General features: G+C 43.3%; 1 protein-coding gene across 1 annotated transcript; it reads right to left on the bottom strand.

Moving 5' to 3' along the window:
• Nucleotides 1–74,508: 74,508 nt before the first annotated feature.
• pvrl2l (PVR cell adhesion molecule related 2 like) lies at nt 74,509–251,234 on the bottom strand. The gene is made up of 7 exons (XM_076106023.1): nt 251,144–251,234; nt 123,315–123,427; nt 120,012–120,255; nt 108,951–109,244; nt 103,800–103,917; nt 103,109–103,257; nt 74,509–75,128 (listed from the first exon to the last, which is right to left on the bottom strand). Exons 1-7 carry the CDS (start codon nt 251,232–251,234, stop codon nt 74,509–74,511), a joined length of 1,629 nt encoding a protein of 542 aa, XP_075962138.1.
• Between the last annotated feature and the right edge of the window lie 37,124 nt (nt 251,235–288,358).

The following is a 288,358-nucleotide window of genomic DNA, read 5'->3' as shown; positions in this document are numbered from 1 at the left end:
GGGGGGGGGGGGGGGGGGCAGAAGAGTGTTGATGGTTTCAGAAGAGAGGAGACAAGAAAAATAGGGGAGGCGAGAAGAGGAGAAGGGGAGGTGGAAGAAATGTGATGAGTTAGTGCGGATAACGGAGGGAGAGAGTAAAGGAGATAAAAGATGAGAGGGGGGAAAAAAAGAGGAGAGAGGAGGTGAAAGGAGTTGAAAGAGGAAAGGAAGGTGGTGAGCTGAGAGGGGATGAGAGGGGAGCAGATGAAAGAAGAGAACTGAAGTAAGAACAGAGAAGAAGAGAGAGAGAGAGAGAGGGGGGGGGGGGGGTGAAATGAATAGTAATTGCTGCTTTAGCGCTGCCAAGGTTAGGTCTTCCATTCTCCCTCTCCGGCCGCCCGTGCTAACAGCGTATGCAGCCCTTCGTCCTGTAAAGTGGACCAACGCCTCCACCAAACAGTAACACTCTATACGAGGCGAAGGAGCCACGGCCCCGACGAGCATCTTGATAGTCTCTGTCGTATTATGCAGATCAAATGGCTAAAAGTGCTGCGACCGCAGGCTGCGAGCAACGTCTCTCTCTGGATGACAGATGTCCTCTCCTGCAGTTAACACTCAGGCCGACGTTTTTCAACCTGTTCAATCCCTCCGTCTCACGCTTTATCTCAACACACGGTCTTCTTTTCCGCCGTCTCCACACACAACGATGAAGTGGAGACCCACGCAAATATTTTTTTTAACCTGAGAATTGATTTGGAAGGGTGATATTTAATCGGATCTGACAAAGTGGTAGAAAAGCTTTCACTCACAGACTTCGGGGGAATAACATCATGACATACAGACTAAATAATAATAGTCAGTATAATAATAACTGAAAAGGTTATCAAAAAGGTAAGTAGAAAGGTATCAGGCTGATGGGTCCAGTAGTATGCGAGATTAGCCGCAGACAGACGGACAGACACACGAGTGCAACACACACAAACATTATCTCCCTGCAGGCCTACTCCTGGCGGAGATGATGAGGAAACACACATGTCCTCACTTTATATAGCCTTGCATCACGCTTGCAGAAATGCAAAATGCCACATGGTTAATGTTTAGACAAGAAAACTACTTGGTTAAGGTTAAAAAAAAGATCACGGTTGGTGTTGAAATAATAACGTAAAAATGTAACGAAAACAACCATAGCAACGTAACTAGCGGACTTTCACATTACATCAAAGGAACATTAACAGCTGTCTCCTGAGTGAAAGTCCTGTGTTTGTTGGACTCATCCAGCTGCTCTTTGTGGACTCTGTCTGTTATTCTCATTATTATGAATTCCAAACCACGTAACCTTCAATGAAAGTCACTCCACACACAATGTCACTTGCTCTGACTGAATGTAAAAATGTCTAAATACAAAGTATCCGTGGTTTGCGGACACAACTCCGACATGTTTTCTCTGGCGACTGTGCTGTGCTGATGCTGCTCCATGTCTGCTGGATGTGTAAACATGCAACTGTTAGCAAGCAAAATGGCCCTTAAGTTAATAACGTATACAAAAAAACCTACTTTAATTTACCATTTGAACTGATTTAGGATAAGGGTTGATCTATTGATCTTTGTTTTAGGGAAACCTGTTATATGGTTTAAAAGGACACCTGCCAACAGAAATGAGTGTTTCACATAATACTTCCCAACACTTGGGACACACAACTCATTGGTCACAGCAGTGCCATCAGGCTGGTGTAATGCTTCACCACCACAGTGCCAACATGTATCAACCATCTCCACTATGAACAGTGTTTTTGTAAACCATTGATCTGAGCATGAGGAAATGTTCCATTCTAAAATAAACAGGTGTTTATCATTGACTTCACACAACTTCACAGACTTGGTTTGTGTTGCTTTTGTCGTTTGTTTCCAGTGGAGTTCCAGTCTCACATTATTTGAGATGAGAGCGCAAATGTGGAACTGCTGCAGCAGATAGATATACTATTAAGCGACACTGGCTTGCTTTCCCCGCTGTGTACCGCATACGCACATTAGCAGGGAGCTCGATAAATAAATGATGCCACTCGGGATGTCCAGTCCGCAGCCACATTTGTGTCCACACACAAACTGAGATGGGAATGCGTGCCAGGAATTCCTAATGGATTTCGCAGCTTTGAGATCGGATTTCCATGTGGCCAAACTGGAGTGTATGGCTTTTCCTTTGTATTTCTTTGGCAAACTAAATCAATTTGTCTGTAATGATCTGCTCAAATGGTGCGATGGATGATTAGTTTGGCTTGTAGTGCAGCAGGAATCCCTGACCTGGTGCATGACCCATTGCCCTTTAAGTAACCTTGATTGCTGTTGTTCTTTTTCATAAAGTAAAACAGATAATTATGACACCAGGGCATCCAGGAAGCAACATGTGTTGAAGTACTGATTATGGCTCATTATGGATAAAGGAAACATCACAACAACAAATCTGTTTGTCACAGAAAGGACGCAGAGACGCCACAATTGATCAAAGCAAGTTTGGCTCTGGGTAGTTTGAACCATTTACATGCATCTACAAATTACGTGGCACTATTTTCCGCAGGTATTGCCACGAACGCTGCAGGTGATGATGCCAACCTGCAGAGAAGTACGGTGGCCTTCAGGTAACATAGAAACATAAAAAGGCCCTCTTTGGTTTGTCTGCTCTGGGCTACCGTAGAAACATGACGGTGCAACATGGTGGACTCTGTGAAGAGGAGCCGCTCCCTATGTAGAAATGACTTCTTCTAAGTCTATGGTAACACAATTCTTATTTACAGGTGTTTATACACTAAGGAAAACATGACTGCTATATTCCATTTCCTCGAATATATCCCCTGGAATGCTACACACTGGCCCTTTAGTTTGGACCTAGACAACAATCTCCACTGCAAATAATACTTTTTTATTGATTTCCTTGAAATCAGACCTGTTTTTCCTCCCTCCATCTGCCATCTACTGTGACACAATTTGCACTTTGATGTCCTGGAAGAAGGAGAGACTCTTACTTTATGGATCCCTTGAGTGTTACAAAGAGCTGACCCACCTCTGTGCTCCTCACCTCCATCCCTCCATCTGGCTTTCTAATCTCCTCCTCCTCTTCCTCCTCCACCTTGCTCTTTGGCATTCTCGCCGTCTTTGCCATCTGCCATTTATACGTATGTACGCATGTGTGTTCGTGTCACTCCCTGTTATTATTTATTCAGGTTTTTGCATGTAATATACAACAGGAGCATACATTTGCTGTGTGTTTGCGCCTTCGGGCCTGTGTGCATGCCATATAGGAGCGCAAATGAAGGGCTGTTTTGCCCTCATTCTGTCACCCCCCCATCACACGTACACATCAATTCAAATGGAAACAACACACAACATGGACCTCATTGTGCAAAAATGTTAATGGGTAGCCGCAGAGTAACAACCACCATGCACACACACACACATCTCACGGGGCTTTTATTGTAGTCGCCTCATCAGTACCACAACAAGCACACACCTTTCCTCTCCGGCACGTACACACACACACGTACACACACACGTACACACACACACCCCTCATGAGGGAGGCAGATCCTCAGACTCGGGCGTAACTCTCTGCAGAGGCATCCTGATTACAGCAGCGGAGAGGGAGGGAGAGGGGGATTCGTAAAGCGCTCCATAACTTTTTGTTATTTCATCGGCAGCCTTGGGTGAATGGATTATTCATGGGTGGGGAAAGAGGGAGCAGTGCAGGGAGGTATAGAGAGTGAGGAAAAAAAGAAAGACAGAAAGAAAGAAAGAAAGACAGAAAGAAAGGAAGGAAAGACATTAAGAAAGGGAGGAAGGTTAAAAGAAAAGAAAGAAAGGAAGGCTATTAAGAAAGACAATGAAAGAAAGAGAGAAAGAGAGAGAGCGAAAGAAAGAAAATAGACAGGAAGAAAGAAAGCAGAGACCAATGACTCTGTGAGAAGCTATAATCATTACACCGCGGATGATTCCGCTGCTCCAGCTCTCAATCCCACAAACACACACACTCGTCTACACACCTGAATAAACATGATCTACTTTACATCGAATAAATCCATCAAATGCGGCAACATAAATACAGGTGCAACTGCATAAACATGACTCGGCTAAAATACACTGACACCTCGAAACACCTGAGCACACACACGCACAAACATTTAACTTGAATTAACACCCATCTGTATCACTCATCTGGATACCTGGATGAAGTGTGTGCGGTGTTCTGTACACACCATGAATGTTACAACGCAGATAAGCGAACGCACACAAACACAATCAGCTCCGGTTGGCGTTGGGCGCCGAGAGCGTCGCTAGCCTGCCGTATCATTCACACACTCATGGAAGAACAGTGCAACATACTTATTAACTTAACGCATTTGAGCTCCCTCTGGTAAACAATTATTTTGTGCACATGTCTAAGGCTTTTATTGTGAAAGGTAAGATTGGACGGAGTAGGATCTGGTCTGAGCTGCCTTTGTCAAGGTGGAGAGGACCAATAAAGTTTGCCTTACTGGAAAGGGAGACTCCGTATTGTTGTATGTTATATCGTTTTGAATATATCCTTTATCCCCAGTCTAAAAACTTGCGTTTTGTGAGAAAGATTATATTGACTTGCATATTAATTGACCTTTACCCTAATCCTACCGGCCTAACCCCAACCTAACCCATTTAAACCCTCACCCTAACCTTCAACCACGTTTTCACCCCTAAAATGTAATGATTGACATTAGGAGGTCGTGCAATTCGTCCCCTAAAAGGAAGGCGAGTCCCCACAATGTGACTATGTAAACAGATTTATGTCCCCATAACATGAGTAATACACGCCCAAACCAGGAATAAGAAACACCAACAGTCTGCTCCCGCCCACACAAAGTCAACGTACTTCCTTGGTAGGATGGGTCCTTCCCAGGTGGCAACCTCCAGTTCTGCTGACTGAAGTGTCTTAGAACTTGCATTTTCTCTGCTGACCATCAGGGGGCGACTCCTCCGGTTGCAAAATAAGTTTGATTGTATAGAAGTCTATGAGAAAATGACTCTACTTCTCTCTTGATTTATCACCTCAGTAAACATTGTAAACATGTGTTTATGGTCTCAATCTCTAGTTTCAAGTCTTCTTCAATACAGCATGATGTTCATTTAGTACATTATGGTCCATTTAGAGTCAAACAGACCATAACGCAGGGTATGCTTTAGGGCGGGCTTACTGTGATTGACAGGTCGCTGTCGCTACTAGAGCTGTATCCGGCATCCGACGTCACTCCTCCACATTCCAAATATGGTAACTTCCGTTCATCGGTTGCAAAATAGCCAAGATGGTGACGGTGAAAATTACCGAACAAGAGGCTTCAAATGCAGTCCAGAAACCAATGGGGGACATCATAAGAACTACGTCCAGTTCTAATATACAGTCTATGGCCTAAACACATATAAACACACACACACACACACACACATAGAACAAACATATTGAAGTAAACAACAAAGGGCAGCAACGGTAATAGCATCAGTGTTGTATTGAGTGCGAGGCCCGGGCAGAATGCCAATGACTTGAAGGTACGGAGGCTAGAGTGAGACGAGACAGAAACATATGAGAATATGTCCATGAGAACACACGCAAAGCGTGCAAATACATCCATGAACGTGGCCACTCATGAACATACCCCCACACAGAAATGAAACAAAATGGAGAAAGACAGAACAGAACTCAACAGTATCTCACTCGCGCGCGCACACACGCACGCACGCACGCACGCACGCACGCACGCACGCACACACACACACACAAAAAGGTCAATGGTGTAATTCTCTGCTGACAGAGTCAGTGCGACTGTTCTGATCGCTGTAGACAGAGGCGAGCTGACCACTTGTAGTTTGTGGTGACCTTTACTGCGCCGGCTAACCCAATGAAGAGCCCGTAGGCTGGCATCTGCTCGCACTTCAACATATGAGATCTCAACAGCCTATTAGCTGGTGGCAAAAAAAAAAAAAACGTTCCCTGGAATGAACCGCACGAACAGCCGCAGGGTCACATTCTGGTTCATTTTCTGCAGTAGATCGATGCTGCCAGGGTCAGAGGTTTCATTTCTACTAGGGTCAACCGTGATTCAAAAATGTGTGTACTCACGGTACTCTCTGTATGTGACCCATTAGAATCAAGCATTTGAATATTTTTGTTTTAAATATGATATAGATTTGCGAGTTTCTTTTTTTCCCCAAGTCAAAACATGAGCTGATTCGTGAGATGTTTTTTGCTTTCAAATCTGAAATCAAGTCTAAAGTGAATTGAATCTCGGCCAAATCAAGTCTTGATTTTCTAATTGTGTTAATTCCGTCTTTCAAGTCTACAACTCTTGAAAGTAGCTCATAGTTGATGTTGATCATCTGGCACAGAAAAATAGGAGACTAAACTTCAACACACAGCATCGTGTGACACCTGTGTCATACAGACAGAAGAAATAGGCCAGGACAAGTTTGTGCTTATCTGGGGGAGCAAATGGGAACAAATCTCTGCCTTCTTAAAGAGCCGGTGCATGTCTGTTAGAAATAGGACAGAGCCAGATCCTGTGGTGAAAGAAACGGGCCTACTTGTACCTTCGGACAGTAGCGGAGAAGACCTGAATGAAGGAGGAAGGGTTGAAGAGTTAACAGTGCTGCAACGCTAATACAAGATTTATTAATCCTTTCAATTTTGTTCCGTTTTCACAGCTTGCTTTGTGTTTGTTCGTGGATTGAATCCAATTTCAGTTGTTTAATTGAATTTCCATTTTGAATGTTAGTCTTTTTCTTCTGTTTGGCCTTGTTTTTGTTTGTTTTCTCTTGGTGAGATGCCTTCATAAGCCAATTTCACTGCCGCAATCCATCTTTCGCACAGTTTCTAACAAAACTGAAACTGATCTGACAAGTCAGCTGACCTGGCCAATCACACTCTTTATCTACCGCTTTCATCAATTACCCAGTAATGCAACAGAAGTAATAAACCAGGACCTGCAGGCAGTTATTGGTCATCATAAACCCAAGCTGACAGAATATCAACAAAACATCTCACTGTTTAATCACGCACGTTCATATTGCTTTTTAGCCTGCAGTGTATTGTGCTTCGTTTCATTATCTCCGCTAGGCGCAAGCCTGGGAGGAGATTATGTGTCAGGTTGTGTGTGAGTGTTTGTTTGTGTCTGTATCTGTCCACAGCCAATCTCGCATACTACACGACCCATCAGCCTGATATTTTTTGTGCTCATGTATAACTGTATGCACAAGGTCCTCTCGGGGTTGCGGTGTATCACACTTTTCTAATAACCTATTTTATTGACGGCTTCGTACTGTCACTGATGGTTGACTCCTTACTGCTCTTAACCGGCCGGTAGGGGCCGCAAGTGATCAGCAACTGCTTAGTTTGTAATCTTGTCTTCCGCTAAAGATTAGGAAGTGTTCCTCTCCCGATTTGCACGCCTAGGTATCAGTAGTATTCCTGATCTAACTGATTTAGTTATTTATTAAATGATGGGATCCGATAACCATATTGTCACTGAAGCTCGATCCAGCTGTTTGAGTCAATATGGGGCCAATATCCGCTATCAGTATCTGTGCATCTCTACTCAACACCCAAGAAGCTCACCCTGTCTTGCTTCCGAGCTGCTGTGCAAAGGTCTGTGGGATTATTACAAACCGGTCTCTTGATAGAGCCAGAGAGCAGGCTCCGCCTAGGTTGCGAAATATTTATTTTCAGTGTCTTTTTATTGGGCACAAACCTTGTGTTTACGCTCGTGCTGTCGTAAAAACGGAAGCATAAAACGCTTCAGGTCTCGGTTTACGGCCGTGAGATGGGGCAGAGATCTGCGTATATCAAAATGAGAACATATCTGTTGCGCGAGATGTGCGAGCGAAAAAGGCATCTGATACGCTTGCAGTGTAGTTTTGTTTTGTTACCATGGATCATCCACTCTAGGTCGTTGGTTTGATCCCATCCACACATCAAAACCTCCTTCAGCAAGACACTGAGATCGCTTTTGACAGAGGCATCTGTAATGTAATATTATGTACAGTACTTGCAACTACACTTAATGTCAACACTTTCAAAGTCTGGTTCGAAACTGACCCACGTCTTCGGGTGTGACTCTGTGAATCTTTCAGCAGGCTCACGTTAATGAGAACACTCAAGCGATCTGTGAGGGAATAACATCAGAACTGGCACTCCTCCAGCTCAACTCACATCCGAGAGACAGCAGCGAAAAATATTACCGTCGAAAGCTCATTAGAAAAATAATACTCGTAAATAATAGTCTGATTGACTTAGTGCCGGTTTGAAAATTAACATGCAAATTGAGCATCTCCTCCTCTCACAAAAACATGCGATCGAACCGAGGGTCATTGATCAAGTGCTTCCAACGGCATCTGTGAGAATTTTTCATGCGAGGGCTCGATTCAGAAGTGGCCCGCGCAGCTTAAGTATAATTGGCATGAATTCTTCATGTGGCTTTTTCATGAGCCACTAAAACCACATCCTGTGTCCATTTTGCAAAAATGGTGCTGCCAGAAATTAAATATTTGAAAAACACAGACTTCTGTGTCCTCAAGGTTATCGCCACTCAGTAAGCAGAGGTTTTTACAAAGACTCCGACCCTTAAAAGCGGCAGACGGGATTTCTATTCATACCATCAATCACTTTTTAAATGAGGTCAGCTCCTTTTAAAATGCTCTGTGTCACTCCTGAATGAAAGGGCCTTTGCATGACTCACAGCTTTCAAAAAACACAACGCGGAGAGAGTTTCTTGCTTATGCCACAATAACAGTCTAATAACAAGAGACAAATTCTTAAATGGAGATCTCTCATTTAGAATTGAGACGCTCTGGAGAAAACTCCTCGCTTTAAAAGGTCAGAGGGAGTCTTTCTTCTGCTGTGGAGTGGAAAAGCACAGGGGCAAAAGATAACAACGCAGACAGAAACCAATCCTGTCAACAACAAAATATATTTGAATACTACAAATTTGCTTTGGCAAATGTGTTTTGAAGGAAGCAAAAGCAGTGCATGAATTATGTTCTCAATGTTTTTCTTTAACCCATTTTGTACTGCACAGAAGTATCTAATGGTCTAGTTACTGTAGGCTCAGACATCAAAAACATTTGGTTCAGATTTTGATTAAAGCTGCGCTAATCAATAGATTTCATATTAAAGTTACTATGAGGAAATTTGAACTGTTCCTGAAACAATCTCAGTTTAATACTGATGCCCCTATATGACCTACATAAGTAAACATTTCATTTTATTTTTTATTTCTTTATATATTTTTCCGCCCCCGCAAAATCAGATGAAAAGATTCACTGCCCACAGGGTCGGCAGAAGCTCCTTCAGGTCAGACTCCAGCGGGTTTCCCCAGTGCGCACAGACCAGGATCTGGCTTCGCTGCAGCCTTCGACCTGCAGTCAGAGCTCCGGTGGCAGGAGGAGAGCTCAGCCACTAGCAGCAGCAGCTCCTCCACCAGCCAGGAGCAGAGCGTGGTCTCACTGCTCGGCCGGTCCCAAATGGGATCCAACAACGACAAAACGCTGCTGGACACTGAGGCCGTATTGCTGGGCCCGCTGGAGGGAAGGGAGGCACGGGAGAACCAGAACCAGGACAGACTGTCAGACCCTGCAGCAGCACAATGAGAGGTCTTCTAAAGACGTTCTGGTGCTCAGAAACATTACTGCTTTTGTCCACAGGGACCGCCAACATATTCACAAAATGAAAGCTTCTAGAAGTAGCTTCAACATTAGATAAAAGGATGTATAATGAGAGAGGTATTTTCTCATTGAAACATAATTAGTTTTGACAGCTCTGTTCTCACCGGCCTCATGACCAGCAGCAACAGGCAGCTGTTTTCATTCATTTCAAGCTCTGACATACCAACTGTGCCATCCCCCCAGCACCAACCACCACACTGACAGAGTTAGCAAACAGCTTGAGAACAAAGTGTTCAGCAGCTAAAAAGTCAGATACTGTAAGTTCGACAAGAAGTGGTGGAGCCCAAAACAGAGCTACTGTAAAAAGGACAGTAAATATTGGCCAGTAACATGTTTACATATGTTGCCCCATATCTGCTGGAGGTGTAACACGCTTGCATCAACAACTATGTCAATGTTGTGTTTTAAGCTTGTTTCACCGCCCTAATATTTAACCAAGCCCATTATCCTTCCCTAACCCTCAACCAAGTGTTCTGAGTTGGCTAAACATAACCATAAAGATGTTAATAATGCCCGAGAACATCTAAGACTCGTATGCAGGAAACTCTTTTGTTGACCGGACAAAAAAAAGGTGCTAGTATTACAGCCCGTTCTCACTCTCAAGTCTTCAAATATGCTCCGTCAGTGGCCCTATGCGTCAAACTATGTTGTTTACGTGGCTGTAGTGTTGGTGGGAGTAAAGGAGGAAGTCAGGTGACATAGTAGAGAGAGTGAGGAAGTCTGGGTAGGGAGAAGCACCTACTTAAGTGAAAAACGAAACCTGACCGAGTAGTTTTGCTGCCTGAACCCAACCAAGTGGTTTCTCTGTAAACACAGAAGTTTATTTTGAAATGCATGTAATGACAGAAAACTGACTCGTGCAAAATTGACTCTAGAGGGGAATTTCACATGGGAGTGAAAATGTGTTGATTGTTATTATGTGTAAAAAGTATCCTGAGGAAACATAAAAAACAAAACATTGCTAAAGAATTTGCCAGGGATTCTAGAGGAGATAGATTTCATTTTTAGACAATATCTCACCAATAGTGGCTGAATAATACCTGGATGTAATGGGGTCGCTCTACGTGACGATAGTAAAAACAAGTGACACAAAAAGCTGTGATCTGGATTATTGGATTTGAAATAAACAACAAGCTGCACGATAACCATACGCCTCTTCTTTAGAAGTAATGAAAAACCCCAGATACATTCAATATGTTTCCTCATTATTGATAATACAAATTAACAAAAAAACATAACAAGGGCAGCATCTCATTTCCGGAAAAAGAGAGAGAAAAAAAAGTATTTGGTGATGCAAATTAGTTTTCTATGAACTGAGTTATCAGGAGACTGGTTGACAGAAACACACACCACTCAAGCACAAAGCACACAAAAAAAAGGCACCATAGAGTCTTTGGACTCAGACATCTTCATGCACGCACGCACGCACACACACACACACACACACACACACACACACACACACACACACACACACACACACACACACACACACACACACACACACACACACACACACACACACACACACACACACACACACACACACACACACACTGTAGTGCTGTGAGTCGGTATTCCTCATTGTGTGTGTTTGTGTGTGAACGTGTCTCCAATCTACACACGGAGGTGATTTCCCCACAGTCTGCCTCTGATTGGATTTGGTTTAATTCAAATAAACTGAGGCCTTGATTTAAATGGAAAAGCACTATAGCCTATTATGCGGCACGGTGGAGGACAGTCTCACTATATCAACTCTGAATTGCATTAAGGCTCTCGCTCACCCTCTCCCTCTCCCTGGGTGTCAGGCTCTGACAGGCTCACAGTAATAAGAGAGGGTAACATTTCCTTTGACCAAATCCAGTGTGCAACTTATAGATGGATGTGTGTGCATTTGGGTGTGTACGAACAGACATGGCACTTACACTCACACACACACACACACACACACATAATTAAATAAGTGTCGGAGCTGTGATAGGCTATGATAAATTTGGTGACACTGTACACTATTGAGGTTGGGAAGTCGAGAGCGTAATAAAAGAGTTTTATTGGACACGGTGTGTGTGTGCGCGTGCGTGTGTGTGTGAAAGAGATCCAACAGGTGGGTAATTGTCCCAACGAGACAGAAAGTCCCATTAGCCCCTCTGTCAAAAAGAAAAGTAGCTCAGTTCACACTGGTTGCTGATATAGATCTCTTTGCGTGTGCATGTGTGTGTGTGTGTGTGTGTGTGAGAGAGAGAGAGACGGAGAGATAAACAAGAAGAAAGAAGGAACACTGAAGTGTGTGAGTTGGAGCTGAAAGACAGAGGACTAGAAACTATCACACACACACTTTACAATCACACACACACAGACACGCACACACACACACATACTCGTGTTTTCATCACAACATTGACTTATACTTATTTCCTGGAGACAAACCATAACCATAACCGTTACCAGCCTGATCCTAACCCTTACCCTAACCATTAAACCAAGTCTTCATCCTAAAATGTAATGATTTACATCATGTGGACGTGCATTGCGTTTCCATAAGGAAGGTGAGTCCCCACATTGTGACTGTGTAAACTGATTTATGTCCCCACAACGTGAGCAATACACGCCCCCACACACACGGTTGCTATATTCTGTTTAAATAAACATGGGCACAAACATCCACGCAGTGATACGAGATTGTTTTTCTAATGGAAATGGACTGTATGCTATATGTACACACACACACACACACCCTATTTCTCTTCTCTCTAATGGAGCCGGACCCCTGAGAATGACAACCAGGCCGCTACGCATCAGTGGCCATTACCCACAAGGCAGTGCGTCAGGGCCGTAGGGCCGGCCGGCCGCCCACGCTATTCGCCTTTCACCCCACATCCGTCAAAAACAGGTACACGCTGCTCCCTGTGTTTCTCCACTATCTCACTCTATATATACTTTGTCTCTCTCCTTGTCTCTTTCTGCAGGGAAGAAAGTCAAATTTCAGACGTTTTTTCTTTTTTATAAGACCTTGTTAAAGCCACCCAACCAGGTAAGAAAGTACATTTCCTTCCAGAGGACATTTTCTACCCTCTCAGCCTGATTTGAAAGGAATTTGTTCCTGTCTCGGGGGATTTTATTTGACCTATGAATTAATCCGCTTGTGTATTGGCTAGTAAACAGTCCATTTGTAGTCTGTCACTGACATTTGTCTTATTCTAAATCACCATTTACCATCCCATAAACAGAGATATGCTTCTCCGCTCCAAGGCGCGAACACAGTTTGTTTTCTTATTTTATTTCCACAGCTGGAGCATGCTGGCAGTAATCGCCCAGTCATGAGTTATCACGAATGATCTACGGGAGGGCAGAATGTGAAAAAGGATTCACCTGCATTTCTGTCCCCGTTTCTAGTCTTAAAGACAGAGTGTGAAATGTAATGTGACCTTTGACCCTGAGTGAATCCAATTTATATTTAAAGACAAAATAATAAAATAAAGAAACCGAATAATTAAATGATTCAAAGTAGCTTGTTATCATCTGAACATCGCTGATTAAAGCTGATTGGAACTTGAATATGGGCAGCCGAAGAAAACAAACAGGAAATGAGTTGTTAAGGGACATGAGCGAGTACAAGGAAAATTACAAGATATCAGGAACAACTACACAATATAATGATGTATAATACAGCAAAACCACAAATTAAGGCTTTAGAAATTAATTTCAATCATGAACCAGACTGCCAAAGCCCACACAGGGCAGGTGAGAGGGGAGGTAGATGGGTCAACCAAAAACCAAGCTTTCAACAGGGAGACCGCTGAGAGTTTCGAGTGTAAAACAAGAAGTCAACGTTGATTTATTTGTCACGCACCTTGCGTACTTCACTAACTGCACCGCCATAGTTATTTTAACCCAAATTTCAATCTTTCCCTAAACCTAACCAAGTAGTTTTGTTGCCTGAACCTAACAAAGTTGAAGATGAAACTTTATTTAAAAAAGACTGTATGCACGTAATGAACAGAAATGGACACGTGTTGCTGGCCGACTCCTGACTATACAACAGGTCCTCCAAGCTAAAGGACAACATATGACTTTGATCATTGCTTTCTAAACCTGGCTGGAATGGCTTCACCGGAGTTCTGAGTTGTGTCTCTAAAGCCGCTTTGATGTTCTGTATAAAAGGTTTGCAGCTAAGTCATGTGATCAGAGATCGCTATCGGTCGATACTGCTTCCAGCGATCGGTGATCGGCCCCACAAATCCAGATCAGAGAACCCTTATTTTATGATCCTGTTCCCTTTATTGGGAAGACAACAGCCTTATTCAGTGCCTTCCAAAATGCATGTTACAAAAATGATGATTTAGACCGTTTCCTGATCTGTCACCGCTGTGGTCAAAGTTTGGTTAGGTTTAGCCTCATAGACTACTTGGTTTAGGTTAGTAAAAGCATGCAGTCATGATTAAAGTACACCAACGCTGACTGTTGGGTAGGAAAATGGGACGTGAACAGCTGTCCTGGATCAACATAATGTGACATCAGCCAGCATGATGCAGCGTTGGCAAATCAAATCCATGCAGGCAGGAACACATTGCGGGTAGATGTGATGTACAAACGTATTTCTGTGATCGTTAAGATAAAGTGATTGTGATCATTTCCAGAGTATTAAAGCCCTGTCTCAAAATATTATAAAACAGGAGTTTTGGCAGCTGATAAAAAAAAACTCCAAACTCTTGACTATCTTGCAAAAACTCAACTTCCTGGATCATATTTAATCATTTTACTGGAAGCTGAAGCAACACACCCACACCTACACATCCTCCTGGTTGCTATTTTTTTCAAACCCAGGGCTGTTTTCGGTGTGAATGCCTGCTGTACAATCTCACACTACCTCACCTTTTTGCTTCTGACAGACACAGTCATAATTGGGGCACAGCCATAAGCTGTTATTTTCAGGTAACATAAGTCAGTTTTGGCCAATGAACAATGCTGTTGTTTTCGTGATGACGACAGTATCCAATAGAGCATTTATATTGCAAACCTCTTCTGAATTGACCTGAGAGGTAAACCTTTGTTTACTTACTGGGGCGACTGTGGCTCAGTGGTAGAGCAGGGTCGTCCTTCAATCAGAGGATCGGCGGTTCGATCCCCGGCTCTGCTAGTCCATGTCGATGTGTCCTTGGGCAAGACATTTAAACCCAAATTGCTGCGGTGTATGAATGTTAGATAGTCCTGATGGGCAGGTGGCACCTTGTATGGTAGCCCCTGTCATCAGTGTATGAATGGGTGTGCAAGCGCTTTGAGTGGTCGGAAGACTAGAAAAGCGATATACGTTTAATTACAGTTACCATTTACTACAATCCATGGTCTAGATTTTGACATCGAACTATGTGCCCGTTTTTAACAGCTTTCTCTTCCGCCTCCTCTCTTCATAGCACCTCTATCTCTCCTATTACGTTTCTTTTTCTGTGTGGTGTCTTAAATGCCTCTCAGTCATTCCCCCGAAGTATCAACCCTGTCTCTCTCTCTTTCTCTTCCCTCCCCCCCTTCTTTCAATCACCTCTTTTTCCCCCCCTCCTCCTCTCCCTGCTGTCTCTCCTCGTCATTTCCAGTTGTCAGGATAAAGGGAGCAGACAAATGGATGGACAGATGAATACCCAGATCTGCAGAGGGGCAAAGAGAATGATGGAGCGATGAAATAAAGGAGTGACAGTGCGTGACAGCGCTCAGCTGAGCCCCGTTCAGGGCGCTGGGAGGGAGTGGAGGAGAGAGAGGGGAAGAAAAGGCCGACAGAAAGGATAACAAAATTAAGAAAGAGAATGCTGGGGGAGGACGGATTTGAGGACATATCTATTGTTCCATATTTAGTAGTAACTGGTAATAATCCATGACAAAATGATGTAAATAAATGTAATATTGGATTCTGTTGCCAATTGATAAAACACTATAGTGATTAATCATTTTGTCATGAAAGCTCTCATATTTGCTGCATTAAACACCCACTAAGCCTACGTCTTACATGGGCTGTCAAAAGGAAGCAATGCACATTATGTTTTCTGGATCGTTTGTTACGCCCCGACCCCGTATTTATGGTTGCTTCACCTTTCCTCTTTCCAAGCTTTCCGCTCTCGCACAACACACATACGCCCTCTCAACCTGTTCTCACTACCAACGGGTCAAATACCTCAGTTTGCCCAATGGCACACTTTAGCCTCTGGATGCACAGGTCTTTCACGTGACTCCAAAATAAACCCATCAATATAAGACGCTCTGAGCAACTGTTGAGTAAAAGGTGTGCGATACTGCATTGAGGGTGGGTGGGAGTGTTGGCGGATGGGTTGAACACAGGGCTTTTGCCCAGGACGCCGGTGTTCGAGTGAAACAAAAAGTCATAGTAGTAGTAGTTTTATTGCCAAAATCTATACTTCTTGTTAATTTGGAAGTTTATTTTGAAAAGACATCCATGTAATGAGACCGTCCAAAACTGACGCTGGAGGGGAACCTTGAGCGTCATAATTTGAAGCTTAGGCCCGCTGACCAAGCCTCTGTAGCGACGTCGGAAGTGATATGTTGGCCCATAAGAATGATAGTAGTGGCAGACATACCACAGGTAAGGTAGACAGGTAGGCTAGCTGTTGCCGATCAATTTAGCTGAAATGACAACTGTCGCTGGCAGATTGAATCAGCTTTAGCTAGCTGGCTAACTAGCTAGCGTTAGCTGCATGCATTTGTTGAAAACACAGTCTCCGTTTGACTTTTTCTAACTTGTTTTAACACCACTTGAAAATGCACTCGCGGTCTATACACATTACATGCTAAAAGATTAAGGCAAGAGCAGCATGTCCCAGCCAAAAACAACAAATCAGCATCCGCCACTTAAAAAGATCAAGACAAGGTATCGTTCTTGGATTGCGGTTTAGAGCTATGTAGTGCTAGTATTACAGTGTAAGAGTACAGAGAGTATGATCTTATGTTTTCCTTATTTCATTCTAATGTTACCCTGTTTAGCTGTTTAGTTTACAGCTAAGACTTTGTACGTGCCAACAGAAGACTTGTGTTCACCTGCCTCTTTCCATTGTCTTTGCATGGAGTCTCACAGCCTGTGATATCAACTTTGCAGTTAGTTGAAACAGACAAAAACAAAATCGTCATTCACCGCCCTTTTCTTGATCTTTCCCTCACCTTAAATGCTTTTATTTGCCAACAAAACCTTTAAAACGTTAATTGTGGTTTAGTTGCCAGGATATTGAATATAAAACAAGTTTAGTACAGTACGTTGACAGTGAACATCTTCAAGGTATTCAATATGATTAAAATATTTTAGTTTACTAAAACAAAGCAAAATGCAAGTATTTCTTTCAAAATCGAACATAATGTTAACTGTGTAACTGTAACATACAGTATCTCATTTCTTTCCTTTCTCTCAGTATGCTTTTATACTGTAAGTTTCTTTAGGACTCTTTCAAGGAAAAGCCTGGAAATTGAGGGCTACAACATACAATACAGTACAATACAGAGCAATCACAAACATCACAGGAGATGGGATTGCTATAACACTGCTGTAAAATTATCGAGGTAGACCAGAACTTCTCCTTCTATTTTTTCTCAGTCCCTTTCATAATGTGCCGCTGCCTACATCAGAATTTCCGCGTGGATGTGTATTTAAAACTACCCCGCACCATGATCAGTAATCCCTTATGGTATGGTAATCCCATAATTACTGGATTTATGTACAGAGGTAGCTTCAAAAGCACAGCCTTGTAGATAACTATGACTCAGAGCATTTCCTTTCCCCATAAGAATAATAAACGTGTTGGAGTCTCATGAGAGGTGGGCCACATATGTGACACGACACAATAGAATTCTTGGAAAAACAAGCACATTTCGTAATTTATCATGTAAGGCATTCTGAAATGTAACAATAATACCCAGGAGGATGCTATTCACTGGGATTACAGCCAGAAGACTGGCACCCACATGCCTTTAATCACAAGAAAGAAACATCCGTTAGGGGATTATATAACCATTTGTGTATTATCTGAAAGACTCTCCCTAAAGAACTGTGAAGCACAAAAGACAGGAAGAAACAAGTAAGGAACCGTGACCTTGTCTGGCTCAGACTAGAGTACAGTCATAATGGACAGTTACACTATATATGAGATGAAACAATGACTGTAGGTGACAATCAGCAACTTAAAATGAGTCACCGAGAGGCTAAGTAGGGGAGACTAACCTGCGGACGCGCTGGTAGTAAATGATTCGCGGATCCAGTGGATGAGTTTGTATTTTTATTTGTAAACAACAAACAAACTTTGTGCTGAATAACACACATTCATAAGTGTTCGAACTCACTTTCTCCTTGTTGTACAAAGGTGACAGTGATCAACGGTGTCAAGCAATGATAATAGTAGTGACAATAGTCTATAGCGTGTAAATAGCGGTCAACAAAAAATAAGACTCCCTCTCTCACCCCTTCTCCTTCCATTCATCCAACTAACTACTGAACTGATATCCCCATTGCTTTCCCCAACACCACGTTACTCTATTACCGGAAGTGACAAAAAAGGGTGTACAAACTGACACAGGCCATACCTGGCTCCTACAGTGACTAAGAAGTTAAAGTACTGACTTCCACCTTTGATTAGCAGCATTTGCGTCCATATCAGAGGAACAGTGTAGAAATTGTAGCCCTTTTTTAAAAATACAGTACAACTAATTGTAGTGGACAGAAAGTAATTGGACGAGTCAACATAAACTTAAAGATCTCCTCACAACATGTCGGGTGTTCCTCAATCTTTCAATGGCTGAACTTCAAGAAAGCTAAGGCATTGAATCCTGCCCAAGGACTGTTCCAATGTCAAGGATCCTCTGAATTCTACCGAGGACTGAGTCCTCAACGATGCATGTGTGGATCCTCCATGCTCATAAAACACCCACAATCCAATGCGCATGATGCGTTTTCTGTCCTCCGATTTGGAAACAAAGAAATACTGCCAGTAAACCTTCAGTTATTTCACCTAAGCAGTCCGACAAAATCTACTTCTGAACAAATTGGAGGCATGAGGTTGACAATCCATCTTCATTCGTATCTACAAGGCCTGAGTAAAAAGATTCTAACATTTTGTTCCAGCTTTCATCGCTCAGCAAAAGACTCCTTTAGCTAGCTAACCCAGCAACGTTAGCACAAGCACAAAGAGCCCAGCAACAGCAGAGAGAGAGACAGTGTGTTGAGCCGGCACATTTTCACATCTCGCTCTGTGAATTGAGGGTGTATTTTTGACCATACCGGAGTTGGGGATTGTTCGAACATTGGAAAGACTAAGATGGGTTAGATGACTTTTATTTTGCTTCTGTCGAGTTTTAATTGGGTTTTACAACCGGCAAAGTAAAATGACTGTGTTTTTAAAATGAAGTATGGTAGTCTTGAGGAGAGCATCTTAATTGTATGTTCAAATCCCTGTTGATTTTACTATTCAAAAGTTTTATTTCTTTTCCTAAATAAAGTAAAAAAATAAAAATACCACCTCAAATTCTTCACACTGGCACTCTCGCAGCACAGTTCCAATGTGTACTATCCAAATGTAGGACCCGTTTAGGAATTGCCCGTTCTACCGAGGAAGTGCTCCTAATTCATCAATTGGGGGTGAGGTCAGGTGAATGACTCGACCCCTCAGAACATCTCACAGTTTGACCTTAAACTCCTTAGTTGCCCAGCCTGCCTGTGCTGCTGAACTGATTTAAGAGGAGGAATTATGTACATAAAGAGCTAAGCTGCTGAAATTCAGCACATTCAGCTACAATTGAAAGTATGGAGCTAAAATGAAAGAAAAGGAAATATATCAATACCTATACAGTTCTTACAGACTGCACTGTGCTGCATAATGCTAAATAGTTTGCACGTGTCAGAGGTTCCCGGTGAAAGTTAGTCAGGAGTGGAAAAAAACAAACAAACACAGTGATTCAACGTTCATTAAAATTCATGAGGAGGTGACAAAGTTTTAAACGGCACAACTGTTTCATGTAATATATTGATACAGCTGGTGCTAACTGTGAATCACACAGCTCAGTTCTACCACACTACGTCTTCTAGTCTGATAATTACTTCACGACAGTCAGTTTTACGGCCTTTGTACTCTGTGGATTGATGTTGAGCCGAAACTCATAATGTTTATCATAAATCATGGATCCCATCATGAATGTTATATAGGAATTTGTTTGTTTTTTTACACTGCTTGGATAAGCGTTTCATGCCGTGTTTGGAGTGTGTTATTGGAAAAACTTTGCTTTGAGGCAACTGTACAAAAAGTCTGGTGATTATCTATTTGAGTTCTTATTGTCTACAAATTCCATCAAAATGGCAAAACCAACAATACCATAGTATTGTCCATGTACCTAAATCTTGGTATATCTTCATCCTCTGTGCCTCAGAGCTCTGTTGTCTATTAAAAACACATCTGAGCTGCTCTGTTGCACTGTGTGACATGTTCGTTCACTGTCATGAACACTAACACTGTAGTTTGATATGGGTTAATCACATATACACGTCCTGGTGCTTTAAGTCTCACTAGCACGCCAAATGTGGATTCAATTCGCAGATGAATATAGTCCCTGACACATGTACTGTTTGCTTCTGTTGGAGTACTGCTCGTTGAAAACTACAGTGCCCAGCCTTTTTAGGAAAATACTAAGCTATTAAAAAAAAGTGTTGGGGCTGAATACCATGGACAGAATACAGAAGGTCCTACGAGTCAAAAACAACACATTGTAAGTTTGGATGTTTTTCATGTGATTTGTTGACAATGAGGAAAATATAGAACAACCTTATAATTTCAGTGTTTTCACAATGGCGGATGTTGTGGAGGCACCAATTGAAAATAACATGTTTATACTGCTCAATAAAGTGGGGAAACTAAGTTACTGTAGAAGAAAAAGATGAGCGACGGACAAAGAGGAAGCAAAGAAATAAGGTCTAAGAGGAGAACGGGTGTGCAGTAAAGGTCACAGAGGTCAGTCATACATTTACAGCAATTTAAATGCTTCAAAACTACTTTTACAGCCGGAGAGCCAAACTGCAAACAAGCAATCAAGAAAACGGATTGAAAACTCTTTAAAATTGTAGGTGATAAATATTAACAGAAGAGCATAAGAACATTTTATTTAATTTTCCAGGTTCTTTTCTGCATAAATCAAGGTTTTCAGACAAAATTCACAAAGGCACGCCAGAACATTACTCTGTGTTCATGCAGTTGTGAATCCACCTGCATAGTTGCCAAAAAAAACGTCTGCACGGCATGAGCACGGACAATGATTCAGGTAAAGGTGAGAGAATGACAGTGTGATGGGAGGGAATCAAATATAACAGGAGTCAAAAAAAAGCTGCCATTATAGAACATTCGTGTCTGCGTGCAGATATGGACGGATAGAAACTGATGGATAGTGATGTGGAAGGATGGATGGATGGACAGACAGGAAATTAAACTTATAACGTGAGTGAAGACGTCTCCCGGATCTGACAAGAGCAAGATATATAATCTGGTCTGCCAGGCGGAGACGGATGAACGGAGACAGAGAGGGTGAAACAGCAGGTAACATAAAGGGAAGGGCGAAAAAATTCACAACGGCGTCCTTCAAGCCAAGATTTTTTTAAATGAAAAAGTGCGTGATCGTGCTAGACGGATTAAGAGGGAGGAAGGAAGTGCAGGTGTGCCGTGAGTGTTTCTGCGAGTACGGCCAGGTTAAACTGACAGATGGAGACTGATGAAAGAAAGATGATGTGTTTGGGGGGGGCGAGAGAGTGATGAGACAGATGTGACAGGAGGGAAGGAGAGGAGGAGAAAAAAAGATGTTCTTTGTGTGCCTCTTCCTCTCGTCTGTCATCCTCCCCTTCCCTTCATCATCTCTTTCTCTATCCTCCTCCCTAATAACAGCTGATGAAGGGGTTGAGCAAACAAAGCAGAAGCCCTTTGGTTGCTTGGAAGCGGTTTTTAAATACCACACGGGCATCAAAGACTATCGATTTCTGAGCCGACTCGCACATACACACACACACACACACACACACTCACTCACACCAATGCCTTCCTTTATCCTGCTGCTCAGTTGAACGAGGAGAAAAATGGTTTAAAAAACTCACTTCCAATTTAGCTGCAAGCACAAGTATGCACACGCACACACACGTTTTAATTAACTATTGACGGATGCAATATTTGCTATCTCCAGTATCTTCTGTACAGGAAACAGACAATAACCTTCTACCACAGTCAACTATAAATAAGTACATGCAAGAGCACAAAAGCTAGTCACAAGCAATTAGGAGAAACATAACAAGGAAACGTTTGAATAGAAGATATCTTCAAAATGTGCACTGTGAATGTAGGGCTGTAAGAAATCATTGATTCACTTAAGACGTATATAGTGGTACTTTCGTAATGCGTCGACATGTTTACAGTATAGCAATACATTGAGATGTATTGACTCGTAACCCCTCCATCGTTATATGTATCGTATCGCCAGATTCTTGCCAATACACAGCCCTGCGTACTGTATTCAATTGGTGTTACCAGAGTATATGGTTTTAATGGTTTTGTTGAGGCAATTAAAAGCACTTGGTTGAAGGGTAACTTTAGTATTTTTCAACCTGGACCCGAGGCCCCGAGCCATTACATTGCAGCCCGTTTAGCAGCTGCCGTCTGCAGCGTTCTCCCTCAACACTGAACCCATTAGTCAATCAGACACCAAAACATAGGAAAATAGAGTCCAGGTTAAAAGAATACCAAAGTTACCCTTTAAGGCCATCATGGTTTTGGTTAGAGGCTGTCGTATTGTTGTTGAGACTCTAAAGCCCACTAATTTGTAATTTGGGGTTTAAATGAAATTTACTTGACGTAATATTCTAAAAAGTAAGACTTGAAGCACAAGAAAGGAGAGGCAGACTAAAAGAAAACCTTTTCTTTTAATAACAAAATAACAAATATGCTTCCATTTATACAAATGTAAAAATCAACACCAAGTGCAAAAGCAGCCTGTGTGAAATGCGGACAGACGAAACCTCCTGCATCTTTTCACCCCCCCCAGTCTATTTATTTTCCTGTGCTGTGTTTGGTGAAGCGGAACCTCCACAGGCAGCCGTTCAAATCCCATAAATCTCTTACTTCTAAGTTCACAAGTAGCATTTTTTTTACTTTATCTACAGTATATTTATCAATCCAGGCCTCAGTCCAGACCTCAGATATCTTACATTCTCTGGTTTAAATATGGCCATACAGTGTAAAACGGTGGTAAATAAAAACAAAGCTATGGGTCCACTGAGCAGATCAATAGTTTTGATGGTAGTCAATTATTCATTTATTCAGCCTTGTGAAGGCACTATGGTCAGCCCACTACTGCTGTACTGAGAGGACAGCTGCTTCTGGACCGAGGGAAGTGTCGCTGTGTATTGATCGGATGGACCCTGTAATCGAGTTTAAAGGGTAACTCAACACTAAATCCTCTTTTTGGAGTTAATACATTTGATGTACAGTCACTTTATTGCATCCTGGTCCCATTTTATGGTGAGAAGTAAATTTCTTTATTCTACAGAAAATCCATCAAATCCATCCATCTTTGAAAAATGTGTGACGTACATCCGGGCCCCTCCGCCTTCGAGGGTCAACGTCACATTCACCTCCCCCACCCCGACCTATTAATACAGCAAAACATGGAAAACCACTTCTCCTACATAGAAACAAGACACACACACTTCATAGCTGTTTGGCCTCTTTTTGTTGTCATTTGTGTCTTTTTGTAGCCATCTGTCTATGGTTGTGCGTCTCTTTGTGGTCATTTAGTGTTGCTTTGAATTTGTTTTGTGTCAATTTATAACTGTTTTGGTCTTTTTGTTGTCGTTTTGCCTCTCTTTGTAGCTATTGTGTTTGCCTTTGGGGTCATTTTGTGTCTCTTTGTAGTAGTTTTCTGTCTCTTTGTAGTTGCTTTGTTTCTATTTGTAGTCATTTTGTGTCACTTTGTCGTAGTTTTGCCACTTTATTGTTCATTAGTCTATCCATGGCCATTATTGTCCTGTATATACATTAAAGTTAGTACAGGATACAAGTTATGTTAAAATGTTAAGTTTTTATTTCTCCCTCTGAAATGGTTTGCATGATCCTGTTTAAAATTGATATGAAATAAAACCATAACAGCTTCATTCTTAGTGGAAGGTTTAGGCTTCTGTCTTTCGCATCACAAGTTTTACACCTGTGATGTCACGTGCGATTGCAGGATCCTGTTTGAATCGATCTAAAAGAAAAGCCCAGATAGCATTCATTTATTCATTCATTGAAAGAACTTCATGACTGGATAAAAAAAAAAATCTTGCCTGTAATCATATCCAGGAAGCCATTATATTAACTCCATAACGTAGGTGGCAAAGAGAATTTGTAGCTTTAAACACGTGAAAGGCTCCCACACCGTATATACACTTTACAATGCACTGTATGTATCCTGCAACACATCCAAACTTACACCCACGTATACAAGCCAGAACACAAACCAACAGAGGTACTATAAAGTCACATTTTGAAGACAGTGAGATCTAGATACTGCACATGCTCTAACAAAAACAGCTGCACGCACACACACAGCCATCCTCCAGTCCGCCCACGCTCTCCCCACATCACGCTATTCATTTCATCTTTGATTCCCTTTGCGGAGAGATGATGGGTTGGAAACACGAAAGGAATCCAGTGAACTGAGGAGAGGAGCCACTCTATCGCTCCATCTCCTCTCTGCCCTCCTGTCTCTCTACTTCCCTCAATTTCAGTTTTCTGTTGTTGTTCCTTTTCCTTTAGCTGCCACTCTTTTCCTCACAACTACATCTGTCCTGTTTTCTCTCACTCTTCTTCTTCTTCTTCTTCTTCATGTTTCAGCAATTAGCTTGTACTCCACATCTTTCATCACCTCTATTCTCCTCACAACTACTACATGCACTATCTCCTCTTCTCTTTGTTCATCTTTTTCCCCTCTTCTCCATGTTTTATCTCTCCATCCCCCCCCCCCCCCCCGATCCCCTCTCTCTCTCTCTGTTCCTTCTCTTTCTTGTTTTCTCCACCCCTTCTCTTGGGGATCTGGCGGACAGTGGATGTTGCCACTTGGGAATGATGAGGGCGACGAAGCGGTGGATTAAACACAGAACGATCCACGGAACGCCTCCAGTTTCTTGCACACGAGCACACACACCCACACACACACTCTCACAGTACAACACACACACACACACACGTCACGTCGCCTCTGTCTTCACAATCTATTCTTAGAAACAAGAATATCCTCTTTCCCTTCCTACTTTCTCTCTCACACACCAAGCACACACACACACACACACACACACACACACACGCACACACACACGCACACACACACGCACTCTTTCTCGCCCCCACACACACATATATACACAAAAAGCCAATATCTTGCGAGAACGACCCATAAACTCTCCATGACATCTGACCCGCCCCGCTTCTCCCTCCTCACCTCCTTGCCTCCGTTCCCCTACCTTCATCAATCTTCTTTGCTCTTCTCACAAAGCTTCATTAAGGAGCTCCAATTAAGGCTGGCTGGATTGGTGGTAGCCATGGCAACAACGCTGCTCATATTATGGTCTGGCCAGGAGAGGACGGGGGAGCGATCAAATAGAGAAAGTGAGGAAGGGAGCGGAAGCAAGGAAGGTTATGAGAAATAATTGTGATGTTAAAGATAACAACAAATGTAAATAATTATGGACTAAGGGACTATACACATATTACTGCAGTGAGGGGAGGTAGAAAGATGGAGGGTTATGTAGTTTTTTCTTATTTCTGAGGTGAGAGTAAAAAATGTCCTTTTATTTCTTTAACGTCCTCCGTTTATATTTGTGCCGACCCTTGTGGGATTAATAAAACAAGGAGTCCAATAGTTGCAAATGACGGCTTTAACTCACTGCGGGTCATAAAGGTTGTTCTGCATGTAGACGGCTACAATCTTGTCTCTGCTTTAGGGGTTAAAGGTTACCTTTACCTAAATCTGTTCCCTCCTTCACTGTATTCTGCATCATAGCAAAAAATTCTTCTGCATCTTAAATGTTGTCCTTCTTTTTGGTTGTTAATAGTGGAACGATTACATTACACTACTGCTCGTGTATGGGACAGCCAGATCTTCCGGAAGTTCAGATCTGTAAACCAATAGCACAGAGATCAGGACTTCCCGGTTGACATCCACACTCTTTCCCTCCCTCATACATCATCATGTGTATTTGTTTCACATCTACGCTCGATGGAAGGGCTGGGTATGGCTCTCAGGGCCTGGGGAGGAAGAGCTGAAAGCAGCTGGAGAGATAACTAAAATAGCCGCCCTGGGAGCTAATTTAGGACGAGCAACGGTGCCTGAACAAATGAGAGACTCGTATATCTGTAAAGGCGAGGAAATGGATTTAAAGATGACATAAGATGACACAACCGCATAATGGTTTAAAAGTGCATGAGGGATGGAAGTCAAAAAAAGTGAAAGAGAAACTCTACTTATCATCCAACACTTGAGCTGAGCTTTCCACCATGTGATGACTGCTTTGACTTCCTACCGGCCCTCGCATACACTTGCAGCTTTCAGCCATTTCTAACTGCAGTTGGTAGATACACAGTGAACTGTACTTTTTGCTGACATCTTTCATTTTTTATCAGCGATTTTACATTAACTTATTATTAAAATCATTCACCTCTTCATACATTTAACAGCAAATATATCAGTTATACTTTCATCACCTGATGATCATTTGTTTTGGCTTGAGGTGCATTTTGTAGAGTTTAGCCGTATTGCTGAAGTTAGGACCGACAGAAAGAAGGTATAAACAAAACGTTTTAAAGGACAATATTTCTCCTCTTTTCCACGTCTCTCATTGTATCTGATGTCCTTGTCCCTTGTGCCTCGGTGTGCACACTGGGCTAGAGTTAAAGTGCCATTAAGACAATAGTTTAATATATGTTTACTGCATAAAATATTATTGCCTCTTCAGTACAATACTACCAGCGCTTGCACATCGTCCAATACGTATGGGATAATGCCTGACCAGGTGTCTATAATCAGGAATGAGGGCCGAGGCAACTGTCCTCAGCCGGTTTCCCACTTTCAGCTGCCATAGAAAAAACGAAAACTTTATATTTTAATACATTTTGCAACTAAAATCGAATGTTTTTTTCCGAGACATAACTCCGTTTCCCTGGTAATATCTGAGGGCTTACTAACGAGAACAATCGTTATCATCCCGTAAGATTCTTATTCAATGGAAACGTTGTTCAATACTTTACAGTAAATAGGATGGACTTTACCTAGATATTATTTGGCAGCGGGAGATAATTCTGGTCCGCTCAGCTCGTAGAACCCATCGGCTCAGCTACGAGCCAGGAGGCTGATGTTATGCTAGAAAGATTCAAAGCCAGTAATATTGCGTACGGTTGACAAACAGTAAATATAACTTGACAGTATGTTTTACAACAAGACAGGCTAGCTATCCAACCGTGTCATTGTCCCCAAATCAATATCAAGATTTCCACGAAAACTAGCAAAATGCTTGCATAAAGCTAGCATGATTCACAGTCAATAACACTGCTGACACGGTTAACAAATAGTCAATATAACTTGAGACAGGCTAGCTATGCAGCCATGTCCTTTCCCTGAATCAAGACTTCCACAAAATCTAGCATAATGGTGGCATAAAGCTAACGTTATGAAAGATTCACAGTCAAAAACATTGCGTACGGTTGACAGTAAATTTAATTTGACATTATGTTTTAACTGCATGACAAGCCAGCTATCCAGCCGTGCCCTTGTCCCCAAATCAATATCCAGATTTCCAGAATCGAGAAGTTATAAAGTTACTCAAAGTGTGTTTGGAGAAATGGTGTTTTTGAATAACACAATAAAACCAAAGCAAATATTTGAATGTTCCTTTTGTTTTGATCAAAGCACAGTAGGAGTCCATTTGGGGAAATCCACTTCACAAAGCTCACCGTTCCAAACGTATACAAACATTTTAATTGGACATTCGCAGCCTGAATAATTTGGTCTCTTGATGAAGAATACTTGACTTTACAACAACCCTCCCGCCGAGAGACACGCAATTTCAATGACTATTCCCAAAATCAAATCTCAAATATTAAATCATTTGGGGGTATTCATCAAATATATAACCCAGCAACCCCTCAGCCAGCTCTCCGAAATGTTTACGTATGTAAATAGAGATCCGCACACATGAATGTTGACATATGGGATGGATGTGGTTCCCGGCTGACCCAGAAACACACAGTCTGGATGAGAATCAACAAGCGGGAGATGATTGTGTACCTTGGAGGCTTGTTTGTCCACCTTCGCCTCAGCCTTCATGCACGCGGAAAGACACAAGACGCAGGGAATAGAAACTTCTGAGCTCTCCGGCTGCCGTGCTGAGAAACAAACCCACTTCCCGCTCTACTCCGTTAAATAAAAGATCCATCTAAAAGGGACAGTGTGTAGGATTTGGCACGGCTGCAGACTGCAACCAATTGATAGCCCTTCCATTCACTCATTGCTCATTATGTTTCATTTCTGCTAATAGATCCTCAGAAATGTGTACTGGCCCTTTAAGTGATTAAAGCACACTCTTAAAAAGAAACCCAAACTCTTTTCTTGAGTTGTATACCAAGTTTTGGCAGCCCACCAGGTAGAAATCTACTATACACAATCAATCTTCTCACACCAGTTGCCCCACAAGACCAGAATGCAATGCGGCAACCACTTGCATCTTCATAGTTCTGAAGTACCAGCGGGTGAATTGCATCGCCCTCTTCGACAGCTTTTTCATCATGAGCTGGTGGCCTGAAATGTGCCGAGCGTCTTGAACTGATGATATCTAATAGCATATCTGAGGGTGGATTTTAAAAAGAAAGTACACTTTACACGACTACACGATTACACTTTGCAATCATTTCAATCAAGGCATTTGCTACTTCTGCTACGGCTCCGTAGATTCCGCTCCCCTCGCAGAGACGCGCTGATTTGTGGCTCAATCTGCCTCCCCGCTGCGCCCCTGCAATTTACTGTATTTGCCTGTATCTGCACTGGGGGGGAGATGAATCATGGGGAGAAGGGTGCTATCACACTTCCCTCCCACTCAGTACTGGCACACAAAGATGCAGACACACTAACGCACAGTACGGTGGGGAACCAAGGGCTCAGATCTTTTACATACATACACAAATAGACTCCTGCATACACTGAGGAAAAAGTGTTAGTGCGCAGCAAATGTCTTTAAAGCTCCAACTTTAAACTGAATTATATTCACATTTTTTCCTTTTAGTCTGTCACCTTATTATTTGGAAAAATAATTATTTATTATTAAGAAATATTGTGCAAGCTTATGATACTGATACTGATAAAACATACTTACCAGCACCAGAAATGCATTACTTAGAATTAGTGATTGCCCAGTGTTAATCAGTGAACTGTATAATATTAAATGAAATCATATTGTGCTCGTTATTTATTGCAGTTAATAATGCAATGATGTGTCACGCTAGTATGGTTTTATTTTCATGTTGTTTTCTTTTTTCATTGGAGGGGGTTGTATGTTGCACAGTTTCTAAGTTCCTTGTGATTTTGGGGCCAAATAAATCAAATTGAACTCGACTTGATTATAAACACACCTGTGATTTAATTTGAAAGTGATGCAAGCTTCAATCGTGTGTCTTGATTTTTGGTTTGTGGAGCAACACTGTTGTTGTGGACTGTACCTTTAAGTATCAAAAGTAAAAATATTCAGTATGCAGCATGGTCCATGATACAATAAGACATCATATGATATGGATATCTACAGTGTATATATGTTAGCAACAATAGTCATGTTTCCATCCAATTGCAAAGCAAATTCATTACATTACAGCCATTTAGCAGACGCTTTTATCCAAAGCGACTTACAATTCAGATTCTATGACATTCATACACCGTATGACAATTTTGGGGTTACGTGTCTTGCTCAAGGACACATCAACATGCGACTAGCGGAGCCGGAGCCGGGGATCGAACCACCGATCCTCTGAGTGAAGGACGGCCTGCTCTCCACTTAGCCACAGTTGCCGGCAAAATGTTGCAGAAAAGAAATGTGAGTTTGGTTTGTTTGCATCTGGAGCGAATAAACTTGGTTACAGTGGAGTTTGGTCAGAAGTTGGTGCTTTTGGCTACGCATGTCTGTAATCCACCAATGAGCAAGGAGTATAGGTTGCAAACTGGAAACCAAACAAGAGAAAAAAAAGGTCTTTGTTTCAATTGGGCAAGTTTTCATAGTTCTTTTGTGTCAGTTAGTATTGGCCATGTTTCATGCTGTCCGGAGACGAAGGCAATGAAGGCGTTCACACATTCCCCTTTGGCGTAGCAACTCGGGAAAGATTTAAGAGTCCAAAGTCAGGCATGTAACAGAAGCATATCTATAAACAAGGTAAATGCTGGAATGATGACGAACTGACACAAGGAGAGGGAGGTGCAAAGACTCAATACACAAGGGACTAACTAACTAATGAGAGAGTAACTTTCAAAAATCAAACAGGAAACAGAATAAACGACCCAAGAAAAAACACCTCAAGCGAGCGCAAACATTTAGTTTTTGCGCAATTGGGGACGTTTCCTTGACTTGCTTTTCTAATGCAACACTTTAAAATGCGCATAAAAAATAGATTATGGAAACACGGCTGATTTAGAACACATGACATGAACTCCATTTCAGAAGCAGATCAGTAGACGGCAAATATCCAGCTTCTTGCTAGTGAACATAAAATATTTAAAGGGCCAGACCAGTCTCCAAATGAGTGATAATGCTGTTCTTGTGTCTGCAGGATGTATAAAAGAGGGACCAGTTTGCTTACACGTTTGCCTTCTACAACATGTCAGCTGTGTTTGCAGCTTTGTTTTTCTGTTGCCAACAAGTGGTCAAAAAATGAATTCAATAATGCATGTTTGAACACAAGAACCTATAATTGGACTAATTCTTTTGGAAGTACTTTCTGCAACAATGCTCAAACATGCCAATATTCCCGCACACGCACACACACACACACACACACACACACACACACACACACACACACACACACTAACTCTTGAACAAATTGCCATCCCCTGACTGTAATCCAGTATAGCTTAGCTGTGAGTTATAGCCCATTATTCCCCTGCTATACAACAGCCTTCAGACTATGGAGGTAGGAGATAGCGCTCCTCGGGCGCTCAGCACTCACACAAAGCCTATTCTACCTTGTGTATGAGAGGCAGCCAGGGAGGACCTGGGCTGCTTATCAGTATATATACTGGGCCACAAATGGAGGAGTGTTATATGTGAGTGTGGAGGAGGTGTGTGAGTGTGTGAGAGAGAGAGAGCGAGCATCCATCCCAGAGGTGTCAGAGTTATCTCCCGAGGCCAGAAAGAAAAAGCGAGACGGAGATGGATGAAGAGAGGTGGAGAGAGAGAGAGAGAGAGAGAGAGAGAGAGAGAGAGAGAGAGAGAGAGAGAGAGAGAGGAAGGAAGGAAAGACAGATAAAAGAGAGGAAAAAAAGTGAGAGCGAGAGAGTAAGTGCTGTCAGCGATGGGCAGGGAGGCGTGTAAGACATGGTCAGTGTGTCAGTGGCCGTATCTATTGCACACTTACATGTGAGCACACACACACACACACACACACACACACACACACACACACACACACACACACACACACACACACACACACACACACACACACACACACACACACACACACACACACACACACACACACACACACACACACACACACGTCTGAGGAACCAACACACACCATCTCCAGTGGCCAAGTCAGAGCGATGTGACAAACAATCAGCGGAAAGCAACACCGAACTCAGTCTGCACGAACTCATGCTGCTGACGGGACACTGAGGACGACCCACTCTGGCCCCTGAGCCGTTGCTTCCCTGGACACTGTACAATGTGCTCATCCTATTGTTATTCTATGATAACTGCTGATCTAACTGATCCAAGCATTTGTCTTTTTAAGACACATCGCTATGGTCTTGCTCTTGATTTTATTTGGTGGAGCTCAAGACAAATTTCCACTTTGTGGACGTTAACGTTCATAACTTATTCTCGTCAGACAAGACACAGTGTTTACAGTCATGGAAATGCTAAAGTCAGCATGGTAATATTCTCAGTGATAATGCTAACATGTTGAGGTTTTGCAGATGTCATTTTTAACCACGTTCACCATCTTATAGTTTAACTTTTTAGCATGCTAACTTTTGCGAATTAGCACTGAACACAAAGTAGGCTACAGATGAGGCTGATGGGAATGTCACCATAAGCCGCGAGTTTGGCATTTTAGCAGTAGCCATCTTGTTTTTTTAGCAGTAGCCATCTTGGTTTTTTGCAACCGGAAGTGACACAAGAGGGTGGAGCTACCAAAATGTTACAATTAACTTTTGTGAACTGGAAACACTTTGTGAAAGGGTTTAAGTTCTAAGAGGAAAACACAGACAACTCCCAGTCATTTTCTCATAGACTTCTATACAACCAGAGGAGTCGCCCCCTGATGGTCATTAGAGAGAATGCAGGTTTAGGGCACTTCTGCATTGGCTTCACTTTTCAGAACCGGAGGTTTCCGCCTGAATGTCATTAGCTTTGCAGGTATTTAGTCATGAACCAGCTCTAGAGGAAATGTGTGAAGAGGATTACTAAAGTAATTAAAATTCATCCTGAGGCAAACAATATCAATTGCATGGCAATTAATCCAATGAATGTTGAGATACGTCATCCTGGATCCATGTGGTGGAAGCTGCTAAGCCTACTGTTTGGTCATGTAACACACTTTCTATATATATATATATTTCAAAATATCTTCTTTTTTAACTTTGACACACATTTGTGACACAGCCGGAATGTCTAAACATTACAGTTCTAACACTTAATGCACCGCACAAACTGCGTGTTTGTCATTCATGTCAATACTAATATCAAGGTGAATCAATACACACACCTTTTCCTGACAAGGTTCTTTATCTTAGAAAAACATGCTTTCCAATTTTCGCACCGACGGTCGGAGGGCAGCCGAAACCTTTCACTGCTTCACATCAGGACAAGCAAGCACCCGTGCACACCTGGTGCTGGGCAGCGGACTTGGGCAGACACCTGCTCCCTCGCCTGGAGTCGCTGAGAACAGGTGAGGAAACGCTCAGCTGCTGTGACAAGCTAAAACAGAACAACACAATTTATCGGGGCGAGACAAGAAAGGAGGAAGAGAGAGAGAGAGAGAGAGAGAGAGAGAGATGGAAGAGGAGAGACGCCAGCAGGGATGCAGGTGGGGAACAGATTCTGTGTATTCTGCCCGATAAGGGCGGTAGGAGGAGGGAGACAATGGGGGAGGCAGCAAGAAGAAAAAAAGGAGATGGAAAAAAAAATGTGTCTGCTGGTTGGCGAGAAAAGCAGAGAGTGGAGGCTTGGAGTCAGCAGGTTAATCCTGCTATAAAGAGATTGACACAGAGTTGAGTCCATCTCTGTCAATCTCTGCAGCCTAAAGTGACTGAGTGAGCTCATGATTGACTGGCCGACTGGCAGAAATCCCTCTCTGATAACTGACAGACTGAATGGCTGACCCTGTCTTCTGCAGAATTACGTTTCCATACAATTTACGTAACTGCATTCTCAAGTACGTACCAGGGAAACATATTTCCTCTCAGATTACGGTCGCAGTTTTAAACAAAACACGACAAAAAAACAATACGGTTTGGCTTAAAATTAGTAAGTTTGTTACATTATTTAAGTTTTGGACGTATGGAAATGATTAAAAAAATATATATTTTGGTTTCACACAGGACACGAACAGCGGTCTCCTTGGTGAAAGTACTCCATCCATCCCAGACCTCCTCCCTTCACAGACTTCTGATGATTAGAAACATATTTGTGATACGTCAAAAAACAATCCACCATCTGGGAGAAAATAGTATGTTTCGGGGTGTGGGAATGTCATCTTTAGGAGTCTAGGATAGAATGGCTGGCTGTTTTTTTTTTTTTTTCTCAATCTCTTAACTGATTGGCTGTTTATGCCACTGGTCAACTGACTGAATGAGTGAATGTACTGATTGGAGGGATGCAGAGTAATAGCTGTTTCCTGTCGACCAGTGACAGAAGGATTGGATGATTCTACTCATCTGGATGGTGGGATGATCAATTAACTAAATGTATGGAGAATGCAGGGTTGAAGGATATGGCCAAAAAGTATGTGGACACGATTTCACACATGGTTCGTGGTGTCGAACAAGGCGCCTTAGTTCCAATTAAAGGGTATCTTTATGCTGCAGAATACAATGTATTTTTTCAGATTTTTGTGTGAAATATTGGATATTGTTTACCTGTTTAGGTATCAAACAGTCCTCCATATGAAACAGCCGGAGAAGGAAAAACGAGCACCAACAACTCATGTCCACACAAGAGCCCTAACATGTAACATTGTTTCTTTTTTAAGGGGTCACAAGACAAACAGGTTGTCAACGCCCCCCGTGCACAAAGCCAGGTCCATATAGAAATGATTTTCCCAGTTTGGTGTGAAAGAACTGGACTGACCTGCACAGAACCCTGACATATAACCCATTCACAACATTTTAAAATGGCACTTTATGTGAAAAAGGTTGCCAACAGGACTGATAGAGACAGATAGGGACGTCTCTCCATCATCATCACGAGCCCAGTGTCCATTTAGAAAGTAACAGATCAATGGGCAGATCTACCCCTTGTATGGGCCCAGAAGGTTGACATTTTTCTTTACAAAATGTTCCCTCCCATCGACTTGTTCCTCCTTCCAGTCACTCACTCACCTTTGCTGTCACTAGCTGCTTCGGCGGGGCAGCTGTTTGACTTTGACATGCTTTGTGTGGATGATTAGTCGACTGACACTGCTCATGTCTCGTCTGTACTAAGTGTGTTACAGTTCCGTCCTGCTCTCTCCGCGTCAGCTTTGATGTTCCCTATAATGCATCACCGCCAATTAGCCGAGTCGAATTCTGTTTGCACCATTGTGTTTGGCACGTCAAGACCACGCTGACTCTAATAGTCTCTTTGAAAGAGCAGAGCTGAAACCCCTCGCATCCAACTTCCCCTCTCTGATCCTCTCTCAACATTAAACGGCTCTATTGGGCTTTAATCCCGTACTTCGGGGAGTTGCCATAGGTGTTCAAAGTGTTTAAGTGTCCAAGTTAGAAGACGTGCTCTGGCAGACAGCCGGACCACCTGCTTCACTGGTCGGCCCGGCCGATCACTACCATGGAAGTGGTTGTACAGGTTCCCCTGTCTTGATTAATCCTGCATTCATTCTCTGATCACAAACTGCAAAACAAAGCACAAATGTCTCTCATCTATCTTAAATCAAGGGCCTCGTTGTAAATGTTGAATGTTAACAAATCAGAGCTTGGAAGATGTGTTGGCCTCCCTCCAGACAAAAGATGGGATTCATAATGGGTCACTATAACAAAGCCGGGGCAGCCTTTTGCATATCTTGACACTGAAGGTTCATGCATGGTTAACGTTGCGGTTAAGATTGCTGAGGGGCACTGATGAGGAGTCGGTGTTTAACACCCTGGGAGTGAGAGCAGGCTGACAGTATAATGTCTTTTGTCACTGTGGAGGAGCTGTTGAAAGTCAAAATGACCCTGATGATGTAATTGTGATGTCATGGAGACTACACATTTATAACAGAAAGCCAACGTTATTTGCTGGAGGTGTGGATTTTAACGTTTACCATGCAGAGAGGCTGAGCAAAAGATCTGATCAAGCTGCATCATAAGGATGTCTTATCCTCTGTTATACATTTGTGTCCGGGGTGGGTATCAATCAACGTATTATCCGAAATAACCCTTTACCAAGTAGTATTGAAAATTCATCAGTCAGACGATTTCAGCAATCAATCCTTTTTGTGCTCAGATCTGGAAAAAATGACTATTTGTAAAAACTATTTGTAGTCAATCACCACAAGCATTCAATTTAATGGGACGTGTGCTTGGACCACTAGCGCAGCAGCTACGACCCATAAAGCTGGGATTGCCTGCCTGCAAGCGGCCTTGAACAGCAGGCAGCTAACAGCTAACAGCCCTAACAGTAGCAACAGTGCCGACAGAGCTAACAGTGCTAACCTGTTGAACCTCTTTAGCTCTTCACCACCAGTCCCTCATCCCCCAAAACAGAAAGTACTTGTTAAGTTTTGTTATGACGTCTGCAGAAGCTTCGGTTCTCTCCAAAGATCAGACGCTTGGAGGGACAACGAAAAACCTCTGGTGTCCTCTTAGCACTCTTTCCTTTCACATTTCCAAAAAGGGTGCTGCTCCCTACGCTGCAGCATTAATTGCTTCGTTGCTCGGTCTCACAACTTTATTCTTTTGTTGCAAAAAATGCAAAACAAAACCACCAAACTTAACTTGGGGCCAACCCCTGACCTCTGAGCGAGCGCTGCATTTTCACACCGGTGCTGTATTTAGTTTCATGCTCCATTAGTGCAATTTTCCCGTTTACAGGGAATGACAAGCACATTTATATGCAGTTTGGTATTTATGAAGGGCGTTTTTTATTAACTACTTAGAGCTAATTATCGGAGTCAACAAGGTGGGATGTGAGGCGCTCGCGTTAAACATTACAACTTGATTGGAACTGACAAGTGGAAACTTGTGTGATTAAAGTTTACGTATGGTTTTAGAAATGGGGTTCTGTTTTGCATTAGGCACACTTCAACTTTTATACTTTCCCTCTTTCCTCTTTCCACAATTTACTAGGAATATGTGCACCTTATATATATATATATATATATATATATATATATATTCGGCTGCAGATCGTTCCTCTCTAGCATATGACATCATTTTTTAAGACGCTCCCTCTGAGCCAAAGTGAGAGAGTGATTCAAACAGTGTCCATATCTGTTACCGGCTGGCTGACGGGATTTTTTAAGAGCAGACAAGGTGACAGAGAGGAGAAGAAGGTATTCCTTGAACTGTCACACACACACACACACACACACACACACACACACACATACAGAAAGCCTGAGGCAAGGTGTTCTCTGGTCCATTAAATCAGAGCAAATGTAGCTATCAAGAGAATGTCAATACGATCAAGAGCAGATCAAACAGATCACAGATCATATCGTCAGAGCGGAAGACTGAGAGATACAGACTGATGGACAGGCCGTCTGTCCTCTGCGGTCAGATCACATCATTATCCAAGCAAGAGAAACAGGCAGACAAACAGGTGGTCATGACATCAATCAAGTCAGTCTCGCACAAAATAAATCTACAAATGAAACAGCTCAACTGTAGAAAAGCTGTCACCAAAAACAAAAAGAAAAGTTTTCCGATCGCTAATGTAAAAGCTGCCATGACATTATGAGTAAAGACTTCCTGACAGCATTAGCTATGCAAAGTGGTCTGAAGATCTTAAAAGCGGAGAGAGAGGGGGAGGGGGGTGGTTACCTGTGTACCCAGTGAAGAGAGCTGAAGTGCTTTTTTACATGACATAAGCTTTTTACATGACAGTTTAAATGAAAAATTCCCCACTTGGGCGAGATGCGCCTCATCTTTTAAAGTGCCGTGAAAGTCGTTCCCGCCTGATGTGGCCGAGGTGCCCGCTCGAACTGCCTGTGCCAAAAAAACAAATTGCTGCCATTGCAGCTTGATGAGGAGGAAGGTCGGCAGTTCGCACCTTCCCATTACTCGAAGGTTCTGACAGCTTCTCTACCCGACGTTTAAAAAAAGAATCCCTCCCTTCAGAAGGCTCCAGAGTCCAGGGAAGTTTAGCAGTGAGAGACTTAATACGAGGGAGAGTCAGAGGCCTCATTTAGACTCTCTGGACTCTAAAAAAAAAAGTCTTTACTTTCAAGTCTGTTAATCACATCTCTTAGATTCATCAGAGTTACGAACGCTACGAAACTCATATTAGGAAGAATGCCAATTTATGACATTTTAAACTGTTGTTCTGGTGTCTGAAAAACCTTCAAACTCAATAACCTGAAACTGGACATCCTCGGGTTGTATTTCATTCTGTAACTCTTGTAACATACCGACACTAAAGCCTCGGGTATTTTTTGCAGACCCGTCCTTGCAGCCTTTCAATACCGTGTTATTTTCGCTTGCCAAGAGAGATCTCTGCAAGCTGCAGGTGCGTTGATTGAAAAGAAAAATAACAGTGAAATGGAGAGAAAGAGGGAGGCAGGGGAACCGAGCCTCCATTTACACCTATAACAAATACAGCAGACAGTTTATCTAGATAAAAACTCATCTCACCGCAACATGGAGCGATAGGCAGTGCACATTGCAGTATAAAAATACGTTTAAAAAAAAACTATCAGCCTGCCAGACTGGTCCCCCCTGTAGGTGATCGCACCTCAGCGGGTCAGTTGGGTGTTCACATTCGTGGGAAAATGTCCTCAGGGGTGAGGAAACATCAGCAGTGCTGATAAAAAGTGTCATCACCAAGTCATCACCTTCACTGCTAAGTAGAGAGGCAGAGAGGAGGAGGCCTGCGGTGGTGCAGGCTGCACAGCAACGCCTGCCAACTTGGTATGTTCTGAAAAAGTGGCCAGGGCTTATATTTAAGTCAGCTGAAGATTCACACTTTTATTTCTGATTTCAGCAACTTTACCTACGGTACAGGATGCTTCTTCTCTGGCAGCCTCACTAGGAATTTATTGTCATTATTTCTGCCAGGAGGATCATGCGCTCGGTCGTGTGTGTGCGTGCATTCGTTTGTCAGTGAGTGAGTGTGCATCGTTTTGTCTGTCCACGGCTCATCTTGCATTCTGCTGCAGCAAAGTTCTATATTATTTTGTTTAGCAGTGATCTGCAACCTACCGACTGCACCTTTCTAGTTTTCAGAAGCATTTACATTGGTAAAAAAGTTATTTCAATGTGAATATTCTAACAAGATATGCATTATGTTTCCATTTCAAGATTACATTTCCAATCTGATTTTCTTCTTTTCTTGAACAAGGATATAAACAGGTGAGTATATTGTCATGTCTCCATTTGTCCTAAACTGGTAAATTAAATTGAACTGTATTTATGAAAATTGTTTATTAATCAATAAACAAACCGAAAGTATTAAACATAGTTGCATTGGAACTAATAAAAAATATTGAGTAAATCATTAGGAGCCATTTGTCTTGTTATCATAGACAATCACCAAAGAAATAAACACACAAACACCGTAGTAATTATTCACACACATTGGTTGCAATCTGCAACCAAACCAAATTCTAGACGCTGTCCCTTTAAAGTTTAAGAAAAGTCAGTTTCCTTCTCTCTCCGATAACGAAGGAAGCCAGAAACTGGAAATGATGGTAACTTCAATTAGACAGATTCCTGATCTGCTCCTCTGTACCGTGTTCATTTGCTGCTGCTGTTTGCCGTTGATGCAAACTCAACACTTCCTCCATCTGTTTCTCATTGAAATACTTCTAGCAGTTCAGGGAACATAATCTCCTCCATTCCCTCGAGGCAATCTAGCGTGAAACATCTACAGGAAGTGTTGATCAACAGCAGCTTAACAGCATGAGATCAACAGCATCGTCAAATCTGTTTGAGTGAATTGTATATTAAAAACGAAACAATTGCAAGCAACAGGGTGGCGAATGTGGCGTGGCGACGTGGTTGTGCTGATGTAAATAATTCTGTGGCAGTAAGAGATTATGATGAATCTACAATGTCAGTGCAGACCATGAATACAGAAGAGGGCTCAATTTATGGTCGTATAAATAACAATTTGGTAAATGATACAAAGTGCAGACAATTATAAGCAAGGTGGTCCAATCCCATGAAAGACAATCCACCAGTTGATCCCCGTAACAGCCCACAGCCTACACAATCAACACATCCTTATGAAAGACACTGCATGCCTAAATCCCACCTCCGTGCAGTCAGCGTTATGTTAGAGGGGGGGGGGGACAGATAGAGACACGAACATGTAAAGAGTGTGCTCATCTAAAATCCTCACAGTGAATTAAAGCAGTTCACCCTGAGGCCAGAGCTGCATGGCAACAGAACTCGGCGCTCTTCTCCCCCGCAGCAGTGAGTGGGCTTCACAGGAAGAAAGCGTCCGTGAAATTGAATAATTTGGCTCTCTCGACCTTGCCGGACGTCTCTTCATTCAGTCGACCATCACTGCAGCACGAACACAAGCGAGCAGGTTCAGAGGGAGGTACACGCAAATGGAGTATATATGATCCAGTACATAACATTCCGTGTCAACGAACACTACAGTAATAGTAGTATTCTTTCAAGCAGACATTGCAATATACTTGAAAGTCATAAGGCAGTGATGAGCCCTGGGTATATCCCTCCACACTCCTCCCGGTACCTGCAGTAAAAACTACATCAGCCATAATTCATGTAGGCTACAGACATGACAGTTATTGTCTATAACAACCAGTATCTAATGTTTTAGTAAGTTAAAACTTATCAAAACTCGTCTAATTTCCGGGACAAACAGGACAGGATTTGGTACAACTGATCTTAATTCAGCGCTGTCCAGAATGTCACGTCCAGGTGTGAAAAGTGAAGGGGACGGGGCAAAGCGAAGGGTGAACTGTTAATGAATTATTGTTGGTTTAAATGTTTTTAAGGTGGACTCTTGGAGAAAAGCAAATGAGATTAAAGAGATCTAAATAAAAATCCATCAAAGGGAAATCAAATATAAAGTCGTTGCATTGGTTTTTGGTTTGCGGGCCGGCAGTAGCTCCGTCCATTTGTGTGGACTGGTGGCTGGGAAGGTGCAAGTTCACCTCCTGCGCACTGCCAAAGTGCCCTTGAGCAGGGCGCCAGACCCCTAGGCTCCCCGGGCGCTGTACACCAGCTGCCCACTTCTTCTTATACCTTCTTATATCAAAAACACACACTCGCAGCACTTATATGAAGTGTCATCTATTGCCGCTTTAACTTCAGCGTCTCCATGGAAAACAGTTCCGACTGGACCCGGATGCAGCGAGGTAAAATGAGAAGAGACACTCAACCCCCCTTAGTGAGAGCATCAGAGGCAGGCTGTTTAAAAAGCTCTCGTGGGTTTTAGTCGTTTCTCATGCGGATTCCTCCTTTGTTTGTTTGCTCCGCTGACGGTAATTGGCCTTTTATTGTGCGAGCTGAGCTAAAATAAAACTGACAACATCGCAGTTTTTGCAGAGGGAGGCATTGGACCTGTGGCTGTTAGACGCCGCAGACCTCGAGCAACCTCTCCTCTCAATTTATGCCTCTCTGCTGTCGGGTAAAAGCCGGAAACATCTGCAATTTATATATTTTTCAGGGGATTGTTTGTATCGTGTTCTATTTGTGTTTGCCTGTTTATTAACCGAATCACAGACGTGGGTTTTAACGAGGCCACGAAACAAGTAACGGCAATGTGCAGCAACACATTTTCTACATGTTCAATTAAGACGGAGTGGCACCTACGCTTTTGTCACCAATAAGGACAGCAGGTGTCAGAAGAAAAGTGACGCCCACACGCTGAATGCTGGTGGTCACTAACCTTCTGGAGTCATAAGATCCTCATTTAAGCTCAGTGATCACATCAAATAATTATGATTTAACAACAGCTGCAGGTGTGAATCTCAGTCAGCTGCAAAGCCTGTGTTTAAAAGTATGATCAGAACACTGGCAAAGCCATTATTCTGATTATAGTTTAAATGTTTAGTCTGCAGCTGGTGGTGCATTGGTTAATACTGTTTGTAGATGAATGGATGAATTGATGTTTAAAATGATTCGCTTTTTATGAATCCTTTTCTAATGTTCTGGACTCCTGGCTTGAGGGAGCAACGGAGCTTTCCCTTCTCTCAACATGCCGCTGACCTTCCTCATTGAAGATGTAGCTGTGGACGACAGAATCCTAAAACTGAGTGCGACATGCAGACCACAGCTGAAGGCAACATACAGATTGACTGTTTGCAGGGTTTGAAGGAACTATGTATGCAACAACCATGGAATGTATATAAGAAGTGGACGTAGTCATCGTGACGTCACCCATTGGTTTGTGGACGGCCGCTTTGAAGCCTCGTGTTCAGCGATTTCGCCGTCACCATCTTGGATTACGGCCGTCGCCATGTTGTTTTTTGTTACCAATGAACAGAAGATACCATCTTTGGAATGCGAAGGAGTGACGTAGAGACGCCGGATAAAGCTCTGGAAGAGGCAGCAACCTGTCAATCACAGTAGCCCCGCCCTAAAGCATACTCTGCTTTATGATCTGTTTGACTCTAAATGGACCATAACTTACTAAATGAACATCATGCTGTATTGAAGAATACTTGAAACTAGAGATTGAGACCATCAACTCATGTTTACAATGTTTACTGAGGTAATAAATCAAGAGAGAAGTAGAGTCATTTTCTCATAGACTTCTATACAATCGGACTTCTTGTTGGTCAGCAGAGAGAATGCAAGTTTTAAGACACTTCCGCATCGTCTTCGCTCGGCAAAACCAGAGTTTGCCGCCTGATAAAAATATAGTTCACAAAGGTAATTGATAATGCATTAATTAACCTACTTCATGACTTTCACCGATGTCTTTTTTAAAACCGAGTATCTGCAGAGATACCAATAGGACTCTGACACAGCTTACGAGGGCCAGTCTCAGGGCACAACATGCAGGGACGTTATTTTGCAAAATGGGCCAGAAAGTGGGTCTGGAAAGCCACAAATCTGTTAATCAAGACATTGACGCGAGAATATGATCTCTCTTTTCTTGTAACGATCAGTGAGTCAAAACTAAGTCTTTACCAAGACCCAGATGAAGGAACAAAGCGGAAAACAATGTGTTTTAATGATGCTGCGCTAACTGTGAAGACTGTTTATATCTTCGTTATTCTTACTATAGACGTTATCACATGATTACATCGCACTAATTATGAAAATCATTTAACAGTGTTTACTTGATTGGATTCTCTTTGGAAAAGATTATTAGTGTGCATATTAATGTGCTCATTAACTATACAAGGGTCTTTGTGAATATGAACACACTTCTGCATGTCTGTGTGTGTTTGTGTTTGTGTGTGTGTGTGTGTGTGTGTGTGTTACATGTCTGTATGGTTATCACAGGTTTGTAAAATTAAAATAAAAAAAATCCAATCAACTGTTTTGTCATCGTAATAAAGTCTAACAGTCAAAGTCGTGTTGTACAATTCGAGACAAATGACAGTTACAAGTTCCAGCAGTTAATTAGCAGGCTCTCCAACACTGCATTTCAATCAAGCATCCAGATAACCTCTCCTTCTCCCCATCATTTTGATACGAGACAGACACTTATTATGGGCGAGGTGAATCTGATATTCACTCTTGATAAAAATAAAACATGTCTAGAAGCTGATTAAAAGTGTCTCTATCGACTTTAATGAACTCATTCAGTTAAGAGCACATCTGCATCAGGCGCATATGGAGCAGTTAATTTATACTCTGTTAAAGTGTTAAAGTCTGCACACAGTCACACTGGTATTTTCTATTATTCAGGCTGATTAGACATCTTAAACCAACAGTCTGCTCCCGCCCACACAAAGTCAACGTACTTCCTTGGTAGGATGGGTCCTTCCCAGATGGCAACCTCCAGTTCTGCTGATTGAAGCCAGTGCGAAAGTGCGACTCTTCTGGTTGCAAAAAGAAGTCAGATTGCATTGAAGTCTTTGAGAAAATGACTCTACTTCTCTCTTGATTTATTACCTCAGTAAACATTGTAAACATGAGTTGATGGTCTCAATCTCTAGTTTCAAGTCTTCTTCAATACAGCATGATGTTCATTTCGTAAATTATGGTCCATTTAGAGTCAAACAGACCATAAAGCAGAGTATGCTTTAGGGCGGGCTTACTGTGATTGACAGGTCACTGCCGCCACCAGAGCTGTATCCGTCATCTCTACGTCACTTTGCCACATTCCAAATATGGTAACTTCCGTTTATCGTTTGCAAAAAACAACAACATGGCGACGGCCTTAATCCAAGACGATGACTACGTCCACTTGTTATGTACAGTCTATGGTCCTTCCAAGTAGGGTCCTATAGACACTTGACTCCTTCCTAGTACACGTTTTAACAGTCTAGTGAGTGTGCCGGTGTACGGAAGAAATTAACTTCCTCTCTTTACTTAGAACAATTCAGTACATTCTACATTTAAAGTAGAAATACTGAATTTAAATTCCTCAAAACAATATACATAGATTCAAAACATGTAGGCCTATCAAAAAATGATTAAAATCAACAGGTATTTTACAATTATTATAATTTATAAATGAACAAAAGATGCAATGAATATGCTCTCCTCAAAGCCAGCAGGCTCCATTGAAAAACAAAGCAATTCTAACTTGCCGATTGTAAAACACACTTCATTCAGTCTTGACAGACACAAAATAAAACTCATCAAAACCATCTTGTTGTTTCCACTGTTCCAACAATTAGCAACTCTGGTTTGGTCACAGTTAACCCTTAATTGGGTTCATTTTAGTGGGAGTGTGTGTGTGTGTGTGTTGTGTGGGAGGGGTTATGCCGCCTTTGGAGAAAAATACTTCCAATGATAAAAATAAGGTTATTATATAAACAGATAAATATATGAATTCTTCCCTTTCCCAAATACATGACCAGAACACCAAGGGGATCTGCTGGGGTCAGTTTTGTACAAGTGTTGCCTGTAAAGTATTTCCTTAAATCTATTACACAGAAAAAGGGAATGAGAGGTTCGGACACATCTTCCCACTAATTCTTTTCATACACAGTTCAAAGATCCTTTCGTCCCACCACTTTATCTTAAACTTTGTTTATTAAAGCTCAGGAAGTTATCATAAAAAAAGAAATGAAACAATAGTTTCTTGTGTAGTGAAACAGATTCAACAATTGGCCCAAGATGGGTCATGTCCTGAGGTAACTTAGTATCTGTATTGATAAAGTGGCGACCCCGATGATAAACAAAGAAATGTAAATTTGACCATTTCAGATGATCAAACAGATCTCCCATCACTCTAACATGCCATGAACAATATTTAGCCCTTTTAATTGCTGGAGAGGAACTCCTGTTGTTTGTAAGCAGAGTTAAGATATCTTTCCTGCTGGTAAAGTTGATAATTTCCTGCTAAACCCTAATTGAATTCGTAAATTGGATTGTCTATCACTCTAGAGCATGGTCTCTTGACACTTACCCGTCTTGCGTCAGTTTTGCATGTGTCAGTTTCCTCTCATTACATACATCCACTGTCTTTTCAAAATAAACCTCTGTATTTACAGGAAACAACGTGGTTATGTTTAGGCAACAAAACTACTTAGTTAGGTTTAGGAAAAGATCCTGGTTTGGGTATGAAAATAAGTATGTTTGTTACGTAGTTAAGTAAGCTACGCTACGAAAGCAACATGGTAACATTACGGAAATGTCTGATATCTACGTAAAGCGGTTAAGTAGGCTAAGTTAAATCAATGATGTCGTTATGTTTTATGACTTAAAAACACGGCAAATCTGTCTTGGGTAAAAGTCCTGTGTTTGATTAAAATAAGTACATTTGATAAGTAGTTAAGTAGGCTGCGTTACCAACACGTCGTAGTAACATTACGTAGCCTATATAACATGGCTATGAAGGCTATGATACATAAACAACATAGTGAGGTTAGTTAGGTTAGTAAGGTCGACGTTGACTTTTGGTTTCACACAGGACACAAACAAAGGTCTTCTGGGTGGAAGTCCTGTTTTAGTTTGACCCATCCTTCGCTCTTCACCGCCGCTAGCCTAAGTGGAATTAGTTACTTTCTATTCTATGTAACCTGACTTCACCCTTTACTTGCGCCACTGGCCGAGTGTCCATATTTGACGAGCTGGGAGTGAGAACAGGCTGCCTATTAATACAAAGCGAGCACACACCCAGGCCTCAAAAGGTTCTGGTCCCCCCTCAGGGTAGCAGTGAACCCATTCATGAATAGTTTCACTGTGGCAGGCGCCATTACAATTCATCAAATACGGTCATGTGAGGACAATGGCTTTCAGAGTCTGGTGGCACAGAAGAAGGATTTTAAATGCGGCCTCAAAAATCCAATTCTTATTTTCATGTATGCATTTATTATTGAAAATGAGATGTTACATAGTAAGTTGTCAAAATATTTGGTAAATGGACTTGTACTTCTATACCACCTTTCTAGTCTTCAGACCACTCAAGGCTCTTCAACACTATATGTCATTCATCCATTCACACCCATTCATACACTGATAGCAGGGGGGCTTCCATGCAAGGTACCACTATCCATTAGGACTTTTTGTCAGCAGCGGTGGATGTTTTGGAGTTTTTGGTTTGTTTTGTGCAGGATTAAAGAAGCGTTGGAATATATTTTGAAAACCAAATCAGATCTTAAAAACAATCCGCTTACAGGAGACCAAGAGACAAGGCTATACGGACTGATGCTAATATCGAAACACTTGTCATGTGCTCCTCACTGGTGGGCACACCAGAGAAGAAGAGTGCAAACAAGTTTGTGATTCTTTTACTTGCAATGAGAGTCCCGGGTAATGTGTGCTAACTTCTCAACTTCTCTCCTCATGTAGAGAATGTCCCTGTCTTTCTTAACTTACAGAAGCCACCTACACACATCAATTACGCTATTCTTTGTCCTCCTACTTTCACTTGTCATTAATCCACACATGCTGAGGTCGTGCTCTTTCTGCTGTTTTCATTGATCTTTTTCTGGTGACACATGAAAGATACTTTCAGCAAATTGGTGTTCAGAAGTTTGACTGTTGTTGTAATGTTATCACTTTATTAATATGGCACCTTTCGAAAACAAAGTCACAAAGTGCTTTACAGTAAAAACATGAGAAACGTAATAAAGAAATTAGAAATGAGAAACAAGCTGAAATTGTTAAAATAAATACCATCAGTTAAAAGTCCCAAAAATTTAAAAAAGAATTGCCCCGCTTTTTGGAGGAAAAGAAAGACAAAGGAAAGGGCTGGCTGCTAAACATGTCACTTCCTGCCACAATAACATATTTCATCATCTATTTAATTATATTATTTAATATTGTTTTCACTGATGTTTGTTCTCTCGGTCTGTTTTATTTTGTTTTTGTTAATTTCATTCATTGTATTTCATAATCATAATTGTGTTTTGGCAACACAAGTCAAATGTCATGCCAATAAAGCAATAAAGCAGGAGCCAGACCATTCAAGGCGTTAAAAACAAGTAAAATCACTTTTAAATCTCACAGGTAACTAGTCGAGGGCAGCAAGGACTGGTGTGATGTGATCGCTTCTCTTAGTGTAAGTTAAAAGTCTGGCAACAGCGTTTTGTACCAGCTGCAGTCTTTGGATGTTTCGTAACGTTTTAATCGTCAAGTCTGGAGGAGATAGAAGTGTGGATGAGCTTCTCTAAGTCTGCAGAGGAGAGGGACGATCTGATCTTTGTAAGCTGTCTCAGTTGGGCAAAGCAGGACTGCACCACTGAAGTCACCTGAGCATCAATGGACAATTCAGAAGGGAAAATAAAACTTGGGTTGCAGGCCTGTTTCCCGACATCATTGGAAAAGGCCCTCAGACTCGAGGAGAGATGGCGAATGCTAGGAATGCAGAGGGTGATAACTGTTTCTGACTTGGAGTCATTCAATAGCAGGAAATCTTTGGACATCACATTTTTTTCCATCTCAGCGAGGAAGGACATCATACAGAACATATCGGTGGTTCCAGGCTGAGGGACAGCGTGATGAATAAACAACATGAAAATACAAACTACTGTGAAGGTAACAATGGAAGGAGTGGATCTGGTCTGCGCTGCCTTTGTCAGGGGAGAAAGGGCTAATAAAGTTTGCCGTCATGGTTTGGACACCAGAACCTCCCTGTTTCATAAATATAGGCAAAACTCTATTCCGCACAACGTAATTGGTTGTTTAGTTTATTCTTGCGAAAACTCCAACGTTTCGGAAAAAAGGTTCGTTTTTGCAGCGTACTGGGGACGATCGTGGCTCACTGGGTTAAGAGGGTTGTCTGGTAACCGCAGGGTCAACGGTTCGATCCTCGACTGGGACGTGTCACGTGTCGTAGTGTCCCTGAGCAAGACACTGAACCCCCGGCTCCCCGGGCGCCTGTCATTGGCAGCCCACTGCTCCCTATATACAGGGATGGGTCAAATGCAGAAGGCAAATTTCGTGTATATGTATATGACAATAAAAATGGTTTCTTCTTCGTAATATTCATGTTAAACCCCCCCCCCCCCAAAAGTGTAGAGGCCTCAAGAGGGAACCCAAAATAGAACCTGGTCAGTGATACTAAAAGGTACAATAAACTTAAAAAGTAAACTGTACAACTTATTTGCCTTTTCTTTGCTGACAGTGTCTGAATACATTTTAATCAAATGAATGTGATACTAGTTAATGGAGGTGAGAAGAGCCCGACAACAAGCTCTTACAAGCTCAGATAGGCGGTTGAATGCAAAAAGTGCCATCCACCTTTTAAAAAGCTGCCTTCGATTCCTTGAAAAACACACTTTTATTCTCTATGAGTTTGGGGGAAGTAAGAGCGAGGTGAAACAAAGTGGCATCTGCAAGGACAGGTATCAGCTGTGTGAGTGTCGGAAACCGAGCCAAGCTATTTTCAAAGATAATGGCTGATCGTTTTAGCAGAGCTTGACGGACCGTTTGCGAGTGCAGACAAAACACACGCACAACAATATGTCAAGATAACAATTGCAGGGATTAAAATTGAAGTGGAAGCCGTATTGAGATCATTTCCTAAACTGTAAACGGCGCTGGAGATTTCAGTGTACCCTCTGGTGTTTGTCAAGTGTGGATACATTCGGGAAAAGAACCAACAGCTTTCAAATGTCAAAGCCACAGATGCGTCAGAATCGCAACAGAAACAACATGAACTAAACTGTTAAAACGCTGAGAGAAAATATCCCACAGCACTGAAATACAACAGAGTAAGAAGGGAAGATCATAGAGAACGTTTGGCTGTGGTAACAGGAATGGGAGAGATTAGAGGATTATACCTTCCTGGATGTTACTGATGGATCAAAGATGTGTACACAAAAAGGTAAGCCTTTTAGAAATAGAGAATGCTCCTCATTGATGCAAATTTATTCATTTGTATGGGATCTCACAGAGTTTCTAGAGGCAAAGGGTCACAATAGAGACACTGCGCAGAGGAGAACTTAAAAACTTTAGTCATGAGGGTTTCAGGAGATCAAAACTTCTGGAGTAGCTAAGTGATGCACAAGACAATCCCATCGAATGCAATGGTGCGGACCTAAAATCCTGGGAGTCTTGGGTTTGAGTATTTGACGCAGTGTTTACATCAAACGGCTTCAACGAAAAGCTTTGAAGAGACTACAGATATGAAACAGAAGCCGTGTTTCCATCAACGTGTCTTCTTGAGCATTTTGAAGTATCACATGAGACAAGCTGTATGGAAATGATAACATTTAATAAATCTACCTCAAAAGTGTTGATGCTTTTTGCCAAAAAAGAGTTAATATGCCTAATAGGATATGAAAACGCCTTTGCCGAAAAAGTGCTGAAGTAGCGAATATTTAACTCGTATGACTGATCAGCTGTTTCTGCTATTGGTGTCTTTTCTGATATCTATTTCCATTGTCTTTGTCTCCAGACAGCATGAAACATTGCCAATACTAGCTGACACACAAGAACAATTGAAACTCGTCCAAGTAAAACTAATTCCTAAAGACCTCTATACATTTTTCCCTTGCAGATGGTTAGATAGCCATGGCCAATTGTATTGTTTCTGGTTGATGGCGGATCACAGCCGGTAATAGTAATAATAATAGTTTATTTGCTCCAAACCAGTTGCTGGAAACACCACAAATTCAAATTTCCTTTTAGTGACATTTCAAAAGTTTGCTTAAAGTACAAGGAATCCAACAGATACAGCAGCAGTAATTGATGGTCCACACACTGCAGGCTCGACTCTGCTGCCTTTATTTAGATAGACGCCTCCCGTCGTTTCCTACCATGCATCAAATCCCCCGGCGCCTTATTTTAAAACTCAATTTCCTATTGTTTACCGTCGCATCAGTGCCACTCACACCCCCAAAGCCCGTAGTATAAACTTAGAACCAATTTCACTCTAAATCTGTCCCACTGTAATAACACGCAAATACAAAAATAGTGTGACTGGGGTAAATCGGAAAGATGTGAAATGGAAGACATAGAAGGAAAGGAAAAATAAAAATCACACATCTGCAGTAATCTTTATGATTGATAGATAGAGATAGCATTCATTCAGCTGTACGGGTGGTGACAGTAGTAGTGTGTAAATGTGTGTATATATATATGATGAAAGGGATTAACTACAGCAGCACACAGAGGTCATTTCACCACAAACGTATCCATCAAACTCTTTTAATTAAACCTAAACTGTTTAAGTGGCTAAGTGGAGAGCAGGGCCGTCCTTCAATCAGAGGATCGGCGGTTCGATATGCTAGTCGCATGTCGATGTGTCCTTGAGCAAGACACTGAAGCCCAAAGTTGCTCCCGTAGCGGTGCGTACGGTGTATGAATGTGATAGCATCTGACTTGTAAGTCGCTTTGGATAAAAGCATCTGCTAAATGAATGTAATGTAATGTTTGCGTTGCAGCCGTTGAGTAATCCTGTTGTAGAAAGGTTGCGTTTGCGGTTCTGTGTGTTTGGATGTAGCTTATTCTTTGCTTTACTAGATTAAGGTTCTAGTAATAAAATAAATTCATGAATCAAGTTCAAGGTTACGGTTATTTTCCTGTTATCTTAACGTTACAAGGAGGAACTTTTGTTTTGATTTTGTCAGTCCCTGTGGACGAAAAAGGGTATTGTTCCCCAGCACCAGAGTCCTTTTAGAAAATATCTAGTTTGACTGCTGCAGGGTCCGACAGTCTCAGTCCTAATTATAATAAAAAAGTAACAATCTTCTCTCCTCTGTGAAGGGCATCCCGCCCCCCTTGGAATCACGATCCCTTCCGAGTTTTGTTTTTTCCCCTTGAGTCGCTCCTATTACAACGAGAACGAGACGTCATATTCACACAAGACGGATCCTTTCTATCCATAACCTCAAAACAAGAAGTACACCTACAATGTTTCCCACCGTGATGAGATTCTGCTTCAATTAGCCTCAATAGAGTTTTAATTGTGTTAGACCTGATCTAAAAAATACCAGTGTTTAGCAGAATAAATGAAACAGGAGGTTTTCTCACTGAGTGGCAAGTAAAAGGCGAAAAACAACCCGAAGAGAAGGAGCATGAGGATTACAGTGATTACCTCATTAAGCAGGAAGTGAAAATAGATGCAGTCACATATTCTGGATAACACAAAGCATGCATGCAGCACTTTATTTCAATCAGGGAGTTAAATACAGCTGTTGCTATTGAGAGCTACATTATTTCTCTTCAAAGAGGGATGCCTTTTATTGGAACAACAAGTGTTTGTGGGTGTCGTGTACGGTATTTCTGAACAGTACAGGAGGAGAAATCGGTCCATTATACTTAGCTTGGAATCAGATGTGTTTTAAACCACCATTTTTGTAACCAAGCAGCACTAAAAATGATGCTTGAGTTAATGGTGATGAGGCTACTGTTCATCTGCCTCCCTCATCTTGTATTCACTTCTTAGATGACAGACAGACCTCGCCTTCACCGTCTGTAATGAACAATCCTGTTTACACAGTCTGTCAGACAGACTAAACCTGTCCCTACATGCACCTGCAGATGACCACAGTCGCTGACGAGACCATATCAACGGCTACCTCAGCTGGTCCAAGAGGTCATTTTTACAGACGTGGGAATACTGAGGAATTTTAGAGCTTTATTTGGTTAAGTAAAAGACAAGAATCGACCTGACCCAACACAGTTTCTGACTTGAAAATAACCACGACTGACACTCGCCCAGTGGTCAAAACGTGTCCTTAATTGTCAGAAACTCCCTGTTTTTTTGTTTTCTTCCGATACCATATTTTGCTCCAGATAACAGCTGTCTGACTTCCTTGGAATCATTGCTTTCCTTGAACCAAAATCAAAAGGGACGTTTAAACCCCCTGCAGACAGAGACCAGAGACTCCTTTCATCTGCAGAACAGATGGAGAGAGAGAGGGAATGAGTCCTGAAAACCAAAAGAGAGAGAAGGAAGAAGAAGAAGAAGAAGAAGAGGAGAAAGCTCAGGAATCTTGTTCTTGTTAATGTGAGAGGGTGGGTCGGTTTGGTTGCATAAAAGATAATGAATTCTAGTTCGGGGTGCTTGAAAGAGACAGAGAAAGGCATGAAAGACGGAGTAACGAGGAGCGAGACAGAAGGAGCTGGCTTGAGAGAGACAAGCAGAGGAGACGCGGTAGAAGCATCTTTAATGCAGATTGCGACGCGGAGCTCGGCTTTGAGGTGCGAACCTGTGTGATGATAAGGAGAGCGTCTCACAGCACAGCCTCCTTTAACCCGAAGTGCCCCGAAATAAAGTCTTTCATGCGTCCATAAATACAACACAGCTGGATGGGAGCTTATCTGAAAACATTTTATGTTGAGAAGGGGAAATCTGCCACGCTGAACCGGCATTATCTGTTGTATTTTTGGTTTTAGGAAAAAGAAAATGTTCCAAGTTCTTGGGTATTTTGACACAGTTGCATATAAAAGGGTAGATCCGATGATGTAACATTCCTACAGTATTTTGAAATGGAGGCCTGCATATGCATAAAGTGAAATGGATGGACTTTGTAATGTAGACAAGTGAGCACCAATCTTTTTACAGGACAAAGAATTGACTACTACCACTCCTACTAATCTAATTTTGGCATCACTATTAGGGGTGGGGAAAAAATCGATACAGCATAGTATCGCGATATTTTGCGTGGCGATATTGTATCGATACACGGACGCCAAGTATCGATCTTTTAATATATAAACTATTAAAAAAAATAAATACATTTTTTTCAATCTAAATCAATTAGTTTTTCAGTCCACTAGATGGTGCTGAGTTGTTTTCTGGTGAGGTCAGGAAAGGTCCCGGGTCAGCGTGATTGGTAGGAAGTTGGTCAAAACAAAGAGAGACATCTGGCCTCACAACGGGGTTAAATCTGCCAACAGTAGCCAGGCTCATGGGGAGAGTGCAGCGCATAACTGTCTCTCTGCCCTCGACGTCCACGCATCGCAAGTTATACTGAGTTATATAACTCTTATACTACTTATACTACTACTTATATAAGTTATAGTTCATATACTGAGTCCACACGTTTGCATTTAGTTAAGTTGGACTATGTAGTAATACAAACAGTTCAGTTTGTCAGGTTCATGCAACATTTATGACATTGTTGGTCAGTCTGTCTGCTTGACAATCCTATTTTGCTGCAATAAAAATGATTGAAGTGAGATGAACAGACTGAAAACTTTATCTCATTAGATAAAACATGTTGACACAGTTTTCCTTTGGGGACATAATTTTAAGTTGAAAAAAGTAATAAATCGCAATATAGGCAGTATCGCAGTATCGTGATAATATCGTATCGTGACCTAAGTATCGTGATAATAACGTATCGCGGGATCTCTGGTGATTCCCACCCCTAATCACTATGTTGTTTTTTTGGCCGTCGCCATCCTGTTTTTTTGCGACCAGAAGTGACACCACGAGGGTGAAGCTAAGCACAACCGGACGCTAACAAACCACACTCTGAAAGGGTTCAAGTTTTAAGACGAAAACACAGACAACTCCCAGACCGGACAATGCCGTGCAGGAAACCTGTCAATCAATAGAAAGCCGAAAGCATACCCTGCTTTTGGGTGAGGTATAATTTACTGAATGAACATCACGCTGTAAGCGAGTGGGAGTTTTTGCAACCATAAGAGTCGCCCCCAATGGTCATTAGAGAGAATGCAAGTTGAAGACACTTCCATATTGGCTTCACTTTTCAGAATAGGAGGTTGTTGCCTGGGCTGTTCTTACGCTACAAAAAAGTGCAGCCAGCAGCTAAAATGTCCCACATGTTGCTCTACATTTCCTGCCTTGTCCCTTTATCATGTGTGGAATAATATTGCAAATAGTAGTTATCTGTGCATTGAGGTGAACTAAGTATTGTGATTTTCCTTTGTTTTGTGTGTTTCTGGATGATTACTACATCTATATCTATATCTATATAGATATATATATATATATATATACAGTTAGGCTGCTATAGATAATGGCAAAATTGAGATTATTCAATACAAAACAATTTTGACATCAAAGCACTTTTGAGACTCATTTTGGACAGAGACAATTACAGTTTGTAAAAGTTTGTATTCCATAACTGTATTTTAACGATTACCAGCCTCAAAGATGTACAATACATTGATCGGTGAAGGTCATTAGTTTGTTTAGTTGTATGAAATGAACTTGAGAATTACCAATAAAAAAACTTTTTAAAGCTTTCCAGCAAGTCTGTACTCATACTTCACTTTAAAAATAAAGCTCCATATTTGAAGAATGTTAATACCACAAATAAGAAATGCATTACATTTCAAGATAAAGTGGAGAGGTCGCAGCACATTACTTGGAGAAATTCGGTATTTTAACAAAACATTTCTGCAGCAGTGGAATTTTATAACACTGCATCGCTTATTTGAATATATTTAGGATTCTTGCGGGAGTCCTTGACTCTGCCTTTCATTGACTGCCAAATTGCATCTTTGGGATTTAACTAGTTTGTGGTTGGCTCCAGAATGTGAAGTTAATAAGGGTCAGTGCAACTCAAAACTCCTAATAAAGTTAGGGGCCAGTAAAGCAAAAGTTTAAGTCTAATCATTATTAGTTATGAGATGAAGTCAGTAGTTGTTATTGCCAGAGGCTCGTACATCAGTGGTGTGTGCTCACCTGTCAGTCTCTGCTGTGTAGAAAACACCACATGCTAAGCTGAAAAGATATGTTGCTATCTGCAATCTATTAGTCAATATTTTCAAAAACAAGATTACTCTCTCCACATGAACATTTTAGGGTGACTCATAACCTCAGCACGATGTGTTTTCCTTGAATGCCAGCAATCATTTTGTCAGAGAAGGCATCTTTATTTATTTTACTTATTTTTCGTCAGATAGAGGCTTTCATCTGAAAAACAGCATCTACATCAAAAAGGTCTCAGCCACAGAACGATTTGTCCCTATCCTCACACCAACTGCTGATCATTTAATTCCCATGGTCATGTAAGTGTATTTGCTTTCACTCCTGCTTGTATTTTGTAAGGCTAATATTGAATTTCAACAGAATATTTGAGGTAAATATACCTCAACAAGGATCAAGCAGTCCACTCTTAGAAATAGGGGTTCCAAAAGGGTTCTTCTTGAAGGGCTGAGGTTCTACCCAGAAACATCTGCTTCTGAAGAACCTTTTACTGAAGAAAGGCTTTTTCAAAAATTGTTGAAAGCATGGGTGTTAAAATGGAACGCCCACAATCCAGCTCACTCCCCAGCCCACAAAAAACTTTGATCGTGAACCATAGTTGTTGTGGGTTGCGCTGCACCACATCAGCCCAAGCCCTTTAGGGAGCCTCGTGAGGAACCCTGGCTGGGTTCTAGATTAAACTCTTGGACTGTAGATAAGGGCTGCTGGTAGAAAACCATTAATGGGTGATGAAACCCCTGTAATATAGAGGGGTTCTTGGGTGGGTTCTATAGATGAAACCCTTGAGATATGAAGGGTTCTTGGCAAAACCACCTGGATGTGTTTTTGTTAGCACCCTTAAGATGTGGAAAGGTTCTGGCTGGAACCAAAACACGATAGAAAGAATCTCTGTAGAACCTTTTATAGGGGATTCTGCATGGAACCTTTTCCGGTTCCTGGTATAACCCTTTATGTTTTGTTCAAGGTAGAACCCTCTGAAAGGGTTTTAGGTGGATCTTTATAAAAGGTTCTACCAGGAACCAAACAGAGTTATCCTGGGGGACAACCCAAAGAACCCTATATGGTTGTTGCTAGCACCTTTATTTCTGAGAGTGTGATGAATGCACGGTCAAAGGCATTACAATGTTCTAGAGATACTAAATAATAGAAATATGAACAAAAACAACCTCAAAAGAGAAAGGGAGAGAGATTGGTTCAACCAGTAGATAAGAGGATGTGTGAGTGAGTAGGAGAGGCTAACACAAGGTGTTTCTTGAGATAACTTTTGGCCTGTGAGCATGGGAGTGACTCAGCTTTTCTCTGACTGCAGAGTTAAAGTGAGTGAGTCCGGAGGGAGATGTGTCAACACCTGGTTGGAGGGAAGAACTGAAGTGACCCGTTATGAACACGCTGACAGGATCATGAGTGGGCTGCTGCAGCTGGCTGCACCTGATGCTCTTACAGTTAAAACTTTATGCAGTTGTGCAAGTTAAAAGTGACAACACAATGTGACTCAAATCCCACGACAATAAAGATGTTAGACGGTTCAGTAGCTGCTGTCGACATGACAAAACAATTGGCCCAAGTTTCTTGTTGTATAGATAAAAATCCTTTTGTTTTAATGGGATCCTTTTTATGTGGTACAAGATATTTTTCATGGCAAAATGAACTGTTTTATCATGGTCAGGATGTTTGAAGGCCCTGAGACACCGTAGCCAGGAGCGATCATATAACATGATGGATCTAGATAATTATTTTTGTCATTGTGGCTGCAGTACACAGCTGTACCCATTATGATCCGTTAGGTATTGTTATTGGATATTTCCCTTTCACTCTGAACTCTCTGAATTGTATTAATGATGTATCATATTTCTGTATGAATGCACCAAGGGTGGAAAGTACATTTACTCAAGTACAGTTTTGAACATTATACTGCCTGTCTGCCAATAGATCGCCCTAAATCCTACTCACTGGCTAAGTGAAAGAGGCAGAGTACTTCTTCCACCACTGGTATGGACATAAATATAATAAAGTAAACTACCTCTGCAAAGCATTGACAGGTGAGTATGAAACTCATGAAGCTAGAGTAACATCTGTGTTTACACTGTGCATTGTTTTTTTGGTCAGTAAATGGTCCAACCCAATCTAGTAAGTCACTAGTTTAGAAGTCAGTAGTTACTAAGACAACCATGCCTCCCAAGTTCCTTCATCACTAAACAGTTTTGTGATCCTGGCAAATGTAATCGCTGCCTGGATTGTGTTCAGAGGCAACAAAATACTACATTCATATACTGCTGGAGGCGCAAACAACCCAGTATCCCGGTCATCACTGCCATTCTCATTCCAAACTGCACCTACCACGTAGTGAAAGTGAAACTCAATGTTGTGAATTGAAACAATACTACTTTAGGTTTGGGCAGCTTAGTCAGTCACAGCTTCTGAACCAGAGTAGAGGGAAAAGAGCAGCATCCACAGAAAACTTCACTGACAGAAACTACAAGGGGAAAAAACTAAAAATCACATAATTGCCCACATTGTCTGACAGACAGGTGATTTCTGGGGATTGCAGTGAAGAAGCAACACATCAGTGACTTTTTAGCATCAAAGATGCTGCAGAAAAAAATACTCCAACACAAAGCAAACATCTTGCCGCTTTATAAATCATCTACATGTCAGCACTTGTTTGGTGAGCAGCTCTGGATCTGTCTGCGAACACTTCGCCGAGAGATCTCCGGCTTCCCCGCCTCTGGAGGGGCTCGATCATGCTGGCAAATTAAAACTGCATGAGATGATGATGACTAACATAATGAATTCGGGGAATAGGTTTTATAGAGGGTATCATTCCTCCGGGAACCTTCGCCAAGTCACATTTCTTTGCATTCATTGTACTTGGTGTACAAAGTGTCTCTGATTCCGATTGTAATTACTCAATCAGTTCTGCAATGGCAGCAATTACACCATGTGTTGCTCTGCTTCAGTGAGCAAAGATCTGGACTCCCGAATGTACAGAGCTACAGTGAAAAGACTTCAGTAAATATAAATGTCTGTCTTCCTTCTTCATAACTACATACACTAGAGATGATTCACCAGAGATTACAGCTTTAACATTGACTCCTTTCAGACTTTACAGACACCCTGCAGGTTTACTTACAAGTCTTGGAACTGAATGGATGTTTTGCAATTGGTTGTATGAGTTTAAACTGCACTAGTAGGTATTGGCTGATTGCACCAATTTATCGGCCTCACACAAGAGGCTCAATTACTTAAACTGCAGGTAGCAATGATGTAATGTATATACTCCAATCACAAACTGGTATATTACGAGGACAAAACATTTGTATTTTCTTGATTTAGTTGGAGAAAAAAAGGGGACGGAATGAGAAAAGTAGGACAGTTAACCACCAGGAGAAGACTTGAGGAAATTTCAAATGGAAGCAATTATGTTTAATGTAGATCATATTTTTTCCCTTTATTCCTTTATTTCCCTTTGTTGTTTTTTCCCCCTCTGTCTTCTCAGAGCCGGGCGGAATACAGGATCTACCGGCAGGGATTGAAAGAGCTGGCGGTGAAATGAAAAGTGCAATTTGAGCCGTCGGAATCGGCAGAGAGGCGGAACGTTTAACCGCGAGACAGCAACGAGGGCCACGGCTTCAGATCTGGGTGCATTTATTAATTGAAAATGTTTTCAATTATCTTTGGGTGCTTGCTTAAAGAGAGAGAGAGAGAGAGAGAGAGAGAGAGAGAGATGGTCGAGGCATGGTACTTTTTTAGAGCGATCCAATTGGCTTCATCATAAGCCACCAATGACACAAAAAAAGAGATAATTGAATCCTTTCCAAATAGAAAACTGACCCTGATCTGGAAATATGTGTTCCTTTTGTTGCATCATTTGCACTTCACTGACGTTTTGTAAGATTTGCCACGCAAAATATTTACACGGTAAAATAAGACTGAATCAACGAACAGCATGGGTTCCAACTTGACACAAACAACCCGGTGTCTCTAGTACAGCCCATTATGCAAGCCGGAGAGGAGCCAGTAAAGAGAAACGACAATTATTTCCTTGTCTGAGTCGTCTGAGAAATGTGAAGTTACATATTTTTGTCCCGTCTCAAATGATTTCTATCATTTCACTGACTCAACCTGTCCCTGACAAAGGTTACCAGACGCAATACTGGTAATACTGGTCTCAGATAACATGCCTTAATAGGAGAGAATGGAAGTCCTCTTCTTTTGGCCACAGGCAGAAAAAAAACAAATCTAAAAATCCTGAAAATATAACACAATTCTGATCTTTCACTGCATATCCAGGAAGATCAACTTTGACAGATAAGAGCCACACTAAAATATCTGAGAGATGAGCGGTAATCTGTCTCCTGCACTGACAATAATGTTTTTGAGTGTGTGTGTGTGTGTGTGTGTGTATTTGTAGCTGTTCCCTCTCTCTTCATCTGTGTCTGAGTCACATCTTTTGTCGCAGGGTCAGGGCGCATAAAATCTCTGAAGTGATGGACCGACACAATGAAATTATGGAAAATAGCTTCTGCGTAATGTTGTCACTAATGCTCGGAGAAGTGCGAATTTACACTGGGAAAACACATCTGCATACACACAACTCAAACATAAAAGCTCAGAATTAAACCCACTCCGCTGTCATGTTTCCTTCATTAAGTAAAGCAGGAGAGGTTGGAAAGAAATGCGTTTCTACGTAAAAACCCGTGGCGCTAACATAAGCAGAGTAAGCTAGCACAGCCTTAACTAGAATTAGCACTTCTATGCTACGTTAGCCACTGAAGGTATACTAAATATACCTATGCATGCACGCTGCTTTGGCTTTTTAATGATTGTAACAGTAAATAAAGACATACACGGCTTTACAGGAACATTTCATCGTCTTCTGATCTCCAGGTGATGTGGTGGTTCACTTTTACCTTGTAATCTATAGCTTTAGATTCTATCTTCATCTTTTCAACCTGTTTTCACTGCTGAGTCAGTTTGACATCCTTGGTATTTCCCTTAAAAGCATACTGTAGAGTAGTGGTGGAACGGATCAACCCTCACGGTTCGGCACACATGTGAACCGCGGATTAATTGCATTTAAACATTTTTTTTTTTAAACTGTTTAATCATCATTGTGTGAAATAAAGTTTTGCTGCCGCTCATACTTTTTCAGGTAATACGTCACTAAATATCTATGCAGAGTTGCAGTGAAAAGATATAAAGCAGTAGTGTGTTCACGTGAACGGAGCAGGTTAAAAGCATTTAACGGTGAAAGTCATGGCGAGCGGAGGAAATTCAGAAGCCACCGGCATCATATAAGTCGCATGTTTGGCTTCCCTGTTACTAATAATGTATAAGGGTGGTAGACAAAACCGTTATCGGATTACGATATGTAGGCATTGTTTGACGAGAAAGACACACGACAACGGCAATACATCGGGCATGTCCACACATATGAAGCGCCACCACCCTGGTCTGTCAGCGACGGGGGCCAAGGCACAACAACAACAACAACTCATCACCGCGGCATTTAAGAAACCATTTGTGGCAGAATCAGATAGGGCTAAAGCTATTACCAAATATATTAGGATGTTTATTGCTACATACATGAGGCCATACTCCATTGTGGAAAACAAAGGATTTCAAAATATGGTTAAAGTGCTTGAGCCACGTTACAAAATCCTCTCACGCACCCACTTCAGTATGAAGATCGTTCCAGGCCTCTATGAAAAGGAAAAGACTGTGACGGCTCACTTCATCGCGGCGGAGTGGAGATTCAAAGTCCCGTTCTGTAGACACGCCCCCTATGTGAGAGTCACACAGACACAAATCTGGCGCCACCCTTTCCCCAGACAATGTAGATATTCTCATCTTTTTGAAAAAAAAAATGTCTTAAATATTGTGGTTTTCAAGACTATAGCCCAATTAAGTGTTCCTGAAGTGCTTTAATCAATACATGGAAAGCAAAGTTATATTTCTCCACCCCTCCTTTTCTTTGCTAGGGTTCTTTTACGATCCGAACTGTGAGGTTTGTGATCCGTTCTTCTCTCTACTTCTCTCTGAAATTGCTTTGTGATTTCTTCAAAAATGTGGAAATATGTAATCAAGGAGTGCAGTTTGTGACAGTGTGGGCACCATGGTAGCTCTGACTGCTTGATGGAGTAGCAGCAGGTGGACGGTTCTTTGCGAAGGGTCAATTCTCACCTGAACCATAGAACCAAGTCTGAACAGGCCTATGAAAAAGTATGATCTGGCCAAAATGTCCTTATTTTCCAAAGATGCCCTTACTATGTGGTTAAAAACTTGTTTCAGTCCTCACTATGTCGCAAGTACAAGTATACAAACACACACACACACTCCTCAAATCTTCTCAGCTGTCGGACTTGAGTAAAATGTACACAAGTTGGCATCTCGAGAGTTAGAGGAGAATATCATATAGATGTGAAGCTACAGTTAGCATTTTGGTAACTTAGCTTAGCATAAAGACTGGAAACAGCTTGTCAGGCTCCTTGCAATTGTTTTTTCTCTATTTTGTGGAATTTAGTGAGCTTGAGAGTTGCTGGTATGCAGACTGTTTTCTTTTGGACAGAGCCAGGTGAGTTGTTTTCTGGTCTTTATGCAAAGCTACGCTAATCGACCTTCTGGCTGTAGTTAAAATTCATCGTACAGACATGAGAGTGGTATCAGTCTTCTCACCTAACTCTCGGCAAGAAATCAAATAAGAGTGTTTTCGAAAATAGTGAAGGCGCCTTGTATCAGCACAGCAACATGCACATCCATGATTTAGCTAGGATACTAAGATGGAAGATAGTTAATTAGTAATTCATTCATTCTGAATTCTCGTTCACTTTGGTCAAAAACGGACCTATCTTGCAAATTTGTAACGAAAAACTTGAAGGGTCATTGCAGCACAAGTGGCCCGAAATTCAAATTGTACTATCACCAAAATCTGCTCTGAGGTCCGTAGTCAGTTTAATTAATAAGTCGACATTTGCATTAAAGGTCCAACGGCCCTGTAAGTCTTACGGGTTATGGACTTAGTCGGTAGCTTCAAAAAACTCCATCTCACCATACAGGCTGAACACACACACACACACACACACACACACACACACACACACACACACACACACACACACACACACACACACACACACACACACACACACACACACACACACACACACACACACACACACACACACACACACACACACACCTTCTCTCCCTGGACAAACAGTGATCTGCTCATTTAACAGCTAAACATAACCTCCATCCGTCTCACTTTTCCCGGGGGAAGAAAATACCACAGCAACCAAATATCTGTGTAGCCATCAGTGCTGACCTGACAGACGATGATGGAGGTTTTCTTGGTGCGATATCTACAGCTCTGATAAGGAAGCAGAAAAACATGAGCGGAAAAAGTGACAAACTCTGACTCCCACACAAGGAGTCAGATCGTGGCTTATCTGGGTTACAAGACATGAATGTCAGGTAGCACTTTAGCCAGAAATGAGACATCTATCATTTGACACGAGTTCCACAGTGATGGTATTCCTTCTTTCTTTCTTTATTGAAGAAATAATTTAAGGGTTTGCCAGTGAAAATGATATCAAACAGGCTGATGTTTAGAGGTACTGAAGGGTAAATTTCATGTATTTTTCCCCTCTCAAATGCATTTACAAATATAACAGGAGGCTGAACACTGAAATAATCTGACTCACTGTTTTGTGTTTGTTTTCAGTTTGATGCTATTTGGGTTGGCAATTTGGGTATTATTCCTTGATCAACCCCACCGCCCCCCCCTTGATCAACCCCCCGGGCAATCTAAATAAACCTTTTCCTCTTTTTTTTGACAGACTTGATATTGGAGCTGTAAAAGTGTGAGCTTTTTCTTCTTGTGCGGTTTTCACTCTCGAAAAGAAGCAGAGGAACATGAAAGCTGGGCTGCTGTCCAACACAGCAGGGGTTTGCACTATAAAAAAACAACAACATCTGTCTTTACAAGTATAAATGTTAATCTTGTATTCAGTCATTAAGCCTAATTTGGATTGGAAAAAGAGAGAAAAAGTAACTCTGCCTGTGGCAGACGATAACCGTACTTGTTTCCATGCAGCTTCACTTCATTTATGAATAATACTTTTAAATTAGCCTGAAATGAGTCACAGCCAGTCGAAAATCAGGCAGACAAATCAGCCATCTTGTTTTTCTACACAATGCTGATTGATGAGAATGCTGTAGAAAGTTTTGCTTTGAAAAATAATCATATGCCATTCAGTGAATTTTCTACTTATTATCAGAAACAAACAAGAATTCATGCACGACAAATCTCACAGGGAGAAGATGATATTTCTCATCGTTGAAGCTGATTTTGAATCGTATGGATTAAAAGTGTGGAAATTAAGAATATTTTGATGATGACACTATCGAGTAAAAAAGTCACGGTTCTGTTCTTTTAAAACTACTGACCTTCAAAGCCTCTAAATGCCGTGCTGTATGCAAAAACATGATATTTTTCTCTCCAAACTTGACACCATAAAAGCTGTAGTGTAAACAAACACTGCTGAAATCCTTTTTAAAACCTCTGCTGTATGAAACACAAATCAATATCACCAGGTTTTCCTAGGTTTGGGTGTTGATCTTTGGAGAGAGGTCCAGACATAAGCACCTTGATGGATTGGGTTCATTTATCTTATTTACAGAAATCTAGTATTGTCAAAGCCATTTATAAAGCTAAAGAAACATAAAAAGTCTTGTTGAATATGTTTCAAATCCAGACCATTTCAAGGCCGGAGAAAAGTCAAGTCAATTTTATATTTTCAACTACAAATCACAAGTTTGTCTCAGAGGTCGATAAAGGTGTGCTTCTATTGATTCCCATTTTTCTAATGCATTTGTAACCAGTTGACCTAAACATGACGCTCTGGTCTGTTTGCTGCTGTACGTCGAGAAAGAACCAAACAGCCAAACTTGTTACGTAATAAAATGTTAATTCTTTAAGGTGTCTACCTTGCTCAGTCGAGTAGGTATAAAGTGTCAATATATTATAGACCCCTTTTCTGTTAGTGAACATGATGACGTATTTTTGTTGGCAGAGCGTAGGTTATTAGTTAATGCTGGCTAACTTACTTGAGAAAAGTTAAAATGAACCAACAGGACCATAATAGCCAACCCCTATGCCGCTGGCACACTGCTTTACAAAACGGCCGGCGAGTTAGCTAGCTAGCTAGTCCATCTCCAGAGCTGGTTAGTTGGGTAGCTAGTCTTCGGAGCTAGTGTCCGGAGCCCGGCCCATTGTCCTCTCGGCAAGGTGGTCTCCTTGGTTTCCTCCTCTCCTTCATCTCTCTAATAGTTTAGCCTTCTGTATTCGCAGTGAGCTCAGTGGTGCAGCAGCCGTGACAGCAGAGGAGGTGAGCAGACGGCTAAGCTAAACTATTAGCAACATCTCTCATCTCTGAAACGCTTTGCCGATATTCCCGGTGTTTGTGTCAAATTCCAAGAAATTCCTTCAAGGTTTTTCTGAGATATCACAAGAACGGGACAGGCGCAAGGTCACAGCGACCCATGCCCACCAAAATGTAATCAGTTCATTCTTGAGTCCAAATTGGATGTATGTGCCAGAGGCAATGACATTCCATCAAACCGTTTCAGAGATATTGTGTTCACGAGAATGGGATGTTTGAAGGGATGGATGGACAACCCGAAAACCATGAAAAACCATAACTCTGACGGTGTAATACTTACTGCGACAGCGTTTTTTTGAACAGAAAGTTGCATCACGGGTAGACTCCAGGTTTTGACAAGGAAGAGTAATGCCTTGTATAAACAAGATGATATTGATGTTTCTCCTGCATTGGTTTTAATAATACATATTTATTTGCCTTGCGCTGTTGTCTAAGTGCAGAGTTGCCTGTTGTAGATACCAAAAACAAATTACTGATTGGGCATCCCTACGAGGTCTCGTTCTTTAGTGTAAATTTCACATTTAGGATTTAACAGGGATCTAGAGATACACTCAGGTTTACAACAGGGTTAAAAGCTACGTTTCTTCTAAAAACCTGTAAAGTGATGCCAGAATTGGGGAAATGCAGTTTCTTCCCTTGGCACCACATAATATCAGAGCTGTTTCCTGCACAAGTTGGGACGTCAAAGAGACACTTGATTCAGACGGGGATAAAGAGAGTTGGGGTCATCGAGGTAGGAGGAAATAAAATGTATCTGAATGTATCTCACTGAAAAAGATGAACGATTAATACTGGCTTCATTGGAAAAATGAACAAAACAGGCCTACATTAGTCCTTTGGTCTGAATATGTTAAGGTCACCATCATAAAGGAAGCCGAGCATCTCCAGCTGACCGGATTATATCGGCTCAAACAGTGCCACATTGATTCTGAATGAATTTAATGTCTCTGCCATCTGGAACTCTGCATTGTAAGGTTCCAACATAGCAGATATAAAGGCTTCTTTGGATCCAGTCCATTAAAGAAATGCTCCAGGATTCTTACGCGTGTTGAAATTTTTGTTATTTAGTTTGAAACGACTGAACAGAAGACGACTCTATAACCAGATAAGAAATGAGACCATTGAGCACAACTCAAAGTGAAGAGCTGACAATGGAAAGTTGTGACAAGGAGAAAAAAAAAGCTGAAAGTATTGGAACTGAAATTCATTTTGATGAGACCAGCTAAATGTCATTTTGATTTGTACACAGACTCCCTCACCTCTGCAAAGCGTTAGATTGCTTTCAGATCATTTCAAACCGAGTTAGCAACATTAAGAAGCATTTAGCAGATACAAAGCTAACAATGTCTTTCTTTGGAATTACTAGTGTAGTTAACAACACCAGGTGATATGGTGGTTCCCTTTTACACTTATCTGTAGACTTTAGCTTCTATCTTCATCTTTTTAACCTGTTTCCACTGCTGAATCAGTTTGACATCCTGGATGTATCCTTCAAACACTTATTGTAGACCAGGGGTCACTAATAAGGTGGACCGTGGTCAGCGAGACCAGAGCCTTTAACCAAGAATGAACAGACTCCTAAATGTTAATTCTCGGGCAGTTTAAAACCAGTATGTCTCATATGTTGAGAGACCGTGGCGATTATTAAAAGCGGCAAAAAGCTTTTGAGCAAACGTACCCACTCACGTCCGAAATGAAGGCACAGAAAATAAACCTAAGAGCCCAATATGATCAGAATCCTAACACATGAATTCACTGTCCAACAATGATGTTAACAGAGAGGAATAGAGCTGAAACAAGTGGTTTAATAACCACAGATAAAGCCCATGCACACAAATTTCTCCTGTTAGAAGATGACAAGAATATAATATCGTGGCCTGTTTGGCTACTGCCCTCTGTAATGCATTTTGAAGATCAGCACTCCAAACAGACGCAGGATACGCGAAGCAGCCGTCATGTGCACGTGAGTGCTTAGCTTGAAGTGAGTATATCTCCTGCTTTAACATGTGATGTCCCAATAACCAATACCAACTGTCATTAAGTGTTATCAAGCCAGCAGACAGGTGTGAATAGATACTGTCGGTAGTACAAGTACAAATCTACTGACAAAGAAAAAAAAGAAGCCTAAACATGAACTACTGGATCTCTATTTGTCATGGTAACTATCTACATGTATGTCATTAAAAGTGTTAAATAACGTCCTGTTTTATTCCATTAAAATGCTATAAACTGCTGCTGTACAAGGATCCAGTGGAAACTGCACAAACCAGAGAGAGGGTAAGGAAAGGAATGACATAAAAGCAGGCACCCATTTGAAACGAAGGGCCATTCAGATGAACATGCATACCCAAAACCTGAAATAACCTGGACTGAGACAAAAAAAAATCCAAGACGAATTGTATCCCTAAGTATAGCACAGAACACTGCAAGAGCAGCACAGTGGGAGAAGAAGGAGGTATCCTCAGAGGCAGGAAAGCAGGACAGCGCTGCCTTTAGTAAAATGGTTACAGAGTACAATAAGACCTCTTCCAACCAGTGTTGGGAGGAGGAAAACCTCATCCACATCTGCTGGAGTCTCAGCTGGCCTGGCAGAGCCTCGGCTTTAACTGGATTAAAGACAAAAGCAGAGCTCAATAACTAATAGGGTCTCTCCTTCCTCCTCTCTGTTCCTTCCCTCTCTTTGCTCCACTCCCCTCCACCCCCTTCCTTTCTCCCTCACTTTTCTACGTTGCCGTCTTCGTCCTCCTTCAGAGTGAAGCGGAGACATAATGCGGAACACTTTCATGCCTTCTGCTGAATTAAACATGGAGAGAACAGCTTGTGCCGGGTGCTAAAGCTGGAGCGGAGAGAGAGCGAATATGAAAAAGGAGGATATATATACAATTCCACCCTTGCACAGGGGTCCCCGGAGCGCTGCCGAACATGTCTTTACAATTAAAAAGATCTGTTCTCTGATAGACTGCGCCGAGGAAAGTTAAACAGGATGGCCATTTTTTTACTAATTGGCCGGGGTTTGAAGCGGACTGCCAATTTGCATTGGGTGGAAGCAGCCAATCGCCAAGCGGAGGGATGGCATGGAGCTCAGAAAGAACTCCTCTGAGGCTTCCATCCCCACCTCTAGCTTTCATTGTCGGAGGAGTAAATCCCATCCCTTTTTCCTTTCACACACTCTCTGTCATCTTTACGCCGCGGCCAACCAATTGGGCACCACAAGTGACAAATCTGTCCATCTCTAACTCCAGGCTGGATGGTGAATAATTGACAGAGTTTCAAACGTTCTCGGTCTCAGGTGGCCTACAAAGAAAAAAGAGAAGGTATTTTCATAGTCTCGGCAGAGGCTGTAGTTTCAGTTTGTGTTCTGCCTCTCGCCTCTGTAACTCTCGATTTCTCTGATCTGAGAAGAAAAAGTCTCCCTTTTCTCTCCAGGCCTATTTGGTATTTCCCAGATAGAGCACCTCTAGCTCACTCCCCATCCTCTCCTCCCCGACAGAGCCAAGTGACCTGTTACCGCGTCCTCTGCTTTGCATGGGTGCCACGCTCACAGCAGCAAGGACAAGACTTTTACAGGGCTCGCGCTCAGGACTGCAACCTTCCAGAGCATACGCCATGCGAGGCGGGTGGCGGCAGGCTAAAAGATCAGAGAGGGACGCTTGTAGCTGTATTACTTACTACAAAACAGGGGAAACCAATAAAGTCTTATTTAAGGATGATTAAATCTAATTCATTCCCACCAAAGATAAATAATCTTGTTGAGCCCCATTAGATTTGTTCCAAGGTTGCATGTTGAAGATCCTCGACATAAAAAAAGCCTTTTTTCAAAAGGTTTTCTGATATCAGTCTCTTTTAAACATTTAGTGAATGAAACTATCCAAGAAGCTTCATCTTTCCTGCTAATATCAAGTCTTAACACATCTTAAGGTAAGATATGTTTCACAGTTTCATGGATGAAGGTACCAAACTCTTTTGACCCCATTAGCATCTACAAGGCATACACATGGGACATGTTTTTGAATAACTTATCTGGGTGAGAGAAGCGTGTGTGTAAATGCACACAGATTGCATTGGGTTTGGTTCTCAGACGTGTGAACGTGCAATCTGTAAAGCACGAACAAAATCTGGCGCTGTTCAGGAGGCCAGGTGTCAGATCTCTGCAGGCTAATTTGTTGAGTTGCCTCTTGATGCAGTGGATACAGTATGCCTAGGACGGAAGGAGTGAAGCTGTTGACAATGTGGGGGTAATCTAGTGTTTGGCAGTTATTGTATTACCTCCATAGAGTGTAGCCTACATGCAACCTAACATTTAGCTACACAGGCTGAATTTTGACGGACTTCAACAGTCTATAACAGGAGTCCCTAATATTTTGTAATCGGGTTTCAACGCGTCCACAATGCATCTTGGGAGCATTCACACCTGTACTTAGAGCCGTCCACTTGTGATCAAATCACCCAAGATGCATGTTAATTCCATGTCTGAACAGGGCCTTCGTCAACTATGTCACCTAACCTCGCCTCTTCCTGCTGGCTTAACGAACCCCGACAAAAGGAACGAGAAGCTAGCAAGTCCACGAGCGTCGCTCGATGTGATCACGATACAGGCATAGTTCAGATGACCAGAAGTAAATCTTTATCGAGATGAAAATACAGATCGAGCGGACCACATACGAGGTGTGAATGGGGCCTTCGAGTAAAGTGTTTGAACTTGAGAGAGGTGGCTGTACTTCTCCTCGAGTTAGCAGAACTTGAAACATGTCCTGCAGCAGATCTGTTAAGGAGGCTACCGAGCAGGTGCACAATGCCGCTCTGTGCTGTGAAATGTGCTGAGGAAAGAAGTACGGGAGTCTCGGTATTTATAGACCGATAACACGGCTCGGCTTAATTAATTACCAATTTTTTCCACAGAGAATTGTTTCAGAGAGGTTTTTTAAATTTCTTTTATTGAAAATGGGTTGTGCAAAAAGAAAAGTCATGACTGATGATGAGTTTCCTCGCTGAGGGTAGATGCATGCTACAAGATTCTGGGACTAATTAGGCGCCAACGTTGTGATCACAGTCGACTGTTTAGCATTATGCCGCTGCAAGAAACCTCCCTGGAGAAAGAGATGTGCTGAGGCACACAGTGGCCACATAGAGGGTAAATGTGCTGGAAACAGATGGAGCTCCAAAAAGTCTGGGAATTTATTATCAGGGTGAAAACATTAACATATTTGACTCCAATTAGAAAGGATATTTTGCACTTGGTACTTGTATCAAACAAAGTAACTGTAATAAATTATCCTTAAATTGTAGATTCAGATCGTAACAAGGAGACCATCGATTGTTATCTAAATGATGCAACTCAAACAAAGCAGTTCGTCCGGATCTTGGAGCATGCATGTACCCTGCAGAGTTGAAAACACACTTGAATACTTTAATCCAAACTGTACTGCAGTGATACAATAAACAAGCCTACTACATGTGACAACAGTAGTTACAGTATGGCTGTTTCTCAGCTACTTTGAGATGAATTGGCGACCTGTCCAAACACACTGTGAAACGTAACGAAACGTATTTGTACCGTAGCAGATAGAACGGTCTCATTTACAGAATAACAGATGGCACGGTGTATAATGTTCAACAACAACCAACAACAAGGGACCTGCTGAGGATTTGGTGGAGAGTAGAGCTGAAACTGACTTCCTAAACAACAACAACAACAAAAATCGATCAGCTGAAGTTCTTGAATTTCAAATTTGAAACATCTCAGCTTATCAGTTTACGGACTGTGTTCACATCTTAAACCCACAGAATTCATTTTAAGTTACAACATCTTAATTATTGTCACAATATGTTGTTATGACATAAGTAAATGAAATGGGACGAGACATATGAGTATGAGATCATGTTTACTCACTTGTAATGTGCCGACATTCCTTAAAGATTCCCTTTTCAGATCCTCTCTCATAAATATTATTTTTATTTTTTTGGGGGATTTTACTCACAGTGCCCTCGACTAGCGAAGTGACTCCAGTCACTGGAGTTGGTCGATCAAACACTGTGTGTCTACAGCAAGTGAGTGTGTGCTTGTGATGTGACACAGTGTGCTTGAAAAGCAGCGGGTGTGCTCAGTTCAGCTGCTGAAGCTTGTAGCACCAGTCTAGTTTGTTCCCCTTTCATTTCTCTTTAACTGTGGCCTCGCTCACATCTCGTTTTTTTCCTCATTTTTAACAGGCCCTCTATACTATATCTCCAGGGAGTGTTGCCTGTGATGCAGAGATTTCCCCAGAGCCTCCCTGTGTCACCTCACAACCATCCTGACAAAAAAAAAAGAAAAGACAAAGGATATACCGTAAAACTGCAATTAATAGCCCAAGCTTTGAAAGCCTGATCACTGAACTCAACCGGCACATATTTGGGACAGGCTTCTATATGGGACAGGACCTTTAATTCCTTTCGTACAAAACTCTTGCTCAGTAAAGACTATCAAATTGTTTATTTAAACCCGTATGAATATTTCTTCTGAGAATCTGCCAAATGAGGCTATCAAATAACATATTAATTCATGTCATACATTTGATCTAGCGGCGAGACGGTTAACAACGCTCGTTTTACAGCACCCGAGGATTTATGGCCCCCTGTATACTGACACGACCCAAATAAAAATGGATGAAAACTAATCAGTGAGAGGTGAGGACACTTATATATTGCAGCCGGCAAGATAACGGAAATCTAGCACACCCAACAACACGGTGCAGGGAGAAGATAAATTTTCGTTTATGACGGTTAACGGGCAGTTTGTTTGACAATCGAAAACAGCAGACAGCAAGCAATGGATTTCACGTGACAATATTCAATACTTGGATTCATTTTTATGAAAAAAATCTGTTGATCCTTTTGATTGCTGGACCCTTAAAGACTTAAAAAAACATTACTAATCGAGGAAAGGACAGATTCTGACTTTATGACCTCTTCAAAGGTTGGAACTTTTTTACCACGCCTGCAAATCTGAATGAATTATACTTTGGTGCACATGGTCTCTGTGAAAAGAACCGAACAATTGAATGGGGGGAATCTAACTGATGTGTAGCATGTCCATATTGACACTATATTGATTTTTTTGTATGTGCAATACAAGCAGCTTTGAACTAAACGGGTCGCCAGGGAGGTTTTATACATCTAAAGAACTTCTATAAAAATGAACTGCCTCGTGGCAACAATGGAAACCAGACCCGCCGTCTAATTGACCGATCCTAAGTCCCGCCCCCTTTAGTTATGGTTGCTAGGTCGGACAAGCTCGACAACAAGAAACATGGCGACGCCTGTTCGGTTTAGCTTTGTTGACGCAGTGTGTGTTAGATTAAACGTAGCTTTAAGAAGCAAGGACTACAGTTTGCGATGGAAGGATATTTTCACGATGATAAACTTTACTCAGGTAGTTTTTCCCATTGGGGTGCAAGACGTCTTTTTTATCAAAAGAAAAAACACCAACAATTACTTCGTAGCCTTAAAGAAGTAATATAAACGAAGGAATGAAATCAGTAGGGGTGTAACAATACACATATTCATATTGAACCGTTCGGTACGAGGCTCACGGTTCGGTACGCATTACGAACCGAACAATACGTTTGAATAATACTAGTGCATTTGGAAAATGCAGAAGCTTAAATTGTGGGAAATATAATGTTCTCTCGGTGGAGCCACTGCGCTCAACATGGCAACCCACTCAACGTCACAGACAACATGCTGTCTGAGAAAAACATTCTACTCTGGTGAGGCTCGTGTGTTTTGGGAGAGGCACGCTATGCTAAACTAGCTTAGCAGGAAAACCAACAGCAGCACAGACTGTTTGTTTCACATCATGTTTTGTCCTTTCTGTGGACCCCAGGAAGGTTAGCGGCCGCTAAGGCGTCAGCTAATGGGGATCCAGTTAATAAACTAAACTAAACTAAACAGCAGCACACACGCTACAAACTATCCCCGCAGCGTTTAGGTAGCTATTCCTTACCGATTCAAACAGGGCTAAAGCAATCGCTACGGCAATTGTTATATACTGTATATACCCGCGGATATGAGACCCTACTCTGGAGTGGAAAACTAGGCTGTACAAACATGCTTAATGCTATTGAGCCACGTGACACAACTCATTCACAAGCTCATTTCGCCAGACCATAATTCCTGCTTTTTTAAAGAAAACAAAAGCCCAAACAGAGAACCAAATGTCCGAAGCACCCACTGTTAGTCTGACAACAGACGGCCGTACGTCACGGACTACATAATGCTACCTGACTGTTACGAGTCATTACCTCACTACTGAATGGAGATGAAGAGCCATGTTCTTCAGACACGCCCCCTTGAGAGTCTCACCAGCGAGGATTTGGCATTTCTGCTTTTTTGCTGTATTGAAAACATACCGAACCGTGGCACCACTGTTTTGTATTGAACCGAACTGAGAATTTTGGTAACTGTTACACCCCTAGAAATCAGGCAAAACCATGCAGGTTCCTTTTCGATGGTTGGAACTACGGCGGGAGGCAGAAAGCTCCGCCCCCGGCAGCAGCGAATCGTCCTCTTGGCAGGGAGCAAAACCTCACCTCGATGCGAGCAAACAGGAAAAGTTGACCGAGGTTCAACTGTGATTGGAGCACAGGGCGAAAAGGGGCGGAAGTTGGGAAGTGCCAACTGAGACCTGCGTTTATTTGTCAAGACGTGTAGCCACAACCGGTGAGTGAAAGAGACTCTACATTTAATTGGGACTTGGAGTTTGATTGAAGTTTTACGGTAATTCAACAGTTAATTGAGAAACTGCCAATTCGGTGCCCTGAAAAAAATGAAAAGACGGTGAGTAGGAAAAAGCTGGAAGTCAATAAGGCAAATGTGTTCAAGGAACTTCAGAGCTGTGCATTAGCAAAGGTGTTGCAAAAAAATATCCATTCTAAGAAGTATTAAAATTATAAATCATTTGATTTCCCAATCATCAAAGTAAAAAATTACAATTTTCCTATCCAGTCTTGCATGTTCATTGAACTAAGTGAGAGATCTCTTAGAAGAAAAACAATCAAAGAAACAAAAAGGTTGGGAGTTTGAGATTTAATTCAGCCCATTTCACTTCCCCTCTGGAAATGTGTCTTTCCATCCAATCGTAACGCAGAACATGGAATAATCCCGCACATAGCCTAAGAACATTTTGCAAGTCTGGGAATATGAATACATGAAATACAGCAGCCTCCAACAAAGCCGGTGAATGTATCTGCCTCGTTGAATGCGACCCAGATAGGAATATAAACACAAGTTATCCCCTTCTCCCTGCACACGGCCGTTGCGGCACTCGTCTAAGCCGCCCATTATGTAAATAAAGAAAGAGCAGAATGGGAGAGGGAGATGTAATGCGTGTGGGACAGAGCGTCAGCAAAACACACAAATGGGGCAGGATGCATGTGGAACAGTAAGAAACGAGACGGAGAGAGGAAATAAAGGAGGAGGAAATACGGGAAGAGATTTAAAGAGTAGAAGGGGGGGGGGGGGGTAATAGTTGGTAGAGTTTGTATCCATTAAATGAGTCATTACCGACCCAATGTGGTATTGTGTGGAAACCCCCTCCTCAAGGCTCCCGGTGCGCCTTTTCCTTAGCGAGATCAACACCATTACACAACAGCAACAACGACACCAACGACATCTACAACAAGAACAACAACAACAACTGTGCTATAGCGAGACGGCGCCCAATATATAGACGATGCACATCATCAACACCACAGCCAGCCACACGGTAGCACACACTGTCTGTTATGTTACTCAGTTTGGCGGCCCTCGCTCCCGGCGGGCACCCGTCAGGGGACCAGGCGGTGTCACAGTGTGGGGCCGGACACCCGAGACACTGTTACCCCCTTCCCACCACCACCCTTCCCGCCCGAAAAAAAAAGTCCTGTCAGGAGTGTCTGCAGCACAGTGGCAACATCCACACAAGCCGTTTTACGTAGAGTTTATTTTGAAACAGCAAGGCGATTTATGAGTAGTGGTGATTATGGAATGGTGGTTGCGGCGCTCCCGGTCTTTGCGGATTGCGTTCTCTGGTAAAAGGTATAAAAACACAAACAAATCACTCAGCACAATCACACACTGACAAAGCTGAAGAAACGAGAACGTATAGCAATAAGCAGCATCGCCGTCAGAGTCGGTGTGGGTTTTGTTGGCTTTTTGCAGTACGTTTTTTTTTCTCTTCCTTTTTGTTATATTCGGCTGACACGGAATGAAATCTGTCTCCATGATTTATCACATAATCAACCACAGTCCACTAAGGGCCATAGAAAGTTTTTCCGTCATCGTCCCCTTTCATGAAATTGTACAGCCGGTATCAAGCAGAGAGGATGGCCTCTCTTTAATCAAGCTGAATGTGAAGCGGGTCGGTGGTTAGCTGATTGAGGCGATGTGTCGGTTCGTTCGGTGGCCGATGTGTCGGTTCGTTCGGTGGCAAAGAGGGCTGCTCTTCCTCCACCACGATCACTATTTTCAGCCCTCACCTTTCCCTATACCCCTCCCCCGTCCTCAGACGTAAATGGCAGTCCGGGAAATGACGGAGCCGTCCCTCTGAGACTCCATGTCGTCGTCGAGGTACACGTCCATTTCTTCTTCGCCGCCGTGGCCTCTGTGGACGTGGTAGGCGGGGGGCTGCATGTCCCCGCCTCCTCCGATGGCCCCGAACCTGTCGTAGTCCTCCTCCATGCTGTCGTCTAGGTCGAACTTCCTCCTGTCGGCTTCTTCCATCTCACCGCTGAGGAGGATGTCGTGGGCGGTGGGGGGGTTGCCCATTGAGGCGTGATGGAGGTGGTGATGGTGGTGGTAGTCGTTGGCCTTCTCTGTCAGAGTCCCCGTGGCGTCGCAGCCCTCCCGGTACGTGTAGACGGGCCCGTTGTTGTTCGCGCCCGTCCCGTTCTTGCTGCCAGTCCCACTGAACAGCAGACGGGCTTTGTTGCCATAGTCCCCACCGTTGCTACCGCCGGCGCCGGCCGCTACGGAGTCCCCGCCGCCGGGGTAGCCGCGCCTCTGCTGCCGGCGACTCCGGCTCAGGAGAACGGCAACGAGCGCGACAACCAATAGCAGGGCCAGGAGGGAGCCGATCACGGCGCACGCCACAACGCCAGCGCTCGACGGATCCTCCAGGGCTTCTGCAGAAGGGATGGAAGGGATTTTGAAAGGAGGGGTGGAAAAAATGGGTGGAGGAAAAGAAAAAAAAAGGGCAGGAATTGATGGCTGTTTTTTAAGGAAGTCTTGGGAGGCGGTATTCACAGTTCTTCTTGTGTTGTAAGTGTGCTGCAGTGACTTAGCAGTAGTAGTGTCTTCTATGTGTGTTACAATCCTCTTACAAGTGTGTAGTAATGTTCTCCTCAGTGTAATCCCTTGGTAAGGGTGCAGTCAGTCATTGCTGGGATCAGGCTGAATGGGACTCATTCACTCTCTCCCGGCGGCTTGTTGCGCTGCGTTTTGCTCTAAACACATGTCTGTCCAGCTGCTGGCACTTCAGCTTTTTGTCCCCCCACCCCTCCCTTTTTATTTTGACAGCTGAAAAAAAAAAAAAGCCTTTACTACAGTAACGATCCTTTGTGTTGGTGTGAGCCAAAGTTTGCCTCCCAACTCTTGTTTCAGTTGAAGATTGAAACAAAAGAACGAGACGGGTGCTGTCGGGTTAGAGTTCACGGGCCCTCAGCAAAGACACGCAGACAGACAGAGAGACAGACACACACACAGGACAGGCAGAGGGGTTATTTTCAAGAGGTTCAGTGGAAAAAGAGCACACAGCCGCGCCTGGAAACTGCCACAATGTTTGGACATCCCTCCATCATCTTTTTACCTTCCGTCTCTCTCCCAGCCACCTAACTACACCCACTCCTCATCCCCTCTCTTCGCTCTCATCCTCTGCTTCCACTGCTTCCTCCCCATGCCTCTCTTATGGCTCAGTAAGTCAAAACCACAGAGCCGAGTGATCGCCTGCCGTCAAGCCCGGGAACTGAGTCCGGATCTCACTGATCAGCGGCGCACAGAGGTAAAAAATAAAGGTTCACACTGCGGAGCAAGACCCATGCCGGGACATTTATAAGAGGATTCTCCGCAGGACTACGAGAGAGAGAAAAGAGGTCTGGCTCAGATAGTGTAGGATTTGTATGAGTGGATTCATGCTGGGCTCAAAAGCGGGGAGAAAAGAAAGTGTAAAACCAGGATTGGAGAAGCACTGAGCCTGGAGTGCAGAGCTGCAGCAGGCCAGCTAATGTTTCACTCTCTTTTTTTTGTCTGTGTGTGAATCGCATGCTGATTTTTTCTTCGGGGGTGCAGCGAGGGCAGCAGCAGGGAAATTTCAACCCCTTCCTGTTTTATGCAAATAACAGCGAGGTTCTGCCAGCGCTCCTGGCAAACACAGCGGTGAATGCCAATCAAACAATCTGAGCTTGGCTGAACTGAGCACTGTGTGGGGTTACGTGCCCAGGCAGCACCAGCGAGGGACTCGTGCTGGCAAGTAAGGGTTATGTTAACAAAACCAGTGGGGGGGGGGGGGGGGGTGTCACATATAAAGAGGGCCGGGATTGAAAGCCTGTGATTCGTACAAATTGTTAATTTTGAGGGCGTAGAAGAAAAAAAATAAAGAGAGGAGATAAGAGAGGAAGGAGAAGTAGCAGGAGGTTTTCGGTGGAGGAGAAGAGACGAGCAGAAAAGGAGAGGTATCAGTTCGATTTCAAACACCATCTTGGTCTGCTCCCGCATGGGGGGTGCCAGAGGGTTATGCCAGGGTGAGACAGACGGGCTGGGGCAAAACCAGGCGGGGCTCTTTGGACAGGATATGATGTCTAAATTCGGGGACAGTGTCTGGTGATATCCAATTGAAGTGGCAGAAGGCATTAAGGATGATGAATCCAACTCTGACTGTCCTAGTTTTTCTCCCCCCGCAAACTTACAGACTGGCAGGGAAACACAATGTCGAGCCAAAATTTTTTATTTATATTTGTTGTGCCGTTTATATTTTAGGCATTCGGGGTATTCGTCAAAAGTCAGAGTGAAAGGCAGCTGAATAATAGCCCTTTGTGATGGGAACGTAGTGGTTGTCGGTCTTCCATTAATCAAGTGCTGAAAAATCCTATCATTCTGTAAAGACAATACTCCTTCAAAGGTCCATTAAGGTTGGCTGGTTTATTTTTAAAATAAATGATGGGTCACATGCAGGAGCGGCCTGATTTCACTCAAATCTCAAAGTCCAAACCCGGGGGAAGATAACTGATCTGTAACAGAAGTGATCATGTGTAAAGGAACTAGTGAGCTCTTACCTATCCACTGACTAGTGGCTTAGGCCAAGAATAAAAAGAAAAACACCTCTCACTTGATGATGGATTCTTCACATGGCAAGTAATAATCCAATTTTTATTCCACTTATATGAAACAGAACATAAATTGTCCGACTACAGCAACACAACATGTAACTTCCATGCATCCTTAACCAAGAGGCATGAGAGTTACAAGGTCTGTGAATGGGAAAAGTGGGATGGACCAACCCGTTCTCATTCTCAACTCGTCACCTATGGACACTTGGTCAGGACCCCTTGGCGCCACGTAGGTTTCGGCAACAAAACTATTTATTTATCTTAACCCAAACCTAACAAACTAAAGTCTTCAAAACTAGACTACGTAACTTAACATTATTTAAGTTGAGTACTTTGAGTAATGTACTTTTGAAACTCAAAAAAAAGGAATATAAAATGTAGATTTTTAGTAACACACAGGACAGAACAAAGCTATTCAAGTGTCCAACTAGCAGTTCTGACGGCCCTCATTTGGTTTGCATTTACAAACAGGAAAATGAGTCTGCTTCCACTGTCAGAAATAGATTTACAGGACTAGTTTGACATTTCAGGACATATGCTTGTTTGCAGATTTAGTTTTATTGTTTAAACAACCAGGACTTAACATGCCAGTCAGCGAGCTCTGGAGGTGTTGGGAGGTGTAGTAGGACAGAGCCACGCTGTTTGGCTTTCTCCTCGTACTTTGTTGCAAAAGTAAGCTAATTGCCTCCTGGCTCAGGCTCCATACTTAATGTTAAGACATGAGATTGATATTGATCTCAACTTTCTCATACTCATGGCACAAAAAAGTCGAAATATTTCTTTAAGGCATGGCAAGTATCTTTAATATAACACCAGGTATGACTTTGACACTGATTTATTGTTACTGTCCTGTCAAATAGGTACAGTAGGTAAACGGGTCCACCATGCTGATCAGTGGAAGCGGGTTCACCATGACACTATGGCATTTAATGAGTTACGAAAGTGCTAAAAATACATCTATGCACAATAGGGGAAAAAGCATTTGATCAGATAGAAGCTTTGTGCAGGCGTTCTCTGACATCACGTATTACAATCTAAAACAGTAATGGATCGTGGATTAGCTCTGACACAAATGTGCCGGGAGCATGATCAACGTCAGTGTCATATCCTCGCCACCCGCCCCAATGAAACGCTTTGGTAAACACGGTTCTGTGAAGACATTTTCTTTCGGGGGGGGGGGGGCACAAAATAAGCAGGGAGGATATCGTTAGCAAGAAAATAGGCCACGCTTGTCATCCTTATTTCTCATCAACAGCAGCAGCCTGTCTGCATTAAGAAGCACGGTGATAAATGTCAAAGAGAGAGGCAGGGGAGCTTATATCAGTCGCTGCATTAGTGTCATGTACATGGAGGAGATTAGGGGAGGGAGGGAGGAAAGGAGAGAGGGAGAGAAAGAGAGAGAGAGACCCATGCAAACTATCCATTACTACTCAGTTATATTCACTGCGGTAGGGATAATCTAAATGAGAAGATTTGGGATGTGAGGAGGTAAGGTGCAAAGAGTTAGGGTGGTGGAGAGAGAGAGAGAGAGAGAGAGAGACAGGGGAAAGAAAAATCTACTTCTTTAAGCAGTGGAGGAGGTGACAAATAAACCACACAAAAATGTGTGGTAATCATTTTAGAATACGTTATTATATAGAGCTTTTATTGTGAAAGTGAAAAACCAAAGAGTGGATCTGGTCTGCGCCGCCAATGTAAAAAGTTTAAAAGCGTAATAAAGTTTGCCGTCTTGGCTCTGACTTCAGGGCCTCCACGCAGCTCAACCCGTTCCGCACAACGTGATTGGTCGATGCCTTTACTCGCAGTGCAAAAGCTCAGAAAAATCAAACTTGTCCCGGGATAAAAGGTTATGTCGCTTCTTCGCAGGAGAATATTTGTGTTCTTTGTGGAAAGTAATATATCAATGTGTGAATTAATGTGTAAAGGCCTAAAGAGGTATGAAGTGATGAAATCTCGATCATTTCTCGCTGATCCTCCTTCACCACCTCTCTCCTTCCTCTTTCTGTGCATCATTCTTACACACTAAAAAAATCTGTCCTGAAAACACAGAGTGCTGCTTTTGAATACATCTTATAATAAGCCAGAGGCAGTGACTCTAAAAGCTCCACAGCGGGAATCCTCATTAAATTCAGCTTTTGGTCAAGGACAAGACATCTAAAAAAAAATGTACCCAACAGCTCGTCCTTGAAGACAAAACACAAAAGGACGAGACGTCTCTCACTCACAAAGACGGGAGTCTACTTTCTGTATTAATAAATAAAATATGTCATATAATTGTATGGGATGCTACTTCGACAAGCACTTGAGACATGAAATCGGTTCGGAACAGCAAGCTCATTAAGTTTTCTCAATAATTCCATTATTGCTATGGATTGCAGGGAAAATACAAAAAAATAGAAAACCTGGAGAGCGACGTGCTTCTAGGAAATCCAAACAACCCCTCCATACAAAGCTGAGCAGGTTCCTGAAAATGCAATTAATTGTTGATGTTTTTACGACAAAGGTTAGCGGGACCGTTGGCTGGGCCACGTTCTCGAAGAATACTCGCTGGTGTACCGCAGATGATGCACAATGATTAGATAGTGTCTCCCGCAAAAGTAGAACGACCTTTAAACCTGGGACGTCGGCCATACAAACCTGTATTCAAAAGAGACCTGCTCCTGTGGCCCAAATGATGTAAATGGTTGAGTTTAACAAGTTCCACAGTTATCAGTTTTATTTTCTTGGGTTACATAGGAGCATAGTGTAAAATAATACTGATTTGGATATGGAGAGATATTATAAGTCCTTTATTTAGCTTGTCAGCCATGTTTCGAGCTTCTTAGCAGCCGTTCTTGCCATTAGCTTTTCAGGTCATAGCTAGCTATACTTCGCTAACCTGCTGACATTCCAGGATTATGAATGGCATGGTCATGGATAGACTGAGAATAGCTTGCATTCAGAAAAAAAGTGAGCAAATACTTCTCTTTCCCATTTGGCAAACAAGTAGCACAAGTGCCCCATCACCAACATCATCAGTGTAAAAAGACATTTTCTGTTAAGTGCAGGCTTCTCTACGCTGAAAGTTTGCTCTTCTATATCTCTTTGCAAATTCGAAGCAGTGCCACAAGCACAGATGGAGCATCTCCTCAGATTTTATGCAAATGTATGATAAATGGTTGCCATTTGTTGTTAGTTTGCTGCTTATCTGTGCTTTAAACACATTTGACCTTTGGTTTATTTTTGCCTCCAGAAGAACAAACCAAAAACTCTATTCTGCTTCTTGGATAGAAATAACCTCCATGAGCTTCAAATGGTGTTTGTGTTACATCTTGAGATATAGAGTCATAAATAAACTGGGGAAAAGAGGAAAAAGGGAAAGAAAACAATAGCAAAAGGGGTAACAAAAGGAATCACCGCCTTTGCCAACCAGTCAAGTTACAGTCTGTCCAAAATGTAATCACTTCATCATGAATAGCATGTGAATGATTGAGGTGAGAACACAAGCGTGTTTTGTGAGGTCACAGTGACCTTTGAAAACCACAATCACTTCATCCTTAAATCCATGTGGATGTTTGAGCCACATGTAATGACATTTCAGGCGTTCCCGAGATATCGCGTTCATGAGAATGGGATGGACGTACCGACGGACAGACGGACAGACGGTCAATTTGCAAGCCGACAGGACTAAAATCACCCACCCGCTGTGTTCAAAGTGCTCAAAGTTTTTTCTTTGTATGTCTCTTCTTATTTTATTTTCCTTTTAAATGTAAAGCACATTGAGTTTCTCTATGATGAAATATGCTCTATAAATTAAGCTGCCTTGCCTAAAATCACTCACATCCTCTTTTTTCAACATCATCATCATTACTTTTCATTCTCCCTACCGTGTCTCTTTCACTCCTTTTTTGTTGTTGTCATTACTCATAAGCCATCCTTGTTACAAACATACCTCACACAATCTCACATGTCATGTCACAAACACTGGTTAAACTCAACCACACAGCTCAACATAAACTGTTATGCTGTACTGCACTTGTCTTAATGGCCTAATGTGGACTATAAAGTCACAGCAAAATGGGAGTTAGAAAGTCTTTAGATTCTGTACTGTGACATGTTCCTAGTGAAACGGAATATTTGAGCGGTGAACAGTTAATCAAATCATTTGCATTTGATTGGACCGCTAAAAGTGGGCGGGGTTAGATTGATTGATGGATGCACCCCATGATATTATTGGTTGAAATTGGTTGGTAAGCACATGTCATATTGTGTATTACAAAAAAAAACATATTTGGATTTTGATATAAAAATATGAAGAAATAGTTTTTTGGTCATTTATTTGCATATGGCGACTGTGGGTAAGTGGAGAGCAGGGCCGTCCTTCAATCAGAGGGTCGGGGGTTCGATCTCCGGCTCTGCTAGTGTGTTGTATGTTTTAACAATAATGAATGACAAAAACAAAATACAGTCAAAAGAAGGAGGTCATGATTCATCCTTCCCTTGTAGCAGTGTGCATAAATGGCGAAGACTCATAATCCCAGCAGATGTGAGCGGAGGTGGAAGAGGTGAGGCCGACACCAAATGTTATCACAGCGGGTTAATGGGACCCGGAGGCAACGCAGACTGGAATATCACAGATGTACAGTAGGAAGAGGGTTTGACGGTAAACCGACAGCATGCTGAAGCAAAAATATTTTACTGTTGACTTGGAACAAGGTGCATTTTTAAGAATTTGGATTTTCAAGAATATAAATTTTTTTCCCCAGACAGGTGCACATGCAGCACAAGGTCCGACTGAAGGACATGCGTCAATAAAGAAGATAATGGATTACAATTTTCCAGTAGATGATAGCGTGCAGAAAAAGGTACTTCTGTGGCGTGGAGCACAGGGACCTGCTCATGCAGCATCTGACTGCATCAGATTAGCTTTTAGTCATGAATTACAAAGCATCACTGCGCCGAGTTCCAGGAACAGGCGGCGTCTTCCTGAATCAGACTACGGCAAAGTACATCCGGGCCATTAAACATAGTTATACGCCAGGTACACTCTGAGTAGAAGTTGTAGAAGGAGTAATTTAAACAGTGACCTCAGTGTAATTGCACAATAGTGAGACAAAGAACTGTACTGTCCTCCCATTTAGCTCGACGCACTCTCACATTTATACACGTGCTTGTAAATGCTTCACACAAATACAAAACATAGTTCTACATACCCAACAATGAAACCCAACGGGCCTGGGAGCTGATGCGACTGACGGGCGCTAGCTTGTCCCAGCTGGCTACAGTTTGGAAACTAGTCCAGTGATATTCGCCACTAACACCAAGCGTCTAGCAAAAACATCTGGAGCCACCAGGCCTTTAAAGGAATTGACAGGCTGGCTGTTTCCCCCAGCTTTCAGCCTTCATGCTCAGCTTTAGTGTACCGCTGCTACGTGGCCCAACACTTGCTCGCCCTTTTTCCAGTTTTTCATAACCTGGTTCTCTCCCAGGGCCACAGCTCACACATCATCACAGTGCACGGCGCTCACGCTTCGCTTGATGCAGCGGCGTACTCAACAGACAACAACACGGAACTTTCAGCATTTTTCATTACATTCATTCGACAGCATGATTTGTTTTCGCAAACCAGGTACAAAATGTACCTGCTGGTCTCCGTGACATTGGTTTACAGTTAAGAATTTGGTTTTAAATGTATCACATTAAAGACGTAATGAAGTACTATTTAAAGGGGCTTTCAGTTCGGTTTTATGCCACCATTTGTGCACTAATTGTTGATCCTGATCTTCAGACACACAATATCTGCCCCAAAACCCAAATGTTACACAATCCACCCCCCCCCCCCCCTCCGCATCCAATATATCCATGACGATCTCAATCATTTCCTCTCTCTCTCTCTCTCTCTCTCTCTCTCTCTCTCTAAATATGCCGTTGAACTTTTTTCGCTCAGAAATAATTCATAAATAGGGCTGTATTTTCTGTATCAGTTATTAATTGAAACATGAAACATGAAATTTACCCTTCAGTACCTCTAAACATCAGCCTGTTTGATATCATTTTCACTGGCAAACCCTTAAATTATTTCTTCAATAAAGAAAGAAAGAAGGAATACCATCACTGTGGAACTCGTGTCAAATGATAGATGTCTCATTTCTGGCTAAAGTGCTACCTGACATTCATGTCTTGTAACCCAGATAAGCCACGATCTGACTCCTTGTGTGGGAGTCAGAGTTTGTCACTTTTTCCGCTCATGTTTTTCTGCTTCCTTATCACTGATGGCTACACAGATATTTGGTTGCTGTGGTATTTTCTTCCCCCGGGAAAAGTGAGACGGATGGAGGTTATGTTTAGCTGTTAAATGAGCAGATCACTGTTTGTCCAGGGAGAGAAGATCTATGTATGTGTGTGTGTGTGTGTGTTAGAATAAAAATGAATTGTGTGAAACTGTATTTGTGTGAGTTTGAGTGCCTTGAATGTTCAAGTAAGAATGATTTTTTTTCTGCATTTTCTTTGTTTTCCCTAATGTACCGAACTATAACCCAAAAACGACGTACATAGTTCATGGGGGGGGGGGGGGGTTCACCGGGAAACAATGCTATTATTTTCAACAAGATTTTCTGTTACAGGTCCGTCAACTTAAAAAGACAAAAAAAACGGAGCTCACACACATATCCCGAGGTGTAATGGAAATGTCTTCTGCGCCAGCAGATCTTAAGATTTTTCTACCTTTTCCCCCGCATGATTATACAGGACTGTGTGACAGCCTCGGGGCGGGGGATAATTAGCTGCACCTCGAAAGTGCGCGTCCTGTGAAAGATCAGCACTGTGACCTCAAAAGTGGTTGAGAGCCTCCAGATCACAGGATGTCTCGTACTGCCGTCACACCGGGCTGCAACTGTCTGCGAGGCGCGTTTTCTACAATTAGCCTTTGAATCTTATTACAGGTAGACTGCAGTCAAGTGCTGCGTGCTTTCTGTAAGTCGGATTCAACCAAACCCAGGTTCCCACTTGCAAAATGAGCATGCGCTACCCGCTGGGCCGGCAGGGTGGCCTGTGATCACAGAAACTAACCTGTAATATTAAAGACAGGAGGTTTTGCTTCCAGTTCGCTGGCCGAGGATGCAATCACACCTCTGTTTTGGGTTTCTTTTCACTGCATGGCAAATTTATGTGCCCACTGCCCGAGGACAGGAGAACCACGGCTTGTAAACGCAAAGCTCGCAACGAGTTTGTTTCCTGGACGTTTTTGGGAAAGCCAAGATTCCAGTTCCTGTAAAGTTGGTGAGGACAAACACAGCAAAAACAAAACACAGCTGAGTCCGGGCTGCAGCTTCCCCCATGGGCTCGATTCGTTAATGCTCAGCTTTCCGGGCGGGGATGAGGAATGGGTGTCAGGCATCAACATCGTGCCACGACCATGACGCTGTTAGTGAAGTTTCACAGTTGGAGCGCGCTGTGTTCTCTTAACAAGCTGCACCACAGGGCTCTTGCACTAACACTCTTATGAGGGTTTTGGTTGGAGTTTTAGTGACGCTGTCTTCACCTACGGAGCCACTAAAAGACTAAACATCTCATTAAATAAAAATATTCCACCCATGCGTGGTGTGAATTGATCCCGTGCCGATTTGGAACAAAAAAAAATCACCTTGCTGACTTAAGCAACCCCCGACACTCCAATTGGAAGTCCTTTGAACGATGCTCCGGTGTTTTTTTCATCCTCGGTGGTTTGCTGGAGACAATAAAAAATAGCCTTTGTCAGCCAGCCGCGACCAGATAAAGAAGCATTTAATGCAAATCTGTGGCGATCCGTCACCCGACCGAGGTGCTTACTCACCGCATGTGTGAACGAGTTGCTTTCACGCACGCACACACACACACACTCACTCTGAGCCGTCAGCTCGAGAGGGTTCAGTAGTTTAATGAATGTTATTGATGGAGGGGCTACATCACTTCTGGCGTAATTAGTGTGATGTGTTGCACCTACATGTCTGTGGCTTCATTAATCCGGTAGAAGATTCCAGCTAATATCCATGTGCACGCACGCACGCACGCACGCACACACACACACACACACGAGCATCAGGCTCACTCATGTATCATAATCCAAAACCCTGGTAAGTACTCTTGCTTCTAAACCCTGCCTGTGCTGCATTATGCTCTGCATCTGCATTGCTGTCGTGTGGATACTGTATGCACGTGTGTGTGTGTGTGTGCGTGCCAGTGTCGCGCACTGTCAAATATATTTTTAGTCTGCTTGGCTGAGTGCAGGCAGCTGATTGGATCCAGACCTTGGCTGTTGATACTGATCAACAAAACCAGCTGAGTGAAAAACCTCCATCAGCCACCCTCTCCCCTTCCCTCTTTCTGTGTCTCCATCCCTCTCGCCCACTCTCACTCAATCCATCTCCCTCTCTCTATGCCCGCCCCCGCCCCCCCGTCTCCACCGCTCCCTCCCGCTTAAATGGGGCGGTTTGTGGTTGGGTGAGTCAATTCTAAGCAAATCCGGACCCATGGAAGAGAGGAGAGTGAAAGGCGATGGTCGGTGAGTGCGTGTGTGTGTGTGGGGGGGGGGGGGGGGGAGTAAATTAATATGTGCTTGCGTGCCTTTGCTCGTTTCAGAAAGATCACTTCCATCCTTTTAGAAACGACGGAGAAGGGGACGAAGAGGGAGGATTGGGGAGGGAGGGGCAGTGAGGCAGGAAAACAGCAGACCCAGTGTGCGGAGGATTAAGGCCGCTCTCTAATGCCGCTGCTCTTTCTGCTCCTTTATCCACCTCTCCCTCTTGTGGTGCTCCTGCTCATGAATACAATCAGGAGCATGGAAATGAAAAGCAAACATCAAGACAGCAATAATGACCCCCCCAGATTGATTTACATCAGTTGTTATATGAGGGTTGCTGATGTTTCTGCACAATGACACCAAGAGAAGAAAAGAGGCCTATTCAGTCTCGGTGCTGTTGCATTGCTGTGTGAGTTAGACCAAATGGGACATAAAAATGAATTATTACTGTAGCAGGGAAACACAGTTGACAACAGGTAATGTTAAACTAGTTGCATTGCCCCTAATGGATACTAACAAGGATACATCAAAGTATCATCTGTGAGAGAGCAATAAGCCCCCATAAAAAGTAATAACTCATCTAATAAACATGCACATAGTATCATGGCCAGCTTGGTTAGATGGACACTATGGAAGCCCTGAGAGGAAAGAAACATTTGTCATCTTTGGAAAAGAAATTGTTTTGGCAGGTGATTTTCTTTTTTCTCCAGATCATTTTTTGAAGTGTTTCCTGTTGTAATACTCTTGTCGGCCACAAGAGCCTGAAGAGTTTATCGGGAACCTGATGAAGCGCTACTAGACAACTGCAATTAGCACTAATTACAGCAAACAAGCAGTCGCTGTACACTATTGTGCTGCCTAAAGGTCTTTCCATGCATCCAACCTTTCCTCGACCTCAAAGACAAAGCCCTTACATTCCTCCTCCCACCTCCTGACCTCCCCACCCCTCCTCCCCCTGTCCTACTCTCTGCATTTATCAGTCCGTAGTGGATTAGCTGCGGATTGTGATCGCAGTCTGACCCCGGCCGGCCCTGAACAAGCCTTGCTGGCTAGCTGACACACACACACACACACACACACACACACACACACACACACACACACACACACACACACACACACACACACACACACACACACACACACACACACACACACACGCAGATTAAAGACTGCTCTATCTGTCCACACACACACACACAAATCAACATGCAGACACACATGGGTGGAGCGAGATGGAGACGTTTTTATTGAGGATGAGTCAGGGCCAGAAGGGAATAGCTCGCAGCAGCAACAATTGGAGAAATGTGACGGAGCCCTCGACACAAATTGGATGCTATCCGTGTGTGTGTGTGTGCATGTGTTTGTCTCTGACGCTGTACCTGCATACGTAAGTACCTGTGTGAGTGTCTGAGCCCTGTGTGTGGGTATGAACTGCAAAAAAAAGAAAGAGAGGAAGGGGGAGGAAAAAGCATCTGAGCAGCAGCAGGAGCACCGAGGTAATCATGGTCTGCTCCCTCGGCCAAGCTTCAACTGCAGGTAACACGCCTAACATCTGACCCCGTGAGTCCGGGGGACGGAATGAGCCGGGTGTATCGGTCCGGTGCCGAATGTGCACATTAATGCAGAAATCTGTGTGCAGAGGCAAATCTGAGCGCACTTCCGCATCCACACATATACATCGCAAGAATGGTGATTTGTGCATTAGCGCCATGTGATGAAACCACATATGTACAGGGTACACGCACCATATCTGATGTATGTAATGTGCAGTCGATAAGATGTGTGTGGTGAACTATTACGCGTAATTCTGCCTGGAGCTCACTCTGCTCGTTTGTGCGTTCGTGGGTCACCCACGCGCTGCCTCTCCATGATTGAAACCAGCAGCGTCTCGGCTCAGCTTCGGCTCCATCAATGAGCTCGGCCTTCTCCTCTGACTGCAGCAGTGAAAGGGGAAAGTCTGTGAAATCTTGACTGCATTGAACCCGCACTGGCTCCAAACGTAAAATATTTAGGCGAGGAACGTAGAGAAACAAGTACCTCTCTTTGCAATATTTAGATTATAGACCACGCAACACTCAGCGCCCCCTCAACAGCTCCGTTCTTACTCCAACTCTGCCGGCTGCGTATCAATAATGCATTCTGTTTCGACAAGATGGATACATTTCAAAGAAGAGGCCGAGTTTCGTTGATGGGAAGCATAATACTCCGCAGATCGGTTTGGTACCTTTTTTGGACTATAATTCACAGCGGGTGAACTTTCCACGATACCTTTAAATGAGATCACTGTGGTAAAATGTGAAGATATGGCTGACATTTTAGACTAAACATGTTTTAACCAACAAAGGCCTCCCGTTGGTACATTCACTACACAGATTAAAATACTGTCGTGCCATGAAAGATTCAAAAAATGGTTATCACCTGCCAACAGGGTCACCCATTTCTATCAGCCCGTTCAATGGACGTTACCAGTTGCTCTCTTAACCATTATAATGCTTCAGACGGAGCAAACTGCAGCTTTAAACACGTCGTAAGCATTAACAAAACTACTGAGTTAGGTTAAGGAAAAGGTCACGGTTTGGGTAAAATAGGTGTGTTAGTTAGGTACCTTAACCCACGTGAGTTATGTACGTTAACTTTAGTGGAAATGGTAAACGGACTTGTATAGCCGTTTTCTAGTCTTCCGACCACTCGAAGCGCTTTGACACTACATGTCTGCTTTCACCCATTCATACACTGATGGCAGGGGCTACCAGGACTACCAGGACATCAGGACTATCTAAGCATTCACACACTGAGGGCACAGCCTCCAAGAGCAATTTGGGCTTAGGTGTCTTGCCCAAGTACACATCGATATGGACTACAGCATCGAACCGCTGATCTTGAAACTAGAATTACTGCCTAGTGGTTGATTGCCTCCGCCAACCATTGCCACCACCAATCATGATTTGTATTCCTTTTAGACATTTGTGTGCTATTGTGATTAGCATATTTATTCTTGAGTTATATGGCCAAAAATGTGTTTTGTGAGGTCACAGTAACCTTTTACCACCAAAGTCAAATCAGTTCATCCTTCCAGGTGAATGTTTGTGCCAATTTTGAGATATCGCTTTCATGAGAATGGACGGTACTTGCGTACGGACAGACGGACAGAATGGCTGTCATGAGAGCCGTGACATAATGAGTCAACGTTTACCTGAACGGACACGAATTGCAGTCTCCTGGGTGAAACTCTATGTTTGTTTGATATAACCATCCACCCCCTCCACCTTACAGACTTTGCCGCTGACCATACTACGTCACTTGACCTCCTCCTTTGTTCCCTTCATGATTACTGCGGCCACTAGAGGGTGTCGCCTAACAATTCCCAACGTCCCCGCGGTGATCAAGCTTACCAGTAGATGTTAACGGCCTACTGAGCCTGTTAGGAGGGATATCATCGCAAATATATGTATATATACACAACAAGTGACATAAATGATGTCACATAAACAACAATATGAATGTGTCTCATATAAATAAAGACGTTAGACTCATGCTCATTTTCCTCCGCATTTGCTTTATGTGATCTAGACCTTTACTTGATTTCAGCACTTGGTGGGTTTTGCCTGCCTCCTCTTTAGTGTGTAAATCGTAGTCCTTGACGAATAAACTACACCTGTAAAATGTTAAAGAGAAGAGCTGCTGTTGCTGTGTCTTTTGAAAAGGTGCCCTCTGTTCCTGTGGGCTCTTGGCTTTCAGTTTGATTCTTTGTCTCTGGTACCGCAACTGCCTTCATGTAACACCAATTTTTGGCTCGCTTCCCGGAAAATAATCTAGCAATGAGACTTGGTAACAATCAGACTTTTATTATGGGGAGCCAGCATCCTCCGTATTCATTTCGCTTTCACCTCTCGAACCCTATTTTTGTTCATTTTCAGTTAATCAAAGGCCTAATCCCCTCTGTTATTTGTGCTAATTTGTTCCCGTACCACACAGCCACTTTTCAAAATGTACAGCCATTATGCTCTATGGAGGTATTTTGTAATCTAAGCCAATTACAGGCCTATTCCTAATTAGGTGTCGTTTATGTACACGCAGAACAGGAAATTCCCCCAAATACCCACCTCCTTCATTATACTTCAGTTTGCTTTCATTTCCCTCTGAACCCCAAGCAGCTCCTGTCACATGTTTCACTGCAATACACAAGTCCTGCACCTCTAGTAAAACAGCACAACCCTGGCTAGATATAGAGAGAAGTCAAACATGTCTTTTGTGCAGTATAAGTCACAAAACACAACAAAACACAAGGTAAATTACTCAGTCTGAGTTTCACTGAATTGTTGTCATGTGACTGTTGGTCTTAGCTGAGTCAATCACGGCTTCCTAGTTGCGTTTAGGAGCTCAGAATTTAACGTTTCTTACAGAATCTGGTTAAAAAAATGGTTTATTTGGGGCAAAATTTTAGATGAGATAATGACAATTTTAATGCTTCTGGCAATAATAAACAGTTTAAAGAAAACATGCTTTTCCCGCCGGCTGGTTTTGGGGTTCAGAGGGTTAATAACAGCATTAAATGACATAATTCTTTGGATCAGACCTTTAAATATACTTCCTGGAATATAATTCGCAGCTGTAACATTTTTTGCTGCCCAAGTACAAAAGTGGTGTGGATGCTGTGTTGGTTGCATCAATCTGGTGTACATGTTCTGCTGAATGATGACAAACTGTACCTTCTATTACAACATGCAAAGTCAGCAGTGAATCTTACATGAGAAAAGAAAACCTGCGAAATCACATTTTACATTTTATCAGCGTAGAAATACAGAGGTAGCAGAGCTGCGGTGTTTCGGGAGGCCAAGCGGCTGCTGGTGTGCTCACACATGCACTTTCAATAATGAGACACACACCAACTATCCTTCCCCTGACGCTGTGTTGCCGTACATGCAGTACAATGTACCGTCAATCATGAAATGTTAGAAATGATGAAAATGCCAAACAACCATTGCTACACATAACACAAGTTTACTCCTCAAGGACAAGTATGTGGTTTACACCGATACCGAAATACTTTCAAAAATATCACCAGTTTTTGATAGCAGCTTTCACTTGTTATCGGGGTGTAGCTCCTCCTACTTGTTGGAGCAGCTAACCCTCTGAATGTTTTCTTTAAAAAGAAATCACCAACATGACACCGTTATCATACCCACAAACTGTAAAGACTGGAATTATCTTTGCATTTTAAAATATCCAACAGTTCTTCAACGTATCGTGTGGGACGGATAAAAAAAATAAGCTTAAAGTGGGATATTACATCAAAATTTTGCCAAAACATTAAATAGTTTTCACTTCCCAGATCATTTAAAAAGACAGAGATACGGATACAGTGTTGGAGGTGGGGCTCCATTCATCCCTATTCAATCTGCTCAGTGGCGCAACTTTCTTTTGACTTCCTCGATACAATATTACCCCCATCTTCTGCATCTATGGGCCCATAGAGCAAGAGCCGTCTCGACTTGGTCCAAATGATTTAAATAAGGGCAAATGGGAAAATATTGTGTATAAAGACACCAGTACTTTCCAAAATTTGGCAAAAAAAATAACTTTTCTTGTCTTTTTTATGATTTGTGTGCGTTATAATGCACACAATACATTTTAGAGTTCTCCCTGCTTCTAGCTACAATTGTCCTGTTTACATAGAAGTGCAGCACTTATATAGTAATTGCTGGGGGTTCAGTTAAGTCGTGTTTATTCTCATATTGATTCAATATACAAAAAGGTTCGCATTTAAAACGCACCGTGCCCCAAAATGAGGATAAACATCACTTACATTCTAATTACTAGCACATGTAGGGCGTCCACTCCCACCCTTTTTGTTAAAACACTAACACTTAGCTGAGTCAAAGTGGCCTCTGCATCGCATCGGGGGGGATAATAAGTATCTGTTACGTCCTATTCTTTGATAACTGTACCGGACAAATCAGATCATTACTTACTGAAGTGTTGGGATTCACCAATTATCTCACACACTCATCTCTTTCTGTTTCAGTTTGTGGTTTCCTGCATCTCCCAGAGCTCCTTTCAACAACCCAGACACAGGGAAATAACTTCTATTCAGCGTTGGTTTTTAGAACCAAACATTTCCTGAGGTTGAACTGCACTGTGTATTTAGTGTTATCTGGGCCTTTGCTATAACATCCTTAGTCTGTATGATTATTAAATGTTAAAAAAATAGTAATAAAGAAGCACAGGGTGTGTAATTCTAACATAGAATTTTTGGTGCATTATCCATCATTAATAATAACGTATAATTATGTCTCAGTTGTAGTTATCATGCTCTGTAATGTCACATTGTGTCGAGATATTAAAACAAGGCATGACAAGACACATTCCCATTACCCATAATGCAACCAGCCTGTGGATTCAGCTAAGCTCTACAGAAACTGTAGGCATTTGAGGTTTAAGACGTCGCCATCTTGGTTTTTTGCAACCCGAGGTGACAAAAGAGGGTGGAGCTAAGTCCAACCGCACACTGAATAAGACATTTTTAGGTGTTAAAAATGTGTAAAATTAACTTTCATGAAATGAGACCATAAACTCATGTTTACAATGTTTACTGAGGTAATAAATCAAGAGAGAAGTAGAGTCATTTTCTCATAGACTTCTATACAACCAGAGGAGTCATTAGAGAGAATGCCAGTTTAAGGCACTTTAGTATCGGCTCCACTTTTCAGACCTGGAGGTTGCCGCCAGGTTTCCACTGATTGCCTGGGGCCAGTCTCTTTCTCAGATAGTGAATGAGGTCTCATCATGAACTACAGAACTGAGCCAGTGGAAATGTAACACACAGACAGCCTCTTTCTTCCTGAGCTCCGCACCAGAGGCGCTAATCTGTTGACTGGATGGTCATCCTGCTGTGAGACAGATAGAGAAATAGACTGATGTTACCGCCGCTGGGCGGCCGCTGATGCCGAGGTCAGATATGAGCCTCCCCCACCTCTATGTGGAAGGCTTCACACCCCCCCATATTTGTGTGTGTGTGATAAGCCGAAGCCTGGAGCCTCTCTTCTCAGCTCGTATCTCCCTGACAGACGTAACCTCTGTGTGGCCGCGGCCCCAACAGCTCCACCGAGGGGGCAACAACAGAGCTCTTTCTCCGATTTCCCCAGCTTTGTTGCCAATTGTCAGAGAAATCCAACTTTCTTGTTTTTAATTTTTAGGGCGATGAACTTCATTGGGAAATCGCTGCGCTGTGGAAATAAAACTCATCGGTGTGAAATCATTCGCAGTGCATTTCTGCCAAAATGTCGATACGCCAGAGCTGTCTGAGCAACTGCACTGATAAGAGATCAGTAATTGCGCTGACTGAAATCACACGGAATTTAAACCTTTCTGCTATTTTTCTATTCAAATTTCTTTTATAAGCGTATGAGTAGAGAGAGATAAAAGTCTCAGTTGATAATTTTGTCCTCAAACTTTTTAAACTTCTTGCTCCTCAACTGCTCCCATCAGCTCTGGATGTATGCTGGTGGAATGAATTAACAAACATACAACATGCTGTGTGGTAGCAAAGCTCCAACAACACTTTTGTTTGTTCCAGCGGCTTCGTTCGATCAGAACTGCGTGTTTGCGAGCAGACAGGCGAGGAACACAGGTAGCAATAACAAGGTAAAAACCAGCGAGGCATCAAAATGTCGCCAGATGATTTGAATTAACAAAATATTACTCCGCTAACTGATCCTGTGAGGATCTACACCAGGGGTGGGCAATTATTTTACCCAAGGAGCCACTTGAGAAACAGGAACTGTTGTGGAGGGCCGGACCAATAGACTGAACTCAATCCTGCTCTATGTTATTCCACCTCTTTATAAAAAGTAGATTGTATGGTTTTGATAAGCTGTGAGTGGTAAGAGTAAATATTATGATCAGTGGTGGAATGTAACGAAAGTATATTTGCTTAAGTACTGTCCTTATGTACAAATTCAAGGTACTTTACTTAAGTATTTCTATTTTATCCAACTTTGTACTTCCACTCCACCACATCTCAGAGATAAATATTGTACTTTTTACTCCACGACATTTGTCTGGCAGCTTTAGTTACTAGTTACTTTGCACATTATTATTTTACCAACAGAGAGTAAAAGAGATAAAAATAAGCTCCGCTTGAAACATCTGCAGCAGGAATAATGATCCAAACAAATATACATATGTAATATCCATATATAATAGTAGAACACTGACAGGGATCATGTTTCTGACAAATTAGCACTTTGATCAGTATTGTTTTTAGTCCAATGACCTCGTTTTCTGTTTGTCAGTTCAGTGAACGAGTGACTGAAGTCAGGCTGAATGTGTGAGGTGAGATGTGAAGGACAGCTGACAGGTGATGGTCAGTGAGAGAGGATCTGGATCTGGATTGTTAAACTTCATCACGTAGAATGTTTGTTCACATATGTCAGTCGATCCAAAGAGAACCAACATCTTCTGAGCATGTTGCTTTTGCAGCTTGGCTAGCAAAGCCTCAGATGTCTGTGTCCGCTCTGCATCAGTCAACACATCTCAGGTAGCCAACATGACCTGGCCCTGCTCTGGCGTAAGCTCGGCATGCCGGAAGAAACACGTCGGCCGAGTCCGGCTGCCGACACTGTCATTATTGGGATTGCAGTGACGCTGCTGCTCGCACACATCCACGAATGTACTAACGTACCTAAATTGAGATTTTAAAAAAGCAGTAGTCGCCTTCAAAATAAAAGCAATGCAGCTGTATTCCGTGCATGTTGTTCAATTATTTACAAGAACCACCCGTAACGTCCATCCACACCTCCCACACCCGGGAGACGTTCACCAGGACGGCACGTTGACGAAAACTTCGCTCAATCAGACGCTACACTTTTGTGGCCCGGAGGCCCAAACTGGCTGAAGCTAAATCCTGCTCCATCAAGACGTGGAGATCCGATGGAACGTGACTGGAAGTCTAAACAGGCAAACATTCCCTGTCTGTTACTGTGGCAACACATCATAAATACAGAAAGCCCTGAAAGGCTGCCGAGACATGGTAATTAGCTACAGGTTCATGTCAGGTGGCTCAACCTGAATATCTTTGCAGGGTTCCTGTAACAAGCTACCAATTACAGTGTGCAAACCAGCACACGTACATTCAGTACTAAAGTCTGACTGCTTTGGATCTTGGAGGTCCAGAAGTATGCATTGTAAAAACATTTTTATTCAGCAAACAAATATATAACTAAACATTTCTGCGTTCTACATTGTATGTAAGCAATGAAACGTGACACGCATGCAACAGGACAAGAATTTGGTACCGGAAGCGTTCTGGTTTTCGTTTGTAGTCCGAGTGGTATCGACCAATCACGTCCGAGCAGGCTGAATGCAGCTGAACAGTCTGTATGGAAAGCAAAAGAGGAGGAACGCAAGCTGGGAACCCGTCACTTATCATCTAATGATCCTTTAGCTTCTTAGTTTGTTCTTCGTTTGACGTCATATTACTTCAAGGGATACGTGCCAGCCAATCAGAAACAAGCATCTAATGCTCATCTTCTAATTTGTCAATTCAGAAATTTTGTGCAGCAATGAATTGAGTTATATTTGACTGATATTCAGAGTATATTCTACTGTTGCAACTATCGCTGACTACAGTATGTGTGTATGTATGTGTGTGTGTGTGTGTGTGTGTGTGTGTGTGTGTGTGTACAGAGGTTGCCCGGGGTTTATGTCCGGTGGAGAGTTAGTGCCAGTGTTTTTCCCCAATGACAAGATCATCTGATTACTTTATGCAAAGAGCTGCATGGTCCAATTTGTGTGTGCGTGTGTGCATGCGTGAAACAGTGTGTGTGTGTGTGTGTGTGTGTGTGTGAAACAGTGTGTGTGTGTGTGTGTGTATGTTTGCAAAGCTACGATGTGGCTTTTTTCCGGTGGACAGCTATCTTGCCCGCCGCAGGCAATCCAGGAAATGCTTCTCCGCTGGTCCCCCTCAGATGTGACTGTGTGTGTGCCTGTGTGGGGTGTGTGTGTGTGTGTGTGTTTGAACAGCAACAGCAGCCCCCCAGCCCCAGCTGGACTCCCCATGAAAGGACTGGATGTATGGGGAGGTGGAGCGATAGGCGGTGGGGTAGAGGACGGAGAGGGTCACAGCCTCCTGCCAATCTGCTTCTTTTCAAACTCCGCCCAGTCCTGAGAGTTTTTGGAGGACTTTTCTGCTGCCTCTTCTCCATCGCCCTCTGCTTTTTTTTTTTTTTTTTCTCTCTCTCTCTGTCTCTCTGTCTGTCTCTCTCTCTCTCTCTCTCTCTCTCTCTCTCTCTCTCTCTCTCTCTCTCTCTCTCTCTCTCTCTCTCTCTCTCTCTCTCTCTCTCTCTCTCTCTCTCTCTCTCTCTCTCTCTCTCTCTCTCTCTCTCTCTCTCTCTCTCTCTCTCTCTCTCTCTCTCTCTCTCTCTCTCTCTCTCTCTCTCTCTCTCTCTCTCTCTCTCTCTCTCTCTCTCTCTCTCTCTCTGCAGATCCAGCTGGCAATGTGGCAACCGAGCTGGCCATGCATAACTGGCATCATGTGGGCCTGAACGGATGGGAGATGTGGGTGGGATATATGCGTGTGTGGCGGTTATGGAGGCTGCTATACACATTTCACTCTCATCAGTAAAACACAGCAACATCTCTTAGAGACCAGTTTACTCCTGAGAGCTCAGAATACACGTGTGTAGATGTGTTTTCTTTCTCCCTCATGCAACCCCACATTTCTCCCTCCGTTACGTCGTGGCCCCCCGGTGGAAGCCGAAGGAGGAATTGTGACGCGGGGCGGCTGCTTGACGGCAACAGAAAAAGCCAGACAGCGCTGCGCTTTCATCTCGCGTTTAACAGAAACAAGAGAGGAGCTGTTAGCGGCTCTCAGCAGGGGAAATTAGCGGGGCGTGCTGGGTCCGTGTACACAGAGTGCAGGGGTATTAACCGTTGCATTATTGAGAGCCGGGGCCTTCCACGCCTGACAGTTTAGATCTGACGCCGGGAGCTGGATTCTACCGCCACAGTCGGCAGCAAGTGGATTACTAAGCTCAACAAACGTGGGATCACTCTGATGTAAAGACGTGGTGTGGTTTTGGTTTTACTGAAGGACTGAAGGTGAGGCCATTTTTGTGTCACTGACAGCTTTCTATGATACAATAAAACAAAGTTGTAATCTACAGTCACAAACTTCTCTCAAATTCTGGGTATAGCGCGGTTCAGCTGCACACCGGGCCGTGATTATGTGGGTTTCGACTACCACCTCCCAACAGAAGATAACTGCATTGATATTGTCGGCAGGCTGCTCGGTAGAAAGGTCAGTTGGGGGCAAACCCATAATGGTCTACTTCAGTATTTCTCAAACTGTGGGGCACGCCCCTCTAGTGGGGCACAGTGGGAAATGCAGAATTTTTTAATTGAGAACTTCACATATTACAAAAGTACAAAGTACACAGACATAAAACTAAGTCATTAATAAATACATGGCGAAATGCCTGTACTTTCATGTAAATGTTACATACAGGTTACGATTGCGCGACGGCCAAGATCCTTGGCGACTCACATGTGTAGCTTAGTGTGCAAAATGAAGAGACATTATGGAGATGCCGTCAGACTCTACCCGGAGGCTGAGGTTTACAGCTCAAACACTGAGTGAGTTCTGGCTCGGTGTGCAGAGGGAGCATCCACTCATGGGACAGAGGGCTGTGGGCATTCTGCTTCCCTTCGCCACATCCTACCTCTGTGAGGTCGCCTCTCTCAAAACTAAATACAGATCTAAGCTCAACATTGAGCATGAAGTGAGAGTGGCCGTATCAAGTCTGCAACCAAAAAGATTTGTAGTGGAAAGCAGCTCATTGCAGCCACTAATACTGATACAACGTGATGGCTCACATATCTGCACTCATTTTGTTTTGTTTTGCACAGGTTGCACTTTATTGTTATTATCTTGAAAAGATATTCAGTGCAAAACAGGTTAATTGCAGCCACAATAAGCTATTTTTGGCCAAATATTAGTTGTTTTTTGCACAGATAGAACTTTTGTTCTATTGTTCTAACAAAGTAATTGCACATTGTATTTGTTTTTTCCTGATGGGGCAATCTGCTTTACTTGAAAGTAATTGCAATTTTCTTTATTCTATTATTTGAAAAAGCACAGATGGAGGAGTCATAAATTGTTGTTATTTCAATAAACAATTGAAATATTTCAATTCAAACTCAAAAACAAGCAGCGACATATGCATAAGACATTTCATACAATCTTGGCAAAAAACGAAATTAAACTCAACAATCTGTCTGCCAGTTGAGTTGCAGCGACGACGTACTCAACAGTGTCTGTGATGGGAGTTCTGTTAGCGGTTAGCTATTAGCCGAATACCCGTCCAAAACAAGTGTCTGGGGGTCAGCGATGCACTCAGCTGTCTCTACATTAGTGGCCCCTACCCGCCGACGGCCGGTTAAGAGTAGTGATTGAGGAGTCAGCAGACGGTCAATGGCAGTACAGTATAAAAGAGGCAATAAAAGGTGTATTGAGAAAGTGTGAGTCACTCCAACCACGAGAGGTCCTTGAGCACGCAGCCATGACTGGCCACCCACAACATTATGCTGCCGTCTGCTGCAGCCCAATAAAAGATTAGAAACAGATACAGAGGTACACACACACACACACACACACACACACACACACACACACACACACACACACACACACACACACACACACACACACACACACACACACACACACACACACACACACACACACACACACACACACACACACACACACACACACACACACACACACACACACACACACACACGATTCCCCGGCGGAGATATTAATCAAATGAACGGTAAAAATGTGCAGCAAATTCTCAATAAAGTACATGAATAAATACTATATGAAAAGGAGTAGAACGAAGTATATAATGAATGGAATGTTTATCATATAAACGCTTAAATGATCAGATAAATAATAATATATACACCTATGTCATATTTCTAAATGTCTTGCTGTGTTTAGCTCTCAGTGCTGTCTCAGATTGTGAATCAGCTGTAGGAAATGCAATGCACCAAGGTTCATTAAGGTGAGTGGGGCCTTGTGAGTGGGTGACTTAAGACAAATAAAAAAGGTCCACACGACAAATATAACAGTTTCAGTGCTGTTATGTTACCAGATGAATTTTAAATATAACAACACGTGGCTTATATACGGAGTAGGCGGCATTACTTTTCGTAGGTCAAAGTACAAAATAAGTCTATAAAATCTTTCAAGGCACAAGCACAAAAAGGTATAGTTGGGTCAGCAATCCGGTTGCTAGAGTTTAGTTTAGGAGCTCATTTGCTGAATTCACTTGGTGTCTTCCATATCATGCAAACATTCAACAGAATGAGTCTTTCAGACATTTACGCCATCAGGTTTAGTCAGGAGGACTATTCTTTTACATGCTTAGGCCTGTAGTTTATTCCTCATACATCCTGTCACTTGTCACACATTTTCGTGTCATTGTTCGGGACTGTCGTTCGTGACATCAACTGTTCTTAACTGTTCTATCCAACAGCACAGCGACACACCTCTATTGTTAGCCTATCACCTTGCTGCTATTTCTTATTGTATCTCTGCCTCTAGTACGTTCATGATTCATGTTACACCTGCCCCTACACCCCCCCCCCCCCCCCCCTCTGGTTTTCATCAGCCCTCCTCAGCCTCCCAGTCTCAGTGGAATCATCAGCCACCACCACCACCACCACCACCAGGGTCTGGACTGGATTCATCTTGCTGCTGCTCAGAGCGGACGGCCATCGATTACAAATCTCCCCGTAGAGTCTAAGCACCAAAGACTTTCTGTCAACTTTTATTATCACACATCATCCGTTATAATAAACAATTACCCTTCTCTTCAATCACTTGTCTCTCCTAATTAAAATGATGTAGTTGTTTTTGGTATTCACTCGCCATCGAAATTGTTGGCACTATTCCTGGTCGGCTGCCTTCAGATTTGGGCTAATGCCTGAACTGACAAAGATGCCTGAACTGATTGCCCGATTCATTTTGATTATAGGACATGATTCTATGAAGTACATTTACGCTAGTAGGTATTAACATGATCTTCACAGGACCAATGTGGCCATTAAACACTTTATATAACTCTAGTGTCGTGGCTAAGTTTTTTTTTTAAATAAAATGTATGTTTATTTTCACATGGACAGACACATAGGCATGGTCAATTCACTGTGTAAATCCTAGCATAGCGTTCATAGTCTAAAGGCCTTCACACACTGGGGGCGTGACCTATAAACGACACAAAAATGCTAAATACTCGCCTGCAAATACCAGCAGCGATGTGTTGCAACACTTTTTCAGTAAAAGGTTCGAATAGTTTTTCATTCAGGCAGAGGACCGACTACCATACTACTGACTCAGCGTCTGGCAATCTGTCTTAGGTATATTGTTGGATATTTTGTTGAGTTTCCTTCAGGGGAAATGCTCTGAGTGGGCTTTTATTGTGAAAGGTAAAGGAGTGGATCTGGTGTGCGCTGCCTTTGTCAAGGTCAAAAGGAGTTATTACATTTTCCATCTTGGTTAAGACTGCAGAACCTCAGTGTTGTTGTACACTATAGTGCAAGTTTTGAACGTGTCTGTTCCACACAATGTGATTGGTTGATGCTTGTATTTGCGGTGCGAAAGCTCAGACAAATCAACCTTGTTCTGGATAAAAATTGGGTATTTTTTTGCTGTGCAATATTCTCGTTCTGTGTGAAAGTACTCATGACAAAAACAGTTTGAAACAATATATTGACGTGCAAAAAAAAGGCCTTAAGGTTGCAGCATTTGTTTCTAGAAGGCTTAAATATCAGACTCTATGGTCAGCTAGTCAAACTCAAAAGTCCCATTTTCCATTGTCCACCAGTTCATCTTCACACAAAGTGGGGATTTCTTAGAATAACATACATGCGGACGCCGCAGTGTAAAAACACAGGCCCCACAATAGCCCAAAGTCGCTCTAGTGAGTCAAGCTGGGTCAAAGTGTCCTTGAGCAATGTACTAATCCCCTATGTGCTCGTGGGGAGTCGCTTCGGCTGAGCGTGTCGGCCAGAACGCTGAAACAAAAACGGTACGGAAAAGCTACCGTGTTTTGATTGTTCACTCAGCAAAAGCCCACGCCTTGCCAGCTTCGAGTCCTGGCACTCGGCTTCTATACGCGTTAAAACCGACAGATACTTTATACACATCCAGGGATTGAACTCAAGCAAACGGTGGAACACCAAGGACGCGTTTAACACAGAGGAGGATGGATCACAACGGATCTCAGGTACTTGGAAGCATAAAACATGTGCGGGCCCTCAAAGTGCTCAAAGTGTGTGTGTGTGTGTGTGTGTTTTGTGAGTAACGTGTGGAGACTTTAACATGTGAAGCATTTTCCTCGTGTTAAGCTTACGTACCTTCCCTGATACTCTGAGTCAGTCACACTGCTGCGCTTCCAGCGAGAACAGTAGCGGCTTAGCCACTTGTGAACCTCCCACACATCCCTCCCAACACACTGCCCGACTACAAAGCATCTTTGTTCCTCAGAGGAGACAATTCAAATCTCCGGCTCCGATTTCCCACGGATTTTCTAAATGTAGCTCTCCCTCCGACGCCGGTGAAAGAGTTGGAAGGTGTTGTGTTGTAACCTCAGCATGGTGATTACTCCAAGTAATTCATCCAAACAATAAAACAAAAAAAAAAAAGAGTTGAAGGAAGGAAAGCGTTTTGACCAGTCAAGCAGGCAGTGTGGAGTGTGGTAACACACACACACACACACACACACACACACACACACACACACACACACACAGCGATGAAAAAATAAAAAAAGACACTGTTAACAGGCTTGGAGGCCTGCCTGCTGATGTGCAGTGAGGCATTTCAGCATGTTCCTGGGTTTGTGTGTGTCGGGTCAATATGTGAAAGCGTCAGAGAGCACGGGGGAAAAGTGAAAACCAGACTGCAACAGCAGCCGAATCAGAGGACTACAAACGTCAAAAGTCAAGACCCAGCAGAGAGAAGGAGAGTGCATGCACGACCCGAACGGCATACTCGTACCACAGCAGAAGGGTAAAAGAGGAGAGAAAACTGAAAAGAGATTCGGAGCTGTTAGTTGTTATGCCAAAAAAAAGAAAGAAAAATAGTGAATGCAAAGAAAGGGAAACAAGGAAAAAGAGAAGGAAAAGCAAACCTGTGCAAACTGGCTCACACCAACTTCAAGCCCCTCGGGAGAATTTTAGAAACCCCTCCAAACAATCCCGACACCGTTGCCTCCACCGCAGGGCCAGAACGCCGCGGCGAGGGCCTACTCTCGCACTCATGAGCCTACATTCATGTTTTTTTATTTTATTTACGTCCAGCCGAGCTTCGGTTTCTCGGTGGCCGCATAGATCCCCGATTTCAAGAGAGTGCTTTTTTCGATCTGATGTCAGAAAGATATTTGAGAGTTGGCCCTTGTCCTGCGATTCGGCCCTGCTGTGGGAGGAAAAAAGGGTCAATCGAAAAGCCTCTGCCGACTGCTGCTTTGCTGAAAGGCCGGCAGGCGAGGAGGAGGAAGAGACGTAAAAAAAAAATTGAAGATTGAGAGAAAGAACCAGTGTCCCTGCAGCTCCCAGATCAGCCCTGATCCCAGCATGAGTACAGCATGTGTGTGTGTGTGCATGTGTGTGCGAAAGAGAGATCTATGTTTCTGTGCAGGCATGTGTGCAAGTGTATCTGCATTTCTGAGGAGCGGTGTGCGCCTGTGTGTATGGGCACATTCGAGTGTGTGTGTGTGCAGGAGATAATGTGTGGAGTAGCATTAGCCAACTCGTGTGATTCTCAGTGTGTGTGTGTGTGGCGACTGAGGCGAAGTGGAGAGCAGGGCCGTCCTTCAATCAGAGGATCGGCGGTTCGATACCCGGCTCCACTAGTCTCATGTTGATGTGTCCTTGAGCAAGACACTTAACCCCAAAATTGCTCCTGTAGCTGTGCCTACGGTGTAGAATTGTAAGTTGCTTTGGATAAAAGCGTCTGCTAAATGACTGTAATGTAATGCAATGTGTGTGTGTGGTCAGGCAGTGGTCGCATGCTGTTTGAGTGGATTTTCTCATTGTGTTTGATATGATGTTGTGTGCATCTTCATCATGTTTTGTGCATCTGTGAAACGTCCAACGAGTATGTGTGTGTGTGTGTGTGTGTGTGTGTGTGTGTGTGTGTGTGTGAGAGAGCTCGCCATCCGACGGGACTCACCGATGACGATGGTGGTGATCTGGTGCCGGCTGGCGCCGTGCTTGTTCTTGACCTCGCAGATGAAAGTGGTGTTGACGGCGTCGTCCACCTTCCTCACCGTTAACTTGTTGCCGCTCACCTCCACCGTGTCCGGCAGAGCGCCAGACGCCCTGGAGGGGGAGGGAGCAGGAAAGTGAGGTGGGTAAGATGGAGGGAGAGGAAGAAGAGGACAGGAGAAATGTGGGGTAACAGCAGAAAAGAGAAAAAACAGTACAGAGGGAGGGGGAAAAACAGAGAGCGTATGTTTTAAGATATTGGATGAAATAAGATGAAGCAGAAGAAAACAAAAAGACAGAGGGGGAGAGGAAAAGAAGAGAAAGATGGGAAAAATTTGAGATGAAAAACAAGAGTGATATTCAAAGACAGCATTCATGTGAGCCAAATCACAGACGTGAACAGCCGTTCTGTCTCCCTGCTCGATCAAAAAAAACAAAAAAAAACATGCACAAAGCAAAGCATGCCATCTGTCCATCACGATGAGATGTTGAGAGCGTTTGTGTTTATCACAAAACGACTGAGAAAATGATCATTAAAGAGGAGCTGTGGTCGTGCAAGCTTCTGTCGGGATTATAGCAACATTTAGGAACTCCGCCGCTCTCTCTCCGAGGGAGGTGGAGAGAGATTTAAACGTGGACAGATAAAAGATTCTTACGCGGTCCAGGTGACGGTGGTGGGCGCCGGGTTGCCGTTGGCCATGCAGAGCAGCACGGCGTCTGACCGGCCAACGTACCAGTTGTTGTCGTAGCCCTCTATGGACACAGAGGGGGGGTCTGAAAGAGAGAGAGGGATGGGGGATGTTATTTCGATTTCCTGTTAATGACAGTCACAGTCACAACACAAGTGTCCAGCGTCAGTGTCTTCTCTTCTTACTGTTGTTTTAACTTGCATTCATCTTGTTTTTCAATTACAACAGTTCGTCAAAGTTGATTGTGTGAAAAAAAAAGCCTCCTCTCCTCATCTCAGTCAATATGTGTTGTGTGTCGACCGTGGGCTAAAAACAGGGACGGGCAGGCTTTCGTCTAGATTCTGGCTCGCAGAGATCATAAGACTTTCTTGAGCTTAGCGTCATGGATAATATTTGTTCATGGTGTTCAAGGCTGAATCCTGTTATTCCGTAGGGAGAATCGCCAGAGCGAGGTCTGTGGAGAAGCGGGGCCAAACACACAGAAGTCTTTAAAATGAGGGAAGAACAATTGATTTTATGTTTAAATATGTAGCGTTAGATCCTGGCATCATCTCAAAATGTAAGACCTTTCATAATTATCTCCACCAGCCTGTGGGGAGATCATGCTTTTGGTTGTGCGTGTGTGTGTGTGCATACGTGTATGTATCTGTCTGTCTGTCCAAGGCTAATCTCACATACTACATTTTTTGTGGTCATTTATGACTGGACACTCAAGGACTTCTCGTGGTTGTGGTGATTCACATTTAAAAAACAAATGTTATTGCCGTCATTGTCTGCTGACTACTCACTCCTCTTAACTGGCCGGTGGGGGCAACGACGTCTTAAGTAGAAAAAGCATCTGCAGATTAATTCCATACCAGATATGTTATAATTCGTCATGAGGCTCGACATGAGATGAAGAAATCAAGAATTCACGTTTTTGATATCTTCACACAACATCTAGTTAAAAACAAAAACAATCAGAAAGCTTTAAAGATCAGCGGGGCTGTAAGGCCGAGGTAGAGGATTGAGAGTAAACATGATTACTGTCTTCGTAAAACTCTTATTGTTATATTAATCTGTGTCAAAATGTTGCATAGGTGTGTGTAAGCTACGCTGAATCCTGAGTAAACTAGAAGTTGAGTTACGGCCCAAAAATGATTTAGTGATTTGAAAAAAGAAAAAGAAAATTGTGACCACCCAGAATCTAATCAGTTCATCCTTGAGTCGAGGTGGATGTTTGTGCCACATTTGAAGACATTCACTGAAGGCAGACCTGGGCATTGTACAGCCAACGGGCCATATCCGGCCCGTTGGCTGTCGCGGGACGTCAATGGGAAATTATGAATAAAACGTAAATAATTGTACAACATGCAGCTGCATTGCTTTTATTTTGAAGGCGACTGCTGCTGTTTTTTATCTCAATTTACATACCTTAGTATGTTCGTGGATGCGTACGAGCAGCAGCGTCACTGCAATCCCAATAACGGCAGTGTCGGCAGCCAGAATCGGGCCCGTGTATTTGGTCCGATTCTGTCGCGTAATTCATCCAGAGTCTCAGCCCGGACTCAGCCCGACGTGTTTCTTCCAGCATGCCAAGCTTACGCCGGAGCTGGGCCCTCATGTGGCCCCTTGGGAAAAATAATTGCCGACCCCTGACTCAAGGCGGTCCTGAGATATCGTGTTCACGAGAATTAGCTAGACGTTTGTGTGGACGGAAGGACAACCCGAGAACGCCGTCCCTCTGGCCACAGCTGTCGCCGGCGTGGAGACATTATAGCCCACCTAGCTGAAAGAGCTTTTCTCCCCCAAAAAATCACAGCACTCTTATAGCGAAAGGAAGTGAAAATCAGTTAGCGTCACTCTCACAAGAGTCTTACTTTACAGTGAAGGCAAAACCAAAGCTATGTGTGTCGGAAGTTAAAACAGGCAGAACAGAAAACGCTTAGCTCTCTTTTCCCTTCGCAGAGAGAGAGACTGACAAGGAGAGACGGAGACAGGAGTGTGAGGAGAGGACGGTCTGTGGGAGGTTAAGTGTGCGGTGTCATGAGTGTGTGTGTGTGTGTGTGAGTGTGTTTCCCTCATAGAGAGCGTTGACCTATAAAAGCTGATCTGAGTTACACAGGGGACAGGAGACACGATCCCTCACGCCATCACTAAACTAACACATACACCGCGAGGAGTGTGTGTGCACGCTCCGGTGCTTCTATCTTTGTGGGGACCAATGTTCAGAGTGGGGACACTTTTGCCCGGCGGTCACCTCGATTCTTAAAACCAGCCGGTTTTAAGGGTTAAAGAGTTAGGTTAACGTTAGGTGTAGAGAATAATACTGCGTGTCTCGAAAAGGGCGTACAGTAAGTACAAATACAGCCAACATACAGACAGCTTGATAAGTGTGATCCCTCAGCCATATGTATGGTGTATACATCATTTTTATTCGCCCACGCTTGCAAATACAGCACAAACATAGATGCTAAATCTGATCACATACACAGAGACGCACAGTATGTGTTTGTATGTAACTTTGAAGCCATTAAAGAGAATTTGACAGCTTGATGTGCGGGCTTAACCCCATGTACGAATGTGCGTGCAGCCGAGGGTCTTCTGCTCATCTAGAGGAGTTGCTAATATGTATTTCATGTTATTTCCCACCGCAACTTGACAGGCAGTTTGATTATATGTGTGTTTGTGTGTCATCTAAAAAATGCAGATTATAAGAAGAGGCTGAACAAAGACAATTTTTGCGGTAAACGGCAGCGAGGTCACACAATTGAGACACTGCCGCCAGCATCCCTAAATCTCTGTAAAGCTACGCTGAACCTGTCTAATATCTTGATCCCATTAAAATTAATGGATTAGATGAAAGCATTGTGTGTGTGTGTGTGTGTGTGTGTTAACATGTGCCTTGATTTTCAATACGCCCGAAAGTAAAAAGGTGAGAAGTGCCAACATAATATGCAACTTCCTTTTTTTAAAGAGCTGTTTCTTAAAGTTGGTGCGTAGGCGTAGGATTGGGTGTTAACACAGGCATCTGTTTTCGTCTGCCATCACACTGAGCGTAATCACAGCATTCTGTCACAGTCTGCTTTAAAATGAACAACTAAGGAGAAACACAAACACCTTGAAGGATGCTGCAGTTAATGCGGTGCACACCGCCCTGTTGTTGTGCAGCTAATCACACTGAGAAGGAAAGGTGGATGGATTGCCATACTGGTAGGCTGACTAACGCATGCATGCCATTTAATTTACTACAATTGTATCAGTTAATGGATTGGCTAACTAAGGTCATGTGGTTGTAAAACAAAGGTTTAGAACAACTTTAGCAAAAGCACAGTTGGTTTTAGGGGAGGGATTAAAGGGTAACTTTGGTATTTTTCAACCTGGACCCTATTTTCCAATGTTTTTTGTGTCTAATTGACTAATAGGGACAACAATTTCTGAAGTTGGTTCAGTATTCTGTCAAATGCCTGCAATGCAATCCTATCAGGGCTAGCTGGCACCGCCATTTATCTGCACTAAAAGTTTGTTTTTGCCATGACAGGCTCTGATTGTTATTATAATTGTCTGACATTATGATGAGAGTCACTTAAGAAGAAGTCAATTTGTTAAATCTCGCGAGGTGACAAGTGCCGGAAGACACAGGTGGAAGTGCCAACCGGGTAGTTTGTTTTGTTTGAGAACTGAAAGTGTAGCTTAGTGTTATCTCAAAGATGTTCAATGTCATGACTGAATATTTAGATGATTTTGACAATGTGGATGAGGTCTTTGAACAACCTGAGCCTGTCAGTGGCAACGTAACGTTACATTGACGCTGCTTACTTGCCCTCGTAGCTCGTTTGGCAGCTAGCTGGCTGCAGCGTTCGCCCTCAATACTGGACCACTTTCAAAATCTTATTAACCATTAGTCTCCTAGACACAAAAACATGGGGGAATAGGGTCCAGGTTGAAACATACTGAAGTTATCCTTTAAGCTCTAGTTATCTAGTAGAAAGTGCAGCCGATTGCATTATGGCCTGCCCCTATAATAAATCAGTGCAGTGTACTTTACATGCAAAGATTCCCGGGAGACAGCGGCTCAGATTTTTTTAAAAGTAGTGCTATGACGTTGGATGTTACAGGGCCTGTGATAAATGCAAATGCAGATCCCACTGTACATTCCATGCATATGATGGTGTGTTCTTTATACTATGGGACTTTCAATATATTGTTACTTAAGGCCCACTTCTGACCCACCTTCCCAAACATCAGATATTTTATTTCCTCACCACACGCTTTGGATATTTTACTGGCCCAGGTTTCACATCACTTTTTAGTTTCAAAAAGCGATCATTGGCTGACTGTATCAAGGGAACATCAGCTAGCTAACATTGGCAAAACATGCTTGTCTCTACCTGAAGATGTGTCGTGATTGGCATGGTGATATTCAAACAGAACTGGTCATTAAAATAATGAATTGTTTGAATTGCTATTCTTTCTTATTTATGTCAATTCTTCAGAACGTTTTGCTTTAGAAACAATAAACTTTTTAAATTGCCCAAGTTTTTGTATTTTATACTTAATCTAAAAAAAACTCGAAACAATCTACGAAAATTAGATTGAAAATAAATAAATAATATATTGCAATATATTGAATGGCTGTATCACAATACATATTGTATCTCAGGACTCTTGCCTCTGCCTTATTGAAGACGGTCAAGTACTTCATGGGCCGTTACACAGCCATGCATTAGAGAAAGAATGACTTTTACAACAAATGAACACATTTGTATTCCTGTGTTACTCCCACAGTGTTTAAACTATGCAAAACAGAAAATGTGTTCTCAGATTTTACAGCAAATAGACCAGATGTTGTTTTTTTGTTATTTAGATGATTAGAGAAGTGATTTGGAAGTGTTTCAGAAGAGGAGGATGTGTGTGTGTGTTTGCAGGTGCCTCCCAAAGTACAGGCCTAAAGACTCTGGCGAGGCACTGATCTGTGTCTGAAGTTGTTAACAGTTGGCTCTTTTGGATCCAGCTAAGTTATTTGGATCCTCGATTGGACCCGTGACACATAGTAACAAAAAAGTATCCCTTAAAGTCAGGCATCATTTGTGTTTTATGTCCAAGTGGACATTATTATGTGAACATAAATGTCCTTACATTCCACCGAGAGCTTGACAGGGTAAACCCACGGCTGCTCCTGTGTCCTCTGGTTGACCATGCAGGTCACCTCCCCGCCGTTATCCGCCGGCGTGGGGACCAGCCGGTACTCGCTGCGTACCGTCACCGTGCCGTCCGGCCCGTTCGTGGTGCTGGTCGAGTGGTTGCCTCCGACCGATGCCAGCCACTTGATGGTGGCCGCCGGTTTGCCGTCCACCGCCTCGCACTGGGCCACCACCACCGACTTGGAGCCGGCCTGGACGGTCACAACGTTGGCGGAGTTCTTAGGCTTGGCTAGGGGCAGAGGACGGGGGAGAGAGGCGGGAAAGGGGGAGAAAGGGTTAGCAGAGGAGGGAGTTCAATCAGTTTTGTTGTGCATGTCAGCCAGTGTGCTCTTAAAATATTCCAAAACAAAGCCCATTGAATGGTAAGAATAACAGCCTTTTGTCTTCGGCACAATTCGTATGCATGTTTTGACATTAACCAACAGGTTTCCAGTGAGCTTCATCCTCCTAGATTTCTTTGCAGGTGGTCACCCCAATTTAAGAGACAGATCAAACATACCAACAGTTACAGTGAGAGGCTTTCACATTACAGCAGTGATTTGAAAAACATTGCTGTTCCTTCTACCATCACATGAGCTTCGTTAAATCGAACTGGACTCGTCCTACAAAGGGGCAATGTCCATTAAAATGGAAAAGAAAAAAACTACTTCTGACACACTATCAATCAATCCGTAAATGTCAGTGAATTCCATTATTTCGTGATGTCAAGTGTTTCAATTTACTGTTTTCTCCTGCTGGATGAGATTTAGTAGATTTCCCCCATTAATGCCTTTCAATCCGTTTTATGTGGCTGTGGGTTTACAGAGATTTGATGGACATAGTGAAAATTGAAAGACTTAACTTCAGGAAAAGTCAGGCAATTATTTTTACTGTTGGTGGAGAAATTGGTCTTTCTGTGTTCTTTGTTGAAAGAAGTCATCACTATCCAAAGTTTATATTTCCATTCATTTTGAAAATGGTTGGACGTTTTCTGCTACTGCTGGGCTGCAAATATCTCAACAAAGTGCCATGCTGTACTATTGCCTCCACTCTAACCGATTTCTGTGAGGGAGGAAGATTCAATTTCCCCAAACTGATCACTAGGGACCTACGTATCCGCCTGAATCTTACTTCATTTTAAGTAAACACCTAAGCTTAGCCAAGCCAACATACTACTTGTGTTGGGGTTTAAGGTCAAGAGGAGTTAAGTAAAAATGAACTGTTTGGGGAAATCGAGAAGACGTGCCGTCTCAAAAATGTCTTGACGTGTCAGCGCTTGGCAACGATGGCGTTTGTCCCCCCCGTGGCGCTGATTGGCAAATTGTTAGTCGCTCATTGGATCAATTGTTTTTCATCCAAGAAACCGTCTATTCGTGTCAAAGATGTGGAGCCAGGCATATTTCTCACATCAGTCGATGCATTGTCCGCACAGAGAAATTATAAAGCTATGCTAATGCAGCTGAATGAAAACTGCCCCCCCCCAGCCCTTTGGTATTATCAATAGGCTGAATGCCAGAGACTGACAGGGAGACATACATTGTTTCCAAACACAGTTCGCTGTATGAGGTGTGTTTGGTTTATGAAACCAAGCACTTAGAAAGCTTAAAAGGTGAACACATTTCTGTAGAAATCATATTCACCACATGCTTTCAATTCAATTATTCAATTTGCATTTTGCTGAGTGTTTTTTTATAACTAAAGATTTGCATTTATAAACTTTTCTACACTCCCCCTTACATTTGCTGGCCTTCCTTCAGCGAGACATTTGCTCTGAAACACTGTCCCAGGGATGCTGAGGACCCTTTGGCGAGACAGATGCCTGCTCTAACTTGAATTCAACACTTTTCTAAGACTTTTCTTTTCGCCTTGGCAAGCAGCTACAGATCAAGGCCCGTGACTGGAAGATTGCCAGTTTGAATCATAAACAAGTCAGGCATATCTGCCAAGCGTGAAGATTTGTAACCGAGTGTGAAGCCGGCTGTTGTTGAATTAAGGTGGCATTCACATGGGACAGCTGACATCTGTCATAGTCACAGAGTTTGTGTTGGAACCATCCAGACGCCCAGGAAGCTAATTAGTGAAGCCCAGTACTGACCACATTATTACTTACATTTGGCCCACATTCTGCCCGGCAATATCAGTGACGAAGCCATTGCAATCTGGCTGCAGGGACACCAACTTAATCTTGGTGGTGTGCAGAACTGGGCCAGACCCCAGCCGCACTGTAACCTTTTGAAGACCCGGCTTCTAAAACCGGATTACAAGTGTTTTGTTGCACTTGGCCAAGTATGCAAATGCTGCACATATCTTGTGCACATTTCTTGTGCACACATGTGGCTCAGAGACGAGCTATTTTTGGACCCCCTTACCATGCCATTGTAGACCCATTTACTTCCTTAACTCAACCAATCTTGACCCAGAATCGTGTCCTATATGGGTTGTGCTAAAAGTTTAAAAACATTTGAAGCAATCTGTACAGTCTGTATCTGTTCAGAGGCTGATGAAGTCCATTTGAACTTCACATTTTAGCAGCCTGGCAAAATGGAAACAAAAATCCTCCAGGTTACTTGCATCAACTACAACATGCAACCAGTGATCAACTAGGTATGAAGCTGAATCATCGAACAATGTCTGGTAACACTGAGACTGAGCCTGCAGAGCAGACGTATGTGGATTCAACAGCCCTGGCTGAGTGTTTCCTCCTTCTCTCCCTCCCTAAACATGGATTTATTTACTGCTGTATCCTGATGAAGGCAGCCAAGCGATGTATTTTTTTTGTGTATTTTCTACTTTGCTGCATACATTAGCCAAAAATCAATAAAGGCTTCTGGATCTTGTTAAATTTTTGAAATTCATGTCTAACCCGCTGCCCAGGTTTGTAAACATCTCCTCTCAGCTTGACACGCTGCTGCTGAATATTTCCAGACATTGTTTGAAAAAAAAAAACCATCTGTTTGGCTCTCTATGTCTCCTCAATTGTTAACAATACATGAATATTCAAGTAACGCAGGGATAGTTTATAATGCAATTATTCTGCTGCGTGCGTTGTTGTGACAACTCATTATTGGCTGCTAGAAATGTTGACTAAATGCATTCATTTAAGCTTTAGGGTAATTCAGCCGATTTAAGCTTGAGGGCGTTAGCTAAGTGCCTAAAATGTAAGAAGGAGAAAAAAAAAAGAAATCATCATTTACAATGTCACTTTTGTTATGCAAAAACGAAAAGCTGAAAGCACATCATTTTGACTTCTAAACCCAGCTCAGAGTCGCCTCTGAAGGCAGATACAAAAAGCACCTCGAGGCCTCATGTTTCAAGCCCCTTTGTGCTGCCGCATTTAACTGCATTTCGATTGATTCGGTGCTCCTACTTGAGGGCAAACATAAACTCAAAGCCTTTTTCTTCACCTTCCTCTGTCTGTTATCAACAACTCAACAACACAAAGAATGGCGGAAGCTGTTCCAATTCAACCAAGCTTGTTACGCAGCGATGTAGCAACATCTGTTATTGTGCTCTGCTGACTGACACACTCCTCAGTGAAGGGCTCTGCCCTTGTTTGGTTTGGTTTATCTCTCCTAGCTCTTGAGGGTCCGGGGAGTCAATACATTTCTATTCAATTAAGATATGGTTTTCGTAAAAGCACCAATAAATAAACTGAACAAATACCGGCTGCGGTTTGTCACCAGGACTCTGGACCAGTCCTGTAATTATTCTTTAACCGTTGTTCATCCACGGAAGGTTTGCTTTTTCGGAACAAGACCCAGCTTCTCACACTTACAAATATTTTCACCTGGGAGCTGGGAGGCTAAAAACCACATTCTTACTGCTGTTTGCAGCCGAATGGCGCTATTAGGGTCATAAGACTTGAGTAAGGAACGCCTGGAAAGCAGATGTTGAGAAGGAGGAGGGCATCTATTTCTATCAGCAGCTGGATTCAGACTGAGGTTTAAAGTCATACTACTACTTCCACATACATTAATATCTTGGCATGACTGATGCTGAAATACTAAGCTTTGCTGACAAGCTTACCTAGACAGCTAAAGCTTTCACCAAATTTTCCACACGGAAGCTGCGATTTGCAGCAGGAGATAATTTCCTCTCGCATTCTTTTTGACACTATTCACGAATCAAAGCAAAGGCCATTCTAACGATCAATGCATGCGCATGCAAGAGCCCCACAGGAGTGCATCTACAAGATGAAAGCCACAATCAGTTGCTGAACATGACATCGCTACCACTGGTGATCTAAGTGTAAGAAGTGTTTCAAAATGCTTTTGTGCAACAGACTCCCGAGTAACTTGCAGCATTATCGAATACACACTAGCATCTCTGCTCACTCCTCGCTTTTTAAGACTGCGGTAACGTGAGCCTCCTAGCGCAAAACGTTGGTGCTAACGCTGCTGGCCTAGCTCTGATGCCATACACACCATAATATACATTCAGACATCGGCTGGGGGTACCGCGGCTTATGTTACCCCAGTTCCACAAGTTTCACTACAGAGGCCTTTAGGTAATGTAGAAACGTTAAAGGCTCTCTCTGGAGCCAATGTTTAGTTTGTCCCTTCTGGCCTACCGTAGAAACATGGAGTTGCAACATGGCGGACTCGCCTCCTATGTAGATGTGAAGGACTCATTCCAAGCTAACGAAAACACAACGGTTCTTTGTTTCAGGTGATTATACGCTAGTGAAAACATAGTTATGAAAATATATTCCATTTCTGCTAATAGATCGCCAAAAAGGCTTCACACTGGCCCTTTAATGTAAACAAGGTGCCAATGAACCTCGAATGATATTAAATATGTTCTTGTGTATTTCACGCTGAAAGAGTTTGAATATGCTATTTATTCTGTCCCTGGTAGGTGCAGTTTATGTTTATGAATAGTTTCAACATTCGAATGATTGCATGAATGAAGAGGATCCAGTTATGTTTAATGTTGTCTAAACTCACATTTTTAAATGTGACCAAAGCATTTACAACTAAAATGCAGTTGTAGCTATTAAATGCAGTAATATATCTGATAGGTAAGTAAGTAAGTACATTTGACAATAAAGAATTTTAAAGCAAGCCTTTGAATGTTTATTCATTTTATCTGATCAATTTTATGAATGTTCGTTTATTAACTGTGTTTATTTATGTGCAAAAAAAATTACAGCATTTTTTCCAGGGACTGTCCTGTAATACTGTACTACAAATATATAAATATTGCAAAACTTTCATTCGTGGACCATGAGCTCAATCCCCTTTGTGTTACCACCTTTGGAGATAGATAGTGACATCACAAAGATTTATTTAAATAAAAATTCGGAAGACACTAACAAATGAAACAACATTGTCATTGTTCTAGAATGAGCATGACACACACTTGAAGAAAAGGACATGGCTTGTGGCTAAACTTTCAATTTTGTGTCTTTTTCATTGGATTCAGTGCTTGTGCCAGAAAAGTGGCTCCATCCATTAGGGATCGACTCCGTTGATCAGTGGAGTGCAGTCCAGTCCTCGTACCTCTGGACTCTCACTGCCCCCCCTTCAAACAAAAAACTGTGAGGAGGATTTAAAAAGAAAAATGACATACTGTATTGTATTTCTGTCCAGCTGGCTGCACTATATCCAATAAGATGCAATATAATTGGCTTCCATCCATTTTGTCTGGTCCCCATCCAGGACGATATTATATCACTCACTGCCAAGTGAGTGATTCTTTATTCACACCCCAATCAGAGGTAATAAGATTGGCTGGCGGTGGCGCTGCATCCAATAAGTTATAATACGATTGGCTGTCAGTATTATGTATTCACACTTAAATAAGTTGTGATATGACCGGGGGTGCCGGTGCTTCCATATCCAATAAAATGTAATATGATTGGCTGCCAGCGGTTGTGGATTCGATAAAGATCTAATGTGATTGGCTCATATGGATTCCACATCCAATAAGGTAAAATGTGACTGTCTTCCAGTGACTTTGAGACACTTAGTTCGACGGGTGCATTTACGTGGACCAGAATCTTTCCCAGAGAGCTTGGCACGGCTGGAACTGCGGACAAAAGGAGTCGGTGAGCTCTCCAGCAGGTATTTCCCACTCTACCTCTGCATTGTGCCAGCAGCAACAGTTTAGGAGGCTTAGCCCACGTCCGTCTGCGAGCCCACCAGAATATCGCGCCACGCTCTCGCTTTACAAGACGGCCAAGTTCTGCATCTCCTGCGTGCTCTGTTCTCTTTTATTGTTTTGTGAAGTTTAAAAAAAAAAAAACTACTGTGGGGCAGCTGGGAGGACACATAAAAGGATTTGTGAAACATTCCTTTCCATGAACCATACTGGCTGCAATTACTGGGGTACTGTAATTAATATATTGTAATTATGGCCTCCTATTGTGTCTCCACAGTGACTCTTTGTGAACTGTTTCCGTGTGGCGGATAAGGAATCCCCTGACCCACATTTGAGGCGGCAACAAATTAAATAGCTTTCAGAAATCCATCTTTCTTTTAATTCTTCCTTTGATTGTACAGCAGTCACTGAATAAATAAATTGTTATGAGATTGCACCCAATTTGTGCACGAAAAATAGAAAAAAGGCCTCAAACATTTCACCCTGACAAAAAAAGGAAAAAGCACCATGAAACTGCACGGAATATGAGTTCATGAAAATGCACCGTTTCAGTTCAGAGTGCAACATATTGGATCCTCCCGTCAGCGTGCTACTATAATAGGAGCTCTGAGTGTACACGCTCTTTATCGTACAACCACTGCCGCTACGGGCCATATACTGTAAGCACAGCACTCCTATATAACAATCCAGGGAACTGTCGTTATTCACATTCAAGCATGAAGTCTCCCCAGCGCTGTAAACTGCGAGAGAGAGTGAGAGAGACACCAGATATCAGTCCTTTGTAAGCGGCGTGCAAATGGGAGGACATGTGGGTGGATGAATAACACCAGCTGTCTCCAATTAGAAACAGGATGTGTCCCACGCTAACAGCAACTAAATACTCAGTTGTTGTTTTAAATCACGACCCTGAGTTTTTGAGATTTCAAATTTCTGAGCTAATTTGCTAAATGTTTGCAGCAGTTTAGCCTGTTAATAAGTGGGACAGAAAAGAAAAGTTAACAGGTGTTAGTAGTAGTAGTGTTTACCTAGTGCTAGTTACATCATTTACTACTATTATTTAATTAGAGCAGGAGTTGTCAAAGTCTGACACTGTCTGAAATGGAGCATCATTTACTAAATGAACATCATGCTGTATTGAAGAAGACTTGAAACTAGAGATTGAGACCATAAACTCATGTTTACAATGTTTAATGAGGTAATAAATCAAGAAAGAAGTAGAGTCATTTTCTCATAGACTTCTATACAACCAGAGGAGTCGCCTCCTGATGGCCACTAGAGAGAATGCAAGTTTTAGGTAATTCCACATTGGCTTCACTTTTCAGAACCGGAGGTTGCCACCTAATGTCCACGGGTTTTCAACATGGCAAATATGTGTAAATTACGCTACATGTGTTGTGTTGCCTCTATTTGCATGTGTTTTCTTGTTTTGCAGCGCGTTGAGCTCTCAGGGCCACCGTAGTTTATGAATGGACAGGGAGGAGTGTCAGTGATCCGGGAATATAACAAGCATGTTGATTGGCATTTCTGAAACTTACAAATTTTACATAATGCTATGAATGGATTTTGAGCTCTCCTAGTAATATTCTTTGTCTTACTTGGGGCATGATTATGATAATCAATCATAATCATAATTTGGTGGCTTTGGGAAATGCAATGGAGTCAGTGACTTACATGTTGTGGTTATGTGTTTTGCATTTGGGCAAATTGGAACTATTAGCTACTTCCTTTCTGCAGTATACTCATGTATGTACAGAAAACTATCACTGGGTTACTATGATACTCTCAGGCAAGATCTGGAGTTGTACTCCAGAACTATATAAGTAGCTTCTGTCGATGATTTCTAAACTGGATGTAAGAATATGTATAACATATCTGTACATCCAGATTTGACTGCATAATAATTCGGAGAAGGAATGCCATTTTGGGATAAGGGCTTCAAAGTACCTTAAAGGTGCAATGTGTTATACTTGGCCACATGATTTAAAGAAACAGGGGTCAGAATTTTACCTCAACTACAGGGTCCATACAACCTACATTTACAGTCAGCCGTTTTAAAACTACTAACTAACAGCAGGACAAGAATAAACAGAACTCAACAAAACTGCGTCTGTCTATAGTTCACGTTTGCCATTTGTGTGTTTAGTGTGACACTCACCAGGGCTGTACAGTCTGTGTACTTATTGATAGTTTAATTATTGGATCAAATCCAAAAGTGGCAGAAACGAGAAAATGACGTCTCCTCTTCCTGGATATAGATCTTCAATTAGCGGAGCTGTAGAAATACGAAATGAAAGCATCTGTCCACATGTCTCTGCCTCCCGTCCTCCTGGTGAGATTATGTTAATAGTTCTCATCTGATTATCACAATTAGGGTCCTCGAGGTAATTAATTCAGACATTTGGCCAAAACAGATCAAACTCTAATTAAACCGAAAGGTCTAAGTGTTCAAATATGTCAAGAAGGTCACATCAGAGGTTGACCCTGGTGCTGCACTTGTGTACAAAATGTGACAACGCAATGGCAAGTTATTGCAGCAAAGGCCATCATCTATTCAGCTACTTTCATTAAAAAAACTTTCACTATGATAACACGACGTACAATGCAACGTTGTGTAAGCAAGTCAACAAAAGCAACAAGGAGACAGTGAGATTACAGCAAAAGGGATACTCGCTTGTTACATTTGGATCTCACTGTGCCAAATCACTCTTTCATCAGACTGACCTAGATATCAAATAAATACAACATTACCTCCAGTTATTGTTTGAAGAAGAATGAATGCTAACCATAAACGTGAGCTTAATCGGCTTTTAGCATATACACATCCGCTATCTAAATGTGACTCAAGATGGAGCTCACTGTCATGCTTTAAGGTCTGAGTGAAACGGAAGTTAGAGCGTCTCTAGCTTCGGTAGTGTGAGTGTTCTCGAGTGAAACAGAATATTTGGGGCGGTGAACAGTTACGAGAGCTATCTGATCCTGCGCATTTGATTGGACCTCTAAAAAGTGGATGGGCTTGCAATGTAGTGTAATACTGGGCTGAAAAGTGCTGTGACTTCACACCAGGCGGCAACCTCCGGTTCTGCCGAGTGGAGCCAATGCGGAGGTGTCTTAAAACTTGCATTCACTGGATAATAAGACAGATTGCACAGAAGTCTATGAGAAAATGACTACTTCTCTCTTGATTTATTACCTCAGTAAACATTCTAAACATGAGTTTATGGTCTCAATCTCTAGTTTCAAGTCTTTTTCAATACAGCATGATGTTCATTTAGTAAATGATGGTCTATTTAGAGTCAAATAGACCATAAAGCAGGGTATGCTTTAGGGCGGGCTTACTATGATTGACAGGTTGCCCTAAACGGCGTCTCTACATCGCTCCTCTGCATTCTAAATATGGTAACTTCTGTCCATTGATTGCGAAAAAAACACATGGCGACGGTCGTAGTCCAAGATGGCGACGGCGAATTCGGCGGACCCGAGGCTTCAAACCGTCAGTCCAAAACCCAATGCATGACGTCACGATGACTACGTCCACTTCTTATATACAGTCTATGCTCCACACACACCTCGCTTGTCGCTAAAAGCTGCAGACTGATGGATGGATGTCATGACATTAGTGGTTGAAATGGGTCGGTAGTAGCTTATAAAAGCACACGTCGCATTTTGTTTTACAGGAAGACAAGATGATTGGATGGTGATATAGATATACAAAGAATTTGATTTTTTTTGTCAATTTTTTTGCAAGTAGTAGTGTACCTTCCCCTCCCCAGGTCTGAGTCTATAGTCCCGCCACGGCATAACTTTGAAGAAAGCTAAAAAAAAGTGTGCAAGGGGCTGAGAGATGAAACCACGGCCACTTTCGAATGACAAAAGCCTTGGCGCAGTGTCGACAAATATGACACCTGCAGTAGTTTGGAAAATAGCAAACGGCATGTGGCACTACATTTGACCTACGGTTTATTAGACCACAAATGAGACAAGAATTACCCCTCTTGTCCCCTCCGCCTCAATTCCTGCCGCTGGAAGACTACATTGCCGGGAGGAGAGCCTTAAATCTAGCTAGCGCAAACCCTAGCGCCTCCGGAGCGGCCGTCTGCTCTCCTGTGGTCTCCTAGCGGTCACCAGCCTGCTGTCCCCCTGATTTTCTGGAACCAGTGTTGCGTAAACATGGTGGAATTAGCAAGCGTTAGAATTAGACGGTGTTTTGAACTATTTTCAACCATGAGATGCCATTTTCTTAAATAAATTTGGTAAGAAATGTCCACACCAACACCAGCATTGATGTATTTCATCACAGTACAGTCATGCCATTTAGTTCACAGCTTAAAAAACAAACTCTTTAAGTGTTACTTTAAATCAAAATATGTGCACAATATGATCTAAAAGGGTTCACAAAGCCTTTTTCATTGAATCTTGACTTTCAAAGATGAACCTGGGTTTAGGTATTTCCTTCAATGTAATTATAGTAATCAAATGAATTTACTAAAACAAAGTCCACCAATATGTAGAGTAAAACAAACTCAACAACCTGTTAACTCAACCTGATCGCACATACTTTACATCTTGTGCCACGTCTGAATCTCAATCTTTGTAACCAAGCTTCTTTGTTTTTCATTCGGCATGTAACCAGGACGCACCCTGAGAATACTCGTCAAATGCTTTAAATTGCCTCTTTTGAGGGTTTGGGTCCGATGGGAGCTCTTTTGTAGGAAGCAGTGATAAGCAGATGGCTGGGGAGGAGTTTGTCAAGGCCCATGTAGCAGAACGGCTTTTGAGAGCCTGTTTGGAACATGGCCCTCTTTAAGGTCCTTGTTAGATAAAAACAGCATTATCTGAAATATACAGCAGCTTGTTGTTTCCGTAGGAGTAACAAGGTTTATGGAGTGTTTCGTGGACGTGTAACCCCTCTACTCACCGAGCATGACGAGGCTGGTCGTCCCCTGTTCGTTTCCAGAAGGGTAGGTGGCGTACTCGCAGGTGTACCGGCCGGCGTCGGACATTTTTAGCTGAGAGATTCTAATGGACGGGTTCTCCAGATTGTTGTGGAGGAAGATAACTCGTTCCTTGAAGGACGGGTTGGGAAAACTCTGTCCGTAGATAGGGTGGTACACAGCAATGTTGTCCCTTTGACCATCAATGGGTTCCCATATCCAAGACACCTGGTAAGAACAAAGATTGTAAAAAAACAGAGGTTATTGTTTGCACTATGGGGTTTTCTAAAGTGCAATTTTTCTATCAAAGATTCAGGTGTGCAAATTTCAATTTAAAGCCAGACTAAGAAGATTAATGAACACCAAGGAGCTCCTTGTTTTAGCCTCTATTTGTTTTCATTTTGGCCAACTGGCACCTTTGAAAGTCTGCCAAATTAACTACCAGTGGTTCTTGTTTGCAGCGTACCTATGCATGTACAGACAACTACCACTGGATTACTTTCATACTGAAGAAAACAAAGTTCTGCAGTGTCTGTTTTTTCTATGATTTCTAAGCAGATGTATGTATGTTTATTCGCAATGCAGGTCCGAGATGATGATATCCTCGGAAGGTGGAGTGGAGTCCCACTAAATCTAAAAATGTGTATCATGACAGTGTTCAGATATGAACATGATAAGGATCATTTGTGCAAGTTGCAGCAATTGAGCGCTACGAATTTTAAAGTACAATAATTACTTCCATGAGCTCTATATATATATATATATATATATATATATATATATATATATATATATATATATATATATATATATATATATATATATATACTTGTACAGCACCGGTTCAAAGTATGCCGGTTCAATGGGTCGACTGTTCGGCCTGTGGTGTTGCAGCTTTCTCAAGGAACCGCTCATACGAACAACTTCACACTCTACACTGAGCTTCCTTGGGTCCTCAGCAACACACCTGCCATGGCATAGTTGCATCACACACCCAAGTCACAGCTACTCACGGTCAGAAACACCAGTGAAATACACTCTGGTTCAGACTTTAACATTAGGCAAGGTGGGCAACCGTGGGACATCCCAAAGGGCCCCAATAGCTATAGATTTATTTTTACGTTTAGATATGAAAGTTATGGAATAATGTTACTGTTGTAACTCATAATAGTTTTCCTATTAATAGTTAATAGTTCTTCTTCTAGCACTGCCAATCCCAACATTTCCAGTTAGAGAAAGGGTGGAAAGTAAAGCAAGACGGCGTTTGGTTTGGGGCCCCCAAATCACTAAATCGGCCCCTGAAAAACACACCCACGGTTGCTGTTACTTGCGGTCAGAAACATTGGTGAAATATAATTCGTGGAGTTAATCACCAAATAGACGTATTAGTCACTTTTTCTGACATAACTACCACCGTTATAAAGTCTGTTCGCAGAGGCCTGAAGCCCCGCCCCCACTGCTCCACAGAGCGATGCTCGCTTGTTTATTCAAAGATTAATATTGAGCCTGGCGGGTGTCTTAATTGCACCAAATTCCACAAAAAGCACTCCATGTGGTCTCCTTCAATCAGTGTGAAGTAGATTGAATGAGCGGTTCTCCATATATGTTAAGGACACACAGAAAGACAGATATCTTTTGCTTTAAAGTTAGATACACATACCATCATTTCTGACATTTCTTTGAACAAGTTTTCAAATATGTGCTTCCTCGAAAACTGAAAAAATGATTTCACTTATAGTAGCAAAATGTCAAACTCAATTAAAGCTGTCAGAGTAAGGAGGCAAGAATCTATTGCGAGATGAAATTAAAGGTCTCTTTAGGCTCTCAAAGGAGGTTCCTGTTGCCATTTTAAAGAACACTATTTGACAAAGAGTCGTCTTGCAGGCTTTTCTCCTTATGATTTCTGATATGTGAAAGATATTGATATCTGCTATGGCTGTTATGAGACTCTACCGCAAGGGAGAATACCACGATGTTATGCTCAAAGTGATTTTCTTTTCTACTCGGTTCTCAAAGTGACAGCGTTACAGTAAATACAAACTACTGGCTAAAGTGGTGGACTGGGAAGGAGGGGCAATAAAGTTCATCAATACACATTTAGCAAACCTCTAGAACATGTATGGCGTCTGGAGGAACGGGAAAGACGGAGCAGGGAGGGCTGAAGGGTGAGACGAGGACGACGGGTTGCAACCAGGATGTCAGCATGAATTAGTGGATGAGACTCCCCTGTTAGCTGTGGATTGTACAGGAAATATATTGGGCAATCTAACCCATCTGCAATTTCAGGTTTTGTGTGTGAACAAATTGTGTATTGATTCCAACCACAACTCCGAGGGGTTGAGGTCATACCAGGATCACATTGAAGTAGCAGACAGCTCACAGCGCTTTGCTTTGCTTGGTGTGTGCAGAGTGTCAGAAGAGTGAAGGTGGTGTCAGAGAAGTTGTTATCCGGACGGCTGATAAAATAAATTGACTTCCAAAATAGTCTGAGGTTAAAACGAGATGATCTGCATGTGGAATTGAGTCAACTCTAGCGATGACAAGGGGAAAAAAACCTGGATACGTACTTTTAGGATGATTTTTATTGCAATGTGCATGATGTCATGTTGATTGCTATCAACATCATGTTGACATTTGTAACAGAACAGAAGATCAGGTGTGACAGGACATTTGATATCAATCTCATCTCTGTGCGCTGAGTAGTGCAGGAGGTTTGTTTTTTTCACAATTATGTCAGCTTTAAGTCCGTTACGAGAACACAGAAAGGTGAATGCTTGGATGAGTTTAACCCCTCCCCCTCTCCCTCCTTCCTTCCAAGACACCATCATCAGGGTTGATAATTCAACACAAAAGTGGAATTACACAGATATGTATGTATCCCAAAATAATAGTAACCAGAAACACAGCAAATATCCCAAAACAAAAATACTGAAAACAGGAACAAACCTAACATTAATGATATTAATAGAATTTCACAAGCATTTTAAGAGAGTAAATAACATGCATATCTCTTATGTCATTCACATAGTCACTGTCAGAGTTACATGTGTTTCCCTTTCTCAGCTAGTGCATATATATAGACCTCCCAACTCCACTAGATATCAGGAGCAGGACTCCTTCCCTTCCAATATAACAATAGAAGATGGCATTTTTTTATGGAGGCGAGAAAGTCCTTTCCCATCCTTGACTATGTCATAAATTACAGTTAAAGGGTTAAGATTCACTGTTTTTATGTTTTGTCTACAACTACCTTATCAATCACACAATGTTGTGCTCCATCTTCCTACCTGTGTGAGTTTGGTTCGGCCTCCTCCATCGATGAATTCGCAGCGGAGATCAACAGACTCAGTGGGATACGCCTCCAGCTCGTCCTCCACTCGCACTTTCTGAGCCCCGATACCTGGAGGCGGGCGAAACGGGAGACAAAGAGGGAGATTATGCATCATCCACAAAACCAATATCGTTTGAATAATTAAACAGGTTTGTTTGTATCGGAACTTAAAGAGGACAAACAGAGGCTACGAGAGAGAGAGAGAGAGAGAAAGTGAGTAACTAAAAAGTTTAGGCCAAATTCCATATCATATAGTTGCAATGGTAACGAAAGTGAAATAAAATGTGTCCATTCGCTCCAAAATGAAATGGGTTCTATCTTGGACCAAGTTTAATGAAAATCAGGCCTGCAGTTTTTTCCGTGATCCTGCTGACAACCACCTTCACATAGGTCACAATGGAGTATTAGTATTTCATTATGAATATTTGCTTTTGTCGTAGGGAAAGATTAATATGTTCTGGACGATTTAACAAAGCTATGGAGGAGCGTGAGGGAAACGGAAAGAGAAACAAAATGAGGGGAAACTAAGAAATAAAGTGAATGAAGAGAAAACAGAGAAAAGTTCTTTCAAGAAACGGAAAGAAAGTATTTGAATGATGAGCCTTTGATAACAAGCCTCAGGCAGAGTCTTAGCCAGCTTCTGTCAGCTAGGCCCTCCTCATTACAATACAGCTCGTCTACCACGAGGCGTCGCTACGGGGCGCGCCTTTAGGAACACCGCGGCAGCTCGACTACTTCTGCTTCTTTAATGTGTTTGAAAGTCAGTGGAAGGCACCTGGAACTCTTAACTCGAGTAGGAAAGGCAGTGATGAGAGAGCAGTGCCGGTCTGCCAAGCCTGCACAGGTTCACCTAAAACAGGTGGGTTCTGACTTAAACAGAGATGAAAGGAGGACGGTTACAGCCGAGCACCGTCTCAACACCGTGCACTACCTGCTGACCTGCGGGCTGTTTTCAGAATACTGAGGTTCAATTGGACAAGTTGAAATGACTTTTTCTTAAAATGCATCTCTCATTGTGTGATCAACAGACTTCTAATGTGTGTAGAGAGCTGGGAGCCCAAATCATGTGTAAGACTTCTTTTGAACCTACATTCCTAGAGATAAGGGTTTCCAAAAGGTTCTTTCTGCGGTTCTACCCAGAACCATCTGCATCTGAAGAACCCCTTTTTAAAGAAGAGGGTTTTCAAGGGCTCCTCGTCTTCTTTAAGACAAAGGGTTCCCTTAAGAACCCTTTTCATCCAAAGAACACTTTTTGGAAGAATAAGTTCTGCAATGATTTGACAGCACGGGTGACAAAAGGGAACGCCCACAACTAAGGCCACACTCAAAAACTGTGATTGTGGAGCATGATTGTTGTGGGTTGAGCTGCACCACATCAGCCTCTTTGGGAGCCTCATGAGGAACCCTGGATTGGCTTTAGATGAACCCCCTGAAATATAAAAGGTTTATCGGAAGAACACCCTGGGTTCGTTCTAGATGAAACCCTTGGAATGTAAGTCTGGTAGGTTCAGAACAGTATGTCAGTTTACTGTAATGCAGCATGTAAAACAAAGAAAAGACAACACTTATGCCATATTATAACATCTAAAATCTAAGACGATAGCCTGTCTAACGATATGGATATTATATTGATATATTGTCCAGCCCTAGTTCCAGGTTCTACCGGGAATGAAAAAGGGTTTATCTATGGGGACAAGCCAAAGAACCTTATATGGTTCTAGTTAACAGCTTTATGTCTACTTTCCCTTATTCTACCTTTTTGCATAAAAAAATAGAACAAAACAAACACTGCGGTTGTGATACCCTAACAAGAATCAGTGTCCCAACTGATCGCGTCATGTCTCCGCGTCCAAATACACCCAGGAGAGCCAGGCTTCCACTGGATCGCAGACGGATTTGACAAATGAAAATGTTGTTGCAGAAAGTGCACTTGAGACTTTTTATCTTGAGAGCAGCATGAACCCCTGAGCAGGACACATTCTGCTAACAACATCACAAGTCTCAGATAGATACTTTAAACTGGATGTAAGCCTTGACTGGTGTTCATTAAAAGCAGCTGACCTGAATTGTCCCTGCCTCTCAGCAATGAGTCTTTTTATTTGGATCAGCGTCAACACACAGGTCTCAACCAATGAGACAAATCGCAGCAATTGTGCCATATATATTGTGTATGTCTGTATAGACACGCACACGTTTGCTGTATTAAATTAGTTGAAATGAATGAACTTTAATGAACTTGTAATCCTCGTCATCGTGAGACGGAGAGAAAAATGCCTCGATGAGAGTAAGGAAGAAAAAACAAAAAAAAGAGAAAGGATCAGAGAGAGCAAAGCAGAGACGTTGTAATCCTTCCTTAATGCAATCTAGCCCAAGTCCAGCGGCTCAATGTGTTTGGCAGCTTGCAAACACAATCTATTTAAAAGACTCTTTGATTGTTCCTGCCTTTGAATCCACTCATTTTGCTACAATGGGCCTCATCATCAGACCTCTCGATGCTCACTTTATTAACTCCAACATATAATGACGCTGTGCTCTTTCCTCTCTTCCTGCCCTGCTCCTTTAACTGCTCTCTGCTTGGCACTCATGTGGTGATCCGGACCCCTGCCGTGAACCCCCCGCAGACCCGGGATCAAATCTCACTAAGGTCTTTTCTCCACCACCTCCCCTCTGCCCTCACAGTCAGCCTCTGCGCCTGTGAAGATAAAATTCTTGTGGGGAAGCCGGCCTCTCACTCTCTCCACAAGAAAAGAGGGGTGGGGGGGGATAAGCGCTCGCTAACAGCTAGCTAGCCCCGGGTGGTTCCAGTGAAAAAGCCTCTTAGTGTGTGAGGGATTGATTAGGACAATATGTTACATGCCAGAGCATGGAGGTGAATGGGCCGGATGGGGTTTAGCCCGAGAATCAGCTGTGAAAAACATTCACATTTACAAAGAATGGGGTGGGGGCATGTATGCATACAGCCTTCCCGAATGACGGCGTTGCCGCGATAGCACCCACCTTTGGTTCCCCCTCAGGTAAACCATTAGCTCTGTCACCACGTGTGCCGTACTTTGTACCGATAGTGCTGTTAGCACCGCTAGCTGTTAGCACCGCTAGCTGCTAGCCTCCGGGCTCAGGCTTTGCCACGTTGAGCCGTTAAGAAGCAATCGAAATGCTCCCAATCTCGTACTGCGAACCTTTAATTAAAGGTCTCCGGGAAATAAATGTAGGCCTAAGTAAATGTGACGTCCTCCAAAGTGTTGGAAACACGATGTGTGTGTGTGTGTGATTACTGAGCATCTGAATGTGTGCGTGCATTAATCATACAATCTATGTTGTAATGTGAGTGTGTACGAGACTGATTCAGTCATTGAACCAGAGTCTCTTCCCTGAGGGGAGACAATGGGCTGCGAAACCAGTCAACCATTCCCACTGTAAGATGGAGACGCACGCGCGCGCACACACACACACACACACACACACACACACACACACACACACACACACACACACACACACACACGACGGAATCAACAATATCAGCAGCAACGAACTATAGATTCATCTCTCTTCCCCCCAGTTATTTTGCTCCCCCTTCAGTCACATTCTTCTTCTACTTTCTTATTTCTTCTCTCATGCACAAACTCACAAATTTATTCCCCTCCAATTAAACACGCAACTTCCACTATTCACAAAGCTGAAATGCGCGCACACACACACACACACACACACATCAGACGGTCTCACCAAAGTCACAAATCACATAAGGCTTCGGGTTATTCATAGTGGTCAATAAAATGTCTTCTGTGAGGCAAAGGGGGAAATAGTGACAACAGAGTGAGAACAAAAGAGAGGAAGAATAGAGTTTGAAAGGAGCCCCGAGAAAGGAGAGGAACATGAAGAAGAATTCATGGAGAAGGGTAAATGCAACAGAATAAAAGAGCAACGCAGAGAGAAAGTCAAAAAAAAGTTAAAAGTAAAGCGATTAAAGGAATGACTAAAGCAGAGAGAGACTGAAGGCAGAAACGAAGAGGGACAACCCGAAAACCAGCGAGAGTGGTGAAGAATGAAAGGAGTCCACAGAGTAGAGATGTGAGGTATGGCCATAAAGAGATGTGAGGAGGGGAAAGGTAAGAGGAAGGGAGCAGAGTGCATGAGACCGCATCAGAAATGATTCATTCCCCTCAGAGCCTGGATCCAAAAAGCCCCACGGAGACGGAGCGCACCGACTTGCTCGCAAAAAAGAAATTGCCTCTTGCGGGCTTTTTTTATTTTTGCATCTCAGCTAATACTCACACATAAGTGTTTTAAACTTGTTCATATGGTTCATCCGATTTTGTGTGTTTCCATTGCTATTAGGGATGTTACATTGACTTACATTCATTTCCTGGAGACTAACCCTTACCCTTCCCTTAACCTAAACCGAACCCTTACTGCAACTGTAAACCAACTTCACCCTAAAATATAAGGTTTTATGTTATGGGGACATGCATTTTTTCAACAAATGAACAACGCTACTCTTACAACAGTCCATTGGTGTTCTGGAGGCCCACCGGCCGTAGCGGGCTGTAGTTCTTCCCTGCATGGCCTTTGAATCGCCTTCTGAGGAGATAAATGGCAGACGGCTCAAAAGAGCTGCTGAGTGCGCTTCAGATCCGGCAAATATACTTGAAGTGACCACAAGAAAACTGACAACCAAAGTTCAATGACGAGACAATATTAATATCTACATTTTTCATCTGCCTCTTGATCCACAGTGAAATTAAGTTATGTACCCCCCGACTCACTGAAGCACACACTTCCTTCATTGAGACAATAATTAGAGTTCAACTCTCAGCCCTGGGAAATCACATGTAATTGTTGACTGTGGTTGGTTTTTCACACACGCACTTGACCATGTTATCAGGGAGATTGGTGTCAACGCACCGACATGATCCACATCTTTTCAGCCATTTTGCCATTATTCGCTCACAACCCCAATTGCCCCACAATTTGCAGCTCATTCTCCTGCAGAAGTCGCTGTGGAGCATCAGCTCAGTGGAGGAGGAGAGGCGGTTTAAATGAGTGGCAACACACTCTGCTGGCTTGCTCTCCCCCACCGGAGAGATGAATCACAGTTAATTGACATTTAGAGGCTTGTGGCATTTGACTGTTTGTGTGGCGCTTCCCTGTGTAGACGGTCACGCAGCGCACGCGTGAGGAACATGCTGATGGGCTGTGCACTGCACGCTCATGCACATTAACATCCAAAGCACATACTTATAGAGGGTAGTGAACCGCGGCTGTTTTGTTTTGTTTTTTTGTCAGCCTGTCATGATGTCAGTTTGTCAGCTTTTATCTGGGTGATTGCCAACAGCTGTCAGAGACGCTAAAATGGAAAGAATGAAGGCGTTTGTAGAGCCAAAGCTGCTGCGTGGAGAATCATTCCAACAGACTGTAGCGGCCATGTGTGAGGAGGCTAATTTGATTTATTCAGACACCATAATTATTGCGAACTAATTCGACTAAAGCCCACATGATAGTCAGGTGTTCAGGTAATGCCATATAAAATTGGAAATGTGATGTTGAATCCCGTCCGTGCACCAGTTATATATTACTGCACAGTCCCAAGGCACCGCTAAATGCTCACACTCAAGACACTTCTATTCTTAAAGGTGCCATGTTGTAAAAAAGTGAAAAAAGTGTTTTTTCAGAATCAAGCATGTCTAGATGCTACAGAAATATTGTGAAAGTATTGTGACGCTTAATCCAAGATATTCAAGTAGCCCATATTTAGAAACTGTTTAGCTACAACGGCCGAGGGACGAGTACGGGAATATGTAGATGGACAGTATGAGAGAAACAGTGAAGTATGTAAATATGTTCTAGTAGAATCCCAAAATACAAGAATGAACCTGGAAACGAGCACGACATGTCCCCTTTAAATGACTCAACCTCATTTATATATACATGTAAACCAATCATCCAGGTGTGAAACAACATCTGTCACTCTGGTATAAACACGCAACCAAACAGTGTCAAGTGGTCGAGCCTGAATGAAGCCTCCGGACATGATATACCTGTGCATCTAACAAGAGAGAGAAGAGCTTTTGGAGAGGCTGGTGCAGTGGAATTGTAATCATAGCTACTTGGAACTGAGCAGCTTAAGGCTTCGTTGTGATTTTATGAGAAGAATCTCAATACGAGGGGAAAAAAATTCAATTTCTCATGAAGTGGCAGAAAGAGGAGAAGGATGGATGGGAGGACAGGATGTTAAAAAGCAATAGTCCAGATGACTGATGAATGCAGACAACATCAACATGTTGTCTTTTGTTTGTGCTAAGTATGTTTGGCTGCAAAGAACACCTCTAAGATGATCTATAAAACAATGTAAGCAGGCTTGAGATGGTTTGTCCCGGTGTTTCTTGTTTAGCTTAAAACATAAATAAATAAATAAATGATTCTTTAAAGAAAGACACTTCGGGTGACTAGGGTGCACATTTTAACTAGTAAATATCACCATGAAACTTTTCCAGTGGATTACTAGCATAAGAAACGTTTTCTGAAATGTCATGTTGAAATATTCAAATGAGGCATTATCTTATTAAATAGTGCTAATGTCATTCATATCCAGAACAGAAATATGAATATCATTTATTTTGTTGACATATTAGAGACAAAAGTTTTAACAGAGGGAATTTTGAATATCTCTTTGTATCACTCCATGAACTAGAAAGTATTGTCAACAGACATAAAATGGATCTATTGTCTCCATGGTATCAGTAATACAATGTTGTATAAATCATCTGACCAGAGAAGAGAGCAGGAGTTTTGTTTTGAAACAAAATTTTGAACTGAGCCATGTTGGTTTTTAAAAAGCTGACTTTTCAAAATGAAACGGATTACAAACCCCTCTGTACAAACCTTCAGCACGAAGAGAGGAATGAAACTGAATGAAACGTTTGGAGTGTGTGAGAGCTACTGAGGTGGAGATTTCTGGATCAGTCTGAGAACTCATTTTAAAGATATGTATTGTTTAAGACACTATAGGTGAATAGGGTGAACCCTTCCCCTCCTGATTACTTACATAGGACAAGGTTTCTTTGTATTACAAGTTTTCTGAAATATTGCGTTTAAATATGCAAATGAGGTGTTATCTAATGGTAAGGCTAAAATAAACCTGAATGTGTATTTTGGATGCTTTTTTGGATGTTGTTGGTCTGAAATAAAAAGATGTTATGGAACCAACGGAGCCTAAAAATCTCAAAATTGACCAGAGCATGAATAAAAACATTCCTTTCCTTGAGGTCAAAACCCTAGCAACACTTGCTGTATAGAGAACTTGTATACAGACCAACGTGTCTCGCCGTGCGGCTTTCATCAGGCTCATCCATCGATTCACTCATTATCTTTTAGTCACTTACTGGCAGCAAAAACTAGCTGTGAAATAACACTAATGTCAGCGTTGTCTCATTTGAAGTTGATATGGCATTGTTGTAAGCGAAGAGCTGCTCGTTCTCACTCCCAGTCGCCCTACGCGTCAAACTCTGACGCTCTACGTGGCCGTATCTATGGCACGAGTAAAGGAGGAAGGCAGGCGACGTCCATCTAATCTATAAAAATAAAGATGTAAGCAGCTTCAAGGTGGTCGCACTTTCATAAATCCAATCTGTTTAGCCATTGGTCACATCATCATTCTTTACTGTTAACACTCGCTGTCCGTTTCACACGCAGCAGTCGTTGAACAGGGCGACACATAATCAAATCTGATGGCGATGACATCGATGTGAAGGGAAGAGGAGGGCCGGCGCTGAGTGACCGCCTCCTCCGCCACGCACCAGGGAGCTGAATTAGCGCTAACAGACAGCTCATAATCATGGCATTTTTTGCATTGCCTTTTCAGTGACAAGACACTGATCAACGCTGTGGTGGAGGGACAAGACAGAGGGGATTAGTTGTCACAGAGACAGCTTTGGTTTCAAACACACACACACACACACACAGTTAGGGTAATGTGTGTGTGTGTGTGTGTGTGTGAGGACAAAGATGCTAATACAGCTGTAATTTAAGGATGAAATATCCATTGAGAAATTGAAGGTGGTTGCTGGAAAGCAAGAAAATCGCTTCAAATACTGGATCTCCATCCATCAATGTCCATATTTTCTGGCATGAAATTGAAGCTAAAGATAGTTGAAGGATGTAGATAATTCCTTCGCTGTGGCTGCTTTTGAATTCAATTCCGAATGACGAGATAAGAGACGTGGTTTAATTCAACATATGTAGTCAAAATAAATAGTAAGAAACTGTGATTCGAGACCAGAGCTGCCGCTGGTGTTTGTTCTGTATTCTGAATAAGATATGGCTTATCCTGTTACAAAATGATTGTCAGCATAATAATCTCAAATCATTCCAGATATTAGGTCCTTTCTTTGAAAACTTCAGACACTGGAACATCCATATGTATGAAATATTGAGCTGATTAAGACTTCACTAGAAAGGTGCAGATCTCCGCCAGGTGTGTCTGCAACAACATGTGGATTAAGGAGAGGTTGATGCCCATTAAAAATACACTAAATAGATGCATCTACATTTTGCAAACCTAGTGTACCAGAGTGTGCTTCTTTCTGTCCAGAGCCCGGTTTGTAATCCCACACTCGCCACGCCATACACGACCACTGCCTCATTGAGCCACGATCATATGCAGGAAAACTACTGGACCAACGTGTGTGGGCGAGATCCTTCTGCAATCCGGTCAAAAATAAGCACAAAAAATATGAGGCAGGAACAGGAGTATGCGAGATGAGCCGCGGACAGACAGACAGATGCACACACACACACACACACAAACGGACGAAAACATAATCACGCTCACATCTAGCGGAGATAATACTAATTTAATCGGTGTGATAAATACAACGTGGATTCTTTGTATTTAGTGCAGTTTTCACATTACTGCAGGAAGTATTGTTTTGCCCACATCAGTGACCTTGAAGTAACTAATTGGCCTCAGTCTTTGCCTGATTAGATATAGCTCTTAAAGCATATGTGATGACAGTGCATGGTGTCTTTTTGGAGAAATTTGAATGGGACATTGGAAAAGTTTGTCACAGCTGGAAGCATGCTCAACAATCTCTGTAAATGTGTAACTGGGGCTTTGTTGATAAATGATCTGTGTGATTAGCTCCCCGATGCGCTTTCAAACTGCCTCCTCTCCCCCGCCACCCCTGCCTTTAACGAGCGGAACCAGATTTTTGAAATGTAACAGTGAAATGATAAATCAGACCACCAGGCACGACCCAAGGGATAACGCAGGTCTCTGATATGTATTCATGAACAAGAAAGTGACATTTTGACTTATTTTTACATGGAAACATACTTAGCAAAAAGGGAATAATGGAGAAATTTGAGTTATTAAAAATACCAAATTAGACTCGCATCATGCTTCTGCCTCAAGTCATCTCATCTTGTCACAATGAAACTTTCATTTTGAGAGCATTTTGCTCCCTTTGCGTGGGATCACTCAAACATGTCTGTTAACTGAATGTAAGTTAGTAAAGGAGACGCATTTAAACATCATGATGAATAGAGGAAGGAGGCAAGTAAAAGGAATACTATATTGTTTTGCCATTGATTTTCAAACAGGTATGGGATGTGATAGATTTCATTTTGGAATAACATGATTGGGCAGCTGACAGCTCAGATAATTGACATGCTTACACTCTGGGTGGCTTTTCAGTGTTACCATGTTGTCAGCTGACAACCCATTAACTCCAGTTATGGTGATTTCATGTCGGTGTTCTTTTACTGGTATTGAATTGGGCTGCATAATGCTCCGAAATCTTTTCAAAATCACTCTGCATTATTTCCAAAATTCGCAGTGGACTATCCCACATGAAGTCTGCTGTTAATTATTCCTGAAAAGTTGGCATTTCGTAGTTACATTCACTCATTCATTCACTCACACGCATGATTAGGGCATGAACGCAACTAGGTCAGTGCCCGTTTGGGGATCATTCCAGTTTGGAGATGGTCATTCTCAATCTGTGAAACTCTCGCAAAGTGGTTGAGGTTAGGATTTGGCCTTGAATGGTTGAGGTCAGGATTTGGCCTTGAACGGTTGAGGTCAGGATTTGGCCTTGAACGGTTGAGGTCAGGATTTGGCCTTGAACGGTTGAGGTCAGGATTTGGCCTTGAACGGCTGAGGTCAGGACTTGGCCTTGAACGGTTGAGGTCAGGACTTGGCCTTGAACGGTTGAGGTCAGGATTTGGCCTTGAACAGTTGAGGTCAGGATTTGGCCTTGAACGGTTGAGGTCAGGATTTGGCCTTGAACGGTTGAGGTCAGGATTTGGCCTTGAACGGTTGAGGTCAGGACTTGGCCTTGAACGGTTGAGGTCAGGACTTGGCCTTGAACGGTTGAGGTCAGGACTTGGCCTTGAACGGTTGAGGTCAGGACTTGGCCTTGAACGGTTGAGGTCAGGACTTGGCCTTGAACGGTTGAGGTTAGGACTTGGCCTTGAACGGTTGAGGTTACATGGTTACCCTTCATTTGTGAAAATCTGGCGAGATGGTAAAGGTTAAGTATTGACCTCCAATGGTTAGGGTTAGGCATTCTCTGAAGGTTTGGCAAATCTGGGGTTAACATCCAGACTCCATACCTTCATAACATGGATTGCAGTGTGGGAAGATTAAGTGTGTATATGAGAGAGTGAGAAAGCACCTTACAATTACTTACAATGAGCGTGAGAGCTGACTCACAAGTAGTTGGTATTTGACACTAAATGACTTCTTCTGTATTTCTTCGTCTTTAATCAAGTTCCTCTTGTCCTTTTGATGATAGATGAGGCAGGGATGAGCCATTCACACAAGCACCATTCCACCAACAAGAGGCTGACAAGGTTCATGATCCTCCACACGAAAGCCATTTCTATCATAATGAATAGGTGGAAGATATGCAATTTAGTTACACGGTTGAAATAATAAGGTACGTCAGTGTAGAACAACTCCCACCTCTTCAAGTATGTCCATTTATCTGATAGAAATGATCCCCTGAAACAGACAGGTGGCAGTTCTGCTGCCCATCTTGTTTGTATGAGTGCAGTGCTTAGCTGAAACAAGTCTATACTGTTCTGTTTCTGTGTGTCAAAGCACACACATACTGTGTTCTTAAAAGGCAAATGCATCTCTACAGGTAGCAACTTCAGAAGAAACTTCTTCCAAACTGCTTGTACAAACAGATTTGCTCACAAGGGCCACATACGAGTCATTTAGGAGAATTTTCTCTTCGATACGAATGGATTTCAGAAGTGTTCCAGACACCTCATATGAGTCATATACTGAGCGTGCCTCTCTCCACAGAGGAGAGAACATCAGCCGGTGCGGTGGCTCAGAGGTTCCTCTAAAAGGGAAGACTGGTAGTTTGATGCCCGGCTCCTCCAGTCAGCGCGTCGACTTGTCCTTGGGCAAAATACTGAATCCATTAGGCATTAACCAATCAGGATGGCCGAAACGGGTTGAGTCAGCGGGTTGATGCAGCAAGGCTCTCATCATTCATTAATATATTGAGGAAAAAAGGTAATATTACAAGAATAAAGTCCTAATAAAATGAGAATAAAGTCATAATATATATTTTTTTTAAGTTGTAATTGAGTATGAAGTCAAAATTTGATGAAAAGTAAATCTTAATATTTCAAGAAAAAGTTAGTAATATTATAAGAATAAAGTTGTAATTCAATGAGAATAAAGTCATAATATTTCCAGAACGTTTTTTAAATATCAAGTGTATCGTTACTAAATTAAGTCTTAATATTTCAAGAAAAAAGTCGTAATACAAGAATAAAGTTACAATGAAATCAGAATAAAGTCATATTTCAAGAAAACAGTGTAAATATTCAAAAAATTGTCAATTTCATGAGATTAAAGCCATAATATTTCAAGAAAAAAGTTGCAATATTTTAAGAATACAGTCGTAATTTAGCGAGAATAAAATAATGCTGGTCTAATAATCCGCTGTGCAGAGTTGAGCAATGGCACGCGGTACTGCAGTACACCGTAACACCAGAAGCGGTACTAATATTATGGTAATTTGTTAAGTTAATTTATGGTTATGATTACATTTGCTTATGATTTCTGAGGGCGGAGTACTGTTGTCTGTTGTAGCATGGTGAATTTCTGTGTATTCATACATTTTCAATACATATTATAATTACAGCCTTGATGAATATGGATGCAGGATGCTGCTGAAAGAGATTTAAGATCAGATTAAGCTTCCCTGGATGAACCAGAGTCAAAGACAAAGGTTGTTTCATTCCTGCATAATGCACCAAGAGACATGACCGGCTGTATGAACTACAGAGAAAATCCTTCTCACTGCGGGCTTCATCTACACATTAAATAACGAGCGCACCAGTGGTGACGTCGAAGTAAAGAACAGAGGGTTCTATGTCTTGTTTTTCAAAATCCCGCCTCTTCTACGGCATGCAAACAAAAATAAGTGCATGCAACAGGACGGGAGGAAAACAGCATATTCAAGAGCGAACGGAGGAAGCGATTGCACAGAGTTCACTTCAAGGGGATCAACTGTGCTCCTTTTCAGGGGAGGACAAAAGGTTGAAGGCGGGGAGAGAGTGAAGCGGGACATGTCCGCATGCCGATCTGCATTAAATGATACATCTCTGTCACGTCTTTACAAAACAAAAGAATCCACAGCGTGTCGATTGCCTTTTGTTCCGTGCCTCCTTTCATGTCCCTGCTTTGTTGATGAAGGCAGCGCGGATCTCTCCCTCAGAGTTCCACTGAAAAGTTTGCCTTCCCCATCTGATGCGCTTCCACTGCTCGATACACTCGCATTCTGCTGCTCAGATCAAAGGCCAGCGAGGAATTCATCAAAAGGAATTATTCAAAAAAAAAAAAAAAAGGAAGAAAAGAGGAGAAGAGGATCAAGATATAAGAGATGTAGCTCGGAACAAATTAGATGGTTATCCAATATTGGTAGAGAGGACAAGCAAAGGCAAAAGGGGGCAGGGCGGGGGAAACAGACAGAATATTCAAAAGAGGGCTTGAAATGATGTGGATCTCTTTTCATTTGTTATTGTTAAATCAGGGCGTGTACGGCAGTGATACTTGGGCAGAGATGTATAGATTACATGGCACTACATGATATCAAAAGACTGGTCCAAAAACCACAGAAACAAGCACAATGTTTGCCCTCAAACTCCCACTTCACTTCCCACAGACCATCACGTGTTCTCCACTTGTGTAATCTTATAAAGGAAGTCAAGTTAGCAGATTGCTGTGATTTGACAGAAACAATAACAAGTTTCCTTGTGGAACTTTTTTATTCTTAATTACCATGGAAAACACAGTTTGCCCAGAAAAAAGCTTCCTGAGAGACAACCTGCTACACTACATGTTATCAATCACACTTCATTCATCTCACTCTGGCTACAGCACCGTTTGTAAGGGACCGTTCACACTCAATGTCATCAGCAAAGTCATCAAACCACGAATCTTTGGTTTCTAAATAATCTTTATCCACTGGTACTTTAATGGGTTAAGAGTTACGGAACGTTAACTGACTGCTGATTAGGGCTGCAATGAATAGTCTTTTTAATCGTCATTAATCTGTCATTTAATTACTTTTTAAATCAATAAAGTGCCATCACATTTGCCCAGATTGCCAGATTGCTTGTGTTGCCTGACCAGGTTCTGAAAAGTGCTTTAAAGCTGCATTCTCTCTAATGTCCATCAGGGGGCGACTCCTCTGGTTGTGTTGAAGTCTAGGAGAAAATGACTCCACTTCTCTCTTGATTTATGTATTTACTAAATGATGGTCCATTTAGAGTCAAATAGACCATAAAGCAGGGTATGCTTTAGGGCGGGGTTACTTTGTGATTGACGGGTCACTACCGTGACGTTGTCCGGTCTGGGAGTTGACCATGTTTTCATCTTACAACTTTAACTCTTTCACAATGTGTTCTCAGCTCCACCTTCTCGTGTCACTTCTGGTTGCAAAATGCTAAGATGGTGATGGGGGAAAGACCAAGATGGCAAGAGACAAACACCAGGATGCAGACAGACTAAAAACAAGATGGCGGCAGCCAAAAACTAAGCAACGACCAAAAGAACAAGATGGTGAAAGACAAAGACCAAAATGATGACCAAAAATCAAGACAAAGAAATAAAAAACCAAGATGGCGATGGACAAAATGCTGAACTCGAGGCTGCACAACTGAAGTCACCAAACCAAAGTGTGGCGTCAGTACGGTCCATGAGCCTGACCAACACCCTGGTTCAGAGTGACTTTGGGTACTGGCCCTACTCGTTTGTTTCTCTCCATCATTTTTTTGCAAGGCTGCTCCTGGCTCAGAGGTCCTCACACTAATCTACCAGCAATCACCGGGTTCTATTTTCTGATCTCTATTTTTTGGTTGGGCCCGTATCCGTCCACCTCTGTATGTGAGGCTGCTATCCAAGTACGTACAGTGCCAGTCTCTCTGCTATTATCCACCCACGCCTCAATCAGGTGCGTTTAGCACCACTGTCACAAGCCCATTAGCGATTACTTGCATGCAAGTGCCTCCTCTCCGGCGGCATGATCTGCCTATTAACTCTCGCCCGGCACACTAAAAGGGTTTATCACACAAGGGAAACTGGCTCATTGGTGTGTGTGTGTGTGTGTCTGTGCGTTGACACCTGCCACTCTCTTGTTCGCTCATATTCTCGATTATCAAAGAGATTGCATGTTACATTACCTCCATTTGCAAGTGAGAGATAAATGCTCCATACATATTTTCCAGGACATAATCAAACAACTTCTCCATATCATAAGGGTCCACTTGTCAATCCTGACATAATAATTCACCAGCTAATCCATGCTGCAATACAGATTCAGACATACGTACATTCTAAGCAGATTGTTCTCTGCTGTTTCATAATGAAAACAGCCAAACCGAGGCCATGTGACTGCTAACTGTGGCCATAAATTAGCTAAATGTTCAACAGCAGCGGGCATTTTAATTATCAATTACAGGGAGAAGCCAGAAGCTGGAAACATTCTACATTTTACAAGCAAAACTAATTGATCACAAAGTCTGACCCATATTTTACCAGACATTACATTTGTTTCTTCCTCTTCTAGAAATCAACTTGTGATTCATCACTCCTGGGCTGGCGGAGGCTGTGAATCACTGAGATAGACGAGTGGATTCCAACAATGGGAGTGGATTTGGCTCATTTGATTTCAAAGCGACGCCGGTCCGTTTTAACAAGCACTCTTCAGTAAAACACTAAGACGAGAGCAATGTGGCCAGCCAAGCACTGAGCCCTAATTACTGATATTTTCTGCCAGAACAAGAAGCAAGTGGCAAATAACTGGATTACAAAGCTGAACACAAATTAATAAGAGAAGATCAGCAGACGAACGCCAACGTTAATGCTTCCGACGACGACACTGAGCTGGGGAGGGAGGGGGGGACTGTGTATAAAAAAAAGAAGAAGCTAAATTAAATTAGGGGTTGGAGCATGGGGCTCAGAGCTCATTGGAGGCCATCCAAGTGTTTCCAGGGATTCCACAACAAAAGGAAGGACGGTTTACTGAACATTTGACAAAGAATTGTAGGAACACAATACAATTTTGAATCTTCCTATAAAGCAAGGAATCTCTGTCAGTCCGCCATCTTAATATCTTAAAAATAAAATATCAATCTCATCAATGATACACATATGCTAATATTGTGTAAATAATCCAGCGCCTATTAAAGTCATTTCCATTTCTTTCAGTTCTGGCTAACGTTAAACTCTCCGATGACCAGACATGACCCCTAATGCTGCTGCACGTCCGTAACACTCCACACCACTGACCGAGCAACATGAATAGATATTAGAGATGAACTATGACCTGTTTACACTAGCTCTAAGCAGATTATAATACATTATTAAAACTACTAATGACAAGATTTGTTTTAATCAATGAAAATTACAATCTTTTATTCTCCTATCATTTGAATTGTGTGTTTTTATGAGGGAGGAAAAGCACTATAAATTACTATAAGTATAAGTCAGAGGATAATATTTAGTATTTTGATGTTTACTGACTTCAGAGCGGTTGAAATGTTTTTTTTTGGGACGGATGGATCCTTGCAGACCAGCTGCTATAATCAAACAACAAAGGGATCTGTGTCTGCCAATATGGATCATCAGTGATCTGCAATTAGTATCAGCGGCAGAAAAACGTGATCAGGGATCTCTAAAAGTTATATTTCCTCCTTTTTTCTTCTGTGCTGATCCGACCTGTGACTGATCCGATCTGAACTGTGAATTTCATGATTCGTTGCACCACTAAATATTATAATTGCTATATATTTAAACATTATTTCATGTCTCACAAGGCCCCTGGTGGGACAGCTCAGTGCTAGAGCAGGGTCGTCCTTCAATCAGAGGATCGGCGGTTCGATCCCCGGCTCCACTAGTCCATGTCGATATGTCATTGGACAAGACATTAAACCCCAAATTGCTCCTGTAGCTGTTCCTGCGGTGTGTGAATGTTGTAGGAATGTTAGTTAATCCTGATGGGCAGGGGGCACCTTGCATGGTAGCCCCTGCCTTCAGTGTATGAATGGGTGAATGAACATGTAGTGTTAAAGAGGTTTGAGTGGTCGGAAGACAAGAAAAACACTATACAAGTACAAGTCTATTTACATGGACCCCAGGACTTAAGCCCCTGTAAGCGTGTGCATTAGGATGCCATCGGCATACTTGTTTATCTATCACCTCACAGTGTATAACCCTCGTGAATGCAAACAACAGCCATCCAGGTTACTCATGAGATCCGGGTCGCCTGTTGATACGATCGAATGAAGCAGCAGCAGGCCGTCTCGAGGACACATTGAGTCACCAAAAATAAACAGAAGCCCACGCAGAGACACACACAAAGAAAAAGAAAAACTACATCGAGTAACAAACGAGAACAACAAGAACAGAATGTAAAGCACAGAGCTGAATAAAACACCAGCGAGGAGAAGAAAAACGCGACGTACAACAGGTCTACGCAAGAGCGAGGGACGAGGCGGCAACAACCAGACGGACGAGAGCGAGAAACAGTGGAACAGAGCAGAGTGTGTGAGGGACGGCACAACACTGTGTACCAGCACATTACGCTCCGATATTACACAGGATGCAATCTCTGAGCGCTCCTCGCCACGCTTCAATTCATACCCAGGACTCCTGTCTGCCTCCAGCCCGTCCTGCTCTCGCCTTCTCTTGGTGCAGTGATGACAGCTCTACCATATCTGCTGCGACTGGGCTACTGCAGGTGTGTGTGTGTGTGTGTGTGCGCGCGCGTGACCTCACCAAATCTATTATCTCTGCAGGTATCGAGATCACATCCAACAGTCCTAACCAATCACTGCCAGAACAGGCTGGTTCCTCTGTGTGTGTGTGTGTGTGTGTGTCTTTGATCTCTGGCTGTCCTTGCCCCCCCCCCCCCCCCCCCCATCTTTCGCTCTCTCTCTCTCTCTCCTTCTAGTGTAAACACGCATACACCACACACAGGACAGCCTGTGTCGGCAGTAACACACACACACACACACATGCAGTGAGAGCCCCCAGCTGTTTTCAGTCTCTCTCCTGTCCAACTGACAGACACTAAGCAGACTGATCTCAACTCGAGCCGTCAGCCTCCCCTCCTCCCCCTGTCCTCTGACTGACTCTCTCTTTCTCTCTCTACTTCCAATCTCCCTTTCTTGTCATCCACTGTCCTCCTGCTCCTGTTTCGTGTCCCCGTCCCATTTCCGTCTCGGTGTCCACATTTCTCCCTTTCACCTCGTCTGGACCATCTGACAAGTGTGTAAATTAGAAGAAGAAAAATGAATATAAACAACTTCCAAACATTTACACAAGACATGATTTGGCTTGAGCACTAAATATCGAGTGGGAGAGTTGCATCACAGACAGTGGAAGTACATACAGTACGTAGATCAGGTATCCCACTGCATAGTCACCTTAGAAGTGCAAGAAGAATGTCTACAGGAATCAAATGTACGTAAATTACACTAATACGGCAAGACGCTCATTCTTAGCATCTTAGTTTAGCGAGTTAGCATGCTAACGTTGGCCAATTGACGCAAAATAGTACATTTGAGTAAGTAATGGACACATTGTATCACCATGACGGTTGCCCTCAGAGAAGGCCACATATCGATATAGAAATATATCAATATAGAAAGCTCACATATCTCACATATCTGAAGCGGTCCCATTCTAAGCACTACCCACTTCTTTCTCTAGCCGTGTCTCTACCGTCTTAGGTAAGAAGGCTTCCAGGAAATGAAACAAGTCTTGAAAAACTCCCGTCTTGTCACGGATTAGCTTCAACTTGAGCACCACCTTCTACATTTTTTTAGGATACTTTGTTGGCAAATTTCATGGTAATCCAAAAGTTGTTGAGACATTTCACTTCAAACTATCATCAACCTCACTAGAGGCAAAGTGAGGGGATCATCCTCTGGGGATCAGAGGCCTTTCCCATTCCCCTGTTTCTATGCTCTTGATTCGTTCTCTTTCTCACCTCGCGTCTTAGTCCCGCCCACGAGAGATGCGATCGGAGGGGGCGAGGGAGAGACGCGAGGTGAGAGGACTCGAGGCAACGGGGAGTTGAACAAAATGAGACGTCGGCGACGTCAATGAAACACTAAGTGACGCACAGCTGCATCGGACGGACCGATGCGGCTGTGCATCACAGGTGCGGAGGACACTGCTCCAACACCGGAGTACCACTGCGAATAGCTCCTCCAACAAGCCTCCTCGCTCCTCGAGATGCATTTGAGGAACTGAGTCAAGATCGATCGAGCTGGAAGATCGGAGGAGACGAGAAGGCACAAAATCAATACGATTGAAGCTGACTTCACTGAAATACTGTGTACTAGTAGTCCAAGTTAAGTACTGAAGAATGAAGTTGCTTATGGACTGAAATGAAGGTGCTGAATAAAGACGCTGAACTGTCCTCCCCTGTAACACTGCATGTGCTTCACCTTGCCCCCCGCTCTCTCCTCCCCCACATCACATCACGTCTGATTATCTGTCTGCTGGCCTCTCGACTCAAACGATATGTCGCCGCACTCTGCTTCCTGTTTGACAGTCTTCTGCGCTTCAGGGGTAGACGAGCTAAACTGATGCAGTGGGCGGCGAAGCTGCTGCTGCCCTTTTTATGTCTTCCTTGGAAATGAGACGCCGCATAATAGTTTCATTTTGTAAGTGCACTGCCTGCATGGGCACTGGGGAGGGGGGGGGGGGGTACAGAGCAGATTATTGGAAATTTGAAGCACACATTGTTCGCTTGTTTTCTTTTGTTCGGGACAAACCTCTCGTGGTATCGAGCTATGCAGATATTGATACTAAGATTTGTGCCTTCAACGTTACATTTGAAATACAGCAACACGCTGGTTTCCACAGAGCTCACTGTCAACATTCATCTTTAAATGGGGACTATTTCTTCAGTAGAAAGTAGTTCCCATGAAAACTGTGGATAATCCAGCATGTAGGAGTCACTGCTAATGGAAATGAAGTTGTTGCTGCTGAATCTTTTTAAATGACTAAATGATGTTCACATGATTTTTGGGGAAACCTCTCAGTTCCCAAGCGTCTTTTTTTCAGGGCTTTTTTCAGCGGCATCCCGAGATACAAGAGTTACGTGACGAGGAACAACCAATCACAGCCGGCACATATCTTTTATTTTCCATGTGTTTTCAGACGCAACATGTGAACGGCCCCCAATATTCCCCAATATGACAATATTCTGAATTTGCTATGGGTCACATAAATATCCTTTTGTATATTTAGAATGGAGCATCTTCTGACTAAAACATGTGAGATATGCTGATATTATTCTGGTTTTAGGAGAATTCTCAGGACACGTATACATATTCTTTTTTTGCAAATTATAACTTTATCATGATGTGTTCAAATGTAATCTCGTAAAATGTAGCGTTGGTGAGAAACTTGACTAGTTGTTTGAAGGAGACGTTTTCAGAGCAACATGAATAGATATCAGAGATGAACTATGAGCTGTTTACACTAGCTCTAAACTTATGATTATAATCATCAATCATTAAAACTACTAATGACATTTGTTTAAATCAATAAAAATACAATCTTTTATTTCCTTATCATTTCAATTGTGTTATAAATGACTATAACAAAGTAAAAGGAAAACATTTAGAATCGTTGATGGTTTACTGACTTCAGAGCGGTTGAAATGATTTTTGCTCCTTTTTTCTTTCGTGCTGATCCGATCTTTGATCCGATCTTTGATCCGCTCCGTAACACGATCCGAACCGTGAGTTTTATGATCCGTTGCACCACTACTGTTTTGCATGCCAAAAGAGAAGTCTACATCTCTGCTCAAAGGGGAAACACACTGACTTTTAAAACATATGAAATCTTTTAGATCAACAGGTTTTTTTGGGACATGCTCATGTACAGCAACGTCGACCTTTTCAAGAAGGTGGTAGAAAGGAATGAGCGAGGGAGGCTGGTGTTGTGTGAGAGGAGTTTTACTTTAGTATGCACGCTTGCACGGACACATGGATATTACTGGAGTGTTCATTTTCATAATCCATGTGAACAGCTTAGTAGGAATATTGTCTTTATTGAATGAGGGCAAATAATTTAATATTGTGTTCATGTAGACGTAGTCATTGACGACTAGCTGAACAGGCGTTGTAGTCGACTCATATTCCAGACTTCACTACATGGCCAAAAGTATGCGGATGCTCCCATCCGCATACTGTGGTGTGTATAGTTGTGGTCTGGGCTCGACCCTTCATTGAAATGTTTAGTGCCGTCAAAGATATTTCAGTCAATAGGGTGATTCCAAACAAAGTGTTGATGTCAACCCCATCACTACAACACCTTTAGGATGAACTTGGAGCAAATCCCTGCAGCCGGGTTGCAAGATCGGAAGAGGAAACGGCCGCTCTGTGTCTCCTTACATGACTCCTGTTTCCTTGTTTGTCCTCACCTTCCCTCAGGCTCATCCAACTCTTTTCGACTCCACCTCTCCTCTCCCACACCCCTCCCTTTCTCTATTCTTGTGTCTCCTTCTCCCTTTGTCTCCCCTCCCCCGCATCTCCTCAAGGTCAGCCTCCTCCCTCAGAAACCCCTGCCGCTCTCTTTCTCCCTCTCCCTCCTTCATCATTGTGCGCACTCCTCTTCATCCCTCGCCCTCCACGCCACTTTTCTCTGCTTTCATCTGCTGCTGCCGTCGAGTCGAACCCTCCTCACATCCAATGGCCCGTTGCACGGCTCATTTTCCTCAAAGCCACGCTCCTTGTGTCTCCTCTCTGTCAGCCTGTTTTTCGACACTTTCTCGTCTCCAATTTCTGTCAAGTTCTCCAGGAGAGCAATCACCACGGGCTCTCGTGTCTCATGCATGGCATGAAGCCTGAGGGTTGGAACCTGTGTGGGTAATCTCATGGCCCATGATTACTTGCTCCTGCTGCAGAATATTGTTTTTTTTCTTATTACTGAAATATTTTTTTTTATTCCGTTACTTTATTTGTAACCTTACCGTCGACAGACTCCATCTTACTCTAGTTTCACCTTTCGATTCTTCCACCTAACAATGTAATGTAACTTGTCGGTCTCACGTCTGAATAAAGCCCGGTTTCATTCTCAGAGCATCGTGGCCCCTTGCATCCCATATCAGGGAACAAGGTAAAGAGAGACACAGTTTGCGTAGGGAGGAGGTCGGGTTTGATGAACGGGTCAAACAAACACAGGACTTTCACACGGTCCGAGTCTAAATGCCGATCTCGAGGCTTCAAAACCGCAGTCCACAAACCAATGAGTGAGGTAACTACGACTACTTCCACTTCTTATGTACAGTCTATGGTAAATATATAACGTCACATACATAGCATAGGCTACGCAACTCATTAACATACTTATTTCAACCTAAACCACTATCTTTTACCAAACCTAACTAAGTAGTTTTGTTGCCCGATCCTAAGCGAAGCCAAGGGGTCCTGACCAAGCCTCTGTACGTGATAACTATCAGGCCAGATGTTTTCCCCCTCTAAACATCTAAACATCCAGGACAAGTCTTGACATTTAGCATGTGAAAGAAACTGAGTTAAACTAGATTCCTAATATAAGGGCTTGTGCTCTGTCGAACTTTATAACATAGGCAGCTGAGTTTGCTCTCCAATTACGTTAATTGATGAAATTGATGAGAAACTGTATTGGTGGGTTGATAGTGAGACAGTTCTTTAAAGGCTCATTAAATACGGCTGATTAAGTTTTAAAATACATCACTGACTGTAAGGTTTTAGCAGAAAATAAAGGGCTGGACCCAAATGCAGGGAGACTCGGGAAACGGAGGGTTGGACAATTGTGGGTTTAATTGTAACAAAAAGTATTCAACACAAAAACGTGTGAATCACAAGTCCATGAAAATAAAACATCCAAAGAAACAGGGAACGGACACTAAACGTACCGGGAGGAAATGGCAGGCAGACGACAGACGGACCAGGTTACACCAAAGACGAACGAACACTGAGCCAAGGGACACACAGGGTTTAAATACACAGGGAAGGTGCAGGTGATTAGACACAGCAGGTTTCAATTAAGGGCGGGGCAGACGATCACGAGAGGAACAGACAGGGGCAGAAAGTGAAGTGAAGCAGTGTCTAATTAGGGGAAGTGCAGACCCTCACAGGGGTAAGACAGACAAAGGCAGGAAATAAAGTGCAAGACACAGAACATCTCAATAAAACAGAATAAATAACTAAATCAAAACATAAACCGTGACAACTGATGTAGTCTTTGAAATAACTTGAACACTTCTTTATATCACCATTTTTAGAAATACCACCAATACTAACGATATCATTTACTTATATAGTCTTATTTATTGCACTTCAAGACCTTGGGAAATGTTTTTCCAAAGCATCACTTCATTTCTAACGCAACTGTTAACGCCAAGACTAGTTTGACCTTTTCACTCCTTCTCCACCAGCAGTGTGTTAGACCAGCGTGTTCCCAGTCTCACGTCTCCGTGAGCTGATTTTATGAACATATTGTAACATTTTGGAAAAATAAGGACAGCAGTAATGTACGGTATGATTTAGAGTTAATGACATCTGGGTTGTCATTAAAGATATATATATATATATATATAAATATATATATATATATGTGGTTGTTTTTCTCCCATCATGCACGGCTCTATCACCATGTCACCCTTTTTTACAATCTGTCAATGTTGCAGCTTTTTAACTATTCCCGACGTCTCTCTCTCGGTCTTTTATTCAGTGTCACTCTCGTTTTTTTCACTGTCACTCTATATCGCTGCAAGTTTGTTTTTTGTATCCGTCTGTCCATAAGTCTCTTTCAATCCTTTCTCTCCTCAACTATCACTTCCTTTTCTTCTTTGTCATTTGTTTTTGCAGTTTTTCCGTCAGTCTTCAGTCCTGTTTATCGTGTCATTCTCATTTCCCCCCGTCTTTGTCACTCCTCGTGGCTTTTTCGCTCTGTCTCCTTCCTCGCCCATTTTTTATCTCTCCCTTTATGTCGCTTCATTCCCGTCATTTTTCCCGTTTAAGGCCTTCACCACTGGTGTGTGTGTGTGTGTGTGTGTGTGTGTGTGTGTGTGTGTGTGTCTACGCGTGCATGTGATTGGTTGTGCGCCTAAGCTATATAAAAGCGGCATACTGAGGAAATTAAAAAGAGATTTAAGGGTTTTTGTGTGACAGATGGAAAATGAAGTGTATGCTGGTGCGTAAAAACAAATTCTGAGTATTATTTCTGTGTGCGTTTTAGTGACAGAGACCAGTAGCAAGGGTTAGAGAGCAATACGGTGACCGAGATAGAGAGAGTCATGTAGGGACTGAGCATGACAGAGTGTAAAGTACTTACACTGCTCTACGACCAATGCATGCGTGAGTGCAGGCATGCATCCACATACCAGAGTGACATACATGTGTGCTTGCATGTAGGTTACGGTATAATATGCATCTGTGCGTGTGTGTGTTAAATCACAAGAATCAAACACACAAGTGCTGAAAGCAGTCTCTGCTGAGAGTCTAGCTCTTCAGCGACTACTGTACCTCTGACTACATCTCACCACGGTGCTTCTCCAGCAATGCATGCTGGGAAAAACACTATATAAAAAGGTACAGTAGTCTGCCTGGTTTTAGGAATTTCAATTGCCTTGTTACACAATCCCAAAGTCTCAAATAAAGGCAGGCATTCAAATGTTGAGTGGCAGGAACAAAAACAGGTCTCTAATAAAAGCTGGGCAAGGAGAATGTTGAAGTGTGATGGCTCACAGGTTAATTCAGCATAATGTACATTCCACTAATCCCTTCAGTACAACATAGTCATATCATACTGTTCACACCCCTCTGGTTTTTTTTTTCATTTCAAAAGAAAGTGAATTCTTTAATGTGAGGCACATGCAGGAAGTGTTGAGTCCCGCTGACAACACTGATCGAAAGGCAAAGTAGAAGTGACTGAAATTTATTTTTGAATGAAAGCAGTAATTCTGGTAAAAGATGATCGTATTGCTAGCAGACAGTTGCTTATTTACAAATCCAGCAGATATGGAGTGATGGAGTCCACCTGATGAATGAAAGTCAAATAGTCCACGTCCCATTACCTCTGGTTGGGTCTCCACCAACTCCTGAGGATAAATATCTGGGTCTTTAGAAGCTAAATGCTCAAATACTTGATCACACAAAATGATCCAGTACTAAGCAGTATCACAACTTTGTCAAACTGTACTTGATTCATCCTTTTTGTGCCCAGATCCAGAAAAAAAAGATCTATTTGTACGGCTTTGGTCGCAGCCCATAACGGACAGCGTTCTACGATTTATGCAACGTGTGACTGGCCCTTTACCGCGGCACCTCAACTCATACAGCCAACTCTGAACACAGAGATTTCTGAGCCGGTGGCTAGCAGCTAACGATGCTAAAAGCAGGAACAGCGCTAACAATGGAAACAGTGCTGACAGAACAGTTTTAACCTGGCTGGTAAACAGAGGCTGAATTACTAATCCTGCTTTGGTGAAGGCATGACCCGCCCTACTCTGCCTCTGATTGGCTAGTACTCAATGTCTTCGTTGGTTGGATTGGTCAGGTTAAGGGTAAGAATATCAGGGTAGGCCAATCCTAGGCCAAATGTGGCGGGTCATGCCTTCGCCATAGAAAGATACGCAATATCTTGAACCGTAGGGTGGGCGTTACGCTTTCGTAACAAAGTAGTCCCGCCACTGGGGGACGGCGTTATCAGCGTTAACCGCTCTATTAGTGGTGTGCAGTGCGGCGGCGATTAGCTAGCAAACTGTACACACACACACAGCGTCCAGTCACATGATTGTATTAAATGAAGTACTCTATTGGTATCAGTATCACTTTAAGAGTTCTGCTATTGGTACTGGTATACCTTTATAGTAGCCAGCCCCACTATAAAGATATTAATTCTGTCTGCAGTTAAGATTCATATTTATTTCCTAGGGTTTACATTTTGTAGTAATTCTTTCTTTTGTCTCATTCCACCGGGGCGGCGGCAGCGGCGGCTCAGGAGGTGCAGTGGGTAATTGCACATGTTGAAGTGTCTTTGAGCAAGACACTGAAATCACAAATCGTTCCAGGGCAGCATATTGAATGGTGGTTCTGCAGTGATCTGTGTGTGATGGGCAATGGGTCTGAGGCATTTTATTGGCTAAGATAAAGAAAAAGCACTGTATAGTAAGTGCAGTCCACTTACTTTTCTGCACCCCTATGATTTCTAAAATATATGCACACAAAGGCATCTAAAAGCAGCCAATCTGAGACAAACTGTGCGGCTCAAAGACTTTGTAATGTCTGGTCCTGCTGCTGTGTCCATTTCTCACGGGCGTCTAATCACCAGACCAGCCAGGAAATGCGGCTTCACTCGAGAAAGTACAGTGTAATAATAGAACTCCGTCTTTAAACCCTCACCCGCTGATTACAGCGATATTCAGAAGCTCTTACATAACGAGCAGATCAAAAGGACGGAGAGCGGGTTGCACACTCTCTGGGTAATTTGTCCGCATTTAACAAGACAGGTAGAATCACTGTATTCCTTTCAAGTTCCCCACAAAACATAGAATTAACATCTCTGATGCGTGTGATGAATTATCCAAGCGAGAGTGAGGGATGCCCACCACCTCCCCGTCTCCCTCCTCCTTCAACGTGTCAGGTCTCCCGGAGAGCTAAAACAGAGCGCTAATTAGCTTCCACAACAAAGTCCCTCGACCGCAATGGAAGAGCTAACAAGCTAGCACTTCCCCGAGCATGAGGGTGGTTAATTCGTAGTGGCACATGGCTGACAGCATGTTGTTTAGAGTTTAAAGGAGGAGGCCTGCACATAAATAATCCCTCACATTAAGACACAGTAGGTTAAATCTTCAGAGGTCTTTAGCTAAAAAAATAAAAAATAAAGGCTAATCTCAACCCAAACGGTTAAAGTTTACACCAATGGAAAACCTCAAAGGCGAGCCAGTCGTTGGAGCTAACTAGGCAGCGATCTGTTATGCAGCACTGCGTCATGTTGACTCTGAGGGCACACGCCTCGCTTTGCTTTGAAAGGTGAGGAGCTAATAAGCCTTTTTTTTCTCCCCAGCTGCAGCGCCCGACACTGTGAAATCCTACAAGACGCAGCCAATTAAAATGCACAGCGAGGGCGGGATGCACGGCCATGCGGGATGGGAATGAGTTTGCGGACGATATTTCTCTGTTGTGTCTGAGAGGGCCGTCTTGAACCATGATGCATAATCAATCAGCGCACTCCAAAGGAAAGTGAGGCGCACCTTGAGGGGTTTTAAATCTGCTGCACCAGTGAGAATGAGGAGAACAGGAGCAGTCCTCCAGTTTATTTGAATGGAATGGTAAAGGTGTCACTATCTGTGCTACACACTCACACACCCAACTTGTCAAAGGACTGCTTGGTCAGTGGCCCTTCGCTTCACTTCGCTCTTACCCCTCTAGCAACATTTTCCACTTGTTACATGCGTCTTTTTAAAATGAATGTAGGTTTACCAGGTTTTTAGGTTTGATTGGTTAGGTTTAGGCAACAAAAGTATGTTGATATGTTTAAGAAAAGACTGTGATTTGGGTTAACATAAGTATGCTTCTTATAGAGTTGTTCCGATACCGATACCAGCATCTGAAATGCATCTGTTACAAACTAAAATGCTGGATCAGATATCGGCGACGATGCAAGTATATGCGCCGATCAGATACAATGTTACTAACCACCTTAATTTACTTTAATTCAAGGTGAATTATATTTATTTAGTGAGAAACTTCAACAAATACAGTTGTTTGTTTTCACTGCAATTTAGACTAGATATTAGAGAGGGAATTATGACCTTTTTTTGTTATTAACACACTGGCATCAGATCAGTACGATCTTATCGGCCCGTACGCAAGTTCAGGTATTCAAATCAGTATTGAAAAGGAATTTCTGAAATAAGCACGCTTGTTCCGTAAATTACAAAGGCATGTTACGTAACAAAAGCAAGGTGAAGTAATTCGACGTTGACTTGGTTTCACAGGGGACACGAACATCGGTCTCCCGGTTGAAAGTCTGTGTTTGTTTTGGAGGAACAAGGAAGCTCTCATTTCTAAAATAAGTATGCTTGTTACGTAAATCCCAGACACGGCTTTAGTTAAGTACATAAGTTACATAAGTAAGGTAAAATAAGTCAACGTCGACCTGTTTTCACACGGACAGCGGTCTCCTGGGTGAAAGTCCTGTGTTTGCTTAACCTCCACCCATACTACATATGTTGCTCTGACTGACTGATAATGATGTTGATGGGTTTACATCGGGGTTAGTTGAAAGCCCGGTGCGTCTCATGCAGATGCTAAAGGGTGTGTCGGTATCAGACGAGATGGGAGTGAGAACTGGTTGCAATACTTGAACATATAACGACCAACATTTATCACCTCTCTCCTGCACATTGGAATGATTTGCATCCAACTAACAAGCACAACTCTGCACATGTATTGTAACTGAATGCTCTTACTCACATTACACAATCAAATACATGAAGAAATAAAAAACTTTGCGCCGATTTTGAAAAAACGTAAAGAACAACCACCAGCCACACCGCGCTGGACCCACAACGGCCTCCCCCTCCCAGCTCTCTCAGCACGGCTCTGCTGGGTCAGTGATGATGAATGCTGCACCTTTCATTAAGATGTATGCAGCTACTGGACTCCAGCACAGGAACTGACAGAGACACTCCCACACTTCTGCCACGGTAAGCAAAGACACGCAACACTTCACACTTAGAAGCCCAGCGGTGTGATCACACACACACACACACACACACACACACACACACACACACACACACACACACACACACACTTCAACATTAATAACCAATGATACACCTCCACTCACTTAAACTGTAACTCTACAAACACCTTTTGCATAGTCTCGCTTCAGTACACACACACACAAAGACGACAGTATGCTTTTGCACCAACACACATACACACACACACACACACACACACACACACACACATTTGCACACTCAAGACAAGACAAATGAAGACTGCATCTCGTTTGCCAGGCGGTGCAGACAGGCCCTTATAAAACATGCATGGCGCGTATTCCCCGGCTATATCTACCTCTGCAATACACAGTCAGAACAATCCAAACACGGGCTGCAGAAAGTACCGATTTGTGCTCGGCTGGCATTCTCCATCATCCTTTGGCAAGGCAATTATTTTATCACGCCTCACACCGCAAACACAGTGGCCAAAACATACACGAAAGCTAATGTACGATCACATCTGGTGTGTGTGCTCCGATGCCTGAACGCGCGGGTTAATAATTCAAAGCCCTGGTTAAGAAGGGAGCCCCCCCTCCCTTATTTAATTATTGACAAGCAACATCTAAACTCTGCGGCTGACCTGAGGGACGGCAGGGAGGGAGGGGAGGTTGGAGGAGGACAAGAAACATATGTCAGGGGGAGAGGAGGAGGAGGGGGAGGGCGGTGGAGGGAGGCAAAATGAAAGTGGGAGAGAGTTAAACAAGAGACAACGGGTTCATGATATCATAGAGAGAACAGATATGAACCCTAAATGAATCCCGAAAGCCTTTAAATTGGAATTTAAAAGGAATTGAGACGGGGCGAGGTAGAGGCGGCGGCTCTGAAACGTATTTCTGCTTTATTTACCAGCCTGCCGCCTGCCTGCCTCTCTGCATCTTTGTTGCTTGGGGCTGCAGAGCTGCTGCTTCACACAGTATTCATTTCAGAGCAATTACCGCCCGCTGCTGCTGCCCCGCTGCCCCCCGTCTGAGTGTACCGGATGGCAGCCTGTCACTTCACCTGCCTATCTGTCACTCAAGAACATGGACACCAAAAAATAAATGAAAATCAAAGAGACTATATTTGCTTTTTTGCCCCCTTTTTCCTCAAGTTTACAGAGAAGCGTGCTTATTATTTGTAGATAAAAGTGCTTCATTTGTTTCACGTCCCACGTTTCCAGCAGATTTTATATACTCAAGCACATAAATATGCTACGTTTGATGTAATCCACCATTATTTACAGAAAGCTATTCACAGGGTCTAACTTCAACATTTTTATCTCCGCCAGGATCCTTTTCTTTATTTGTGGTAAAACCACATTTATGCGACCTTTAGTTTTTGTAGTGGGACAATTTTGTGTTTGTGCACAGCAGTGGTAATCGAGTCACATCACACAACAAGAGGGAAAGTTATGTTTCTAGAGAGCACTTTCAAACTGTCAGGAGAGTTATGACCACTCGTCTTTTTTGAGGCTCCGTGCGTTTCATTGTGATTGCTCGCCTTTGTTAAAAAGACAGTATGAGCTCTTTCAACAGGTGATTTGTTTTTTCTTCATAACTCTGATCCTATATACCCAACAGCCACCTGAAAAGCGCTGGTGCACCTGTTGTATTGATCCGTCTACCTCACACGCTGCCTGTGAAGCCATTAACCTGATCCGTGACAATGTCATTCACCAACATCGGATTATCGGCGCATGTCTCCGCTGCAGTACTTCTACAGATCCTGCATTTACATTCCCCCCCCCCCCCCCCCCCCCACAGACCTTTCACTCGCAGTTAGCTGCTGTTTACATCAATGTCAGGGAAAATCCTTCAAAATAGATGACTTATGGTTTCTGGCCATCACTGCTGTCACACTGGACTGGAATTATGTATTTCCTGGTCAGTTTTGCCTTTTTTATCTGGCTTGACATGCTTTCAAAAACACAGCTAAAACTACTAATCACACTTAAAAAGTGATCGTAAGCAGCTCGAGTGTACTAGGTTGTCAAAGTAACTCTTAACAGGCTGAATACTCAATATTTTGAACAAGGCTGCGTTCACACCAGCCTTGTTCAGTCCTGTTGAACCGAACCCTGGAGCATTAACCCCTTTGGTGCGGTTCAGTTTGGGTTGGTGTGGACGCCGGACTTTAACTTTGGTGCGGGCCTAACAACCGCTCTCTGATCTGCCTCTATAGGGTGTCCTCAGACCGCTGTCAAGTGAACTCTGGAGGGGTTCATATCTGGTGTGAACACAATTCAAGCCAATAACAGGAAGCGTAAACATTTTTTCATTGGTTATGAAAGGACACAAATGAATAAATAAATAAAAAAGGTTTGCTCTGGTGAACTAGTAGCCTATTTGCGCTTTTGCCACAACTTAATTTGATAATTTTACTGTTCATCAGACCAGAGCTAGCTAGCTAAATAACTAGCTAGCTAGCTAAATAACTAATACATTACATTACAGTCATTTAGCAGACGCTTTTATCCAAAGCGACTTACAATAAGTGTATTCAACATCGGTTTTCGAGAGAACTAGTCACCAGAAGTAATAAGTGCATGTTCTTTCCTCAAACAAGCATCTAAGAGCATAAACCAGAGCCAACGTACAGTGCAGAAACAAACGAATGCAATAAGTGCCACAAACTAATATAAAAACAATAAGTGCAATAAGCTAGTATGAATATAATAGATGCTAAGTAAGTGCTAAGCGGAAGGCTAAGGGTAGGCCTTCTTGAAGAGGTGAGTTTTCAGCCTGCGCCGAAAGATGGGCAGCGACTCTGCCGTCCTGACGTCAGTGGGGAGTTCATTCCACCACTGAGGGGCCAGGACAGAAAACAGCCGCGACCGGGTCGATCGGCCGCAGGGACCTCTGAGCGACGGGGCAACCAGTCGCCCCGAGGTAGCAGAGCGAAGTGGTCGGGCGGGGGTGTAGGGCTTGACCATGGCCTGGAGATAGGAAGGAGCTGTTCCTTTCACTGCCCTGTAGGCTAGGACCAGAGTCTTAAACTGGATGCGGGCTCTTACAGGTAGCCAGTGTAGAGAATGGAGAAGGCAAGTTGTGTGGGAGAACTTGGGGCGATTGAACACCAGGCGAGCTGCAGCTTTCTGGACAAGCTCCAGAGGTCTGATGGCCGACGCCGGGGCTCCGGCAAGTAGTGAGTTGCAGTAGTCCAGGCGGGAGATGACAAGAGCCTGGATTAGCACCTGCGCCGTCTCATCAGTGAGGAAGGGGCGAATCCTCCTGATGTTGTAGAGCAGGAATCTGCAGGAGCGTGTAACCGATGCAATGTTTGCTGAGAGCGACAGTTGGTCATCCAGGGTCACACCCAGGTTTCTCGCAGTCCGAGTTGGCGTCACCATGGTATCATCAATGGTGATGGACAGGTCTCGGTGCGGGCAACCCTTCCCCGGGAGGCACAGTAGCTCGGTTTTGTCCAGGTTGAGCTTGAGGTGGTGTGTCGTCATCCACTTCGAGATGTCAGCCAAGCACGCAGCGATGCGTGCCTCCACTTGAGTGTCCCCGGGGGGAAATGACAAGACCAGCTGGGTGTCATCGGCATAACAATGGTAAGAGAAGTCATGCGAGCGAATAACAGAACACAGAGATGTTGTGTAGAGCGAGAAGAGAAGGGGGCCCAGGACTGAGCCTTGTGGAACCCCCGTAGTCAGCATGCGTGGTTCCGACACAGCCCCCCTCCATGACACCTGGTAGGATCGACCTGTCAGGTAGGATGCAAACAGGGAGAGTGCAGAGCCTGAGACGCCCATCCCCTCGAGGGTGGATAGGAGGATCTGGTGGTTAACAGTGTCAAACGCCGCAGACAGGTCCAGGAGAATCAGGACAGAGGAGAGAATTAGCTTTCGCTGCGTGAAGCGACTCCGTCACCGCAAGGAGGGCTGTCTCAGTCGAGTGACCCACTTTGAACCCGGACTGGTGGGGGTCCAAGAGGTTGTTTTGGTGGAGATAGGAGGATAGTTGAGTAAAGACAGCACGTTCAAGTGTTTTGGAAAGAAAGCGTAGAAGAGAAACCGGTCTGAAGTTCAGAGGGGTCAAGTGATGGTTTTTTCAGAAGGGGGGTGACTCTAGCAGTCTTGAAAGCCGTGGGAAAGCATCCTGAAACAAGAGATGTGTTGGGGGGGGGGGGGGGGGGGGGTTGGAGGAGTGAAGAGAAAGTTTCGAAGACTTTTTTAGGATTGGAAGCAGAGGTTAGGATTTTGGAGCGAAAGAAAGCAGCTTTAGCAGTAGAAAGAGCAGTGGAAAAAGTGGAAAGAAGAGCTTGGAAGTTAAGAAGGTCCCCCGGGAGTTTGCCTTTTCTCCATTTACGCTCAGCCTCTCTTAGGCTCCGTCTGTCAGTACGCACTGAGTCCGACAGCCACGGGGCAGGTGGGGTTGGCCGTGCAGGCCTGGAGGTGAAGGGACAGAGGTTGTCCAAAGAAGAGGAAAGGGTGGAGAGGAGAAGATCAGTAGCAATATCAGGAGATAGGAGAGAGAAGGATTCAGGGTCAGGGAGAACAGAGGTAACAGAAGAAGAAAGATCAGCCGGGGAGAGGGAGCGGAGATGACTACGGGTAGAAACCATGTGGGTAGGTCGTGGAAGTACGGGGGGAGAGGAGAGGGAGAGGGAGTAAGACATGAAATAGTGGTCAGAGAGCTGGAGGGGAGTGACGGAGAGGTTAGCAGTAGAACAGTGTCTAGTGAAGATAAGATCCAGCTGGTTGCCTTGTGGGTAGGAGGAGAAGAGGAGTGGAAAAGGTCAAAGGAGGAGAGGAAGGAAAGAAGCGGTTCTAATTTATCAATCTGGATGTTAAAGTCTCCGAGCAGGATGAGTGCGGAGCCATCATCATGGAAGTGCGAGACTAATGTGTCGAGATCTTCCAAGAACTCACCAAGAGGGCCTGGTGGGCGATACACAACAGCAATGGTGAGCTTGACTGGATAAGTGACAGTAACCGCATGAAATTCGAAAGAGGACGGGGAGAAGTGAGGAACCGAGACAAGAGTGTATTTCCATTTTGGGAAAATTAGCAGGCCAGTACCACCACCCCGCCTTGCAGCTCTGGGAGTGTGAGAGAAAGAGTACACTTCTGACAGAGCTGCAGGTGTGGTGGTATTTTCTGGCGTGATCCAGTTCTCAGTTAGAGCAAGAAAGCTGAGAGAGAGCAAGGAAGCGTAGCCCGAGATAAACTCAGCTTTCGGCACTGCCGACTGGCAATTCCAGAGCCCCCCCCCCCCGCTACCACTTGCTCAACATGAGCTGAGAGAGGATAAATGAGGTTAGCAGGGTCACGGCACCTGGGAGTGGCCCAATGTCTATGTGACCACCGAGCAGAGGAGAGGACCGGAATCGGATGCAAACACATGGTTTGAAAAATAAAAATGAGGTTGCTACACGTTCGATAAGTCTTAGCTTGACGAAGTCGGGCTTGAAAAAGTCGGCTTGTTGCCTTTGTTCGCCCTAGCCTTCGTTTGCCTGACGCTTCCAACCTACAGAAGTGCTTAAGGACAGCAATCTACTGATTGTCTGCCAGGAGTGTAGGCTCCTCCCTTGCAATTAGCAAAGCTATTCAGCAGCTGAGACTAAATCACACCTCCTCAGACATAGCTAGTTCCCGCGGTCCCTCCACCTGACTCCTCATCGCTAGAGACTACTTCACTGGTAAGAAGAGCAGTTGGCAGCTCCGTGTCCACTGGTTACATTTTCTGTAAACAGTGGAGCATGGTGAAATTAGCAAGCTAATTAGCTAACTAACCATCTGCTAAATGAGTATAATTTCACAAATTTGTTTCATCCACACTAGGAAATAAATGTCCTCCCCCGTAAATAAGAATTGTCTGTCCCGGGAGCAGAAGCACACTATCCAGGGAATCCTGGTACATTGACTTGTTTTTAAGGTATAACTTCAGCAACAGTCAAAACACATGATTCATTATATATGAAGCAACGCTAAATGCAACATGAAGAAATGTGCATAGACCGAAGGGTTCCCAACACATAACTTTTTGTGGTGGCGGGCGTGGGTGGCTCAGCTGTGGAGGGGACGGAGTGTGGGAGTGGTTCAGGGAACGGTGCCGGGAAGAGACTTAATTAGGCGCAGCTGAAACTGATCCTGATTAAGTCTCTCTTACAGCTGTATTTAATCAACAGTAGCGACGGAGGCGAGAGGGACAGCTCGGGACGAGCACAGAGAGACACGGGAACGGACAGAACGGGAGAGGACTGGAAACCTCCCGCGGCGTGTGCTCGGAGGCAAGACAGGAGAGCACACGGCCAAGCTAGTCCGATTCCTTACCAATAAAGAACATTGCAAACCGTCATTTAACCGTGTGCTGGCGTCATTGTGCTCATCAGACCCACCGGGTAGCAGGGAGCCTGTTACACTTTTGTTTCCAATTTCTGGCCCGTTTGAGTTTTGTCTTTTTGAATGCAAACCGGACCAGTAAGAAAATGTGAACAATGCATCATCCTCGTATTGATTTGATTCATGAACCGGACCTTTAGGTGTGAACCAGCCCTAAAAAACTGAACACTATTTGCTAGTTCCACTGAAAGCAAATCTACTGTTTGGACAAAGAGTGCAAAGGTTAGCAGCGAAAACTAGTAATCTTAAATTAAACATGAAGTGTCTTCAAAAACTTTGAAGCTCACGTTATCCAAAAACTCATTCCCCGAAGGAGAAAGCTAAAATTATACACCCAACAAAGTAGAATAACAGACTGCTCAGCTGTGGCTTTCAAGATCCTCCTCGGCTGTCTGACAAAAGACAGCTTTCACACCTCCCTGCAACAAGTGTAATAAGAGAGGAGACCATGGAGGCAGATGAGAGGGACGACAGCAAGCAAGAGGGGGACAGAATTGATTATATGGAGATCTGTTGTGTTACAAAGCAGAAAAGGGATGGGATGAAAAAGGAGAACAAGACAGGAACGGTAGATGGGAAGAGAGTGTAACCTACTTTTCTCTCGTTTCCACATGTCAGCACCACAACTAGCAGCCACACCACCATAATTACGCTTCAGTAACCACAGAGCCTCCTGTGGTGGTGAATACAAAAACACAAACACACACACACACACACACGCAGCAAATATTCACTGCAAACTGATATACTTCAGGAATTCTGTGAATTAACATCAATTTGTGTTACAAGACTGACACGATTCCTAGAGGTACTGGCAGACAAAGTCGTTAAAGAATCCTCCCGACATAAAGCAACGCATCCTCTTACAACAAGTTTGTAGAACTGTTTGTAACAAGCAATCAGTGCGCCTTCACAGGCCCCTGCAGTGTTCAGGCAACAAAATGATTTGGTAAGGTTTAGGAAAAGATCGTAGATTGGGTTAAAATGCATGCAGAAGTGGCGATACGGAAGTACGAGAGTAACGTGACAAATGAGTCAACATTAACTTCTGGTTTCACACAAGACACGAACAACGGCCTCCTGGGTGAAAGTCCGGTGTTTTTAGACCCATCCGTTCACGCCGACCTCCTCCTAGCGCTGACTTCGTCGCTTTTTATGCTGAGTCACCTGTCCGGGCTCATGATTCCGAGGGTTACTTACGGATTGATAATGTGGGTTTTGTACGAATATTAGTGCATTACTTTTTGTAGGTATAGCTACCAACAGTGTATGACAACCGGCAAGTCTAACATATCAGAACCACTTGGACACCGACAAAAAAGTTTGTCCCCACATTGCATTTGGAATGTGTCCTCCATGACTTCATATGATCACACAAAAACTCTCCACCTTCCACATAACTCCCATAGCATGTGCTTTGGGACAAAGTCAGCCATGTTGTAAAGAGGCATTAACAGATTTGTTAGCATGAGCTCTAATAGTGTTGCTGACTCTTGGCTCGACAAACAGCTCCAGCATCTTCAGAGTCTACCACCACAGTGTGATATGTATCAACCAAATTGCAAAAGCCCCACGGTTCCCCCGCTGAGCTGCACACAACACATCCCATAATTACGGGATGGCCACAGTAAGTCAGATCGCCAAATCCCTGCATGGATTTCGAAACATTTGGGATAGGCATGAAAGCCTGTGTTTCCACTAATCCTATGTTTCTACATTCTCCGTGGGATTTAGAGCTCTGTGTGTGTATTGTGACCGCAGACAGTGCGGCACTTCAGAGGACAAGACGAGTGAAGACCAGGGCAGAGGGCCAGGCTACACAACACATTAATAATCCATCCAAAAACTCATTTTCCCACAGTCCCCTCTGGCAGGACATTACTTTTGTGAACGGCTTGTTTGTGTACCGTGTAGTCTGAATATTATGTCCAAGTGCGTGCTTGTGAGAGCTAGTAAACATCCTTATGTCGTCTAGATATTATAAATGTATATGTATGTGCATATGTACCTGTATACGTGTGTTTTATTACAGCCTTGCCAATACAGCCAGGCTGTCATGTGCCACAGCTGGACCGAGAAATAAAGAGGGAGAGAGAGGAAGTCGAACAGAGGGAGAGACATAAATCTTACGTGCAGAGGATTAATGTCGTGGTCTCAACAAAAGCTATTTTTCCTTTTCCTGAATCAGGAGGTTAATCGTGTTACCTGTGAAAGCAGCGGGTAATAGTACACAACGGTACCTCCGAAAAATAGGACAAGGAGTAATACAACACAAGGCGTGTGGGAGGGGGGGGGGGGGGGGCGTTTCATAGAAGAAGAGGGGGGAGAGAACATTCTGGAGGAACAGCCACCCTCGGGCGCTGCCATGTACATGTAGGACGACAAGGAAAAGAACCAATAAAACAATCTGTACAGTTGGAGCGACTTTCCACTCCTAATCCCTCGCTTTAACCCACTCTGGCTGACGCTATGTAGGAAGCCCACCCACAGCGGCTTGTGGTGTGCTATTCAACAATCTGTACATCACATTCAATCTTGTTTTTGACTTAATAGCAGGCAAGGATATTGTGTCCTGTCACATATGTAAAGTCAAGTATTTTCTTTCATTAAAAGGTCGACTCCCTCTGCGTTCTTTTTCAGGGTTACCAAAGTTAGCTTAGCAATGAGGCTATGAATAATGTGAATGCTAGCACTAGCCGAGTCAACGTTAGCTGTGCTGAGTTTGGGAATAACTAAGAGTTGGATCACATTTTTTTGAAGTACGTATACTCCGTACCTATACGTATAACAGTTTCAGTTCCCAGTGGTAAAGGGCTGTCTGACGGAAAGGTGGGTGCTTCACGTTGCCACAAGGCTCCATTGCCAAAACAAAGTAATTGTCGCTCACAGAACACACGAGCTGCTGGTCTACTGCTGCCTTGATAGGTTAGTTTGTGATTCTTTGTTTGTGCTATTGTGTGACTTTCGGAATCAAACTAACGTGGCGTCCACAGCTGTACATTGCTTAGCTTCCGTGCCGGTGCTCCTGTTTGCTTCTCCAAACTGGGAACAGGTAGATCACAACCTATGTTACTGTATGTAACCCACTGACTATATAAGGATACATGCATATAAATGTAGCAACTTTATCATGCAGAAACCTACATCAGGCTAAGATTTGAATACACAAGGAACACCACTGAAAAGCTACAAAATGACATAAAAACCTCAAAATAACATACAAATAATGGACCTAATGACAATCTTTCCCGAACCTTATTAACAGTTTATATACCATACCATTGTCACCGTGCACATCTATTGTAGACAGTGAGATAGAAATCAATAATCAACACTTTTGGATGCTGTTCAGTGTTGTCTTTTCTTGGCTTGTTCAGCCATGGCCGCTCATGCTGTGTTCATAGAGCTGCGGTTACGATGCATGACCTTTAATTCATTCCATCGTTCCAAACAAGCAGCTGCAAGAAAGAATCATGCATCACTTCCTGTACACAGAACAGTTCGAAATCTTTCTAAATCCTAAAGACCTTCCACACACCAGATGTTCAGACAGCGAAAAACAACAGATTTCATGAACTGGCAATAGATTTGTTTTTATGAAAACCACCTTCCTGATTCTATCATCTTCACTGAAGGACCAACGCTGAACCAGACACTTTAAGAAATGAGCTGATTCTTCAAAGAAAAGAAGAAAAAAAAATCCCTCTGACAGTCAGACTCAGGAGGGAAGGGAGGTCAACGTGATTCATAGATATTCATAAATAATCCATCAAGATGAAGACAGGGGACCGTGGCTGCTTTTACATAAAGCATTAACATAACGGTTGGATTCCAGCAGATTGTGTCACGATCTGATGGAGCTCAATCACATCTTGTACGTGCATCCTGACGGTTTCTCTTCCCCCATTGCCAAAACACACTTTGGCGCACGCAATGTGACATTGGCATCTTTTAAAATAACCGCCTGGAATGAACCCCCCCCTTCATCTTTCCCTTATCCTGACACAACGTATTTTTGATCAACGTGTCACCTGGCTGTTTTGATCAGAGCACAAACGTCGTCTTTTCTGCTCGCCTAGCTGCAAAATGTTTAGACTGCGATCAAACGCGTCCCCGTTCGCCTTTAGATGACGGTAGTTCAAAGCGTTCTGCATATAGTTACACATTATTGGATCTACGCTTCTTTGCTTTGCCTGACTGTACGTCAATCAAGGTTGAGTGTCCATATAACATGCAAAGAGGCTCATTGACAGGAAGGGAGATAAAAGAAAAGAAGGGAAGCAATGATGGACAGAAAGCTGAAATGACAGAGAGGAAGAAGCAGATACTGGCAGCACGGGGGACAGGCCAATTTAATCTTCCTGAGCACCTTTTATTTCCAGCCAGTTTGCCAGTGTTTAAAGTAGACGTGTGGCGTGGCGCTGTGTCATTATGAGTATTGCCTGATACGGGTCCTCGGGGATTCGCAGTGTAATTAGCTAGCGTGGCGGCTGAGACACTATCACGGAGCCTGATCTGCATCTGAGACACTGCGGGGAGGGTTTAAAAGGGCCCGGCTCCCCAACTTCAATTACCTGCTCCGCCCGCTGCCTGGAACACAGTCAGCCAAAAGAAATGACATTATCTGCTCCGATGTAGTATTATTTCACGGCCTTTCTCTGTGCCGGTGTCATCTTTTATCTCTTTGAGGCCGGGCCCTCTTCTTTGTAATTATTAGAAAGAGGTGAAGGATTGATGGAGGGATAGATAGAGCCTCCCAGAGTGCCAGGAGCACGGATGATGAAGCACTGAAAATCCATCAGCCGGTTGGCCGGACGGAAGCTCGAATGGATTCCAACATCGTCTGCTCGGGGGATGAAGGCCAGGGTCAGACTCCACTGTAAATTCTGCCGGTAAATGTTGTCTGGCGAGCATTTACACCTCACACAACACGACTTCAGGCTGCTGCACCGTGGACCGCTTTGTACACCGGCTGCCTCAAACTGAAAGACACGGATCTCATTTATGACCAAAGTATTAGAGACATTCTTTGTTACAAAAAAAGGGATTTCACTGAATTTTGTTCACCTTGGTTGTTACCTTGGCAACAACAACTCTTTCCCGCCCATTCTCCAAACTATTTAAAGGGTCCCACCAGTGTTTTTTAAAGCCCTTTCCCAATGCTCAATCCATGTGTCTGCGGTGCGTTCAAGTGCTGCGGGAACCAAATGCTCCCAAATTCACATCAGCGTGTTTGTTTGCCGCTGCTTTTCAGACAGTGTGCAGCGGCCGACACCGAAGCCTGAGATGTCAACAGTAGCAGATTATGAAAACATCAAAACAGAATATTGAACTCAAGTCAGACACATCTGTTTAATCCTGTAACTGGATGTCAGTGACGTGCACACACTGTGCTCCCGCATGCTAATGCAGAACCTCCTGAAACAAAAGCACAAGTAAGAAAATACTGAAAGTTGCTGCTCCAACTTTTCCTGATATCCTCCGTAATTTTTCTGCAAGTTTTGGATGTTTTCCCACAAGCAACCAAGCTTGACATTAATTTGGGGGGGGGGGGGGGGGCGAACGACTCTCTTCTCTGTTGCTGCACCATTTCCAAGTGGCCGGACGAGACGGTTGGATTCTTCCATGAAAATATCGCCTCGTGCAGTTTCAACACCTTTCAGAATCAGTCTACGAGTGATTTCAGCCGACACGTACCACGATAGAAATGTCAGCTTTCAAGACGGAACCACTCTGCTCACTGCATCTCCCCAAGAGTGCGTTAGTGGAGGGCATCTGGATTGAAACGGCAGGCACAACTCTCAAAGTTTCAACTTTATGTAAGTGAGTGCTACTTGATCCATTTCTGCTGAATTTAGCAGTTGACACAAACAACAAAGTAATGTTCTTGTGGGGCATTTTTATTTCCCGGTAAGACAAAAATGGACCAAATCTGCTCTGGAGTTTGTAAAACAGAGCAGCATGACAAGAGATGAGGAGACTGATACGTCTGCTCTATGAAGTCATCAATGTAATGTGTGCATGCCGTTAATAAAGACTTATCGGATTTTTCGTCAGATGGCAGAAGAGCAGAAATGAGGAAATGGACTGTGTGGATATGAGACGCGCAGAGAGCAGCACAACAATGTAACGGAGGAGGCTTTTCCAAAAGGGCTCTGAACATGACCTCCAACACAGCGGCAGATGCTTTTCATCACTGCTGCTGATTTTATGTCAGCGAGGCAGTGAAAAAGCACAGACAGACGACCGCACTGCAGATTACATACGCTTTCGGTCTTTAAACACACACACACACACACACACACACACACACACACACACACACACAGGGCCGAGGGATGTGAACAGTACATGTGTTGTGTCAACACGTTCTCACTCCTAACTCGACACATATGGACGCTTTGTCAGATACTTTTTAATGCAGTAGCATCTTAGTGTCATTTTGCAACGTGCAGGACAGGGGTGTTAGTGTAGACAGTGCAGGCGATGTGGTTGCACTGGGCCCCATGGGTGGTTGGGGGGGGTTAAGTGAAGAACAGGCTCTTATGGTGATTCTGATTGTCCCCGAGGAAATACGCCCGTCTTTAAAAAGTAACTCATATTAAATTTACAATGATGCCATTTGCTATTTATCCCTTTGAAAAGGCAAACCCACCTCCATCATGGGTTTAATTTGTTTGTAAAATAGTAAGTACTGAGAAAAACAACAACTGATAAACTACAACAATAAAATGAATACCAATAATAATAACAAACAACATGAATTAATAAATATTTTCTTCAGTATTTTTGTCAAATACAGATAAGCAATGATGTATGCTGATGTTGTCCAATGTCAAGTCTCTATTTGATCATGCGATGATATGTGTGTGTGTGTGTGTGTGTGTGTGTGTGTGTGTGTGTGGGTGTGTGTGTGTGTGTTTCCTAACCGGTATAAATAGCAGTGTTCCCCATCAATTAATTAGACTATGGCGGCCCGCCACAGATTCATAATGAACTATTTTTACACTTCTCACCCAGTGGGCTGGCTGGTGGTTGACGTAACGTTACGCATGTTACCTTTATACTTGGTAAGGTTTATGAAAAGGGGTTTGGGTTAAAATAAGTAATATAAATAAGCTTATCTAACTTTAGTTACGTATGTAAGTTAAGTACGCTCCGCCGTGGTAGAAGTTAAGTAAGGTACATACCTGACATAAGTCGGGTATGTTACATATTCTAACTTCTGTACGCAACGTTGACTTTTGGTTTTACATGACTTGAACAGCGGCCCCCTGGGTGAAAGTCCTGTGTTAGGACTTTGTTGCTCTTTATACTACGTCACTAAAGTCAGCCAGCGTACATGCAGAACTCACGCTACAGAGTCACAGTTTGAAGCGCAGGACCGACCAAGCTTCCACATTTGACGAGCTGGTAGTGAGAAGGCCCTGGTTGTGTGTGTGCGTACCTGTTTGTGCACTACCCCTGTGTTTGTGTGCATGTGTGTGCTTATGTTGGGACGTGGGAGGATGACTCAGACAGCAGGTGAATCACTTCAGGCAAACACACTATCATATTCTCACACACACACACAGTGGGGTGTCAAGGCTAGCCTCCAGAGAGGATAGCACATACTGTAACTCCTCCACCCGATTTAGTTCATTTAACCCTCCACTGACACACACACACACACACACACACACACACACACACACCAACTCAGACATCCTGTTTAGCCAACAGATATTAATACAGAACATAATGTGATGTGTGTAAACAGCCGAGGGAAGAGGCCAGAGGTTCACAACCACAACGGGGTCACGCGCGGAGTTGACCGTCCATTAGGGCCAGATTACTGGAGGACTTGGTAGAGCTGCATGTGGATGAATGAATGTGAGCGTGTGCATGTTTAATGCAGACCACAGGTCAGCCATGTGTCAGCGTCCGTCCGTGCGCGCGTGTCCCGAGTTTGTTCAAATGCCATTAAAGGTCAGCTGTAGCCGAGGCCCAAGTTTTTGCTCAGACAGCGAAACCATGACATGCATGCACTTCAGACACACACACACACACACACACACACAGTGAGTGTATGCGATGCAGACCACATGCAGACAGCAAACCTTTTGATTTTGCATTCATATATGCGTGAGAGAGACATCAATACGCCAGAGGCGTTTCATATCGGCCACCACGGAAGCACTGCACTCTGCTTCCTCATGACACAGTGAGGAGGAGTAAATAACATCAACTGACCTTAAAAACCTTCTCTGCTCTGCATTTATATCACTAAAGGCTAAAACAAAAAGGCTCACAACAATGCAGGTGGCTTTGGTTCAGAGCGTCAGCTAGAACCCCGACATCACTTCTATGGTGGACGAGCACTGTTCTCATGAAGCTCCAGTCTAGCGTTTCATATTCAGACCACAGTTGGAGGATTACACTACGCCGCCACTGAATGTTTTTGGCCGCTCCAACGTTTTGAAGATGTGGGTTCTCTTCACACTGTCTTTGTGAATAATACGTCTTCCTGTTGGTCTGGGGAGAGAGCAAAGCGTCATGTGTGGCCTCTGAAATACACGGTGTCACCAGCTGGACAGCAGGGAGCTTTAATGGGAGCGCCAAACACACACAAAGCAGAGGTTCATTATTATTAAACTCTCAGAGCAACTGACGTAGAATAAAGAGGGAGTAAGTCTGTGTAGCCGGTTGAAGCAGAGGTTTGATGGGTGAAACAAAGACTTTCATCCAAAAAGCGCTGGTGTGTCCGGTGTGAAACCAATCAACCAAGTAACCGTACTTTTGTTACATAACTTCCATACTTTACTAACGCCCATTTAGAAAATTAACCAAGTACTTTTGTTACATAAATAAACCCCAAAACTAAGTAAAACTACGGTGGAAGTTTATTTAGAAAAAACAAACTGACACTCGCCACTGACGAAGCATTGGTTTGTTTCCACCTCTATACATTTTTTAGTGCCAATATGTGAGGGCATTACTGCTGTGAACAAAAACAATTACAGCCACAAACGTACATTAACACTAAATCAGAGGTTTCTCTGTCACAAGCATTCAATCCCGTGAGGCCCCACGGGCTCCCTCCATCATTTTGAGAGCGGATAAAATGTCCTCAACTGAATAAATCACGCAGCTGCCAGTGGGGCCACAGTGTTTCAGCAGGCGGGCGACTCGGCGCAATTACGGCGCAGACCTTTAACTGAGGACCTTGTCTGGAAGAATAATGTGACGGCGCTGAATGAGAGAACTACGGAGAGACGGATGCGGCGGGGTGTGGTCACGGCGCAGCTATTCAGGATGTGAGGGGATGATGACGCGGGGAGACAAGAGATTAAAAGGAGCGCCGGGCGCACCGAGGGGCTGTTAGGGATGTAAAATATTCACGATACGCCTAAATGATTGAGTGAGTGAGCGAGGGACTTCACATTACCCCTCATCATCTGTATTCTCCTTCAGTCCAAGGATACAAGCATGAGAGGGACGAGAGCGGGAAGGACAAGAGAGGTGAGGGTCGAATTTAGCCTCGTCCTCCTCATCTCACTGACACTACTACATCTGGATTATGCTTCTCAACGAGCCTCCTTCACAGCGATTCCAGCCGTGATTGGATGCCCCCTCTGACCAGATGAGCGTCAACCCTCTGAACTGCAAAACCCTCCAGTGGGATTGAAAAGCATGTATCATTCAGACGATCGCCAGAACTACACCGCTCATCATAGCCAGAAGCTGTCAAACCCGTCATTATCGTCAGACTCTTCCCTACGGTCCTTGAACACATCATGTGCGACGAAGGCTTTCGTCAGAAAAAAGCAACCAAAACGAAGCTTAAAATTGTGATATTTAATCAAAAACATTTTATTCTACATGTCTCAATTCAAATGTGCCGTGATTGATTCATCTGAGACCAACAGTCACGAGACAGAAACTCAGTGAAATTTAGACTGAACTGCCGGCTGCTGAACACTGAGCGGAGAGGAGAGGAGAAGAGAAGAGAAGAGAAGAGAAGAGAAGAGAAGAGAAGAGAGGAGAAGAGAAGAGAGGAGAAGAGAAGAGCGGAGAAGAGAGGAGAAGAGAAGAGAGGAGAGGAGAAGAGAAGAGAAGAGAAGAGCGGAGAAGAGAAGAGAAGAGAAGAGAAGAGAAGAGAGGAGAAGAGAAGAGAAGAGAAGAGCGGAGAAGAGAGGAGAAGAGAGGAGAGGAGGAGAGAGGAGAGAGGAGAGGAGAAGAGAAGAGAAGAGAAGAGAAGAGAAGAGAAGAGAAGAGAAGAGAGGAGAAGAGAAGAGAAGAGCGGAGAAGAGAGGAGAAGAGAAGAGAGGAGAGGAGAAGAGAAGAGAAGAGCGGAGAAGAGAAGAGAAGAGAAGAGAAGAGAAGAGAGGAGAAGAGAAGAGAAGAGAAGAGCGGAGAAGAGAGGAGAAGAGAGGAGAGGAGGAGAGAGGAGAGAGGAGAGGAGAAGAGAAGAGAAGAGAAGAGAAGAGAAGAGAGGAGAAGAGAGGAGAGGAGAAGAGAAGAGAAGAGAAGAGAAGAGAAGAGAAGAGAAGAGAAGAGAAGAGAGGAGAAGAGAAGAGAAGAGCGGAGAAGAGAGGAGAAGAGAAGAGAGGAGAGGAGAGGAGAGGAGAAGAGAAGAGAAGAGAAGAGAGGAGAAGAGAGGAGAGGAGAAGAGAGGAGAGGAGAAGAGAGGAGAAGAGAGGAGTGGAGAGGAGAAGAGAGGAGTGGAAAGGAGAGGAGAAGAGAAGAGAGGAGTGGAGTGGAGAGGAGTGGAGAGGAGAGGAGAGGAGAGGAGAAGAGAAGAGGAGAAGAGAGGAGAAGAGAAGAGAAGAGAAGAGAGGAGAGGAGAGGAGAGAAGAGGAGAGGAGAGAAGAGGAGTGGAGAGGAGAGGAGAAGAGAAGAGCGGAGAAGAGAAGAGAAGAGAAGAGAAGAGCGGAGAAGAGAGGAGAAGAGAAGAGAGGAGGAGAGAGGAGAGAGGAGAGGAGAAGAGAAGAGAAGAGAGGAGAAGAGAGGAGAGGAGAGGAGAAGAGAAGAGAAGAGAAGAGAGGAGAAGAGAGGAGAAGAGAGGAGAAGAGAGGAGAGGAGAGGAGAAGAGAGGAGAGGAGAAGAGAGGAGAGGAGAGGAGAAGAGAGGAGTGGAGAGGAGAGGAGAAGAGAAGAGAGGAGTGGAGTGGAGAGGAGAGGAGAGGAGAAGAGAAGAGAAGAGGAGAAGAGAGGAGAAGAGAAGAGGAGAAGAGAGGAGAAGAGAAGAGAAGAGAAGAGAGGAGAGGAGAGGAGAGAAGAGTAGAGGAGAGGAGAGAAGAGGAGAAGAGAAGAGAAGAGAAGAGAAGAGAAGAGAAGAAAAGAGAAGAGAGGAGAGGCTGGAAGTGTAAATAGTTCAATATGTAGCACTGGAGCCTCCTTTCTTCCCAACATAGGTAACACTTGTTGGCACTTGGAATAATGCTAGATATGTAGTTTCCATTGTTGTCAAATTTTTATAAAATAAATGATATAATAATTAATTTTCTTTTTGTGATTTATGTAATTATAACTGTGTTATACTGCATAAAAGACATGTTTGAGCTCTTTCTGCTTCTAGCCATGGTTGTGTTGTTTCCATAGAGGTGCAGGGCTTACATTATATATTGCAGTGAAAGACGAGGCCACAGAGAGTAAAATGTGACGGGAGCAAAAATACGCCCCAAACCTGCTCAGGGGTCAGAGCGTTAAGCAGCTGAACAGTCAGATAGTTAGGGGAGGTCATAATTAAACTTCACATTAAAATGCAGACGGCGTCGTCGAAACTGCAATTGAACGGGGAAAATCTCAGCCGTGACAATCAGCGCGCTGGTTTACCAACAAGTGCTGGATTTTGACTTCCATTTAGATAATTCTGACATCCTCAGCTGCCCCGATTCTTGCTTTTATCAACCGCCAGAAATAAACTTCTACTTTTTATCTTCCTTATCAGATAATTGCGCTGGTCCCATGAATCTGTTTAATCTGAAATTGTTGCCTCGGCAGCACTGCTTGGAAACTTGTGTGTGCGCGCACACACACACACACACACACACACACAGTGCTGCTAGGTGTGAGCTTATCCAATTCATTGTTTCCGTAACAACGCTGATTGAAAAGGATCAAATTTAATGCAATCAACCCCCTTGAGAAATCAGGAGGCACAAATGTTGAATTTTAAGTATGAGGAGCCCGGTGGAGGCACAGCGGAGCATCAAACGCGTAAAGGGGTTTTAACGGGGAGAAAAGGTTTATCACAAAGTGCTTTGGTAGGCGACAGCAGACATGAATACGTGAAGACAAAATAAGAAAGAATCACGAAGGAGAGATAAGAGTGTGCTGTTGATTAATGTTACTGATCACAGACTGTCTCTCAGTCGCCACGCCGTCACAATAAACTGCTCTGGACCAGAATCTGACAAAGAGACGGAGTGGGAGTTTACAGCTACAGACACTCTGGAGACACGCACGCCAAAAGATACAGACACATACAGACACATTAAGGTCCACAAACACACACAGAGGGACAGAGTGAAAACAGAGTGGAATCACAGCCAACCTGAGCCTAAAGGCTTATCTTCACCATGTGTCAGTAAGTCACACACACACACACGCACACACGCACACACACACACACACACACACACGCACACACACACTCAAACACACACTCTGAGATTTGCCGGCTGGTGAAATCAAGCTGGCTTTGTGACTGTAAGTCCTGAAAATTAGATAGCTTGCTAGCTGCCATTGCTGCCCATTGAGGGATCACACCCACACACACACACACAAAGACACACCACACACTCACGCACACGTGTACACATACACACACTGATTATAAGGACACCTAAATCTTCTCCTGCTCTTGTCCCCGGCTCACCGCTCTCCTGGCATGTGCTACTGCCGACTTGATTACATTCATATGGCTGTGTTAGTGTGTGTGTGTGTCTGTGTGTGTTTGTGTGTGTGGCCTGATCCTCCAGATATCCAGAATCACTGCTGCAATCTGTTGCATGGATGGATGGATGGATGTGAGGGAGGAAGGGATGGAAAACATACCACAGGAAAAACTAATTACAGAACAGAAGGTCCTTGGGCGAAGAAACACACACACACACACACACACACACACACACACACACACACACACACACACTCGCTCTGCCCCTGTCTCAGTTTCTCTCTCTGTCTCCGCCAGACTCTCGGTATGACACACATGCAGTGAAGGATGGGGCATCCCTGATCCCCTGCCACCTTTACCTCCATAAAAAAATAACTGCCGCGTGATTGGACGATCATCACAATGCACTCATCTCTACTGTCGTAAAAAAGGTGAAATACAATTGGTCACTTCATAAAAAGGCCAAGGATTGTCCCTGAAGACCAGACAACATGGCCGACGGATCCAGAATATACTGAATCTCTCTCACACACACACACACACACACACACACACACACGCACACACATCCAAGATTTCTTTTTAAAACACGCATTTGTCCGTGCAGACTAGAACCATCCGACAAATCTGATTTGACCACATCTTTTTACTGCAGAGACATTTAGTGCCACGAACGCTTCCTGGAGGCTTTTTTCTGTGGACGCCCGTCGTATCGAGGAGACAGAGCTCTGGTGGGGAATAAACACCACAATAAACGAGACAGCCAGACTCCGCGCTTTTGAATTCACATCTCGGCTGGAGTCATTATCCCGCCGGCACGGTCAGTGGACTCACACGGTGTTTTCCAGCAACATAAAATAAGTTGTTGTTGTATTCTATGTTTGGTCAAATGTGTCTATTCTCCATGCAGGGTTTGTACAAGACAACTGATTCATGTGTTTTTCGGACAATATTCAATCCAAACAGCTGATCGGGACGAGACGATGAGATGTCGCAAAAGGCGCGAGAGAACGTATCAGCGCGCCGTTACAATGGCTTCACCGGAGTCGTGAGTCGAGTCTCAAACGCAGGGCGGTGTATGGCCGAGAACGTGGAGATGCACTATGTATCATGACATGATTCAATACATTGCAATATATTGCAATGTATTGCAATTTTCTGAACCTAATTTTAGTAAAAACACACAGCAACACACCGCCTTATGCAGAAAAAGAGAGTAGAAAACATTTTCTGTGCAGTGGGACCTGCATTTTCTATTCATCACAGTTCCTGTCACATCCAACAGCAATCTGAGCTGCTTCCTGCCAACAATCTTTGCATGTGAAGCTAAAATCAATGTGCAGTTGATGTACAATTGTGTGACAGTAGAAGAGAATATAAGTATGATTTCAAAAGCTTGGCGATGAGCAGTTTGACACGTATTAGGAACAAGTGAGTCATAATATAGCAAACCAATTACTGCACATAATGCATCGGGGTGTTTTGAGGCAGCAGCTGAAGGCTTTGAGCAGTCTTGACAGACGAAACAACAACAGAAATATTACCAGACGACGTAAATGTGTCAGAATGGCTGGAGCCTGACTGCTGACTGGAACACAGCTGCGTAACTGTACGTCTGAAGCCAGAAAATGATGGCATTGCACACATTTGATTTGGTTTTACAGTGAATCTGAAGCTGTCTATTTCAGTGGATTACAGTTTGGCTGAGCGTGTGATAAAGTGTGTGTTCAGATCGCTCATGAACTGACGGTTCCACTTCACCTCAGAAATTTGTAAAAAAATAATAAGTTCCCGGAGGAAAGTCTTCACATTTCTTCACAAAGGCTTGAACCAGAGGATGTTTGGTAATGTTTGTTTCATCAGTGACTTTGATGATCAATTATTTAAATTCTTAGCGATTGATTTTCTGTCGATCTTCTAAGCTCGTCATTTCGGGCTAGTGAGCAATCAGACAAGTTGTCATGCAGTGATCCATTCATGACTCCATTGTATTACAGGCACTCACAAACACGTTTAACTTCACTTGTTTGTCGTTACTATGACATAAGAAGCAGCAGCTGAAGGTCCACTTCCAGGAGATGTTCAGCTCTAGGCCTTCATCAGCAAATGAAATGATGAATTGATGCTTAGAATTTTCCACCCAGTCGGCAGAAGTTCTCTGCAAACCACAGATATGTTGAATGTCAACTATTCAGAACAAAGAAAACGTTTCATCAATACTTTTCATATGAGCCTTGTATCACACCAGCAGCAACGCACAATGGCACGCGGTTAACGTTGTGAAATTATGTTAGGTTTAGGCAACAGCACAACTTAGTACTCTAAAAAAAGTTAGAAAAAAGATCATCATTCGTAACGAAACAACGTAGCGAAACAACGTAGCGAAACAACGTAGCGAAACAACGTAGCGAAACAACGTAGCGAAACAACGGTGACAAAGTAAGTCGTTGACTTTCTTATGTTGTGTTACATAACAAGTGTAACAATGTTACGTAACAATACCGTAAAACCAACATTTACTTTTGGTTTCACGCAGGTCGGTATACTACGTTACTTGCTCTGACCAAAAGCAAAAAACAAAAAAAAATGGGAAATCTGTGACATTCTACTTATCCGTGGTTTGCAGAAACGTACAATGCCAACATTATTTTTCCTGGCGACTGGGCTGGAATGTTTTATCAAAGTGAAATTTGCAAAGTCAATGATCAACCTTGAAGCCCATCAGGGAAGGCTCGGTCTACTGATCTACTGATCTCATCTCCAGATTTGTGTACTTCTAGCTTTTGTGAAGCACACAACGAGACATGCCATGCTTGCCGTGTGTGTTTACCTTTGGAGGGACTCGGGCCCGTTTCTGTGACTCTGTGCCAAATGCATGTCATTACCTCAAGAGAGGCCAGGTTGTGTCTAGACTACAGCTCGAGCTGTGTGTAAACTCATGCAAATATCCCTAAAGGTGGCTGCTGGGATGGCGATTCCCCCAGGCTGCTCCAGGTGCATCTGACTTGCATCTCTTCGAAAGCCGTGAGCCGTATATATTTTAACACCCACAGATAGAAACGGGAAAGGATTGGAATCCAATTTCACTTAATACTCCACCTTTAGGAGCAGTCCTGGGAAATCAGGTTTTAATCCCTCCTGGTTGTGTGTTGTGGCTTAGAGACCCACAAAGTTGAGATCTAATCTGGAGTTGTCTGTGTGTTCGCTCTGGAGCTTTCACGCCAGGTGTAACTGGAGACTTCAGCACCCAGTACTGTCTCCAACTCCCTCGTGTCTTATTGACTGCAGAGTGGTGTAGTAGAGAGCTTAACATTACAGCATCTTCATTACTTCCTATTTATTAAAAAGTTAAAATATCCTGTAGAGATATTTGATTATACTAAATAATACATTGGTAGCAAAACCTTGTTAGAATTTGATGTGCTGCTGCAACAACGCCCAAACAAATGTTAATCAGCAATTCTGGCAACTAATTTCAGTTCTAATATAAATTCTAATATTTTCCAGTTCCAGCTTCTCAAATTTGAGCATGTATGCTTTTTGTCTGTTTTATGTTATTATAAATTAAACATCTCTTGGTTTTCCACTGTTAATCAGACAAAACAAGCTATTTCTAAACATCCGGCTCCGAGGCCTTGAGATGGCCATTTGATGGAGAAACAAAATCAATAAATAAACTGACACGTAAATAAATGAGCTGCGTTGTTTCTCCTGTTCAGGTACGCTCTGTAATTTGCCACGCTGTCTCCACTGGATGCTGGATTCGCAGGGTCGGAGTGCGTCTGTATCCTAATGTGCTGTGCAGTGTTTTTCCCCAGCGCCCATCTCTCTCCCCCCCATCTCCATCTGCCTTAACCCGGCATGCCCCACACACACACACACACACACACACACACACACAAACCTTGTAGAGGAATGGGTTTCCCCTCCAATCACAACAATATGCACCCAATCTGCCTCTTATGAGTGTGTGTGTGTGTGTGTGTGTGTGTGTGTGTGTGCGTGCTTGCGAGCATTTCATGCCCCTCAGGTGCATCATAGTCAGAGGTGAGGGAGCTGGTGAGCACAAATGTTTGTATTTCCCAGCATGCCTTCAGTGTGCACTGTGCGAACACTCCTTTCTCTCTGTGTGTGTGTGTGTGTGTCTGTGCGCGTTTTGTAATGAATGTTGGGAGATGGGACCCTGTTCAATCACAACATCATTGCGCTGATCTGCTGGGCGACCGCGTGTCCTTCGGAGGGATTAAAGCGAACCAGAAACAATCGCACACTCACCCTGTTCATCCTGGCCTCTTTGCCTTTGTGCTGCCTTCCTGTTTGTTTCCCTCTTTGTGTACATGAAGACCTATTTCTCAGTGTGGGTGTCCATCCATCTGTGCCAGTTCATCAGCCAATCGGTGTGTCAGTCTGACAGAAGGCCCTTTATTTCATTTCCTCCATCACGATGCTGCCGCCTCGACCTGGCTGCCGCCTCGACCCCCCCCCCATCCCCATCCGTCGACAGTGCTTCCAATTTCACACTTTCACTGTCAGAACATGCACTTAATGACATCGCCAACAACTTTACTCACACTCCCACACACCAAACACTCAACGCGACCAGCATCGATTATTCCAGCTCTCACCAATCATACCGGCTCCCTGAGGAAACTAGCGGCCACATTAAGAGGTGGGACTTAAACCCAAATCACAAATGCAACGCCGGGGTGGGGTGGCGGGCTGGGGGGGGGGGGGGGGGGGTCGTGACAACGAGACAGGCAGCTGTAGCGCTGAGTAACAGCTGTTCATTTGTGGCCACATCTGGCGCCATCTCTTCCCAGTTGGCGCGCACACAAACACTCGCGTAGCACAGCGACGCCGTTAGTGTGTGCTATGTGTGTGTACGTGTGTGTGTGTGTGTGTGTGTGTATGTGTGAGAGAGCACGAGTCACATGGCAACATATGTGGGCTTTCACCCTCCGGGCCAACCTGATGTGACATTTATTGTACAGGGAGCGCAGTGTGTGGATTTCATTTGCAGAGATATATCTCCCCCGCTTTCATTGTTTTTTACCCTCCTCCCGCCCCGAAACAGAAAGTATAATTATGTAAAACATTCATTTACACACTCGGGTTGAGCGGCACGCTGCTGAGAGCCAAGAGAACGGCGAGGCATGTTTGCGCTCGGAGAGCAGCAGCTGAGAGATAAGCGAGTCTGAGCAAACCGACTCTAGTCAAACACTGTGCACGAGGACCTGCTGCCAGACTTAAGCGCTAGAACAAATAGTCCACAGCTGCAAGGTGCACTCCAATACAGAACACACTCCATAACGTCTCAACACCTGCTGGCTGGACAGGTTTCTCATGTACTGTACATTTTATATAAAGTATATATGATTACCTCATTGTACCTACCTTTTTGTTCCTTATGTTCACTCCAGTTTGTTCTTACTTTTGTTTTACAGTTTTTGGTACTTACATACCTCTTCTTTTCTCCCCGTCTCCTATTTACAGGGATGTCACCATACCAGAGATGTAGTAGTCAATAACGATAGTTGTGAAATTCCACTATGCTCTGTACCGCGGTAAAAAACAAAAGTAGTACAATGTATCCCATGTACTTCAACGTAATACCGTTTCCGTACTAGTTTTTTATAGGAAGTTAAAGAGGTCATAGTTAGCTGAAGCGAGCTAGCTAATCAAGTTTATGTTAGCTGCTTGAGTTGGTTGACAAACATGGACTGTATATGGGAAGTGGATAGTCGCCGTGACGTCATCCACTGGTTTGTGGACTGTCATTTTGAAGCCTTGAGTTCGGCGTTTTGCCCGTCGCCATCTCGTTGACAACGTGACAAAAGAGGGTGGAGCTAAGTACGACTGAACACTGACACTTTTAGGAGACCTGTCAATCACAAGGTAGCCCCACCCATTATCAATTCTTGAGCTATGGCCAAAAACGAGTTTTGTGAGGTCACAGTGACTTGGACCTTCATTGGTTTGTGGACTGCTGTTTTGAAGCATGGAGTTTGTCAATTTGGCCGTTGCCACATTGGTTTGTTTTTTGCAACCAGAAGTGACACGAGAGAGTAGAACTAAATACAACCCAATGCAGAATAAGACATTTTTAGGTGACCAAAATGTAACATTAAGTTTCATGAAGTGAAAACACTCTGAAAGGGTTAAAGTTTAGAGACGAAAGCACGGACAACTCCCAGACTGGACAACACCGTGGTAGCGACCTGTCAATCACAGTAAGCCCTGCCCTAAAGCATACTCTGCTTTATGGTCTGTTTGACTCTAAATGGACCATAATTTACTAAATCAACATCATGCTGTATTGAAGAAGACTTGAAACTAGAGATTGAGACCATAAACTCATGTTTACAATGTTTACTGAGGTGATAAATCAAGAGAGAAGTAGAGTCATTTTCTCATAGACTTCTATACAATCTCACGTCTTTTTACAGCCAGAGGAGTTGCCCCGTCATGGCCATTAGATAGAATGGAAGTTTAAGACACTTCAGCATGCTGCCTGTTAACAACACTGGCTGATTGTTTAGCTTGTAGCCAAACATGCTAATAATTACAGCTTCCATTAGATTTGATCATCCTCTGTCATTCTCTGATTCCTCAACATCAATGTATCCCCTTCTCCCGTTCTCCGACTGTTTCACCCTCTCACAACATCTGATCCCCGTGACGCCTTCTCATCTGTTCTTGAACACCGCCTCGTCTCCGTCGTCTCCCGTGCTTTCATGTCGTCCCATCGCTCCCCTCCCCACATCTGCTACCTCTCATCCTCCGTCTACCCCGACATCATCATCCTATCCCCGCTTCAAATCCTCCTCTTCTATCACCCCCCCACCCTCCCCTCCTGTCCCTCCGCCCCTCGTCTGTTCGTCAACCTTGTCGTCCCCTGCCGCTTCTGTCTCTCATCTCTCTCCATCTTTCATCTCCCTTTCCCCTCAACTCCCCCCCCAACACGTCACTCTACCGCTCCAAGACAAACGGGAAGATGATGATGATGCGCGTGTCCGTTTCCATATCAATCGTCTTCTTTCGACTTTGCTCAAAAGAGGTAATTGAAAAGAAGTGTTTCCAGAAAACGGTGGATCCGCCTCTTTTCAAGTGCCTCCAAAACAAAATGATGAATAGCTGAAAAATGGAGCAAATCAGAATAGTAGGTCATGAGAATTGTTTTGGAGTTTGTTTGTTTCTTTTCAGTATATTTCTTTAGTATCGGTTTAGCCCAGGAAGTGCGTTTGTGTGTGGGAGTCATGATTGCAGTGGGTTACGGGCAATGAGGTGACGGTCGAGTCAACTACGATACATTGTTGGACATTGGCTGTAACTTTTTAAAACAACATTATGTGATGGCTTGTGGGAGCGGCGCATGACATCAGTGTCAAACTGTATTATCTCTCAACGTGCTAAGCAGCTGACAACCCAACACACACACAAACGAAACACAGGGGTTTGCAGAAATTGGATAACTTCCAAATTGAACTACGAGGTCAAACGCAGCCACAGCAAACACGAACCAAGCCAATGCCCTCGCTCACAGTCAAGGACTGAGGAGGATTTTAAAAGGCTTGGGGCATATTTAGAGGTTTAAAGACACACCATATGCACTCGACTCCACTTGTGACATCCGCCCCCCTTCCTGTAAAATGGTTCAAGTCTTACAGGACCCAGAAGCACTTGCACTGTCTGGGAGGGGAAAAAAAATAACATTGTTACACTTCTGGATGAATTTTGTTTTCTTCTCCACTGGTTAAAAAAAAAAAGACAATGCACATAATGAGAACCAGATCATAAAAATCGAATCGCAGGGATTTTTTTTTCTCATCTTGAACAGAAACGGTAAACATCGGCAAACACTCTACTTCTTGCAGCCGGCTGTTTGCACCGGCAATCAACAACCAAGCACAGGGTGAGGAGTCCATCACAGAGCAGGGAAAGATACCAATTTGCCCGCTGACAGCAGCCTCAATAGACCAGAAGGTACCGCGGGACGGGACTGAAAGACATACAGAGATAGAGGCAACTCCTTCTGATTCACCCCTGAAAGGACTCTGTTATTAAGCTGGCTGTATCACTCGGTTCTGGCACACAATCAAAAGCAATTCTAGGAAGTGAGGAGAGTCAATAAGGCAAAAACCAGTGTACTTAGTCATTAAAGTTTTATGGAACATAAGAGCGTAAACACCTTTCAGGGTGAAATCTTCTACAGACAGCGCTTCATAATGATGGGAGAGAGAGGGCAGGCTGGGTGGATCTACGTGACATCCTACACTCGGCTGCTGTGCTGTTTTTCAGCTGGCAGGTTGTGGTTTGTGTCAGAGCAGAATTTGATTACGGTTTGAACAGCTTCCTCTTTTATTCCGGGACTGTCAGAATATGCGGTCAGTGTTTCTAGCGGTAAAACGATAAAGGGGACGACGAGAACGGTGCTGCAATTCATGTTTGTGGTCGGTGGTCTAGACCTGTGTTTTGGTTTCCATAAAATAAATGTTTTTTAGGTTTTGACATACCTGCTGTGTTTTAACAGACCATGACACTCCATCAAACTCCCTCATATTAGCCTGCATATGTGCACACCAGTGGTTTCCAACATGGAGGTCAGGAGTTAACATGATGGGAAAGCAGAAAAACATATCTCTGCCACAAATATACTGTATATTGAATATATAAAGGCAACGTCAATCATTTTTAGGAATGAGAATGTTTTTCTGAGCTTTTGCACCACGAATAAAGCAGTCAATCAATCACGTTGTGTAGAACGGACCAATCTCTGAACCCATCGCCATTGACCACAGATAAGATAAAATAACAAAAACCAGAACGCTACCGATGCCAAGAGTTTGTCCCGTCACTTTCAGATTCTACAAGTGACTGCAGAATCTGTTTATGGAAATTGAGAACGGACATATTCAAAACGCACACTATAGTGTTCAACACAACGGAGACTCCATATTTTGAACCAAGGCCTCAAACTTTATTACTCCTCTCAACCCTGACAAAGAAAGCGCATTGAGACCCACTCCTTCCGTTCTTACCTTTCATAATAAAAGACTGAGACATATACACTGTGTCACTGTTGTCACTACCCCCTTCTACTGCTTGCGCCCTTTCTTAACCAAAGCCATTTTCAAACTCCACTGTCATATTGATCTCCCCTACATTTGTAGTATGTTTGAACCATCTCTGAACTTGCCCCTTAATTCTGAACTACACCTGTATCTTGCACGGTTGTGATGCCATCCTGGTCACCAAATCTGTCCACAGAGAGACAGACAGTTATACAAACATCTGGCAAAGAACTCAGGAGAGCCCCGGCGGCAGGTGTTTCTGGACCACGTTTTGCCATGATCACTCACACACAGACTCACAAGGTGAAAACAACACCACCATCGCAGTCGCTGTGGTGATTTAAATGCTGCATCTACCGAGCCAACATCCCCCCCCCCCCCCCCCAATACACATCCCACCAGCCAAGACTAACCAACCAGCTGTAGCGTGTGATTCCATCACGGGGTGTGTTTGTTCAATTCTCCGCATCACCTCCTATCCTGTTGAGGTCATCCAGTCATCCTGACTGCAACAGGATTTCCTATTTCACATCAACACACACTCTTTAGCAGACAGCACTGAGCTGTAGTGGATACAGGAACATGAGAACGAAACATTCACACGTATAACCTTAGACCAATGTCATCCCTATGAGAGTGTAAAGCAGGATTTCAAATGGATGGTCACGTCTTCATATACAATCAATAAGTTCATGTTTACGAGGTTGAGTGCTACTGGCATAACAGGAGTTTTAAACCAGCCGTCTGATCTGGTCAAAGCTGTGCCAATAATGCCCATAAACCCTCCAAAGGTCTGGTTTATTGGTTGCTATGCCAGCGCTCAGAGTAGAGCCCTGGTAAGAAGCCCTGGGTGAGACCCTGAACACCCTGAAGCCTGGGAACATCTCGGGGTCCACCAGGAAGAAAACCTTGTTGGGGAGAGGGACCTCTGGTACACCCTTTAAAACCTGCTGCCCCCATATCCCGGCCCCAGATGGAAGGGACGGACGGACATTTAAAATACTACCCAACCACCTATCTACACCTGACATGTTTCAGTCAGGTTGCCCAGTCGTCCACATCACACACCTCTGATGGAACAGATATCCTTCAGTTTTAATCAGTACAGCTGTCCACGCTGACAGCGTGCTTGCAAAGTGTCTTTTTTTCCCCCCCATATGGCGAGCAGCACTCCAAACGAGAGTTTAGGATGAAACTACTGCTCTACAAATGGCTTGAGAGGAGATTTGATTGAATTCTTCTCTGCCCTAACACAGAATCCTTTACCTTCCTCCTAGCAAAGAGCTGACACTTAACTGGCTTCGTATCTGCATTGTGTCGGCGTTTTTGATGCAAAATAAAAAGGCACGCATCGACTCAAAATGAAGCTTGTCATGTTTTGGACGTTTTTGGAAGTGTGTGTTCTCCAGGTTTAACATGCCTGAAATTTTACTGAGCATTACATCAATATGAACACAGCTGTAGACGGATGTTCCCCAGAGTTCCCTCAATATTATCTGATGTAATGCTCCTTGCACTCTTTGAGCTCTTCTCCGTGTTACTCACGCAGTTTGGCTTTGCATTTGAGAGAGAAGCACTCCCCCTGTGATCGCAGCCTATGAAGTGTTGCGTTCTGGGTTATAATTCAGCTTTCAGCAATTCAACACATTCTGCAGTGACCCGGGCATGGAAGAGCCCCCGGGACACATCTGGATCGAGAGACGATCCTATCGGGCCAACAAGGTCGAAGTGAATCAAAATCAAAATGTGGACAGCGGTGATCTTTATAGACAGCGCACCCCAAAAAAAGAAATCCTCAAAAAAAGCTGCTCATCTTGAAATCAAATTATTCTGAAGGTACGAAGCAGGATCGTCGGCATGGCTGAAAGCTTCGTTGTAGTTCAGTAGAAAACATTCAGCAGGTTGACATTAAACAAAGAAATGTCTTTTCTTTTTAATAAGAGATGTATCGTATCTTCACCTGCAGCCGTTTGCTTAATTTGCATTGAACATCTTTGCTATTGTTGACAAAAAAAAAGTGGTTCTACAGGGAAGGCAAGATGAAGCAAGCTAAATTAAACCAGAACAGAAGTGTTTTCTCTTTGTATTATTCATGAGGTGATCTGTCAGTGCTGGAAATGTAATTGCCCGTGTGCTTGATGTAATAAAAATAAATTTCATTAGAGGGAGAGCCGTGTGTTGCATTATTAAAGGACGATGGTGCTGAACATGCCGACCTGGCTCATCACACCTCTGCAAAGCATCAGAAGTGGAAAAAACGTACATTTCTTAAAATGTATTATTTAATTGTTTCGGGGTTTTTTAAGTTTTATGAGATAAAATCCCTGAACTGAGCGATCATGAGTTCAGCAGTGGAAGGCGTATCTGCACTCATGAATGAGCCGACCTGTATATTACAACTGCAGCCCAGTTAAGGCCTTCATCAGAACACCGCAGATTCCTGGAGCTAAACATCCACGCTCCAGGCCCCGTAAGGGAGGTTTCCCACAATCAATTGAGGGTTTGAAAGCCTCACAAAGTAACATGCTTTCAGATCCTATTTCCTTTTACTTGTGATATGGCAAGGCTCGGAGTGATGTGCAACTTGAGCGTATTGATCGCCAATTTGATACACTACTGGCAGAGCGCGTCAGATCTGTATCTGTGCTGGAATTCTATTAATATTCTCAGAGTGCAGAACCGTATAAAGCTGAAGAGACACGCTCCGAGGAAACTTGCCATCTTCGGATCGACATACACGCGAGAAGACGGCCTCTCAGTGAAGAAACCGAAGAAGATGTTTGTGAGATGAACATCTGTCAGCCATACAGTGCATCGGCAATTACATCTGACCTGTACGTGCTTAAGGGTCTATTTCCCCCGTAAGAAAAAAAAGGCCGGTCTGTCGACAGCTTGTTGTTTCACAAAAACTCTTTGAGATTAATGCATCTGTCAAAAGTGTTGACTTGAAGACTATTAAAAGCCCAATAACTAACAACTGTCAATGCCTAATTGTACCCTGGAAGCCAACAGCTGTAATCTATGCTTCTCTATGAAATTGAATACCCATGCATGAGTTGACAAAACATGGGTTTGTTCAAACGCAAAGCATAATCACATAATATTAGCCTGTCAGTCCTCCTTCTAGAGCAATAAACTGAGTAAACGGCTGTGATGTTTTTACAGGAAAGACACATATTACTATTACATAACTATAAACGATATCCACCGCCATTTTTAAAGAGGCATTTCACCAATTTTACCCACGAAGATCAGTTTACCATCGAGTCAAGTACTATTCATCCAGTAAAAATGGTAGGAGGTATATCTCAACAAATATTGGGGGCATTGCCATGAAATGCGGTACAGGCATTCATGGTCCTCAGAGGACGAATCCTACTGACTTTGGTGAGCCCCCGTTTCGTCTTCTGGCGCCACAAGCAGATTGACATTTTTGGCCTTTAGGGAAATGCATCGACAACCATTGGATGGATTGCAATGCAATTCGATCACCATGGTTCCCAGAGGATGAATCTAGCGCCGCCAGCAGATCAAAGTTTTCACTTGTCCAGTGAAATATCTCAACATCTACTGGCACCAAATTTGGTAGAAACATTCTTGGTTGCCAGCTGATGCATTTGAGCGTTGGTGGTCCCCTGGCTTTTCCTACTAGCCCCTCCATGAGGTTTAACAGCTATTGGATGGATTGCAATACAATTTGGTACACACTTTCCCTCTCTCAGGGTGGATGGTAATTATTATTCAATTTGTGCAATACAATACAGTTTGACACTGAACTTTCAAAACTAATCACATTCCCATCAGCCTCAGTTGTACTTGTGTTTAGTGCTAATTAGCAAATGTTAGCATTTTAACACACTAAACTAAGACGGGCACCATGGTAATCATTATACTTGCTTAGCATAAACATTTTAGCATTGTCGTTCTCACAAGCCCCCCAAGTTTATGGAAGAGCAATACTACACTGCTCGAGGGTCCCTTTAAGTATTAGGTGGGTGTACAGTGGTTCATTGGCACAATATGTGGTATTACACTTCTACACAGCCCGTGTTTTTGTAGTTGATAGAACAATCTCATCACAACATCCATTCAGCGGCTGCTCTGGAGCTATCGATCAGCAGATGGAGTTTTCCAAGGAATCGTACTGTAGGTTTTCAAAGATCCATTTCTATGAGCACAATAATGGATCCTCTCTGACAAATGCTAAGAGAATAGTATATATACATATAACTTGGCACCAATGGGAGCAAACAGCCCAGGAATTCCTTCAGGCAGAAAGTGTGGTGAAATTATTATACATCAGTTGAAGATTATTCTCAAATGTTTCTCTTTACTTACATAATTTTTAGATTTCATTGAAAACCCATCGCTCACTGTGGCTGACTTCATCAGAGACCTCCCCAAACAATACAGTGCCAATACTGTGCCACGATGCTCGGGCCAACAAACAATGACGGCGCATATTTACTGTTCCAGTGAGTTCTGCTGCTCGATATCACCCACTTTGCTACACATTTCATTTGATTATAACAGGACAGTAAAGAGCCGAGGCAATATCTCTCAGCGCAGAAATCAATTATGCAAATAACCAAAGCAAACTCTTCGGCTTCAAATTCAAACTTTCAGACATCCGGGTGCACCTTAAGGGATTATTCTATATGAGCAATCATGTCGTGGTCCCTCGGATTGAGCCATCACGCTCGTTGTTGCCAGGTTACCCGAATGCTTGAAGAATCCATTAACCTGGAAAGATGTGAACAACTGGGCAGAGATGGAAGTGAAAAATAAAAAATCGATAGAGAAAAATCAATCAAAATCCAATCCTTGTACACGGCGAGGCCCAGCCCGAGATTTCAAGCCGTCAAAAAAGCAACATTACCTACAACGCGGTCACCCTGCTTTCTGTACCTGAAAGCAGGCCCGCTGACAGCTGAGCGTAATGACTGCGATTACCAAATGACTGCTGACAACAGGGGGAAACCTATTACGGCATATTATTGAAATTGAAGCCGTCATCGGCTGCACGTTCTCATGGATGCGCCAAAATACTAATGACACATACTGTATAAAGGAATGGTGACGTTGTGCAGTGAGCCCCGACATGCTATGGTCCCTCGCGCTCTCTTTGTAAGGCAGGAAACCACAGATGGTGACTTTTTTTTAGTCGTCTTTTTTCTTCCTTCCTTCCTGCACCCACTAAACGACGCACACACACACACACACACATACACACACCTATTATGCAGAGGAAATGTCAAACCTCCACAAAGGAGTCTCCTCTTTCTCATTCTTGATTTCCCTTGTTTAGTTCTCACTAGGGCTGTCCTCAAATACAGAAATTCGTAGTCATGCAACACTCATTTCCTCATGATTTTGTCATTTAATCGACAGATCTGTAGAACTGAGTTTCTCCACAAAGAATCACACCACTTTAAAATCATGTAATGACCAGAAATGTACTCATTAGTTTCTTGGAAAGTAATGAGTCGATCAGCATGAAAAAAGCAAAAAGAACGATTAGTGATGTTAGTCGAATTAGACTAAAACAACCGATTAGTCGACTAAGAGTCAACTAGTTCTCACATTGTTGAATCTCGTCTTGCTCTCACCGAGTCCCATCTCTCCCCCACTTGACACTCGCTCGATATCTCACTCCCCCTCTATCTCACTCCCCCTCTATCTCTCTGGAATTTCATCACTTTGTCTCATTAAGGAAAGTTCTAGACTCCTCTCCCGTAACTTTCACTCATTACCACCCCAACCCCCTTACCCGAGTCCTTTCTGTGTATCCTGATAATAAGGCAACACCGCAAGCATCCACTTTGTTTTTTCATACGTCTCTCGGCTTCTTTCTCTGCCTCCCTCCTGCACTCTCTGCCTGCATTCCCCCTCCGCCTCTGGGAAAGCTCAGTTGTTTCTCTTCCGTTATTCAACATACTTTATTCGCGGATGACACTACATTTTGGCGAGAGTTGGCAAAGAGTGTCCGTTCACATGATGGGTATCGAATGAAGTGCTCTATTGGTATCGGTATCACTTTAAGCGCGCTAGTGTTGGTACTCAAAAATATGTTGTGTTGATTAAGCTAGTTCTTCAGCTGTTGTTCTTTGCTAAAAAACAGATAACGAGGAAATTGAACATCTGATAAGAGATTCGTTAGCTTTGGAGCTTAGTGTGTCTGTCGAGCTGGAACCAGCTTCCAGAATCAAACCAGAAATTTAGTATTCTTTTGAATTCCGGCCACCAGAAAGCACCCACACCGTCAAGTTTTTCCAAATAAGCACTGGCTTCATATCAAACATTATACCGTTTACACACAGATTCATGGTTTGTCATTTGTCCGAGCCAGAAAGAATACCTACTGACTGTGATACTTGTTATTTCATTACAGGAAAGCTATGTAATATGAGAGGGTGTATGATATGACATGGAGAACTGGCTAACAAGGTGAAAAGGACAGTCGTTTTTCATTTCATGGAGACCGCAGTGTGTACTCTGCCTCTCCTCCTCCTTCTGTCGCTTCACGTCTCTCTCACTTTGTCCCTGCAGGCTCCATCGTTTCGTCCGAGTCCTCACACTTTGCCACACTGCCCCTGTACTCTGGCTCTCCGCTGTATCTCGGCGACAGCTCGTGTCCTTCATTAACAGCGAACCGTCCTTAATATCTGCTCTTCAGCTGCTGCAACAATCAGCACGGCAGATTTATTTCTCTCCCTCTCGCTCGTCCTCTCTTTTGATCCCTTTTGGTTTTGCCCCTTCATTTCCTTCCCAACATACCAACACTCTCAACTCGCTGCACTTCCTGTAAAGCAGTTCTACACTGACGACATACGGTAGAATTGATTTACAGCTAAAACAGAACCCTGAGCACTGTTTTCATATCCGTGCTGCACCATCATATTTTCTCCTTCATCGTCACATGACAAACACGGAAAACACAAAAAAAATCAAAGTCACCGCCATGAAATCATCTCCGAAAACACTCCACCTATACACGTTCCTGTCCCATTCATGTATATTTATCTAGACTGCATCTTTAGCTGTCTAACTAGCTAAATGTACTTAAGTCAGCACTTTAACCCTCAGAACCCCGACCCGCCGGCGGGATTGAAAAGCATGTTTTCTTTAAACAATCGCCAAAACTACAGCTAAGCTGTAAAAAACATCATTATAGTCAGATTTTCATATTTCCAACAGTACTTTAACACATTTGGTGTAACGAATGCTTCCGCCAGAAAAAGTAACTAAAAGGAAGCCTAAAATTGTGATATTTATTAAAAAATATTTAGTCATTTAAAATCTCTCCCCGAATAAACCTTTTTCTTTAACCAAATCCTGTAAAAAGCATTAATTTCTGCACTCCACAGCTTCTTTTTTTATGATGTATGGCATGGTAACTGTTAAACCGCACAAAATACATTTCTGCGTTCTCTCTGCTTCTAGCCATGGTTGTGTTGTTTCCATAGAGGTCCAGGACTTTTATGTTGAAGTGAAAAACGAGGCCAGAGAGAGTAAAATGTGACGGGAGCAAAAAAAAAAAATGCCCCAAAACTGCTCAGGGTTCAGAGGGTTAAAAGCACAAACCAGACTGAATGAAATTAAATTGTATACGACACCCGCTGTAAAATGAGCAGACGAATAAAAGCTGGATGCTGTAACTCCTCTCCATGACAACAACGTTCTCCTAAAAGACTGCTGCCTCCAGCCTGCCTGTGAAATCTGAGACAAGTCTCTGCTTTGATGATCAGGTGAGAACGTTATGCAGATGAGACCCTCCTATCCGTGGCTGACCTTGAATTGGTGATTCATGCTTTTAAATCACCTTGTTTACCTCGCAACACTCTTTACATCTGAGGCAGTCACATTCATCTATCTTGTTTGCAAAGACCTGAGGATGCTGAACAAAGACTTGACGATATGTAAGCGGCGTGGGTTTTTTCTGTTTTTTTTACATTGGCATCAATTCACAGGTTTTAAGTCTTCTTGAGAAAAACAGCCTTGGTTGGTTGTTAAAACAGTCGAGAGGTTTCCATTAAAAGTAAAAGCAGTGAGGTTAGAAAGTCCCATGGAGGATTTCATGGTGACGGTGATGGATGGGCATTCAAAGTGTCAAAGGTCATGGTTAACAGCTGACACATGTCTACACATCGAGGCCTGAGATTTGCAAGTAGGGACATTTCAATTGTTTCGTCTCAGGAGGAGGACGAGCGTTACTGACGAAGCTGCCTGATGAATCAATCGGTTTCAATGTTGTCTTTAAAATGACCCCCAAGTCTTATTTTTTAAACTCTTGGTATGACTGGATATTTCACTATAAAACAAGTAATGTCTGTCTGTCTGACACATGCAGGGCAAAAATGAACTTTCATGCTGAAATCGAAATTGTATTTTCAGCTTCACGTGTAAAGATTTTGAAGTAGTAAATGTATTAAAACCTCAGTTCTGTTTTCAATCCCTTCTTAAAAACCCAGATGTTATCTTTTTATTACTTTTATTTTGAGTACACCTCATCCTTCTGTGAAAAACAGATTCAATTTTGGAGCTTTAAATGATTTTAGACACTAACTACAAACAAACACAGCCATATGTCTCCAGGTTTTAGAGGCTTACTTGTTTTTCAGGGTTTCAATTCGCACAATTCGATTCATTTTAAAAGCTAGAAGAAAAAGTATAATTGCACATACCAACAGCTGATCAGTATTTATGTGCAATATGGCACGGATAAGCTCACAGAGTTACAATTCTGCACTTTGAGCAGTGGACTAAAAATGTACCTGCACCTGTCTGTTAAATCAACCCTTCGCAAAGCCCCGCCCCCCGATGCTAATCTAAAGCTAAAGCTACAGATCACAGTGTAAAAGTGAACCATCACATCACCTGGAGATCCAGACAGAAGACAGTGAAATGAAGGAACACTGTTCCTGTAAAGCCAGGTAAGTCTTTAATCACTGTTATAACCATTAAAAAGCAAAAGCAGCATGTGTATACATTCAGTATACCTTCAGTAGAAAAGTAAAAAGTAAAAAGCCCATTCTACTAGACAATCCCACCACCAGCGTGGTATTCAAACAAATACAACTTTTTTTAAGCAGAAAATACAAGGGTGTTTCATTTTAGCTGACGAACATCATCCTTACTACTCGCCCTGCCATCGAAAATAAATAAATAAAAACCCTCACCCCTCATTAGAATAAGCACCTGAGTGTCATTATCACAGCTGAAGCCAAATGAGAGGAGTCTTTAAACAGCTCCAGCAACAGCCAGCCATGATCACAATCATAATCACTGCCTGCACACAGTGTGTGTGTGTGTGTGTGTGTGTGTGTGTGTGTGTGTTCCCTAACCTTTCACCACAGCTCAGCGTGACACTCTAAATACAGATTCCACATCAGTGACAGCAGGTCCCCAAAGAACTCAGGAAGTGCTTGGCAACATGAGAAAACAGTGCATGTGTGTGTGTGTGTGTGTGTGTGTGTGTGTGTGTGTGTGTGTGTGTGTGTGTGTGTGTGTGTGTGTGTGTCACTGTGAAACAGAGATCTCTTTTCCAGCCCTGGCTTCTTGTTCTGATTGCTAATTAGCGACTTGTCAACAGTCATTCCTGTGTGCTCTGCTGTGACACACAATCGCGGTCGCAGGAATGGGCACACGTTTTATCAAACACGCAGTTAGACACCTCCCCCCCCCCCCCCTGAGAGTCCAAGTTGACATCTTTGAAGCGCACATTTTGTCCGACAAACAATCCAAAACTGAGAAATACTCTACTTACAAAAAGACAAGCAGCAAATACTCACATTTGAGAAGCTGGAAGCAGCAAATATTTGGCATTTTTGTTTGATGAATGATGAATAAGATTCATCTATTATAAGAACTACAGTCAGTTAATTATATATCAATCAACTAACTGATTAATCTACAAATCTTTTCAGCAAATTATAAAAGCTTTAGGTGTGGACTCGCCAGGTCAAAAGGTTAAAGATTTTAATGAATACATGAAACTCCCCCAGTTGATTACTTACCTTAAGACAATCATTTTTTGTATTTCAAGTTTTCTGAAATGGTATGTTTAAATGTGCAAATGAGGTATTATCTAATGGGAATTTTTTGAGAATTTTTGAGAAATCTAAAGTAGACTAAACAGTAAAATAAACATAAATGTGTATTTTGTATGTTTTCTTTCCACTAATCTAAAAAACAACATGTTATCGAAGCAAATAGCCCAAAATCTCAAAATTGAGCAGTGCATGTTTTTGCCTCTCACTTTACCACGTCCATCTTTTACCACCAAGCATCTGTTGTTTTTTTTCTCATTTCGGAGTTTCTTATTGTCTTTACTGACTTTTTAACCACACACACACACACACACACACACAGAAACCTCCAGTTGGCACACACACACACACACACACACACACACACACACACACACACACACACACACACACACACACACAGTGTGTCTAATGAGGTGCAGTACAGTCACCAGGCAGTCACAGTGTGTTACTCCTCCACCGTCTGAGGTCTGCCGGAGCTTCCTCACTCGCTAAACACTTTGCTCTGCTGTCGACCGCGGGGTGTCAAATCCCCCAGCAGACACTGAACGCGTGCTGCTGATGCCTTCTCACTGCGGCTGCTTGTGCTTTTCTGCATTCAAAACAAAGGTCTTTCCCAGCTGTTATGGAGGGGTTATTACACCGGTCCAGCTTGGACGACCAGCGAGGACACTCAGTTGCTTTAAAATCTTTGACTGTACGTGTAGAATCTTCCAACTATTGCAATATTTTTCTCATACGTAGGACATCAGCAGACCAGTACTTGTATTTCCCCTGCGGTCAGCCCTTACAGAAGATTGTACTCCCTTTGGACATGCTCAAATGGCACCTGCCCTCCAGAGATATATCGGCATGTTTTTTTAGAAATACATGGAAGTTACACAAACTTCGTAACAAACTTCGTAACAAAGTTACGTCCTTGTGGCTAATCGACAGAATGTGTTGTGTGTTCCCAAGTTAAGATCAAGTTAAGGTCAGGGAAAGATCATGGTCAGAGTTGAGGTGAGGTCTCGTTCCTTGTTTCAAAGCAATCAACACCGACTGTTGGCGAAAGATGGGACGTGAACAACGGACTAGTCGTGGTAGTTACATGCTTCGAATGCCCGACCAGCCACCTTGACCTTTCTCCAAAGAGTGTTTTTTGTGGAGGGAAACTACCACTGACTTCCCTACTGAGAGAGACCGAGTCTCAGGAGGACAGTTTACAAAGTCCATATGTTTTAGAGACATTGCTTCCAGCAGGTTTGGGTCACTTCACTGCCCGTGAGAGATGCCCATAACTCTACGGATGGCTTCTCCCGTGTTGTGTGCAGGCATTTTTTTCTTCTAAATGTCACAAAGGTTTCTGGCTGCCAAAGTTCAGCTGGACTGATGAAACAGTGAAAGAGGTTTGTGACAATAATTTAGCATCTGCCTGTTAAAGTGTCAGTTTCAACTAAGTCCCACTCAGTGTCTCCCGAACACGAAATGATGTGCAAGCAGACCGGCCATTACTAGAATCACCACATCACGGGTGTACGCCTCCGCATGTTGAAGTTTACATCTATGTCTGTCCAAAGTATGTCATCTCTTCATCATTTTATCCTATTAGACATTTGTGTGAAATTGTCATAATTAGCATACATATTATTGGCCAAAAACATGTTTTGTCAGGTCACAGTGACCTTTGACCACATCAAATCTAATAGAAGAAACTGCCTCCAGGTGTTCCTGAGACATCGCGTTCACGAGAATGGACCGGGCGAACGGACAAACGTACGTACGGCTGGACGGACGACCCAAAAACATAATGCCTCAAGCAGCGGCTGGTGCGGAAATAAAGAAAGAGAGTTAAACCAACACCAGCCAGGTGCTGCTCATAGTAAAAAAGTGTAGCCATCAACCAGCTTCTTCGACAGGTAATTAAACATCACATGATGTTATTTTAAACTCTGCTACCCTTTAGCTGTACCGCCCCTGTGGACGGTGGGGAAAGGAAAGGGAAAAAGCACCTGCGGGGGCCCGTGCCCCATTTAAAAACCGCAGCTGTGGTTCGGCTGTAACCTCATTTTTACGGCGTCTTTGCTCTACTCGACTGGGGGCCGTAAAGACTTACACTTAAAATGTCACGAGGTTCAGGCCTCAGCAATATGAAGGGGTTACGTCTCAAGGCGAGTCCCAGGCTGTACGACACTACATGTGGAGTCTGGTCACCAGCTGAAAGCAAATCCATACCACTGAAAGCCAGCTGCTCAATTATAAGCAGTTTGTTGGTGTTTTTTAAATTGTCCTCTTCAAAAAAAACACCTGCATAATGCTGCCTATTTGGAAATCATTGAAGTGGAACAAAATATTCAAATTGAAATTCTCTTTCAATTCGGCTCACCTGAATTGGCACTGACCTGACACTCATGAGTCAGTGTTCTTTATGAAACAGCAAAGTGTCTATCTTGTGTTTCCCTACAGCAGAGGTGATAAACTAGCTGAGGAGTAGATGCCTCATTTTCTAGTGAAACTCTGCAAGTGAGGCAATCAAAAGAGCATTTCAAATGTATGAATGGTAATATAATGAAAAACTCAAGGTTTATATATCTTTATTGATATCTGCTAATAACAACACCACAGCAAGGAGTTGAGCTGCAGCTATCCATGATTTTAATAACCGAGTGCTACTGAATATTCCATTGATTGATCGGAAAAGAAATAATTACTTTAAACATAAACTAAGTTATTAATAATAATAACAATAATAATACATTGCCTGTAAGTTGGGCAACCGTAATAATCCTCAATGCAAAACTGTACTGTATATCCTTATATGAATTAAACGATGATGATTTTTAGTAATCACGTTGCATCTTGCATATTCTTGTATTACTGCTTGAGACAAACAGAAGCAAAACACTTCCACTGAATGTCTCTCAAACATACTTCAGTCTACCTCCTTTTCTTTGTGATGGCTGAAAATTGAGAAAATATCTCTTTTAAATCCTCAGACAATTTCACCAGTTTTGTACTGCAAAAGACAACTGTGTTTCTGTTTCCTTCACAAGTAGGTAAATTCCTACATTTCCATAAATGTGCCTGAACGTGCCTCAGAAATTCAGCAGTGAGTTAGACGCTTACACTGGTAGCAAAAAAGGACCAACAACACTAACAGCTGCAGCCAATGAAGGTATGACATTAAATCACATAACACTGGCTGCAATGCATTCTGGCCAATTGGTGAATTAAGTCAAAGCAGAGACAGTTTGGAAAGGAGACGTACTTAAGAGTAATTTCCTGTATCTGTGTCACATACGTTTCCCCACTGTCCCGCCCCTTTAGAAGACTAGCGGCAGGTCCTAAACATAGACTGTCTATAAGGTGGACGTAGTCATCGTGACTTCACCCATTAGTTTGTGGACTAATGTTTTGAAGCCTCAAGTTTGGCAATTTCGCCGTCGCCCTCTTGGATTACGGCTAGATATTACTAGATATCTCTTCTATCGTCAGTTGAATGGACTGTCGGTCTGGTGACGTAACTAACGTTAACGTTAGCCAAACTGTGTCAACATTTCAAGCTAACATCAACTAGTGTTCGCAAACGCCCTAGTAAACTCATTTTCGTAATGCTAAATATGGCTGTTAGCTGTGTAATTATAGTAGTACAATAAAATAGAAATACATTAGACCACGCCCACTTAGGGGACAGGAAGTGTATACCATTTCATAACATTTACGCAGCTTGTAGTGCGTCATCTTTGTTATAGAGCATCTTTGGTTGAAGGTATTAGGTTTTCTAGGTTTTATTTAATTTTTTTTTTAAATGTCGTTGCTGGCAGAAATAGTTTGTTATAATTACATTTTGTACATATTTTTTTACATTTATGTAAAGGAAGGTAAAGAGGTAATGACTGTTTACACCTGTAATAGAGTAAAGTGGTGAGAATCTGGGATATAGCAATGTCCACAATTTACAGGAACATTTGTAGTATTAGTATATATTTGCGTATTATTCTTCTGCTGCTAAAGACAATGACTACTGATTATGAATGCCAATCTATTGATACTGGGAATTTAAAAACAACAACAACCCTGAACAACGAAATAGAAATAGAAAGAAAATGCAAAAAATCAAAAGAAAAGTGTGAGGGACTGACTGGTCCCGAGGCCACCAATGTTAAATATGCATGCACCCCAGTTAACACCATATGTCATATAGTACAATGAGGGCAGTTTAAACATTTAAATATGTTCCATACTTTCCAGTGTGAAGGAGCACATGACTTCAGTTGGGGTTAGAAAAGCCCTCAGAACATGTGAAGCAGACATAAAGACTGGATTTAACCCTCCACTTGGCTGGATGATACAATAAGCAGGGACAGGCTTCAGTATGAGTGTGTTTGTCACTAGTGTGTGTGTGTGTGTGTGTGTGTGTGTGTGTGTGTCTGTGTGCAGAGTGTCAGGGTCAACAGCGGCAGTGTCAGTGGAGTGCAATGTGTGGTGAGACACATTAGCCCACATTTGTTCACGTGGGAGCTCTGTCAGTTGAACAGACTGTGCTGCAGTCTACAGCCAGCAGCAAGAGTCTCAATAAAAAAAGTGACACTCACAAAAGACTACGAGATGAATGGGTACTGACATGGAAGGTTAAGATCTGCTGCTTCAGAGAAAAGAGCGTTCCAGTCGATATTTGGTTAGTTTTAACAGAAATATATCCCCTTAAAAACTGGATGGAATCGGTTAGAAAAAGAACAGTAGGAGAGTATCTAGGGATGAAATAATTCCTCAAGACACTCAAGTAACTCTCGTACTAAAAATCATCAGACTCTGTTTAACCAAACCGCCAAAAACAACTCCGAAGCGCGGGTTTGCCGTGTCGCTATTTAGATGGTTCAGATTGATATAAACAACAAAAAACAGATACTGTAGGTACCAGGGCTAGAGACTAATGGCGTCCTGTCGATCCATTGAGCTACATCGTGATGCGTTCAAGCTCTATTCGGTAAAATGAACTATGCGAAGTTTGAGTTGCATGTTATCACGATATGTACAAATGTTATCATGTTAAATGTAGTTTTGGTGAGAACTCAAGGTGTTCCTGAGATATTACGTTCACAAGAATAGACCAGATAGACAACCCAAAAACATATGCAAGTTCGGAGGCATAAAAATGACTCATCTAAAATCAAGTACAAGCTGCCCCCTGTTTCAGTCCTAAAGGTATTCCTTCCGTGAGGCCGAATCCCAGCATGCATCGTGAGCCCACTGAGCTTGAATCACCCTTATTGGGGAGCGAACTACCTGCTCTCTAAACCTGATGGTAAAAACGGCTACAGGTAGATGCCTCAATGCCTTACTGGTTCTAAAATAAATATTCCTGGCAGTCTGTTTGGAACTTTCTGAAGAAGGAAGGATGCAGACAGATTTCCAGAGATGACGTTTGAGGAAATGTCCAGAGATGGAGTAAGGCCCTTTGGCCCAGAGAGGATATGAGCCTGTAAAGGAGTTATGTGTCCGTGGAGCTGTACACATGGTACGAGTGAGAACTCTGAGAGAAGCAATAGTGAGCGGCTACCAGTAGCATCGGATTTATTGGTTTGTAGTACTTTTTCCAACTAAGCAATTATTGTTTAGTCAATAAACAAAAACAATGTCCATCTAACTAAATCTATATGAGATGGTGGGAATAGTAGTTCTAGGACATTTTTTGCCTCATTAATAACTTTGACAATCAACAGATTTTCAGAATTGTTGCTGATTATTTCATTAGTTTTAAACTTCGGATCCAGGAAAAAGACACTTTGTGGTGTAATATTTAAATTTCTATTAAAAAAAAAAGTCAACATTGACCCTTTTCTGAATTTCATGTGAAATAAGCCATAAAAAACCTGAAATAAAAACACAAAATAATCCGTGAGCCAAGGCATGCAGATTTAATCATTTGTGATCTGGGTTTCTGGGGCTCTGAGGGGGAACAAAATAACTAAATGTTGGAGCCGCTGGTTTAGTGCTATCCTTAAGCCCTGCGGCCACCTCCAAAACAATCTGCAAATGTGCAACAGGCCTTGCATGCAAAACATCCGGCGCTGTACGACGTGAATCGTTGCCTCGATCAACTGGTATCAGGAAAGGCGGAGATGATCAGATCGCTTTTACAAATGGGACACTTTTAAATGAAGCGTTGAAATATTAATGTGGCGATGAGGCCGCTGGAAGCAGCCTTTAATCCATGCCAATGCAAATGGTCCCCAAGGTCACTAACATTACACTGCGGCAGCCTCTGGCCAGCATAGATTGACTAGGAAAGAATCTGTGAAATTGGTTCTTTGATAGTCTGGCAGAATACAGAGCGCACTGTATAATACAATGGCCTCGAGCCCACGGCAGGCGCAGGGGGGGTGTGGGGGGAATTAGCTAGAGCCTGGGCCACATCAAAGTGTTTGGAGCACAATGTGTGTTTTCTAAACCATCACCCCACTGACCCGCCATTTTCTCTGGCGACGGGATTCACAAAAAACAACCACAGGAATGTTGGTGGAGAGGACAAGAGCCATAATGAGTGTGCGTAGGAGCTTCCCTTTACAGCTCTTTCGTTCTCCCCATTATCTCATGAAGGACGGGACGAGGATGGCCCTCAGAGCCAAGCACGCTTCGAGTGGAAGAATTTAAACAAAATTGTTTAACTTCAGCCACAAGAGCCCTGCACTTGGAACGAGTTTCCCACAGTTGCGTAGCAACAGCAGCACCTACATGTTGTGTTTCTGTTTTTGGGTTCTGCCAGCTAGAACCAGAGGGGTCCACTGGACACGAGAGCTCCTCATCGCTCATCATTACGCTCTGGTCGGCTCCTGCATCAGAGCCCAGACAATTAGTGGGACAGAAAAGGTTTGGTACAACAGTGCCAGGCCAATGTGGCGAATTCGAACCATTAGAGCCGTGGTCTGCCACGCCATTTAAATGATATAATGGTGAAAGAAAAAACTTCAGAGTTCGGTTGTGTAACACCTCTCAAAATTCCCTATTACTTCACTTCAGCCGCCCCGAAACTCAGCGGCACGCCGTCACACCCTGCAGTCTGAAAAAACTCTGTGCAGAGAAATGCACACCTCGCACAGACGCCAGAGGGTCTTTCCATCACATCGGTTGCAGAATAGAAAGTGACAATCAACACTCAGAGCCGGTTTCATTTGCGGATGTTTGCTGCTCAAAGTGCTCAAACGGACTGAAATCTGCAGAGGCGAGCTTTGTACTTTCAGATAAAAATCATTGGTCAGGTTTTTTTTTTCTCTCGCTCTATTTTATTTTTATTGTGGTGAGAGTAGTCGGGGGTAATTTGGGGGGGTTTGGGTCCAGGTCTCTCCCTGTTCTGCTCACAGTTAGCAGCAGGTTGTGTGATGACAAAAGCACCAATTTCCCACAATGGGCCGCCATTATTCTCTGCAGATTTTAGTTTCTGCAAGAAAAATGAGTTGCTGCTTCTCACTCCCTCGCCCCTGATCGTTTTCCTGCTGAGGTGGCCTTTCACTGCTGAATGAACACCGGCCCCGGCACAGTGCTGTGTGGCTAATACCTCCAATAATCTCTTTAACTCTTTGCAGTCCCTCGGTGCGAGTGCCCCTCCGCTCTGAACATTATCGGCGTGACAGAATCGTTCGCTTCGGACGGCAGATTCACCTCACTGCCAATCTGCCAAATCGCTTCCCATCTGTCTCGTCTGATGAACTGCAATCCTCTGTTTTTCATTTAACAAACTGGCTCCATTTTTCTCAACACTGCCTCGCTGTCTCTCCTTATGCTTTTCTCAGTTTGAATCCGCGGCGCCCCAATTAGTGGGGACGGGACGCTCTTTCTCTGTCTCGGCCCCAATTTGCGGTTTAGACTGATAAGCAGAATGCTTCTTTACATAAAAACCTGGTCTGGTGTGGTGTTAATGAATTAGCCTCCAACCTCCTGGGTTTCATTAAAAGCATTCACACGGGACCATGAAGTCCACCGAACTCACAGGTGCCCTACATACTGTACAGTTGTGTGAGGTTATGGTTTTACATCACTTACTACTAATGAGTGGTGATTAAAAAAAAGATCTGTGACTAATAACTGAATAGTTCAAACTCCTTACGTTCTTGACTTGGCGCTTGTACCCTAATAAAAACTTGAAACCTTTCTCCACTACTGCTGACATGTCTTGTGATATAAAATAAAAATTTTACGAGATAAATGCATCCACCTCTTCTCCCACTGTGCCAATTCCAATACCTAAACTCATGTATGAGAATAATGCATACTTAACTAAACATATAAAAAGTAATAAAAATCACCCAAGCAATGAAACTCACACTTTACCTGAAATGTCAACTATTCTTGGTCTTTACTGTGGGTGGTATTTTCTCAGTACTGTTTGAAAAGAAATTCCAGCAGTACTAACCTTGAGTTCTACTGATAGTTGTGTCTGCTGCTATTCCTAAAGAGTACCATAGACTGTACATGAGGATGGACGACATGACAGCTCCCCAAAAGTTTAGCCGAAACTTCTGGATCGCCATCTGCTGGCTGCAGTCAGTCCTTTGGTGGACGAGGCTAGGTCCAAACCAGAATACACGTCGAATGCTTCTTTTATGTTTATATGCATATGAAGATCTTTATATACAGACTAACTGTATATTAACAAGCTTTATTTACAGTGTATGGTTTATACAGTCACTGACTGTGTCGCTAGCTAGCTTAGCATCATCTGCGCTAACAGTAAAGTTAGCCAGCGCTGTTAGACTCTCGCGTTTATATCCACACGCAGATAACATTTTTGAAACACTAATCACAACTCAAAAAAAACTTCAAAAGCGAAGCCAATGCTGAAGTGCCTTAAACTTGTGTTCTTTCTTATGGCCATCAGGAGGTGACTCCTCTGGTTGTATAGATGTCTATGAGCAAATTATTTGATTTATTACCTCAGTAAACATCGTAAACATGAGTTTTTGGTCGGGGTTCATGTTCATTTAGTAAACTTCGGTCCATTTAGAGTAAAATAGACCACAAAGCAGGGTATGCTTTAGGGCGGGGCTCCCTTTGTGATTGACAGGTCGCTACCAGAGCCGTATACGACGTCCTACATCGCAACTCCACAGTCCAAATGTGGTCACTCCCGTTCACTGGTTGCAAAAAAACTAAATGGTGACAGCCAAAATGCCAAACTCTAGGCTTCAAAACTGTAGTGCACAAACCAATGGGTGATGTCACGATGCCCACATCCACTTCTTATATACAGCCCATGTTTAAAACGTATCTGCGATATTTTGGCTTCATTTTTGCACAGTAGGAGGAAGAGGAGACGAGCCATCCTTTCATATACACACTGGAGCAGAAGGACAAATGAGCGCTCGATCTTGATTTTCAGGTTGAATGCAGACTGTGAAAGCGGGGCCTCACAATCCGTCAGACTTTTTGGGTGCTGATCTATATACACAGGGTTTTAATTTATATACACAGTCTATTATAAGTACCCAACATAAGGCAGGAACAAGTGTTAGATTTGCTCTCCTGCTTGCCAACTTCCTCTCTCATTCTAAGAGGAAGTCAAATCCAAAGAAGGGAGCAATGAGGCAAATAGTTATTTGTGTGTGAGTTCTGGGATTAACACAGGGAGCCAGATAATGTCTGAACCAAAAAGTTTTGCATCATTGCTCAGTGACCTTGAAGTTGTATTTGGACATTTTGAGAAAATATGAGCCATTCCTTTGACTTTTTTATTTTTTTTACATTCCAGAAATTGGACAAAACAAAGATCTCGGAGTCTGTGTGAGGCGTAATCCATCATATTAGCAGACAGCAGACGCCCTCTTTGTGGAGCTCAGCAGTGCTTCTGCTGCTTGCTGGACGCAGAGATGAAACTGCTACCAATCCTCTTTAAGCAGGCGATAAGGCATATTGACAGAAACTCAATTTCTAGTCCTTTAAGACTATTTCCCTTCCCCTTATCCTCTTATTTGTTTTACTCTCACCCTCATTTCATTCGCTCCTCTTCCTCGTCTTCCCAACCGAATAAATAAATAAATGCGGGGATGGGCAGAGGAAGAAAGGACGCGGGGAGAGAAAGAGATGAGAGAAAGAAACTAGGGCACTCTAACCTGGGCACATCGTCCAAAGCAATTTGCTCCGATGGAGAGCGAGGCGGAGAGGAGGATGGAAAACAAGGAGCTTAAGAGCATCTCTGCTAAAGAGGGGATGGCTTAGAGAAAACAAGCAAAATGGACTGACAAGCTGAGTCACCGAGAGAGAGCCGGAGAGATGGGGAGAATGAAAAAGTGTTGGTAAAAATGACAAAATGGACAGAGTGACATGGGAACAAGAGAGAGAGGCAGTGGTGGAAAATTCGACTGACGAGTGACTGGGGGAGAGATAGAGACAGAAAGACCAGAACCCCCCATTTACCTTCATTAAAAAACAAAATGATAGACTCACAATAAACGCCAAGGGCAACTACACATGTAGACATTCGTTTTGCAGGTGTAAGAGCTTTATTTATCTCCATCGATCAAAAGGATTTGAACTTATAACTACATTACAATTAGATCTGCAATGATGAGTCCATTTACAGAACAGATACTCACTACAGTTTTGGTAATCAACCATTTGCTTGTTGCTGGGCTTAAGCTTCTTAATTGTGCTTCTTTTCTACATTTCTTTTATCTTTGTAAATTGAATATCTTTGAGTTTTGGACTGTTGACAAAACAAACAATTTCAAGCGGTGACCCAAGGGGCTACGAGATATTGTAAAGTCATTTTCCAATAAATTAATCCCAAAAAATAATCAAGAGATTAATCTATAATGAGAGTAATCGCTGGCTGCAGAAACACTGATATAAAACAGGGCAACAAAGACGGCTCATATCAGTGGGAATGCCAGCTGGAAGCATTTGTCAGCAGTGAAAGAAATTCAGACAAGTTTCTAATTTCCATTGCAACGAGAGACAACAGGAGCAGGCTGCGTGACGCCTACGTCTTCTTAGATGGTAACTATTTAGAATAACAGTGGGTGATCGTGGTTGGTCCCAAAGCTCATATCAGGCCATCAGTGAGCGGATATCTTGAGCTGAGAATCCTATTTTTACATTGATGGAGAAGCGTTAGATGTCATAATAACAATTTAAAAGGTAATGAATTACTACCTCGCAGTAGAATGATTATTCAGTCTTTTCAAAATGTCATTACTTAATCATTTTATGCTATTGGACATTTGTGTAAAATTGTCATAATTAGCACATGAATTCTTGAGTTATGGCCAAAACGTGTTTTGTGAGGTCACAGTGACTTTGACCGTCATTTATTCGTGGACTGCTGTTTTGAAGTCTCAAGTTCGGCAATTTGGCCGTCGCCATCTTAGTTTTTTGGAACCAGAAGTGACTTGAGAGGGAGGAGCTAAATACTATTGAATGCTGAAAAAGACATTTATAGGCGACATCCGGTAGCACCCTGTAAATCACAACATAGCCCCGCCCTAAAGCATACTCTGCTTTATGGTCTGTTTGACTCTAAATGGACCATAAGTTACTAAATGAACATCATGCTGTATTGAAGAAGACTTGAAACTAGAGATTGAGACCATAAACTCATGTTGACACTGTCTACTGAGGGTCATTTTCTCATAGACTTCTATACAATGTTCTTTTTGCAATTACCATTAGAAATGCCCTTTGAAGGAATGCAAGTTTAAGGCACTTCATAATTGGCTTCACTTTTCAGAACCGGATGTTGCTGCCTGCATTTAACAGAGAAAAGAGACATATTTCTACATAAAAATATCAGAATATGAGTTCAAAAATGACTAAACAATCTTAAACAATCACCCTCTCAAAAACGTCATGCATACAGCTCCCATTTGAGCCACTTCTTAGGGATCAGTGTGTTGCCAAATGGATTTCTTGTTGTTTCCGTCTCCAGGTGAAAGCATGTAATTTGACATAGCTGACATTAAAGAACAATAACAACTTGTCCAACTGGACAGGACAGACAGACAACCAAACAAAACGTAATGCCTAAAAATAAGGTATTACTTGGAGCAGAGTAGTTTACCAAAACATATCTGAAAGGGGATCTTTGAGCAGAACATAGAAAATCATGAATAGTAGTATGAGTAGTATAGTATGTTGAAAGCTGCAGCTAAGTGGCATCCAGCTATCACATATAATTATGACCTTTGTGTGCTTGTGGTTGTGCTTTAGCAGAGTCAAAGTTTTTCATGAGCAATTCGTAAGCAGGGCGGTGAAAAGCACCATTATGGCCTTTTACAAAAGACGCCGCACACAAAGGAAGAGAGACAGCGAGAGGGAGGATCAGGTGAGGCTCTAAGAGGGAAAGTATAGTGTCCTCTTTTGAGAAACAGGTTGAGAATGGAAGGAGGGGGGGTGTGGTGTTAGTCACTGAGTGATGCCGCTCTCAGCGACTTGGCGTCAAAAAGTCAAGTTGTTTGAACACGGAGTCGCAGAGTGAACCTCGCAGGCCAACCGCATTGATTTTCAAAAGGTACTTTGTGTAGCCAGAGTTTCCCCGTAGATCCATTAGGAACAAAACAGATGAAGAAATGCACAAAAGAAGATGGAAATGTAGTCAAGTGACTAAGAAATATAGGGCGAGGTGGAACAGAGGTTAAGTGGCAGCGAAAAGGAAGGGAGAGAATAAGGAGCTGGGCGTCAAGACGAGATGGAGTCAGGTATTGAAAAAAAGGAATAATAAAAAAAAAAAAAGATGAACCGGGGCCAGCACAGAGTGAAGTGAGAGGGGATGAAGACGAGATGGAAGCAGAGATTGAAAAGAGAGGAATGAGTGACCAAAAAACAGATGAACTCGGGAGGACGGAGAAGCGGGGGTGGAATGGGGGGGGGGGGCTAAAGTGAGACAACGAGGGGGAGATGAGATGGATGGAAACACACAGAGGAGGGTAAGGGAGGCGGCGGCGGAGGGGGGAGACTAAAGAGTGGTGAGGGAAGGGAAGGAAGGGAGCATGAGGAGAAAGAGGAAGGACAGGGGGGCGGGGGGCTCCTCAGAGATAGTCCATTAATAATCCATGGGGCCTTAAGTACTCCTATTGAGGGAGAAAATCGCTCCTGTGAGCCTGGCAGCAGCCACCACACTCATCCTCCCTCCTCTCACCCCCCCCACCCTTCAGTCAGTCTGCCTCTCTTAAGTATGGTGTCTTTTGTTTGCTGCATGTCTTTGTGGCATCACGTGTGGCTACAGTTCTTCTCTTGCTTCAACATGCGACGTAAAGCTCTCCCTCTGTTTTCAGGCCCCAACGCTCGATATGTACGATAACAGCAATCTGGCAGGTTTCATTTCACGTCACATCAGCACGTCAACAGGCTACCCTCACCCGCAGCGGAATTGCACTGTTGGCACTTCTACGCTCCAGGAGGTTTGCTTCTTTGCCAGGATCCCCCAAATGTCCTTTTTCCTGTTAATTCCATATTTTTGTTTGTTTTATACTTAAACGCAGGGTTGCTCATTTTAAGAAACTAGCAAGAGTACGCTAGATTTAATAAAAAATGCTAGCAGCGCTAACTAGAAAAGTCGCAAAATCTAGCAAGAAAGTCGCCACATCGGCAAGGTGCGTTCACACCAAACGCGGCGCGGGTTATTCGCGCGAGTGGATTACATTGAAGTCTATGCACAGACGCGATGAGACTGGAGTGATGCAGATTTGCGATGGCGCGGCGGCAAATTCGCGCCAAACACCCCAAATGGCGTGACGCTGCGGCGCAATAGCCTATTGAGTTGAGATGACCTCCTGTCATCACTGACATCCTGCCGTTGTTGAAACAGGAAACAAATACTGTAGCCGTCTGTGTTCAGCCAGAGCTCTACGATACCTCATATCAATAGAGACCGGACCAAACTATGTGTATAAATGTGTGTGTGTGTAAACCATATGGTACAAACAATGAAAAAGACGTTGCCGTATTTACGCCGAGATGACGTTATTTTGAGTGTTGATGGAGCTGCTACAATGTTAGCATAGCCTAGCACCGATCGATCCGAGCTCCATTGAGAAAACAAGTATTTTAAAAGTTATTTGCTTGTCGTCTTGCAAAATCAGTTTGTTTTGTGTTCATACAGCTCTAGTAAACCAGCCGACATGTGGCTTGCTAGACACAGTGAATACAGCTCGATAAATTTCACGGAGCTCCTCCAGATGATGTTATGAACCCAGACAAGACGGCGTTTAGTTTCCCGGGACATCTTCACAAAAAGTACTAAGCAGAAATAGGTTATTTTTTTCCATGGTTGGTGACGGACAGTTGAACCTCTTCCAGGGTGATGATTGCTGTCATGTAATGATAATTTTGACAAAAGTATCAATAATGTTTTTAAAAAGATCAGCAACCCTTTGAGATTGGACATCTAACGCTAACTATCTCTCCTCTCGCAGAATATAGGCATCGACTCATGACATCCCTAGTGAAGCATCAGTTGACGACTTGTCAACTTTAATCTGGGATAACCCAAATTTACACAATACAAGCCTTTATGGCCTCTCTCTGTACCTCTCTTTCTCTGCCTTCTTCTATCCACATTTTCGTCACCATCAATCTTTCTGTCCCCGCTCCCCTTCTGCCCACACTCTATTTAAATCTGTGTTAAATCGTAGGGCAAGTCAGAGCTCACACCACGTGTCACCCCTTGCATTTAATTCTCGTCTCTGCCGCTGGCTTTTCTTCTTGAATTTGGCCCATTTCTCCCTCCGTCTCTATTCTCTCTCCAACTCTCCCTTTCTTTCTTTATTTCCTCTCACACCGTGGTCCCTCGGTCATTGTCTTTGTCTATTACATTCTCTCTCCTCAGTTTAATCACAGGCGGACTGAAAGAGAGAGAGAGGGCCGAGAGAAACAGAGAAAGAGAGTGGCAGGGGTGAGGAAAGACTGTTGGGAGGAAAAGAACAATGGAAACAGAGGAAGATAAACGACTGAGACAAACAGAGAAAATGGGTGAGATAGGAAACGATGGATAGAAGGAGGGTAAGCCAGTATATCTAAGGATAGACAGAGACGCAGCGCTACGTTTTCATTCAGCTGACAAGTACATTTTATCCAAGCTTTTGAAATGTCACAAAAAATGAAATGCAGATGAGGTGCATCAGTTTCATGCATGTCAAAAACTAATCTTTGAAATGAGAAATATTTGACAAGTTGTTATTGTTCTTTAATGTCAGCTAATGTTAGCCATACGTCATGCTTTCACCTGGAGACGAAAACAACAAGAAACCCACTTGGCGACACACTGATACCTAGTGGCTCATTAGAAATAGGAGAGACATGCGTGACATGAATAAATTCATGCATGCGCCGACCTCAGGGTTTGAAAAGTGAGGCTAATGCTTAAGTACCTTAAACTTGCATTCATTCTAGTGGCCATCAGGGGAGAACTCCTCCGGTTGCAAAAAGAAAATGACTCTACTTCTCTCTTGATTTATTACCTCAGTAAACATTGTAAACATGAGTTTATGGTCTCAATCTCTAGTTTCAAGTCTTCTTCAATACAGCATGATGTTCATTTAGTACATTATGGTCCATTTAGAGTCAAACAGACCCTAGAACATACTATTTGTGTCCTGTGTGCTTGACAAGTCGCTACCACAGCGTTTTCTGGTCTGGGAGTTGTCCGTGTTTTCAACTTACAACTTTAACCCTTTCACAGTGTGCTTTCAGTTCATGAAAGTTTATTGTCACAATTTGGTCGCCTAAAAATATCTTATTCAGTGTTCAGTTGTACTAAGCTCCACCCTTTCGTGTTACTTCTAGTTGAAAAAAACCTAGATATGACGGCCAAAAACCAAGATGGCGAGGGCCAAAAACCGACATGGCAGAGGCCAAAAACCAAGCCGACGACTGCCAAAAATCTAAATGGCGACGGCCAAAAACCAACACGACGATGGCCAAAAACCAAGATAGCGATGGGAAATTGCCGTAGTCCAAAACCAATGGGTGTCTTCTTGTTGACAATGTCAACTTCTTGGATACAGTCTATGGTTTCATGCCCAGGGGATGACGTGTTGCACATTGCTGATGTGTTTCGAATAAAGAAAAGAAGTTGCTGCCATGACAGTGATGCATAGTCCCCATAGCTGTACACAGAAAAGAGCTTCACTCAAAAAAACTTCTTCAAACAAAAACAAAAGGTCTGGGGATTAAGACGCCACCGTACCGCCCACCGTTCCATTGACAGGCGAAGTGCGGTGCAGATCAACTACAGTGACTACATTTCCAAAATCCAAAATCCCACTTGGTGTTGCAATGTTGATGTTGTTTCCTCAAAATCCACGTAAAGGGCGAGAGACAAAGAGAGAAAGAGAAAATGGAAGAAAGATTCATGTAGAGTCGCTGCTCTGCAAGTCTCTGACTGGAGACGATGATGAATTAATTAAATCACTGACAAACCGCTGCACGGCTGGCCAGCAGCAGACAGAGAGGCCCGGACAGACAAAGACAGACTAGGAAGAGAGGAAGAGATGAAGAGGGCTAAATATGAGGAAATGAATGAGTGAGGTGACAGTGAGGAGCGATAATGACAGACGGAATGAGAATGAGGCGAGGAAAGAGAGGAAAGGTGAAAATGAGAGAAGCAAAGGGCAGAGGATGAGCAAGGGCCAGAGAGGAAGGCAGACAGCGAGACGGAGATTATACACAAGGGATGGGGAAATTAATAAGGGACACAAAGGGGGAGGGAAATAAAAGAGAGAGGATACGGTGGAGAACGGAGAACGGAGAGAAGGATGAATATGAGTGAATAGATGGAGAGCGAAACGAGGACCGTAAAGGGACAGAGATATGACGAGAAGAGGAGGCAAATAGGCTCAAACGGAAGAAAGAGCCTTAGAGAGAGTGAGATAGAGATGGAGACGGAGAGAAGCAGGAAGTGGTTGTGACAGGTGAAGGGGAAAAGGAAAAGGGAAAAAAACCAGCATATAGAATGAGGACGAGTCGGGGTCCTCAGTCAGCCAGGCGTTGCCTTGGGCGATGCCATTGTCTGTGTGTGTGTGTGGTGTGTTTAGTCCCAGGGGAGGATATTTGCAGCGCCTGAAAACGGAGTTGGTGGACGGATGCCCAGAGTCCCTCACCCCCAACCCTTCTCCCTTTAGTTTTCTTCCATCCCTCTTTCACTTTCCCCTCCTCCGTCCCTCGGCCTCCCTCTGCTATTATAACATCTGCATTTGGAAAAGTGGACTCCTGTTTAGGTAGGCTCACTACAAGGCATGTTGTAATGACGCCTGAAATAAAAAAGAAAAAAGATGCCTATTTGCATTCCACAGGAACGTCTTTGTTGTTGTTTTTTAGCATTGTAACCAAATGTTGTCCAGAAGACAATTTTCACATGTAGTGGAGGAGCATTAAAGAGCCTTTACATACGGGAAAGGAAGCCTGAACTCCAGATGTTTTCATGTGCTGCCATGTGTACCTTTCCCATATGGATGCACCACTTAATATCATGGCTCCCAAATAAGCAACCTTTTGAAAGTTTCTTCAACTTGGATGTGTGTGCATGTGTGGGGGCTACACACATAGACTGTATATAAGAAGTGGACGTAGTCACTGCAACATCACCCATTCAATTGTGGACTGCCGTTTTGAAGCCTCGAGTTTGGCATTTTGGCTATTGCCATCTTGGACTTTGGATGGTAGAGATGACGTGCACGGCTCTGAAAGGCAGGAATCTCCGATAGAGTTACTGATCCAGGAGTTTGAAGGTGTAACCGATGCCAAACACTGTAATTTGATGAAGAAGGATTTCACTGCTCTGGGAAGTTATCGCAGCATGCTATTGAATTGAATTTGTTTGTCAACTCTCACTGCGGTCAATTCAAAGTCAAATCCTCCTATCATAATGAGCGACGGGTGACAGGATACAGTAGTTACCAAGACAACTTCTCTTAGCGTTGGTTTTCCATCACATTCCTTTAGACACCGGCACAAATCAGATCTGCATCACTTTCAGAGTCGCTTTAGTGCCTGAGCTCAAATGCAGACTTTACATCTCAAAGGAACATGTAAACGTCCCCGGTGGGCAGAGTACAGTGTTCCCACGCTGCACACATCACTGCCAGTTCTGTTAATCCTTCTCATACCGCATCAACTGCTGGCAAAGTTGTGACTCAGTGGCTTTAAGTCAGGATCAAACTGGAGACTAACCAACTGTGAAATGGCTCCACCAACTCTTGTAGATTCCATCATATTTCCGTTCGTGGTCAGCTAATACTTCTGGCGTGTTTAATAGAAGGGTTCAGCATGCAACTCTGATCCCAGAGCCCGGTGCATGTTGTCATTGGTTTGCATACAGTGTGGCATGCTCCCAGCTTTAGCCAACATGGCTGCCAATGTGCAGGTTAGAAAGCAGAGCCACTGTTTGCATTACACCTCCCGTAGCACCGTCCTCATGGGGGTGCTTCATAAGCAGACAGGAGATCTCTACAACTGAAGCATTCGGAGCTTCATCCATGCTCTTCAGAATAGGGGAGAAAAAACATGGTATGACGATTTGATTGTGCTCCGATTGTTGTCATCGTGACAATTTGGAGACCTTAAAAGATGACGACGCCCAAAAACCAAACCCTGAGTGCCAAAACTGGAGACAAGAAAAAGCACTTCTGTGACTTAGTGCTGGGCGGTATACCGGTTCATCCGCTATATAAATATATAAAAACACAGTCAAGGAAAAAAAGAAATACCGTGATATACCGTGAAACCACCAGAATGTTAAAGAATATCGTGACACACATTTTTGGTCATACGGCCCAGCACTACTGTGACTCCTTTTCCAACATCTGGTGACGATGATGGATTCATAAAAATGACAATTTGGAGACCTGAAAACGAGGTGGAGACTAGACGCGTGTTAATGGATCCGTTTCCTGACGTGAAATGCTTTGTAGCTTTGCTGTTTGTTTATTTTCTTCCCAATAAGGGCATGAATGTCAAGAACTTCCCCTGGGGATCTGGAACTCATAACTTTTCGATTGCAGGGACCAGGGTGTAAATTAAGTTCCAGGGACTTTTTACCGCCCAATTGGTGTTGGAATAGCACTTCCTGAAATTTGCAGGAATGACCGTAATTCACGACGAGTGGAGAGCGTTTAGTGTCGGAATCCTGACTCGTTTTTTAAACGAGGGACCTGAGAGGGCGAGCGGTAGAAAGAGAGAGAGGGGAAATGAAAAGGTAATTTTCTGATTGTTTCACGTTCTAAAGCACAAATAAATAACCATCAAACGCTCAACAGATGATTTACTGTGGACTCATAGTTTCATTTTCCTCCTTTCATTCGTTACATCCAACATGCATCAGTAAATACCCTACACCATTAAATGTCATTGCAGTGAGGCAAAATAAACAGTTTTGTTTTTTATAGATGAAACAGACGCTGCAGAGAGTGGTAACCTCTCACACAGACAACAATTAGCTAAAGGAACCTTATTTTACTCCCTGGACATAAATTACCAGGAACTTCTTGGTGGAAACGCAGCTATGGTCACAGTGAGAGTTACAATCCCCAAACACACAGCCACACAGTGTTTATGAACTAACACTAATCTGCTAATGCCACGGTACCATGATGCCAGTACTTGTAATACTGTTGGCCTGCAAGTTGTGGGAAGCACACCGTGTCCTGAGGTCCCCTGCAATCCCCTGTCTTTCTTCTTCTTCCCTCTCAACTCCCCCTTTTGTCCCCCTGCAGCATGCAAAAAAGAAACGCTGGCACGAGTTCCTGCCAAGCTCACATCCAGCCGTGACAGGCGCAGCTCGACGACGTGCACGGCGAGGCGCGCGGACAGTGTGCCAGCGGAGCTACGGGGGAGAAGTGTGGAAAATAAAGACGGAGGGCCGGAGCCCCGGGGGGCTTCTGCGGGGCAGTTGGTAAATGCAAGGTTGCCGGGGGGAGGAGGGTCCCTCTCTTCCCCTCACTCCTCCATATCACTCCCCTCTGTCGTCTCCAAAGCACGCACCGCCGCCCTCCACGCGCACGATATCCGTTTGTCTCTACGTGCTGTTTTCATTCCGTGCTTCCCCTCCGTGTCCCCTTTCCCTTTCGGTCTGCTGCTCCGGCCTGCTTTTTATCTCCGCTGCACGCCAGTTAAAACTGGACACTTTTATCCCCAAGTCAGCTTTGAAAATCTTTATCGTTGATATTCCTGCTACTAAGTGCAGCTGTTTTTTCCCAACCCGCTAATATTCCCTCACCTCTGTCGGCTGCTTACTCTTATCCTCTGCATGTTCTGTTCTGTGGTTGTATTGCCTGCTGCTACCCGATGCCCGTGTGCTAGTCTGCATGTCTTCATGTAAGGCTTGTTGCCGTCCTTTGATTTGACTTCTTTCAGCCCCTAAACCTTCCCTCCAGAGGCTTTTCCTTTTGCCAGGCCGCCATTGTTAATAACAATGTGTTCTTAACGACTTGCCTGGTTAAAAAACACAAAGAAAGAAAAACCTCATGAGCATGATCCCAGTCCTGTTTGAGCTCTCAGCATTCCGAGCTGCCTGTGACACCACTGTTCAAACGCAGGTCACGACCTGTGGTGAGTGTCATCCGTTTCCCCTCCCCATATCTCTGGGTTTTTTCTTTTCTTTTTTTTAAAAGTGCATTATAAACACATCAGCTCCCTTTCACGGACGTCTAGAGGCTCAGAATGCCTCACACAAGCTAAATCAGCTGCCGCGCCCACACACACACTCAAATCCACTTCACACAAATAAGCCTGACCCACTTTCGACCTGCCCCGACCCCTATTTGCTTTATGTCATCGTCGCCCTGTTTTAAATCTTCCTGACTGACTCTGAGCTGCAGAACCCCCCCCCCACACTCGCATAAATCCTGCCAGCAAAGGACCAAAATGTCAACGAAGTGCCACGTGAAAGCGTACAAAGGGACGCCCACAATGAATCCCTCAACTAAATGGCGACGGAGAAGCGAAGCTCCATCACAGCCCGCGGCCGACCTCACTGAGGTGAGAGTGGCAGCGGGGCGAGATGTGAGATGCGTAGTGTCGGACTGATGTTCGATGGGTTCATCCATCATTCAGTGGAGAACGTCATCATGGAGCTGCCCGAGGTGCCACAGGTACCGGTGTTTTGACTTGAGACTGTCATTAGAGTTGTACAGACAGCCACCAAGTCTGAGATGTGTTGGGGAAACACGATTATTTTTTTTAAAGAAATGATTGATTAGTGATGTAACGGACCTTGGTTGATCCGTATGGAAAAACACAATCTTTTATTCCCTAATAACCACTTGACATATAATAACCACTGTAACAAAGTAAAGTTCACACCGACTTAAGGGTGGTTTAAATAATATTTCGGGAGGGTAGTGAAAAAGAAGAGTGTGGAGCCTTGTATACCAGCTGCTATCAGTATCAGCTAATATGGCTCATTGATGATCAATATCACATAACAAAATGTGATCAAGGCATCTCTAAAAATGTACTTGATTTTTTTTCCACTGGTCTGATCTGTGACTCAAAACTGTTTTTGCACCGCTAATGCTAAGCTACAATCATAGCAGCTACATTTTGGCAAAAAAGAGACTGAAATGCCAGATTGCACCTCATCTAGTTGCTGCAGTCCTGAAAAAGCCAATAGGAAGGTGACATCTCCACACATAATGCCCCAGAATGCACATCTCATCACCAGCTGCCTGCAAATGTCACAACAAGCTATGTGAACACACAAATGCTAACACATACGTTCAAGTGATGGCCAGGCAGTGGATTGCTAGTGATCAAAGCTAAGCTTTAAGAGATTGAACGATGACCTTTATTTTAATGATAACAAAACCAAACAGCACTCAGGGAACCAAATGTGATTTTATTTTATCATTAGAAAACTGCAGGAGGGGATTTCCAAAGCTGACAGACCCAAAATATCTGCATGCTGTTGTTTTTTGACAACATGAACACAGACAACATCACAGGGTATGCATTTTGTTGCAATTACGATTCATTGCATCCTATTGTCTTACAAGTGGCCAGAACATTGTTGGGCTTTGCTGTTTCATTATTCAGACTAATAATATGAGGACATTTGTACTAGGGATGTCATTATAACACAAATGTAGTTGTCAATACTAATACCAACAAAATTCCATGATTCTCAATAACCAATTCCATATCAGGGTAAAAAAACAAACAATAAATCCCATGTGTTATAACATAAACATATTTGTTACCGTTACTGTTTTATGCTAATGTATTGTTGATCTCCCTCAAGTTTCTCACCAAAAACAACATTTTCTCAAGATGACATTTGAACAGATGACGACTTTATAATTGACCTTCTCCTAATACTAATTTTACAAAACAGAGCTTGAACGCATCATAACTCTATGCAACCTCCATACATTAGCTGTTAGCTCCGTCATTTAGCCAAGCAGGACTGTGCTCCTCATCGGCTGCTAACAGCTAATATTTACTAGCTCTCCTCCTGCTATAATGTGACTCAGTGAAACCTCCGTTTGTTAGCTGTTAGCGCCGTTATTTAGCCAAGCAGCTCACCCATACAGACAGCTGTTATGTGGCCTGCTGGTTGATTTCTGTCCACCTCTGAAACCTTCTGCAGCAAATCCAAAGTGATACTGGTTGGTTTAGGATTCTACTTGGATCCCACTCTAGTGAAATTGGCAATTTCAGATCATACAGTGCCAGCCACTGTGGCTGCAAAAACCTTTTCTACCCCGGCAGACACAAATAAAGGTGTTTCCACGAGTTTAAATAGCAGGCGAGGTGTGACAAATCTACTGGCGTTCCATTGTTAATGAGTTATTTCATGCAAAGCCAAAAATAAATAAAAAACTACCTGCAGCCCATGAATGGTTAAACACCAGCAAATATTTTCTAGTTAACATCATGAAGTGCCACTAGTCCCTCCACAAAGAGTAAGGTTATGACTCATAACTACGTTTGTCCTTCATTGTGGCACCGGCCGGAAACACAGCGTGTACTGCGCAAGCAGATTCTATTCAATGTTTATAATAAGCCAGCTGGAGGAAAAGGTCAGGGAAATCTACGGGCCACTTTGTCTCAAACTGCAACACGGGAGGAAGAGGAGAAAACAATACGGCTGAAGCGACGAGAGAGAGAAAGAGAGAGAGACAGACAGAGAGAGACAGAGAGAGAGACAAAGAGAGAGAGACAGACAGAGAGAGACAAAGAGAGAGAGAGACAGAGAGAGAGAGACAAAGAGAGAGACAAAGAGAGAGACAAAGAGACAGAGAGACAGAAAGAGAGAGAGACAAAGAGAGAGACAGAGAGAGAGACAGAGAAAGAGAGAGACAGAGAGAGAGACAGAGAGAGAGACAAAGAGAGAGACAGAAAGAGAGAGCGAGAGACAGAGAGAGACAGAGAGAAAGAGAGAGACAGAGAGAGAGACAAAGAGAGAGACAGAAAGAGAGAGCGAGAGACAGAGAGAGAAAGAGAGAGACAAAGAGAGAGACAAAGAGAGAGAGAGACAGAGAGAGAGACAGAGAGAGAGACAAAGAGAGAGACAGAGAGAGAGACAAAGAGAGAAACAAAGAGACAGAGAGACAGAAAGAGAGAGAGACAAAGAGAGAGACAGAGAAAGAGAGAGAGACAGAGAGAGACAGAGAGAGAGACAGAGAGAAAGAGAGAGACAAAGAGAGAGACAGAAAGAGAGAGACAGAAAGAGAGAGACAGAGAGACAAAGAGATTTTTTTTTTTTGTTTTTTGATTTTTAGAAAACCTTTATTTTGTTTGAACAACATCTTTCTTTATCATTTTAAACAGTTAAACAAATAAAGTCCAACAAACATAAATGTGTCTTTGATTGTCAGATCTGACTCTCACTGAGCTCCATCTTTGTTCAGTTCTTTGTCCACTTTGTGAACTATCTTCTTTAGTCTGAAGCCTTCCTGCATAGTGAGACCTCCTCTGTCCTTGCTCCTCATGTGAGCTCTGGCAGAGCTGGAGAGCTTCTCTTTGTCAGAGAGGTAGTCCTCCACTTTGGCTCCTCTCACGTTCTTACTGCTCCTCAGATACTCCTTTATTATCTCCACGCTGTAGTCTCTAGAGCTCCTACAGCTGCGTTTAGAGGGCTCACTGTCAGCAGCAGCGCCCTCCTCCTGACTGGACTCAGAGTCCTCCCAACTTGATTCAGAGTCCTCTTCCATACTGGACTCAGAGTCTTCCTCCAGACTGGACTCACACTCTGCCGCTCCTCCACTTTCTTTAGTTGCAGCTTTCTTCGCCTGTGAGCTTCCGCTGTCTCCTCTCTGTTTCCTCTTCAGCTGAGGGGCTTTGAGCTGCTCCTCGTCTGCTTCCATGTCCACCTCCCTAGCTGTCTCCACCTGTCCTCCAGCACTCTCCCTCACCTGCTGGACCTCACTTGCCCCGTCCTTCACCACCTCCTGTGTCTCACTTGTTTCCTCCACCCTAACCTCCTGTGTCTCACTTATTCCCTCCACCCTCACCTCCTGCGTCTCACTTGTTTCCTCCACCCTCACCTCCTGTGTCTCACTTGTTTCCTCCACCCTAACCTCCTGTGTCTCACTTGTTTCCTCCACCCTCACCTCCTGTGTCTCACTTGTTTCCTCCACCCTCACCTCCTTTAACCCGCTCGTCCCCTCCTCCCTGCTCTGTTGGACCCCATCTGGCCCGTCCTGTCCGTCTTGCTTGTCCCCTCTGCCCTCTTCAGTACCCATCTGGTTCTGGTTCTGGTCCTTATGAGAGCTGTTTTTCTCAGGACACGTTCTGCTCTGATGACCCACTTTTCCACAGCTAAAACATTTAAAGTCATCAGTTGTTGCATAGATCATGTAGTCAAAGTCGTCTACTCTCACATTGAACACTAGGTTGAGTCCCTTGCTCCTGTTATTCGGGATCAAGCGCAGCTGTCTCCTGTGAGACACCACGTGCTTCAGGAGAGGAGACCTGCACCCAGAGGACACCTTCTTCACCCCAGACACTATCCTCCCGTGTCTCGATAGTTCTCTCGTTATGTCTTCATCTCTGATGAACGGTGGGACGTTGGACACTGTTACCTTCACAGCCGGTGTGCAGAGAGGGTACACGGGGAAGAAGTTATCGCCCACCTCGATCCCGTTGTCAATCACCACTTCCGCATTTCTGATGGTGTCTAAAAAGATGACCACGGCATTGTTCATTCGCGCAGCGGACTTCACGCTGCTGTGGCCGACAAGTTCACCCACAGCCAGGCTGCATTCCTCCACTGACACCGGGAACGTCGGCGGGATCTTTATGCCGTGTTTCCTCGTTAATCCGGTCATGTCCATGGTGGCGTTTAGCAGCCGACAGCTCGCGCTGCTCGACTGAACCACTCACAAAAAAGACCCAAAAAACAGCTAAAAGTACACAAAAAACCCCGTGAACCCTGCACACCCCACTACACTATCATATACAACATTACCCAGTGAAGAAAAATGTCGAAATATCGCTATTAATCGCTCTCAAAACCACGCTCCGTCAACTCCGTGCTCCTTCCACTCAGAGAGAGAGAGAGAGAGAGAGAGCGACAGAGAGAGCTTATTTCCATTCATTACCAAGGCAACTTAAAACACGTCTCTCCCTCTCTTCCTGCCCATTATCTGCTGTTTTCCCCTTTTGGCTGTTAGTTTCAGCTCCCTGGCCGAGAGGACGGGCCCTGCTGCGAGCAGTGAGCTGCTGTAGTGGTGAGGATGTTGCCTTATCCACAGTAACAGCACAGAAGCAGCAGGGCTGGGAGCTTCTTTATGTCCTGTATGAGTCCTCCTATCAGCAGCTCTGTGACCCTCACACTGAAGCCAGACACCGCTCGTACAAAAAGGCTTTTTTAGAGCACAAAATACTAAAATAGTCCACATGCAAAATTATTGGATTCATGACACGTGCACACCGACCACTGTGCGTATGTTAGTGAATCAAAATCATTCTAAAGGCCCGTGCCTGCTGTTTGCAATCAGCATACTGCATGTATTATGCTGAACATTGTTATGGAGGCTCGTGGTAAATCAAGACAAAATACCAATAGCACATTTTAGACTTTTAGAGAAGTTCAGTGGTTTTTAACTTTGGTCCAATAGTGCCGTCATGTACTCATGTACAGTATAAATAGCTCGGCATGACGCTGGACGGGCACATGACATTTAAAGAAGCCTGTCCGTGTTGTAGCTCAGTCAGCGGGTAGAACAGAGTTAAACAATGTGGTATTTTAGAGATTCCATACTTGTACACAACTCTATAACTCGTGTGTGGGTACCGGGTCTGTCGATGCTTCTGGTGTTTGGGGTTTCCGTGACCACACAAGTTGTAACACTGCATCACAGAGCTATTCAATCCTTCTTTGGAGTTCACAAATGGACTTCAGTTTTGGCCATCAGTGGGATGGGGAACTTCCAACCATCAGTGTGAAGATGTCTGATCAACTACAAAGATATTTCATTGGGACTCTCATGGCCGTCCCCGGGCTGAGGATTTGAAATCTCTATTTCCTATGAGCGATTCTTCATTCAACTTCCAGAATATAGTTACTCTGTGATTTTAAGGAGATTAGAATGTTTAAGGAAATACGTTTGCCAAGAGGTTTATCGTGGAGAAAGCAGTGAAGTTGTTGCAAAAAAGAGAAGCATGGACCCTAAATAAAAATAAATATAAAAAAACACTGCAGAAATTAAGATAATAGTTTCCACCGGTGTGACAACGACAAAACTTGTTTTTAAAGCGATGAATGCTTAGTCCACTGAGATATGGAGTGTGGCTCAGTTAAAGAAAAAAAGGTTTGATATTAAAGTTTATGGGGAAAAAAGACTAACAAACCAGAAGACAAGTAAGTAAACAGGAGGACAAGGAGCAGCTATTGGACAAACATCCATCCAGTAGGACATGTCAAAGAAATGAGGGTGAGAGTGAGGACATCCAGCAAGGACTCTCACCAAGAGGTCATTTATTTCACAATTGTATTAGAGCTGTATCGGACAGTTTAGAAGCTTCATAACCTGGACATTTGAATGCTGCACAGCTTCATTTTATTCTTCTGAACATTCTGTACTTCTGCACAGTTGCAGATAAAGATCAGGCAACATTAATATTGTTAGCGGTGTGTGAAATATGGGGGGTCTCGAAAAGTGTAATTGTAGAGTTATAAAATATGACAACAAACATTATACTTTAATTATGACAGAAATTCACGAAGATGGAAGGGCGTTTTAAATATCGTCATCAGACGGCGCTTGACAACAGGTGGCGCCCCGACGGCTGGCGTGTCGAGCTCTTCAAATCTTTCTCTTTTCCTGTTAGATTATGTTTTATTCGTTACTTATTTCTGACTCCGCAAAGTGAGCCCCGTCGAACAATATGACAGAGAACAACTTTCGCACATCAGAAAGCCCCTCTTTCATCACGTCCCAAAAAACAATAGGGAGTATCCATGTCTGGGAATAACTGCTGCACTAACCTGGAGAATGGAGACCAGGGAAACGAGGGTGGCAGGCCGGGGTCTTAGTGAGGCAGAGGAAACTGGCTTCGTCTTCAGAGTGTCCTTCTGGCTGATGTCCAGTAACTGGATAATAAGCTGGATGAGCTCAGGAGCAGGAAGACTCTTCAACGGGACATTAACAACTAACATTATGGTTTTCATAGAGACTTGGCTCGACTCCCCCCATATTATATATATTATATATATATATTATGATCTTCATTATACTCCTCATTTACATTCAGCTTATTCATTTGAAATTACTGTCTACCACAAACTGATATTCATTTCATACCCCTATATTCTGAATGGCACTATTTCATGTCTTAGACTCTCATTTAGTTTATTTTGTACTTGTCTGATCTTCTTTTTTTTCTATCTTATATATATATATAAATAGCATTGTTGGAGGACGCTTAGATTGTCATCGACAATGACAACGATTGTTGTGCTTTTGATAATAAATAACCTGATAATATATGAAGTCTCTTGCCGGTCCTTGAATGTGTCTGAGGATTTCAGCCTCAGAATGGTTTTGTCGGTGCCGGCTCGGGTTCCAGGCCACAATTAAGTCTCCGTCATCTGGCAGAAAACAAGCACACCTGCGACAGCCGGCGCTCTGCGGAGGAATGACATGAGCGCCCTCCTGTCAGACGGGTCTGGCAGGGTTTGATAGCCTGGGTCACCTTGCTGCTCCGCCTGTCCATTATCTACTTCTTTGCTACAGGGAGCTTTGGCTTCTCTTCTACAGTTTAACAGCCAGGAGATTTTCTCAAATGAAAAGTCAATCAACTATTCATCTTTAATGATTTACCTTTAATTACTCCACAAGGGGTTTGAGGTGCATCTTCTGCCAGGCTTTCTTGTGCCATCAAACCGGAAGCTGCCCAGTCTAACCACAGCCTCCCTCCACCCAGCTGCAGAGGGTTGAGTGCTTCGTCAAAGCTAATTTTCTGGTGATTGTTGAGGGCAAGCTTTTGTTGCTGCTCCCTGTTGTTGTGACCGGTTCAACCACAGAGTGGTTCTGTTGTTTAACCTGAAGAGATAAAGCCATGCCATTAATCACTAGCAGCCCCCTAGGTTGGGCCACACTACTGCAGGAACTGGATAAAGTATAAACAATAACTGTGTTCATTATTTCTCATAAAGTCCATTCATACTGGGAACTAAAGGTGTGGAAATTTATGGATGTGTCGCGATTCGGAAAATAATCTGGAGTTTGCTTTCAATTGAGCTCACAGTCTTCGCTGCGTCATCTACTGTTGAGCTAGTTCCTCTCCTCAGATCTCTGCGTATCATTCAAACACCCGGCGGCCCGCTAACCGGTAGCCCTTGCTAACGTTGTTAGCTGCTCTGTTTCAACATTGCTGAACTGAATATAAACACCCTAACCCTAACGCTGGTGTTGTTAACCCTGTCGGGAGATGGACTCAGACCAAGTAAGAGCAGAAGAGCTATGAGTAGCAAACACTCTGCTAGCCGCTAGGCTAATTTGTGCAGCGTAAAATGCAATACGCATTCAGGAAGTGTCCTGTCTTAGAGCTGCTGTGTGAGAAACGGATTGATTTAGATTACACTTGTAATGAAGCAGCTTTTTATAGTATTGATTGCCGCGATCTCATTTTTGAAAAGGTCTTTCTAAATAAAAAGGGAGTTTCAGATTTATCTGACTGCTTGTATTAAATGATGAAAAAGTAATAGGATGTGAAACAGTGTCAATCTTTTCTCAATGAAAACAGTTAATAGTTATAATTACAGTATCACACTGTAGTTGCGCGGCCTGCAGCTGTGAATGTGTTCAATGTATCGCTGAAAAAAACAAACCCATGTTCAATCAACCCTTCCTGGGTAAATAAAAGGTAAAAATGTATTCTATATGACCATTTGTCCATTCAAAAAGCCCCAGTGCTTCATTACAGCAACACATCAGCGTTGCTGCTATTTGCCTGTCTGGGTGGCAGCTCCTCACATTTTGCCCCTGCTCTTGTATAAACAAACCAGCTTTCGCGTGACATTTCCCAGCAGTCGATTATGAGGTTTGTTGTGATGTTTTGGCTCGTATCAGCACGCTGCCGCCGTTCAGAGCGGTGACAAACTCTGCCTTAACACACAACCTTCGGCGGCCCCGTCTCGCCTCTGTGGAAATCAATTGAGCGTGGCCTGATACTATTTAGAGAGGCAGATGGCATGTCCAAATGCTAAGCAGGAACTCATTTGTTCATTTCATACCAACAATGTCAACGACGCATTACCCATTATGCCGTTCATACTCACACCGCCGCTACCGCCCTAGCCCTACGGTGAACATGATGTAACCACTCATGAGCGATCACGCCGGCATTAAGGGAAAAGACTGTGACAAATTGAGAATTTAAATGACTATATTTAATGTAAAGTAGAGCATGTTCTAAAAATATCACAAGTCACTGGTAGAGTTCGCTCTGAAGAACAGCCGAAATGGTATTTATTATTTAGGTAATTTAAATTCTAAGGGGATGTGTTAATTATGACGTTTTTCTCTGGCTTTTTGGTTGGGGATTGGTTGCGACAGGGACGACACCAGGGCCTACGAAAGTTCAGAGATTTCAGAGAACAGAGACAGACCCAATATATTTAGCCTATGAAATGCATATTATTTATTATATAAAACAACAGCCAGATTATATATAAAAAGTCTCCCTCTCTACCCTGCATTCAATTATAGTCATTGAGACACTGTTGAAGAGCAAACATATGAAACTCTGATGTTTGTTCTAACCAGATTTGCTGAGTTTATAAACTGCACATCTTTAAATGTATTGCTTGGTGAGCTGTGAGTTCAAGGACTGGCTGGTGCAGACGTCCGAGTAACGATCTCCCTTCTGTCAGGAGCTAGCATCAAGGGTACCGTTTAGCATTATGAACTCGATGCATGCGCCACCATATGTTGTGAGAAATGACCTTGAATTCTTCAGGACTTAGTTTTTTATCTCATGCCTCTCTTGTAGTATGCTCGTTACTTCCCAAACACATGCTTCTTCACTAAAACCTGACTATTTTTAAACTTCAAACTCGTCTGGAGGAATTCAAGCCTGAGACATGTGGAAGTGCTTCGTGAGTAATTGATATACAACTGTTCCTTTAAGTTAGAAAATTCTATTTACTTTTGGAACTTCATGACCGGTGTTAGCGTGGCCTTTGAAACCCGTTTTGCCGTGTCGTGCCATTCGGCACTACTTGTTTGTCTAATCTGATGCTCACAGAGCTTCACCTGCCTGCGCATGGTGGCTCCAAATCAAAAGCAGTCACCCTGGCAGAGAGCACTATAGCATCCAGCAGCTTATTGAGCAGCCAGCGGAGCTAGAAGCACGGCTCTCAACAACTTAATTCATCTGTGTGGCCGCTGAAAGCCGGGAACAACTTGGGGGACCACTGGACCATTGAAAAGAGCGGACACCCCTCGCGAACAGCTCTGAGTTCCACCGAGACGGACGGCGTCGGCGATCGAAGAGGTTAAATGCTAAGAGACGGAATGAATGCGGTCGACAACACCGAGGTCAGACTGTGATTAGAGGTGAGTCGCTGGCAAAACCCCTAAACCGCTCCATGAATACTAAATCTCATGGGCCCTTCCCAAACAAACATGAACATCTGTCAATTAACAATTTGCCTTGTTTGTTAATGCTGCCTTTTTTAGCATGGATAAGGCAAGTAAGGATGAGGTCACTCATGAAAATAACAAAAGTCTGAAGAAGTGTATCAACAGGACAGGATTTAGGATAAATAGATATGGGCAAGACGGACCGGGGAGTCCTCAGAAAGAGTTGAGGATGAGTGAACTACTTTTTTATTATTACTCCAGCTCACAGCTGTAACGACCGTAGTCCCGTTCTTGTAAACCTCACGCCTTTTTAAAATGATCTAAACGGGAGGGACGAGCACTGGACGCACCTTGGGGCAAATGAGGAGTATCCCCAAAATCCCAAACAGTATGATCTAAATCGGTTAAATAAGAACAATATTCAAGTCATATATTAAAAAAGAATGTGGTCACACTTCCCTGGATGATTGAAGGTCAAAGGATATACCATTGCTATACGAGTGCAGGCACTGTTGCTCTTGATACAGCCTCAATCCTTCTTCTGTCTCCAGCTGATCTGCCATTAAAGTCTTATCTTTGTCTTAGACCTCGTTTTAACAACTCAGAAGCTTGACGTTTAAATATGTAACAAACAAAAGAGTGGCTCTTATTTCCGATACATGCCGAGCTGGGCTCCTATAGCACAGGCAATAACTCGGAAGGGTTGGCGCCGGAAGATTTAATAGCTCTGATGCATCTCAGCGGCCGACTGTGGCCGACTGTGATGAAACAGCGTCGGCAAATGTGAGCGCGTAACCGGGAAGACAAGCTTATTATGGCGGCTCAAAGTCGGCTCCTGTGGCGTTTTAAAGAGGGCGACACTCACAACGCAGCAACGCAGACGGAAGCAAAACTTCCCATTTGCTGGAGCATCGTTCTGTTTTGATCAGCAATTCCGTTTCTTGGACGTTGCTCTTCATCTCGGCAGACATGAAGGAGAACAATGGCGGGCCTTTCATGTGCATGGACACCCACACGCTAGTACAAGATAGGCCCATTAAAGTGACTTCAGCAACTCAACTTTTAAGTGATGACATCACACACAGCAAAATCACTAGATGATTTGCTGATGCACTCAGGAGAACCCAGTCTGAGTGACACCAGGTCACTAGCAGTACCTTGAGTAAGAAGACCAACCTTTCACAAAATAAAATCTCCAAATTATACTTTACTGTACAGACATGGCGAGCTGAGAAGCCTTTGGATTTTGTTAAATTAATGGGCAAAAGTAGTTACACATGCTTTAAAGCTACACCTGGTAACTTTAATAAAATACTTTTTTAATATTTGTTCAAACTGTCACTATACCCTGACAGCAGTACATAATAATCTGAAAAAATCCGGTTCCTCTGCTTCTTTTTTTCCGTGCGGCTAACGGCATTTGGAAGAGTCCACCTATCTTGGTGGAAAACAACCAATCAGAGCAGAGGAGTCTCTAACGCAGCTGTCAATCACGAGCTTGTGAACTTCTGATCAAACTGTCAAACCGAACAGTGCTGATCACATATGAATCAAGATTGTGTTACTACCTTAACTATTTCTCGCCTTAAATGTTTTCAGAACGCTGTAAAGCGAGAAGGTTTGCGACCGGCTGCCATGTTGAAAACCAAGCTCCGCCCACTGGCAGTTTTACAGCTAAACAGCAACTAACATGTGTTTCTGAAAAACATTTGAGGTGAGAAAAAGACAATGCAGTAATTTGATCAGCGCTGCCTAGTTTAATTATAGCCCTAGCCCGATTTTTAGGCCTCTGCTCGAAAATTGCATACCCATACTTAAAGACTGTAGATCTGAAACTACAAGGTCTATTTTAAAAATTTTGATGGTATAATACAGGTAAAACTTGTGAGAGACTTGTTCAGATGTGTAAATATTGTGTATATGTTACTGGTTAATAGTGAATGAAGATGGCACACAGCTCAAATTGAAAAGTTTCAGGTTCGCCTGAAAAAAAAGCACTTTTATTGAACATTGTTTTTGAAATAATGCAGATTGAAGCCTAAAAATACTCCACAGTCATAGCACAACAGGTTTGTGGTCTCTCCAAGCTAATTTTACTTAGCAGGCCAGCATAAATGAGGTCTGAGTACAGAATTTCAAGCAAATTCTCATTTTTGGAACCAGATTTTGCGCTGCTCTATTCTAATTGTATATACTATATAACTACATATTAACTATATATTCACTTGCTTTATCACTAAGAGTGTTCAATACATCGTAATAAAGCAGTTTGGAATCATTTTCAGCCATGTTCAGCCATTTTTAGCTCCCATATGTCTCCTCCATGAAAAAAATCTGCTCTCACTCAATGTGTACGTGAGATTTGTAAGGCCTGTGATTGGCGGATTTAATCATATGACACCTTGTTAGGTGCAGAATAGTCCATTGAAAGCCGTAAGGGGTGTTATTTGGAAAGTTGAGAGCCATTAGTCAGTAAAAATCTTGATACGGTGGGCTCAACCAGCATGCGTAAAATAGATTGGTCCAGGAGAAAAATGCAGGCCATTTTCTCATGGGAGGTCACAGCACGTTAATTTGAATGCAGGCAGATAGAGCAGGAAACGGACTACAGCGCTGCAGCAACTTTCAATGGATTAACTGTTTTTTTCGGCACGAAAAATCACAAAAAGGTATGCAGATTTTCAATTTTATTTCTGAGAGCAGTGTATGGTTTCTTGGCGTTTGTCCTGTAACTTTTGAATGCTTTGTCGGAGGTCAATTTGGACACGCTGGGTCGACGCCGTATCGAGCCCTAGTGCGAAATCATATATCCATCCGCCATGATCGCTGCCGGCTTTGAATTTGAATTGAATCGGCTTTTAAATTCAGAGTTCAACAACAAACCAATCTCCCTAAAACTCGTCCTCCTGCAAGTGTGCGCTCCCTAAATGTCTTAATTCCAGCACGTTTTGTGATCCAAGTCGCTGCAGACGAAGTGAAAACTCCCACAGTACATTCCTGGTAAATGTGGCGAAGAATAATTCTTTGTGAAAACACAGTAACAGTACACCTTTGAATGAAGTGTGGGGATTAATTACAAAGACCCACTGTTATCGCATCGTGTTAATTAGACTGCTGAGAAAAAAAGAAGAAAAACTAGTCATTTTCCCAAGCGCTGTAGATTGGCATCGACTTGCACTTTGCCTCTTAACAATGAAAAGCGCTCATTATCAAGTCGGTGCGGAACTGCTTTATTTACGCCAAACCGAGAGTCAGAAGATCGCCACCGTTAGCTGGCATTCCGTGTTATCTCTTGCCGCTGCTCATAGAGGGACCAATCTAACCGATGCTTTGAAAGAAACTTCTCATATACTGATGAGAGACACAGTCTGACGGTGTGAAGCGAAAGGCTTGGTGAGCCCCAAAGCCACCGCTGTTTTGTTCATAAATAATCATACGAAGGCCGTAATTAGCGCATGCTGCATTGGCCCTGATGGATGGCGGACAGCTACAGCCCGCGTATAGATCCACATACAGAGAGAGGGGAAGACACCGTGCTCCTTCATTCCACATTGGGAGACATTTTCTCAATAACAGATGTGTCACACACACACACTGTAAGAAGGAGCGGCTGCTAAAGAGACAGGCCTCATTAAAACAAACAGGAAGTCCTGTACGTCTACGCAACACGTTTTTGTAATTAGCATGACAAGAACCTGGCGAGCTGAGAGACACACAAAGCTGCTTGTAACCGAGTTACGGACACACACATACACACACACACACACACACACACACAAGGCAGGCTATTGATCACAGCCAGGGCTGAGCTGCAGAGAGATGATGGGGGTCAGCAGAGATACATTATCTTAATGTACTCCTCTCCCTTAATGGTGCACATGGTCTCTCTCACACACACACACACACACACACACACATGGTCACCATGCCATTACTCACACACAGAGGTCAGGATGTATAGACATGCTGCTCATTTAGACCGTGAATAAAGCGCACGTTACTCTATTACGAGATTTAACGGGATTGTTCTTAAACAATTACTACTTCATTACAATTTTTTTTTTCTCATTCGAGCCCCATGTTTTTCTCCTCCGTCCGTCACTGGAAGCATTCTGGGAGCGGTTAATGGTGTGATGGGTGTCCTCCGGTTACAGGGGTGTTTAATATGCATGGCCATTGAGGGAAATGTGCTTATTGGCTGTCTTGCCGAAACTTGAGGACACCTGTGGCGTTGTTGTTTTTCTTCCTGAGATTAATTCACACGTCAGTATATTTTTTCCCACTGTTGCTTTTCTCATGAGTACTTCAAATTTATTTTTCCGGAACGAGGCGTCAATCGATCTCGTTGTGCTGAGCAAATACGTTCCCAAGCGTTCTCTATGGAGTACAACAAAACGACCACTCCGTGGTTCCCAAACCACGACGGCAAACTTCATCACTCCTTGACAAAGGCAGAGCAGACCGGATCTACTTCCTCCGTTCTTACCTTTCACAATAGAGGCCCGAGACAAATTAGAGTATTTGGCTCAAAGGAAACTCAATAAAACAGCTCACAGTAGTTTAGGTTATACAAGAGTTTAGCTCAGACAGACTGCCGGACGCTGCTCTGGGTCAATAGGACCCTGGTAGTTGGTCCTCTGCCTGCAAAGATCTATTCAAACGTTTTATTGAAAAAGTGTTGCAACTGTCTCAAATTCATTTCGCTGTCGGCATGAATGAACGCGACCCGCCTGATGATTTGTTACAAAGAACCATCTGAGAAGCCGTCATTGGAAACTGCTTGGGAAAATGCAGTCCCTTTAAAAAGAAAAGATAGGGGGCAGATGATTTGATGAACCACCTGTCAATCAAACTCTTACCGAAACCAGCAGGGAACACTTCTTTTTCATGGAGGAAAGCATTCAGTTCTGTTATTTGCTCTTCTGTCACAGAAGAAATACTCTCCGGTGCTGTTGCATCTATACGCTAACCTCTTTAGGATGTTCCTGAACAAACAGTCACCTCTCTGTGTCGTCTCACGCACACCTAGTGTGTCGGTGGCTCCTCACAGGAAACCAGTCATTACTTTTGAGGCCTGACAAGTGATGCGGATCTCCAGTGATCTCGTCACATTGTGACAATCCAGAATAGTTTCCATGAGGATTATTCAGAGGCGATTTTTCCTGTTGTATTCTTCGTCACGCCTCCGCTGTGTAAAAGGCCTTTATCTGGGGAAAAAAAATATTTTCTATGAAACTCTGGGGACTAAAGATATGTACACATAAGAACATACCTGACGGGTCACATTATCGAGGCGTACACACACACACACACACACACACACACACACACACACACACACACACTCATGCGAGTGAGAGAGGGGCGAAAAAATTAGGAAGAGATCATAAAAATCCGACATTAAGAGCGGAGTAAAACCCAGAGAATGGAACTAGCTCGGTGCTGACATGTCTGTTCCCAACCTGCTGGCACCGAGACGAGGAAGAGGAGAGAGAGGGAGAGAGACAGGGGGAGAGGGGAGGACGGGCGTACAGCTTGACAAGGTGATAGATTTTACGTCGGCCTGTATGACAGGAGGAGCGGCAGCGGGAGATTCGCCAGGGAACGGCATCTCATCTCGGATTCAACAATAATATTTACATAGCCGGCCTGAAATGAGGGCATCAGCGGGCCTGACAGGATGGTAGATCGAGCCAAATCGAGAGGGAGAGAGAAAGAGAGAGAGCGAGAGAGAGAGAGAGAGGGAGAGAGAGAGAGAGAGGCAGGGAAACAGATTGTCAACCCATTCTCATCTGTGTGAATGTGTGATTATGTTTGTTTTCCTGTGCTTGGTTCTTTGTGCAGTCATGCTGTCATGCTCACAGCTGTGTGTGTGTGTGTGTGTGTGGAAATGATGCCTCAAATGTGTCTGTTTGCCATCATGTTTGACTTTTATCTTTGGTGATACCCACTACTTTTCACTATTTGTTTGCATGTATCTCTTTTTTTAGTATTGTGTGTATGTGTTTGTGTGTGTATGTGTGTGTGTGTGTGTGTGTGTGTGTGTGTGTGGGGGGGGGGGGGGTGGTGAAGTCGCGGCTCGCTGACTTGAGGAGAAAGAGGAGAAAGTGATGCAGGAGCACGCTTACAGAGACCAAGGGCAGTGAGAGAGGAGTGAGATGAGATCACAGAGACTTCAGGAAGAATGAGAGAGAGAGAGAGAGAGAGAGAAAGAGACAGACAGAAAGAGACAGAGAGAGAGAGAGAAAGGGAGAGAGAGAGAGAGACGTGAGGCCTCTTTCACGCCAGGAAAACAAACAATCTGTGATATTCTTTCATGCATTATTTCATTTTCAGAGATCTTCATGAGCAGACAGATGAGTTGAATAGTTTGGAAAATCCCAAAACGTAATGGAAGTAAAACTAGGAGCAAGAATATGACCTGAAGACTTAGACAGCATTTATATTTCCTAACATGGTTTGTTGTCATAGAGGTCAAGGGCTGGTGACCTGCTGTGATCGAAAACGCACATGTGTGAAAGAACCCGAACCCGTTTACAAAGAGAACGCCTCAGATTTAGAGAGTTTAAGATTCTTCTTTAGAGTGAACACGATGCTTTGACATCTTCATTCTGGCCCCTCAGAGACAGGAAGACTGAAGATTAACCAACGGGCGAGAAAGCAAAGAGCTAAATCAGTGTCAAGGTAAAGAGAGGAAACAGCAGCAGCGAGAGACCAGGAAGCACATCGGAGATAAAGAGAGGCTTAAGAGGGAGGAGGAGGAGGAATGAGGAGAGACAGAGGTGTGAGGGAGGAGGTGAAAGGCCCTCAGCTACAGACAGGAAGTGAACTAAACATGACCCAACCTGTCACCCCCGCCCACATTGTACGAATGGAGAGAGTTCACAGAGAGATGGTGAAAAGAAAATAAAGGGATGCAGCAAGGAAAGAAGGGTGAGAGACACTGGAAAGTAGTTGATCTGTGATCCATGCAGACACAAGTCACATTTACTCATTTGGTCAGAAATCTTTTCATATAAATCTTTATGACTTTCAGACAGGACAGAAGGAGACGGACAGGTGACTACCAGTGATTGTCACCTCACAGCACAATGGCTCAGTGGACTTGCAGAAGCATGATGATGTCAAGTTTGTTGTTTTAGGAAACCCATTGCAAATATGTTGAATTAAACTAATCTTTCTGTTTACAATTATGGAGCCCTGCACTCATTAATATGTACGGTGTGAACGCTGCATGCTGAATAGCTGACGCTACACTGTGATGCTGGTTTCAATGCATTCGAATGTGAAATAATAGGAATAGTGAAAAAGAGAAAATGGGTCTAATTTGTATGACTGTCACTGAACAGTTGAATAACACCAATGGCCAATTTTTTGAAACATCTCCTTAAAATCAGTCACACTGACAAGTTTGTTGTTTCTGTGAAACGACAGAAAGAAATTAAGAGAAGGTGAAAGCTGGAGAAGAGAGAAAGATAAAAGAAACTGGATGTGAGTGAAGAGTGTGATAGAGAGCGAGAGAGAGAGAGAGAGAGACAGAGAAAACAGAGCCACAGAAAGACAAGAAAGGGCAGATTGCCAATTTAGCTTTCACCGGTAATCATTCGCACTAAGCCTTTCTTACAGCAGAGCGGGAGAAACATTCTCCCTCCATTTATATTGCCCTCATTTTTTCCTTTTCAGCTCCTTTCGGACTGGGTAATTCTCGCCATATCCCCCCCCCACGCACACACAAGTAAGATACAGCGACTACAACGCCACCAATCAATGGCAGCTACAGAGTAACAAGTGTGCGCGTCTCTTTGTGCTTACACAGGTGGGCGTTTATTAAGTGTTGGGACATCTGGTTGTACCTTTTAGTTCAGAGTGATCACTAAATGTTCCCATTATTCCATTATTAGTCTCTTTCAGCTTATCGTTTAGTCAGCCTTACTGTTTTGATTTACTCTCACGGCTCTCATCATTGTTTGTTTACCGATGCAGCCGGCCACTGTTTTCAGTCAAAATAAAAAAAGCTCTGTTAAACCCTCAGCTCACCACTAAAGAAGGCAGACAGGTTAGCAGCTAGCTGGTGAAGGCTGTGGAGCATTTAGCAGCTAGCTGGTGAAGGCTGTGGAGCATTTAGCAGCTAGCTGGTGAACGCTGTGGAGCATTTAGCAGCTAGCTGGTGAACGCTGTGGAGCATTTAGCAGCTAGCTGGTGAACGCTGTGGAGCATTTAGCAGATAGCTGGTGAACGCTGTGGAGCATTTAGCAGCTAGCTGGTGAACGCTGTGGAGCATTTAGCAGCTAGCTGGTGAAGGCTGTGGAGCATTTAGCAGCTAGCTGGTGAACGCTGTGGAGCATTTAGCAGATAGCTGGTGAACGCTGTGGAGCATTTAGCAGCTAGCTGGTGAACGCTGTGGAGCATTTAGCAGCTGAAGAGCCAGCCACCGGGAGTGGGTGGAGACCAAAACTGAGCTAAAAGTGAAAAGTGGACCAGAAAACACAACTCTGTGTCTGCTGGATGAGTCAGAAGGCTTTTGTGTGTTAACATGTTCATCAAATCAACTTTTTCAAGTGACAATATGTTAATGTATTTATTAACTTGATCTGCTGCCCTCGGAGTTGCCGACAAAAAACAAAACAACAGTTATTGAAGGTTTGAAGAGGCTTTAGTTTGAGCTCTTAATGCTCCTAAAGGATTAAGCTTGAAATAACAAGATTGTGTCCTGGTTTACATTTCCTCATGTACATCATTTTCGGAAGCGGGAAGCCTCAGGGGCAAATTAACAAAAGGACTGTGCGGCTTTTACGGCAACTAAACCTGCACAAATAAGACAATAAAAACAACCTGGAACTCTCAAAGCACCCGCAAAAGGTTGAAATGCCCCCTGAACTGCGCTGCCAAGCAAAAAGCGTGTCGGTGCTTCTGTGCTTTGTGCACATATTCAAGGTAACACGCAGACGTTTGGCGCAAAATCGTCATCGTCACCCTTTCTACGTAAATGAGGGTCATTTCAAAAACAGTCCAACCAGAGAGTCGGTGGGAAGTGAAGCGCGTTATTATCAGGTGTGTGCTTGAACTCATTCCTTTTGGGACGCAGTGACAGTTATGAATAAATAAAACTCCCCTACATTTGAATTTGGAAAATAGATTAGGAGAAAAAAAGACGAGGAAAAAAAATGATGAAAAACAAGGATATTATATAAAGCTTTAAACAAATAATTGAACGTTTCCCTCTCTTCTCTCTTCATTGCCTTCTGGAGGGTTTGAATGGAAGAGGCACTCTGGTCAGCTCAAACTGACAAGGATTTAGGTCAATACTTTGCCACATAAATTATTGCAATCAAGACGCAAAAGAGGAAAAATTGCACTCATCTGCAAAACTTTATGGGCATGTTTGCGCTGTGACGTCGTTAGTAAGGCCGTGAATCACAAGAGTAACACACAATACCATTATCGTTGATGGTATCACGAGGCAGCGATTGTGCGATACTCTATACACTACAAGACAATCTGAAGATGACTGAAGATGAAAAATGGAGGACATAAGTATTCATTTGCCATCCTTCTAATGTATAATAGTCATAAAGTGGCAAAAGGCCCAACAGCCAGAGAGCAGAACAGTCAAACCTCTCTCACTCCTTCATGAGGTCTTCAAAATGAAAACAACAATGTGCCGCCTCTTCAATCTGCTCTGTTGCAAAACGGCGTGATGAGACGCCCGAGGACAAATTAGGCAGATCCATTTTTCATTCAAGCAACAAAAGGCGAGGCCAGAGGTCTGTGTGCGCCCGGACGCAGGATGGAGGGAAACGCTGTGCGGTTGCTATGGTTACAATGCAGAGTTGGAAATCAGCCTGAATAGCGGCAGATTGTTGTGATGTTTAGAGAGCATAAACACCGTCCCCGCGTCGGTCTAAACACACTGGTTAAGAGTTTGAATCAATCTTTATTGACCCTCACCGTCTGAACTTCACGGTTCTTTTCATTATATTTTTTCTACCTTTATTCATCCATTTCAATTTAAAATCTCTTCTTTAAGGGCCTCCTGGCCAAGACGGCAGCATAAAAGATTCACATGTAAAAGCATAAATAATGGACTTTAAAATAAAACAGTCAGCGTCGCTGTCTAGTTTCTTTTCGACCCAACAAGGCCGTTCAGAGGCGTTTAGAGCGCCTCCATGTTTGGATAAAGATGGTGATATTTTGGAGCCAGCGTATCGATGAGGAATCGCAGAGGAAGAGGAGGTAATGTAATATTTTCCAGGATTGCGGTTGCATGGTGCCATCACCGGCCGCATTCCACTCTTTGTGTATTCGCCCCTCAGTGTATTACCTCGCTTATGGCATGGCCACAGCTAAGTCAGCATTGTCGCTATAGTTGCCCTTTGTTTTGCTGAACACCAATTTGATGTGGTTTAACTTGAAAGGAGCTCTATGTGAAAGACAGCCAATCAGAGGAGAGCGTTTCCCATGACTCATGAGATCAGTTATTCAACAAACCAGATAAGTCAAGATCAATCCAAGCTGACCAGACCTTCACTTCATTTGTTAGATTCTAGAGAAAAGGAAAGTGAGAGAGGAGATCCATGGCGGCGAGAGAGAGAGAACGACGGGAGGACGGAGGGAGGGAGGGAGGACGCTTGGGAACGAGAGAGGAGGAGAATACCTGGGAGAGGAGAGCACAGGTGATGAATGGCAAATAAAACGGAGAGGAGGGCGATGATGAGGAGGAAAGGTGAGAGGAAAGGAGAGGAATAGCAAAGAGAGCGAGGGGAGAAGAGATGCATGCCAAGTAGAGGAGAGGGAAAGATGAACGATAAATAGAAGGGAGGCGGAAGAAGGAAAACGGAGGAGACGGAGGTGAGAGGGAAGGGTTTGAGAGGAGAGGAGTGATTCTACTAAACAAGCATGCAGCACGACAGTCGTGCGTCTCGCGCCATGTTGCCCATTTATAGTGATGGAATGCGTGAACGCAGCAGCTACTGTGGTAACCTGCATTGTTCTGAGATCAGACCACTGCAGTTGGCAGACGACAACACACACACACACACACACACACAGCAGGCCTGCAGCGTCTTCAGACTGGAGCGCGTGCAAGGAGGACGCCAACGGACAAACCTGTGGTCGAATCAAGGACGGACAAACAGGAAATAAGCAACTGAGCTCACGTAAGACAAGTTTGCTGCAAGGGTAAACGTGAAACCTTTTATCCATCCACGACCACACCTCCGGGAGAGGAAAGGGAAAAAGTGGCATGGGGGGGGGGTGGAAGCAGATACCACGATGTAAAACCTCGACGCAAAAAGCCAATCAGTTTCAAGTCTCAGGTGGTGGACAGATTACCTCCTGTCGATGCCTTCTCGAGGTGACCCACTTCCACACAACAGGAGAAAACAACAGTTCTGTATAACAGACACACACACACACACACACACACACACACACAGGTAGGGTAGGAATCTTCTGTGCATGGTGAATAAAGGAGGCGACATCTGTTCCCGCATGCGTTTGGGAGACAGACTTGATTAATCGCCCGTCTCATTAATCAAAAGCGGCTTGTGGCCCTGGCTTTAATCTCACTGCCGGTGCGAGCTTTTTAATAACACGCCATCATTTATTGGATTAGCTGCCGGCTGCCGTCCGTCCCGTTCTTTTGCTCAATTCTTCCTCTTCGTCGGGCATGGTTCCAAACCGGGCTAATGAATGCTCGTTTCCACTGACTGTTTTACTTAGCATTGCTCCGAGAGCAACTATAGTGCCTCCTTCTCTCTAAAAGTGTGAGTTTGTTTGTGTGTGTTGAATCCTTTCGGAACACCGGTCAAGTTTACGTCATGACTGGCCGAGCGAGTCCGGGAGGTCGGCAAGTAAAACCTGACTTGTATGCTCTCATCTGATTTAATTAGCAATGTGCGGCGACGCACGTCGGCAGCCATGGCGTCTGTGCTCGTCTGTATTAGGCCGCTGATGGAGGGCTGATTAAAGCTCATAATGAATCCATCTGTGGTGGTGCGTTTAGAAACGACGCCGTTTCGTCGCCGAGCCGCCCATGATGGTGGGAGGGCTGAGACATCTGTGTGACATTAATCCTTCCACTCTTCCCGCCAATCATACACGTGAGACAAAGAGGAGGAAGTCATGCCATTCATCCAACAACAAGACTGCTGTATTTATTTTTATTTTATTTGATCATTCATTGTATAACTTAATCAAGCAGAAATGGTGGATATTCTCAGGTTCAGTAGGGGTTTTAACCCTCTGAACCCCTGAGCACTTTGGGGGAGTTTTTCCCTCTCGTCACATTTTTCTCACTCTGGCCTTTATTTGTACTGCAGTGTGTTAGTCCTGCAGCTCTATGGAAACTGCACAACCATTGCTAGAAGCAGAGAGAACTGTTTTTCAGTACAACACAGTTACAATGCCATACATCATAAAAAAGAAAAGACGAAAGTTGAATTTCTTTCAAACAATGGAATATATCCTAAATGTTTCCAAGTTGCCACAAGTGTTACTAATATTGAAAAAAAGAAATGGAGGCTCCACGTGCTCCTCGTTGCACTGAGAGGAGAATGTATTGTTTTTTAGAGAATGTGGTTTCTTCAAACGGTTTATTTGGGGTAGAATTTTTAGAGATTTAAGAGAATACATCGTAATTTTAAGCTTAGTTTCGGTTGCATTTTCTGCTGAAAGCGTTTGTCAAACATGATGTGTTCAAGGACCGTCGGAAAGATGAAATTCTCACGATTATGACTTTTGGCTTCTGGCTGTGATAAACGGTGTAGTTTCGGCGATCGTTTCAAGAAAGCATGCATTTCCATCCCACCGGCAGGTTTGTTCAAATGCGTTCCATGTAACCACTGTGCTAAATACCTGGTACCTAGCGTCCTAGTGTCCAAAAAAGAGGACAATGTCCTCCTTTGATCCAGGTTCTCACGTAAGGCACAGGATCACCTTTTGTCCAAAAGGGGGTCCGTTTAGGTCCCCAAAAAGAAGATATAAGATATTAAGAGTGGTTCCACCTGCCCGAGAGTGCCTGTATCTGTGCATTGCAGTCGGATCAGGGTGCAGAGAGGACAGCACAGGGATCACTCTGACCCCCGGCGTGTGCAAGGATAAACGCGCACGTGTGACAGACTTCCATCGAGCCTCTCTAAACGCACCGGCGGTCTCACTCCGAGAATAAAACATGAGGGCAGAAGCGAGAAGAAGGTGAGGAGGAGGGGGGAAGGTTAGGCCTCCCGCTCTCCTCTCTCTCTCTTCCACGCAGTTTAAAAAACACTCTCGTACTCGAACACTCCCGTCATTTCAAGGAAGAAAAAGGGGGCCAGCGCCCCGAGGCTCAGCGGAGAGTGTTTGAGTTGTCACAGCGCGCTGACCTTGACACTCCGGTGAAGGTAGAAAAAAAGAATCCGCAACAACGGGGCACGACAGTTCATCCAGACCCGTCGAGTCGAAACGCAGAGCGAACCCAGAGAGCCCCGGAGCCGCTTTCAGGTTACAGCGACACACACGGCTCTCCCTCTGCGCCGCCCGGCTGCACCCGCAGACAGACGCACGCCGCGCTAATTGGTGTTTAACCCGTCGTGCCCGCTGCTTAGTTAGTTCTAACAAGCAATTACATAATGCTCACTACCATCTCAAACCGACTGAGTTGTAATGGAGCGGCGATTAGCTCGGTGCTGCGATTGCCTTCTGTGCAAGCCAGTTCAAGCAGACAACCACTGGGAAGTTTACAGGCTCCCACTTGTTTACCCAAAATTGATGGGTTTTGTCATCAAATTTCTACTGAAGCCCGACACTGTGCCATCCACTGATCCTGGGGCAACAAGCGTTGACCATCAACCGGTTGGTTTATTTTTCTGGTGTTTTATTCTCATTGTGTTTCGACAAATCTATAGCGTGCTAAGGCAACGTAACATTAAACAACGTTAGACTGCCAAGTTACATGAGGATTTATGTTGTCAATGTAGCCGATGTACCCGTTACTCTGCAAGTCAACATCACCCATTAGTTTGTGGACTGCCGCTTTGAAGCCACGAGTTTGGCGTTGTGGCCGTCGCCATCGAAGCTTTCTTGCAACCAGTGATCAAAAGTAGCGATATAAGGACTGCGGAGGATTGACGTAGAGACGCCGTGTACGACTCTGGTAGCAATCTGTCAATCACAGCGTAGCCCTGTCCTAAAGCGCACACACACATAAAGTCAAATAGACTTCATGGTCTGTTTGACTCTAAATGGAGCATCATTTACTAAATGAACATCATGCTGTATTGAAGAAGACTTGAAACTAGAGATTGAGACCATAAACTCATGTTTACAATGTTTACTGAGGTAATAAATCAAGAGAGAAGTAGACTTGCTGCCTGGTCTAGCATTATCAAGATAAGGTAAGCTAATGCTAATGCTAATCAGCGCCTATAGCATGCAGGAGAAGTTTGCCTCCAGGACTTCTTATATCCATCATCCACATTTTTGGAAAGACAACCAGACAGAAAAGCTAATTACATGCAAGATAATTGCATGACTAGAAAATATATATCACAGTTTACTTTAATTATAGCGATCGCTTTGCAAAACAATTGCTTTCTGTCAGGCCAGAAGAGTTTAATATGGTAAATACTACCTGTGCTATAATAATAATACGTGTGAGCAAAACAAACTCTCTCCTCGGAAGAACACAAAGACGATCCCGCGGCTATAACTCTGGAGCAGAATCCAGGACTCGAGCCTCGGTACACAATCCTGAGCAAACCGCATCTCCCATGGTGCCCTGACGGGAGCGTGCCAACGATTAAAGAAGAAAACGTGTGAATTTAAAAGGACCATTCTCGTGGTTAAGCTTTTAGTCCATTAAATTCAAATCTACCAGACATCTTGCTAAATCATGCTCTGTAATTAGTGGTATTAGTCATGCTTTCCATTCATGTTAGTTTGCATGAGATAATTAAGCTCAAGGAAGGTCCCTCTTCCTTGAGTTGGCTGCAGAAAGCTTTGGATTCACAAGTTCTGCTGTTTGGAAAATAAATACATAAATAAATCAACCCAGGAGGACAAGCGACAAGCAAACACAGAGGCTGTGAAAAGGACTGTTTGAACATTGTTTGTAGCTTCCTGCATTCCAAAGGTTTCCGTTCGGCAGCTGAACATCAGAAGTCCGTGCTTCCTTAAACTCACAAATTAAGGGCAACATTTCTGAGCGGTCCCTGCTTATTACCAGAAAATAATGATGCCGGAGCCATCTCAGTTTCAATCATATGCACATTGATTTTTAAACTGTGATAAAATGAATGGAAGCGAATGGCCGCCCGGACTATATGACGCCAATTAAAAAATGCATGGCCAGCTTTAAAAAGTCCATTAAACACACACTACAACCAGTATGCTCCTTAAAGCCATTACTTGACAGAGCCCCAGTCCAATAGGATGTTTTATGAACCTACACCTTAACTTTAATGGCATTTGACTACTATCTTATTATCTAAAGTTCAATCTAGCTTTTGATATAAGTTGTAAGCACAAAAATATATATTTTGGTTTGTTTGAAACGGCGTAAGAAGACTTTTGGAGAGGCATGTGGTGATTCACTTTGGCTGCTGGAGTCACCGATCAATTACTTTGGCTGTCGGTTGATTTTTGTTTTTATTTAAACACAGCTTAAGCTTTTAGCTCATCCGTTTCTTTTCGCTCGTTCCATCCTCCATCGCCAGAGCTTCATGCCGTTGATGAGTGATGTTCCAAACGGGCTCATTAACACGCTCCCCTTCACACTGCCTTTCATTCCGCAGAAAATACCTGATTCAATTCCAGGCCTATTTAACTTTTCAGCTCAGACGGAGCCACTTTGAATTTTAGCAGTCAGAAAACCTAGATGCGTGTAGCTCAGACAACCCACGGAGTCAGGAGAAACGGCATGCTGGGAAGAGGAGAGGACAGACATGAAAGCGCAGCACACGTCTCATTAGCACCCTTTTCTCTCCGTCCAGCCAGCTAACTGGGCAGCCGGCCTGCCACCCGTCAGGATGCTCGCGCAGTGGAAACCAGAATGGTTGAAGCATTTCACTTCCATCCTAGGATGCATCCCTGGGGATTAAGAAATCATCCTCACAGCTTGAAAAAGCCCGGCGCCTGGAAATAGACTCTGGGATGCGAGGGCGGGTAGGTCAGAGGCCCGGGCACATAAGTCATCTTCCTATTTTACCATCCTACCTCCGTAGTTAATGGGGTTTTTCGAGGTAAGCACAAACGCCAAAGGGAGGGGTAAGGTGTGCTGCTGGATCAGTAAAATGTACCTTCTTAGCTGTGGATTAAGAGGCCGCCTTAAAATGACATGCTGTGGTAGTGGTGACAACAGGGGTAACTTTACAGTAATAATGCAACTTTTTTGCAACGTTTTTTTGGCAGTGAGTGTTGCAGATAATGACAGAATACAGTAATCTGATGCCAGGTTTAAAAGATAAAGATAGAAGCTAAAGCTACAGATCACAGTGTAAAAGTGAACCACTACATCACCTGGAGATGGAGACAGAAGACAATGAAATGAAGGAACAACACTGTTCCTGTAAAGCCGGGTCGGTCTTTAGTCACTGTTACAATCGTTAAAAAGCAAAAGCAGCATGTGTAGACATTCAGTATACCTTCAGAAGTTAGCGTAGCATAGAAGTGCGTAAGAAGAAACGTAGAAGAAAGGTAACGTTTTATAATCTCCTTCTAACAAGTATTACTATTACACAACGTTTAAGCATGACGACCTCCAAACCCACTAAACCAGGCTGAACATGAAGCTACACTGTGATTGGACAGTTTGGGTTCAAAGGACTTAGAAATGGGTGAATTGAGAATTAAAAACAAGAAAAGGCCATAAGACAGACTCCATTGGGCGTATCGGTTACCAAGAGTTTGGCTAGCTGGCTAAGGTTGCTAGGTGACTTTAGCTTGTGACTGCTGGAAGCGTGAGGGTAAAAAACACTGATCTCAGACCTGCTGTTTTCCCAATAGTTTGTTTACCTTAACGGCTCATTGTTGCTCATTTAGCGACTCTTTAACTTAAAGGTGCCCCGTGGAGTTTATCACCACTAGAAGTGCCAATGAGCCGTGTTGTTATGAGGACAGGCCGGTCTGAGTGACAGACGGCTGCAGAAACATTCAGAGAAGTGTCTGCAAAGGCAGTGAAGAAGAAAAAGACTTTGTAAATGTTTTACGAGGAATGAAATTCATTCAACGCGTTCATCGGAACCTCAAGGACACAGACGGTGCGCTCGGTTAACAAACACAACGCTTGTTTGTTTACAAGAAGACTCCACAGGGCTCCTTTCAAGAAGACATAGTCTGACAAGCATGACCTTTGTTTGGAATTATGTTGCATGCGGCACAACTACTAAACTAATAAAGTAGCCTGCAGCAGGAAGACTGTCATTTTCAAATAGTGATGCTTTTTTTTTACTTTGCATTTCATGTTCCAGGGTACGCCCTCGGGAACTGCTCACTTGGTGCATGCTGGGAAAGGCTCCAGTCCCACAGCCCTGAACAGCATAAGCGGTTTAGAAAAATGGATGGATGGATGCATATTCCAATTTCAATGTGGCAAACAGATTAGCAGATTATTGCCATAATTGCCTAGCTCATAATAATACAGTTACTCCAGCCACAGTATTCATCATTGTCGCCAACCTAATTTAACAGTGTTTGTCAACCATAGCTTCAGTTTTAGACAGCGCTCTTCAGTTTAAGCCCTTTAGCTATTGTTCTTTTCCCATAATGGAGGGAGGTTGATGACACTAAATCCCTAATCAGGTAGGAAAAAACATTCAGCAAGTGGCAGCCCTATAACCTTTAACCACACCATTCCTTGTCATTTTAATCTGCATAGGCCTGTAAAGCATAATCTTGGGGTGGAGCCAAAGGTGAAGTTCATTAGTCTCGTGGACAAAATTTTGAGCCACTAAAAGATAACTTTTGTCATTAATGATTTTTTGGGTTTTGACATGCAAGCTATTTAATCCCACTTGGCTTTGATCCATCTCCAATATTTTTGAGTGAGAAAAAGAAAGAAGAGAAGCTTAAAAGGGAATAGATGTCATGGATATGGGAGGAGAAGATGGCTTGGTTTGGGGGGGGGGGGGTCTTTTTCCATCTGTCACAGCGGCTCACATGGTCACCCGTCACACGGTCTGCGGTGGCTGACAGAGGAAGCTTGTCATGAGCGCACACCAGAGCTGTACCCTCCTTTCGTTCCAGTGAAACGCTGAATGCTGGACCTCCTCGTTGCCAAATGACTCGTGATCACGCTACTCACCGCGGGCTCGTTCCAACAATCTGAATCATTTTAAATCACTGAACATAAAAACACAATAAACAGACTTTTTCTGTTTTTGTTTGGCTAACATTAATGCGGGACACATTTACCCTGAAACTCTCCACAATGACACACGGCAGCTACAACGGCGACAGATGTTCCTGTTTACGAGCAGCCGCCTCGCTAATCTGTTTTTGCACTTCTGTTCGGTTATAATTGAGGAGGACTTGGACTGGATCCTTTCTTACGGAGAGAAAAAAGAGAAGAAGGCCAAAGACACTTCTGGCTGACTGACAGGTGAGCGTGCGCGTCGAGAGCAGCGGGGAGGAGAACTAATGAAATGAGCTGTGAGAAGAAAGCCCACAGGGCCGATAGAAAAGCACCAGGCGATATACTCCAGTCATTTGACAACGAGATGCTATTAAAGAGGAAGATAGAAAAAAAATCATGCCTTTTGAAAGAATTCTGTAATTGTATCATGCAAATGAAAAAAAGGAACACCGGAGACCAGACGTCTGGAATATTGAACAAGCTTCGTGAGAGAACATCAACCTTTAGTGTCAGAAAAAAAACTCAATTTTGGATTCACAGGAAGATCAACTGCGACTGTGACTAGAGAGGTGAACCCCCCCCCCGCCCCCCATCTTTAGATTAGAGACGGGGGAGTCAGGAGTTGAGAGAGGGTTATTGGGGGGGGGGGGGGGGGTCAAGACGGTGAAGACAGGGAGAAAGACGAAGCATTGTGCGGCAGCTGTCACGTCGAATCTCTCAATCGACAGCTGAATTATTGAGGGGATACGGAAGCAATTAATCAGGTTTAAGCAGCGGCTGCCAGGATTGGGAATATGTGTGTTTGTGTCCAGTCTGGGTGTGATCTGACTTCTAGGTGAGTTATGAGTGGATATTATAATATAGAATATTGCCGACCTTGACCGCTGGACGTGTCGTTGTAGATTTGGGTGCAAGTTATGCCAGCAGCGCCTAGCGTAGCCTGTGGGGGTGGGGGGGGGGGGGGGGGGGGGGGGGGGGGGGGGGGACTTTGATGTATACAATCTGTAGAGTTCCCCTTTAAGTTTTTGAAAAAACATCACATGAAGATTTAAATGGTCAACTCGCCGAAATTACACAAAAATAAACACTTGGAGGCATCGAGCCATGAAGATAAGTTTTGACTTGATTTGTCCCAGAGATGGTCCAACAAGAAAGCGCATCAATCCCGTTCAAAGCTCGGCCTGTGGATCATGGTGATAAGGTAATACCAGTAGTGCAAGAATACAGTGTTAAAAGAGTTCAATTTAACTCAATTTGCTTTGTGTATTGGACAGAATGTGGCGATACGATACGCATTACGCTACAGGTGTTGCGATTCAATATATTGCAATATTGCAAAACTCTATGCAAGGTGATATGTTGTCAATCTGAGCCACTGTCTGCCACGAATATTTGCGCTTCATTAAAACCAACAGGGTTTTTGACAAACGATTTAGAAAAACAAAACATTGCGATACTCAAGTGTATCGATATTTTCTTACACCTGCTTGTGCCAAAGCGTCTTTTGGCTCCTTTCATCCTCCTTTTCTATTCTCTCTCTCAGCTGGTGTCTGGACACACAAGCATATTTGCTGCCACTCATTCTTCCACAGAATAAAAACATGTGTCAATGCTGTTATATTGTAATTTGTGAATTGTTTTAATCCTCCAGAGTCGAGTCAGTCCACACGTTGGGTGGACCTCTCGCCGGCCCAAAGAATACATCAATGTCTGTGACTAAAAGGCAGACAGAAACAAATGTCCCGTTGTTCGTACGGACTGTAGACGAGACTTTCTCAGCAGTCTGTTTCCTGTCAGTCACCTGACACCCGCAGAAATGACATGAAAGTCTCTGCCAGGAGAAAAGAATAAATCCGTGAATAACATGCAGGCCTGACAGACTTAATTGTCACGTCCATGTCTTTTCCTACACGCTGCTGCTTTGTGTGCCGGGACAGCCATTGATTTACAGCCAGGTTTGAAACACCCGCAGAGCTCGCACATAAAAAAAAAAAAAAAGAAATGACAAGAAATGATCTAATTGCACATGGCGTGCGTTGCGGAGCGATTGGTGGAAGCGTACACTAGACAGAGGCAGTGGTAAATGGGCTGTAACTCTCTGCAACGACGCCGGTATTCTCCTTAAACGTGCGCGTGACTCGCATGGAAATGTGCCCGCCATGTGAACAGTAGTCGCTTGTGAATGGGGGTGAGGAGGAGAGAGAGACGTTAGCTCGCATTATGCAGATGGGAAACAACAACACCGTCGGAGCGGACGCAGTCGATCAAAGCGATTGCCATCGGCGTGCACGTGCGTGCGTGTGCACTCAGAGGCAGTCAATTTAGGCGATGATATTGAAGCAGCCAAGGACGCCAACAGAGGTGAGAGGAGAGCCAGGATGTTGGCCGTGCACAAATCCTCGTCCATTGCCTTGTTTCATTTTAACATTTCATCAATACTGGCAGTCTCTCTCTCTCTCTCTCTCTCTCTCTCTCTCTCTCTCTCTCTGCTGACCTCCACAACTTGTTGCTAACAGTCTCCAGGCTGCACAGAGAGAGGACAGTTACTTATGGGTGGAAGAAGCAGAGATGAATGCCATTTGCATCACTCCGGTGAGGTGTTGGGTTTCTTCATTCTCTGCAAAAAAAAAAGAATGCCTCCGCCGTCCATGCTGTGTTGCTTTGTGTTGCGTGATGAAATTCAGATTCTGCAGAGCTGGGGCCTCATTACAGAGAAAATATCCTAACCGCTTGTTCCATCTCAACTTCAGTTTCAAAGAGAGGAAAAATCTTCCCACTGCAGAAGCAATTCCCAAACTGCACGGCTGTGTCCCATTCCATCTTAACTGAAGAAACCATGACTGTATATTGGATTCTTCAATCGGCACTCGTCCTGTCATGCCTGTTGCTATTTAGAGGATAGAATGTACCGGTGGGCTACTCGAGATGGACAAGCCGTGTAATCTACGGCCCTCACTCGTCTCTGGCTGGCAGTCTGGAGGAGCATTTGTGATTTGAACAACCACTGGCAGAGCCCCAAAGGTCAAATTCAAATTTAATAGTCTTGACAGTTGATATATATACCCATTAATAGATGGCTATGGAAATGTAAAGTGGCATCATATAGTTTGAGTAGCCTTTCGTCATCATCGTTGGTCCCCATTCTTTAGGGATGTCACAAGAACAGATACTGTGGCACCAAATGTGTCAGATTCCTGAAAACGTGAGTGTACTTGCTTTTCTACAGTAGTGTAGGTGCCGGGGATCAGGGCTCGAGACTAACAGCGTTCCAGGGAATGATAGAAAATGTAGCTGATTATGCTGCATTGTGATCAACAAATCAGTGTTGAAATTTAGCTGGTTATTTTGATTTGAGGACTGGGTTTATGCCGTCCTAATTTAGGATTCCTAATTTAGGGAAATCCCTAAGTGATCCAGATATAAGATAGGATTGCTTTCCTACCAACAGTTAGGAAACATGTTTCTGTAATACCAAAAATCCTAAATGTCACCTTAAACTGAGATGAGACAGGATTACAGACTTCTGTAGTTTCTGTAATGAGGCCCCTGGTTCATATTCTGGAGGGTCCAATAAGCTGGAGGAGAGTAGAATAAGGTATTTCCTTGCATGGCTGAGAGTGTCTGCTGCTCAAGGTTTAGGGAAGCATTTGAAGACAACTGACAATAGCCTGGTCTTTATAGTGCTCGCACTTGAACTAAGGCAGGGAATTCACTTTTGATTTATTTTTTCTGTCTTTCTGGCTCCTGTGACTGTACATCCCCGAGCAAATGAAAAAAGGTTTTTCCTCTTACCAACCACTCACCTACACCAGAAAAGGATGTGACCAGATTTGAAACTGACTAATATCCACCAACATGACAGTCAGTGAGTGTCTCACTCCGTCCATAGAAACAAGAAGTAGTTGTGGTCAGGGCCTCACATCCGGAATGAGTAGAGCAGGGACTTTCCTGGCTCAAACTGAGGGAAGTGACCTCCTGGACCTAGATTTATTATTTTGATATGCCTTGATGTGTGAGGCCACACCCGAGTACAGGAAGCACCAGCTATGACTTAGAAATCTCCTAGAACTAGGAATTAACTCATTTGAGTGAGTTGGTGTCAAAATGTGCTTTAATAAACAAATGAGCCACTCAAAACATAAATATCATCGGTTACACAATTGTTATTAAAATGACATTCTTTTTAACAGCATGGTCCGTCAAAACGCAGTGAAATACCAGAACTATAGAAACACAACTGTATAGAAGCACTGCACGAAATCCTACTTTTATGGTGCCGATCACATTTAGTTTTTGTTGTCATTTAATGTCATGTGACGGTGTTCATTTCTGTTGCATGTGTCTAATTATTTGTTCATCGTGGCTTAAATATCACAAACAAAAATGGTGCTTTTTAACGGCCGGCCCTAATTACCTTGTATGTCCTCCGGTTTCATTACCTTTCTAACCAGCGCCCGCTGTGATTTTCACTGCAGTGAGCAGTGACGCGGTTAAGTCTCTATAACAAGGTTCATTACTGCCCATGTGGTGAAATGTTGGTAAATGCAACGTAGAGTTTAAGCCGTGCTGTCTGTCGCCTGAAATCCCCTCCGTAGGGAAAAAAAAAGAAAAACGGCCAAAAGGCTCCATAATGACATCGGAGAAGCTAACGATGTTACCGCGGTTATTAATTGCCCACACGGGTACGACGGGAAATGTCACAATGTCACATCGCAGCTTGACCCGCCTGTGCACATTTTCACTGCTGCCGTTGACCCTTTTTGTGATCATTTATTTTCCTCATAATGTACATACAGATCATCCGTCTACACCACAGACTGTATTAAAGAAGTGGACGTAGTCGCCGTGTCGTCACCCATTGCTTTGTGGACTCCCGTTTTGAAGTATCAAGTTCTGCGTTTTGGCCGTCGCCATTGTAGCTTTTTTGCAACCAGTGAACGGAAGTGACCATATTTGGAATGGGGAGGAGTTACGTAGAGACGCTCTGGTAGCACTAGCGACATGTCAATCACAGTAAGCCCTAAAGCATACCCTGCTTTATGGTCTATTTGACTCTAAATGGACCGTAGTTTACTAAATGAACATCACGCTGTATTGAAGAAGACTTGAAAATAAAGATGGGGATGCTCGTCAACACATTTTCACACTTCCGAATTCCCCACCAGTTCCCTCTCCGTCTAAACAATGAGGCCGAGGAGAACCGAGAGCAGCGGAGTGAGTGAGGGGGGGGGGGGCGTGCTGGCACCCGTTTTAATTCCACCAAAAGCTGTTCCAACAAAAGGGCCCTCACTCGGGGGGCCGCCACGGAGCGGCAGCCAGGCAGTCCCGGCTGAAAATAGGGTCGTGAGCGAGAAGAATGAGAGCGAAAGAGAGGGCGAGGGAGTGAGAATGTGCGAATAAAAGAATGGGCAAAATGAAAGGCTGGCTGGAAGTTCCCTTTCCTCCACGTGGCGGTGAAAGTCAGACCAGAGACGGTGGCCACAATGATCTCGTGTGTTTGAGTGAGTGTGCGTTTGTGGGTGATCCGCGGAAGGCATTCACGAAGCGGTGAAAGCAGACAGGACCCTGAGAGATGAAAGCAAAAAATAAAAAGCTTCGTCCGCCCATCCTTGGATGGCCTCCGTTGTGATTCGTGGCCCCGTTCCTGTTGCTACGCTCTGCGATCCCTCTTCCCGCCGACACCTGTTGCTGCAGAATCGCCCGTTGAACGCCAAGGTGTCAGCCGTGATACGGGCCGATTTTCTCGAAATGTGATCTGGAATTTGCTTAGTAACCGGTTTCCTCAGAAGGGGATTGAAAAAAGAAAAGAAAGAAAAACCGCTGACCAAGTGGAGACACATGCTGGTTGTTGGCAGGCAGGGTGATGAATTGAAAACCCGCTTCCTGGACTCTCAGCAAGCCGGATTGATGGAGCTTCTTGCAGCAACACTTTCCCCCTAATTACACCTCGCTCCTTTTTAAAAAGGCCCGCACAAAAACACAACATGGGGATGTGTGATCGGCTCATCCACAAAAGTACTTATAAACATCAGTGCAGACAAACAAACCACAACACACGATGTGATGCAACGTCTGTCGACCAATCAGTGAGGGGACGACGACTAAGAGGAAAGGTCAGCGTGACTTTGTGACGATATTGGGCTGTTTTTTGGGCCGACAATGGACGCCACACCTAGATTGGCATGAACAGCATGAACTCTCAAAGAGCACCAGCGGTCGGCCCCTGGAGGATCATCACTTATTATGTTGGTGAGAAACTTGAATAAATCCATATGCTTTAAGGAGATGTTTTCACAGCAACATGAATAAATATTAAAGATGAATCATGACCTGTTCAACTTCCTAACATTAGCTCAAAGCTAATGATGGTAATACATCATTAAACTACTAATGACAAGATTTAGCAATAAAAGTAAAAACAATGTATTTCCTAAAATTTGAATTGTGTGTTTTTATGAAGAAAACTAAACACTATAGATGAATATAGCAAAGTAAAAAGTTCAATTTCATCAAAGCTGTTGTAGACCAGCTGCCATAACAGAACAAAACAGCAAAGGGATCTACATCTGCTAATATGGATCATCCGTGATCAGCAATTAGTATCAGCAGCAAGTGATAGGTGATCTCAACAAGTTACATTTGCTCCCTTTATTTCTTCTGTGCTGATCAGAACTGTGAGTTGTACAGCCCTATAGCTTGCATCCCTTTCCCCTCGCTGTTTCCTATGCCATTGCAGTCTTGTTTACTGCATTGTGTTTGCCAGTGACTTTTATTTTGGCTTTAAAACGCTTAACTTTTTGGAGAAAATAAATACAGTTTGCAAAGTTCCTTATGACAAAGCCCACAACCCAAAAGATAAAAAGGTTATTTGCTAAAACATAAGCCCTCATCCGAGGCACCCAGTTGGCATTTCAACCCAGCAGTGATACCTCTGAACAACTCTGAGGGAAACAATGGCAACCCCTCCTCAACCACACACACACACACACACACACACACACACACACACACGAGATCACTCCCCCTGAGAAACACTCCATGACATTTAGTCTTTCTGACTGGATTTTAAAGATGGCTCTGACCCCGAGGTCGGGTGCCTGCACGGGGTTAAAAAGGGATTTATACAGAGTGAGAATAAACTCTTCGTTAAACTGAGAAAAATTACAGACTTTTTTTTAATTTTTTCAAACTGCCCTTTTGCTTCTGAAATAATGGGAGATGTTCAGCCTCCCGGCGTCTCTCGATACATTAATCTACTTAAACAGTCCGCGAAGAGGGAAAAAAAATTGAAATAATTGCGCCGCTGCCTCGGAGGCCGAAAGCTCAGAGATGGACGCTTTGAACTCAGCGCTCGTTGCTGTGCATGCTTTATGAGTACAACAGCACAATTAGACACTTCTATGGGGGTTTACTTTAAAATGTAGTCGATGCCCCCCCCCATGTGTTGACTTTTATGACAGTTGCTTTTACGTGCTTCCCATCGTGACCTTAAATAAAGGATAGAAGGATAGAATACTTAAGTATTACTAAAGCGGGTGTTTATTTAGGGTTTGTGCTGAGGCGGGCCGAGGCGTCTTCATCACGACCCTCCGCTGCACTGCGTTCCACACACATAAACACACATAAACACAAGCGACACAGAAATATGCCAGACAACAAACAGCACCACGGCCCGGTGATGAGTCATTAATGAGAGCTCTCGATAATCAGGCCGCGGCGCTCTGAGGGCGATAATCATCGGCCGCCTGCTCTCAGAGTGATAAGCTAATCAGCCCCTCGTCTCCACCGAGCCGTCGAGGGGGACTCATCATCATTGACATTTCGGCACAGAATCAGGCCTGTAGAGACGAGGATGGGGAGGGGGGCGGGGGGGACACCTGAAGTGACTTAATTATCATTGCCACGGAATGATATCCTCTCAAACTCTACTTCGCCAGTTTTGCTGAAGGTTAAAGTTGTTCTTTTTAGAGTCAAGTTCCACTGCTGCCTTTGACCCCTTTTTGTTTTTTCACTAGAGCGTTCATTCATTTCCCTCATAATGTAAAAAACACACACAGATACACCACACACTGTTTATAAGAAGTGGACGTAGTCGCCGTGACTCCCGTTTTGAAGTATAGAGTTCGGCCTTTTGTCCGTCGCCATCTTGGCTCTTTTTGCAACCAGTGAACGGATGTGACCATATTTGGAGAGCGGAGGAGTGACGTAGAGACACTGTATACGTCTCTGGTAACAACCTGTCAATCCCAAGGTAGCCCCGCCCTAAAGCATACCCTGCTTTATGGTCTGTTTGACACTAAATGGACCATAATTTACTAAATGAACATCATGCTGTATTGAAGAAGACTTGAAACTAGAGATTGAGACCATAAACTCATGTTTACAATGTTTACTGAGGTAATAAATCAAGAGAGAAGTAGAGTCATTCTCTCATAGACTTCTATACAACCAGAGGAGTCGCCCCCTGATGGACAGCAGAGAGAATGCAGGTTAAAGACACTTCAGCATTGGCTTTACTCTTCAGAACCAGAGGATGCCGCCCTGTCTACAAGCACGCAACCCTTCAAAAAATAAAAAAATAAAACAATAAATAAAAAGGTTTTGTATGCCGTATAAAATCAAGCTTGCATTCAGTGTCAGTAACTGACTGGCTGAGCAGCTGAAATGGGAGCTGAGTATTTTTGTATTCCCAGGAAGAAGACGAGATGTGTCTTTGCACGTTCTAATTAATTCATAACCGGTGGGGATGCGGTCGTGACGATCTGACGGCTCTTTAACAATACGAGCCCTGATGCAGCGCGGCCTCGGCGGAGTATCTGTCATCCTCGAAACAAACCGACCCGCGTCGGCGCGTTGCTTACAGCGCCGCTCTTACGTCGCTCCAAATGTGCACGGGGAGGAGGAGAAACGCCATCACAGATCAAATTCCAATCAGGGATGAATCTTCCTCCTGCCTCCAAATCACTCTAGTCACCTCCAGTCTCGAGCAACAGATGCTAAGCGAGGGCTCTGCGGCTCCCTTGAAATAACTCGACCTCCGTTCCCTTTGATCACAGCAGAGGCCTGTCTGCGGGGCGCGGCGCCGCGTCTCCCCGCTCCGTAATGACCCGTCTTCTTCTTCTTCTTCTTACCAACCTGGCGACAATTTGGGGACAGCTCAGACAGATGATACTAGTTACACCCAGGTGAAAACAGCGGGCTGACAGATCCGTGCTGACGGAGCAGGTTCACGGGGTTTTCATGCCCGTCACTGTTCACTGACTGCCTGTTGTTGTGAATTCTGTTGCTGGTCCCAGTTCGGCGGAAAAAAAAGACAGGTTTGTGTCGGGAGCACGCCTGCGTTACTCAGCAGTGCATCTTACTATCTCCACATCTATCACTGTAATGCTCTTCCCGGGACATACAGCTCTATGGAAATCATCAGCATGTTAATTGATAGCTCTCTTTATTAATGGACCTCATCAGAAAGCGCTTAAACTTAGTCATGTGTCTAAAGCACAGCAGCAGCTTTGAGTGCATTCGTTGTGTTGCTCAGAAATACATAATCTGGCATAAATGTTGGTATTATGAGGCATTATAATATTCATACAGTCTTGCACTGCGCTTGCATCACTTGACGGTAAGTTTACAGCAGAGCTCCACAGACACCATCGGGCCGATGCTATCAGTGGGCGCCGGCGTATCACAGACACATCATCAGTGCGCGTTGCCAGATATGAAAACAGAAATTGCATTAATAAAGTGTTGACCCTTATTTGTCTTAATTCAGGTTTAAAGTGTTTGTTGTACGTTTGTTTTTATCGACAGTGTTTGTTTGTAGTGTTGAGTGGTCTCCTCTTGTCTTTACGTAAGTGTTTTCAACTTTAAAACCGGCCTCCTCAGCACATTCTTTGAATAATCATTGATTTAATGAGCACTCTGTGACGGCTGACTTTGAGAGGTTACTTCAAAAAAATGTTGATGTTAATTGTTTTTGTATAAAATATCATTTAAATGTATTTTAAAGTGGACACACGTTTGGGTGTTTCACAAACTGTGAAATAAAAACGACAGAGTCAGCTTTTCGTGGGCTAACACGTGATTCAACGAGCCAATCAGATGTGGCTCCCCTTCCTGTGTCACATGCAGGCCCAGTTCAATACACACCTGTGGCTTCAGAACTACATTTGCAAAGGTGCGCCATATTTTTCTTGCAAGCCAATCAGAGCAGACTGGGCTTTAACGGGAGGGGGGAGGGTCTTAAAGAGACAGGCGCTAAAACGGAGCGTTTCAAACATAATGTGAATACAGGTTTATTAGAAGAGACAGTATGAGAAAAATAATGTGTTTTTTAAACATTGAAGCATGTCAACATGTTGTAGTAGAAACCCCAAATATAAAGCTGAAAATGAGCATAATATGTCCCCTTTAAGAAATAGCTGCCCCTTTTTTTCACAAACTATTAATATCGGTATTGGCCACTATGATCAGATATTGATCAGGCTCCAAACATTTGTCCTAATTTACTATTATTGTATATATATATATATATAGTATCTACTTTAATACAGAGCCTATAAGGAGCGACCAGAAAAATAATTTCCTCCAATCAGAGACCAGCCAGAGTGTTAACAGGAGCCTGTGTCATGGCTGCACATGGCCAGAGGGAAGCACCTCTTGGTGTGTGTTGACACACTGTTCTGTTAGAACATTTACATATATTTATTCAATTTAAGTGTTAAATTACATTTTTTAAAAGCTTTCATTAAAATGCATGCGTTTCTCTCGGTACAGCAGCTCATCAATAAACGCCTTTTGTTGTCGTTTGTATTGTTTTGTGTGATCAAACTATATCAGGCATTGGCAGAAAGTGTGAACGCAGTCACAAGTTCTTTTCATTGTCAGTTTGTCTCTGTAGTGGATTTAAAGTGGTTTGATTGTAGAAGAAGAGGAGGATTGGTTCACTGTGAGAAGCAACACTATGAAGAACAGTCAGTCAGCCAGGACTCAGTTTGAGTCAAGACCGAGTCTTACCCTCTGATTCCTGAATTCAATTTGACATCATGTCCTTATTGGTGAAAATACATCAATTGCATTATTCATCTGTGCACACATATATGTGTCTTATAACAAAATATGAATATCAAGTGGTGTGACAGCTTTGCAGGAAAACGTTAAAGATGTAACAACTGCCCCCGGGTCTCCCGCTCGCTGCAGATACGGAGGTGAGACACCGACAGGTGGACGCCGCTGCTGCATTACGAGCGCGTCTCGCTGCTGCCACAGGACCGCTGCGGCTCATATTCATGCAGGGCTCTCTGCTGGAGGGGCCACCTGAGGAGCCGCGACCGTGCTGCTCTGCAGAAGCGAGGAACGCCCCCCCCCCCCCCCCCCCCCTACATACACACACACAGGTAAACACAGATTACAGGTCAGTCGTGTTGGTAAAGGGGTTTTGGAAGAGGCTCAGAGGGGATTAGCTGTTTCCCTGAACAGTCACCTGCCGTCTGAAGCTGTGAGCTATTAGGACCACAACAACAGAAACCAGGAGAGCCACACCTCGCTTCCCGTGGCGTACCGAGACTCCACACACACACACACACACACACACACACAGAGAGAGAGAGAGAGATCCGGACAGAGTGCTTAAGACTATAAACTTTTTTTTTTTTACAACAGGTCGCCTCTGAACAGACGCGACACGGGGACTCATGCGGGACGCGGGCTGGCCGGCCACAGTCAGGGCGCACAGCGCAGGAGGGAGACGGGGGGTGTAAAGCAGAGGCTTCGGTGGTTACTCAAACGCAGCTTTGTCTTACCTTGGGCTGCGAGGAGGATCGCCGTCGCCGCCGCCAGCCAAGCGTTCCTCACCGGAGAGACCGGGCGGCGTGCCGCGTGATCTCTCGCCATTCTTCTAAGCGGGAGACGAGGTGGACGTAAATATCCACTATAGCGCTGCGTTGTGGGGGGGAGAGGGGGGAGAGGGGGGTGGCGAGCTTGGCTCCGGGTTATTCCTTCTCCGATCGGCGCGAGAAACTTGGGGAGTTCAGCTCAGACCGCCCGGGCTAGTCAGCCAAGTTGCGGCTTCTCTTCCCCGTGTGTCTGTCCTGTGTCTCTGCAATCTGGACCGCGTTGAGTTTCTCTCTTCGTTCTCCTTTCACTGGACAGGAAGAAGAAGAAGAAGGGGCCGGGCCGTAGTAGCGCGCACAGGTAAGCCTACGCGGCTGGTTTCTGCGCGTGACGGCGCGTCTTGGCCACGGAGAGAAGGAGCGGAGCGGAGCGGGGACAGTGTGTGCGAGTGAGGAGGCGCGAGCTCCGTGTGTCTGGCTCGGCGGGCTGAGTGGGGAATATCAGAGTGATGTCAGCAGAGCGTCACCAAGAGGGCGCGAGCCGCAATAGTGAGGCAGAGGAGAGAGAGACACGGACCTGTACCTGCGCTGGAGACCCCGAGGGTGGGGGGGGTTGCCCTGCTGGCACGCGGATATATATTAATGTGCGAGTGTGTTTTAGTGCTTTCATCGAGTACTGATAATAATCGGTTATTTCCATTGATCAGCAACAATATTCAATGATATCTTGATGATCAAGAAAATAATTACCTATGGTGGAATATAGCTACACATTTACTCAAGTACTGTACTTCAGTACAATTTTGAGGTACTTGTACTTCACTTGAGTGTTTCCATTTCCTGCACTTTATACTTCTACTCCTCCACATTGCAACGGGAGATATTGTTCTTTTTGTACTACAATCTGTTTATTTTACAGTTACTTTGCAGATTGTACACACAGCCTATTGTATGATGAGTATTTACAACAGTGGTGGAAGAAGTACTATTAATTAAATAAAATACCAATGTAGAAATACTCCTGCATTCAAAAATTTGAAAAGTACAAAAGTTTAAGCATCAAAATATGCTTAAAGTACCAAAAGTAACAGTATTCGTTATGTGAAATGGCTCATTTCAGGATGATATATACGACTGGATTATAGTTATTGATGTATTAATGTTGCAGCAGGTAAAGGTGGAGTTCATTCTAACTACTTTTACTTGACAATTTCTTCCTCCACTGATGACAAATTGCAAAGCATCATCACTCAGTCAAAACTAAAGCTATCATGGAAATTATTAGGAATTATTGGTATCAAACCCAAAGTAATGGCTCAATATGTTTACTTTGTCTGACCATCAGCAGCCTATAAAGATTTGTAGTATTTATTTTTTAAATGCTGCGACAGCGAACGGTAACGGAAACTTTTCATATATGTTTTTAGAACAATGTTAAAGTTTGTCAATTGAATGTGTCAGAACTATATAAAAGGCCTAGTAAGGAGTAGAGAGCTGCTGTCAGGGTTCAGCGTGTCCCTGGGTGGGGTCTAAATGCAGCGTCTCAATGCTTCACAGCCACATTACATCAATGGCTCCTCCAGCCCAAGCTTTCCAGAAAACGACTCCTTAATAAGACACTTAGCTCATGAGGGGGGGAAAGGACTGAGGAAACCTTGGGAGAGGTAATTCAAAGAGAGATACCCCTTCTGTGGAAAGAGACAATTAGCCTGCCTAAAAATAAGGTAACTGATAATAAACAGTAGAACAAAAGTATGATTCAGCATAAATCCAGTCAAACAAGTCCAATAGACTCGTACCGAGACATAGAAAAGTTGCATTGATATAATATGATTCAGATAAACTGGAACCTTCAGAAGGATACCATGCAAATATTTCAATAAAACTATGAACAAACATAAGGACAAGGAGACAGAGTCACCTGAAAATTATGAAAAATGTATTTACCAATGATATTAACCAAAACTCAAACATTTGATGGTATCTCACCCCTGTTCTCGTTTTATTACATTGGCTCCCTGCACATGCAAGATCACACTTCAAGGTCCAACTTTTAAATCACGAAATATTACATAGACTTGCACCATCCTACTTATCACCTCTAGTCACTCGTCATGTTCCCACTGGGGCTTCTCGATCTCAAAATGTCAGTCTCCTGATTTTTCCAATAAAATACGTCAATAGGTGGAAGGGCCTTCTCTCACAGGGTGGTCTCATCCAGCATTCATAGCTATACCTACACAACTAATGTGCCGTTATTCGTGGATATCCCAAGAAATTATTTTGAATCTTTTGAATCCACGTGAACAAGGAATTATAAAGACTGCAGAAACACACACAGGGCCAGTTGGATCGGACGTAGATGGGTCCAACAAACAGCAAACCTAACTAAGTACTGTTGTTGCCTGAACCTAAGTAAGTATTTCACAATCTGTTTTCACTAAGTAGTTTACAGTGAAGACGGAAGTTTATTTAGAAAACAGGCCGTATGCATAAAGCAGAAATTGAGAAGTGTTGCTGGAAAGAAAAATGAGGAGTAACATTCGTAAGCTGTTATCTGAACCGTTGTATCGGGATCTCTCATCAAGACCCCCCCCCCCCCCCCCCCCCCCCCCCCCCTTCTTTGGGACCAAATTCGAGAGGCTGCCTCAGTCGACTCATTCAAAAGTAAACTCAACACACATCTTTTTGCATCAGCCTTCGACCTCCCTCAGTCTGCCCTAGAATACAAATCACTGTTATCAATTGTGTTTGTTTTTGGTATTTCTTTTGCTGATGCTGCTGCTGTTTTTTATCGTGTATTGTGTGCGTCTAATTTTTTCAGTTTGTAATGTTTTGTATGTAGTTTATCTTACGTCTATACATTGAATGATTTGCTAATGTTGCTCATTGCTGTTTTTATTATATGCACAGCCCTTTGAGGTATGCTTTGTGATAATGGGTTATGATAAACTTTGACTTGACCATAAACGGAAAAGAAAACATATTCAAATGAGTTATTTAGACCAGCAAAATGACCAAAATAACTCAGGTCCGTTTACGGTTCATTTGAGCTGGTGCTAAAGCTGTTAATCGAACCCTGTCGTGGACCAAACAACCAAACCGAGACCGCTTGAACAGGTGGGTCTCGGTCCGCTTCCAAGTGGATAGGGGAATAAACCCCTTAAAGTCCCGGTGAAAAGAGAAAGTCAATAGCTTCTGTACACACACACACACACACACACACACCTCCCTTGTCACAAAAAGTTGCAGATCGATTGATGGATGGATGTCATGATAGCATTGGTTGAAAATGATATACTAGCTTACATAAGCACACGTCCCACTTTGTTTTACAGGAAGAGAAGAGGATTGGATTTTGAAATATAAAAATGTATATATTGTTAAATAGTTGCATAATATGACTGGGGATGTGATCTAAAAGGGTTAAAACGCATTCTTAATTTCATCTCGACTTGAATCCGCACCCTGACTCACCCGTGTGATGATGTGTTTTATCTATTACACCAAAACACAAACGTACAGGAGACTTGCACACATGACGGAGGCTGTCATTTACTTTGTTGTCCCCAAACAGAAATGTTGCAAATACGGATATGTTGGAGGTAAATAAACAGAGCCCACTCTGCCGCACAGAGAGGACGCTCTCCCGTCTGTTGAGGACGATAAGAGGAGCATCTTTGAAGTCGACTGCAGCGGAGTTACTGTTGACATAAGCAACAGAGGCAGATTGACTGAGACTTTGTTCACAAACCAAACGCATTGTAAAAGGCAGGCCTCAATTCACTTTGTGAGTCACAACAGAAACTAGTTCCCTCATCTTCACCACGCCCGCAGTGTTGTGTCAATGATTCTGTTCACTTTTTATTGTTTTACGGGGATTTAAAGATGAACCACCATCAATTTATAGTAAATAATGACACACTGTTGTGCTGCTACAAACTGATACACCAGTTGCTCGTGTGGTTTCTGAGACAGTAGCTGCTCCAGGAGCGGCGGCTGTAGTTTCAAACTACACTTGCTGTTACCATGGTAACCACGAGAGTCGCCAAATCAGTTAGGCCTGAAATCTTAAGGATTACAACTTTAAGAAGCTGGGTTACGCAGGTTAATCTGAGAATGTGTACCTGTGTCTGCTTATATGGTATTTATGGAGCAGGTCAGGGATCAGATGTCTCTGTTATGGCAATGCTTACTCTGTCTGAAGTCATGAGCATGCCAACTAGCCAATCAGAGACCTGGTTACACGTACACATGGCCATGAAATCTGTGTTATCCAGGAACTGGGGAAATCAGGTTTCTCCAATCCACGACCCTGATTACAGAAAACAGGTTTCTCTTTAATATGATGTTTACGGAATCTGTTCACTGAAAAGAGCCAACCGTAACCCTTACAGTTACTTAAACGCATGTAACTATAGACTGTATATAAGAAGTGGACGTAGTCATCGTGACGTCACCCATTGTTTTGTGGACTGCCATTTTGAAGCCTTGAGTTCAGCATTTTGGCCGCACCCATCTTGTTTTTAGCCGTCGCTGTCTTGGAGTCGCAATCGCGGTTTTTGGCCTTCACCAGTGGAGCTAAGTACGTATGAAAAAGACATCTATAACCCACCAAAAATGTATTGCCTCTATTAACTTTCATGAAGTGAAAACACACTGCATGTGTCCAGAACCAATGGTTACTCACGGAGATCTCAAAACCTGGTCAAATAAAAGTAAAACAAACTAAGCACATTTTTCTGTGACGTGGCTGAGCCGACCATTCACGTTACATTCGTGTGGCAGATGCTTCTATCCAAACCAACTTACATCTGGGAAACAATGTTGGGGATCAGTGTCTCAAGAGCACTTTGTGGACAAGAAGAGCCAAATAACAACCAACCAGCTCCACCTGAGCTACAGCCTCCTTCAAGTAGGGCTGTCCACGACTAAAGACGTTCACAGTCGACTAACACTCTTGTTGACTAATCTGTCAAACTAAATTCTCCACAAATAACCATGCAGAGGTGTTACTTTTGATCTTGGGTTTTCCAGAGATGTGTTCACAAGTTTCTTTGAAATGAATAATACAACATGAATAATAATAATAAAATGACTAATCAACCGAAGAAATCGTTGACCAAGACCAAAATTACCAAAATGACCCCCAAGAGGGAGCAACACAGTCCAACACCACACAAAGAAACTAAAACAGGCATCTTTAAAACTCTGATAAACCCTCAAACGACAGTGCAGTTACAGTGTTGCATCACATTCAATAGTGACAGGCTAATGATCCCTCTTACTCCAAACCCAGCAATCACTCTTTGAGGCACACCAAACAACCACCCATTCTGTTGCAGATGGAAACAGCTCCGCGACTCCCTCCAACCTTTAACTACCCATTCCACTGAGAAATAAAACACCCTGCCTGCCTGCCTCTAAAACATTCCACGTGATGGTACCACCATTTCGCTGGGTGGTGGACCCTGCCGCCCACCCCTCCATTATCACCTCATTAGCAGGCTGTAAACTGGCCCACCCTCCATTTTGACTCCAGCCTCAATCAGCCCGATTAATCACAGAAGAGCAGGGGAACCTTCTGTCCTCTGAAGGCTCCCGATGTATTCAGCTGGCCCCTGCTGTGTGTGTGTGTGTATGTGTGAGAGAGAGTGAGTGTGTGTGGGCATGCTGCTGTGTACAAATGATCCAGCTACATCCTGCCATCTGTTGACTGCTAGAAGTAACTGCCTCTGCACTGACACACACAAGTTCATGGCGCTCCCGGTCGGTCTGGTCTTCCTCTGTATCCAAAAAGGGTGTGATTATTTCATTCCAGGTTTATCTCAGAGCAGATGGAAGGAAGTATGCAATCATCGCAACAAGCCCCTCATAATTAAACAACAAAATAGGTTGTCAGTGCTTTTCCAAATCAACCCAAATGCGGGTTTTCTCACCTGCTACCCATATGGTGGAGGTATAATTCATTTCAAGACAACTGAAACTACACTCAGAAACAAAAGGTGCTGACTACAACCATATAGGGGTCTTTGGCTTGTCCCAATAGGAGAACATTTTTTGAGGGTTCTACCTAGAACCCAACCCTTATGCTCTCCATCTAGCGCCGTCATCGGGTCAATTGACTTCTGTCTATGACCAAACAGCTGCAAAACGAATGACTTTCCCATAAGGCTGGTGTGTGTAGTGCAACATAGTAAACATTACACTTGCTAAACAGCATGTTAGCATCGCGATGTTAGCAATTAGCTGCTAGCATGGCTTTGAGATCTGGTCCTGGTTGCCTCTTTGGTTCCGTTTTATTAAAAATTACAAGTAAATATCCAATATTTAACTGTTTATTGGAAAGTTCTGATACTCTCCCATCCTATGAGCTTAAAGATTCTGGCAGTGAGGTGGACAAATCATGCGATCATCATTCAGAGCCGGATCCTTCTGGTTATGCGCCAGCTGTCGAGGCATGACAAACTGTTGGTTATTGGATATCAATATCTGTCTCTTAAACTCTTGCATCTTGAACATTTCCTGTGGCTGGTCGGCATTATGTTCTGATCTGTTGTTGATCTGTTTTATTATTAGTTATTTCATTACCACATTAACACTGCTTGACTGTCCTTTATGTAACATTGAATAACTGGTTCATTCTCCCAGTTTAACATCCAATTTTCTACAGGTTGGTATGGTCAGATACTCAGCACATCACTGAGGCCTGCTGTACAGCCAATATATGCATTTACTGACACTATTATTACACATGTTGTGCTCAACCTTTACATGTTTGAAGCTGTCACGCGGCTGCCGAATAATCTCTTTTGGCAATGAAAATGCAAAAAGGCCACATCATTTGTGTGACATAAATAATGAGTAAGCCCTGGCTGCGGGCCTGTTTGGCCCTGTAGAGGAAACCGAGTAAACTAATTCCTCCCGTAATGATGTTGTAAACAAAATCAGAATCACTTTAAATCACTTCATATGCCAAGTACTGATGGATTTATCCTGGTGGATGCACCCTGGACCGATTATTGAAACATAACTAGAGCACTGATTTACACATGTACAGCAGACTGACTGAAAACAATTCAATACAAATATTACCATATTTTTTTAATCTAACTCAAAAAAGGGCCAAACCCAGGAGTATTTGCAATAGTAATGTGTCATAGTTGTTATTGGCCCTACTACCCTCCTGTATCATACATTAAAGGTATACCTTCATTGATTTAGTGGAACAAAATTTGACATTTTGAGAGAAGCAGTCTGGGTAAAATGGTGTTATTATCAGAAGGCCTATGTACTCCTATCCATCATATTTGGTGTCTTTTCCTAAGTTTTCAGGGTCAATACCTTTGTCAGATGATATCATGGGCGACTGTGGCTCAGTAGTGGAGCAGGTCGTCCTTTGAGGATTGGCAGGTCGAGCCACGCTAGCCCATGTCAATGTGTCTTTGAGCAAGACACTTAACACCAATTGCTCCCGTAGGCTGTGCCTGCTGTATGAATGTGTGTGAATGTCAGATAGTCCTGATGGGCAGGAGGCACCACGCATGGTACCCCCTGTCATCAGTGTATGAATGGGGGAATGATGACATGTAATGTTAAAGCGCTTTAAGACAGAAAAGAGCTGTACAAGTAAAAGTCCATCATAATGTCTTATGGGGTACTTCTAAACCCAACACAACATGTTTGGAGCCAAATTATTTTCCACTTACAGTTTGTGCCACACTGCTCCAATGGGTTTATCATCATTTATCTAAATTGAACTTTAAAATGACGGCAAAGGACGAAGCAGATTCATTACCATTGTTCCAGATGTCTGGGGGGCCTCCAGGTTTCGGTCTGTGTTCTGATACGCATCATGGGTTCCAAGAAAAACATATTACTGAGATCCATTTGTATGTGCAGAGAAAATTCTATATACTTTGTTTGGATTTTAAAAAAGAAGTCAATTTGGGGTAAGTGCACATATTCGGAATGCACTGATACCAATACAAGGTATCACCTGCTGTTAAAGTGAAGGGGGTTAGCCTCGGAGTTAGCCACATCAGCTCAGGCTCACTTTAGGTGGACCAGCTGTTCTCCTTTGAGTGACAAGCCACTCCTCTGAGTTTTGCTCAGGCTTTTTTTTTTAATTTCTATTACTTCTTTTAAATGTTTAACTTACAGGTTAAACGGTTAGTTATTAATATCCCTACCGCAAACTACGCTCTGTTTGTATCAGGAAACACGTTGAATATTAATATTAATAATATATTATTAATTGACAATATTAACTTGTCAGCTAACAGCAACGTGTTTAACTTTTCATTCACTCTCCTTCCCCGCCATGAATGAGTGCTGAACAACTGCAGGTGTGAGCCCCTTTAGCTGAATGTCTTTTAAAGAGAGACAACTGTTCCGTCAGCTGTCCACTTGCTGTGGACGTTTGGTTTACCGAGTCGCCCCCTTTACCGTCACAAACGCACAAATCATCCGCTCGTCCGTCTCTCTCTATATTCATGCATTTGCCTTGTATACAGATTGGACTGGGCTGTCTCTCTGGCCTTGGCTCTTCAATCACCTCACCCACCTTCCACCATCCATCCCTCCGTCCCTCCATCCATCCGTTGGTTTGATCTCTCACTCTGTTACCCTCCCTGTGTCATCGCAGAGGGTCGTATAAATCATCTCGCACCTCGGTGGCAGCCGGCCAGCCCCGAACACCCACTGAGTTATTTACTTCGGCATGCCTCTGATTACACTGCTAGATCCGAACGGAGCGCCATTAGCGCTAGCACACTCGGCTCTCCATATTCACGCATGCGATCTGTTTTAGCTGTATTGGAAGTGCAGGAAGTGGGTCTGCGGGAGCTCTCGCCCCTTATTATTTTCTCCACAACCAGCCCATGAATTTTATATGCAGCACTCCCATCGCTCTCTTATCCTCGCCTCATTCTTGGAAGCTATAAGCCAACAAGGACTTAAACGCACACACACACACCATACGTACACATGAGCTTGCGCCCTCACACAACTGGTATGTTTGATTTGTGAGGATATAGATTGGTATGTTTTCATAGTGGAGAGAAGGTGACGGGGGGGGGGCAGATGGATAAGGCTTGGTCCAGAGCATTGGGGGGGGGGGGGGGGGCTGTCGCTTGGTAGATAATCTTTCAGTCTCTAAACACAGTGGAACAGAGGGCAAGAGGTGCCTGTCAATCACTGTAAGGAGTCCCCACTGAGGTAACCCAGGTTATAGGTTTGTTGAGGGAGGGGATAGTTACATGAGTCGGGTCAACGGAGACCAGTACTGGACACTTGGAGAGAGGAAAAGTGCTTGGAGTGGTCAGAAAACTAGAAAAGCACTATACAAGTACAGTCTATTTACCATTTACGACCTGAAGCGCAAGCGAGCATTTCAATTACCCCAGAAACAGGAGTTTAGTTCGGAGGCGTTAGTGGATGTGGGCAGAACTTCTGCTGTTTGCTGGCGAGTTTTCAGAGCGAGACGGACAAACAGGGTTGTTTTTCAAAGGCACGTCGAGCTTCTGAAAAAGGACGGCGTAGTGCCACGACGAGAGCCGACAGCACCTCGCTTGCATGGCAGCTAGGAGGGCCCCTCCTTTTTACCAAACCTGAACGTTGAGACTCACTCACACATTGTTAACCTCACTCCAGTTTTACTTGCCCATATACAAATTGTTGCCCGCCTGCGAAAGTAAAAAAAAAAAAAGAAACGTTATTGTAGAACCCTGAGAGGGGCCCTTGAGATGACCAGAAGACTTGGCCCTCTCAACTCTCCATCTGGTGAGACATGAAGGAAAATAAAAAGGAATAATTATTAGTTCTGGATTATTTATCGATTATTTACTGCTCAATTATATTGCTTACCAATTCATTTCCCCAAGTGTTCATCACACTGCAGGGGATACAATTGGTCGGGAAATAATGAATCCTTTGCTTATTTATCTATTTAATAACAGGCCTAGTTGCATTATTCAAATATATTGAGGTTAAAAATACTGGGATTCGTTATCTGTAAAATATCCACAAAATGTTTATTTTTTTAATAGAGTGAAAACCTTTAAGTTAATGGTGGCGTGGATGAGAAGTAATGGGTTTACCAAAGCTTAAGAACACCATGAATATCTGAACCTAATTTGTATGGCAGTCCATCCAACAGTTGTTGAGATATTTCACTTAATCTGCTGGTAGCACTATAAAGTAAGGGGATCCAAAGTAATTAGGATTCACCCTCAGGGTACCATGAATGTCATGGCAATCAACCCGATGTTTTGTATAGATACTTCAATCTGTGCCAAAGAGGTGAACAGACTGACAAACAAACATTGTCTTCCTTGAGCCACACCTAAAATACTAAAGTACTGACCTCTGAGTCCTCCATGTCCACCACACAAATCCCTGCAAGAAATCACACGGAACCTTTCCACAAGACTCAAGCTCACCTTGAGTTTGGCCCAAAAGTTTTTCAAACTTTTAGCAGCTACATAAAACAAACACAACATATCCATCACAGCTCTCCAAACAGGCTTGTGCAGCATGTTCCCACGTGTTTTGGAGCCATGTTCAGTAGCACCCAGACTTGATTTTCCTGATTGACGTGTTTTCCGGAGCCGTATAAAGGTGAAGGTGCCAACAGTGGCTTGGCAGCGGGCTGACAAGGAGCCACGGAAGCTTTCAGCTGCGTGATCCTTCAAACTTCAGGGGTTGTTCTAACGACAATGACTGTAGATTTTCCTTTTTAGGAAACCTATTTGATCATTTTTGAGTCGTAAGTTTGACTGGTCAGAATAAGAGAGGAGAACACGGTGTCGGATATGACACATGGTATGTTTCCACAGCCCTGAGTAAGAGCAATGTGCTGCGCCAAGTGGTAGTTTTTATAGCATTTTTTCCACAAAGTTGATCTCTTTCATGTTGCTCGGTTTAATATTGCCTTCAAGTCATCCTGGTAAGCTCCTAGTTGAGACTTCTGAAGTGGTAAAGACGACGTGTCACGCATTCAAGTGCATTTAGTCGGAGGGACAGCCTCCCAAGGGAAACTGCAGCCCCGGAGTCTCTTATCAACAGCGAGGGGGAGACATCCGAGCCCCAAAGTGTGACAAGTGACGAGTTAAGTGAAATTTAAATACATCAATTCACAATAAACAGCTGAAAATACCAGCTAAAAAGAATGTATTATAAGGACACTGCTGTTGTGTTTGTATTTCACACATTTTATGTCTGTTTCTGATGATGGAATATTCCTTTAACCAGCTGTTCTCAACCTTTTTTCTTGTCAAGAGCCCCGAAATACACATATGGTCACACACCCCTATCTGATAAGATTACACTTCAGGGACCTCCATCTCGAAAGATTTTGGTAACACTTTCTAATATGCGTATAGAACATCGCAACTCCATAAGATGCAAAAATATGACCTACCCTGTTAGGATATTCTGTTGAGGCCGGTCAAGCAATCTAGATAGTTTGCTCAACAGCAATGTCTCTTTCAAGAAACCGTGACCCGGTTTCATATTGGAACTAATTTCTGTAAACCGAACTCCACCCGCCACGCAGAGGGACACATGCATCTGTGCTCGATACTAATGTTACGGCTCAGCCAAGGACAACACCATTACTGTTTACATGTCGTCCATGAGTAAATGGTAGGTAGTAGAAGAGGGTGAACTGTCCCTTTAAGACCCTTTATCTGACCTTGTATAGAGTTTTACATACGTAGATACATAGACGTCTTTCCTTTTTTCATTATATTATAGAATTGATTTCTTGATGTAAAACAGATATAAAAAAAATGTTTTGAAATATTTCTGAAAAATATTTTCAGGAATGTTTCTCATTTATTTCTGATACATCTAACATGTAAATTGTGAATCTACTTGAGATATTATATCTGTCCTTTGGGGTTTCCTGCTTGGCCAGTGGGGGTTGTGTTTGTTGTGTGTCTTGACGAGGCTGTGAAAATAAACTATTTCCCATTTTTCTGGAACCCCCTGGAACTGTCTCATGGACCCCTGGGGGTCTCCGACCCCTGGTTCAGAACCACTGCCTTAAACCATGCTCCTAGGGTCCTTTTCACCAACAGGGAAGTAGAGCAATGAAATCTGTTATTTAGAGTTCAGGATGGCGAGACAGAACACATAATGAGAACATAATGTTATGGGCAAATTCAAACCAGTAAAAGGCTGTGTGTTACATTCTAATGGTCTCATCCAATAAAAAGCAATGGAAAAATAATGTTTTTGTGTTTTTTCCTTCCTTTGGGCGTAAAGATAACAAAACAGTTGTATTTTCTTAGCTGACCGCACACATTTGTCATGAATGAATAATTAATGTGTAATTTTGGAGAGCATGGACAAATTACGTATTTTATGTGTTTAATTCGGAGGACTTGTTGTGAGTTGCATCTTATTTTTCAACTCAAAATGTGCTCCACAGTGGAGACAGCCATTAAAAGGTGAATGAGGACGTGAAATCAGTACGTGATCCAGTCTGTATGAAATAATATCTGCAAATGTTTTTAACCAGGTTTGAGTGACAGCTGACACTTTGGCATGCGAGGGACTCGATAATGGACTTACAAACACCTTCCTGCCGTGTCCTTCTGTTTCTGCTAATGAACACAATCACCCGTCAACTCTCAGTACAGAGGCTTAGCGAGGAGGGAGAGGTTTTGTCACAAGAGGAAGGAAAGGGGAAGATGAAGAAGAAGGGAGGAAACAAATAGAGAAAAAGGTCTGAATGTGAGGAGAAACCCATCTGAGTGTTTTTGGAGAAGTCTCAGAGAGTGAGACGTCTCACTTTTAAAACTTTTTCCACAAAATAATAAAAAAGAGGATCCGTGGCGGGGACCTGGAGCAGACAAAAAGACAGCAACATGTCTGCGTGTGGGTTGTAATAACTGGGTTCAACGTCTACATGGACTGTAAATGGACTGTGCTTTTATAACGCTTTTCTAGTCTTTCCGACCACTCAAAGTGTTTTCACACTACATGTCATCATTCACCCATTCACACACTGATGGAAAGGGCAACCATATTTTGTTTTAAAACGCGCATCTGTAGAAGGATCCCAGTCACTCAAAACCATCTCCGTCCTCTGAGCAAAGCCACAGTAGATTGAACCGACTGTTGCCGCCATCAGTCAAACTCAACCGATAAGCTATCGTGGCATCTCGCCCGCCGGGATGAGGGTTAAAAGGAAACTCGTTTTAAAATGATGTTTTACCTCGGGTTCGGGTGTAGGGTCAAGCTGCTTAGATTAGGGTGAACCTGTGCAGCTAGTGTGTGTGTGAGTAAAAGGAGGGGGGGGAGGAGGGGGTGGGGGAGGAGGGGGGTCCCTTCCGGAGAGCGAATGAGTGAGCAAGGTACCAGAATGGAGTGATTACCTACCTCCAGGCCCTGTTGTAAAATGTCACTCGTCTGAGTAGTGGGTCTGTGTTGGGTGACCTGTAAACGCTGACATCATATGCTGCTCTGGTGGATTCTATTTTCCTCTAAAATGAGGGATAGTGTTCTTTTATTTCTGTAGTTTTCCCCCTGCACACACTCCTGCCTCTATCACACTCTCTGAGCTTCACAACGTGTGTTTAACCAATCAGCGACGCTCATCCCTGCAGACCCCACCCCTGACAGTTCCTGTACTTTCAGAAAGCACTAACCCCCCGACCAGGACCTTTTTGGGGGGTTGAATATCTCTAGAATTTGATCTAGAAACTGGTCCCTGTGGTGGAAAAACAATGAGTTTATCAACAGACACTATTTCTAGAGAAAGTTCCTTTTTGTTCTGTTTTTCTTTTTAAATATATATTTATTTTAACTGTCTCACTGATAGCATTAATCGGTCAGTATTATTACTGTCGGTTAAGCGGTCAATTATTAACACCCTTGCAGCAAACTTTGGTGTTTATGTCAGGAAATAAACGATGAATGAACGTTAAAATGTCAGCAACAGCATTAAGTTGTCAGGATCATCTGATGAAAGTCATTGTTTATAACGGAATGGTTTTATCTGAACTTATTACTGTATTTATTTATTATCGGGGCATCTCTAGTGTCAGATGCCCAACAGTGAGAGCTTCACAGTGGTCCTGCATGTCACACTGACACTAAAGTAACCGTAGGATAATGAGATCAAAAAGAGTGAGATCTTTGTTTCCAAGGCCGACACAGACCCCCTGATATTAAAATAATGTCCTTTCATTATTTCTTAATCAGGCCAAAGTAATTAGAATTATATCTGACTGTGATTTTAAAGTGGCAAGAAAAAAAGAAAAATAGAAATCACCGTTGGGAATAAATACAGAAAAAGCCACTCTGAGAGTGACACAACCTCACTCACCCCGCTTGATTTTCAGAAACACTGGCTGGTACCACCCTCTGTGAGTAATTGGTGATTAAACTGATGTGCGCACCTAATTAAACTGTTAGAGCACAGCGTCGGAGTCGTTCTCTGATCTTGGTCACCTCATGAAAAAGGAAACACACGTCACCCTTTTCACCCCCGGTCACAGTTCTTTCCTCTCGATGTTGCACTGCTTCAGCCCCGGCCTCTTACCCAAACCAATACAGCCACAATTCTGCAGTCTCTGCTATTGGACGGATTGGAGGCTTCTCTTCTGTTCTTTCTTCTCGCCCAGAGCCGGCACAACTTCTCAGTTTGAGAGGTTCCTATACATTAGGACAGGGGTGCCCAACGTCTTTCCCTTGGAGCACCAAGCCTGAAGCTGAACGGTGGGCCACGCACCAAAAGCAAACACCTGTCGTATTTCAATGTATTGCTAAGATGCTAAATGGTAATAGGATGCCATTTGTTTGTGTGCCACTGTCTCTGTCTCCATTGTTTTTCTTACCTCACTCACAACTAACTGATTTCCTGCACAAAGTGTCAATGTGCCTGCTGTGCTCAGATTATAAAACAAGATTTAAAAATTGAGGGATCCTACATATTAAAACAGCATAAACATCTATTTGAATGATATATATTTTTCATAATTTAATTTTAACATCTGACGGACCAATGGAACCTTATGGCAGGACAACTTTGGCCCGAGGCCCTGCTGCAGGAGCTTTTGCAAGAATGTTGTCACCATCCCCCCTTAAGGGGAGACACTAATATATCACCCTTCCATTACTTACATTAAAACAATTCTTTTTCAAATTACACATTTTCTGAAATCATGTGTTTAAATATTCAAATGAGGCATTATCTCATTAACTATGTGTAACAGTGTGGAATTGCGAACATTGGATGAAGCCAAGTTCAAAATGTTTGTTTCATTTTGTCGACATATAAGAGTGACAGGATTTTACAGAGGGGATGTTTGTTTGTATTGCTCGAAAATCTGAAAATACTGTCAACACCCATAGAAAATTCATTTTTTACCATGGTTTTAGGAATAAAATAAAGACATAATAGAGTATACTGTGGATAGCAATGAAACTGGAAAGTGGAGATTTCTGGCTCAGAGTCTGAGAAATAAATGATTGAGAGAAAACGGCCTTCACAGGATTCGACATTCAGAGTGTTGATATGGCATCAAACAACTGTTTGCTTTTGCAAACTAAAGTGGAGTAATGTCTACCTGAGCAAAGTCACTCTGCGTGTCCCTTTTAGTGCATGTTAGTGCATGTGAGCGTCTACCCTCCTCTCATAGAACAATTGATAACGCCGTCCCGACTCACGGCATCGTGGATGCGTAGCCCCCACCCTCCGGTTCCCCCACAGGCAAACACTGTTGGGGCCTGTGTCCATGTAGTGTTGTTTTCTAAGCGCCCAATGAGGAGAGAGCTCATGCGCTCTGAGTGCTGCTAGTTGGAAATCTGAACTTTTCGAAGAAGCGCAGGTGACATCATTGTAGAAAACGGTTTGTTGGCAAATGTTGAGGATAATTTTCTTTTCATGTATCTATTTGAAATTGTGAAGGCCGTGCTGGTTTTCAGTAGTAGTTTCAGAGTATCACTGTATTTCATAGAAATCATATTTTGCAGTAATGCCTCAGGCCAGCCTTTAAGAGGGTGGTGGTGTTCTGCCCAGCGCATTATTTCCTGTGGTATCTTAAAGATTACCTGGAACACCTCCAGCAGTTAGCAGCTGACGGCTGGCTGCTGACGGAAAGCCTTTTAAAACCCACTCACTCACTCTCTCTCGTTTTGCAGCTGCATGTGTTCTCAACCACCAATCGTGTTTCCTTCATTTCACCATCTATGCATCTGTAATGATACAAATTAGATTTGATTTTGCATCTTGCACATTGTTTGTGACTCCTTTACGCTGTATCCCTTGAAGCCTTTTCTCGCGACGCTTTATTCCACTTCCGCGTCCTCCCATCTCCCCGAGCAAACGTTTTGATGGTGAGCAGATGTTGATACGACAGCTGTTTAAATATAGCGCAGAATTAAAGTTGACACCGTGTGTCTGAAGGCGCTCCGAGCTGCTGTACCTACATCGCTTAGTGTAATCAGGATGACAGTGTGTGTGATGCAATATTGCAAAATGTGTGTAGTGATGGATTTGCTTTACTGTGTCTGATAAGACATCTAGTGAGATGGCTTCTTTCCCTTTTACATTTAAATAGAATAGTGAGCCTGAGAAATACAGCAAACCGATTAAAAAATAGGATTATTGTGGTGCATATTCATAAACTGTCAAAATTGAAAGAAGTTAGTCCCGTGTCACCTCCACAAGACTGAAAATAAAATGCTTATATTTAATCTCCAACACTCTTTTAACACATTTTCTCTCTGATCCCCGTTTCCGAAATGTTAAGGTTAACGAGATGACTGACATGTCAGTAGAGAAAAACATATTTCTGCTACACATTATTATAGATTTTTTTCTCCCTTTACTTCTTTTCTTGTGCAACACTGACAGTTTTACCTCTTCAGGCCTCAAGAAATGAATTAAGAGAAACAATCCAAGAGGGCAAAAAGCTAATTTCCCTCCATCTGTTCTTTGCATATTTTCAATTACTGACTAAAAACACCTAAGAGGTTGTAAATATTGCAAAAACATTCTTACATTTATAGCTTCAAACACACCAATGTAGCTGTGATCTGCTTCTGTTTCCTATTATGCAGGGAATGGAATTTGTGTCAGGGTGCCAGTCACATCACACAGTTTCAAAACAATGGCAGGGGAAGCAGCAATGTAACACCAACGTATACTGTTACAATACAGTTTACAAGGATTCAAAACAGATCGTCAATCTTGAGAAGCTGCACAAGTGGAATTTTCAGCAATTTTGCTTGAAAAAAGAACTTGAACAATTCAAGTATCGACATAGTTGCCTATAGATTTTAAAATGAATACACATCAATAAAGTAATAATATGAGCTCTAAATGATTCATATTTCAGTGTCAAAATGCAAGGAATGTGTCTCTGTGTGTGTCCTTTGCATGTTCACACTTGGCGGGTGTATTGCTGGGGAACCATGGACAACCAGTGACGACGTTGGTGCAATTTGGACACGCGTCACGTTCAATATTGATAAACTTACTTCTCAAGAACAGGTCATGTCGGCATGGTAACCCTAGATAGACCCAAGACAAAAACTTCCCGTGAGACTCACTACCCGACAACTAAGCCCAACCTTAACTATTCAAGGTCAATGCCCAACCTTAACTATTCATGGTCAATGCCCAACCTTAACCATTCAAGGTCAATGTCCAACCTTAACCATTCGAGGTCAATGCCCAACCTTAACTATTCGAGGTCAATGCCCAACCTTAACTATTTGAGGTCAGTGCCCAACCTTAACTATTCGAGGTCAGTGCCCAACCTCATTGAGGTCAGTGTCCAACCTTAACTATTCAAGGTCAATGTCCAACCTTAACTATTCAAGGTCGATGTCCAACCTTAACTATTCAAGGTCAATGTCCAACCTTAACCATTCGAGGTCAATGTCCAACCTTAAACATTCGAGGTCAGTGTCCAACCTTAACTATTCAAGGTCAATGTCCAACCTTAACTATTCAAGGTCGATGCCCAACCTTAACTATTCAAGGTCAATGCCCAACCTTAACTATTCGAGGTCAGTGCCCAACCTTAACTATTCGAGGTCAATGCCCAACCTTAACTACTCGAGGTCAGTGCCCAACCTCATTGAGGTCAGTGTCCAACCTTAGCCATTCGAGGTCAGTGTCCAACCTTAACTATTCAAGGTCAATGTCCAACCTTAACTATTCAAGGTCGATGTCCAACCTTAACCATTCGAGGTCAATGTCCAACCTTAGCCATTCGAGGTCAATGCCCAACCTTAACTATTCAAGGTCGATGTCCAACCTTAACTATTCAAGGTCGATGTCCAACCTTAACCATTCGAGGTCAATGTCCAACCTTAGCCATTCGAGGTCAATGCCCAACCTTAACTATTCAAGGTCAATGTCCAACCTTAACTATTCAAGGTCGATGTCCAACCTTAACCATTCGAGGTCAATGTCCAACCTTAGCCATTCGAGGTCAGTGTCCAACCTTAACTATTCAAGGTCAATGTCCAACCTTAACTATTCAAGGTCGATGTCCAACCTTAACCATTCGAGGTCAATGTCCAACCTTAACCATTCGAGGTCAATGTCCAACCTTAGCCATTCGAGGTCAGTGTCCAACCTTAACTATTCAAGGTCGATGTCCAACCTTAACCATTCGAGGTCAATGTCCAACCTTAACCATTCGAGGTCAATGTCCAACCTTAACTATTCAAGGTCAATGTCCAACCTTAACTATTCAAGGTCGATGTCCAACCTTAACCATTCGAGGTCAATGTCCAACCTTAGCCATTCGAGGTCAGTGCCCAACCTTAACTATTTGAGGTCAGTGCACAACCTTAACTATTTGAGGTCAATGTCTAACCTCAACCAACTTGCCAGAGTTGTATACACAACACAAGTATGCACTTCCAGAGGCCAAGCAATGTCCACTCTGAGCAGGCATGCTTTCCAAACGGGCACGTCCCTGGTAATGCTGCCAGCAGCAACACTGGGAGCACTAGTTTCACAAATTAGCTTAAAACCAGCACATCAATTCCACTGAAACAACTGTAGTCACGTGCAACCTGGGGTTTGAGTAGCTTCAACTCAAAATGTCGTAAGACAATCATGTCCCTGTAGCCCCTATTCTCCAGCCCCATGCCCCTGCTATGTTAGCCATGCCTCCCCCTATCTGACTCTGATGGCCATGTGAGAGAGCATCCCTGTGGCCAGGGAAGTCAGATTGATTAAACAAGCTGCCGGCATAATGTGATCATGTATCAGTCAGCCCCACACGTTTAGCTCCGTAATTCTTTCTCCACGGCAGCCTGTCTCCTCTCCAGCTTTGGCCTTTTGAAGTCGAGATCTCACAAATCCCCCCCCCCCCCCCCCCCATCCTTTCCATCCGTCCACTCCTCCCGCTCCATCATCCTCATCCCATGTGTCCCTCTGTCCATCCCCGGCCTGCAGCGCTCTTTCGCCCTTAATAGCTCCCCTCACCCCATCCGTCCGTCCCTCTCCCGCTGCTTCCTCCCATCATTAGGTGCTTTACCCTGCTCCCTTCCCCTCCTCAATCGGCTGGCTGCGTGGCTGAGTGTTGCTTTGCTAATGGCACTCCGAGGGAGTGCGGAGATAATACTGTTGGCTTTAATTAAAGACATTAAAGGGCTGGAAAGACACAGAGCCCCCCGGGATGATGTGTTCTTCTCTCACACCTCCCGAAATACCGCTCGCTCATCTTTTCTCCCTCCACCACTTTTCCTTCTCTTCTCCTTTTCTGTGGCTCATATGATTCCTTTCTTCTCCTCTTGAATCACCACTTCCCCTTTCCATCCCTACGCCTCCTCTCACTTCCTTCTTCTTTTCTTCTTCATATTTCTGTCTCTTACTTTTGAGTAAGAGAGAGTCTGCATCTCTTTCTCACCCCCCTGTCTACCCAGAGCATGTTCCCCGCCCTGGCCTCCTTCTTGGCACCCAGCGACATGTCAATATCTTCATTAGTTTTCATAGCTGGAACTTTGTTTACCATTAATTAGCGGTTTTTCCCTGAGAGCGTGATTTACATCACAAGGCTGTTGCAGGTTTACAGAAACCTGTGTGGCGGTGTGTTCCTTTTCCGCTGGCAGGAGGCGAGTACTGATGACTTAAATTTAGATACTGGCGGTAGGGATGTGTGCAGACTGTGTGTGTACGTGTTTGTGTGTATTTCCTCTTCCTTCTTATAAACCAGACAACCTCCTTTACTTTTACTTAATGTTGCCCTGTTTTGCCTGCTGGATTCAAATTGGGGACATTGCAGTTTTGCGGAATCCTTCTTAAACCATTAGGCTCTGATTAGACAGAGCATATTTCAGTAGCCTAAGAGGCTTCTTCTCATTGTTAGGCATGCAAACTCATCAGTGAAGAAATGGTGCATTCTGGCAAGGATCTTTATCTTGGCAAAGGCACCAATTTATGCAAGAAAAGTATACAATGAGACACTTTACATTCATAACGTATGGCAATAGTGATGGAGTCATATTTATCTGCTTGCTGAACAAACAACTTAGAAAGAATAGCAAGAGCACAAATATCTGTAAAAGTACTAATATCACAATCAACACTATGTAACAAGTAAAAGTACTGCATTCAAAATCTTACTAAAGAAAAAGTATGTCTGTAAATAAGAAAATGTAGCCTTTTTAAAATAAAAAAAGTAAAAGTATTCATTGTACAGCCAATGGGGCTCTTTATAGTTTATACATATTCATATTATTAATATTAGATTATTATGACTAATGCAGTATCATGTTAGATTTAATGTTGTAAAGGGTTGCATTATAGCTAATTGTATTCATTTTATATAAATATAATATTTTATATTTAAGCAAACGGCAACATTTCAGAAAACCCAAAACACAACCACATTTTAGGAGCCACAACGACAAAAGAGACGACACATCAATATTAAGGTTAAAACTCAAATGATTCCTCGTCCCTGATCGGATGTCGGTCTGCGGATAAGAGAGCTGCTTCTTCTTTTAGATTTCCAACAGACTGCATGTCTTTCTGCACATTGTTGCCTCTCACAGGTCGGGATGATACGATCATTTATCCGGAGTGAAATTACTGTGAAGCAGTAGCAATACAAAGTGGGAAGACTGCAAATACAAACAGTGCAAATGTTGTTCAGAGGCTGGTGGCTGTGTGTGTGTGTGTGTGTGTGTGTGTGTGTGTGTGTGTGTGTGTGTGTGTGTGTGTGTGTGTGTGTGGTGTGTGTGCATGACAGAGTTAGTGAAAGTTTGTGACAGAATGCCCACACCTACTTATTAGCACAGAAAAACTCTTTCTGGTGCACTGCGGACACACAGACAAAAAGACAGACACACACACACACACACTCACACACACACACCCCTTTGCCAGAAGAATTGTGCAATTCAAGGCGTTGATTAGTCTGCCTGGTGGTGCTTCCCTGCATCTCCATTTAGTCATTATTGAAGGCACATCTGCTATCTGTAAGCTGGCTCCTGTTTATAGCCCCATCACCCACAATGCAAGCACACACACACACACACACACACACGCACACACACACACACACACACACACACAACGAACACAAACACCTTGACAGACCAGAGCGCCAGCACGTACGCACGTCCACACACTCGGACATTCTTGTAGTCATGCCGACGGACACACGCGCGTTTGCAAACGCGCACCACCTCAAGGAGAATCGCAATGGGAGCGAGGCGCTTTCCGATCATCTCACATCAGCTCAACACTCCTCCATAAATAGAAACACTGGCTCAGCACCGCGGGGAAGGAAACAACATTTGGCAGAACAGATTAAAGTGTGGGGTTTCTGTGGTGAAGGTGTGTGTGTGTGTGTGTGTGTGTGTGTGTGTGTGTGTGTGTGTGTGTGTGTGTGTGTGTGTGTGTGTGTGTGTGGTATTGTTTCACAGAGCTGTGTATCACGTCGCGTACGTTCATCAAAAGAAAAGGTTCTTGGGTCAAAAAGTGATGAAAGAGTGAGTCCACTTTCATTTCCTAACACACTACATAATGTGTCCAGGTCTGCTGAGGCATGTCTGAACGTGTCAAACGACTTGTATCAGTGTTATCTCCAGTGTCAGTGTGTGTGTGTGTGTGTGTGTGTGTGTGTGTGTGTGTGTGTGTCTGAAGGAATGTGGAAGACTGAGTCACCCTCTGGCTTGCCATCCTTATCCCTGGCACCCCCGTTCCCTGTTCAGCCCCACGGCGGCGGACGATGAGAAGTCCTCTTGATTCAATCAAACAGGCGACGTGAAGGGAAAACAGAAAATTTCCCCTCACAAAAAACGCAGAAAACAATTAACTTTGACAGAGAAAGGAGCGACGGGGGGGAGAGCCACAGAGTTTAGGTGGAATTGAAGAGGGGACTCAGGGAGTAAGTAAGAAAGGAAAGGTAAAAAGAGATAGATTAAAAAGCGAGATGAGACAACATGAGCAGCGGTGATATATCCTGCAATTACACTCACAAATGCTCACGGAATGTATTCTGATATACTTTCATTTGGTCACTTTGCTGTGTTTGAGGGACAAAGCTGCCCATGAAGGAAAAGTGAGAAATGATTTTAATTATTTGCGGGCAAACACACATGTTCCTCGGTGCTACATTTGACAAAGAACACCTGCCACTCCTAAAACAGCCTTCAAAGTAAGAAGTCCTCTCTTACTCTTTTTCATAACTGTCTGATCCAGACATCACTCTGTCATGTGCAGTTTCTCAAATAGTTGCTTTTCTTCAGCATATTTTGCCGTTTGTTCAGTCACGTGAGAAAATCTTTTGGAATTGTGACTAAATATGTTCGTCTACTACCTTTTCTTCCATGACTGAAGCCCAAATTACACTTTCCGCATCCGCGAGCACGCAGGATGGCGTCATCATAATTAGGAATTCTGTCACCAGAGGGTGCACGCAGGCTGGCGGGTGGCGTAGGGTCTGTGCCGATGCTGCATCTCTCCACTTTGTCCGGACTTGTCCACCTGGCCGCTACGCTACAGGTGACAAGTGGTAGCGTAGAAATCTACTGCACATCTGTGGAACCAGGCGGAAACCTCCGGTTCTAAAAAGTAAGGCCGATGCTGAAGTGCCTTAAACCTGCATTCTCTGAGAAAATGACTCTACTTCTCTCTTGATTTATTACCTCAGTAAACATTGTAAACATGAGTTTATGGTCTCAATCTCTAGTTTCAAGTCTTCTTCGATACAGCATGATGTTCATTTAGTAAATGATGGTCCATTTAGAGTCAAACAGACCATAGAGCAGGGGATGCTTTAGATACCAATACATATGGTATCTGTGTGATTGAAGAAGAAACAATGTGTTGTGGTGTCAGTTTCTCAGCATTTGACAACTAAGATGAAACAATGTATAACTAAATATATCGGGTCTTTATTTAGTGCTTCTTTAATACACAAACACACACTGACTGCAACTTGTCCATGTGTGGCATTATTCTAATGTATAACAAACTGGCAAACAGTAATGGATTTAAAATGGCTACTTAGGGCCCTGTTGCAACCTGAGGACACCCAAGAGCGCCTATATGCCACAAAAGAGCTTGACACAGACCGGGCCGCCCTGTACACTCATTGCGCAAGTTGCGTAGACCCCCGCAAATTACGCAAGGGCCCCGACTCCCCCAGGTGTTAAAGCCGGTGTCAGTGTTTTCAACTTGAAACAAGACAGTGATTATCTCGGCTCTCAGTGAAGGTTTAGTTACAACGCTGGACTGATGCAAGATGGAAAGCAATGGATTAACGGTAGAAATGTCAGTGAGCTGGGCGTACTGCAGAGCGATGTGGATGCATGCACATCTTTTAGTTAAACAAAACATCAAGTAGCCTATTCAGCAGAGCCGCAGTATAAATAGTGTAATGTGTAAAGGGAAATCTGGGGGAGCCAGTTTGAATGGGCCTGATGCAGCTGATATCATTAAAAATAGTATTGTCATTTATTATTTACAGGTTTACAGCAGCACAGACAGAGTTGATCCACATCCAGCAGAGCCAAAGCCCAGCAAAGTTATATTCTATAATTTTATACATTTTATATTTTTTCGACAATTACTTATACATTTTGAATGCTAATATTCATCTTATCTTAACACTTTGTAGAAAGTATGAATTAAATACATGTTTATTTAATCCTCATTCTGTTCTGTTCTTAGACCAAAACATCAAACAAGCTGTTTTAAAGGAGGAGGATTGTAATGGAAGCACTGCAAATGGCCCCATGGCTCACGGGCCAGGGAGGGCCCCTTGGTAGGGTTTAGCTTAGGGCCCCATGGAGGTCAGGGCCGGCCCTGGGGACTAACACACTATGCGCGCCGTTGTTGCTCTCAGCCGCATGTTTAACCACAGGTGTGTGGTGCTAATCCATCACTGCGATAGAACAAACGGCCATATTTGTCCAGTTGAAAGCCTCGGGGCCGTCACTGTGAAAAAGCAAACGGTAGTGATGTGTTGTTTATGGGGCTTGGAGTCGACCCCCAAGGTTCTGGGCTCGGAGCAGCCGCTCCACCTCCAAGCTAAGGACGCCAGCGTAGCTAACGAGTTTCTTTTCAGTCTCTACATGTTTGTATTTTCCCATCTGGATACTTTATCCCACCCCATATATACGGTAGACATGATGATGTATAAAACATGTATGTCATCATGGGGTCTAGCACAGGTAAAACCACAGTCACACTCGCCTCAAGCGGCTCCTTGTGTCAAAATGCCAGTTGGGGCTGGTCTTGAGAGGATTTTCAACACAGAAACTGTGCCTAAATCCATGAATCTACTTTTCTTGGTCTTTTGGTGCAACACTACCACAATTTCTGTGCAGGGTTTCATTTCATCTAAAGAGTGGTGCCGGCTGTCCCTGGTACTGGCTAGAAGGCTCTTGTAAGTGAAATGTCAGAGTTTGAGTGAAACCCCAGATGCAGATAGGGCTGGGCCATAGAGAACATTAAATATCACAACATATTAGAGCAAGTAATCAAGATCGATGCTGTAGGGATGACCATATTTACACAATGAGATTTTTGATAAATAAACAGCAATAGAATATCGATATATTGCGCGGCCCCACATGTTGAAGTTTAAGAAAATCCAACAGAGATCACAGGTCCAGGGTCCTGAGATTAAATAAAAGACCAAACCGGCAGACCAGCTCCAGTAATACGAATGTTGTCCTGAGAGGGATTAAGAGAAACAACACGGGGTGTGAGAGACACGCCATGCTGGAGGAGCTTAATGGAACACGAGAGGCAGCATACAACATTCATAAGTGATGTGTTCTTCTGAGTGTAGCTGGTGGTTTGACTGTTTATCTGCACAGAGAAGTGGGTATTCCTTCACAGTCTGTTCAGTCAGTGTATCCAGTCACACCAGGTGATTTACAGCATTTATTTTAATCTTCAGCAAACTACCAGCCAAGTGTGGCCGAGTCAGTTTGAGAGCAGCTATATGTTTTGTGAACTCAACACGTCCGATGGACTGATCAGAAATCACCGCAGCGAGGCAGAGTAATTGTTAACAATCATCAAAACCAGCTGACAGCGGTGTCTGCTCTTGAGAGAAACGTCCAGAATTGCAAGTGCGGTATGTATCGTGACTGTTCGCAGACACCCAGCAGCGTTTCACAGGAGCTCACCAGCAGTGCAAAGAATGGTGAAGGACCCAGGTTCAGTTGAGGGACGGTCTTGGTTTTCCTGTTTGGAAGTTGCAGCCAACTTATAATACAAAGAGGCTCTTTAGGCGGTGCTTCAGCGGCACCTAAGCTCCGACTCTTTCATCTGTGAAAACTAGTGCTGCCTACTGACACAACCAAAGGAGGAATATTCGGTGCAAGAGGTGCCCAGATGGGGTTCAGCTGCTGTTTGTTGTCTCATTAGGCTGCTTCTCGTGTCTCCATCTCCCAACAAGTGCTTTGCTTTGGCACTCTGGCAACAGAAAACATCACAAGATCCAAGAGTCTCTTACTTCTTTTCCCTTTCTTGTCGGAGTTGTTCTGAGGACATTAAGCAACAGATCATAAAAGTCACAGTTCGGATCTAATCATCGATTTGAGTCACGGATCACAGGTCGGATCAGCACAAAAGAAAAAAGGGAGCAAATATAACTTTTAGAGATCCCTGATCACGTTTCTTTTTTGCCGCTAAGGCTAATTTCCGATCACTGATGATCCGTATTGGCAGATTCGGATCACTTTGTTCTTTGGTTATAGCAGCTGGTCTACAAGGATCTGAAACATAATTTCACTCTGAAGTCAGCAAACCATCCAGAGTTGTAAATGTTATCCTTTTACTTTGTTATAGTCATCCATTATTTGCATAAAAACACAATTCAAATGATAAGGAAATAAAAGATTGTATTTTATTGATTTAAAAAAATATGATTATAGTTTTAATGATGTATTATAAGCTGCTTAGAGTTAGTGTTAGGAGGTTACACAGGTCATAGTTTATCTCTTGCTGTGAAAACATCTCCTGAACGCATCATAATGTAACTCAATGGAACTTCCATTCGTTAGCCGTTAGCGGTGCTGCCATCGGTACCAGCTCTCTTCCTGTTGACTTCAACCCGGATTTGTTGTTGCCGCTCGATGCTTAAACTGTGTAATTAATCCACGGTTCACTTCCTTCACATCGTTCGGATCGTTCAGATCACGGTCAACGGTCCTTTTCACCACCAACGTAGCAGTAACGTTTCCAGCACTGGAGCAAAAAGCTAATGTTCGGAGGTTACTTTATGTTACATTATGATGCGTTCAGGCTCTTTTCAGTAAAGATTTGTATTGAGCGAAGGTAAATTATAAGATATAACAATACAATCTTTTATTTCCTAATCATTTGAATTGTGTGTTTTATTTCACAGAACTACTCTTGATGACTATAACAAAGTAAAATGATAACATTTAGAAAAGTAGTCTGGAACCTAAATATCAGCTGCTATGAAAAATAAAACAAAACAACAAACAGATCTGAAGAGGCCGATATGGCTAATCCAGGATCAGACCTAATCCAGGATCAGATCCGTGATCATGGCATCTCTAAAAGTTATATTTGCTCCTTTTTTCCTGCTTATCTGATCCGTCACTCTGAACCGTGATACGATCTGAACCAAGAGTGATCCATAGAGCTGCCCTACAGACCATGATATCACTGCATGGTGCTGATATGATTGTGGATCAGCGATTTACTTCCCTCAGCTGACATTTCTCACTTACTACTCTATTATATCATTTTCTAGAGTTACTGAGACCTTGTTCAGACAGCAGGGTCAGTTTTATGGCGCATCCACATTGTATTCAGACTGCCTTTAGGAGGTCTGGACAGCAAAAAAAAACATTTTTGCAGATCGGATCCAAACGTCATTTGGAGGTGGTTTGAAATTGGATTTGAATAGATGCGTCACGTCTGCTCTGGCCAATCAAATCGGATTTAAAAGTGTCTATTACGGTCACTTGTAAAGTCTCCAGCGCTGGATACTGTTGAATGCTGCTGGATGCTGCGTACTCTAAAGTTACAACCAAACTCTTCTTCACTTTCCTGGAGTCAACGAGTGATGAGCAGTTCTAGAAAGCGCTGTGAGCAGCTCTTCTGAGGGGCCAAGAAGTCAGCCTGCTCCGGAACAGCACTATTCCTTTATGCAATATTATATATTCCATAAAGGATTAGAGCACTGATTCAACATTTTACTTTCTCTCTAGTTACATTATGTTTTGGGCAAAACTTTGAAACGTTGGCAGAGTACAGTAGGTCAGTGATCCATTATACTTCATCTTACGTGAGGTTAAGTGCTAGAGTGCCTTGAAAAGCAATATAGAAGTAGCAAAACCTGTATTAATCTCGTGGTTTTGTCCCTTTATGATGTGATATAGATTCCAGGCTCTACAGAACTAGGATGATGTTGGTCTGAGGCGGTTAGTGCTTCCCTGCTATTAGCACTTTTATGATGAGCATTGATCATGAGGCCTGGTGCTTCCCCTCTGCTTACCGTAACATTTTCAAAAGATGGCTAACGGCTTACAGTATCTGCACTCCACCGATACCGCAGCCACCCATAATTACCAATTTTTAGAGTAAGCAGATCTGCACCGTGCTTCATAATCTCCGTAAAGTCAGCGGACGGCGGTGGGACGGAGAGATTGCTGGGGAGCCGGGGCATTGATTCCACTTATCTCCGCTGGCGCTAGGACTTGTAAAACAGGTGTGTGCTGATTCGCTAGTGCAGTTATTCCACGCTCTGCTGGTAATGCAGAGGAAGAGTAATGCAAGGAGACACATCAAGGTCATCCTCTCCCTCGGCAGCTACCACAGAGGAGCGGCTTATCCGCCTCCCTGTCTTGGCGGCCAGCTGTGCGGGACCGCTGGTACCGGCGAGGTGTGAACCGATGTGAGGTAGCTGCGTGGATGTGAAACAGGCCGGAGATGATAAAGAACATGTGCGCCTTGGAAAACGTCCCCCGGTGAATAAATATGTTAAAGGTGGCAGTTAAACGCAGATACATCATTGTCAAAATAACTATACACACTTGGTGTAATTAGAATAAATTAATGAGACCTGACGGCAACTCACACGAGCAGTGGTGTTACTGCATTGTTTTGTGTTTTGAAGAAGATTCTTTGAGCCAAAGGTTTTATGTTTGCTTTTAAACATGGCTGCAATTAATAACTATTTCTGAATTCATTTTTCAATTATTTCAACAACCGATCTATTCATAGTTCAAAACGAAAGTGGAATATTGCCATCACAATTTCCCAGAGTCTGAGGTGACTAAAGATTACATTTCTTGCTTTGTGTCACAAACAATCAAATTCTTAGACTGAAAATAACAGAAAATCCTCAAAAGTTATTCATGTGTCCATCCTAAATGGTGATTAGTCAGTTATGAAAACTTTGACGATGTACTAATTGTTTCGGCATCAGAGAATAGTGACATTAAAAGTGATTATTTTTTTCTACAGAAAAACTCAAGCAAACAGTCTCAGCTCCAACGAAACACTTCTCACTTTCCAACCCTGTCCCCAAAAAATGACATTCCCATACAACTAAACTGACTCCTCAATTATGCTTTAGAGGGGAACATACCTTCTCCCAGACTACAGTCGCTATTTTAAACACTACTGGGTTACGGTTGGCTTCACACAGGACACAAACAGCTGTCTCCTGGGTGAAAGTCCTGTTTGTTTGTCCCCCATCAACCCCGACCTCCGGCCTACACAGACTTTCATGTATTTGTGATACGTCGACAACAAACGTAATTCACTGGAAAATACGTTCCTTGAAACATAACTGCCAATGCAGCTTCGTTGTATGGGGACTGCTCATACACTCTGCAGAATTCTAGAACAATAGTACACTGCAGGCACAGAGGTACAGTATGTACAGTAGTATATAAAACCAGTAAACATAATTAATACTCCCTAAAGAAAGCAGTGCCGCGGTGCTTCATAATCTGTTCTACATTATTAAGTCGAGAGCTCATAAAGACTAGTGGATGGCGTTGCTGCAGAGAAAACATAAGGTATTGATTGCACTTCAACACCAGCTGCTGTGAGTCACAAACAGGTGTTAGATTTAAAAAAAAGGTTCTTTTTTGTATGTTTTTTGGAGCCTTTTTTCTCTTTAGCACAGGGGGTGATGTGTAGGCCAGGACGCCTCCGCAGCACCACTATATTGCATCTCATTGGACACACACCTCGCCCTTTAACAAATAGTGCTCCTCCTGCGATTTGAAAATTGCGTTACAATAATTTGATTTCGATAAAATTCAGATTAATCGTGCAGCTTTAGTAATGATGATTCACTATAGACTCACTATATCTGTGAGAAAGTGTCCAGACGCTATAAATGCAGAATTTACAGTTAAGCAGATTTGTATTCTTGTGTTCTCCACCATATGTGATAAATAAGATGTATTTGCCAAATGCAGCAACTAACCTGGCCAGCTAATAAAAAAGAGAAACTTTAACACACTGGGTCCAAATAGCATCGATCATGTTTGACACAGAGCCTGTGCTGTAGGTAAAATGAGTTGATTTCATGGTGGGATGCAAATTAAAAACGGCATTTTGAGGAGCAGTCAAAGCACCAATAACATCTACTGAGATGTATCAATCCTGTTTAAGTGCTACAAAGAACAAAGAAACAAACAAAAACTTAAAGTGATACTCTCTTCTCAGTCAAACATTCGCTCCCTGTAGATTTGAAAAGAAAGAATTTAAAACTTAGCTGCAGTTTAAATGTGCAAAGAAACCACTTGTCTCCTGCCCATCAGTGGGTTCAGTATTTTTGGCTGAATAAGACTAAATACATTGCTTCCATTTCAATCCTCATGCAAACATTGCCTGGAAGCAGAGCTCGCTTCAACCTAACTCAGGCTACGTCCACTCCAGGGGTGGAAGGAAATACATTGATACAGCATAGTATCGCAACATTTTTTGTGGCATATCAATACAAGAACGGCAAGTATCAATCTTTTATTCTATCAACAATTAACATCGCAGTTAGGGATGTCGGGATTAACGATCTGGTTTCTTAACCATAAGAACTGAAGAAGCTACGATATCCATGGTGTCCTGATGCCTGCATTGAGACATGTTTGTGTGTGCCGTGAGATCTCCTCTTGCCGGTTTGTTTTCATGTTTGAGAGAGTCTTGTCACTCACCTAAAGCGTTGCTGTAAACAGTTCAGAGGGAACCAACACTCCAGCCTTATACCCACCAAAGAAGAGTCTAAAGTCAGCAGATCTGGAGATCGACATTGATGCTTTCTAGTCGCTGGTCTGATGATGAAAGATGTGAAATTGGCAGGTGGAGAACTAGTCACGAGAGTAACCCTGACATCAAGAAGTAGAGTCATTTTCTCATAGACTTCTATACAATCTATCTTATTTTTGCAACCAGAGGACTCGCCCCCTGCTGGTCAGTAGAGAAAATGCAGGTTTTAAGACACTTCCGCATCGGCTTCACTCAGCAGAAGCGAGGGTTGCCACCTGGTAACAATGTTACATTAGGGTTCATGATCAAAGAAAGTTTTTGTATCGTCCATACATACACTCTCTCACTCTCCAACTCCCTCTGGATGGATGCACTGAGGAAAAGGTCTAAAAGTGCAGTACGGGAGAATTGCACGTAACCAACAACGGGGAAAGCCGTCTGCAGTGCATGCAGATAAGATGTCTGCATGAGAAGAGCAATGACTAGAAACGATGGCTGTGGAGAAAGGGCAATTAAAAGAATAACATCTGTTATTTTAGGACAGTTAAATCTACCGTGCATTTGATGCTAAAATGTTACAAAATGTTTCACTGATTTTTGTAAAGTGATCTTTAATTAGATTATTTCCTTGAGACAGAACATTCAGCTCTTTGTTGTTGGGTGTTTTTCGTTTGTTTTGTTTGTGAGTCCACTTGGAGGACAATGTTGTGCCTCAGCCCACAGACCGTGATGAACAAAAGCAACATGAGTAATGAATGTGATCAGATTTCATTATCGTGTAACGATTTATTGTCAGCCGTGGCACTGATGTGGGAGTAACAGCAAAACATATTTGTCTTGTATTGACAGCGTGCGCGCTCAGACGACACAAAAAGAAAAGAAAAAAAAGAGAGTGGGAGAGGAAGATGAAGGGAAAGTGAGCTGATCGTCAGCACACTTTCATGTATACTTGGGAACACAACCACACTCTCACCCACAGAGTCCCATACAGAACCACTAAGAGAGGTAAAAATAGCCTTCGCAAACAGCATAAGAGCACAAAGCCAATTAACTGGTATTGTGTTTAGAGGCTTCCAGCACTCCAGAGGCTTCACATTCCACCAGCGAGAACGCTAGAGCCGTTAGCTAAAACAGACATCAGCTTTTGTTTTAGATGCAGGAAAGAGATAAAACGGAGAAAATCCCCCCTCGGATACTCTCAACTGTTTTGTGGAGCATAATCAATCTGGAACATTCAGTCCAATCCAGGAGAATTTGAGTGCTTGTTGTCTCCGTCTTGCCATCAACCTCCCTTATCTACTGCTGCTTGTACCTACATTTACCCAAAATGCCACTGGACAACCCCCCCTGAGGACGGACATGATCCTTTCGACCAGCTTTGGGGTTTTCTTGTTTCCGAAAAGAGAGCAATAAAAAAGAGAGGCCCTTTCTCGATACACTTTTGTGTGTTAACGTGCACCACAGAGTACTTATGTTTCTCATGTCTGACAAATGTACATAGGCAACATTTTATCTGGCATCAGTTTACTGCTTTGGCGCAGTGTTCAGAATTACCAGACCAATAAACAGCACTATGTTAGAAGCACAAGGGACTGCGCTATTGTTATTGTAACTGCACACAGCTTGGACTGGTATGAAGAAGGATTTTACAAATCTAGAAAGTTATTGTGGCGACAATCTTTTTTGTCCTTTTGACTACGATCCCAACGCAAACAGTTTTATGTCCCAGTGTGATCTAGGAATTCACGCTCGCACGTAGTTGATTGGCCGGTGCATCGCAGCAAAAGCTTTAAAAAAGGTGCAATGTTAAATACCTGGCCACATACAATCCACCTTTACTGCTGAGTCCAAACAATCTAAATGTACAGTCATCAGGTAAATAACAAGTAGAAATACCAGTCAAGTTGGTACATTTACATCCATTCCATTATCCAAACCGCTTAACCTATTCAGGGTCGCTGGAGCCGATCCCAGCTGACATTGGTCAAAAAAAAAAAAGGACATTCCACAAAACAATGGGTGACGTTCAGGTGACTATGTCCCCTTCGTATTTACAGTCTATGTATCTTACACATTGCCCCTTTAAGTGTATCTCAAAATACATCACATTCAATGTCAAGAAAGGAAGCCTTCAGTCAAACATAGCATGGGAAGAGTCCATCGTGTTCTGTACACGTCCTCCTCCTCAGGTACTGAATCTGGTCCCTCTGTAGTGTGGGCAATACATAAACACATAGAGAGCTATTATTATAATGGCAAGTGAAGCTGTGCACTGCAGCAGAGCTGTTCCCACTGTTAAATGGAGATGACACAAAGCTCCATCCACGTCATTAGGGGGGGGGGGATCTTTCAGTATCTCACAATTGAATTTGATTGTTGGGTTCACCATTCCATTAAAAATCGATTCTCAATTCCAAACGAATTGCTCATCTCAGAATCTCAGAATCTACTGCAGTCTGCAGTGTGGCACATTATGGCAAGAAAGCAGAGTAAAGTGTGTATTAGATTATGGACCTTTTATATTTGAAGTTAAATCAACTGATTGCAACAATGTAGACAGACAAAGGCAAAAGGTAACATTTATTCAAACTTGCAGAAATAAACACTTTACTAACACGTTTTTGTTATTTCTCTATGACTCTCAATGACTTCAAGAATAACAAGTTTAAGTTAAAAAGACAAATAATTATTCTAGTGGTGAGGCTGCAGATTGCAACTAACTAAATGTTTTTATTGTCAATTTACATTTTATTTTGTTCATTTCGTTAAACTTACACTTTTTAATTTCAAAATATTCTTGTTTTTATTTTGGTTGACATTACGTTTTGACATTATTCTCCTTGTTTTTTGTTCTATGGAATAAGTTGTGACGAACACACGACAACCAAAGAATGTGAAAGAGTCAAAAGTAGAAGTAACAATTTAACATGATTTATTTTAAACTCAGGTTCTCAAACAATGTGGAAGAGGGTGGGACAAATCAGGTCAGGTCAAACAAATGCAAATCAATATTACAAAACTAGGATTGGCTAACTCCTCCCTCTGAAAACAAAATGGCTTTACATGCTTCTCTTAACATTTCTTCACCAAAACAAACACAGCGGTGGCAGCGGCCAGTAACCCTAATGAATCTAGAGAAAGTTAAACTACGTGTGTTTACAGATGTAAAGGGTACATGTGACCTCCCACCACAAACCTCAACAATTTAACAATAACCATGTCAGCTTAAACAGGCAGAGAACAAAAACCAAGCGAGTGAACTCCTCAGGCCTCCTCCTTCCATGCTGGGCTACACTCTGCTGATTGGCCAGCTAGAAATGTGTGGGAACCAAGGAGCAGCATGACTGGCCTGCACAGGTGGAAACCAATCACCTCGCTGGCACATGAAGAGAAAACAGGGGAGGCAGAGAGAGAGAGAGAGAGAGAGGGAGAGAGAGAGGGAGAGGCAGGAGGGGAGAAAGCACATACACAGGCGCCTTGCACCGGCCTGGCACGTACCACTCCTAATATTACTACATAATAAAGTCCAGGGGTTTATAAATTAATAAAAAATGAGTTATTCATTGAGCTGAATAGGTGCCACATGAACATTTAAAGAAGTTAAAAACACAAAAGAGGAGGGAAGAGTAAATCATGACTTTGTGTGTTAACTCAGCAAAGATAAAATTAAAAGATAAAAGTTGATTTACAGGAGAATAAATATCAGAAAGCAATACAGAATGCCTAAAAGCCTCTGCATTATATTTGTATTTTCTGAATTGTCACCTGCCGCCTGAATCTTGTGTTTTACTTCACATAAATAAAGACATTTCCACCTACAAGAATAGATAACAAGCCAGGGGACTCACAAAAACAAAAGATTCAAGCAAAGCAATACTGTGACCTCTGCTGCGACATAACGTAGCACATACACCATGTTTTCCTCATCCAAGTGTAGCTAACCTTTCTAGAAAAGACAAATGCAGTTCTATTAGTTTCTCACCTCGAACTGTCCCACAACACACAGTTCAACAGAAACGTCTTCCTTGTCCAAAAAACAATTAGTACAAAATATGCACCTATGACCCATGAGTTATCTGCTGCTGTGTCAAACGTTATAGCTTCAGCTGTAGACGACGTGAAGATTGGCTAGCTAGCAGACTTTTCGGCACGTTTCCATTGCCGCTAACAGGACGGACCGGACAGTTTCCTGCAGGTACAGAAAGTAGTTACCATGTGGGTTAGAGCGCGGGTCATGTTTTTAAGGAAGAAGTACAGTTAACTTTATTAACGTCTTATATGGACAGACAGACAGACCGACAGAACGACAGACAAATTAACAGACAGATAGGTGGACAAATTGACAGACATTATTATTAATTAAGTAATTATTAATTGGAATCAGAAATTAGTGGGAATTGCTGATCACAAGGATCCAGAATGTCCTGTGTTGTCTGACCAATAATTGAAAACACAAAAGTAAAACATTTACAATGATATAAAACAAGCTGCAACCCATCACATTTAAGAAGCACTCGCTTTATCATTGTGTGTCCTAATTTTCTGAGCCATTGGTCAATAGTTTCAGCGCTTCACAGAAGACAGACCCTCTCGCTTTGACCTCATTCAGTGCCGCCGTACTTTGTCATTTTTATTGAGTTTTTCCCCCCAAAAGGAGAGCGAGCACACTGTTTCCCCGAGCTCCGGATGAAACTGACCACTGGTGTTGCCGTCGTTATTATTGAGTTTTCAAGTAGTCACTAAAGCAAGAAAAAAAAAAACTCTACAGGAAAGTCAATTGAGCTGCGTGAGGACAGTTTGCTCTGATATCACGGTGGGAACTGCTGATTGTTTGGTTTACCACCTGTGGTCTGAAGCCTGGAGAAGATTGCCAGCCTCCTGCTGTGGGCACTGCTGAGTGAGTGATGGCTGTGTGTGTGTGTGTGTGTGTGTGTGTGTGTGTGTGTGTGTCAGAAAATGTCTACGTGAGGAAGAGGTATGCGTCAGGAAAGAGGGTTTCTGTATGTATGAAAGGGTGTATGTGCGTGGGAGCTTAACTCTTAAAGTTTAGTGTGTGTCTGTGAATGCAGTGGCGCATGCATTACAGAGAAAGTTTTTAGGTGTCTCATCTGTGCAGATGTCTGTGTGTGTGTGTGTGTCTGTGCATGCTTTTTTTTCAGTGATGTGTGTGTGAGTGCCAGGACTCTTTCATCACAGCGAGGAGTAGATGGAGAGCGACTTCGAATAGGCAACAGAAACAATAACAGCACAATCTCTGTAGTTTATGTGTCTGGGAATTGAATTTGCTCTCCAGACCTCTTTCACCTGCCGTGTCACGGCGGGTCACGTCGTTTCAGCGCCGCCGGTGTTTTTAATCTCCGAAACTCCCGCGAAAAATGGAGCGCATGCGACCCCTCAAAGTAGCTCCAATGTAAGCCATTAAACTGTCTCGTCCAATGACGGAGCCACTTTATCTGACACATGCGGCTTTATTCAGCAGCAGCAGGTCACTACCTGCTCTGTGTGTCTGCTAATACACTGTGATTCTCCCTTATTCACAGCTATTATGAAAGGTAGAATAGATACACACAGGCAGAGGACCAACTAACATTACAATGATGATTACAAAGGAGTAATAAAGTTTGCCTTCTTGGTTCAGACTCTGTTCTGAAAAGTGAAGCCAGTGCTGAAGTGCCTTATAAATATATTTGCATTCTTTCTAATTTCCATCAGGGGGCGACTCCTCTGGTTGCAAAAAGAAGTCTGATTGTAAGTCTGACTTTGTGACGTCGCCCACTGGTTTGTGGACATTTTGAAGCCTCGAGTTTGGCGTTTTTGGGTGTCGCCATCTTGAATTACGGCCATCACATCTTGGGTCTTTGCAACCAGTGAACGTAAGTGAACATATTTGGACTGCGGACGAGTGACGTAGAGACGCCATATATGACTCTGGCAGTGACCTGTCAATCACAAGGTAGCCCCGCCCTAAAGCAATAAAGTAGGGTCATTTTCTCATAGACTTCTATACAATCAAACTTATTTTTGCAACCAGAGGAGTCGCCCCCTGCTGGTCAGTGGAGAGGATGCAAGTTTAAGACACTTCAGAACCAAAGGTTGCCGTCTGGTCTATAAGAAGATTACTCAACTTCCCACTTGATTTATTACCTCAGTAAACATTGTAAACATGAGTTTATGGTCTCAATCTCTAGTTTCAAGTCTTCTTCAATACAGCATGATGTTCATTTAGTAAGTTATGCTCCATTTAGAGTCAAATAGACCATAAAGCAGGGTATGCTTTAGGGCGGGGCTACTCTGTGATTGACAAGTCGCTACAAAATCTGTATACGGCGTCTCTACGTCACTCCTCTGCCGTCCAAATATGGTCACTACTGGTTGAAAAATAATCTAAAATGATCCACTTATTGTAAAATGATATTGTAGTCATAATCTTTACTGACAGCACATTTACAGAGTGGAGTGTGGTGTGTCTGAAAGGGGCATGC

Source organism: Anarhichas minor, unplaced genomic scaffold (assembly GCF_050575085.1).
Source record: "Anarhichas minor isolate MPS153535 unplaced genomic scaffold, ASM5057508v1 ptg000033l, whole genome shotgun sequence".
NCBI lineage: Eukaryota > Metazoa > Chordata > Actinopteri > Perciformes > Anarhichadidae > Anarhichas > Anarhichas minor.
Note: the sequence above shows the minus strand (reverse complement) of the source record. Positions and strands in the feature narration are given on the sequence as shown.

Excerpts from the sequence above, each read along its gene's own strand:
- pvrl2l (XM_076106023.1), bottom strand. The coding sequence starts at position 251,234 with ATGGCGAGAGATCACGCGGCACGCCGCCCGGTCTCTCCGGTGAGGAAC. Across the intron at positions 123,428-251,143 it reads GATCCTCCTCGCAGCCCAAG|GTATCGGGGCTCAGAAAGTG; the intron begins GTAAGACAAAGC and ends GCCCGCCTCCAG. Across the intron at positions 120,256-123,314 it reads GCCGAACCAAACTCACACAG|GTGTCTTGGATATGGGAACC; the intron begins GTAGGAAGATGG and ends TGTTCTTACCAG.